The sequence below is a fragment of the Culex pipiens genome, chromosome 1 (assembly GCF_016801865.2).
Source record: "Culex pipiens pallens isolate TS chromosome 1, TS_CPP_V2, whole genome shotgun sequence".
Classification (NCBI taxonomy): domain Eukaryota; kingdom Metazoa; phylum Arthropoda; class Insecta; order Diptera; family Culicidae; genus Culex; species Culex pipiens.
The window spans coordinates 23501731-23790088 of NC_068937.1; the positions used below are offsets into that span (position 1 = coordinate 23501731).

A 288358-nucleotide genomic window follows, 5' to 3' on the forward strand; every position below is an offset into this window, starting at 1 on the left:
GAAAAAAATATAATTTAACTCAAAAATGACGAACTCCTCGTCACAGTGTCCTGATGCAAACAATGATCGATCTGTAGCTGTCACAGCCCTGCGAAGTATGTTGGCTGACATATCGGGCAGTCAGTCAAAAAAAAAACCAGCTAGAAGTCGCCTGACAAAAAAATTTTGCTAGAAAGAGATAGGAAACCTGATGCAAACAAACGTCCAGCTGTCATGTAAACATACTTTGAATGTGTTGGTAAATTTCTGACTAGAAAGCCTTATAGAAATTTTGAAATTGAAACAATCAAAAATTCTCAATATTCAAAATTTATATATCAACAATATTTTTTTTTTGATTTACTCGAACTTTCTTAAGTCAAAAATTGAAAAATTCTGAATTTTCAAAATTTTAAATTTCCGAAATCCTAAATTTAATAATTTAAAAAAGTAAATTTTACAATTAAACATTTCATTCAGAGAAACCCTAGGAGAAACCTCTAATCACGTGCTGGCGTTATGCTTTTTATTTCATCGATTTTTCTAAAATTACACGATTTTTTTGTAAGCATCCAAAAGTCTCTTTTAGATTTGAATAGAACCTGCAAATTGATTTTTAAAGATTGCAAAAATGTTGCGTCGTTCCAGAGATGCCGACAAATTAGAAAAATACAAAACGCATCGCATAAAAAGACGTGTCTCTGTAGCTTCAATATTTTTAAGTTTAAATATTAAAAAACTTCATTATAAAATTGAAAAATAGGATATAGGAAATTTGTAATTCATACAGTACGATGTGTACAGAAAAATACAAATACAACGATAATATTTTCGGTCGGTTGCTCGGGTTGCAGTAACGTCTTCAAATTGGTATAAAATTGTACTTTTTTGGCTCGTCAAACCCCGTGTTTCGGAAAGTTTTTACCATAAAAAGATGTGCTTAGAGATACCAGACCGATCCGCCCAGAGAGATAGGCAGAAATATATAAAATAAAGTTGGGCTCAGATTTGAGAAGAGGAAGTGTATTTTTCGGGAAAAAGAAAAAAACCGTGGTGCAAGTTTTTGGACTAAATGTGGAGCAAACTTAGTGAGGAAGGTAAATCATGGTCATACTTAGATAACGTGTGGAAAAGGTACGTGGCCAAATAGTGAGTCTAGAGTCGAATTTCTGGCAGTGTAAATTTTTCGTTGCTGGGGTCTAAGGTTAAACAACCAATCATGAATAAGAATTAAGGGGCAGTGATGGCAGCCTTTTTCGCAATTTTTCTGTTGTTTTGGAGTTTTCACTTAACATTAAAGACTGAGTACCCTTTATTTTTTTAAAATAATGTCAATCCAATATGTTTTTCTTAATTAAAAATAACTATCTTGCGACGCATAATAAGCCTCTAAAAAAAAATAAAAAAAATGGCATTCGACGTTTGGCCCAAAAAGAATTTCTAGCAGTGTAAATTTTTCGTTGCTGGGGTCTAAGGTAAAACAACCAATCATGATTGAAAATAAAGGGACGGGGAAGGCAGCCTTTTTCGCCATTTTTCTATTGTTTTAGAGTTTCCACTTAATCATAGACTAACATTATATAGAACCTTTTGAAAATTGAATCTAGGTTTCAAGCTTTTGATAGCTGTCAGTCGTTCTAAATAATTACACTCAAACCCCGTTGGATTGACACCAACTGTTGTCAAACGAACGGGGTCACTTTTTAGTTTGACACCCCTTTTACACGGAGATCACACACACTACCAAACGTTTGTTTTGAAGGTGTACGTGAGCATCGTGTAAAAAGTGACAGTTCGTATTTTTTTTGTTTGACTTTGACCAACCAACGGGGTACAAACTAAAAAAGTGTCAAACGAAAAAGTGACAAACCACCAGGGGTTGACTGTACCAAGCTTGGATTCGCTCAGTCGAATGCAGTGCCATTCGAATTAGCGAATCCACTCTGTACAAAGAATCCGACTCCGTATTCCTTAGACTTGCCGACTCCGAGTTTTTTTAAATTGTCAAGTACACTCAAACCCCGATGGTTTGACACCAACTGTTGTCAAACGAACGGGGTCACGTTTTAGTTTGACACCCCTTTAACACGGAGTTCACACACACTAACAAACGTTTGTTTTGATAGTGTGCGTGAGCGCCGGTTAAAAAGTGACAGTTCATCACTTTTTAGTTTGACTTTGACCAACCAACGGGGTACAAACTAAAAAAGTGTCAAACGAAAAAGTGACCAACCACCGGGGGTTGAGTGTAAATGGTCCTATAAACTATTGTGTTTTGTATGTTTATAATAGGACCTAACCAAAAAGAAAACTCTGGAATAACATTTTTTTTGAGATTTTGAGCATCAAGTTTTTTTAAATGAATTTTACAAAGTTTGTTAAGAAATCATTAACAATATATTTTTCGGTTATTTAACATTTAACCATCATTGTAGCTGCATATAATTTGATCACCCTACAGAGCCATTACCGTCAAAATACTCACCTGGTTGGCATCCCTGCATTCACCGGTAGTGCGAGCGAGAAAGCCTGCCTCGTTTTCATTCAGCACCATTCATCTTTCTCTTTCATTCAACACCTCCCTGCAGAACTTTCAGTCTTGAATGTCGCGGCCTCCAGTGTAGTCCAAGTGACAGCTCGGTCGTCCAGAGTTTTGTTGTTCTTTTTCCCGAGGTTGGTCTCTCTCTTCGTTTTCTCACCAAAGGGAGAAAAGAGTCAGCCAGCGAGCAGAGCAAAAGTCATTGGAATTTTCGGGTGGTGTTGGGCGTCGTGTGTTCGTGTTGAGAAAGGCCAGTTTTCGTGGTGAAAAGTGCGTTTTTTCGAACTCGGGAACGCGTTTCGAGCAGTGGGCAAAGTGCCGCAAGTGATTTGTGTCGAGTGCGCGTTCCGGGAGCAAGGTAATTTGGCCGAAATGGTCAACTTTTTCAAACCACTCACCGTGGGCTCCGGGGGTCGGGAGAGGCGGAGAGGTCCTCTTTTCCTGTGGTCCAAAACGAGAGGAGGTTCCTCTTCTTCGGCGAAACACGAAACGCACACACTCACGCGTACGTGGTTGTGTTGGTGCTGGAAAAGTTTGTGTTTCACTTCTCGCTGCGTTTCGCTCTCTTCTCTCACTGTTTGTGGTTTCGCTCTCACGGATTTTGAATGCACTTGTTGGCAGTGTTGCCAAAATGATACACAATTTACAGTTATCTTACAAAAGGCGTGATTATTTTTTTTGCCTTCTTCACTTCAATGAGGCTATAAAATCTTTCGAAAAATTAGCTTTTTGATTTTACCTCCTAGACTCACCTTGACGTATACAACAAATTACAAATTACTAAGCTTCGGAAGACTGTAAAAAGGTGGATTTTATAAGAATACCCGTCATGTTAAGGAGTCATTACACTACCGCAACCAAACAAACTCGCACTTTTCCGCGTTTGACAGTTTGCCAAACTCGCAAACTTGTTGACGTTTTTACAAACAAATCCAGGCAAACAAACAAAGCAGACAAACTGGCATAATGTCAAAAAGTACGAGTTTGTTTGTTTGTTTGCGGTAGTGTAATGCCTTCTTTATGCATATTTAGAAAGTTTTTTCTATCTAACGAGCTCAAAAGATTAAAATCTGGCAACCTTATCAAAAGTTGTGAGTAGTGAAGTCAAGATTGTCATCGGCGACTTAAACGCTTAAGTCGGCTAGGAAGAGGAGTTTAGACCGGTTATTGGGAGGTTCAGCGCCCACCAGCAGACGAACGAGAACGGCCTACGACTCATCGATTTCGCTACCTCTCAAAACAACCATACGTAGTACCTTCTTCCAGCACACAGCCTCCTTTACAAGTACACCTGGAGATCACCAAACGACACGGAGACGCAAATCGACCATGTTCTCATCGATGGTCGACACTTCTCGGACATAATCGGAACCTACCGTGGCGCGGATATCCATACGTCAAAAAGATCCGGCACCGTCGTCCGCAGCAATATAATCTGGAGCGACTCAAGGATCCTGATGTCGCTACCCAGTACGCGCGGGAACTCGAAGCTGCGTTGTCTGACGACGCCCCTCTGGAGGCCTGCTGGAGCTATATGGAAGCAGCCGTCAACGCAGCGGCATCGAGCGTTATCGTGGACCGAGTTCGAGTTCGAGCAATGGCAGACGATTTGGAGTCGTACAAGCAGTTGCGAAAACAGTAAACCCATATCTTCCGGGATAAAAAGTGCCGCCTGGAAGAGTTGGAGTGCCAGGACATGGAACAGCTGTATCGCTCCAACGAATCGCGCAAGTTCTACAAGAAACTCAGTCAATCCCGGAACGGCTTAATGCCGCGAGTCGAAATGTTGCAAGGATAAAGACGGGAATCTTGACAAATGAGCGTGTGGCGATCGAAAGGTGGAAGCAGCACTTCGACGGGCACCTGAAGGCCGTTCAGAGGCGGATCTGGGACACAGAACAGTTACCGAAGGAGTGGAAAGAGCGAGTAACATGCCCGATCTACAAGAAGGAGACAAGGTGGAATGTGAGAACTATCAAGCCATCACTATTCTCAACGCGGCCTAGAAAGTGCTGTCTCTAATCATCGTCTGTCTTCTGTCGGAGCGAGCAAGGATTTCGCTGGGATGTACCAGGACGGTTTCGTTGAGAGTGCACCCGATCGAATCGCGCAAGCGACTGCGACAAGGCGTCGGTATCTCCGGCATCTGTTTCAACATTGGGCGCCTATGCCGACGGCATGGATATTGTCGGCAAAACGTTCGAGGAGGTGGCTAGGAGGTACACCGAATTGAAGCGGGAAGCGGAGAAGGTTGGATTGAAGGTGAATGTGGCGAAGACGAAGTCTCTGGATAACAACCGATAATCGTGCCTACTATGGACTCCACAAGACCCAAAGGTCTGGTTACCTTTCCCGGCGTACAACCGATTGTTTTCTACGGGCACGAGACATGGACGATGCTCGAGGAGGACCTGCTAGCGCTTGATGTTTTCGAACGGCGAGTGCTTAGGACGATCTTTGGCGGCGTACGTGAGAACAATGTATGGAGGAGAGGGATGAACCACGAGCTGGCGCAAATATACGGCAAACCAAGTATTCGGAAGGTCGCCAAGAGAGTTAGATGACAACGCATCTGGAGACAGCTCATGACCCGGAGGTTGTCCGGGTTGTCAAAAAATATATTTCAACATATAAACAAGACAGTTCAACAGTTTTTTAAAAATTCTCTGGCATCCCTTCCCCTACGGGTCAATCTCCGGTGTCGGTGTGTCCTCCGCGTAACTTCTCAGACTCTCTCGCGTATTGCGTACGGTGTTCCTCTACGCCTCAGAGAGAGAGAGAGTTTCGAGTTCCATGCGCGCTGCTGAAGAGACCGCGACTTCACCATCGCCAGCAGCAGCAGTCTTGCTCGAGAGGAACATCGTCGCGGTTCTCTTGAACACGGTCGTCCGGTAGTTTGGTTTGTTTGAAGAGGTGGTTCTTCCCATAATATAACAAGAAGTCTTCTAAAGTTGTGTGTGTGTGTCTGTGCGGGTTCGTGTGTGTGTGTTGTTTCGTTGCAATAATAATAACAAAAACAACAACAAAAGTTCCTTTTTCGAAGCTGGTTCGTTCGATGTTCAAAGACTTTCTGGTAAAGCCATTTCTTAACATTGTTCCTTTCTGCCTTTTTCAGATTTTGGGTGGATCAACCTGCTCGGAGAAGGGCGCTTCCTGGTGTCGCGGCCGGAATTGACGGATGCCACGGATTTCATACATACAAGCGCAAGAAGAAGAAGAAAAAATAATTTCGTACAGTGTGAGAAGAGTGTTCGCTGCAGCGAACAGGTCCGGATTCCGGAGTGTCTCCTCCTGGATTTGCCGCTGTGAGAAGAATCGCATATCTCGAGGTGGTTCCAGAGCGATTAACCGGTTGGATTAACCGGAAGCAGAAGTGAGAGGATGTAATCGATAGTGTGTAGTTCAAAAATTAAAAAAAAGAAGTTTCCTTAGCTGAGGAAAGTGTGTCTCTTGTGAGTGTCTTGTGGAAAGTTGCGTGAAAAGCAACGAAGGCAAAAAAAAAGTTGCAGGAAAACACAGAGATTGTGCCACACGATTGGCGCTTTTCCTCCTGATTATTATTTATTTTTTGCGCTTTCGACGCACGACGACGGAGGAGAAAGTGAGTCGAGTTTTGCGGAAGTGATTGCTCGAAGACACGGCGGCCCCGGTAGCGCTGGTCAACCTGGCGGGTCGATCGATGCTCGATTAGGCCGGCCGCCTGGACGTGGAGCGGGGGGTTTTTCGCGCGTGGTTGTGTGAAGAAACTGCAGCCTCTGGTGCTGAAGTAGCAGAAGGCGGAGGAAGAAGAGAGGGCAAACCAGCGGGGCCAGCATGGCCGAGGAGGAGCTGATGGTCGTGCTGCGGAAGAGCGAGGACGCCACCTTTGGCTTTTCGCTGCTGCGGACCGAGGTCTTCCCCCACGTCATCTACGACATCGTCGAGAACTCGCCGGCGGCCGAGTGCGGAGAGGTAAGAGTCACCGGGAAGTCGTTACGTTAGACACGAAGAAAAAGATGCTCGTTAGAATGATGTGGTTGACGAGCGAAGCGAAGTGGCAATCGCGCCTACGCTTGGGGTTCTTGACTGGGAGTGGGGAAGTTTCGTAATATCCTTTAGAGTTGAGTATTGGCGTAGGAATGACTATACTTAGACGAATTAAGGGCACACAGATGTTGGTTCCAAAACTTCTCAATAGTCTGGAATAAACGTTCCATCAACAAAGTTTTGTTCTACTCAACAACTCTAGATCTGATTATTAACCCTTGGGCATGTTATTTTTACTTAGAACAGTAATGTATACCTTCAATGACTGTAACTGATGAGGCAATTCATATTAGCAATGTTCTGGACTCATTGAATTCTGATATTAGTGAAATACGGCGGGATTGGTAAGCAAAATGCTTATAACAAACGATCGTTTATTCATCTAGGGTGGCTCCGTAGACCATTCACCTTACAAACACCATTCAACTCTAAGCGAAACTTACTTGGGGACACCGTGGAGATTTTCCCTTATCCCCTTAAAAAAAGTAGAGCATCAACACTTCCCGTTTTTCCGAATTATTTTCCTTGTCCTTGAGCCGGAAACTGAGGTGTTGAGGATCTGGTTCTGGTGGAATTGGTTCAACTCGTAATTATCACTTCCCAGGCTACGTGGACTTGGACAATCATCACATCACATGGCGAAGTCCAGTCTGCAATTCGCTAAAATCACCGTCCTCAAGCGAAGCCAAGCAAATAAAAATGAACTAATGTAACAAAAAAAATGCACTTTTGTCAATATTAATAATTGCGAGAACACCCGAAAATGTATTGCAAAAATAAAGCGGCCAGCCCTACGTTGTGTTTACCGCAGAGAGGATTATGAGCAAATGGATCACAGAATCTACAGGGGAGGAAAGATGCGTGGACATACCGTACCAAACGTTCCGGTTGATGATTGCTTTGGATTTGTGTAGGGTGCAGGCCTGCAAAATGTTTCCAACCCAGCGTAAACATGAAGCAAACCAAAATGTCAGTTCACTGCTAGCATGTGACTGTAAGTCTACTGTGTCCGTTCAACCACTGACGCCTGACTCGTGCCGGTCGGCTGCTGGAGAATGAGAGACGTGAAAAAATGAGCTACACTCACTCAATTCGTGTCGTATGACTGACTCGTAAAATCCTCTTAAAACACTATTTTGACTATTTTTAAACAATTGAATGGTTCTAGACTGTGCAAAACACTTAAAACAACCATAACTTATATTTCAAATTACATTTCCACGCATAAATACCAACTTTTTGTGTAAAAACTTGTTTCTTTATGTGTGTGCGTGCAACGTTGAATGAGCGTTGGTCGACTACTGCTTCGCATTGCAGCTGCACAGTGAGCTAAGGCACTCACGACTGAGTCGGGTTTGTTTATGTCACGGTTTTGCGGTTCAGTGAATGGATCTGAAAAAATCGTGTATGCGTCGCCGATTTTCGCGTCAGGACCCCTGACATTTTCAGCTCTGGTAGGGTGTATGTTAAGTGTGAAATATACACAGTAAAAAATTGTGTAAATTTTGAAGGTGCAATTTGGAAAGGTTGAATATTACCTCTTTTGTGTTGTAATTTTACATCAATTTAGACTGAAAAAGTGGAATTACACCAGAAAAGTAGTAAAATTACACATTTTCAGAAGTAAATTACACATTTTTTCTGACATAAAAGATGTACCCCTTTCGAGATGTAATATTACCATGACTTTTTTTCTGTGTATAGTAATGTTTATAAATCATTTATCATGTAATGAATTACCTTCATACCAAGCTGAAATATTCAGAAAATATAGGTAAAAAATCAGTAAGGAGAAAATTTTTGGTAGAATCAAGATCATAAAGGGTTTTTTTCATGAAGTTTACAAAATAACGTATTTTCGTGATAATTTTTGGATTGTACTCTAAAAGTTATAATACAGTGAAACCTATTCAAACAATTTGTGAAAATAACAGCATATTGTGAAAAAATATCTATGCGAAATTTCCCGTCGTTCGATTCCCAGATTGCTAATTATTAAAATTTGGTATTTAAATTTATTTTGTAATTTTTTTTGAGTATTTATGCTTTTAAATTTGCTTGATAATTATTAATTATTATACAATTATTTAGAAAAAAAACACGTTTAAATGTAAATTCTTTCAGAGTTTGAGAAGATTTCAAATGAAAAATTCATTTGTTGAATTTTACTTAAAAAAAATAAAAAAAATATATAAATAAATTGAAATTGAAATTTGATAATTTTTATTCAGAGTTGGTCAAAAAATAGTTATGGCTAAAAAAATACCAAGACAGAGTTAGCTTTCCATATTTTTTTTTAAATCAGTTAACTGTTCGAAATTTCACAAAAGTATTAATTTGTAAATGAATTCTGACCGAAATATGGGTCATTCCAGGTCAACTGAGTACACTATTGGACTCGACCTTCACCGATTTGGACCAAACTTGGAGGGAACGTTTATCTATCGATAGTTAACAGAAATCCCAAGTTTGGTGCTGATTGGACCATCCCTCTATTTTTGGCACCGCCCTCTTTTTTGGCGATTTTCTAAAAAAAAATTTTCTTTTAATCATAACTTTGCAACTATTTGAGCAAAAGACTTTCTACAGGTTGCATTTTATAGAAAATTGTCCAAGGAATTCGATAAAAATAAAATTTTAACCCTTAAATGCCCACTAATATTATATTTTATTGTTTTAAGTATAAAAATTCAGTTTTGACCAATTGCTTATATTTTTATTTGTTTTATTTTATCACCATCGTGTTCCCCGGACAATTTTACATTATAATCAATGTAGCCTTCAAACTAAAATGAACTATTGACGAGATACAGCGATTTTACTGAAAAAAGTTTGATTTTGCGCAGCACTCGGAAGTTCATGTTGTACTTTTCAACAAAAAGGAATGAATCTCGCATAATTCGGTTTTCATATGTGAGAAACTTATTTCGGATTTGAATTCATAGGACAGAGTGCAGTGCAAAATCAAACTTTTTTCAGTAAAATCGCTGTATCTCGTCAATAGATCAAATGATGTAATATTACCATAATATTTTTACATATATAAGGAAGCCTACACACAAAAAAATATTCCCGAATGTTACATCATTTATGATGTAATAATTTTGCAAGTCAACATTTAAATTTAAATGCAATTTGATGTAAATTTGCAACAAATTATACGTAAAAACACGATTTTACGTGTGATTCAACCGTTTACGTCGAATCTCAAGTTTACACCAACTGAGTTTACATGTAATTCTTTTTTTTCCATGTCGAGTAAATTAACATATTTTTTTTTCTTTGTAGATTAGTTTTTAAATGGTTTTGGAACGATTTTGAACTCGAGCCAAAATAATTATGTTTTATAAATATATTGAAACTAAAATTTTACTAAACAGGTTTTGTGTCAGAAAAAATGTGTAAGTTTGCTTAAAAAAAATTGTAAATTTACATTTTTTATGTGCAATTGAAATTTTTCCACAAACACGGAAGTAAAGTTACATGATAAAAGAGGTGATATTTATCCTTCAAGCTCAAAACTTTTTATAATGATTTTTCAATAAATGTTAAAATGTTTTGCCTTTTCCATATCTCACACCTTAACATGCTACAAGATCATTTACAAATAGGTCGAGATTCTCATCTGAGGAAAAAAAACACACACACACACAAACAAACTTTTGACGCTTGACAAATTTATGTGCACTAGAACTAAAGTCTTTCGTGCTGTTGCTGCTTTATATGCTAAGTTCTAGAAGCAGTTGCACCACGTTTAGGTGCGCGATTATGCAGATTTCCACCAACTCAAACCGACAGAACCGATTAAAACTCTTACGACCACGACTTGTCCCTGGTTGTTGTTGTTCTAAAGCGTGAACTACCTTCATGGGATTTTTACAAGTTTATTTTTTGTTCTGAACAGAGCTATTAGAGGAAGGGGGAAACTTCCTTTTTTCATCTTCAAAACTATTTTCGTCATGAGTACAAATTCCATAAACAAAATTTCAGAAATTGTCGTAAAAAACTTTGAGTCATGAATGTTAATCACTTTTGTTCATGAATTCATGAATCGAAATTCATGATTTCTTGAACATTGTTTTTGCGTGTAGACACAATTGATTTCAAATCAGCTCAAAAAATTGCCCGATCCCCCCTAAACCTTGGCACAAATTCGAGGGGCTCGGGGTACTTGAATTCTCGGCACAGCTTGACGCTGGTGACACTTGTACCGTGTGTGTGTGTGTGCCAGGTTTGGGCCGGGGGTCTTGGCAACGACAGGAATGCGTGTAACTACGCGGGGCCAGGAATGCTGGCAACCACTTTGTAGGGGCCAGGAATGCTGCTACCTCCCGTCGTGGACCGTTGAAGCTCGGATTTTGGTCCAGTTGGTGTTGCAAAATCCTCAACAGATGGTTAAAAAGGTGGGACGGCTTCGTGTTTGCCAAGCCCTCGTCGGAGTGGCCTCTGGCGAAGAGGTCGTAACGACTGAATTTAAGGTAAATGTCAGGTCAATGCTGCTGGTTGAAGATTTGGGTGAGAAACTAGTACTCGTTAATGGGAACATGGTCACATTAAATTTTAAGTGTATCGAATGAGCTTCAAGAGTTAAGCTTAGAAAGCTCAAAAGTGGATAATGTAACTCCGGAGGCTTCATCCTTTTGCAGCCACCTCTCTTGGGTTGCCTTTGGCCCATTTTCATGCAGCTCACGCCTGAGCTCGTTATTTCCAGAGCTTCTTAAGGGAGATTGGGAAACATTAGAATAAAGTTAACATTATTAAAGAATTGACATATATATTTTTTTAAAGTACTGAGAAAATCATCTCGTTGATGTGATTTTCACTAGTTTCAGATGTAATATAACAAATTTTATTTTACACATAATCTGTCTTAAAAGATTGTGTCTTTATTTTTTTACACATTGTATAAGGTAAAATTACATCAAAAAGAAGAGAATTTACACCTTAAAATTCTCAACTAGCCGTTTTTCCACATTGTGTAATTGTGCACAGTTAAAAAATTTGGAATGCTGACAAAGTCGATATTTGATGGTTGTACACAGAAAAAAATGAATTTTAGAATGTTAAAAATTTGGTAGGTTGAAAAAATGTGAACCTGCTGAATATTCATCTCAAACTGATGAAAATTCACCAATTCCTGATGTTATATTACACAACAAATTTTGCCACAAAATCTGTCACCATTTCCTGATGAATATTACCATCATTTTTTTCTGTGTATGTTATCTTTTTGTTATCGATGGGTAATTCTTTACCAACTCACACGAAATCGGGAAAAGTTGCCCAGATCCCTCTTCGATTTGCCTGAAACTTTGTCCTAAGGGGTAACTGAAACTTTGTCAAGGGTAACTTGATTCCCTGATGGGAATGTATCGGACTAACATTCCCATCCACTTCCCCGTGACCCTACCACTGGTCGTGGCCGGCGCCGGTATTGATCAGCATGATAGGGGCCTTTGAGAAGTTGCGAAGCGAGGAAAGATAGCACCCACTTATCTTCCACGGCTCGTGGATGTAACTTCTGGAGGTCCTGGTCAATAACGGAGTAGCAACTGCGGGTGGGCACCTATGCTTATGCTTATGCTAGGGGTAACTTTTGTCCCTGATCATTTTAATTTTTTTCGTAAAATGTTTATAAGCAAACCCCTTTTTTATCAAAACTTTTGAAATTGTTACACTCTAAAACATAACCCTGCAAAGTTAGAAAAAACACGAAATTTTAAAATGAAATTTTTTGTTCTAAATGAAAAAATTACCCTTCTGGGTCAATGTAGATCCGAAAAGAAAATTAAATTTCCCTTAAAATGACATGTTCCAAAAAATGTAACAGTCGAGTTACGGAAAATGGCAGTCTTTTTAAACTTTTTTAGTGTTTTTTTTTTCGGAATTCTGAGTACGCCATCAAATCGGGCGTCTAATTTTACATAAAAGTCCCTTTGACACCAAATTTCTATCTCATCACCGTTTCAGGCTGCAAATTATTCAAAAACACCTCTTTTTTCGCATGTTTAAAAATGGAAGGGGTCATCCCTCCGTCACGAGATATCAAAAAACGGACCTCAGATTCGTGATCAGGGACAAAAGTTACCCCTTAGGACAAAGTTTCACGCAAATCGAAGCGGGGTCGGGTCAACTTTTCCCGATTTCGTGTGAGTTGGTAGAGAATTACCCAAATGTTTGAATTCTGATTTAAGTTAAGGTAATCAAACTATTTAACAAAATTCAACATTGAATTCAAATTGCTGTAAAAACAGCAATTTTGATAAAGTTTACACCACATTTAAAAACACACGTTCATAAATTTGTAAATCAGGAAGGTGTAAAATTGTATGATGTAATACTACCTAGTTTATGATGTAACATTGCATCAAAATTACCGTATGTGCTCTCTTGTGCTGAGTTTGCTGGGATTCCTACACAGAAAAAAATATGTGAATTTACTCGACACGGAAAAAATGAATCACATGTAAACTCAGTTGATGTAAACTTCAAATTCGACGTAAACGGTTTAATCACACGTAAAATCATGATTTTAAGTATTATGTGTTGCAAATTTACATCAAATTGCATTTAAATTTAAATGTTTAATGACGTGCAAAAATCTTACATCATAAATGATGTAACATTCGGAAATATTTTTTTGTGTGTATGTACACAATAAAAAGTAAAATTTTGGAGGGCTGTAAATTTGAAGGTTAAACATTACCATTTTTGTAATGTTACCTAGATTTATGTGTAAAAAAAGTTAGATTCAACAGATATGATAATTGTAAAAGTTCCTGTTGCAAAATTACACTTTTTTTTTCAACACAAAACCAGTAAAATTACACACATTGTTTTTAACTTTGTGGAATAGTTTTGCTGCTTTTCGCAAAAAAAGATTTATTTTTATTTTTAAGATGAGATGTTGTTAATTTTTTTCCTATACCCAAAGGAGTTATCATCTAAATTCAAAATTGCAAAAAAAAAGAGGCAAAAAGTTGCCAACTTTATGATTAATGCAAAAATAAACGTTAAATAATGAAGTCTAAGTTGTACTTTTTATTCAGCGAAAAGTAATTTTTTTTAAACTAATTTTTAAAGAAAAATTTAAGGATTTGGTGAGAGCAAAAATTCAAAGAAATTTTTTTTCGATCCATAAAATTTTAGATTTCAGATTTAAGGATTTTATGTATTTAAATACATATTAACGTTAAACTTCACAGTAAAATAGCGTTATTTTGGAATAGTGCGTCCATCCCGGGAATTCCCGGGACAAAAATCCCGGGATTTTTCCAAAACCGAGAATTCCCGAATCCCGGGATTTTTCATATTTTGTCCCGGGAATTCCCGAAATTGAAAACATATCAAATTTTGGTCTAGGAATTCAGATTTGGTTGTGGAAATTAGTAATCGATAAGCATTTTAAAGCATTAAAATTTGTATTTGGTATATAACAGCATTAATTTGACAGGGAAAATTGTAAAAAAAATTGTTTACAAATCCGCAAAATGCTTTGCACCTTAGATATTTTCTACTAAATTTTATTTATTTAAAAAAGGCTTTTTATTATATTCATGTATATTTATGACTTAAAACTTGAAAAAAAGCATAATATTTTAAAAATTATTTAGCTATTCATCATAAACCGACATCTGGAGCAAATCAGGACAAAAGTAACAAATTTAGACAGCTGTTTAAGCTAATTTGTTTTTTGAATAATGTTCTGATTGTTTTGATTGGTTTCGATTACAACAGGAACAGATCAAAACAATTCGTACACCGATTTCCAAATTTATTGCTCTAAAATCTCTTGTACCTATTCAGATTAGTGCGCTGACCACGGGGACGCGCTGTCTTATTTTTGCATGCTCATTTTCATTTCTTTTGTGCCGCTGTTTGTGTGCTTGGGTGCGTGGTTATTATATATAGGTGAAGGGAATTTATTAAATGATCATTATATTGCATTATTATATTTATTTGATTATATAACCACACTATATTTTACACTTAACACATCATACAAAACACATATGAAACTGTAAACAGGAGCGTTTGGTACGGTATGTCCACGCATCCTTCCTCCCCTGTAGATTCTGTGAAATGTGATCCGTTCTCAGAATCCTCTCTGCGGTAAACACAACGTAGTAGGGCTGGCCGCTTTAATTTTTGCAATACATTTTCGGGTGTTCTCGGATGTACTGCAATTATTAATAATGACAAGAAAAGTGCTTGGGGCGTAATCTAATCACAAGACTTTCCAGCATGCTTTCATCGGACTGGCTGCGTTTGTGTTAGATTAGATTAGATTAGATTAGACTAAAATCTCCTGTACCTATTCAGACTGCAGTCCCGATTATCCCCAGTTGGTAGTTGGTTGGTAATGACTTAAAGATATTTTTTTTAAATATGTTTTTAATTATTAAACATAAAATTCCAAACTTATCCAAAGTGTTGCATTGTCTGGTATAATTTTATTTCTTGTTGTTTTAGACACTTTAATTGAAATTGTATAAGCTTTTGTAGTTATATTATATAACTAAAAAATAAAAGAAATATATTCAAAATTCTGGTACACATTTTTTAATGTGTTTTAAACTATCTAAAGACTGCTGTCCTTGTTCAGATTGAAGTGTAGCTTATCACCATTAACAGTTTTGAGCTAATTGTATGATTTAAGCAAGAAAAACGTAACAAATATAATGAAAAAATAGATTTTTTGACTGCTGAAAAAATTTCCCGGGATCCCGGGAATTCCCGGGATTAAAAAAATATTTTTCCCGTTTCCCGGGAATTTCAAAACCCGGGAAAATTGGACGCCCTATTTTGGAAGTAAAAACATTTCAATTTTTTTCGATCTAAAAATTTGCCAAAATTTTTTTTTCAAGCTACTTTTGATCTTTAAAAAGCATTGGAAAGAAGAACCCTTAAAATATTAAAAAAAAATCTTAGGTTGGAAGTTTGACTTGACTTGTGTTATGTGACTTTGCCAATGTTTTTAAATTTGTCATTTTTTTCTGGGGTCAAATTTGGCTGTATTTCTTACTAACATTTCCTCTATATTATGTGAAAATAAGTATGCAGTAATTTTTGTAGTGTACCAGACTATGCCTCTAAGCATTTTTTTACAATTTAAATGATAATGGTATCGTTCTATAGTAGAAAATGTGAAAAACAAGCAAAAAATTTAAAAAGTGACTGTAAAAACATGAAAAAACTAGATAGGTAAAAGGTAATGATACGACTTGGAGAAGTAAGCCAAGTATTAACAAAAACAAACATAAACTAAACAAGATAAATGTAAATTAAAATACTAAAAATGAAACAAAAAAAAGCTTGAAACAAGAGAAATAAAGTTTTTTTTAGAACAAAAGTTTCTCAAAATGACCTCCTGAACAAGGGAAAAATAATTTTTTTCTAAAGAAAATGGGCAGTAGAAGGTTAAATTCAATACGTCTGATTGTTTAAGTGAACTCCGAATCACCTTATTTTAAACCATTTTCACCGCAAGGCAAAAAGTCCTCTCTTTTTTATTTCCGGTTTCTTTACCCATCTTTGAGTACGGCTGCTGCTGCACTTTCCCAGTTAATGCTTCCATTACATTCAGTGTGTGTGTGTGTGGGTGTTCCAATGCTACCAGCCTTATTCGAAGGTGGTGGCTGATCCTTTCAGAATTATCCCACAAAAAAATACACTGAAATAAGTTCCATTCATACAGGCATTACTGTGTGGCACAATGTTAAGGCGCACTCGCCCATAAGTTTATTTTCGGTATGAATTATCAAAATTAATCGAAATTCTTTCCGCCTCAGTGCCGGAAAAAGTTATTATCCTTGACTTGTGCTATGTTTGCTGTATTTTCCCTCGCAGCAATTTCTTCATTTCGCTTCTTTTTTTTTTCGCCCTGCAAAGAAACGAAAGTTTTTCCCTCTCTCAGGACCGCTGAAGTCGTCCTCGCCGGACATGGTGGCGCCCCCCAACTGCACGTGGCATTACGGGGGAAATTTTTGCCGATGTTAAATTGAATGTGTAATGTCGTGCGCTCTCTAGGTTTTTTTTGTGTCGAATTTTTAAGGGGAAAGGACGTGGGGCCATTAGTCTGGGAAAACTTACCGAGAAAAGCAAGGACTTGGAGTGCAATGGTCGCTTGGAGGCAATAATTTGAGCCAGTAATGGCGGTGAAGTCGTTTATTGGGGGGTTTGAGAGTTGTATAGTCGAAATTGAGATGTTTATTGATCAGAAATTGGATGCAGTGTGAAAATGGCGCTTAATCAGCAATTATACCAGTTTTATACCAGCTGGTATAAACTGGTATAAAACTTGTTAATCGTCAGAAAACTCTACAAAAAACATGTGTGATACAAAAAGAAATGATTTTACGCATTATGCATCAACCTTAACCCCAATTCAATTCAATTTACAGCAACCGATTCAAAAGAAAACTTTCTCCCTCCCTCCCTTAAGATTTCCACCCGAAGCAGGTATTGGTCCTCGGCCGTGTAAGATGAGATTTACTACGCATTTACATTTTACACTGCGACGTCGTCGTCGTCTGTCACTCAAGCCCTCTGCTACCGTGACACTTTCATTATATGCGAAACCTACTTTAAAACCGACGGCGTCGTCCAACTAACGTTCCCTCTTACACGGTAAAGTGTGATTTGCTGTTAGAGGGTACTCGCTCTCTCTCTCTCACTTTGTTTGCCCAACGTGTTGTGTTTGTCGTCGTAACGAGTCGTTTGTGTATTATGAGCAGTTCTCTAGGATTTCGGTCATTCGATTTTTTTTGTATTTTTTTATCCGACTGAAACTTTTTTGGTGCCTTCGGTATGCCCAAAGAAGCCATTTTGCATCATTAGTTTGTCCATATAATTTTCCATACAAATTCGGCAGCTGTCCATACAAAAATGATGTATGAAAATTCAAAAATCTGTATCTTTTGAAGGAATTTTTTGATCGATTTGGTGTCTTCGGCAAAGTTGTAGGTATGGATACGGACTACACTGGAAAAAAATAATACACGGTAAAAAAAATTTGGTGATTTTTTTATTTAACTTTTTATCACTAAAACTTGATTTACAAAAAAACGCTATTTTTAATTTTTTTTATTTTTTGATATGTTTTAGAAGGCATAAAATGCCAACTTTTCAGAAATTTCCAGGTTGTGCAAAAAATCACTGACCGAGTTATGAATTTTTTAATCAATACTGATTTTTTCAAAAAATCGAAATTTTGGTCGTAAAAATTTTTCAACTTCATTTTTCGATGTAAAATCAAATTTGCAATCAAAAAGTACTTTACTGAAATTTTGATAAAGTGCACCGTTTTCAAGTTATAGCCATATTTAAGTGACTTTTTTGAAAATAGTCGCAGTTTTTCATTTTTTTAAATTAGTGCACATGTTTGCCCAGTTTTGAAAAAAATATTTTTGAAAAGCTGAGAAAATTCTCTATATTTTGCTTATTCGGACTATGTTGATACGACCTTTAGTTGCTGAGATATTGCAATGCAAAGGTTTAAAAACAGGAAAATTGATGTTTTCTAAGTTTCACCCAAACAACCCACCATTTTCTATCGTCAATATCTCAGCAACTAATGGTCCGATTTTCAATGTTAATATATGAAACATTTGTGAAATTTTCCGATCTCTTCGAAAAAAATATTTTTGGAATTTTCAAATCAAGACTAACATTTCACAAAGGCCAAACATTCAATATTACGCCCTTTTAAAATGTTTGTCTTGATTTGAAAATTCCAAAAATATTTTTTTCGAAGAGATCGGAAAATTTCACAATTGTTTCATATATTAACATTGAAAATCGGACCATTAGTTGCTGAGAAATTGACGATAGAAAATGGTGGGTTGTTTGGGTGAAACTTAGAAAACATCAATTTTCCTGTTTTTAAACCTTTGCATTGCAATATCTCAGCAACTAAAGGTCGTATCAACATAGTCCGAATAAGCAAAATATAGAGAATTTTCTCAGCTTTTCAAAAATATTTTTTTCAAAACTGGGCAAACATGTGCACTAATTTAAAAAAATGAAAAACTGCGACTATTTTCAAAAAAGTCACTTAAATATGGCTATAACTTGAAAACGGTGCACTTTATCAAAATTTTAGTAAAGTACTTTTTGATTGCAAATTTGATTTTACATCGAAAAATGAAGTTGAAAAATTTTTACGACCAAAATTTCGATTTTTTGAAAAAATCAGTATTGATTAAAAAATTCATAACTCGGTCAGTGATTTTTTGCACAACCTGGAAATTTCTGAAAAGTTGGCATTTTATGTCTTCTAAAACATATCAAAAAATAAAAAAAAATTAAAAATAGTGTTTTTTTGTAAATCAAGTTTTAGTGATAAAAAGTTAAATAAAAAAATCACCAATTTTTTTTTTACCGTGTATTATTTTTTCCAGTGTAGTCCGTATCCATACCTACAACTTTGCCGAAGACACCAAATCGATCAAAAAATTCCTTCAAAAGATACAGATTTTTGAATTTTCATACATCATTTTTGTATGGACAGCTGCCGAATTTGTATGGAAAATTATATGGACAAACTAATGATGCAAAATGGCTTCTTTGGGCATACCGAAGGCACCAAAAAAGTTTCAGCCGGATTAAAAAATACAAAAATTAAAATTGAAGAAAAAAGACCGATTTCGTAGAGAATTGCTCTTATGCATTTGTTCTGGACAAACATTTGATAAGAAGAGAAGGTTACTTTTAAATAATAAAAGGAGAAAGTCAGCGAATTATACCAGTTTTTTTTAAGACAAAAAAAACAACAAAATCTAAAATTTCAATCTTTCTCAAAACTTGATCATAAAATTGTTCAGCCGGGCTTGTCAAGAGATGTAAATATTCACGGGAAAACAACAAATGTGAGAAAACAAGGGAAAGTGCCAAGCATGTTCTCTCTCGCTGTGCAATGATAACGCCAATCCAAGAGATGAAAGAACACACACCGTTGACGCAGGGAACTTTAAAACTGTCAGTCATCTTACTGGCAAGTTGGCATTGCTGTTTTTGAGATCTCTACGCGTAAAGATGATTGTTTTGTTTGAAAAGAAATGATAAATTCCCCTGAAAAAATGTTTTAATTATATTTTTTCTACTTTTGACAATTATGCTGGCAACCCTGCTTCAAGTTATGAGTTCTTAAGAAAAATGTTAATAACTTTTCAAGGCTAATTATAAATGAAAACACTCTTCAGGAATCGTCTTTTTTGACCTCGTTAGAAACATTCCAAAGAATTATAAAAAAATAGATAATTCATTTGTGAATTTTTTCCCGGGCAGACGGTAATAACAAAATTAATAATATTTCAATAACAAATCCTGTTAAAATAACAAAAAGTGTTATTATTTTATCCTGAAGTTCAACTTCAAGAAGAAAAAATAATAACAGTTTCTGATAAAATAACAAAATTTGGTATTGAAGTGATATTATATTGGAAATGTTTAATAACATGCTAATAAGAGGAAATGTTATACATTTCAAAAACCCTCCTAATAACAAAATTTATTATTCGTTCGGTATACTGTCTTAGAAATAAAATTACCATAAATCGCCCAAATGGAAAAGTTTCTAAGTGTCCATAACACAATCTGTTATTATTTTTTCTTTTGTTAAATACATATGTTTAGATCTTTGAGATAATTTTGTCTAATTTCGTCGGGGTCATTACATTCGATTGTGCTGTACACCAATAGACAACAAATTTGTCACCGGTCGCAGTAGCATAATTGGTAACGCGGATCAGTACCGTTGATCAGTTGTGGGTTCAAATCCCACCTGCACCAAGTGGAATCTTTTTCGCCATCTCTGAAACATTATTAGCAGTTGTTGTAATACTTTAATATCGTTGCTTTTAAACAGCTAAAATTATTCTAAAAAGTTGAAATTTTGAAAGTTGATTTTTTTAATTATTTGATATACCCCCTAAGAGACTTTACTAAAATTGGCTAGAACTATGGGATAATTTTGACCAATTTCGTCGGGGTCATTATTTTGGCCATGAAATGGGGTCCTTAAGCTAAAATTATTCTAAAAAGTTGAAATTTTGGGAAGTTGATTTTTTTAATTATTTGATATACCCCTAAGGGACTTTGCTAAAATTGGCTAGAACTATGGGATAATTTTGACCAATTTCGTCGGGATCATTATTTTGGCCATGAAATGGGGTCCTTAAGCTAAAATTATTCTGAAAAGTTGAAATTTTGAAAGTTGACTTTTTTTTAATTATTTGATATACCCCCTAAAGGACTTAGCTTAAAATGGTTAGAACTGTGGGATAATTTTTACCAATTTCGTCAGGGTCATTATTTTGGTCATGAAATGAAGTCCTTAAGCTGATATTATTCTAAAAAGTTGAAAATTTGAAAGATGTTTTTTTAAATTATTTGATGTACCCCCTAAGTGATTTTACTAAAATTGGCTAGAACTATGAAATAATTTTGACCAATTTCATCGGGGTCATTTATTTTACCTTGAAATGGGGTTTCAAGCTTAAATTAATCCGATAAAATTAACTTTTGAGAATTCATTTTTTTTTTTAAATTTTGTTATATTCCCTAACGGAATTTATTTATTTATTGAGAATTTTTGTAGTGTGAATAACAAAAACTGTTATTATTTTCACAGAGCCAGGAAGTCGGAGCTGACGTTGAAGTTCGAGCTGGAGTGAGACCTCAAAGACTGCATCGGATTCAGCAAATTTTCAGCAACTTTTACTTGGAGTCGGAATCTGCGAAGTCGGGTATTTTTGGAGAGCTGAAGTCGTCGTTGACGTCATATCCTACATCCAGAGTCGGAGTTGTCTTCAAAGTATGGATTCAAAGTCGCTTGGAGGTACCCGACTCTGCAGCCCTGACTAGTACAAAGGAGTTATGGCAACTGCAGGTTTATTTGCAAATTACAAATAAACCAAAACAATACCGTTTTTGTTATGGAGACATACCAGTTCAATAACATTTTTTGTTATCATGCTGCTCCACCTCTCCGCACAAAATAACAAATCTTGTTATTCCTTCATGATTCCTTCTGTGTTATTGATTTGTTATTGCAATAACAACATAATAACAGTTTAAGTTATTCTTCGAACAAATCTTAGTTATTGATTTTTGTTATTTTAACAACTAATCCGATCATCCCAATAACATATTTGGATCTTCTCACAATATCAAAAACTGACCTTCCCAAGTTATTTCCGTCTGCTCGGGTTCAAAATAAGTTTCAGTTGAATTTTGAAATTTATTTTCAGATCGGTCCACAATTGGCAGCTTAATTGGAATGCCTTTTAGTAAGGCTGACCCCAAAAAGCAAAAATTGCCACACACAGCTAAACTATATGTATCTCTTCTGATCTCCAACCCCCAGAAACCACATCACAGCGAGCGAGGAAACCCTGATAATGATGTCAAAATTGTTTTGATTTCGTTTTCTCTCTCGTTTTGTTGCAATCTCGCCGGTCACACACAAACCGCATGAAAAAGTCATTAGTTTCCAATTTTTGGTCTAGTCGACAAAAGGCACCACGAAAAAAAAACATGACAGTTTCACCCCAGCCAGAGGTTCATTCATAATTGCAACTGATTGTTTTTGGAGCGCGGCCATTTTCGGTGGGGCGCATTTTGGCTGGACCAACATTTTCAATTTTCGTAATACTTCAACTGTACAATTTTTGTTCCATAAAAATGTATAGTTCTAGTATTTGTTTTTTTCAGAGGCGACTCGTGCCCGAATGAAGTACCTGTTCAATGTTAAAACATTTTTTTAAAGCTTTTTTCTTTCGAATGGCTTTTATTTTTACGTTTTATTATTTTTATACTATTATAAATTTCTGTTTATGCAAATAATTAATTAAAATTATGTTTAAGACTTTTTTTATCTCGTTAAAATGTATTTTTAAGACTTAATCATAAGCGTGGGGAATGTGGAAAAATAGAGCAATCGCTCTGCCATCCTTATCAAAATTAAAGGGAAGTTATTGAATATAATACTGAATTTTAAAAGTATTCATCAGGATGTTCAGAAAAAAATACATCTCCGTTTGAGTGACGGGACAACATCGAAAACCTGGACTTTAAAAAGGCACACCAAGAAAATCGCTACAGTTTTGCTAGCTTATTATTTTTTTAATTTTTGCTCTTCTACACATTATCACAAATTGAAAAACGAATCTTTTGCTCCTTGGACTGAACAAATTGGTTGAAATTTGAGTTTTTGCCAGCCATTTCTTTCCGTGACGGGACAACGAAAGGAGCAGTTTTATGAAAAAAAATGTCCTCTCCTACACAGAAAAAAAAAATCGGGTAAATTTACATCATTTATGATGTACCAAAAGTGCACGTCATTAATGATGCTAATTTACATCAAATTCATTGTAAATTTAAATGCCATCCGACGTAAACTTGCCGAACAAACTTCGCTTCCGAAACATGTAATTTTCCGATGAAATCGATGTAATTTTACCCAAACCTAAAATTTTTTTACTCCGTTGAATTTTGAATCTGATGTAAATTTCAAATGCTAGAAAAGCTCAACGTTTATTGGAACGGTTAACTTTTGTTATCTTTCTTATCAATGTAAGCACTCAAGTATAAAAAATACTTTTCATTGACTAGACATTACAAAAGTAAATCATTCCAAACTACTGTGGGCTAATAGCATGAAAAGTAGGGGAAATATACCCATTTTAATCACACTAAGCCGTTCGACCAATTCTCATCACTTTTGCCGTTTCTGCTATTAAATCAACATTTTCAGATGTTTCAACAATGGAGAGTTGCTTGCTCACTTTTATTTGAGCTATTTATTACTTTGGAACAGTCAAAAACACTTTATATAAGCTGTAATTCATGATCAAAGTGCTGATAGGCCGATAATAGAAATAGGCTGAGAAAGGGTATAGTTCCCCTAATATCAGACTTAAAATTCAACGGAGTGATATGAAATAATACGAAAAATCCAGAATACTGTTTCAAAAGGTCCTTTGCGCCATGGGTTTCCAATGTGGATAGGATCTTTTGAAAACGTAAGCGAGAAATGTTGGCTCACATAAATATGTAGATTGTGATTTTAGTTCTGCGGAAAACAAATTACATTCAGTACAGTCATCCCACATATTCGGAACACCCACAAATTCGGAACACTTTTATGATAATTTGTCAGTAGCATGCCAAAAGTAGCTTTTCTGTTGACCTTACTATTTATAGAACCTTCATTTGGACATTATCTTGCTATTTCACTAGTAAAAGTAGTACTTTTTGAACTAAAACTTCATTCAAAGACTGTTTTGTCCAGAGCAGCAAAACACTGCCTCCAAATGGCCTGTTTCATAATTGTGGGATGTTATTGTGCCTCCCACAATTGTGGAACACCTGAATTGTACTGATATTTTCACAAAAAAAGTAATCAAACCATGTATAAAACATCACTAAGCTTGAGTTTCATTGGTTTCATAGTGTGAAGTCATTATTTGGTAATAAATATGTACTCCTGGAGAGATCCAAAGTTTGTTTACATTCGTAAGAAAGAAGTGTTCCGAATTTGTGGATTTCAAGGGTCAAAGTAATTCTTCAAAAACTTCATATAAAAGTTTAAATTTGCAGATGTTCGATACAGCATTCGAAAGATCGCAAGAAAAGCTTTCAAATGAAGGTAAAAGCGAATCATTAAGTTCAATTACCGGCTCGCTATGATTTTTTGAACATTGGCCGATCTGGAAACCGTTCCGAATATGTGGGATGACTGTACTTACAGTTATAAAAATAATTTTGGAAAAGTAGAAACAAAATCCACATCAATCGGCTTGAAATCATCGGTTTCATTCGTACCCCGTTTCGGGCCGGATGTCCATCATGATCTGCTCCCAATCCAGGCGGTCAGATCAAATGCTCCTGCTACAAACTTGGGCGAGAGGCGGATACGGAAGACCAGCGTGCAATTCGACACCGGCAATGCTTCATTCCGAACCGAAACCAACTGAGCCATGGAGGCACCTGCTAGCATCGTAACGGTGTTCGTCATCGCCCTTGCCCTTAGCGATCCTGATTATGATGCCACCAAAGTGTTTTGCTGTAACCTTTCGAAGTCCCCGGAAAATTGATCAACGTCGCGGGCGAGCTGCATGAGGAAAAGAACAAAATGTGGAATCTAGCAATAGAAAGAATTTACTTCAACTTACATGCCGATTCTTCATCCCATCGTTCCTACTGAAGCGCCGGAACTGGTCCACCAGAAGTCGCTGATAATCATGCCGTCGTCTACAAATGGCCAAAGACCAAGCCGCCCAAGGCCACCGTGAAGGTGACGCTGAAGCACAACCCACGCCACACCCTGAAAAACATCATCAACAGCAACCGGCTCCGGCGGGACCTGCGCCAGGCCGCTCTGCAAGGTGTCTGCCCCCGCTATCAAGAAGGGAGCCAAGCCTTCCCGCTGCTGCTGCCGATGCCTCTGTGTCCAAGAAAGCTGATCAAGAACAGGAACTTCTGTGAGGAAATAGTTTGAAAAAATATAAATAAACAAACAAAATCTCCTAGAAGGAACTTACCGTTATCAACAACTTCGACCTTGTCCTAGACCAGTCTCGTGTAGCGGAGTAGTCGCCCAATTTCATGTTGGCCGATCGCCGGAACGCGATTGTACGCGGTTTCGGATGTCAGCCCAGATCGCTACAGTTGACTGTAAAGGCAGGATCAGAAGGGACCAGCTGAGCCACGGTCCGAATCCAACTTTAGGATAAACAGGACAAACGCCGCAAACTCACGTGAACAAAAAAATGCAATCGCAGCAGGCGGGTGGGAGGCAGCGTTTTTTGGTGCTTTGACGTTTCTCGGCTATGGAAAAATGCCATAAACTCAATACACGGAAAACCAAATTTACCCTTTTCCAAGTTTAAATAAGTTTTTGGTTATGACTATGAGGAATTCGAAGAGCTATTTTTTTTTTCAAAATAACCAAAAAGCCCTTCCGAAATTTAGGGTTTAATAAAATTTAATTTAACTGTAAGTCTTTTTAAGTCATATTTTTGCACAATAATTTTTTTTTTTCAATATTTATCAATTTTTCAAAAAAATCATAACTTTTCAGAAAAAATAGCAAAAAGCAATGTCCAGTCAATATTTTGGTATAGACCGAAATAAAAGTGATATTTCAATACTTTAATGTTACGTGCGATCTTTGTTCCATTCTTTTTTCGACGTTCAACTCAAATGATCAAAATCGATCAGCTTTTCAGAAAGGTTGTTGAAATAAAATAATCGTCAAAATTTATCGCAAGAATTTACCACACATTATGATCGTTAGTAAAATTGTAACACTATGCAAAACCCAACAAACTGAAATATTAGATTTTTGAATAAAAACACGAATTTTCTCTCAAAAGTGCTCAAACTGTTTTAGAATTGAGTACCATCAGTCGGGCAGTTTTTGACAGTTCGCAAATACATTGCAGAAAAAAGCAAAAACTACTCGACGGCGGGTGCTCCATTGTTTTTTAAATGAAATTGAGCTTAACTTATTTTCAACATTGCTACAAATAAAAAACTGAATACATTATCGAGGCTAACAGGGTACTTTTTCAAATAAAAATAACTATCACTATTGCCCAGTCACGACGTTCTAGCAGGATTCTAGCAGAGTTCTTACAGAGCTGGATATTCTTACAGCATTCTAGCAGAAATGTTCCACCGTTCTAGCAGGATTCTGGCAGAACCAGCTCTGCTAGAATATTTCGTGACTGGGTGCTATTTGAAAAATCTTAATCAAGTTGATCGACTTTCAATACAACAAAATTTGTAATTCAAATTACAAATTAAAAATAAATAAAACTTTGAATTTCGAATACATCTTAGTCTATTTTGAGTAAGCCTGGCAGATTAGGTTAAGCTGAATTTGTTCATTACAGTTTTCGCGTGTTGCTATAAAATATTTTTATAGCACTTTGATTGAACTGCTGTTTACAACTGTTTTGCTTGTCAACCTATCAGTATTAAATTTTGGTTCTTCCAAGTTAAAAAAAAATCGGTAAGTTTAAAATTCAATGGTCAAAATGAAATCCTGACCTATTATCACACGCATGCACCTCAATGATCCGGAAGTTTCCAGGAGAACATCTGTAATGAAACCGTAAATGGGATGTCTGACCCCGGACTGCAAACTGGAAAAGGTAGAGGAACGCCGAGGAACCAAACAAACCAGCCAAGTCGTACATGACAGCGGAAAGCGAACCGGCAAAGAAGAAGCTGTCCATACTAGATGGACGTAAACAAAGTAAAGTAAGCAGTTTTATAATATTAAGATCAGAACATTTCAAAAGAGCACACAACTTTTGTAAACAAAGATTTTATCCCTCTCACACCTCATATAAACTGTTATTTTAGAGAAAGTTGTACACTCTTTGTTTAGAATGGTTCCTGTTTTGGAATATTCATTATGTAAACAAACAAACAACAAACCAAATCAGCAAGCAATCGTTACTTACTCAACGAATCCGTTCAACCCGGATCTAGGAATTCAACCCAAAATCTGCACATCCTTTTTACCACCAAAATTTGACACATAATGCATCCAACTTGCACAAAACTTCCATTGACGAGCGCCCAACTCAAACTGAAGGACAGAACAAGATCAAACAGGATGTTGTTTTGCTTGCTACCATTCGCAAATGAAAGTTACAATAATTTCAGATTTACATTTGTCAAATTATACATTGGTTTCAACATTTACATGCTTTTTGAAAATTCAATTTTCCAAATTATCTGAACCAAAAATGTCATTTACATGTTTTTCATCAATTACATTGAATTTCATTTTACGAGAAGGCTATTTACGTGCAATATAACAAGTTAAATTGAATCTCAGATTTACATCGAGCATGTTTACGATATAAACATCATTTCAGTGTCGTGTAAATTCACATTTTTTTTTCTGTGTATTCATGGGCTTGCAGACCTTATTTGGTCAATATTTTTGGCGTTTGGGGTAAGAAAACGTATTTAAAGAACACTGCAATTTTCAAATCATAATAAACATGAAATTTTTCATATAAAAATTCGAATTGGAAATTGAAAAAAGTGACTTTGGGTGTAGCTTCGCTAAGAATCGGTCTAATAATATATACAACTAGAGTGAACCGGGACTACAGTCTGAATAAACACAGTCGTTTTTGGAGCATTTAGGCTGGTACAAATTTTATTTTAAGTTTTTGTCCCCCCCCCCCCCTTCGAAGTTGGCTCAAAAAATCTGGGGGCAAAAAAAATATTTTTTTTAAAAAACTCTAATATTTCAATGAAAATTTAAGTGCAATCAGTTGAAATTAATTTTGAATGCATTCCTCTGCGCTTAGAATCATTTTTAGCATGTTTCGGTTGATTTAAAAATCATTTGAATTTTTGAAAATTTTCCATGTTTATTATCGCAAAAAGTTTTTTTTCGCAAAAATTTTGGTTTTCGTCAAATTTTATATTTTTTGAAAACTAATGATTGCAAAACAACTGAACTAGTGTAAATGCATTTTAAAACAACTTTTCCGTGCAAATGTTGAAACTATGGCTTGTTATTTCAATATTTTTATTTTTTTATTTTTTTGCCCCCCCTCGAACCCGGCCCGAGCCGAGGGACAAAAACTTTGAAAAATATTTGCATCGGCCTTAATGGCATCAAATCTTAAACTTTTTAGGACTGCATCCGCTTTAAATAGAACCATCCGAAAAATAAAATAACGATCATGGTTGAATCTACTCAGTAGCACAGCACCTTTGATATTTTGCAAAACAAGGTGCTTAAAACCCTTCCCTGATCTACTGTCATAATTCTTCTAATGTGTCCTAATGCTTCTAATTTTAATGCTGGGAAAAGCACAGTACTTTTTTCTTTCAATTGTTTCAATTCAATCTATCAATCACACTATCTAAACTTAACATTACATGACTTTCCAGTAGAGCAAGAATCCACTAGTAACCAAGAAGATCGAAGAGGTTCAACGCGCGCAGTTGAACATTCCAGTTCTAAAACAAGCCATCACCAGTCTGCGCAAAACAGCCTGATGCCTAAAAGTGCGCCAAATATAGAGCAATATCTGTCGTGCTCTCGCGCTCTCTCATTTATTCATGCTCTCAACGTGCTGTCAACGCGCTGGCTTGTTTTCCTTTTGCATGCAGCTCCCTGGAGAGCTGAGCGAGCTAAGTCGGCTGGGGGTTGGGGTGGCATTTCGCTCTCTCCCAAAAATGCTGTCAGTTCACGCTCTCAGATTGAACCAGATTTACCAACACATCGATACTGCCGCTGCGTATGAATAGGAAGCTCTTTACATGTGTTGATTTTTTTCTGTATGGAGATTTTTTCCCCGACGTTCAAAGGGTCGGTGTTGAACGCGACGAGCATTTGCGCGTGGCCCGCTAGGCTGGCTCGCTTTGGTATTGGTGGGTTGTAAAGAGAAGTAAAAGAGTAAAGGGTGGCGGGCCAAAGCTTTTTCGGTGCATGCAGCGCTGCTGAACATAGGGCGTTGATTTTGTTAACGTATATTCAAACAAAAATTGTAATTGTATGTTGCTGGTTAAAAAAGCACCATGGCACATAAATAAAAAAAATATCCGCTTTAAATTGGCTACCTGTTCAATGAACAGGTTGAACAGGTGGACGAGTCGCCTCTGGTTTTTTTTTAATTCATTCTTTTTTATTCTTATTGATGTCTGCAACCTTTAATTTTTTTTCAATGTTACTTTGATTTCTTCTAAATTATCTGTTTTTTTTACGTTTAAATTAACGTCAAAACGAGATTCTACAAATATCAAGAAATTTTCTTGTTTATAATCGTTCACTAAAATGTAATCAATGGGTTACATTTACATGTAATCACTAACATTTACATGTACATGTTACTGTCAGAAAATGTAGAAAAATGCTGTTAATTGTTTGAATAAGATTTATTTGGAATTAAATACAAGCAATCGACATGGTTAAAAAATGATTTGATAAGAAATAGAGAAAATGGACGATTAATAAAATGATATTTTGATTAGAAAGATAGTTCTATCGTTTTTAATGTTGTTATGTCGTTAATTCTATCTGCGATAATTTTATCGCCGATAAGTTATCTTTGAAAACATTCTACAATCTAAATAATTCAACCATATCATGTTAAATTTTAAATCAAATGCTTTCACCAAGAATGTTTTTTTTCAATGTAGTAAAGTTAAAGTATAAATACGAGCGAGTTGTGGCGCTATAACCACGGCATATAGTGTCCAGGGCATTCGTGGAAATACGATGTCCCATCCATGAGGGTCCCGGAGCACCAAAACTTCTTAGCATGGTGCTCCCAACGATTCATTCCCTAAACAAACAGGAACGTGAGCGGGAGATCCCCACGTTTCTTCCTCCCCTGTAGAATCAGAACTGTATTGTTGTTTGAACATTCATGCTCAAACTCAATCCAATTCAACGAATCATCTTTGCGGTAAACTTTACGCAGTAGGCCTGGCCGCTTTAACGTTTATGATGTTTCAATGCAATTTCATGCAATGGGGCACTGCAAATGTTAATAATGACAAGAAGATGCTAGGCGTTAATCAACCTAAGGCATTCTCCAGGATGCCCTCGAAAGACTGGCTGCGATAGGGTTAGATTAGATTAGATTAGATTAGTAGTAAAGTTAAAGTATAAATACTCAAAATTGTTCACAAATTACCGTATTTTTTTTTGAAAAATAATTATATTTAGTTAATTTGCAATACGAAGCAAAACATTGTATGCTTTTTCACTTTTTATAGTACTAGGAGAAATTCTCGTATGTTTGGCCGGTTAAGAACTCGCTCCTAACTCCATCCAATTTGCTGATTTTCACTATTAAAACAACCAATTTTGCAAAACTTTTGATCGAAACTTGCTCGCTCACTTCTAATTGAGCTATTTATCACTTGATTTCTGTTGAAAACTTGAGCTCTAATCGAATATGAAAGTGCCAATATGGCAACATTGTAGGCACGCTGGAATTAGATGCTGTTTCTCTATAAATTAGTAAAAAAAAAACTGCGTATTGTTTGGGAAACACCATTTTTTAAAAAATTAGTTTCGAATAATCGAAACTTCGGATAATTAAATCACGAAAAAAATATTTTTTTTGTCTTTTTTTTTACTGTCGAGTTTAAGTATGAACCCTAAACTATGCTAAAGTGATTTAGTATATTATAATCCAAGATAGCTGCCAATATGGCGGTGACGGAATACTGAAAAAAATCATTTTTTTATTTACTAGGCAATCAACTACTCAAATTTGACCAAAATTGGGTCGCAGAACTCGAATATGGTGTTGTTAACAACAATTAAAAAAATGTTCGTGATTCGATTACCCAAGTCCCATACAAACCTTCGGATAATCGAACTTTGGGTAATCGAAACTTCGGATAATCGTGGCTTCGGATTATCGAGTCTGGACTGATTAGGTTTTAAACAATGCAAAGTTTTATATGATTTTTACTGTATTAGATTAAAAACCAAAATTTTCACAAAATACCGCATTTTTCGAAATTACTTGAATCTTCATAATTTACGACATGCGTATCAAATTTCACAAAATGCCATATTTTTTAACCTTATTAGAGTGTTTTTGATAAAATTTTCACAAAATAACGTATATTTTTTAAAATACTCCTATTCTCAAAATTTGCTTAATTAACGAATTGAAATTTGTTGTACATTTCACATTTTTATTGCGTTTTTTTTTAATACTATAATTTCCACAAAATACCGTTTTTTCAGTACTCATATTCCCATCATTTGCAATATGGGTATCAAACAAATCGAAATTTTTTATGCTTTTAAAAATTCTCCCATTTTCCGTTACTCGACTGCACAAAATTTTGGAACATGTCATTTTATGGGAAATTTAATGTACTTTTCGAATCTACATTGTCCCAGAAGGGTCATTTTTTCATTTAGAACAAAAATTTTCATTTTTAAATTTCGTGTTTTTTCTAACTTTACAGGGTTATTTTTTAGAGTGTAATAATGTTCTACAAAGTTGTAGAGCAGACAATTACAAAAATTTTGATATATAGACATAAGGGGATTGCTTATAAACATCACGAGTTATCGCGATTTTACGAAAAAAAAGTTTTGAAAAAGTTACTTTCTGCGTTTCTCTTTGTTTCGTCGTCCGTGTCTGTCGCGGGTGACCATGAACGGCCATGATCGATGACGACCAACTTTTTCAAAACTTTTTTTCGTAAAATCGCGATAACTCGTGATGTTTATAAGCAATCTCCTTATGTCTATATATCAAAATTTTTGTAATTGTCTGCTCTACAACTTTGTAGAACATTATTACACTCTTAAAAATAACCCTGTAAAGTTAGAAAAAACACGAAATTTAAAAATGAAAATTTTTGTTCTAAATGAAAAAATGACCCTTCTGGGTCAATGTAGTTTTGAAAAGAACATTACATTTCCCATAAAATGTCATGTTCCAAAATTTTGTGCAGTCGAGTAACGGAAAATGGGAGGATTTTTAAAACTTTTTTAGTATTTTTTTCGATGAAAAATAAGTTTTTTCGGAATTCTGAGTACGCCATCAAATCGGGCGTCTAATTTTACATAAAAGTCCCTTTGACACCAAATTTCTATCTCATCACCGTTTCAGGATGCAAATTGTTGAAAAACACCTCTTTTTTCGCATGTTCAAAAATGGAAGGGGTCGTACCGCCCCTCCGTCACGAGATATCAAAAAACGGACCTCGGATTCGTCATCAGGGACAAAAGTTATCCCTAAGGACAAAGTTCACGCAAATCGAAGAGGGGTCGGGGCAACTTTTCCCGATTTCGTGTGAGTTGGTAGAGAATTACCCACCTTTTTTTCACCAGAATTTTTCGCTAGACACAATTTTTTTTACAAGATACCGTTTATTTTTCAAAAATACTCGTATTTTAAAATTTCCAAAATTTACGAATCAAAATGTGATGCATTTTCACATTATAATTTTTTTAAATACTATTATTTCTTCAAAATACTTTTTTTTTTCGAAGATACCCAAATTTCCACCATTTGCAATATGGGTATCAAACGAAGCAAAAATTGAAATCTCGGATTAATTTTCAAAAAGCCGTAAGAGCCATTGGTAAACAAAGTCCTTTTTTTATCGGTGTTCGATCTTTTTACGAAAAACCAATATCAAAAATGCTTGAGATTGTTCATCTACACGTCCTTCAAGTGCCCCTAACTTAAAATCAATGAAATTTTGTTTAATTTTGGAGAAAAACGAAAATTAGTGTCAGAGGTTACGGTGGCTCTTACGGCTTTTTGAAAACTCACCCGAGAAATGCATTTTGCATGCACGAGTTTTTTTGTTGAAACACTCAAATTTTCACAAAATACCGTGTTTTTCAAAAATACACAAATTTGAAAAATTCGCAAAGGATGCGGAATTTTGAATGCATTTTTACATCATTATTTTTTTTATAAATCACTAAAATTTTCACAAAATATCGTAATTTTTTGATACTTAAGTATTTTCTAAAAATTACGTTATTTTGTGAAAATTTTAGTGATTGTAAAAAAATAATTTTGTGAAAATGCATTAATAACTCCGTAAATCATGAAAATCGATGTAAATTTGCTTTCGTACATTCACAATGAAAATTATGAAAACTGTAGATTTACAAAAAAAAAAGTTGCAAATGAAATTATTTTAAAAAAAATGCTTTTTGAAAAATAGGGTTATTCTACAAAATTTCAGTTTTCATTTAAAAAAATCATTTGAGCAGTTCGAGGAGCGGCCGTGGCTGACTGGTTACGGTGTTCGCTTTGTAAGCGAATGGTTCTGGGTTCGATTCCCATCTGCTCCCAACGAGAAAGTTAAGTACACAGAATTTGAAATGATGAATATGAACGAAAAATCAAAGTCGCTCGAGACGGGGTTCGATCCCCCGTCCTTTGGATTGGTAAGCAAAAATGCTAACCACTACGCCATGACGACTTGGTGAGCGTAGACTGGAATTAGGAATACTGTTACAGAGAGCGAGTTGTGGCGCTATAACCACGACAAATAGTGTCCAGGGCATTCGTGGAAATACAATGTCCCATCCCAGAGGGTCCCGGAGTACCAAACCTTCTTAGCATGGTGCTCCCAACGAATACAAACAAATCACGGAGCGTATGGTGGTGTGTCCCCACGCTTCTTCCTCCCCTGTCGATTCAGAATTGTGTTGTTGTTCGAACACTCAGTGCTCAAACTCAAACCAATTACGAGTCATCTCTGCGATACGGCTTTACGCAGTAGGCCTGGCCGCTTTAACGCTTGTGATGTTTCAATGCATTTTCAATGCAATGGCACACTACAAGTGTTAATAAATGACAAGAAGAGTGCTAGGCGTCATCTAACCTAAGGCACTCTCCAGGATCCCTTCGAAAGATTGGCTGCGCTAGGGTCTGATTAGATTAGATTAGATTAGATTAGAAAAAAATCATTTGAGCAGTTCTCTACGAAATCGGTTTTAATTTTAATTTCTGTATTTTCAATCCGGCTGAAACTTTTTTGGTATGCCCAAAGAAGCCATTTTGCATCATTAGTTTGTCCATAGAATTTTCCATACAAATTTGGCAGCTGTCCAAACAAAACTGATACATGAAAATTCAAAAATCTGTATCTTTTGAAGGAATTTTTTGATCGATTTGGTGTCTTCGGCAAAGTTGTAAGGACTATACTGAAAAAAAATGATACACGGTAAAAAAAATTGGTGATTTTCAATTTCACTTTTTGTCACTAAACTTGATTTGCAAAAAAAACTATTTTTTTCATTTTCTGATATGTTTAAGGGGTTATAAAATGTCAACTTTTTAGAAATTTACAGAATGGGCAAAAAATCTTCGATCGAGTTATGAATTTTTGAATCAGTACTGATTTTTTTCAAAAATCGAAATACTGGTCGCAATAAAATTTCAACTTAATTTTTCGATTTAAAATCGAAATTGCAATCAAAAAGTACTTTAGTGAAATTTTTTTCAAGTAAAAGCAATTTTTAGGTAACATTTTTGAAAATAGTCTCAGTTATTCATTTTTTTTAAATTAGTGCCCATGTTTGCTCACTTTTGAAAAAATATTTTTGAAAAGCTGAGCTCTCTATATTTTGCTTTTTTGAACTTTGTTGAAACGACCGTTACTTGCTTTAAAATCAGGAAAATTGATGTTTTCTAAGTCTCACCCAAACAACCCACCATTTTCTAACGTCGATATCTCAGCAACTAATCGTCCGATTTTCATTGTTAAAAATACAAAAAAAAAATCGAATGACCGAAATCTCAGACAATTGCTCATTAACGATATGAAAATTCTATGCTGAATTTTGTTTTATTTGACACTCTTATTAAAGCTTATAAAATTATTTTTTCAAAAAATAGGTACTATTTTTTGGATATTTTTGAAGTATTTTTAACAAAAAAAAAAAATTATGCAAAATCAGCTTCATTTGATCGACACCCGTAATGCAAAATTGTATCCTTTAAGTATTTTATGATAATTTTTTTTATGATAATTTTGTGATAATTTTATTATTTAATTCAAAAATGTCAATCAATGTAAAATGTGCCTTCGTTTGACACTCTTGTTGCAATTTACGAAAATGGAAGTATTTTATTCATAAAACCTCAAAGTTTTCAAAATCCATTAACATTTTGGCTTTGTTTTACACTTGTATTGAAATTATAATACCTCAAGTATTTTCATAAATAATAATGTTGGGAAAATTTTGGTAAAAATCCATTAACAATTTGGCTTTGTTTTTTTTTTATAAAACACTCTTTAGGAAAAATAAAAAAACAGCTTTACGATCAGAATATTTTTTTTTAATTTTGATTTGAATAAAAAATACGCTTTTCTCATCATGTTTAGTTTTGATCTATGCCTAAACCGCTTTGCTCAAATTTCCTGAAATGAGCTCATTTGCTATACTTTGGTTACAATTAATCGAACCAACGCCAACTATGTAATCGGTATGCTCACAAGAAGCGCATATTCCACACATTTATCTTTTACATCTTAGTACGTCTTACTACCGCTGTAAGCGCCGCCCGTACTATCTGCTAAACAGCGGGTTTACACGCAACCAACATGCCCATCATTGGGGCTCCCAACTCACTCTCACTGCAAGCTTAACGAAGAAGGACCGAGCATACATTTTTATGTGTGTTCACAAATGAAGACTATTAAAAAAAGTTATGTTAATTCCTGCTATCTTTCTCTCTTCCTTTTTATCATTCATTGCGTGCCTCTTAGCCTTAACCGACGGGGGCCGCCCTTAAGCGATGAGCGATGTTCCGATCGTGCAGGAGCTATCGCTCTATGGGTGTTGGGGTGGTTCATTTTCTAAAAGCATAAAAAATCCGTTTGAACGAAGCGGATATCAATTTGGACTTTGACCAGAGTTGTTAGGGAGTTTTATACCAGTTTATACCAGCTGGTATAAAACTGGTATAATTGTCAATTCGATGTATATTTTGATAAATGTGACTCTGAGGTGTCTGACAGATGATTAATTATGTTTAAAAGTGGTATAAATTGTGTTTTATACCATTTTTGAACTTATTTTCTCCAGGAAGTTTGAAATAAAAAAAATTAGAGCATATTCTTGAAGTATAAATAAAACATTTGACGCAAAATCGAACCAAAAAATCTTTTTAGAACCACCCTAGTTTCAGCTCAGCGTCACCGAATAGTTGTGTGTGCCCGTACGTCTTTTGTAATGTATGTATGGGATGCTTTTAAGGACATGTCTCCCCTGGCGACGACGACGACTTTGCGCCAATAATGGTCATACGGAGAGACAATGGACACGCTCAAACGCGTCAACGATCCGGAAAGAAAAGAGTCAGCTTTAATTTCCCACTGGAGACACATTTCATAATGCGCCAGCCAGCGGGATTCCACTTAAGTTGAGAGAGAAACAGAAGGGAGAGGGGTTAAAATGCTGTAACGGCTCCCAGCTGACGTCAAGTTCTGTTTTTTGGAAGATGTTGCGAGTTTTGGATTTTAAATTATACTGGTATAAATTTGAGGGGTAATTTGAGTGTGAAGTTCTGGTTCTGGACTTTGCGTGACCTTTGGCTATTATTAGTTGGCGTAGACTCCACGTTTCTCAACCAACCGACCTCAAAAGATTAGGGGAACTTGTTGCGAATCCACGTGTTCACCTGATGAATTTCCTCGGAAGCCTTTCTTTCACTTTCGCCACAAATGCAAGCCAGTCGCGTCTCTATGCATGTTTCATATTACAAAATCCAATTACTTTCCACCGACCAGCCCAAGTGGTCGACCAGACCGGATTTCCAGTGAAAGAGAGTTTGCTCGAAGGCGCCCACGTGAAGCGGGCGCGTGTGCGTTTCGATGATGAGCGGACGGTGAAATTGATTCAATCAATTATGCAGCACGTTTTTGCTTGTTGGTTTGTAAGACTAGCCGTTTTCCGTCAGGGAATCGCTCTTTGGAGGGTTGCCCCAAGGCCGTTTCGACGCGGGAGTCGTCGGGAGCGGTTTGCGCGCGTTTATACCACTTTATACCAGCTGGTATAAAACTGGTATAATTCCGGAATTGACTCTTTTTCGGTTAAACATCAACTTTTCTGTTCGTAAAATGCGCTTTTGACCTTCCTAACCTCAAAACAAACAACTTAATTAACCCTTAAGAAGACTGCTCGCTTCGCGAGGGTGTCGAACTTCCAAACCTTCGCGTGTCCATCTACGGACCGGACCAAACATGGCGCTATCGAGCTTCAAACTTCCTACTCGGCGTGCGCGCGTGCCGCACGCCTTTTCAACCAAATATGCTAATCTGTGTGCGGTGTGCACAAAAGTGACGTTTCGTTCCTTCGGAACGTGACAAAAAGGGGGCCTGATGATGCAATGCGCGCCGCACATGTCCAAAAATACGCCCCAAATGGTGGGATTCCGAGATCATCATCTTCTTAGCTCTGCGTTGATGAGTAAAAGTGAAAACCCGGCGGCGTCGAGAGCATAAATCATAAACAACTGCCTAATTGAGGGGTTTCGGGCGGCCCCTAATAGAGGGTTGAGGTTGGAAAACTGTAAAATTTGTGGTTACAACTTGTATTTATTTTTTAAATCGATTTCCGCGTAGTTATACCAGTTTATACCAGCTGGTATAAAACTGGTATAATGCGTTAAAAAGTGAATTTTAACTTCACAGTCAATTTTAACAATAAATTATGTGGTAAACATGATGTTTTGTAGCGGTAGCGACGAACAAATCGTTTGCTCGGGGAGTTAAAAGCCGAAACCGGTTCTAAATTTAAGCCCCGCAGGGGCATGTACCAAAGTGGCGTTCCAAAACAAACGAGATCGGCTCGTTTGGAGTTCAAGTTTCCTCACTAAAGTGACTTGTTAGCTTCCAAGATAAACACGAGGTGGTGCGTGAATGGGAAATTGAGGGGTTCCGATTTCAAACCTTTCCTTGCACTGCTAAGTATGACCTGGAAATGTTTCCAGCGCAAGTGCGACCGATTTCCATTTGGACCGGCTGTTGACATATAAACATGCGAGGACGAATCGATGTCGATAGACCTTAAAATAACTCGACAATTGAGCGGTGGCCAACAGCGTCGATAACAAGCAGCAATTGCTGCATGGACACACGGTGTGGAGCATCCCGACTGTCATCGGGACGGGTAAATTGAGGCAGCAAGGACGTTTGGACGCGCGCACACACACGTTCGGGTTTGGGAACGGAATCTAGGTCATAGTCGGATGGAACGGATTGTGGACTGTATTTGCATATGACTGCAAAAAATGGCTGTTTATTCAAATCAGTTGGATCGGAACGAATTTGTAAGCTCGGATTCTGATCAGAGTTATTGTCCCGGAATCGTAGTGATTTTTCCCGACGTTAAACGAGCTTTATACCAGTTTATACCAGCTGGTATAAAACTGGTATAATTGATTAATCGGCGTAGAATTTTGACGCAATCAATTTGCAGAGTGTAGAAATGCATTTTTGACCTTTCCAACCTCAATACCACAGGTTATTTACCCACTTTTGGTCAATCGATCTGCGCGCTATCGCGCAGCAATTTTGCCTTTGTAGACCTACTTTGTCTAGTTCAGCGGTAACACTCGTTATCAGTTTTCGCGTACAGGAGGCCCAATTTCGACCCATATTTCATCGCGTTTTGCGCCGAGTTTCAAGTCGTAACCCATAGTGTATATAGAAATTTCGCCCCGGACACACAAAACTCCAAAATTGGCGAGGAAAACTCTCTTTTTTTGCTACAAAAAGGCATAAATTTTCGACTTCCTCAGCGTCTCTCGCCGGGCCGGCTGTCGACGATCATGGCGAAGACGACGATGATGATGATAAAGTGGTCGTAAAATTCGATACGTGAGCGCAATTTTCTGCTTTTTCGATTCGATTGATGGGAAAGAGAAAGAAAATGTTGAGGGAAAAACTTTCGGAAAAGGTCCGAATCGAAGCGCCATAATCAGGCAGTGTTGCCAGTAATTGTAATCTTTTTCTTTCGATTTTTTATTCGTTCACCTTCCGCGTAAAACATAATCATGTGCGGCATCTAATAACAAGGTGGCACCGCAGATGTTGCTTCAGCTCCAAGTGTATTACTTTAAGCTGTGGGGGTGAAGTTCTGCAAAGGGCATATCCCACACCACACCCCAAGCACGCCGTGGAATAATCCCCTTCCCACGGGCAAACCCGTCGCAGCGCGCACACACAATCACTACTTTTATGTTGGAGCCACCGGAGAAGACGACGGCGACAAAGTGTGTGTTGAAATTGCAGCGTGACTGCAAAAACTAGCATTTTTTTTCAATTTAAAATTTTGCCTTCGTTTGACGTTATGTCGAAAATTTAAGAAAATATTAAAACTACAGACAAAAATTATCAGTGTTTAAAAAAAATGTCATCTTTTTTGAGTATTTTTTTTAAACACAACGAAAATTTGTGAAAATTTAAAAATTATCAATGTTATGAAAATTCTTCAAATTTTGTTTAGTAAAATTAGGAAACTTTTGAAATTTCATTTCATACAACAATTATCATTGTTGCAAAAAAAAGTTTAATTTTGAAAGGTTGAAAATTTGGTTACCTCTTTTTTGAGTAATTTTACCTAAAAAAATGTGTAAAATGTGAAATTCTACAGAAATGTGCATCAGTTACTGGTATAAAATTACATCATTGTACTTTTCTTAGATTTAATTTAACTATTATGTACGTTTTCTTTTTTCTTTTGATTTGTACTATTTTTAAAATTTAATGTTATTTTTTTGTTTATTTTTATACTTTTATTTAAATTTTCGAATACCTTAGATTTTTTTTTCAAAAGAATACAATATCTCTTGAAAATGACGCATTTTTTCTGTAAAAAAAAAGTTTTTTGATCTTTTCTGGTTTCTAAAAATTAAAAAATTAAACATTTTGGAAAAGCGCGTTTTTTTAAAAAAAACATTTTTAAATTGGGGCGCCCGTGTGGATCAATCGGACCGCGCACTGGACTCACAATCCGGAGGTCGCCGGTTCGAATCCCGCGGCGGGTGCTCTAAAATTCTTTGTGTAAATATGGGTGTTCGGCGCCGTCGCTCCGTGCCATACTTTCATACACTTAGGAGCCCAGGGCGGCGAAGTCCTTGTAGATAAAAGGAAGACACTAGTGGTTGGTACTAGCAATGGTGACCGACAGCTATAAAGTCAACTTCGTTTTTTTTTAATTCTTATATTTTTTTTCGGTGTGTATCTTCTAGAAAAAAAATTAAGTTATTTACTTTTCACCTTTTTAACTGATTTTTTTAATTCTCTGCTTTTTTCAATAAAAAAATTATGTAAATGCAAAAAAGGTGTTTTCATCCCGTCAAATTGTTTTTCGTGATAGTTTGAAAAAATATATGTCCCAAATATTTCAGGAAAGTATGGAAAAAAATGTAAATTTTGCTGATTTTTATTGTGGCGTGGTCTCTCAGATTGTCCTTTTTTATTTGTAAATTTTAAAAAAATTATGTTTTTCCTAATTTCTTAAAAAAGTTATCAATGTGTTGAAATTCATGTAAATTGAAACCCAGATCTGAAATTTCTAAATTTGGTTGTTTAAACATAACCTCTTTTTGGATTTTTTAACCTAAAATAATGTGTAAAATATGGAATAAATGGAAATGTTCAACCAACGTATATTTTTTTATTTTTTTTTTCATTTAAGAAATTCTTAGTTTTTTTTTTTTTTCAAAACAAAATACGATAACTCTTGAAGGGACCATCCATAAACCACGTGTACACTTTAGGGGGAAGAGGGGGGGGGGACGTGTGTTGGGATTTCCAAATAATAACCTAAAAATAACTGCATGTTAAAAATCATATTTTTTTGTGTCTTTACTTGTCTCCAATATTTCAAAATAAAACATTTTGGAAACAATTTAAAAGAATATTACATAAAAAAAATTTGGGGCTTTTGAAAAAACATTTGTTAATTGCTTTTTCAAATATTTTTACCGTTTTTTTTTAATTTTATGCTTTTATCATTAAAAAATATTAAAATGTAAAAAAATGGTTTTTTATCCCTTTCAAAAAGTTCTTCTTAATTATCAAAAATATTTGTTTATTTTCATAACAATTTAAAAGAATATTATATAAAAAAAATTGTGGCTTTAAAAAACATTTGTTAATTTCTTTTTCAAATATTTTTACTGATTTTTTTAATGTTCTGCTTTTTTCATTGAAAAATATTAAAATGTAAAAAAAAATTATCCCTTTCAAAAAGTTCTTCTTGATTATCGAAAATATTTGTTTATTTTCATAACAATTTAAAAGAATATTATATAAAAAAAAATTGTGGCTTTAAAAAAACATTTGTTAATTTCTTTTTCAAATATTTTTACTGATTTTTTTAATGTTCTGCTTTTTTCATTGAAAAATATTAAAATGTTAAAAAAAAAATTTATCCCTTTCAAAAAGTTCTTCTTGATTATCAAAAATATTTGTTTATGATGCTAACTTTTCGCGAGGTTTATTAATTTTTTTAATTTAATTTTTGTGTCTTTTTGATTTGAAAATCTTTTTAAATTACCCAAAAAATATTTTTTCTGAATTTTTCATAAAAGTCAAGTTTTCAATGTGTTGAAATTTATGAAAACCAGAACTGTAATTTTCTAAATTTGAGTCTTTCAAAATGTTGGACAATTTGTTTATCAAATACTCAATATTTGTGCAAAAAGCATGCAAAATTTCTGCAATTTTGTATTTTTTTTTGTTTTAATTTGGGTTTTTGAAAATAAATTCTGCATTTTAGAAAATTTCACTTTATTGTAAAAAATCATTAAATTGGGGAAATTTGTCAATCCAAATATATTTTTTTAAAGTGGTAAAAGTCCTAGCTATTGTTTTTTTCATTTATGTCCATAGTTAATAATGTGTTTTTGAAAATGTATGGAAATCGTCCACAAAAGAGGAGGGGAGTTTAAAAAAAGTGTCTACGTGGTTTATGGATGGTCCATAGCTTGTGAAAATTTCAGTAGTGTTAGTTGTTAAACTATTTTTTCTTATTTACAATTTAAATTTGTAGTTTGTTGAAAAAAGTCGTTTCGTAAAACAATTTTCAATCCCATGTTTTAAAAAGCCATGAAAATCTTCGAGTACTTCATAAATACAGGATTTTGTTTTAAAATTGCTAAAAGCTCAACAATTATCAACATTGTGGAAATCCACGCCAAATTTTTATTCGTTGTATTTTCGAGCATTTTATTTTAATTTTTCATTAAAAAACTGGTTTGGTATTTTGTTCGAACAATCCTAAATTTGCATTCGTTTGATACCCGGCTTTAATTATTTTAAATTAAGTACTTTCAAAAAAATCAATGCAAATGTTGCCTCCGCTTTTGAAACCTATTTGGCAACATTTGAACATTTGAGTATTTAAAAAAATACGATAGTTTGTAAAAAGTCATCAAATTTCTTCCAAATATCTGCAAATTTTGTGTTTGTTTAACACGGTTTCACATTTTGAAAATTAGAATAAATATCAATTTTATTTTTTTAAATTGGGAATCTCTAAAAAATATTGTTTTGGATTATGTTACAAATAAAAATGTACTTTAAATAAAAACCATCATTTTGTTCAAATATAATTTTGTGAAAATACATTCTAAATTTGGGCTTGTTTGAGGTATGTTGATATTAAAAAAAAATCTGTTCTGAATATTTGAGATCGTTCTGATTGAATTTATTCGTTTATTATGATTAGCAACCTTGACGCTTTGGAAAAGTTAAAACATTTCATGTTATAATTGAAAAAACCTGAAAATCATACAAGAGCAAGTTTTAAAGATTGAAACTTGAAAAAATATGCACGCAAAATTTATCACGGTTTAATTCTTGAATAAAATGTGTGCCTAAAGAGAAAAACAGTGTATTTTCTAATTTTCAAACTTTGTTATTGTTATTTCATCAAAATTGCGTCGAATTTGATATTATACCAGTTTTATACCAGCTGGTATAAAGTGGTATAAACTTGCTAAAATAACTTTTTGGAGCTTTAAAAATTATAACGACCATGAAACAACCTACCAAAGCTCGATTCCCTTGCTAAAAATCACTTTCAGCTCATGCTCGACACCCTGCCAAGGACTTTGCACACTCCAGCGCGGCTTTCCCAGAAGATATATAGCGCGGACCCAGATGTTCATCGCACCAGACTGAAACCAGCTCGCTCGTTCGCCCGCAATGGATTGCCCCAGCAAATGTCAAAGGTCACACCATGATATTTGAAGTTTGCTACTTTGTCGGTCTCGTCGTCGCCGTCGTGGAATTAACTTGAAAAGTTCTTCTCGGCAGGGAGTTTTCGTTCTCTTCCAAGTAAAACCAGGCACACCTGGGAAAACGCGCGTCAATTTTATTCCTTTCATCACTTTGGATCAACCAATCACTTGACGCAGCACAGCTTCCCGCCAACCCGCGCACTCCCCGGACTCGGACAGGCAAAGTCAATCCCACCAACCAGCTGGATCCGCCGACCCTCCATCCACTGCAGCGTTCGATTGGCCCAAACGCAGTCCCAGCGATTGTCGCGCAGCGACAGCTTCTTCAACGCTTGAAGCCGCACCAGGCTGCTGCCGACCTGCTCGAGCAAGTTACCCTCCAGCTCGAGCAGCTCCAGCCGGTCCATGCTCCACAGCTCCACGTCCAACCGCCGAAGGCGGTTATTGCTCAAGTTCAGCCGCACCAGCTTCCGCAGAGGTAGCTGAACCCCGGGCACGACCCCGTCAATCACGCGCAGTCCGTTTCCACGAAGACTCAGCTCGCGCAGCTCGTCCAGCCCGTCGAACGCCGTCCAGCTGAGCTGACGGAGCTTGTTGTTGTTCAGGTTGAGCTGTTGGAGGACGTGAAGTCGGTGAAGTTGACTCACTTCGGTCAGCCGGTTGTCGGCGGCGTACAGGACGCGAAGCTGGTAAGCGGCATCAGGTAGGATGTCCAGCTCGCGGACGCCGGTTCGGCGTAGGATCAGCGTACGGAGATAGGGCGGTACGAAGAATCGGTCCACGGAACGGGATCGCTGCGGCCATACCTCCAGGTAGCTTAGTCGGCCGAAGGCCGCTATCAACGGTGCGTCGAACGAGGTTACGTTACCACTGGCCACCGTCAGTCGCCGGGTCGTCCGGAGTTCTACCGAGTTCTCCAACTCCGGAAGCGTGTAGTTGTGGCAGCGATTCAAGCAGAGGGTGAGGTATTCGGTGGCTTCGACAGGAAGTTGTGACGTGCAAAAGAGCCTGTAATTGGAAAAACGGAACATCTGATGATCTGAGCAGTTGGGAAGCGTTGAAGTCTGACTTACAGAATCGCGGCCGCTGGCAGTAGTAGTACCAGCTTCATCTCGGTTGAACGGTTCGGCGACGACTGCGTGTTGATAGTACATCGCCGGTCGTCAGTGCAAATGAGCTACAACGCCGCGCGAGGTGACCGATGTTTGTAAATATTGATTAATCGGCGAACAGGTCGATCGGTATAGAGTGTGATGGTGACCTAAATACCATGCTGGAATCCTCGCGGGGAGAGTTCATTCAGTAAAATGTACCTTTCCCGACATGGCGATGATGATTGTTATGACATAAATCTGAATGTCAGTTTCAGAATAAGGTTCAGTGACGTCAACTCCGGCTTTCAATTTTTTTTCTGAATCTGAGTTTGACTCTTTATAAAGACCGACTTCATCGACCCAGACTCCAATAACAACCTTTTTTGAAAATTTAGTCGACTCTAACTTCGACTCTGACTTCGGTTTATGAAAATTTAAACGCCAAAATTGCTGAAATTGCCAAAAGTGCTAAAATTGCTAAAATTTCCAAAATTTCCAAAATTGTTGAAATTTCCAAAATTGCTGAAATTGTTAGAATTGCTAAAATTGCCAAAAGTGCTAAAATTGCTAGAATGTTTATATTGCTCAAGTGGCTGAAATTGCTGAAAATTGCCAAAAATGCTTCTTAAAACGCTTAAATTGCCAAATTTGCCAAAATTGCAAAAATGCTTAAATTGCTTAAATTGCTAAAATTGCAAAAATTGCAAAAATTGCAAAAATGGCTAAACTTGCTAAAATTGCTAAAATTGTCTAAAACGCTAATACTGTTAAAATTTCCAAAATTGCTAATATTACCAAAATTGCTAAAATAGCTTTAATTGCTGAAATTTCTAAAATTGCTAAAATTGACAAAATTGCCAAGATTGCTAAAATTGTCAAAAGCGCTAAAATTGCTGAAATTTCCAAATTGATAAAATTGCTAAAATTTCCTGAATTGCCAAAGTTGCTTAAACGGCTAAAATGTTAAGTTGCCAAAAATGTCAGAATTGCTAAATTTGCTTATATTGCCAAAAGTGCTGAAATTGCTACAATGCTAAAATTGCCAAAATTGCTAAAATTGCAAAAAAATCTTGAATTGCCAATGTTGCTTAAATGCATAAAATGTTAAAATTGGCAAAATTGTTAAAATTGCTAAATTTGCTTATATTGCCAAAAGTACTAAAATTGCTAAAGTGCTAAAATTGCTAATGTGGATAAAATTGCCACAACTGCCAAAATTGTTAGAATTGCTAAAATTACCAAAATTGCTAGATGCTAAATTTCCAGAAATGGCTAAAATTGCCAAAAGTGCTAAAATTCAAAAAAAAAATGCCAAAAATGCTAAAACTGCTTAAATTGCCAAATATGCTAAAATTGCTAAAATTGCCATAATTGCTAAAATTGTATAATACTGTTAAAATTTCCAAAATTGATTATATTGTCAAAATTGCTAAAATTTCCAAAATTGCTAAAATTGCTGAAATTGCTAAAATTGCTAAAAGTGCCAAAAGCGCTAAAATTGCTAAAATTTCAAAATTGATAAAATTGCTAAAAATTCTTAAATTGCCAAAGTTGCTTTAACGGCTAAAATTTTAAAATTGCCAAATGTGCTCAAATTGCTAAAATGGTTAAAATTGCCAAAATTGCTGAAATTGTTAGAATTGCTAAAATTGCCAAAAGTGCTAAAATTGCTAGAATGTTTATATTGCTCAAGTGGCTGAAATTGCTGAAAATTGCCAAAAATGCTTCTTAAAACGCTTAAATTGCCAAATTTGCCAAAATTGCAAAAATGCTTAAATTGCTTAAATTGCTAAAATTGCAAAAATTGCAAAAATGGCTAAACTTGCTAAAATTGCTAAAATTGTCTAAAACGCTAATACTGTTAAAATTTCCAAAATTGCTAATATTACCAAAATTGCTAAAATAGCTTTAATTGCTGAAATTTCTAAAATTGCTAAAATTGACAAAATTGCCAAGATTGCTAAAATTGTCAAAAGCGCTAAAATTGCTGAAATTTCCAAATTGATAAAATTGCTAAAATTTCCTGAATTGCCAAAGTTGCTTAAACGGCTAAAATGTTAAGTTGCCAAAAATGTCAGAATTGCTAAATTTGCTTATATTGCCAAAAGTGCTGAAATTGCTACAATGCTAAAATTGCCAAAATTGCTAAAATTGCAAAAAAATCTTGAATTGCCAATGTTGCTTAAATGCATAAAATGTTAAAATTGGCAAAATTGTTAAAATTGCTAAATTTGCTTATATTGCCAAAAGTACTAAAATTGCTAAAGTGCTAAAATTGCTAATGTGGATAAAATTGCCACAACTGCTAAAATTGTTAGAATTGCTAAAATTACCAAAATTGCTAGATGCTAAATTTCCAGAAATGGCTAAAATTGCCAAAAGTGCTAAAATTCAAAAAAAAATGCCAAAAATGCTAAAACTGCTTAAATTGCCAAATATGCTAAAATTGCTAAAATTGCCATAATTGCTAAAATTGTATAATACTGTTAAAATTTCCAAAATTGATTATATTGTCAAAATTGCTAAAATTTCCAAAATTGCTAAAATTGCTGAAATTGCTAAAATTGCTAAAAGTGCCAAAAGCGCTAAAATTGCTAAAATTTCAAAATTGATAAAATTGCTAAAAATTCTTAAATTGCCAAAGTTGCTTTAACGGCTAAAATTTTAAAATTGCCAAAAATGTCAGAATTGTTAAAATTGCTAAATTTGCTTATATTGCCAAAAGTGCTAAAATTGCTACAGTGCTAAAATTGATAAATGCCTAAAATGTTAAAATTGCCAAAATTGTTGAAATTGCTTAATTTGCTAATATTGCCAACATTGCTAAAATTGCTGAAATTATTAGAATTGCTAAAATTGCTAAAGTGGCTAAAGTTGCTAAAATTGCCAAAAGTACTAAAATTGCTAAAATGGCCGAAGTGCTAAAATTGCTAAAATTACTAAAGTGGCTACAATTGCCACAACTGCTGAAATTGTTAGAATAGCTAAAATTGCCAAAAGTGCTAAAATGTCTAAATTGCCAAATTGCCAAATTTGACAAAATTGCTTAAATTGCTTGAATTGCTAAAATTGCCAAAATTGTTAAAATTGTCTAAAGCGCTAAAATTTCAAAAATTGGTAAAATGGTCAAAATTGCTAAAATTGCCAAAAATGCTAAAATTGCTTGGATTGCCAAATTGCCAAATTTGCCAAAAATTGCTAAAATTGTCAAAAGCGCTAAAATTGCTAAAATTTCAAAATTGCTAAAATTGACAAAATTGCTAAAATACCATGATTGATAAAATTGCTTGGATTGCCAAATTTTCAAAAATTGGTAAAATTGCTAAAATTTCTAAAATTGCCAAAATTGCTAAAATTGTCTAAAGCGCTAAAATTGCTGAAATTTCCAAAATTGCTAAAATTTCCAAAATTGCTAAAATTTCCAAAATTGCTAAAATTGCCAAAATTGCAAAAGCGCTTACATTGCTAAAAAAGAAACCAAAATGGTCAAAATTTCTAAAATAGCTTAAAAACTACAAAACTTCAAAAAAAAGGAAAAAAGAACAAAAATTGCAAAATATTGCAATCAATGCATAAATTGCCAAGTTTGTAAAGAAAAAATGCACAAATTGCAAAAATGCACAAATTGTAAAAATTACAAGTAAAAAAATTAGCAGAAATTACAAAAACTCAAAATAATAATAAAAATTACAAAAATTAGAAAAATTAGAAAAATTACAAAAATTACAAAAATTACAAAAATTACAAGAAATTACAAAAATTACAAAAATTTCAAAAATTACAAAAATTTCAAAAATTACAAAAATTACAAAAATTACAAAAATTACAAAAAATACAAAAATTACAAAAAATACAAAAATTACAAAAATTACTAAAATTACAAAAATTACAAAAATTACAAAAATTACAAAAATTACAAAAAATTACAAAAATTACAAAAATTACAAAAAAATACAAAAATTACAAAAATTACAAAAATTACAAAAATTACAAAAATTACAAAAATTACAAAAATTACAAAAATTACAAAAATTACAAAAATTACAAAAAATACAAAAATTACAAAAATTACAAAAATTACAAAAATTGCAAAAAATACAGGACAAAAGTTACAAAAATTTAAAAAAAATTAAAGGCTGAGAAATGCAAGAGGAAAATAAATACAACAAACATTCAAAAATCCAGGAATAAAGGATTAAAATATTCAAAATTTTCATAATTTTGAGATTAGAAATTGCAAAAAATCAAAAATTTCAATAATTGCAAAAAATGTTAAAAAATCAAAAATTCAAAAGTAACAAAAATTACAAAAATTATAAAAAAATATTATAAAAATTACAAAAATGGCAAAAATTGTGAAATTTTTTAGAAATTACTAAAATTAAAAAAAATTAAAGGCTGCAAAAGTAAAATAAATACAACAAACATTCAAAAATCCAGGAATTAAGGATTAAAATATTCAAAATTTACATAATTTTCAGATTCAAGATTGCAAAAAAACAAAAATTGCAATAATTGCAAAAATTATAAAAAATATAAAAATTACATAATAAACAAAAATAACATAAATTACAAAAAATACAAAAATTATAAAAATTACAATAACTACAAAAATTACAATAACTACAAAAATTACAATAATTACAAAAATTACAAAAACATACAGAAATTACAAAAAATATAATAATTACCACAATTGCAAAGATTATAAAAATTACTAAAATTACAAAAAATTCTAGAATTACTAATATTACTAAAATTAAAAAAAATTACTTCAATACAAACATTACAATATTACAAAAAAAAACAAAAATTTCAAAAATTGCGGAACTTGCAAAAATTACAAAACTTACATAAATAACAAACATTGCAAAAATGGAAAGAATTCCAAAAGTTGCTGAAATTTCAAAAAAATGCAAAAAAATCAACAAAAAATACAACAAACATTCAAAAATTCAGGCATTGAAGGCTTAAAATATTCAATACTTAAAAACTCAAAATTTTTAATTTAGGGCTTTAAAAATTCAACATTTTAAGAGTTTAGGATTTGAAAAGTTTTTTATGTATTGAATCAATAGTTTAACCATCTAAAAATGTAAAATTCATTATCAAAAATTCAAAAAAATAAAAAAAAGCACAAATTCTTTAAAAATACAAATTTGAGAATTCAAAAATTTTTAGTTCATCAATTAAAAAAATATACATATTTTAAAATCCTGCGAATTAAAAAAAAAATGAAAACTCCCATACACATTTGTAAAACTTTAAAACAAAACTAAACTGCCGCTACTGAGGTTAGCATTGAATATCGAAAGCATTTTTAAAGTTTCAAAAGGAATTACTTTGCCAATTCCTACCACGTTAATGGAATCATTTCCGCATCTCAACTTCAACTTTCCTCCAAAGTATCAATCCATCACATGTTTATTCATTGAGTATCCATCAGCAAACGAACTAGTAGCGGTAAGACCAAGGAGGTGGAGAAATGTTTCTTGTTAGTAATTATCCAACTTAACGCGTTCATCGACGAACATGGCGCGTTGAGTACGTCCGACTACTGTGCGCGTCTGTGTTGGTCTGGTGAAACAGACAGCTTCCTGCATGCATTTCCACAGCAGATAAAAAAGAAAGACGTCAAGCGTGTACGTGATAATACATGCTGGAGCTTCGGTACTTGTAGACCATTAAGTTTGCCGACGAGAGCTTTCAATCGCATTCGCAACTTTTTAGATGAAAGACAAATTGACAATCAAAAAATAAACGGTCAATTTGAACATGATTGGAAACTCACCACGACATATTCACCACTGCTGACTTCACCAAAAAAGCACAATAGTTTGCGTAAATAAAGTGTCAAGCAACTGTCAAATGCTTGTAAGAAAGCTGTGGCGAATTTAAAATTTCCGTGGTGAGTTTCCGATCATGCTCAAGTCTTTTTGTCTGTGATCTGTTTCTGTTTACAGCCAACAAATATGTTTGCAACAATGTAAAAGCTGTTTGAATTTCACACCCAATTTGTGTGTTTGTTGTCGCCGTCGAGTTGAAATCCGATGTTTTTTCCCGTTTTTTTTTGTGCCGGTGCCACTTCAGACTTTGACAGCTCTCAAGTTTCCGCAAACTTTCAAGTTGAACCGAAAGATGGCGCTTACTAAACACACACACACAGACATGCCAACGTCGAAACTTCTTCTTTTGTTTTGAGTTATTCTGAGGTACTTGTAATCAAAGCTGCTGCTTGTTTTTGTGGTGACATGTCGTCGTCGACGACGTTCTCCCCCATCGGCCTCACTCACTCGATCAATGGTTTGTTGACAATGACCGACAATGATGGAATGTTCTATATAGATGGTTGGAAACCACCGACAGGAAATTTAATCCACTTTAAAGTGGGATTTAAATACTGCGCATAGTTTCGATATTGAGAGAGAGTGAGTGTGTGATAACAGGGCGTCCCTGAGTGGCTTGTTTGTAGTTAATATTGGCAATTGAGTGGGGGGACTCTAGTTTGTGGTAGGGTTTGACATAAACCATTTTAAGTACATGATTTCTGAACAAATTCAATAGTTATTACATATTCCTAATGTTCGATTTTTTCTACTCTCTTTTCAGGTATGTAAACCAAAAATCTGTTTTCATTGGAGTAAAATCATTTAAAGAATTGTTGGTAAGCAATGTTAAATATATATATTTCAAGTTAGGTATTTGCGGAGCAGTTCTGTGGGACTTCGGTAAATGACGAATATTCATTTTTTTATTTTGCTTTTCCAACACATATGCTCAAAAATTCCCAAAAAAATCAGTTTTTCATCAAATTTAAGGTCACAGCACCTAAAAGGACCGAATAAAAATAAGTTATGAATAAAAAAAACCCTAAGGTAAGGTTGCCTTACGAAAATAATATGTAAATTAAAGAAAATCTGTATCTTGAGAAGCATTTTCTGATCGATTTGGCGTTTTCGGTAAAGTTGTACCAAACCTACCAAACGTTTGTTTTGATTGTGTGCGTGAGCGCCGTGTAAAAAGTGAAAGTTCGTCACCTTTTAGTTTGACTTTGACCAATCCGGCTTAATTTTTTTTTGTGTTTTCGGTATGCCCTAAGAAGCCATTTTGCATCATAAGTTTGTCCATATAATTTTCCATACAAATTTGGCAGCTGTCCATACAAAAATGATGTATGAAAATACAAAAATCTGTATCTTTTGAAGGATTTTTTTGATCGATTTGGTGTCTTCGGCAAAGTTGTAGGTTTGGATATGGATTACACTGAAAAAAATGATACACGGTAAAAAAATAGTTGATTTTTATTTAATTTAACTTTTTGTCAATAAAACTTGATTTGCAAAAAAAAACAATATTTTTATTTTTTTTATTTTTGATATGTTTTAGAGGACATAAAACACGGCTTGTCTAAAGGTTATTTTTATAGAACTTGAATGAACCTCCCTAATTCACCCTGGAGCTTGTTGGGGGGACTGTCCCGAGTCAGGGAAACTGTTTTTCAAAATCTTCTATCGGTGAAAATTGATTTTATCTCATTTTGAAGTTTTTATACCATAAATATTAGCTAAAATCTCGGAAAAGTGTCAAATATCTCACTAAAATTGGGATATTCTTTGGTCTTGTTTCATCAAAACATTAGTTTTGAGTTCTCTAAATATGTCTTTAATATCCTACACCATGGAAAATGTTTATCTTGGTCGTCAGGTTCGATAAAAGCTGCAAAATAGGTATTTTACTATTTTTTTTTCCTAATTTATCTGGAAATATTAATTTTTCTTATGTTTAACAAAACTGTAGCAAATAAAATGTAGAAAAAATTTGCCGAAGAGAGATTTGTATTACATCGTATCTCTGAAAAGTTATTTCAATTTTAGTATACAAAAAGGTGCAAATTTTCAAAATTCTGTGATATTAATTCCTTTATTGTCCTCAACAGCTATTTCGATCATTTCTAGTTGGACAAATCACACATCCTCAGATGGATTTTAACCTTATTTTATTTGTAGAAAAATTAACAAGTTGACAAAATATTGTTCATCTCTCAAAATACGGCAAAGCGGCGTAAGTGTATTATTGAATATAAATGTTATATTTACGGTGTTCCAATACAACAATTCCCACGCAAACGGTACGGACCAGAATACAAGTGCCCGGATCAACCTCTAATGTGGCCTGGAATTCTCTACCCGAAATAACTGTATACGTAACTTTGTTTGGCCATTAGGATGGTTCATGCCGTGTCAGGGTTGTCCAAAAATAACAATTTTGACGATGTATGCAAAAAAAACACTTTTTGTAAAACCGTTACTCGACGCCGTTTCAACCGGTTATAGTTATCCAGTTTGCAAAAGAAAGGTTACTTGTTTAGAATAAAAAATAGTTTAGTTGAACGTCGTCATGTAATGATTCTGAATTTTTTTTTTTGTAAAAATCATCAAAATTGTTATTTTTGGCAAATTTATTCTACATTTTATTTGCTACAAATCTACACAAACAGTTTTGTTAAACATAAGAAAAATTAATATTTCCAGATGGATTAGAAAGAAAATAGGAAAATACCTATTTTGTAGCTTTATCCAACCTGACGACCAAGATAAACATTTTTCCATGGTGTAGGATATTAAAGGTATATTCAGAGAACCCAAAACTAATGTTTTGATGAAACAAGACCAAAAAATATCCCAATTTTAGTGAGATATTTGACACTTTTTCGAGATTTGAGTTAATATTTATGGTAAAAAAACTTCAAAATGAGATAAAATCAATTTTCACCGATAGATAATTTGGAAAAATAGTTTCCCTGACTCGGGACAGTCCCCCCATTAAGCTCCAGGCTGAATTAGGGAGGTTCATTCAAGTTCTATAAAAATAACCTTTAGACAAGCCGTGAAAATGCCAACTTTTCAGAAATTTCCAGAATGGGCAAAAAATCTTTGACCGAGTTATGAATTTTTGAATCAATACTGATTTTTTCAAAAAAATTTCAACTTCATTTTTCGACTTCATAAAATCGAATTTGCAATCAAAAAGTACTTCAGTGAAATTTTCATAAAGTGCACCGTTTTCAAGTTATAACCCTTTTTAGGTAACTTTTTTAAAAATAGTCGCAGTTTTTCATTTTTTTAAAATAGTGCCCATGTTTGCCCACCTTTAAAAAATTTTTTTTTTGAAAAGCTGAGAAAATTCTCTATATTTTGCTTTGTTGAACTTTGTTGATACGACCCATAGTTGCTGAGATATTGCCATGCAAAGGTTAAAAAACAGGAAAATTGATGTTTTCTAGCAACTATAAATCCGATTTACAAAGTTAAAACATGAAACATTCGTAAAATTTTCCGATCTTTTCGAATACAATATTTTCAAAAATTTTAAATCATGACTAACATTTAAAATTGGCGTAATATTGAATGTTTGGGCCGTTTAAAATGTTAGTCTTGATTTAAAATTTTTGAAAATATTTTTTTCGAAAATATCAGAAAATTTCACGAATGTTTTTTAACCTTTGCATGGCAATATCTCAGCAACTATGGGTCGTATCAACAAAGTTCAACAAAGCAAAATATAGAGAATTTTCTCAGCTTTTCAAAAATATTTTTTTCAAATGTGAGCGAACATGTGCACTAATTTTTAAAAAATGAAAAACTTCGACTATTTTCAAAAAAGTCACCTAAAAATGGTCACTAAAGTACTTTTTGATTGCAAATTCGATTTTACATCGAAAAATGAAGTTAAAAAATTTTTACGACCAATATTTCGATTTTTTGAAAAAATCAGTATTGATAAAAAAAATCATAATTCGGTCAAAGATTTTTTGCACAACTTGGAAATTTCTGAAAAGTTGGCATTTGATGTCCTCTAAAACATATCAAAAAATAAAAAAAATAAAAATAGTGTTTTTTTGCAAATCAAGTTTTAGTGACAAAAAGTTAAATAAAAAATCACCAAAAAATTTTTTACCGTGTATCATTTTTTTCATTGTAGTCCATATCCATACCTACAACTTTGCCGAAGACACCAAATCGATCAAAAAATTCCTTCAAAAGATACACATTTTTGTATTTTCATACATCATTTTTGTATGGACAGCTGCCAAATTTGTATGGAAAATTATATGGAGAATCTAATGATGCAAAATGGCTTCTTGGGCATACTAAAGGCACCAAAAAAGTTTCAGTCGGATTAAAAAAAAAAACAAAAATTAAAATTCCAAAAAAAAACCGATTTCGTGGAGAATTGCTCATAAATCATTTTTGTATGGATAGCTTTTAAATTTGAATGGAAAATTATATGGATTATATGGCTTCAACCGGATACAAAAAACACACCATTCTTTAATAGCCTTTTCACCAAAATTTTGAAAAAAAAACAAAAGAGCCGCTCATTTTAATGAGCGAGCGAAAGTGAGCGGCTCCTAGAATAGAAATTTTGCCCACCTCTACTATTCAATGTTTTTACGTTTGAGCAATAGAATTACTCTTACGATAGTATAAATTGAACCATGAAATTTACTAAAAACATAATAAACGATTACCAATATCACTTATTGCCCAGTTTCAGTTAATCTGGAATCGGTAGCAACCGGCGCTAACTAACATTTCCGTCCCTTAAAATCGAGATCTACAAACTGACATGGCGGGCGCCATTGGTGGCCAATGACTGTTACCTATTCGCAACTGAACTTGTTTTGGCAGTCATGGTGTTTTATCTTTTCAGCGCATTCACGGCCAACCCCATCATTCGACATATCAAACGTCATGAAATTGAAAGATATGACAATCTATCCCGTATTGGTCTGCTGATATAATCTCTTCCACAAAGATACTTCGATCGAGTCTATGCCCCAATTAGTGCCTGCACCAGATCATTTCCACTTTAAACAACACTTTAAGCGTTTCGTGATCATTACTTGGAAAAGGTTTATTGTTCCACCGTCCACCTCCTCGAACCGCCGGGAGTTCCAGCGCCAGAGTCAACTCTCTTTGTTAGGAAAAGAAAAACAAAAACATTGGGGAAAACGAAAATGAAAATTTCCTCCCAGAGCCAGACTTGGAAGCTGCCCGCTGCAGGTCTAATGGAACGTGCCATAAAGAGTTCGGTGTCATATAAATCAGTGGAGTGGGCATAAACAACAACAACAGGTTAAAGCTGCAACTGAAACCGGACTGAAATGGGATTAATTATCCGCTCAAGTGTGAAGGGAAAAGTGGCACTTTTTTATTTCGTTGGTCTGGCGAAAGTCGCAGTAATTGATTTCGAAGAAATCGGTGACCTTCACCTCTGAGATATTGCAAGTTACGTGAAGATTACGTCGATTTGATGTAACTCTGAAAGCATGCAAATTTCCCCAAACGCCCTTCTCTTTCACAACGGGGAGTTTACCTAACCTAAAATTGCCACATTTTGATCGTTTCTCAAAATTTTGCAACGCCCCATGTAGCTCGGCCAGCCATACAAAGTTATTTTGGAAATTCATCCGCCGCGCCGTTCAGGCACGAACGAGCGAGGACGGTCTGCTGGAATTGCATTTTCAGCTCGTGCCGGGTTTCCAAAAACACTTTCACACCGACGTCGGTGCCGTCCAAGGGAAGAAAGTGACGACCATCGACGTGATGCAGCTTAGAGGAGTGAAGTTTAGCTCGAAAACCGCAACAACAGCTCGGGTCTAAACTCTCTCGCAGCAGCGTGGTCGTAAATTTGCAGAAATTTATAAACTATTATTACCACAGTGGCGATTAATAATGCAGAAAGTTAATTTAGAGCACGTCTTTGCCTCGAAAACCTCCCCGGAGTTGAGAGGGGGTCTTGCTTGGGAATGCTGCTGCTCGAAGAGCAGATGGTTAGCGTAGAATAGGTTGTTGAGCAGTCCCGATTTTGGAGTTCAAACTTTCTCAGTACTTCGCAGCCGGCCTTCAGAACTCAACAGTCCATCTCAACCTACCCGAGCAGACGGAAATAACTTGAGAATAACATTTTTTGTTATTTGAGAATACTAGTCCAATAACATACTATGTTATTTATAACAAGTTTTGTTATTTGACGTTATGATTTTTTTGTTATTGAATTGTTATTGTAATAACAGACTAATAACATTTTGAGGTATTCTTCGAACAAATCTTTGTTATTATTTTTTGTTATTTTAACAACTAATCCGATCATGGCGGTATTCTTCCATAACAAAAAATGTTGTTTTTTTACAATAACAGGCCAATAACAACTTTTGTTATGATAACATAAACTGTTATGAAACTCTTATGCAAAAATTGATTTTTCAAGAATATTCCATAACAAAATATGTTATTTTAACAGTATTTGTCATTGAAATGGCATGAATTTTGTTATTACCGTCTGCTCGGGTAGTTCAACCCAGGGTTGTTACGGACGGCGCGGATCGCGCGGATAGCGCGGATTTGGCGCGGATTTGCTGACTAATTTTGCTCAGGCGCGGATTTCGCGCGGATGGCAATTTTGATAAATAAATAGATAAAAAGATAGAATCACTTTCAAGTTATTAAGAAAAATATTATCAAGAATAACGAGAATTTGTTTTTTTTTTTCATTGAGTGCAATTTCAATTTCTCATTAATAGATTTTTTTCTGAAAATGTTTGTTTGTATTTTATTAATACGAACCGTCGAAAAATTAAGGTGAAGATTATGTAGAGATTATTTTTCAAATGTATGGTTGAAAATTTCTTAAATAAAATTATTACTACACTTATCTCATTTCTTAATATATCCGGCTCTGAATATGTTATTTCTTATGAGTTTTGAGAATTCAAATTTCAAATTCGATTTTTTTTTTATATTTTAATAGTTTTTTTTAATCAAAATTTTCAAAATTCAGATTAAATTTTTTCGAATTTCTAAAATCGTAATTTAAAAAATCCGAAATTTCTAAAATTCAAAATTTTTAAAAATCTGAATTCAAAACACCAAAAAAATAAAAAAAATCCAAAATTCAAAATTTAAGGAAAAATTCATAATTTAAAAAATCAAAATTAAAAAAAATCAAAATTGAAAACTAAAAAATATTAAATTAATAACAATTTTACAAAAAAACGGAAATCAAAATAATCTCAAATAAAATTTAAATTTTTAGATTCTTAAATTCCTTAATTCTTAAATTCTTAAATTCTTAAATTCTTAAATTCTTAAATTCTTAAATTCTTAAATTCTTAAATTTTTTAAATTCTTAAATTCTTAAATTCTTAAATTCTTAAATTCTTATATTCTTAAATTCTTAAATTCTTAAATTCTTAAATTCTTAAATTCTTAAATTCTTAAATTCTTAAATTCTTAAATTCTTAAATTCTTAAATTCTTAAATTCTTAAATTCTTAAATTCTTAAATTCTTAAATTCTTAAATTCTTAAATTCTTAAATTCTTAAATTCTTAAATTCTTAAATTCTTAAATTCTTAAATTCTTAAATTCTTAAATTCTTAAATTCTTAAATTCTTAAATTCTTAAATTCTTAAATTCTTAAATTCTTAAATTCTTAAATTCTTAAATTCTTAAATTCTTAAATTCTTAAATTCTTAAATTCTTAAATTCTTAAATTCTTAAATTCTTAAATTCTTAAATTCTTAAATTCTTAAATTCTTAAATTCTTAAATTCTTAAATTCTTAAATTCTTAAATTCTTAAATTCTTAAATTCTTAAATTCTTAAATTCTTAAATTCTTAAATTCTTAAATTCTTAAATTCTTAAATTCTTAAATTCTTAAATTCTTAAATTCTTAAATTCTTAAATTCTTAAATTCTTAAATTCTTAAATTCTTAAATTCTTAAATTCTTAAATTCTTAAATTCTTAAATTCTTAATTTTTAAATTCTTAAATTCTTAAATTCTTAAATTCTTAAATTCTTAAATTCTTAAATTCTTAAATTCTTAAATTCTTAAATTCTTAAATTCTTAAATTCTTATATTCTTAAATTCTTGAATTCTTAAATTCTTAAATTCTTAAATTCTTAAATTCTTGAATTCTTAAATTCTTAAATTCTTCATTCATCGGAATGAAATTTTAGTGAGGAATTTGGAATACAATCTGTATTAAAATTCAAAGATTTTGAATTTTTAGAATTTTGAAATCTAAAATTTAATCATATTAAAATTTTAGATTTTGGGTTTTTGAGCTTATATTTTTGAAGTTAAATTTCATTTATTAGATTTTTCAATTTTGTTTATATCGGTTTATAATTTTCTATTTTGTTTATATTGGTCAAAGTTATTGAAGTGTCCCTCTGGTTTGCAAAATGATTTTTTTGTGACACTTGTCTTGATGTCTTTTGAGGTTTTTTTAAAGGATTTTTTGCTTACATTCTTTCAAACATAAAACGAGTTTCATTTTTTTATCAAATACTTTCTGTATTAGTTTTTTTTCTTTGCAAATAACATTTCTTGAATGTTGGTCGCGATTTTTTTTTATATGGCGCGGATTGAGGTTTCGGTCGGCGCGGATTTGGCGCGGATTTTTTTTTCGACTTTCCCGTAACAACCCTGAACCTGGTCAATCTCTCAAGTGGCACGCTTCGTCGGGTCGCCCACCAACTTGAATTGGTCAATATCCGCGCGGTCTCAATCTGTGAACTAATAGGCCGCCCATTTAGCACCGGACTGCTAACGAGAAACTTGCGGTCGCGTTTTGCGGTATCGCGCAAGAATTTACCGATTCGCTGCCTGCGAGATATTTGACCAGCTGTCCAAGATACGGTGTTCACGCTGAAGCAATTGAGCTCCACTTTTCATCTCTCTCGCAAGCAATTGTTCGCGGAATTGCGTGGGTTGAAGCTCGCAAGAAATCGGTCACTCTCCGGTAATGGCAATCGAGGAAGTGTGTATTGTATACGGTATTGATCTTGGGGCGCCTCGACCTGAACGCCTACGCCGTAGACTTGTTGGTGAAGGACACTCGGATTCAAGTCTTGCTAAAACGGTTCACGAGGTGTGAAACTTGGCCAAGTCGGATCAAATATTTAGAACTCGATTTGTCGTTTGGAGGAGTTTCTTATTTTGACGAAGTCGACGAGGGTCGGGTTATTCATTTTGATCCCGATGAATAATAGATATATTTTTAGTCCGAAGAACACCCGGCATCTGCCGTTTCTCACCCGCTGTCGAAAAACCATTTAGCGACGACATTTTCCAACAACCTTCAAGTGCCATCGCTACTAAAGAAACGAGTATCGAGTGCCACCCAAGTCGAAAATCCCTCTATATATAAATCAATGTTCGATTCGATTCAAGTCGAAAGTGTGTCCTAACCCTTCGTAACCCTAACCTACCTACACAAACACACCTTAAACCTGTCAAGCGACAAACAAACAAACAAATCGAACCCCTCGCGGACGACACCCTCGTATATGGAAACGACCTTGACCAAGTATTAAATTCCACACCGGTAACTACAACGGGGATTATGGGTCTGTCCTCCCTTTCCTCCATTCCAGTCGTCCAGAATCAACGAACACACTTGAAAAGTGGGGACTACTGTCACTCGCACTCAGCACTCTACTCTTTCACCCTATATTTACATCATCTGCCGTCAACGATTGGTAGTCAACTATTTTGAAGAGTTGTAATGAAGAGTGGGGCCAGAGCTTCCAGAACCAACAGCCTAGTAGAGCAATTCTCTACCAAAACTGGAAATGGATTTTATTTGTATTTTTTTATTTGGCTCAAACTTTGTGGGGGCCTTCCCTATGACCAAAGAAGCTATTTTGTGTCATTGGTTCACCCATACAAATCTCCATAGGTAATTCTCCGCCAACTCACACAGCAGTTGCCCCGACCCCTCTTCGATTTGCGTGAAACTTTGTCCTAAGGGGTAACATTTGTCCCTGATCACGAATCTGAGGTCCGTTTTTTGATATCTCGTGACGGAGGGGCGGTACGACCCCTTCCATTTATGAACATGCGAAAAAAGAGGTGTTTTCCAATAATTTGCAGCCTGAAACGGTGATGAGGTAGAAAATTGGTGTCAAAGGGACTTTTATGTAAAATTAGACGCCCGATTTGGTGGCGTACTCAGAATTCCGAACAAAACGAATTTTTCATCGAAAAAACACTAAAAAAAAGTTTTAAAAATTATCCCATTTTCCGTTACTTGACTGTAAAAAATTTTAGAACTCGTCATTTTATGGGAAATTCAATGTACTTTTTGAATCTACATTGACCCAGAAGGGTATTTTTTTTTCATTTAAAACAAAATTTTTCATTTTAAATTTCGTGTTTTTTTTCTAACTTTGCAGGGTTATTATTTAGTGTGTAAAAATGTTCTACAAAGTTGTAGAGCAGACAATTACAAAAAAATAATATAAAGACATAAGGGGTTTGCTTATAAACATAACGAGTTATCGCGATTTTACGAAAAAAAAGTTTTGAAAAAGTAACTTTTTGCGATTCTTTTTGTTTCGTTGTCCGTGTCTGTTGCTGGTGACCATGAACGGCCATGATCAATGACTACCAACGTTTTCAAAACTTTTTTTTTCATAAAATCGCGATAACTCGTGATGTTTATTAGCAAACCCCTTATGTCTATATATCAAAAATTTTGTAATTGTCTGCTCTACAACTTTGTAGAACATTGTTACACTCTAAAAAATAACCCTGCAAAGTTAGAAAAAACACGAAATTTTAAAATGAAAAATTTTGTTCTAAGTGAAAAAATGACCCTTCTGGGACAATGTAGATTCGAAAAGCACATTAAATTTACCTTAAAATGACATGTTCCAAAAAAATTTACAGTCAAATAACGGAATATGGGAGAATTTTTAAAACTTTTTTAGTGTTTTTTTCGATGAAAAATACGTTTTTTCGGAATTCTGAGTACGCCATCAAATCGGGCGTCTAATTTTACATAAAAGTCCCTTTGACACCAAATTTCTATCTCATCACCGTTTCAGGCTGCACATTATTTAAAAACACCTCTTTTTTCGCATGTTCAAAAATAAAAGGGGTCGTACCGCCCCTCCGTCACGAGATATAAAAAAAACGGACCTCAGATTCGTGATCAGGGACAAAAGTTACCCCTTAGGACAAAGTTTCACGCAAATCGAAGAGGGGTCGGGGCAACTGCTGTGTGAGTTGGCGGAGAATTACCCCCATACAATTTTGGCTGTTGTCCATACAAATATGGTACGTAAATATTCAAACAGCTGTAACTTTTGAGTGAGTTTTCTGATCAATTTGGTGTCTTGGGCAAAGTTGTAGGTATTCTTGAGGACTATTGAGAAAAAAATAGGTACACGGAAAAAAATTGCCGGTTTGCCAAAAACTCAGTTTCCCAAAATACGTATTTTTTATATGTTTAAGGGGTTACATACATGTAGAAAATCACAAAATTTCATAGTACGGAAAATTTATTAAATCAACTTTAAAGATGATTTTCAATCACTCCTGAAAGTTTGATGAAGATATTTCAAGGTTAAACTTCAAGCTGAAAATGTTGCCATGCGCAAAGCGAACTGTCAAACTTTGCGAGCGTTTATCTCTGAACACCGAGTTGATATACGGGTGCCACGCTATATCGAGATGGGATGGACCAAATTGTCTGAAATTTGGGGTGAAGACTCGCAAGACATATTCCGTGGGCGTGACGAAGCTCGATTTTGATATTTTGCATTTTAAAAATATGCAAAAATCAAAAACTTTTTTAAAAATAAACTTTTTGAAAGTCGGCCTTCGTATTGCACACAGGACCGTTTTAATGAGTCTTCACCAAAATTTTTAGCCGATTTGGTCAAGGCACTTCATATAGCTGTATCTCGGCAATGATACAACCAAATGTTTTCATATTTATTTTAATGAAAGTTGAAAATATATATTTTAATGTTCTGAAAACAAATTAAAAAAAAAAGTTTAGGTTTGTGCTCAAATCAACCTCTGACATTTTTGCCGATTTACATGTATGTAACCCCTTAAGGAGGAGAAATAATCGAAGTTTCATGCAAAAACAAGTTTGTCTAAAATTTTAAATGTAAAATTGAATTTGGAATCGAAAAGTACTGTACAGATTTTTTGATATAGGGTCCCGTTTTCAAGATATAGCCACGGAAAGTTTGATTTTAGCAAAATATTTGCAGTTTTTCGATTTTTAAAAATAGTAACCATGAGTGGCCATTTCTAAAAATATATTTTTTGAGAAGTTCAGAAATCTTGCTACAAAATTGTCACATAAATAATTGTTTCGTATGTTTCGGATGGAACGGATTTCCAGAACCCGTTGGGTACCTGGGTCCCGAATTTAATATATTTGGTCAAATTATAAAAAAATACCTATTAAACGCAACCAAGAGCGTCTTAATTGGTACAAATATGCCAGAGTTGGGATCTCAAAAAGGACTTTTTTCGTTTGTAGCAGGTTCCCGGTGAACACAGTGACAAAAATCGGATTTTTGAGTTTTTGCTTCCCTCACCTCAATGAGGAAAGGCTTTAAAATCACTCGAAAAATGAACTTCTTTATTAGACCTCGTAGACCCACCTTCACGTATACCTTCACGACTCAGAATCAAATTCTGTACAAATGTCTGTGCGTGTGTCTGGATGTGAGTCCGTGCACCGAAAAATATGCACACGATTATCTCCGGATTGGCTGAACCGATTTCGACCGTTTTGGTCTCATTCGATCTGTCTTGGGGTCCCACAAGACCCTAGTTAATATTATGAAGTTTAGTAAAGTACTTCAAAAGTTATGCTTAAAAAACGATTTCGAATAAAGTCCGGAAGATTGTAAAAAGGGTGTTTTTTGTAATAAAACCCGTCATGCTATACATTTTTTGAAAGGTATTTAAAAAAAGATCTTTCCAACGAGCCGTTGAAGATCGTTGAAGATCTGACAATCCTATCAAAAGTTATGAGCACTTAAGTGTTATTTATGCACTTTTTGGTGGCCGGATCTCAGATATTTTGATGAAAACGTTGTCCGGATCCACCATGCGACCTGTCTTTGTATAGGTAATCAAAAGACCTTTCCAATCACCCTAAAACGTTGTAGATCTGACAACCCTATCAAAGGTTATAACCACTTAAGTGTTATTTATACACTTTTTTAGACCGGATCTCAGATATTTTGATAAAAATAAGTCTTGTTTAAACTCTTTTTTGAGGCTCTGTAGTGTAACTTTATGAATGTAAGGAAGGCACCACCCACCTAAAGGTGGATTAAGCAACGTTTTTTTTTTTTTTTTTTGGGTTGAAAAGGACCCCAATATCTAATGGAATCTAATTCAAGTTTTCTTCAAGTCAAATTCAACTGAATTGATTCAATGTGCAAGTCAAAAACAGTTCAAGTTAACTCAGTCCAACTAACATACTGTTCAAGTCTAAGTCAGTTCAAACCAAAGTGAGTCTTGTTCAGTTCAAGTCTTGTTCAGCAGTTCAGGTCAAAATCAGTAAAATTATTTCAAAAATAGGTCAGTCATGTTAAATTCTACATTCTTCTTCAATTATACTCAGTTCAAGAAATCTTCAGCTCAAGTTAACGTCAGTTCAGGACATTTGCTTCTTGGATCATTCCCAGTTCAAGTTAATGCCAGTTCTAGTCATGTTCAGTTTAGGTCAATGCTTCATGAGTTATGCTCAGTTAATATTGGCCATTTTGGGAATTTTGATCATTTTGATCTCTTGGGTCTCTTTGATCATATTGGCCATTTTGATCATTCTGGTGATAGGTGTATTTTTGGTCATTTAGGTCAAATTGTTCATATTAGTCATTTTGTAATTTTGGTCATTTTGGACATTTAGGTCATTTAGATCAAAATTGTATTTTTTGGTAATTTAGGTCATATTAGTCATTTTGGTCATTTACGTCATGTTGGTCATTTTTTTAGTTTTGGCAATTTTTGTAATTTTGGTCATTTAGGCCATTTTGGCCATTTAAGTCATTTGGACCATTTTGGTAATTTTGGTCATTTTGGCTATTTAGGTCATTTGTGCCATTTAGGTCATTTTGAGCATAATTGTATTTTTGATCATTCAGGTCAAATTGGTATTATTAGTCATTTTGTTCATTTTTGTCGTTTTAATCATATTGGTAATTTTTGTATTTTTGGTAATTTTGGTCATTAAGGTTAAATCGTTAATATTAGTCATTTTGGTCATTTTGATAATTTTGGTCATTTTGGTAATTTTGATCATTCTGATCATTTAGGTCACTTTGATCATTTTGATCATTTTGGCCATAGTTGTATTTTTGGTCATTTAGGTCAAATTGTTCATTTTAGTCATTTTGGTAATTTTGGTAATTTTGGTAAATTGGGTCTAATTGGTCATTAAGGTCAAATTGGTCGTATTGGTCAAATTGGTCATATTGGTCAAATTGGTCATATTGGTCATATTGGTCATATTGGTCATATTGGTCATATTGGTCAAATTGGTCATATTGACCATTTTGGTCATTTTGATCATTTTGATCATAATTGTATTTTCGGTCATTTAGGTCAAATTGTTCATATTAGTCATTTTGGTCATTTACGTCATGTTGGTCATTTACGTAATTTTTTTAAATTTTGGTAATTTTGGCCATTTTTGTAATTTTGGTCATTTATGTCATTTTGGCCAATTAGGTCATTTTGACCATTTTGGTAATTTTGGTAATTTTGGCTATTCGGGTCATTTGGGCCATTTAGGTCATTTTGAGTATAATTGTATTTTTGATCATTCAGGTCAAATTGGAAATGTTAGTCTTTTTGGTCATTTTGTTCGTTTTGGTCGTTTTGATCATCTTGGTAATTTTTGTATGTTTGGTAATTTTGGTCACTTAGGTCATTTAGGTCAAATCGGTAATATTAGTCATTTCGGTCATTTTGTTCATATTGGTCATTTTGATAATTTTGGTCATTTTGGTAATTTTGATCATTTTGATCATTTTGGTCATTTTGATCATTTTGACCATAGTTGTATTTTTGGTCATTTAGATCAAATTGTTCATATTAGTCATTTTGGTAATTTTGGTCATTTTGGTCAATTGGGCCTAATTGGTCATTAAGGTCAAATTGGTCATTAAGGTCACATTGGTCATTAAGGTCAAATTGGTCATATTGGTCATATTGGTTATATTGGTCAAATTGGTCATATTGATCATTTTGGACATTTTGGTCATTTTGGTCATTTTGGTCATTTTGATCATTTCGATCATAATTGTATTTTTGGTCATTTAGGCCAAATTAGTCATGTTAGTCGTTTTGGTCATTATGGTCGTTTTGGTTATTAAGGTCGTTTTAGTCATTTTGGTAATTTTCTTCATTTAGGTCATTTGGGTCATTTTGATTATTTCTGTCGTTTTAATCATTTTGAAAATTTTGGTCGATTCGGTCAATTTGGTAATTAAAGTCATCTTGGTCATATTAGTCAAATTGGTCATTTTGGTCATTTTGAACATTTTGGTTATTTTGAACATTTTGGTCATTTTTGACATTTTGGTCATGTAGGTCATTTTGGTCTTTTTGGTTATGTTAGTCATTTTGATCATTTTTATTATTTTGATCATTTTGGTCAAGTCAAAGTCAGTTCAAGTCGTGTTCAGATAAAGACTAGTTAATTTCTAGCGTTCGATCTAACACTATTCATCAGTGCTCCCAGCAATCCACCGACAAACCGCTGCTGCTGCCCACACTGCCACTGAAACTGTCCCCTCTAGCCTGGTGGCCACTTTGCGACCAACAAAAGGGCACCCTCGGACAATTACCAACAATGAGCAGCGCTGGCTGGGGGTGAAAAATGACGACTTCCCGTGTTGAGTTACCGAGAGTTCCGAGAAGTGGTGCGCCCAGAACTAAACGAAGAAACTGCGAGGCGATGAAGAAGTGTTGGCAGCAATATCGGACAACAATTAAGCCATTACGGACGTCTGGAGGAAAAAGGGAGGGAAATCATCTCTCCTCGAATGGGTTGATTGGCGCTGGTGATGGACCGATTAGTAGCGGGTTCTCCCCACACTACTGCTGCCATGGTTTCAAATGGCTGAAGTCGTGGGGCTGAAATTGGCCCCTCTTTTGGTCTGAAGCGACGAGGGCGAGGTCAATCAAATGACAATTGAATGCAATTTAGCAAGCGTTTGTTGGAGAACCCCTTTGGCAGTGGGGAGTTTGCTACAAATTTCGCGAAAAAAAAGAAGCGAACGGTGAAATGTCCCAAAAAACTATCGCGTTGACACGCCCCAAAACAAATTATAGTGGAGTGGATTCCGCCCGGGCCATAAATCACGATCAGCGCGGTCCGACGGCAAGCTAATTAGTCGATAACAGCAAATCCTAATCACTAAATCATTCATCGCGGCGACGTTCTTTGTGCCGGGCTCGACATCAATGACGGTTCTGTTTATTTTCGCGCTGTTCTGTTCCGTTCCGGCGTCCCTGCTTGATTACGATGGTCCCTTAGCGGGGGTCACACCATGAATTACGTATTTTTCTTTTTTAATAAGTTTCAGTTTAATTTTTCCATAATTTCATAGCCGGCCGCAAATACTTTGAACTGATTAGTCGACGCAAACAAGTTTTAATCTATGGACGTCCCCCTTTACCAAATCTTGTGGACACCAACCATGGCAAACATGCATTCTTCGAACGCGGTGAGTCATTCCACGACAACCCTGCCTATATTGGGCGGAGGTCCTTCGTTCCCCCTTTAATGTGTCCATTCCATACCAGAGTTCACACAGAGTGGGATTGTTGGGTGTAATCGCCAAGGTCAATCTTCGGGCAACAACGCACAACAACAGCAGAAAGAGCCGAAAAGGAAGTTTGGCTTCTTGTTTTTCTTTTTGTTCTTGAAGTTGTTGACCAAACGGCGAGACCGAATTGGAACACTTACTTGGCGGAAAATGTACTGGGATTAATTCAGCTAAAGATTTAGGCAGACTTTAGTTAGATTTTAAAGAAATTGTTTTTTTAGCTTTATTCTTTTAGAAAAATCAAAATAGTTTTGTGACCTACAAAATTCTTGCGAAATGTCATCCTTGATCTGTTGAAAACCCGTATTCTTCCAATTTGCCTTTGAACATCACAAAGATCTCTGAAAATATTCGAAGATCTAGATAAGGGATTTTCCAAATAACTTGGGGACCTGGACCTGGCAAATATGTAGGTTATAATTTGAAATACTTTAGAAAAAAATTCGAACTTTTAGAAAGGATAAAACTTTTTTTTCGATTTTAAATTTAATTTTAAACCACGCTGTAATTTGAGTTTTGATCATTTTTAATTTTTACTGTTTTTTTTCAAAAAGTAAAAAATTCTGAAAAAAAATATTATGGTCATTTTGATCATTTTTTTTTTGTTTTGTTTTCGGTCATTTGGATCATTTTGGTTATTTTGGTCATTTTCATTATTTTGATCATCTTTATCGTTTTGGTCATTTTTAATTTTAACTTTTTTTTAATAAGCAATCTTTATTTAGTTTTTTTCAAAAAGTAAAAAATTCTGAAAAAAATATTATTATGGTCATCAGTTGGAGAATGTAGGTCATAATGGTCTTTTTGTTCATTTCGGTCATTTTGGACAATTTGATCATTTTGAACATACTGGTCATTTGGATCATTTTGGTTATTTCGGTCATTTTCATTATTTTGATCATCTGTTTGGCAGTTTGGCCCATTTGGTTTGTTTTGTCATTTTGAACATTCCGGCCATCTTGACATATTGGTCATTCTGATCATTTTGGTATTGTTTGTTTTTTCGGCCATATTGAAAATTTTAATTGTTTTGGTCAATTTGCTAATTTTAATAATTTTGGTCATTTTGATCGTTTTGGTCATTTTCGCCTTTTAAGAGCGAGTCCACGAGCAAAGCATACCCATCTCGCATCGACCTCACCAATCTGCCTGAAATTTTCAGGGGTTGTTTGTACATATAAAACTAGCATCTGGCCAAAATATGAGCACTCTAGGTCAACGGGAAGTGGGGCAAATCGGGACACAAAGTTTTAAGGTTCAGAAACGTAAACAATCTTAAAATTGCTATAACTTAGGCAAAATTCAATTTATTTTCAAAATTCAAAATGCATCTGAAAGGGCTTGAAAAATGCAACAAAATGCAGGGTAGAGCATCCTTATTGGTTAAATTTAAAGGGAGTTATTGGCATTTTAGTGAAAAAATAGCATAATTTTCATACTCAAATAAAAAAGTGTTCCATCCAGATATCAACTCGGTTCGACCTGCAGCTTGTAGGGGACATCTGGGACTACAATTCGAGACTGAGAACACTGTGGGTAAGGCAGTTTAACATATTAAATAAATACTTTTACTTTTAGTGATTTTTTTGGTTGTAAATTTTTGCTCGGGGGACCCCTTAGATCCCATTTTCTGGTGATAATTTTATCATATTCGTGTTCCTGAGACAATTTCACAATAGAAACATGCATAAAAATGTTTATTTTGATCCATTTTAACCCTTTAAAAAATAAAAGTTAAAAAAAAATATTAAGCTGCTTTTTTTCTGGTGTCATCTAGTATCCTTGGAAACGAGCTTAATTTTCAATAAATTTGAATCGATTTTTTTTTTTCACTTTTATATTTAAAGGGTTTAAATGGATCAAAATAAACATTTTTATGCATGTTTCTATTGTGAAAATGTCTCAGGAACACGAATATGATAAAATTATCACCAGAAAATGGGATCTAAGGGGTCCCCCGAGCAAAAATTTACAACCAAAAAAATAACTAAAAGTAAAAGTGTTTATTTAATATGTTAAACTGCCTTACCCAAAGTGTTCTCAGTCTCGGATGGTAGTCCCAGATGTCCCCTACAAGCTGCAGGTCGAACCGAGTTGATATCTGGATGGAACACTTTTTTATTTGAGTTTGAAAATTATGCTATTTTTTCACTAAAATGCCAATAACTCCCTTTAGATTCAACCAATTGGGATGCTCTACCCTGCATTTTGTTGCATTTTTCAAGCCCATTCAGATGCATTTTGAATTTTGAAAATAAATTGAATTTTGCCTAAGTTATAGCAATTTTAAGATTTTTTACGTTTCTGAACCTTAAAACTTTGTGTCCCGATTTGCCCCACTTCCCGTTGACCTAGAGTGCTCATATTTTGGCCAGATGCTAGTTTTATATGTACAAACAACCCCTGAAAATTTCAGGCCGATTGGTGAGGTCCAAACGACGTCCCATACAAAGGGGTATGCCCTAGTCGTGGACTCGCTCTTAAGTCATTTTGGTTATGTTTTTTTGTCGTTTCGGTCATTTTTATCATTTTGGTAATTATTTTGATCATTTGGATCATTTTGGTAATTTTTGTCGTTTTGGTCATTTTGATCATTTTGATTATTTTGATCATTTGATCGTTTTGGTCGTATTAGTAATTTTTATTATTTTGATCATTTTGGTTATCTTGGTAATTTTGATCATTTGGATTATTTTGTTTGTTTTGGTCATTTTGAGATTTTTAATCATTTTGAGATTTTGATCATTTTGGCCGTTTTGATAATTTTAACCAGTTCGAACAATTGGTCTTTTTGGTCATTTCACTCATTTCGACCAATTTGATCATCTTGGTAATTTTGACAATTTTGGTCATTTTAATCAGTTTGTCGAGTTGGCCTATTTGGCCATTTTGATCATTTTGACCAATTTGGTTTTTTGGTTGTTTGCTCATTTTTGTATTTTTTTTGTCATTTTGATCATTTTGGTAATTTTGACCGTTTTGGTCGTTTTGGTCATTTTGGCCATTTTGATCGTTTAAGTCGTTTTGGTCATTTTGGTCGTGCTTGTAAATTTGGTCAATTTGTTAATTTTTATCGTTTTTGTCAGGTTATTTTGGTAATTTCGTTAATATTGGTCATTTTTGTAATTTGGACGGAGCGTTTGGTACGGTATGTCCACGCATCCTTCCTTCCCTGATGATTCTGTGAAATGTGATCCGTTCACAGAATCTGTCTCTGCGGTTAATGCAACGCAGTAGGCCTGGCCGCTTTAATTTTTGCTATACATTTTCGGGGTAACTCGCATGTACTGCAAGTATTAATACTGGCAAGAGAGGACTTGAGGCGTAATCTAACTGCAAGTTCTTCCAGGATGCTTTCTTCGGACTGGCTGCGCTTGTTTTCGATTAGATTAGATTAGATTAATATTGGTCATTTTTGTAATTTGGATAATTTTGGTAGTTTTGATAATTTTTTTCATTGTGGTATTTTAAATCATTTTGGTCAATTTGATCATTTTGTTCAATTTTATCAATTTGGCATTTGCATCCGTTTGGTCGTTTTGGTAATATTGGCAATTTAATAATTTTGGCCAATTGAGTCATTCTACTCAAAATTCAGATTTTCGAATGTTCTCATAGTACATAGTACAGAATTGGAAAGCAAAAATAAAAAAAAAATCGTAATTTTTTTTAATTTTAAGGTATTTGAAGATCTGGCCACCCTGGCTAAAGTTATGAGTACCGTAAAACGGGGTGACTTTGATAGCCGAGGTGACTTTGATAGGTTTGCGATTTTTCCGCAAATTGAAGAGTATAATTAAAATACTTAAGAAATGGTTTAGAAACATACTGACCGTGGTAGAGAAGTGTTCAAAGTACCTCAAGAAGAACTTTTCATAAAATTTTAAAAGGTTCAAAAAGTTAGTTAAAAAAATGTTGATGAAAGTCATTATTTTAAACTTCTCAAAGTGTCATGATTTTCTCAATGAACATGATTTTGAATCAAAAAACGGAATGCATTTTCGGATTCTTTGGACAATTTTCCACTATGAGAAAGTTAAATAAATTTGTTAATCATAAATAATATGTGTTTTTGAAACACAATTTAAAAAAAAAAATCTCCAAATTTATAGGCAATTTCAGTTGAACAAATTTCATGTATTCGAATTCAGTATAAAATGCAATATAAATCGATTATTTTAAAAACAAAACTAGTTTTAACACATTTCAGCCAAAATTCCGACTTTTTAACAATTTAACCTAAAATGTATGTGTATTTTGTTAAAAAAAAAACTCATAAACTTAGCTAACTAAATGTAAACATTGATTTTATTTTCTTAAAAACTTTATCAGCTACTTAAGTGATGGTACATTAAACGTACAAATATAGTTTGAACATCTTAAATATGATTTTAACAAGAAAAACTATGACTATCAAAGTCACCCCGGAATTAAAACTAAAAAATTTTTAACGTAACTATTTTTCTAAACACTATTAAAAAACTATTTTTTCCAAAATAGTGCAAGGACTTTGGGTGGCCTATCCCAGTACATGTTTTAAAAACAAAAATCTTACCCGTTGGAAAATATTCCAAATACAAATTGAAATCCTATAAAAGTCACCCCGGTTTACGGTACTTGGAGTGATTTGATGTTATTCACGGCCGGATGTAGAAGTTTTCAGTTAAAAATGGTCCCGTCACAACTTATCTGTATATCGTTGGATTGGTATAGAAAATGTTTAATTTATTAGTCATAATTAAGATAATCTGGCAACCTTGTCTGAAGATATTGATACATAAGTTATTTGAACATAATTTTGCCAAATCTGTTGTGAAAGTAGTTTAAATGGGACCATATAAAAAAAATATTCGAAGGAAATTTCAGATATGTCATCAATTCCGCTGTCTTGGCAACCCTATTGAGAAATGTCAACTTATTTTGTCTTTTTTTAACTTTTTTATGAATGTTGTAATTTGTTAAGAAAAAATCATCATCATCATACGATTGCAATGCGATCGAAGATAAATTATGAAAACAATTCACGGCATTTTGAAAGAAAAGTGGAGATATTTAAAAAAAAATCTGGCGTTCTGGGAACACTGCTAATAAACATGAACTGAATCTGTCAATAAAAACTGTGTTTGCCTCTCGGAAGATTTACAAAAAGGTTTTTGTTTAGCTAGAAAACCTATCAAACTTTATTTTTTCTTAGAGATTTGAAACAGGTAAATATACCAATGATCTGGCAACCCTGTCAAAAGTTATCTGAAGTTCATGTGAAATTTACCTAACTTCTCAAGTCGTATATTTTACTAAAAATACCTTCCGGAACCAGCTTATTGCGCATCGTTGGGGAGGTACTCAAAAAGCCCACTGTTATGTTTGAGTCATATTTGAAGAACTGGCAACACTGCCACGGAGTATGTCCACTTAAGAGAGAAACCATTAGAAGTTAGCTTAAGCTGAATACAACAAAAAAGTCTTTCGGGACCATCTCACTGTACATTCCAATTATTTTTTTTTAATTTTGGAGATCTGGCAACCCTGGCGAGAGATATTGGTTTTTGAGTTAAATTCTGCCAACACTGTCAAGATATAAATACACTAGAAAGAATGTAAATGTTTCGTTAAAAAATACGAAATTTTCATATTAAAGGACAAGGGAAATTCTCCACAGTATTACCGAATAAGTTTCGCTTGTATTTTAACGGTTTTTGGGAGGTAGAAGATCTAGGATACGCCCTAAGCAAGCGTTGTGACCAATGACACAAAAGACGTAGTTATAATGCGGTATTGATAAACTTCAACGAGAACTTCTAATTGATGATTTGACAAACCAAAGCCTTTCTTACAACCCAAAAGTAATTTTGACCAAACGGAAAAGCAAAACGAACCTCGTAAAAACAAATTAATTAAAGGCTCGATTTGTTGCGAAGAATTTTCGGTCGTTTGCTGCTGCACACACTTGCCGTTAAAACTTCTTTCGAGGAGTGACTAATCGCGCACTATAGTTAGGACCGACCAAATCCAAGTCATGGTTGCGTGACGCGTTTGTTGTTGTTTTGGGGTTTGCTGTGTGCATACAAATCAGAACCGAGGGGGAGGGGATGGCTCGTAGTAGTGCAACTCGCGGAAGCTAAATTTAGAGTTTCGGGCCGACTAGTTACAGGTCCAAAGCCGGTGTTGTTGTAACAAACACGTGCGAAAAGGTCGAAACTCTACCGGTGAAAGGTTCGTGTTTCCCGGCAGGAGGAAGACGAGTTTCGGTTTGAATCGATAATGAGTTGGAACGAAAAGATAAAAAAAACTGGCAGCACTGCTAGTTTTTCCTTTTTTAGCCTATTTGGTCATGTGTTTACACGCGTTGCAACCGTCATGTTTGCGGTATTTTCGACGTTGTTTTGAGCTGTTCCTTGTACACCACGCACACACCACGTCGCTGGCTGCTGCTACTCCGGCAAACAGGCTTAATTACTCATCAGACATTCCCTGTTGATTGCTGCTTGGCCGGGTACTTTCTCGACAGGGTGGGGATTCGAGGCTAGAATCTTTGAGATTCGAATAACAACGAGTATCTGATAAAGTAACGATTAGACGCCTTAACTAGATATCGGAACTTGTAGTGGTACCTTAATTGGCAGTGGTTCCTTAACTTGCAACAGTACCTTAACTTACAGTGGTACCTTAAGTTGCAGTTATACCTTAACTTGAAGTTGTACCTTAACTTCCAGTGGTACCTTAACCTTCAGTGGTACCTTAACTTGCAGTGGTACCTTAACCTTCAGTGGTACCTTAACTTGCAGTGGTACCTTAACTTTCAGTGGTACCTTAACTTGCAGTGGTAGCTTAACTTGAAGTGGTACCTTAACTTGCAGTGATACCTTAACTTGCAGTGGTACCTTAACTTTCAGTGGTACCTTAACTTGCAGTGCTACCCTAATTTGAAGTGGTACCTTAATTTGCCCATTTATCAACGGGTTGTCAACTCAACCCTAAGTTTATCAAGCAGTGAATTACATAAATTAAATCAGTTTCTTCACGATAATCCAGTTGACCCGCCACCCTGTCCCCGAGACCTCTGGACGCGCAATTCACACATCAACTAAGTTTCAATGAGATTTGAATGCGCTCAACCACGTCCAAAGTGCACTAGACATCAACCCGGGTTCCTCCTGGATGAGACATCGACGACATCAGGAGTGAGCAGAAATAGCCCACGCCGCGGTTTGTTTTGAACTCCCGAGAGTTTTATATTTAGAGCCAACTCCGCGCACCGCAGTCATCACTAGTTCTGCTCAAATCTAGGCCAAACGCACGCGTCAACGGCGAAGGTGTTTCCCGGCGAGATTCGATCACGCAAATTTTCCCAATAAATTACTAATTAAGGTCGGCTGCGGCCTCTCGGGATGACCCCCCGCCGCCGTCAATACCCGGCGAATAAATATAAATTAACTTTATGACCTTCCTGCAGAAACTCTTCCAGCGGCGAGATATTGACATTACATGCGGAGCAACAACACGAGTGTGAAGATGGCGCTTCCAGACATGGTTTCAAAGTCGATGGGGTCGTAAATTTTGATTAAGCCTTTCAGAAGCGCAGGCCTGGTCTGGTGCGTCTTGAAGACATTGTTGAAGGGTGAAGCAGGTCTACGGAACAGAACGTTGGAATTTGGTTGTATTCTTAGGTGGTACCTTAATTTGAAGTGATAACCTAATTTGCAGTGGTGCCTTAATTTGCAGTGGTACCTTAACGTGCAGCGATACTTTAATTTGCAGTGGTATCTTAATTTGCAGTGGTACCTTAATTTGCAGTGGTACCTTAATTTGTAGTGGTACCTTAATTTGCAGTGGTACCTTAACTTGCAGTGGTACCTTAACTTGCAGTGATACCTTAATTTGCATTGGCACCTTAACTTGCAGTGGTACCTTAACTTGAAGTGGTACCTTAACTTGCAAAGGTACCTCAATTTGCAGTGGTACCTTAATTTGAAGTGGTACCTTAATTTGCAGTGGTACCTTAACTTGAAGTGGTACCTTAACTTGAAGTGGTACCTTAATTTGCAGTGGTACCTTAATTTGCAGTGGTACCTTAACTTGTAGTGGTACCTTCACTTGCTATGGTAGTGGTACCTTAACTTGCAGTGGTACCTTAATTTGCAGTGGTACCTTAACTTGCTATGGTAGTGGTACCTTAACTTGCAGTGGTACCTTAATTTGTAGTGGTACCTTAACTTGCTATGGTACCTTAACTGGAATTGGTACCTTAGTTTGCAGTGGTACCTTAACTGAATTTGGTACCTTAACTGGGATTGGTACCTTAATTTAATGTTGTACCTCATTAAGGTCCCACTGCAAACTAAAGTACCAACTCAAATTAAGGTACCATTGCACATTGAAAAAGCACCACTTTAAGTTAAGGTACCACTGCAAATTTATTTGGGGTAACCGTTAGGGTATTTTGGTAAACCGAAGGTTTTTCAATCAAAGAGCCTCTGTTCGATTCTCGAACAAGAGACTTTTTTGTTTCTCATCACGCTCAAAGTTTTTTTTTCTGTTTTTATTTGTAATTTTTTTTGATAAAAACTTATTTCAGTGCATGTTTTCATCATCCTAGAAACTCCAACTTCGCCGCCAGTCCACATTGCTCCCTTGGGACGTTCCATCCCTAACGGAGGCATTCCCGAACCCAACTTTGCACATACCAGAGCAAATCACATTTCCTGCGCAAATATTTATCAGTCTTGAGAGCTGCTTCTCGTGCAATAGTTATACGGCACTGGATTATCCTCTTGTTGTCTCAGGGGTTGGACAAGGGGAAAATCCGGAAGGAGGAGTCAAGTGTCGGTCTGCACTGCACTGCAATTCTGAGGGGGTAGATTCAAGAGAGCTAGACCACCATTCGGAAGAACCGTTGGTCACGGAGTTCGTCGGTTGTGCGGAAATAATCTAGTCTGTATCGTGCAAACTGAATTAAAGTCCAACTAGGAGAGAAAATGGGAATGGCTGTTGAGAGCGATCTGTGACGATGGGTTTGGTGACGTAATTAAAGAGAGATGTTCAGATGTCAGGGTGGTTCTGGAAATGTATGCTAGAATAATCAATTTTGTCAACAATTATTACCAAAAATATCTAACAAGTTTTTTTCTTCTTCTCTTTTCAGGTATGTTATACAGTTATGCAAAAAGTCTTATTTGATTGAAGTCATGGTTTCATATCATGGTAAATATAAATAATTTTATGAGTAATGAAATAAAATAAACCAAAAAATAAAAGAATAAAATCTTGGAATTGGTAACTTAACTAACTCAAATAAAAAAATATCTTTTGATTCCTACAAAGAGAAACGTTCAAAAGTGAACGGGCTTCTCCTCTCTCATGCACAAAATATCAGCAAAAAAATATACATGAGAAAAGTTCACCAGTTGAGATTCCATTCAATTTAGAAAATTCTCTCCATTTTTTTAATCTTTGTTAAAAAATATTTAGACAATGAAAAGACATTTCTAACCGCAAAACATTTGGCAATCCTGTTCAATTTTGTGTTCTTAGTGAAATTTAGATAGTCTTTTACAGCTTAATATCACAACTGAGCATTTCTCTCAGATATCGGTCCTTCAATTTTGTTTGTATTTTTTAATCCGACTGATTTTTTTTGGTGCCTACGGTATGCCCAAAGAAGCCATTTTGCATCATTAGTTTGTCCATATAATTCAAAAAAGCAAAAAAATATAGAGAATTTTCTCAGCTTTTCAAAAAAAAAAATCAAAGGTGGGCAAACATGTGCACTAATTTAAACTAAAATGAAAAACTGCGACTATTTTCAAAAAAGTTACCTAAAAATGGCCTTAACTTGAAAATGATGCACTGAATTATAATTTCACTAAAGTACTTTTTGATTGCAATTTTGATTTTACATCGAAAAATAAAGTTGAAAATTTTTTGCGACCAATACTTCGATTTTTTTTTAAAAATCAGTATTGATTAAAAAAATTATAACTCGGGCAAAGATTTTTTGCACAACCTGGAAATTTCTGAAAAGTTGGCATTTGATGTCCTCTAAAACATATCAGAAAATGAAAAAAATAAAAAAATAAAAAATAGTGTTTTCTTGCAAATCAAGTTTTAGTGACAAAAAGTTAAATAAAAAATCACCAAATTTTTTTTACCTTGTATCATTTTTTTCCAATGTAGTCCGTATCCATACCTACAACTTTGCCGAAGACACCAAATCGATCAAAAAATTCCTTCAAAAGATAAAGATTTTCTGTTGGCAAATCCATTGTTAGAATATCCAATTACATCAAAATGAACTATAGTACAAATCATAGTTGAAAGGTACTCCAAAACTCTATTAGGTTATAAGAATTACGAAATTGGGAATTGATTATTTACTAATAAAAACTAATTGAATTGAAAAAAAAGATAAAGATTTTTGAATTTTCATACATCATTTTTGTATGGACAGCTGCCAAATTTGTATGGAAAATTATATGGCCAACTAATGATGCAAAATGGCTTCTTTGGGCATACCGAAGGCACCAAAAAATTTTCAGCCGGATTAAAATATACAAAAATTTAAATTGAAGAAAAAAGACCGATTTCGTAGAGAATTGCTCAAATATGAGTGAAAATACTTTTAAAAATTCCAATGCGAAAAAAGATTGTTGGATAGTTTCAAATTCCGTATATTTGGCAACTCTGTCATAAGTTGAAAGTTTTGTTTTAGTAAAATTAACAAAGCTTTCAATGCCGTATGGTGTGTATTTGAACTAAAATAATTCCAGAACCGTCATACGACAAGCAAAGGAATCTTTTCGAAGATTCATAAATTTTGAAGATTTGGCAACCCTGCCTTAAGTTCGGACTATTTTTAGTAAATATTCACTTGATTTTTCGAGGCCGGATTTCGTGAATTTAGGGTAAAATGGGTTTGGGAATATTTATTTTGGGAACAGTATTTTTTAGCAATTTGTACATCTGGTAACCCTGTCTGAAGTTACGAGTACTTAAGTGAAATTTACATACTTTTTCCATGCTGAATTTTGTCAAATTTTGATGAAAAAAACTTTTGGAACCGCCATACTTCATGCTTGGAAAGACATATCCAATGAGCTACACACATTGAAAATCTGGCAACCCTGTCAAGAAACATCACAACTTAAGATAGATTTTGCAAACTTACACTGACTGGATAAATTTTGAACAACTTATTCACTGAGCTTTAAAACTTGAAGAATTGGCAACCCTGGCTGAAGTTAAAAGTACTTTACTAAATTAACATTGTTTTTCGAAACTGGATGTAGTAAAAGTGATTGACAATGGCTTTTTAATCTATAAAATTAAACATCGTATGATACGCAATTAGGAGCCAAATTTGCTGATTTAAAAAAAAAAACTTTGGGAATCTGGCAACTCTGAAAAAAAACAACGCGAGAGAGATTTATCGATCTTACTTTTCTAGATTTCGTAATTTGTATCCGAGAAATTATACAATTTAATGAACTGGCAACCCTGTCAATACCTATACATACTTATTAATGATTTAGCTTGTTTTCGGAATCGTTTAAGTGCATATCGATAGCTGATTTAAAAACTGATTTTTTCATGAAATCTGGCTACCGTGCCCTATGATACATTTCATGATTTTTTTTACTGTCGGGTGTAGCAATTATTTATTAAATAATGTCTAGATCTACATCCAAAGAATGAGATTAATGTTTGAAAGATATTCTTGCAATCAATCTGGCAACGCAGTCAAATTGTATCGATACACATTTGAATAACAAAAAAAAATAAAAAAAACCCTTGCTGTTCTCAATCAAACACACTTAAAAATATTGAAAATGCAATGAATTTGATGTTTTATATTTTGAAGCATTTTCTTATGAAAAAAATACATTTTTCATTTTAGAAAATAAGTAATTTTCTGAATTTTCTACTTTGCACTTATTTTTGTTATAAAAGTCCTCCGGAATATCATTGGAATTTATAATCCATATTCGTGAAGTTTTAACATTCGATGGCAGCCCTGTCAGTTACCTAAGATACTTACTGGAAATTTAACTTTTTTAGGCCAGATGTTTTTAACATACGCCCTTTTGAAATGTTAGTCTTGATTTGAAAATTTTGATAATATTGTTTTCGAAAAGATCGGAAAATTTCGCGAATGTTTATATTTTAACGTTGTAAATTGGACTCGACGTTAGAAAATAGTGGTTTTTTGGGTGAGACTTAGAAAACATCAATTTTCCTGGTTTTAAATCTTTGCATGGCAATATCTCAGCAACTAAGGGTCGTTTCAACAAAGTTCAAGAGTGGGCAAACATTGCACTAATTTAAAAAAAAAAAAAAACTGCGACTATTTTCAAAAAAGTCACCGTAAAATGGATTTAACTTGAAAACGGTGCACTTTATCAAAATTTCACTAAAGTACTTTTTGATTACAAATTTGATTTTAAATCGAAAAATGAAGTTAAAAAATTTTTGCGACCAATTTTTCGATTTTTTGAAAAAATCAGTATTGATTCAAAAATTTATAACTCGCTCAAAGATTTTTTGCCCATTCTGGAAATTTCTAAAAAGTTGGCATTTGATGTCCTCCAAAACATGAGCAATTCCAGCTCAAATCAGGATTTTTTCTGGTACTTTTGTACCCGACCCTCTCCGATTTCAATGAAACTTTGTAGACATGTTATCCTAGGCCTATATAAGTCATTTTTGTGTATATGGAGCCAATAGTACTCGAGAATAACATTTGAGAAGGGCGTAAGGTATTTAAATATTTTTGTATTTTGTAATTTAAAAATTACTGTATCTCGAAGCCGTTGCATCGTATCAAAAAGTGGTCAAAGACAAACTTGTAGGAAATTGGACGGGCTTTCTTATAAAAATACACTGAAACAAAAATACACGCCATTTTTATGTCAATTTTCAATTTTTAAGTTTAAAAGTTAAATTTGAAGGTGATGTCACGATTTTTTTTCGCTCAAAATTTTTGAGGAAATAGCCTAAAATGTTACCAAAAGACTGACGAAAAATGCAGGATGGTATGCCTCTCCTAAAAAAATACAAAAATCATTTACTAAAACTGTTTTTTTGAAAAGTGGTCTAAACGTCAAAATTTTTAAAAACCGGTAGTGGGAATCGATTCTCCAGACAATTTTACATAAAAGTCTCCGTATTGACCATTGTCCTATGTCCAATCCTTGTGAAGTTACAGCGGTTTTAAAAATAAAAATGTTGAAAAAACGGGATTTTTGGTGGTTTTTGGCATTTTCTATATGACAGACTTGGTTTTTCAGTCTCGTAAATATTTTTACCGGAAAGCTCGTCCAATTTCCCATAAGTTCCCAACAGTTTTAGTAAATGATTTTTGTATTTTTTTAGGAGAGACATACCATCCTGCATTTTTCGTCAGTCTTTTGGTAACATCTTAGGCTATTTCCTCAAAAATTTTGAACGAAAAAAAATCGTGACATAACCTTCAAATTTAAGTTTTAGACTTAAAAATCAAAAACTCTCATAGATGTGGCGTGTATTTATGTTTCAGTGTATTTTTTTCAGAAAGTCCGTCCAATTTCCTACAAGTTTGTCTTTGACCACTTTTTGATACGACGCAACGGCTTCGAGATACAGTAATTTTTAAATTACAGAATACAAAAATATTTAAATACCTTACGCCCTTCTCAAATGTTATTCTCGAGTACTATTTGCTCCATATGCACAAAAATGGCTTATATAGGCCTAAGATAACATGTCTACAAAGTTTCATTGAATTCGGAGAGGGTCGGGTACAAAAGTATCAGAAAAATTCCTGATTTGAGCTGGAATTGCTCATATCAGAAAATAAAAAAATAATAAAAATAGCGTTTTTTTGCAAATCAAGTTTTAGTGACAAAAAGTTAAATAAAAAATCACCAAATTTTTTTTTACCGTGTATCATTTTTTTCAGTGTAGTCCTTATCCATACTACATCTTTCCCGAAGACACCAAATCGATCAAAAATTTCCTTCAAAAGATACAAATTTTTGAATATTCATACATCATTTTTGTATGGACAGCTGCCATTTTTTTTATAGAAAATTGTATGGACAAACTAATGATGCAGAATGGCTTCTTTGGGCTTACCGAAGGCACCAAAAAAGTTTCAGCCTTATTAAAAAGTACAAAGAAAATCGTATGATCTGAGAGAATCGCTCTTTTATAGTAGAAGATGGATATTTGTAAGATTTTTTTTTCAATTAATCTGGCAGTACGGTGCAAAAACATGTTTCAATGAAGATTTTGAAAACTCTGGCAACCCTGGCAAAAACTGAAGATATCTATGAGAGGTTGATTTTTCTTATCCTGGCTTAATATTTGTTTTTTTTTTTCAATTTACTTGCAAGAGAGTTTAACTACGATAGTTTGTTTTTGAAAAATAAAAACTTAATACTGCACATCTGGCAACCCAGCATTGCTTTATTTTTGTAGTATTTTTTACAGTCCGATATTGTTTTTTTAAATTGTCTAAATCTATTTATTTAGAAGAACATGGGTGTTTGATATACTTGCAACCTGGCAACACGGTTTTATTTTTTGCCCAATTTGCAAATTTTCTTTAGCCGCAATTCTCCCTCGCTTTCATTGCGGAGATTCTGCTCTCCACTTTTGGCCCTGAAATCACTCCATCCTGCAGCGTAAGCAATCGATGAATGAAATTGATGATACCACCCTCAAACCTCATCCCAAACAGGAAAAAAAGACAATACTTTGAAGGACGACCCACCGAACCGTCCTTCGATATTGATACAGAATTTATCAAAGTTTAATCTTTGTCCTTTGCTGCCGCTGCTGGTCTGCTGGTTCCGCCCGGACGACCTCTGACCTTTTTGGGTAAAGTTTTTGCGATTTTTACTTCCGTGAATCCTCCCCTGAACGCCGCGTGTTCAGAACAGTCTGATTTAATTTACGCTAAAGTGTGGAAAGAATCTTTCTGACATTTGTTCTACGAAAATGTTCAGCCTTCGATTTAATACAGAAACTCTCTCATAATCCAATCAACTCGATTCTTCGAAAGTCTGGGATGTGATGTCTAGGCGCAAATACAACAACTTTCATCTGATAGCAAACAAGAACGAAGCTCTGTGCCATGCTGCAGAACGTGCTGGCGAGTTGATGTGTCATTTTGGTTGGCAGGTCGAACCGTACGGCGCATGTTCCGGACTACTAGGGTTGTCCCTCCCACCTCGTTTTCAAAATCATCGTTTGGGAAAAGAGGACAACCCTAAGGGGCGCCACCGAAACATGCTGTCACTGGATTTGACGTTTATTTAGTAATTGAGTTTTCTCGGAAGTCAAAAAAAAAGGGGTCGCCGCTTTGTGACCGTTCAATGAGTCGTGCAGAAGCTTTATTTAGAACAATTCACTTAATAGGGGCAGGAAGCTGAGCGTTACACAACCGCAAAGTGCATCGGAAGCACCTTCCTCATTGATGTCTGGACGTCGGCGACGGCGATTGATGATGTTTGCTGGAACTCCAAAGGGGGTAGCATTGTTGTACTGCTGACTGGAGAGCAATGGTGGAACAATCGATTACCCCAGCATCCGTCGTCTCGTCATTGTCTGTGGTTCAGAGCACTCGAAGGATGTGATTGGGTTCGGTTTTCATGGAGAGCAGATGGACGCCACTTTGCGTTGGTTAGGGTGACCAGAACTCGATTTTATTTGAAAACCTCTCCACTAAATTTGTTGCGAAATACCATGAAGATTGACACGTCGCACGGTGGTATTTGGTTGAGGTCGAAAATTGGCCACGCGGTCCGCGTGGGACCGGTTACGTTCAATCCGGAACGGGGTCAAAGTTGTGATGTTAGCAAAAATGGTCGTGCGACGTGTCAAACTTTATGGTTTTCGAAAAAGAGTACGAATATTGGCGAAAATTTCGTCGCTATCCGATACTAATTTCCGTTTGTGATTGAAAATCCGTTCTTAAATAGCTTATCATTATTTTTACTGGTTCGCAAAAGTTAATCGACACTCTCCAAAAATACTTGCAAGCATGTCTGGTAACTTAAGCCTCCTGGAATCGGTAAATCCGGAACACGGTCATAAGTAAAATAAATCTTTTCCACCTGAAATCTATAATCCATAGTGAAATTAGTCTTTTCAAATATACCCATTTATTATTCCAAGCTTTAAATTTTGAGAAAAAAACTAATGTTAAACCAATCCCCATCGAAATCGCATCGAAAAAACATTCAGTTTGACACGTCGCACCGTGGTTTTTTGTTTAGGTCCAATATTGGCCACTTTGGCGCCCTGAACCGGTTCCGGTCAATCCGGAACGAGGTCAAGATCGCGATGTGAGCGAAAATGATCGTGCAACGCGTCAAACTTCGTGGTTTTCGATGTAGAGTTTGAAAAGATAGTGTTTCTCAGCTTTTCGACAGTATATTTTGCCTTCCCTTCAAAAAGTATTTTTAAATTGAAAAAAAAAATCAAAAATTTTACCTCATTGAATTTAAAAACGGTGCAATTTGTAAAAAAAATCTCGCATTTTTTTTTTGACTCATATCTGTTTTTATCCATAAAACACATTCTTAAAAAAATCATATCAGATTTTGCTCAAAAAATGCCTTACTTGGTTCCCAAAAACATAAAAAAAACTAAATCATATTTTTTTTTTTGAAAATTTGATTTTAGTGATAAAAAGTCAAATAAAAAAAAAATGGCCATTTATTTTCCGTGAATTTTTTTTCTTCAAACTTAAGTTTTTGAATCTTTTTAATCTCAGCTAGAAAAAAAATTATTGAAGAGATTGTAGAATTTACTATCAATTTGCCTTAAACCACTCGTTTTAAACCTTTTTAAACTTCATAAAAAAGTTTGAAAAATTAAATTTTACTCAAAAGATCAGAAAAAAAAACAATTATTTTATTTTAAACATTGAAAGTCGGTCCAATAAAAATGTTTGGCTTCTTTATTTTTTTAATGTCTCAGTGGCTGTATATTATCAAACCAAGTAGCTATCCAATCTACATTTTTTTTAAAGTAAATTGAAAGGAAAATTTCTATTTTTTTCGAACAAATATTTTCAAATACAGACAGATTCAGATTCTTGATCCAAATAAAACAACAGCCAAATAAAATTTAACAAGCTGCTCAAAACTTGTCATTTGAAAAATATTTTTTAATGTATAAAATGGTTTTTATGGCATAGTGCCTCAACAATGTTTAAGTCAAAATAAATTAAAATAATTATTTAAAATATTGCTTTAATTAAATATAAAAAACACAAAAAAAAAACTTCAAAAAGGTATTCTAGTTTTTATTAGAAGAATTAGAAAAATTACAAAAGTTTTAAAAAATAAAACAGAAGTATAAGCACGCGTAAAACATTTATACAAGCGTACACAAGAAAAATAGATAAATAGAAAAGTTCAACAATAAAAGGGAATTTCACAGCATAAAATCCGATGGTAAAATCGCATGCAAAAACATGCACATCACCTTCGTCAAAAGAGACACTTAATATTGCGCACACTGCATGTACAATTTATGTAATCACAAAAAAAAGTTACAACCGACGGGTTTCAAACCCAGCACCAACAGCAAGGACTGGCGCCTTAGCCCGCTCGGCCATCAGACCGCATATATGAGCTTGATATTTCGGTCAAGTAGGTTTTCCATACTGATGGGCTACATATTTCAGGGTGTAATATTACATGAAATTTCATAAAATAATGCAAAATTTATTTTACACGCAGCTGGATTACTACTTTTTTTGCTGTGTTGCTAAAATACAACATTTTGACTGTTAAAACTATAACAAATTAAACAAATGTACAACCAGTAACAAAATTTCGATTGATACATTTTCTAATAAGAAAAATTACACGATTTGGAAATTGAACTTGACTTACACATTAAATTTCTAAAATTTCTAAAACTTTTATTCTAAAATATTTGGTAAATTTAGACAACAATAAAACTGATTTTTGATTCAACAATATTTTTTTTTCAAATGTTTCCTATCCAATCATCGTACTGCTGGCACAGTTGACGATAATGTCATTATCATTCAAGCTACAGTAGAGAGAGAGAGAGAAAACGAGCACGACCGGACTGAAAAACGCCTAAATTTATACCTTGAACGCACCATTGAGTCATCCTCTCCACTTTGTTTCCCCCCTTTTTTGGTGACGATGGGTTTCAAAACCCGCTCTCCCCATCGTTCTCTTCTCTCCCTCTCTCAAATTTCTCCCTTGTTGTTGTCATTATCGTTACTCTTTTTGTTGTTGTTTGTGTTGACATCCGTATTAGTGGCCGCCGTCGTCGTCGCAGCGCCAACCCAACACAATTTGGATACTTTCGTTTCATTCACGAAAATAGCTTTTGTGTGTGTGTGTGGTTGTTGACTTGGCCAGACTGGGCCTGAACCATCGTAACGTTTGGGGCTAGGGAAAAATTGGGGTGTTTCCGCACCAGACGGCCTTGAGAAGGAGGAGGATGAAAAGCCGGGTGTGTGCGGTTGCGTATGAAAAATATAAAAAAAAGTGTTGGGAAGTTTGTTGACTTTTTTTTTTAATTTTGCTTTTTTTCAGATTGATATATTTGATGATATTTCCAGTTACATTTTTCACTGATCCTTTTTGAACGAGTTTGTTTTTTTTTATCTAAAAATCAGAATGGGAAAACATATTTTTTATTACAACTTCATGATTGAATTTAAAAATTTATAATTGATTATTCAGTGTTTACAAAACGTTTTCCAATGCTTATTTTTTTTATTTTCAATCAGTGAGATTTTGTTTCAGGGTTTTATTTGTTTTTTTTGTTCAAATCACAGATTACAAATCAGAAACAGAGCCTACATATTTTTATGATTTTGTATTTTTAATTAAATTAAATTTTTATTGGATTTATTTTTATTTTTGAACAATAAATAAGTCATTAATTTGGTTAACATACTAATTTACTTAATTTGATTAACTTTTTTAATTATTGATTTTTAATTTGCATTGGTTTGTAGTTTTTTCCGGGTTTTTAAATATTAATTTTGACATAAATACTATTGACTAGTTTCATAGTTGCAACTTCTGCCTCACCATAAAATTTGAGATTAAAAATTGAACAGAAAACGACCCGAATCAGGGCATACCAACAGCATGATCCCAACTCTTGAACAAACTCAATTTTTTCATAATTTCGTTGCCGGCCATCAGGTTTTCAACTGAAAACACACACACACACACACACACACACACACACACACACACACACACACACACACACACACACACACACAAGCACAAGCACACAATAAATTTGAAAAAACTCAATCTTTTTATGTTTTTAGTTTTTATTTTGCATTTTTTTTAGAATTTTTGCAAGTTTTGTCGAGTATTTGTTATTGTTTTTTTCTCTATTCTATGGTGTTTATTTATCTTTTGTTTTTGTTTTTTTTTTATTTAAGACAATATTTTTTGTGTGTGTTTTTTTTCATGCTCATTTCTCTAATTTATCTTTTATTCTTATTAGTATTCATCCTTGTTCTCACCTACTCTTTGTTAATTTGCTCTATTTCTGCTTTCATATTTTTTATGTTCATCCTCATGAAATGATTTTCACGAGTGTTTCATAGTGAAATCCAGTCTGCAATCTGCTAAAATCACCGCCTTCTAGCGAAGCGATGAAATGATTGTCATGAGTGTTTCATATTTTTTTATTTAAAAACCGGCCAAAAAATCAGGAGGCAGAAACTTCAAAATTATTTCAAAATATTCTAAAATATTTTTAACCGTTTTTGGATTATTGAAAAATCATCTAAATTTAAACAAAAATTAAAAAAATATCGCAAAAAGTTTATTTTGTTAAATATAACATTTTGCAGTTGCAAAAGAACTGAACTAGTGTAAAATAAATTATAAAACCCTTTTTTCATGCCAATGCACAGTGGGCAAAATGGATCCCAAAATCGTACTTAATTGAACGCGGCTGGTTCCCTGGTATGAATAATACTGTTTCTAATGTAAAAAAATCCGGGGAATCGATTGATAATGGTTTCATCCACCGCACGAAACGGCAAAGGGTCCATTTTTGCCCCAATTCTCCATTTTTTTACATTTTTTCTTGAAAATCGGTCTGTATTTAAAGCGGAGGCTTTATGCGGCCTTCCAAAATGCACTTAACTTATGTGAAAATGTCCCAGGAATCCAGTAAAAATAACCACTTGCACTGCAAAAACCATCTAGGGTCCATTTAACCCCAATTCCGCTATAAAAGCATTTTTAACCGTTTTCAAATGTTAGGTCAGATTTTAAAAATCTGAAAATATTTTTATCGTAAAGATCAGACAATTTTACATAAGAATGATGATTAGCACTTGAAAGTTTGACACATTTATGTTGATATAGAAATTGAACTAAATAAAAAGATTGAAGAATCACTTTTGGGCCAATTTTCCCAAACGCAGAATAAACTTCCTTTCACATACATTTTGTTTTTATCAACATAAATGTGTCAAACTATCAAGTGCAAATCGTCATTCTTATGTAAAATTGTCTGATCTTTACAATAAAAATATTTTCAGATTTTTAAAATCTGACCTAACATTTGAAAACGGCCAAAAATGCTTTTATAGCGGAATTGGGGTTAAATGGACCCTAGATGATTTTCGCGGTGCAAGTGGTTATTTTTACTGGATTCCTGGGACATTTTCACATAAGTAAAGTGCATTTTGGGAGGCCGCATAAAGCCTCCGCTCTAAATACAGACCGATTTTCAAGAAAAAATGTGAAAAAATGGGGAATTGAGGCAAAATGGACCCTTTGCCGTTTCGTGCGGTGGATGAAACCATCACCAATCGATTTCCCAGATTTTTTTACATAAGAAACACTATTATTCATACCAGGGAACCAGCCGCGTTCAATTAAGTCCGATTTTGGGTTCCATTTCGCCCACTGTGCAATGCTCTTGAGAACACCCGAAAATGCATAACAAAATTAAAACGGCCAGCCTCACTGCATTGTGTTTAGCGCATAGAGGATTCTGAGAACGGATCACATTTCACAGAATCCACAGGGAAGCAAGGATGCGTGGACATAGCGTACCAAACGCTCTTATTGTTATTTCTAGAATTTATTTCCTGATGTTGTCACAATATAATTTTGAGTTTTTTTTATTTATTTTAAGTAGTATTGTATCAAATTTCATAGGGCTTATTAGTTTGAGACAGCAATGATGTTTTTAATGTATTTGGGTAAGAAGTATTATTCAAGTTTTGGATATCTTACAAAAACGCAAAAAAAATTAGGATCGAAGACAAAAAAACGTTTTCACACAAAATTTTTATGTGAGTTTTAATTTTTTGTTTTTCAATTCCAAAATTAGAAAAAAGCAATATTAACCCTTTACAACCCAACTCCGCTTCTAGATGGGCTTCGATCTAAAAATTCTCCCAAATTCCATTTTAAAACCAATTTTTGATTTTAAAAAAGCATTGGAAAGAACAACTCTTAAAATTTCATTTAAAAAATAGGGTTGAAAGTTTGACTTGTTTCATGTGGCTTTGCAAATGTTTTAAAAATGACTTTGGCTGTGTTCACTAACATTTTCTATATTTTAAATAAAAAAAGTTTGCAGTAATTTTTGTAGTGTACCGGACTATGACTCTACGCATATTTTTTTACAATTTAGATAATAATGTTGCCATTTTATAGCAAAAAATGTGAAAAATAAGCAACAAATTGAAAAAGGGACTGTAAAAACATGAAAAAATTAGTTAGGCAAAATTTAATGAAAGGAGGTGGTAGAGTTAGCCAAATACTTCCAAAAATAAACATAAACTAAACAAGATAAAATTAAAATACTATAAATCAAGCAACAGAAACATAAAACAAGAGAAGTATAGTTTTTTTTGTAGAATAAAAGTTGTTCAAAATGACCTCCTGAGCACGGGAAAAAAACATTTGGACGGTAGAAGGTTAAATTTGATATCTGGAAAATTAACACAAATCAAATATTATTGATCTTTATGCTAAAAAGAAGAAGTCATAAATTTAAGAAAATTATGGTCTGGAGTTTTGAGGTACTTTATTAAAGTGGTTTTGCCAATGTTCTGAAAAAAAAAATGTTTTCGATATCAAATCAAAAATGTTTCAAGCAAAATTTTAAGCTTGTTGATCGAGTAAATTGAATGCACATTGCACAAATTTATTATAATAGTATAATTTAGTTTGAATATTATTCTGTTATCCCTGTCTTTAATTTAAAAAAAAATCAAATAAAAAACATTCAAAAACATTTGAAAAAACCTCAACAAAAACTTAAATTGAAACAAAGCAAATAACTGCTAAAATCACAATAATTATGTTATCATATATCAAACCTGAACACGAAATCGAACCCGCTCCCCCACTCTGCCCTTCCCACGTTCCATCAAAGTGCATTCTCTCCGATTTCCTCATAAACATCAGAATCAACAAGGGGAAAAAACGAAAAAGAACGAAAACTACAGATTGGTACATCGGCATGGGCTTTGATAGGTGTTCAATAGCTTGCCACCTACACAGCTGCCGCTGTATTTAGTGCCGGCCAAGATGGTTGGTGAAAAGGTGGGAATTTTCGATTTTTCGAATATTCGAATATTTTTTAAACATTAAATTTGGAATCATTTTGGTAAAAAAAAACTAAACTTAAAAGGTTTCACCAATTTCCCACCACCTTGGGCTGACTCCCACATGCCTCCACGAATGAATTGCTAGAGCGGCAATTCTCCGTCCTGAACAACTCTATGTATGCAACCGCCCCCACTCCCCCGTTCAGAAATGTATATTTTATTGGTTATTTATGTTCATTTGTTAAATCGAATTATACTTATTCAATTCGGGGTGCGCTTCTTGTGGGTTCCTATTTTATTTTTTCATTTTTTTCTCCCTCAATATATTGGAACGTCAATATTCTCGATTCGAAGGCTCAGCTGCTTTTTTTTTCTAGCAATTGGCGAGGGATGAGTAGCACATATTTGAATAAATTGATTTCAAAGTTGATTAGCAGTGCTTCCGGTGGCACGTTGGCGTTCGACGTTGCACGTCACATCAACGTCTCGTAAATGTTTTATTATTTTATGAGACTTCATTCAGAAAATGCTTGCACCTTTGAGTGAATACGCAATGGTAGGGTGGAAAACAAAAGATCACAAGGTGTGTACGAATTTGGCAGTGTAGTAGCACAGACAAATTGATGTAACTTTAATTTAAACAACTAAGTTTAATTTAATTGAAATGTCAAAACAGCGCCATCACTTTAAGGTGTGAGCGTTTAACGAACTAACCAATTTAAATTGACCGTTTTTTCTTGGTTAACAAATTTGAACTCAAACTTTCCATCTGCTAATCTGTGATCGGTAGGTTCAATGTGAAGTAAAAATATTCGCACAAAAATCACTCATACTGATACATTTTGTTATTGTTGTTGTTGGACCACCCTTGCCCAGCAGAGCAAGTACGAGTGACAGCTCCCACCCCCCTAGATGACGTTGCGGGGGGTGGAAAATAAACTCAGAATCGACGCAGTCAGTGGCCGGACACGCTTGAATGACGTGAATGTCTATTTTCGAGCACTTGCTGCAGTGAGATGAAAATAGGAAAAGGAGGGAGAGGGAAGGGTTGCATTGTGGGAAATATTTAGGCCGTTGCAAATATTTTTTGAAGTTTATGGGGGGGTCCAAAAAAAAAAGTATAAAAATTGAAATTGGTTCCAACATTTTAATGAAAAAAATGTTTTAAAATGCATTATACACCTGTTGTTTTGCCATCATTAGTTTCCAAAATATTCAAGTATTGACGAAAATTTTATTTTTTGCGAAAAATAATTTTTTTGCGGTGCTTTACATTGGAATTTCGTAAAAATTCAAAATATTTTTAAACAAGTCCAAACATGCTAAATATGATTATCAATGTAGAAATAGTAGTTTATGCAACAAGTTGCAAAAAGAGGATTTTTCAGCACGAGTCGTACATTTATCCAACGAGGTTCACCGAGTTGGATAAATACGAAGAGTGCTGAAAAAATCAAGTTTTGCAATGAATTCCATACAACATTTTTTGCAATTCCAAAAAACACACACTGAGTGAAATTTTAAGTCAAATTTTCATGTATTTTGTCAATAAATCGTTTAAATCAAACAAATGTTGAAAAGTGTTACTTTTCAGCATTTATTTTGAAATGTGTTGCTATTCGATTCTGTTATTTTTGGTACAGAAAAGTAGGCTATTTCGTCGTTCATGAATGACAGGAAAAGTAAGTAGTTTCACGACGGAATTGCAAAAATACATCTTAGATTGTTTTTCGTTGATTAGACTTCTATTTTCATGGAAATTTTGAATTTTTTTGGAAAAATATTTTTTTTGCCCCCTGATTTTTCAGACCAATTTTTAAGGGGTAGAAAATATTTGCAACGGCCTTACTGTTTTAAGTTGTGAAATTACACATTTTTGTGTTATTTGTTTAATTTATCTCGAATGCAATAAATACTAATTTTCTTGATTTTCGAAACTTCTGAACAGAAAAGACGCTAAACACTTCAAATATCATTACATTTATGCTGTTATCAAACATTTACAGAAAATCAATGATTTTTTTTTAAATCCTAAATTTTTATGTCCTTTACCGATCTGTGGCTTAAAAATTCTAAATTTGTGAAAAATTATAATTCTTCATTTGAACAAAAATACATAAATAGGCGATATTCAACATATTCTGATTAGTTTACAAGCGATGTTACTTTACATGAGTTTTTTCGTTAATTAAGTTTTTTTTATGATCTGCTTATTTGTGAATGTTGTTTTTTCTTCATTTTATATTTTGTTAAAATTCAAAATATTATTGAAATTCTGCTTTACTCCTCTTTGTTTGTTCCTTATTTTGTTTTTTTTTTTATATATTTTTTTTCTTGCTTTTTATTGTTTTTTTTCTCTTTTTTGTACTTTCCTTTCATGTCGTTATTTGACTTTCAATTTTTCATTTTTCTTTGTCGTTAAATCTATTTTGGTCTTGTTTTGCTTATTCATAAAATTTAAATTGTGCTTTTTGTTTTTGTTCTTTGCTTTTACTTCTACTTTTTTTCTTCTTTATTTTGATTTCAACTTTTGTAAACCTTCATTTTAAAGAAATGTTTGAAGTAATAGACACACTTTGCTCCTTTTTTCATGTATTTGTATTATTTGTTTAACTTTCTTCTGCATATTTTAACTATTTAGGTAAAACTATTGTATTAAAAATCCACCAAAATTTAAAAAGTTATAAAGTTTTAGGATCGGGATATTGCACATTGCAATTATAATTACCTGTTAATTTTCACAAAAAATCGTATTTTTCCTGTGTTTTCAAAATAATTTTTTTCCGCGAAAAAAAAACAATCAAAATAATTGTAATTGCAAGTTGGTTATCAAATGATCGAAATTTGTTCAAACCCTTCAAAAGTTTTTGCACAAATTTTTAAAAGTACTCTAAATTTTCAAAACTATGTATTTTCTTAAAAATACTATCAATTTCAGTTTTTATTTTCAATATGGTTCGATATGGCAGTTTTTCATGCATTTCACAAATTTTCACATAACTACGTATTTTTGAAAAAATACTCTACATTTTAGTTGTTTTTATTTCCTTACATTTCTCGATAGCAATTATGTTTAGTTTTCAAAATATTAAAATTTTTCACAAAACAACGTATTTTTTAAATATTCAAAGTTTTAGTATGTATGAAATGCATGAAAAAATCCCGATCACCAAAATTGTAAAAAAAAACGAAAATAAAAAAAATAAAAATACAAAGTTTTGTGAAAATTTTATGTTTTTAAAACATGTTATACACAGTGAAAAAAACATGGTAAAATTACATCTAAAAAGGGGTACATCTTTTATGTCAGAAATAAAAACTTTAATTTTACCTCTAATAATGTGTAAATATACATCTGGAAGACGCTAGGAAAAAATATCTGTAATCCTAAAAAAAATTAAAACCGGCGATAGTTATATCTAGCTTACTAAGTCCGCGCCCCAACCCGCACGGCCAACTTGCCGCTGTAAAAACTGGACGATCAAAGCCAATGTAGCTCTATGTACCGTATATGCAGTAAATACAGTATACAACACAGCTAAAAAAGTAGTAATCCACCTGCGTGTAAAAGGCCTGGGTGTAAAATAAATATTGCTTTATTTTATGCAATTTCATGTAATTTTACACCCTGAAATATGTAGCCCATCAGTATGGGAAACCTACTTGACCGAAATGTCCATGCGTTTATCCTTTCGACTTTAATTCGGTCTGATGGCCGAGTGGGCTAAGGCGCCAGTACTTACTGTTGGTGCTGGGTTTGAATCCCATCGGTTGCAACTTTTTTTGTGCTTGCGAAAATTGTACATGCAGTGTGTAATATTAAGTGTTTATTTTGACGAAGGTGATGCGCATGCTTTTGCATGCGATTTTACCATCGGATTTTTTGCTGTGAATGTACGGGAGCACATAGAGCTACATTGGCTTTGATCGTCCAGTTTTCACAGCGGCAAGTTGGCCGTGCGGGTTGGGGCGCGGACTTAGTAAGCTAGATATAACTATCGCCGATTTTAATTTTTTTTAGGATTACAGATATTTTTTCCTAGCGTCTTCCAGATGTATATTTACACATTATTAGAGGTAAAATTAAAGTTTTTATTTCTGACATAAAAGATCCTTTTTAGATGTAATTTTACCATGTTTTTTCACTGTGTATCTATTGAAATTTATGGTTAAATCCTGGTCATTTGATACCAATATTGTAAAAAACTACGTAGTTTTGTTGAAAAAAATTTAAGTATATTTTTGAAGAATGCAAATTCTGCTTACTTTTTTTTCAACAAAATTAGTCCTTATTGAAATATGATGTTCTGTTTTGTTTGTTTCACTTCTTTTTCTTGTTTGTTGTATTTTTATTTATTTTTTCAACCTACTTTTTTGTTTAGTTTTTTTTAATTTTGTTTATGTATTTTGTTTAATTTTGTTATTTATCATTACTTAACATATTTTACTTTTTACCATATTGGCTTGCAATTTCTTCGTTTTTTTTTTGTTCCTTTGATTCTTCTTAAATTATATGTTTTTCAATTTAAAAATAAATTCTCAATAACAGTTGTTTATTCCTTTTTCCTGAATTTTTTTTTTTTGAAGGTTATCAAAAAGCTAATACTTTCTTAAACAAATCTTATTTGTTTCCTGTTCTGATCTCTTTAGACATTTTGTTTTGGCTTTTTTCAACTTCATTCCTCCTTTTTTATAATTTCACTGTTTTAATTTTTGTTTTGTTTTCTAATGTTTTTTGTCGATATTTTCCTTTAATTTTCCCACCGTGCCTCAAACTGTTTGTCTCCTTGACTTTCACATGATCAACAGAGAATAACAAAAAAAAGAGATAAGAAAAACTCGTCTAGCCGCGGATGACCGATTTTCCCCGTTCACACACAGACATAGACACCCTGTGCTGCTGCGCCAAACATTCACATTCACCAAAAAGGAAAAAACCTCTGCCATGTCACTCAAACTTGCTTGCTTGCTGACTTGGTCAGTGTGTTGTTTTTTTCTCGTGCGGTTAGATATTATCGGGGAGCGCCGATTGAAAATCTGAAACTTTCTAGCAATTTTAATTAGAGTGGTGAAACTTATTTTGATTTGGATGAAAATTTTGTGAAGTGTAAACAGCCGTGAAGCTTCCGAGCTAAGACGCAGATTAAATCAGATTTGACGAAGGTAATTAGGCAAGTCTTTAAATCAACCTAAATGAAAAGGTTCAGAAGTCTTGTTACTTAGTGTCGGGCGAAAATTCGAAATTCGACAAAAAAGGGGGTCCTCCAAAAATGACGACATATTTTTCCCTTTGTCGAAAATGAGAACGAATTCTCGGAATTTTTGCTCGTTATCCCTCGTCAGAACGAAGCAGATATTGCTTGGTTCTTCTACAAGTGGTCATAGGGGAGGCTGTCCAGCGTTTGTGTTTTCACTTGAGTTGATCTGAAAGAGACTTGAAAATTTAAGCGAGTGCTCCGTACAAGTTTGTCACTTTGCAAAAGAATGTGCTGAATGGCTACAAAAAAAGGGACGACGACGACTGGCAAAGGATTATGCTTAGGCTGGTGAAAAATATGTTTTGTGACGCGTGGTTCGTTTGGCTTTTTGGAGTCAACTGGAATGCCATGGATCAGGCAACTTTAAGGACCGAAATTCGTTTTCTGAAAGCATATTACGATCTAAGAATTTTTTAATCATGTCACAGCTTTAATAAAGTTAGTCTTGAAAATAAAATTACGAATCTAGAACAAGCCAATATTTTAATCAAAATATTTAAAGAAGAATGAACTAATAATAAAATTTTGCGAATCCTGTAGAAATTCTAGGATTTAAAAAAAACATCAAGATATCAGAATAACTCTTGGAAATCTTCTCAATAAGAGGAATCTACACAGAAAAAAAATCATGGTGATTTTACATGTGGGAATGAGTGCATCTTTTATGACATAATTAAAGTGTGTTGCCTGTAAAAATGCGTAAATTCATCACTCTTTCAGTTTTTTTTGCCACTTTTCAGTCCAAATTGAGGTCATATTACATCATAATAGAGGTAATATTACACCTTCCAATTTTACAGCGTCCAAATTTACACATTTTTTCACTGTGTATGGGATTATTGATGAATCGTAAAAAAATCATATAGCTTCGGGATCCTTAGAATCAAAGCAATACTTTTAAAAGCTTTTTGATACTGGAAATTGAAATTATTTTAGAACTTTATGGAATTTTCAAAGAAAAAACAATTTTATAAAAAAAAAATGATTTTTTAGAAATTCTTGGAATTTTAGCAATATTTATACAGCAATTCCATTTGAAAAGAGCCTAAACCGAAAAAAAACCTATAGATGTTTGGTACCACAACATCTATAGGTCATCGCTGAAATTTTAAAGTTATCGCAGTTTTAGTGAAAAAAGTTGATTTTTTGCCGATTTCGTCATTTTCCCGTTTTTGCGCGTGGCGCGTCGAAAAACTCAGTTTTTATTTTCAAAAAATCATATCTCCGAAACGAACGGTTCGACATCGCCAATTTTTTGATAGGTTATGTGAATATTTCCGAGGAATCCGATAAAAATATTTTCAGACATAGGTTCTTTGGTCCAGACACGGTCAAAACGCCATTTTAAGTTTTCATGCGACTTTTTGAAATGTTAAGCTAGATTTTTGAAACTTCTTACTATTTTTTTCAAATAGCCAAACTCATTACCTATCTTTGGGGTCTAAGACAGCTAAAATCGGATAAAATGGCGCGGAGATATGATTTTTTGAAAAAAGAGGTTTTTGCGAAAAATGACGAAAATTGCCATTTTTTGAACCACCCTAGCACGATGTAGGTCACCCTAATGGCCAAACAAAAAATATGGGTCTAATTATTATGGCCAAGGAACCCCAGAAAAAAATTTGGAATCTTGAGGAAATTTAAGAATCCCGATGATTTAAAAAAAAACATTTGTTGTCTGAATCCCTTAAAATCTTAACATTGTAAGGAATCTTCACACTCAAAAAAAACATGGGAAGGGGTACATCTTTTATGTCAGAAAAATTGTGTAATTTTACCTCTGAAATATGTGTAATTTTACCACTATTCTGGTGTAATGTCGCATTTTCAGTCTTAATTGAGGTAAAATTACATCATAAAAGTGGTTATATTCAGCCTTCAAAAATTACACCTTTCAAATTTACAAAAAAAATTACTGTGAACAGAAAAAAACTCTGGTAATATTCATCAGGGAATGTGAAAAGATTTACGTAAAAAATGTGTAATATTTCATCAGAATTTACATTTTTACACACTGAAAAAGAGGTAATATTCAACCACCAAAATTTTCAATCTTTTAAAAAATGTTGGGGTTTTTTTTAATAGGTTCTATAAACATTTGAAACACAATAGCTTATACACAGCAAAAAAAAGTTGATTTTGGAAGGTTGAAAATTTGGTAGATTGAATATTAACTCTTTTTTGAGTAGTATTACCTAAAAAATGTGTAAAAATGTGAGCCTGATGAATATTCATCAATTCCTGATGTAATATTGCACAATTATTCCGACACAAAATCTGTCATCATTTCCTGATGTATATTACCATAATATATTTTATCTGTGTAGCTCAACTTTTTTTTTGTTAAATACCTGGAAATCACAAAAATCTGAGAGAAGTATAGAATCTAAATGAAGTTCAATAATCTCAAAAAATTCTTTAAATCTTTGGATATTTCAAAATGATCAAAATGATGACAGATTTTGTGTAAAAAAACTTAAACTAGTATTGCATCAGGAACTGGTGAATTTTCACCACACAGAAAAAAAATCATGGTAATATTACATCTGGGAAGGGGTACATCTTTTATGTCAGAAAAAAATTGTAATTTAACCTCTGGAAATGTGTAATTTTACCACTTTTCTGGTGTAATGTCACCTTTTCAGTCTAAATTGAGGTAAAATTACATCATAAAAGAAGTAATAATCAACCTTCCAAAATTACAGCTTCCAAATTTACATTATTTTTTACTGTGCAGGTTTAGGTGAATTTTTATCAGGTTCACATTTTCACACATTTTGTATGTAATATTACTCGAAAAAGAGTTATTATTCAAACTACCTACCAAATTATCAACCTTCCAAAATTAAACTATTTTTTTTGTGTGTGAATCAGACCTTTAAACATCTCAAGAATCTCAAGTGATATCGTTATTCCTTAAAAATCCTACCAATATTAGGGTACTACAGAATTCTGAATTGCATATTAATACACAGAAAAAAGATTAATTTTGGAAAATTGAAATTTTGTTTGGTTGAGTAATACCTCTTTTTTAGTAATATTAATTAAAAAATGTGTAAAAATGTGAACCTGATAAAAATTCACCAGAAACCAATGAATATTCATCGATGACTGAAGTAATAATACACAATTTTTTAGACAAAATATCTGTCATCATTCACTGATGAATATTACCATAATTTTTTCTGCGTACAAAGGACTTGAAGTTTCAGTAGGAAGCTGTGAGATTCTTAAAATCATTCTCTAGAACCTCGTCTTATCTTAGCAATACTTGGAATCCTAGTTATCCTGAAATCAATACATCCTCGGAATCTAAAGAATTCAAAGGCATCTAGGAAAATTTAATTTTCTTAGAAACTGTTTACAATGTCTTGGTTACTGGAATCGGAATCCTGAATTATCTTAATCTTTTCTAGGTAATTTGAGGATATCTGAGTCCCTTAAAATCTTACAAATGTTAAGCACCTTTGGAACCTTGAGAATCATACGAGTGATTGATGATCCAAAGATTTTTAGTAAGCCACATTACTGATTACTTTCATGCAATCAAGTTCAGCTTCTGGGATAAAAGTGAAATAAATTTCGACCGCAAAATCCGCACTCAATTGACAAAAGCCACTTCCAATTTACACCGAAGGACTTCCAACTTTCAGCCACAGGATTACACTGCGACATTACCGCGTCCGGCGGCCCAAATGTAAAGCCCCTCGCTGAACCAGTGCCAAATTCATCGATTCCGCGATACCAATCTATACACAAAATGTGTCCGTGCGTAGTCGTAATCCGTGGTGGTCGCTGCATGTTCCACCAAATCCGGTGTAACCGGTTGTAAAAGCTGCTGTCGAAGCACCTGATTATGTCCGCCAGACCATATCTGGGTAGAACGTGCGAGAGTGAGGCTGTAAAAGTCGTTTTCTCCATTTCCATCGCTTTTCCCCGCAACTTCCGGAAAATGGTGGCGCACTTTTATGGGCGAAAAAACCTATAAATTTCCTCGGAAGCAATTATCACCCCATATTTCGACGTGTGACGCGATGGATGGTGGTTTGTATACGCGGATCTTCGTTTATTGCACGTATTTTTCTTTTCTCGCGAACCATGCCAAGGTCGTCGGTAGTCAGCTCAGCGGTGGACTAGATCTAGATATAGAGGGAGGATTATTATTACGTACGTTTTTGCACAGAGTGTAGACGACGGGAACAGATGGTTGGCACAGGACGTTGAACGCTACACCGTACAAAGTGTCCAAAGTCCAGAAACGTGACTAAGCGTTGAGGGATTCAGCGAACGCAAGACTTTCTCGACAAGGTAGATATAAATTATAAGGTAGACACCATTTTGTCAACTTTGTTTGAGCAAGTTGAAAGTTCAAACGAAGAATCTATAAATCAAATCAACCTTAAAAAATTCCAACCTCAATTCCATGGTCTCGGACGCTCAACATCACCAACAACTTCAATCTTATCTGGTTGTCTCTATGTGTCGAGTTGGCTGGCTATCTAGATCCACGGTAGACAGCCAGGTGTCAACGGAATCCCGATTTCAACCTGTTTGCGGAATTCCGTACCAGATAGATAGATAGAGAAAGAGGGGCACGGGAAAGACCAATTAGCGACTATAAGCGTTTGAAGTCCACTGCCGCCCGTCAATCGATCAAAGTGGTGATGGGGCACATCACTAGTCGATGATAGATTTCGATGCGGATTAGGCCAATGGTATGGCAAATATTGGTTGACACTAATCATCCGTGCATGATTTGATACCGATGGAGGTCATTAGTTGTTCGATTGTGTTGATTTTTGGAAGCAAGATTTTTGTTATTTTTATTATGGGAAAATGTTCCAATTTAATACAAACCTTCAAAACTTTGAAACATTGTTGCTCTCCAATTCACAATTAAAATATTTGTAGAAACAGATTTATGAAAAATTCAAGACTTTCAATCTTACCGACTATGAAAATTTTCTATTTTAATTTGATTGAAAACATTTCAATTTAGTGAATAAATTCTACACGGAGAAAAATATGTTCCCCAGATCGTGAAAAAGCGTCAATAAAATTTGAACACATTTTTTTGTGATTCCCAATTTTTAAAAACGCTTGTTCATGATTTTGGGAACTGATTTTTCTCCGAGTAGGTTTTAGGAATCTTCAAAATACCTAATTATGATTGGATATATAAGCGTTAACCCTCTACAGCCCAATTTTTTTTCGATTTTTTTTATTTTTCCCATGTTGGAGGTCATATTGACCAACTTTTGTTCTACGAAAAACTTCACTTTTCTTGTTGTATGTTTTTCCTGTTAATTTTTAAAATTTTAATTTGCATTTATCTTGTTTAGTTTATGTTTGTTTTTGGTACTATTTGGCCTATTCTACCACTTGATTTTCAAATTTCCTGCTATACAATGGCATCATTATCATTTTAATTGTAAACAAATGCGTAGAGGCATAGTCTGGGACACTAGAAAAATTACTGCATACTTTTTTTACTTAAAATATATGAAAAGTTAGTAAAAAACACTGCCAAAGTTGACCCTTAAAAAATGACATTTTTAAAAACAAGTGCAAAATCACATAAAACAAGTAAAACTTCCAACCCATGAATTTTCTGAAATTTTAAGAGTTCTTTTTTCCAATGCTTTTTAAAGACCAAAAATTGGTTGAAAAATGGATTTTAGGCGATTTTTTAAATCGAAGCCCGTCTAAAGGCGGGGTTGGGTTGTAGAGGGTTAATTTTGTGTCCAAAATCCAATATTGAGATATTTTCATCAAACCGTGAGGATTAATAGTATTTTTAAATTTACAACATTATTTAAACTCTTAGTCTCAAAATTCCAAACAGTCTAGAGATTCTTACAGGGAGAAAAAAATGTTCTTAAACTCGTGAACAAGCGTTCACGAATCTGGAAACCACGAATAAACTGTTCAAATTTCGGGATACTTTTTTCAAAAACGTATTATGGAATTTAAACACTTTGTTCGTGGTTCCCATTTTCGTTAATGCTTGTTCACGATTTTCAGAACTCATTTTTCTCCGTGTAGGATGATCTAAAATCCAGTTTTCCTAAAATAAATGCTCGAAATGTCTAATATTTCAAGCCATCCGCTGTCAATTTCCTTGATTTTAACAGGATTTCTTAGGTTCACGGCTGTATAACAATAGGTCAAAAATGTAAAAAAAAAACAAGAAAAACATATTTTTAATTAAGGGAATAATCCACAGAAATGTTACAGAAACAAGAAAACATCATTAAAAAAAACTATACATAAAGTTCGAGTGAGAACTACACAGAAAAAAATAATGCTGAATGTTACATCTTTAACACTTTTGTACGTCATAAATCATGTAAATTTAAATGCGATTTGATGTAAATTTGCAACAAATCATACACAGGAAAAAAATCATGGTAATATCATATCTGGGAAGGAATACATCTTTTATGTCAGAAAAAATGTGTTATGTTACCTCTGGAAATGTGTAATTTTACCACTTTTCTGGTGTAATGTCACTTTTTTAGTCTAAATTTAGGTAAAATTACATCATAAAAGAGGTAATATTCAATCTTCCAAAATTACAGCTTCAAAATTTACATTATTTTTACTGAGTACGTAATAACATGATTTTACGTGTGATACAGACAGTTACATCAAATCTTAGGTAAATTTTCACTTTTTTTTGGTGTATTCTCATGCAACTTTAGAAAGAACTGTTTATGTTTAAAAGAGTGGAAAAGCTTACATAAATATTACCAAAATTAGAATAAATTATTTTGACTGATCTGACAGATTTACAATAATAAATATTTTCGAAAGAATATAAAGTTCGTTAAATAATGTTAAAAAGTTAAATTTTAAACGTTTTCTCATAAAACCTTCGACCTTTTGCCTTTCGACTTTTTGTCCTTTCGACCATTTGTCGGTTTTGTAGAACAAAGATCTCACATTAAATTTTAGAAGGTTGAAAATTTGTAAAATTATTTAAGAAGGACGAAATTGCATATGGGACGTATTTTTTACAGTACAAAAAACATCATAATATTACATCGGGGAATATCGACAGATTTATCATCAGAAAATTAGGATTTTCAAAACTATTTTTTATAGAAAATAAGGAACATTGTGACTTTACATCTTTTTATGTGCAATTTTACATCTGGGTCATTCCAGGTCAACTGAGTACATTCCTCTATTTTTGACACCGCCCTCTTTTTGACGATTTTCTAAAAAACTTTTTTTTTCTTTTAATCATAACTTTGCAAATACTAAAGCAAAAGAATCGTCCAAGGAATTCGATAAAAAAATAACCCTTAAATGCCCACTAATATTATATTTAAACGTTTTAAGTATTAAAATTCAGTTTTGAGCAATTACTTTTATTTTTATTTGTTTTATTTTATCATCATCGTGTTCCCAGGACAATTTTACATAAAAATCAATGTGAACCTCAAACTAAAATGAACTATTGGCGAGATACAGCGATTTTACTGAAAAAAATATTTTACGCAGCACGCGGAAGTACATGGTGTACTTTTCAAAAAAAAGGAATGAATCCCGCATAGTTCGGTTTTTATTTGTGAGAAACTTATTTCGGATTTCAATTCATAGGACAGAGTGCAGCGCATAACCAAACTTTTTTCAGTAAAATCGCTGTATCTCGCCAATAGTTCATTTTAGTCTGAGGTCTACATTGATTATTATGTAAAATGGTCCGGGAAATACGATGGTGATAAAATAAAACAAATAAAAATATAAGGATTTGGTCAAAACTGAATTTTAATACTTAAAACGTTAAAATATAAATTTAGTGGGCATTTAAGGGTTAATTTTTTTAATCGAATTCTTGAACAATTTTCTAAAAATGCAACCTGTAGAAAGTCTTTTGCTTAAGTATTTGAAAAGTTATGATTAAAAGAAAAAAACGTTTTTGAGAAAATCGCCAGAAAAGAGGGCGGTGTCATAAATAGAGGGATGGTCCAATCAGCACCAAACTTTGGATTTCTGTTAACTATCCATAGGTGACGTTCCCTCCAAGTTTGGTCCAAATCGGTGAAGGTCGAGTCCAAAAGTGTACTCAGTTGACCTGGAATGACCCATATTCCACATAAAAAATCAAGTAAAATTACATCGAATAAAATTCAACCATAAAAATTGGCCAACCTTTCAAAATCATACTTTTTACTGTTTAGTTCCAAACAATTAAACAATTAATTACTAAAATCTATACGTAATTCCATAAATTTTCACATAAGAAAAAATGCAGTTTTGAGCAGTGCATATGAGAAAACAATAGGTAATGTAAATTTTATCTTGCATATCGTTGCAGCAATTCACCTTGTGACAACGCTCCTACTAACTCAAGCGGTTATTGTTGTTTTCATAATTAAAACACCGTAATTTCTTGCGGACCGCCTTGCAGTGTCAACAAAGGCTGGGAGGCTGTTACCACGCCAAAAGAGCAAGTGCCACGACCAAAAAAAAAAGAGCGAAAAAATCTTAATTAATTCGCATAATCATGAAACTCAAACAAAAGGCCCTGTGGAGACTGGAGAGGGATTTTTGTTACCATGTGTACTGTCAAGTGGGGTTAGTTTGGTCACTATTTTTTTTTTTTAATTTTGAAATAGGTTTAAATCGATTGTATTACGTCTTTGATACTTTTGCTAATCATCACTAGATGGCAGCATTAAAAATGTCTATTGAAAAATTATAATGTCACACCAATTATTTAGTTAAGGTTGGTTTGTTTTTTCAGAGTCTTTGAAAAGTTCTTCAATAAACCTTTAAGGCAGATTCAGAGCATTTGTAGCGTTTCTTAAATCATCATCCTACTCACCACTAGATGGCAGCATCAAATAAATGCATTTAAGCGTTACAAAGTCTGGACTACAATTTTTGTTGTTATGAGACAACCCCCAAATTACAGGTGGGTGTGGGACAGCAAACGACTCGATTTTAACCAATTTTATGACCGCAAGAAAAAGAAACATAAAATTTCGCTTTTATTTAGTGTCGAAAAAGGTTTAAAGATGTTTAATATTAGTAAATTTCAATTTAATGATTAAAATCATTTAGCAACTTTTTTTAAAGCTGAAAAACCTTACAAATTGATTGATTTCTCCGATTTCCACTCGTCAACTTCCTCAATACCCTTTGTCCCAACTCTCGGCTCCAATCGTTTATCGCCTGCGGCTAGGCAACCTCCATGTCAACCTCCCACACACCCAACCGGGGCGGCTGTTTGTGCGCTCGGAACGCGATAAACCAATTAATTGGTTGATTCCGAACCGTGGCCCAGGGGGCTCTATAGGTACGGATTGCGATTGATTCGAGACCCGTCGTTACATCCATCAGCTCTCGACTCGGCTCGTTAGTGGCTAATTAGAATATCTGCGCCGAGTTCGGAGAAGTGTCCGGCGGCGGGGCAAAACAAAGTTGTGTCCGCCATCGATTGGAGATGTCACGAGTAACCAGTTGAGTCTAGTTTATGAGGCACGATTGATTAGAAAAAAAAAATCCGGAAGAGAATTTTAAAATATTGATTTCGGAAGTTGACCACATTCGAAAACATTGAACCTTATGACTTGTTTCTAGTCTCCGCTAGATGGCAATCTGTCAAAATTCAGCCAAGTCCATCAAACTTGAAGGTTAAAATATTTCTTATTACAAGTTCAAACGACTTCAACCTTGTACTTGACAGGTTTCCATAAAAAAAATCATTGGAAACAGAAAATCTGTCAAATTTGACGTTTAAACTTCTGCGCCATCTATTGGTCACTAGTCGAAACGAAAATATTTTGTTTTCGTCCATTTATCTGTGACAATCGTATGCAAACAAATGTCGTGAGCAGAAAAAAAACACGACAATCGTCAAGGTTCCGGTCGTCGTACGTGAATCGTCTTCCCTGATGGCGGTTGCTATTTTTGTTTATCCTTTTTGCGCATCTCCGCGGCAACCGGTTTGTTTTGTTTTTGCTACTGCTGTTGTTGTTGTTGTTGTTTTTATCGATGACACTGACCGGTTTTTGCGTGCGCTGATCTTCGCAGAGAAGAAAGGTTCTCCGGATTAGTTCGCAATACTTATGCGAATTTCGAATTATGCGTGGGATTGTGTTTTCTACTGCGTAATATGGAAATGATCGGAATTTGAAACTTCAAACAAAGTGGTGGTGGTTGTTGCAACTTGTTTAGCACAACAAACCACCGACAAGTGTCAAGTTACTGACCTCAAATCGACAATATTTATAGTGATCTTTCAATACAAATTAATTTTATCGATGTCCACATTTCCACTCACACACACAGAACTAAGGCGGTTGTAAACCGACCTTATCGAGTTTGTAGAAGTTTGTTTGTTTTTTATCTTCCCAAACACATACACCACAATGAAATTCCGTTTTAAAAAGTGCACACAATCGCTAATTTTGGAAACTCAACACCCCCGCCCCCTTGGGGCAACATTTTATTGGGAGCAACCCCGGCGACGATGTGTTATCTTTAATTAAATTTTATTTTGTGGCAATATTGACAGCACCGCACCCCCCACCCTCTTGGAGACCAAAAGCACGATTTTGGCAATGAACTGTCTGTTTTTGTGGGAGGGTTTGTTTGTTTGTTTGTGCTGGAAATGTCTTTCTCTGAAATTAGTTGACTAATTAAACAAATTGCAGCTGTAAAAAAAACACAAATAACATAATTTTCTCCTTTTCTTTTCTCTATTGCAGGTATGTTCAACTAGAATTACATCATGGATACACAGAAAAAAATATGGTAATATTCATCAGGGAATGGTGACAGATTTTGTGTAAAAAAATGTGTAATATTACATCAGGAGCATGTTCACATTTTCACACATTGTTCATGTAAAATTACTCAAAAAAGACGTAATATTCAACCAGCCAAATTTTCAACATTTCAAAATTCATCTTTTTTTACTGTGTAACTCAATAATAGAGGTAAAAGTAAGGTTTAAAAGCCACACAATAAAAGTTTTAAAACCTTTACTACTTTTCGTTACTCAACTGTCCAAAATTGTAGAACATGTCATTGGAAGGGAGATTTAGTGAATATTTCAAAAAGGGTCCAACCGCCTCTCCGTCGCGAGATGTCGGAAAATGGACCTCGAATTCGTGATCAGGGACCAACATTGTCCCTTAGGAGAAAGTTTCATAAAAATCGACAAAAAAGAGTGTGGGCTACTTTTTTCCGATTTAATATGCAATTTTGTCTGCAAAAATATTTTTTCTACGCAGTAAAAAAAAACATGGATACATCTGGGAAGGCATTTTTGTGTCAGAAAAAATGTGTAATTTTACCTCTGAAAATGTGTAATTTTACCACTGTTCTGATGTAAAGTTTTTATGTCAGAAAACATGAGTAATTTTACCTCTGAAAATGTGTTATTTTACCACTGTTCTGATGTAAAGTTTTTATGTCAGAAAAAATGTGTAATTTTACCTCTGAAAATGTGTTATTTTACCACTGTTCTGATGTAAAGTTTTTATGTCAGAAAAAATGTGTAATTTTACCTCTGAAGATGTGTTATTTTACAACCACTAGACATGTTATCCTACGCTTATATAAGCCATTTTTGTGTATATGGAGCCAGTTTCACTCGATAATGACATTTGAGAAGGGCGTAAGTGTTTTAAATATTTTGTGTTTTTTGGCTTCCTCTCCGAGGAATGCCATATAAAATCACTTGAAAATTGGCCAAAAAATTGCACCTCGATTTCTCGGAAATGGCTGAACGGATTTGGACACTTCCGGTTGCATTCGATCCCTCTTAGCTTCCGATAAGTCGCTATTGAAAATCTTCCCCGTAGCCCTTTCCTGTCAAAAGATATTTACGAAAAACGATTTGCAAACCTAAAACCGAAAAACAAAAAAAGGATGAAAATTTTTCAAAATTGCTTCATTTTTGCATAACTAGGTAGTCTGGAATGTCCTCCATCCCTGGCTGAAACGGGACAAAAATCCATTGAAATTTGCCAAAGTTACAGCCACTTTAAGAAACCTGTTTGCATTCAGCCGCCTTCAAATCGACTAAAACGAGGCCAAAATTAACCAAAATGTCGGCATGTTGCACATTTTTGGAAAGCTCTTTCAAATCCCAATCCACTGAGATACATATCTCGACGAATTATTAAGCTTAGTCGTTAATATCTGCGGTAAACTGCTATTTTTGACGATACCAATGCATTATCACATGCTGGTTCGCCCATCCAGCTAAAAAACCCAGAACTATTATACTTCATTCGAAAGCATTTTTCTTCGTGCTTCGAATGTCATCTTAGGAAACAAAATTCCCTTTGTAAATCGCGTCCAGCATGCAAAGATTCCACCCGACCTCAAATCAGATCCAGAATAGCCTCAAAAACGTCTTAGCCAAGCCAAGACAAGTCAAGTCATCTCGGGTAATGACAATATGTTATGTGTTCTTAGATACCTATCCTTGAGCCATCGATCGACTCCGTTAGCGATACACTTTTTACCCTTTCTTAAATTTTCGCTTTAGCTACGGAATGTGAAAGCGGAATGCGAGAGAGGGAGAGAGTTTACGGAAATGGAGCATTTCCATTCGAGCAGTTTTTGCTTTTTTCTACAATGTATTCCTTATGGAGCGAACTGTCAAAAACTGCTCGACGGCGGGTGCTCCATTATGACTCGTTCGAGCACTGCATTAGTTTTTACGCCGTGACAGCATTAGACAGCTCGCGTGCATTGTTTACATGGATTTTCGTCGACAGACCGTAGGCGTATTTTACTTTTACTGGGATAGAATAGCATTCGATTTAGTAAGCCTATAGACTATATACATTATAAAGTAATATGCTTTCTATCAAAAAGGATCGCAAAGTTATTACTTTAAATTGTTTTAAAAATCCGTTTTAAATCCTTTGCGCTCGTATAAAGTGTTATGGTACCCAGAAAATTAAGCTTTATCATGTTGTTTTTTTCATAACATTATTTTTATTAGGTTCTTTTCGGTACTGGGACCTGGTTAGGACCGAGCTTTATCATTGTGAACAATAATATTAGTAATTTAGTTGAATTTTAGACCTCAATCAACGAATCGTCTATATATATTCAATGTATATTATACATGTACATTCTCAATTCATAAATTTGTGTATGAACCGAGAAGAGGAAGCCCCCATTCACCTAGGTGGATTAAGTAACGTTTCGTAATTTTAATATTGCTGTATCTCGAAGCCGTTTGTTCGTAGCAAAAAGTGATCAAAGACAAACTTGTAGGAAATTTGACGGGCTTTCCGAAAAAAATACACTAAAACAAAATAACACTCCACTTTTATGAGATTTTTAGATTTTTATGTTTAGAAGTCAAATTTGAAGGTGGGCTCACGATTTTTTTCGTTCAAAATTTTTGTGAAAATAGCCTAAGATGTTACAAAAAGACTCACGAAAAATACAGGATGGAGCTCACCTTAAAAAAATACAAAAATCATTTACTGAAACTGTTTTTTTTTTTTTCAAAAGTGCTCTAAACATCAAAATTTGCAAAAATCGATAGCGGGGATCGATTCTCCAGACAATTTTACATAAAAGTCTCCATTTTAACCATTGTCCTAAGTCCAATCCTTGTGAAGTTACAGCGGTTTTAAAAATAAATAGTTGAAAATATAGGTTTTTTGATGGTTTTTGGCAATTTTTATATGACTGACTTGATTTTTCAGTCTCGAAAATATTTTTACCGGAAAGCTCGTCCAATTTCTTATGAGTTTGTCTTTGACCACATTTCAATTGGATGTAAGATGAAATTTATTTTAAACACGGGTGCCACGATATCTCAACACTGCGTTGACCAAATTGACTCAAAATTTTGGTGAAGACTCGTCAAACCGGTCCTGTATGCATGACGAAGGCTGATTTTCAAAAACCTAATTTTAAAAAAAGTTGAAAATATAATTGTTTTTCATATAAAAAATTGTCTGTTTTTGATTTTTGTATTTTTTAAAGAAGCAAAATTTCAAAATCGAGCTCCGTCATGCACACGGGATATGTCTTGGGAGTCTTCACCCCAAATTTCAGCCAATTTGGTCCATCCCATCTCGAGATATCGTGGCACCCGTAAATCAACTCCTTGTTTAGAGGAAAACGCTCACAAAGTTTGACAGTTCGCTTTGCGCTTGGCAAAATTGTGAACTTAAATCGTCTCTTACTCAGCTCAGTCTCGAAATAACTGCATGAAACTTTCAGGAGTGATTGAAAATCATCTTTTTAGTGAATTTTCTGTAATATAAAATTTTGTGATTTTCTACATGTATGTAACCCCTTAATTTACTTATGTGGTTGGTGCTTTCCTCCTTACCAAAAAATTGGTCACCCTTTCCTCTTCGGAAAATAAGTGCGCAGAAAACACGATATTGTTAAGAAACCTACTTAGACCAACTAAGATTTGTCCTCAAAAAAGTATATAAATATCACTCAAGTGGTCATAACTTGAGACAGGGTTGCCAGATATTTAAACTTTCAGATGCTTGGTTGGATGATGGATCTGGACATAGTTTTCATACAGATAAGACTGGATCCAATTTCGAAAAATTACATAAATTTCACTTAAGTAGTCTTAACTTGAGCCAAGGTTGCCAAATCTTCAAGCTTTTAGAGTTGGGAAAAAATAACTTTTAAAATTAAAACTTTGTGGTGTTTGAAAAAATTCGTGCATTTTAGCTTACAGATAGGTGCCAGATTTTTCACTTCATGCCCATTTTTAACAACTTTTTGATTAAAATAAACAAATTAAATTGAAAATAACAAAAAAAAATATTTTTTTCTTAGAGAGAATGTAGATTAACCACTTTTTAGGTCTTTAAATTATTAAACCACCTGAATTCTACATTTGTTTTAATTAATTCATATCCTCCCATCCCTTCACCATTGAGAATGCTTGGATTTTCGTTTGGGTTACCTCAAATTTCTACAAATTTTATGAATTTGAATGTCGAAAAAATCTTTTCAAGGCATCTCAAAAGCGTTTTTTAATTAAATAAATAAATATGCATTTAATAATGCATTCTTAAATGCAAGTCTTTTTAATGACACCGGTTATCTGTCTCCAACAATTTTAAACCTTTTAGAGAGACACAAAATAAAACGTCCCAATGACGTCAACCCGAAACCCGAAACTCGTATGTGATCAATCGTGCGTGGCATCAAAACAACACTCAACAGCCCCTGAAGATATGTTTTCCGAAACACTTTTTTATCATTTTTTTCCCTCACTCTGTCTCTCACTCACTTCAAATTCGATTCAACTTCACACCATCCACGCGCCCCGACCGCTGCTGTTGTCAAGTAGCGGAACTGTAAAGAGTCGTACAATCCACGGTTGAGTTGTGTTTTTGTTTTTCCTACTACTTTTTTTTTTTCGTCGGTTGAAGCAGTGTGGAGAAGTTCGATTTTCCGTTTCGACTTGGTTTCGACCACGCGACCAACGTGTGTGGTGTGGTGTGTTGTAACGGAACAAGTTTGTTTTGATTTTTTTTCAAATGTTTTTTACTTCGGCGGCCACTACTACCACTACTACTGTTACAAGCAGGCACACTTTTGAATATGTGTGGAGTGTGTCTTGCAGCAATAACACTCACACAGACGGCAGGACAAAAACATACGGCTGACTGTGGAAATTCATTTCGGAGATATTTACAAATATTTAAAGTGTTTAATTGCCAAAACATCAAAATTTTCCTCTATCATTGAACCTTTTTTTAGTTGAGTTTAAATGTAAACGTAAAAATGCCAGTTGAAAAATATAAAATTCTCCAAATTAACTTTCTGGCTGACCTCCCTGTCTCGACGGTCCCTTCAATATTTACACAGATAGAGTCTGCTGTATATTTTTTTCATTCAATTCTGCACGCATTTTTTCAAACACCACAAAGTTCGAATTTTAAAAGTTATTTTTTCCCAACAACCCTAAAAGCTTAAAGATTTGGCAACCCTGGCTCAAGTTAAGACTATTGAAGTGAAATTTATGTAATTTTTCGAAACTGGATCCAGTCTTATCTGTATGAAAACTATGTCCAGATCCATCATCCAACCAAGCGTCTTAAAGATTTGGCAACCCTGTCTCAAGTTATGACCACTTGAGTGATATTTATAAACTTTTTTGAGGCCAAATCTTAGTTGGTCTAAGTAGGTTTCATAACAATGTCATGTTTTCAGCGCACTTATTTTCCGAAGGGGAAAGGGTGACCAATTTTTTGGTAAGGAGGAAGGCACCAACCACATAAGTAAATTAAGGGGTTACATACATGTAGAAAATCACAAAATTTTATATTACAGAAAATTCACTAAAAAGATGATTTTCAATCACTCCTGAAAGTTTCATGCAGTTATTTCGAGACTGAGCTGAGTAAGAGACGATTTAAGTTCACAATTTTACCAAGCGCAAAGCGAACTGTCAAACTTTGTGAACGTTTTCCTCTAAACAAGGAGTTGATTTACGGGTGCCACGATATCTCGAGATGGGATGGACCAAATTGGCTGAAATTTGGGGTGAAGACTCCCAAGACATATCCCGTGTGCATGACGCAGCTCGATTTTGAAATTTTGCTTCTTTAAAAAATACAAAAATCTAAAACAGACAATTTTTTATATGAAAAACATTAAAAATATTTTTATCTTTTAAAATGAAAACTTTTTGAAAGTTGGCCTTCGTCATGCACATAGGACCGGTTTAACGAGACTTGACCAAAATTTTGAGCCAATTTGACCAACGCAGTGTTGATATATCGTGGCACCCGTGTTTTGAAACTGCTAACTTAAAATAGCTATATCTCGGCAATGGTATATCCAAATGTCTTCATATTTATTTAGTTAATAGTTGAAAATGTATATTTTATTGTCCTGCAACAAAATTTAATAAAAGTTTAAATGTGTGCTCACACCAGCCTCTACCATTTTTGACGATTAACATGTATGTAACCCCTTAAGTTACTTTTTTAATACTAAATCATTTGAAGGCAATTATAGGCTCAGTATTTTTTTTTTCAATCAGAGCCAAAAAGAACTAAATTTAAAATATTTTTTAAGGATTTATAGATATTTTCTTAATATTCTCAAAACAGAATGACTTCATGATATTGCATTTTGTAAAACTTTTGTTCGAAAAATTGAAAATTATGTTGGAATTTAAAAGTACGATTTTTTTATCTTTTATTTTATTTAAGAATTTAAGCATTAGCTTCTAAAACCTATCCCAGACTTTAGGTGAGCTTTAATGTTAATGTTACTTACCAAAATCTCTAAAAAAAAATTTGGGAAGAAGTACCAGTTATTTCAAAGAAAAATATTTGTTTATGTCAGTTTAACTCAACGTACTTTTTGCCCATTCAAAAGCTAATAACAATTTTTATAGCAAAAATTATGGAAAACATGCAAAATATTGAAAAAAAATGCCGGGAAAACATAATCAGGAATGTCAATGTTTTTAGGATTTAATCTAATGTTAACAGCTTTAATATTTGCTTTTGAAAAGAAATTCGAGCATAACATCACATAACAGGTCAAACTGTTTTTTTTTTTTAAATTAAAGGCTTTTTGTAAAAATTACATTGTTGACTTATATGACAAAATAATCGAAAAAGTGTTTGTGGTAAACCATTTAAATTAACCTTTTTTTTCTTTTATTTGGAGTTTATTTATTTGGGAGGCAAACAAAATTACTGCTAAAAATAAATATTATCTGCCAAAATACTTGTAATATCTATTGTAAACTGTTGAGAATTCATTGTTCACATTTTTGTGTTTTTTAACAAAACATGCTAAAAAAATAAATAAGAGAGACAAGGAGAAACATTTTTTTATTGGATTCAAAAAAACGTAAGAGGAGAAACTTCAGGAATATTAAATTACTATGATTTCATGGATTTTTTAATTTTTGACGGTTCATGTGCGAAAAAATCATTTTGCATCATGAGGTTTTTTAATATTTTTTTTTTTACGAAAAGAGCATGTGAATATTTGAAAATCTGTATCTTGAGAAGAAATTTTCTGATCGATTTGGTGTCTTCGGCAAAGTGGTAGGTATAATTGAGACATTTCAGTGAAAATAGATTTTCTCGATTTTTTTTTTATTTGATTTGCAAAATTTTCTGCTCTTTTTACTAAAAATAATTTCGAAATTTAAAATCAGGAATAACTTTTTTTATTTTTTGACATTTTCAAATGTTGGGCCAGATTTTACAATTTTGAAATCAGCAGAAATAACACCACATTTTCATTTTCAGAGGCTCAGCAAGCAGCAGTCCGATGTACAAAGCCAAGAAAAGAAAATTGTGGGATTTTTTTTCAGCTTTTGAAAAATATTTTTTGCAGGGAAAGCATCCCTTCTTCATAAAACATTTTTAAATTACAAAAAACTGAAAAAATCAAAATATTTCACCTGAAAATGTATACAACTTGAAAACGGTGCATTTTAAAAAATAAATGTGCGAAATCATTTCTCATTCAAGTTTGATGCTACATCAAAAAATGATTTTTGAAGTTTTGTATGACAATATTCTAGATTTATCCTTAAAAATCTTTTTTTTTCCAAACAGATTTTGCATAATCCTTATTGTTAGCGTAGTAGATGCCTTTTTAGTACCGTAAACCGGGGTGACTTTGATAGGATTTCAATTTGTTTTTGAAATATTTTCCAATAGGTAAGGTTTTCCTCAAGATTTTTATTTTTAAAACATGTACTTGGGTAGGCCACATAAAGTCCATGCACTATTTTGAAAAAAAAAAAGTTTTTTCAGCAGTGTTTAGAAAAATAGTTACGTTAAAAATCCTTAGTTTTAATTCCGGGGTGACTTTGATAGTCATAGTATTTCTTGTTGAAATCATATTTAAGATGTTCAACCTTCATTTGTACGTTAAATGAACCATCACTAAAGTAGCTGATATAGTTTTAAAGAAAAAATCAATGTTTATATTTAGTCAACTAAGTTTATAAGCTTTTAAGCAAAATACATATAAATTTTAGGTAAAATTGTTATAAAGTCGGAATTTCACCTAAAATTTGTTAAATATAGTTTTGTTTTATAAAATAATCGATTCATATTGCATTTAATACTAAATTTTAAGCACGAATCAAAATTTTTCACATTTTACCTGAAATTTGTTCAACTGAAATTGCCTATAAACTTGGAGATTTGTTTTAATTGTGTTTCAAAAACACATAATATTTATCATTTACAAACTTATTTACCTTTCCCCTAGTGGAAAATTGTCAAAAAAAATCCGAAAATGCATTCCGTTTTCCGATTCAAATCATGTGGATTGAGAAAATCATGACACTTTGAGAAGTTTAATATAATGACTTTCATCAACATTTTCTTAACTATAGTTAACTAACTCTTTGAACTTATAAATTTTTTATAAAAAGTTCTTTTTGAGGTACTTAGAACACTTCTCTACCACGGTCAGTATGAATCTAAACCATTCCTTACGTATTTTAATTGTACTGTTCATTTTGCGGAAAAATCGCAAACCTATCAAAGTCACCCCGGCTATCAAAGTCACCCGGTTTTACGGTACTCAGAAACATATCAATAAGATTGCTTAAAAAGTTTTTTGATACTTATCTAAAAACCCTGAAATTGTTTTTGAAGTTTGAAATTATTTTTTTTTTAATCTGTTAAATTTTTATTAATTTTTTAATTCAATGTGAAATTTTTTGAAATTATAGTACAAGAATGGCTGGCAAACAAAGCATAAATGGTGAACTTTAAAAAAATACATTTTTCTAAAATTTACAAGAGAAAAAAATTCCAACTTCCAGAGAACTCTGACTTCTCTCCACCGACAGCTGATCGCGCTTCTAAGCCGGTGTTGGTGCATCCCGCGCAGCATAAGCGCACCCATACCAGTCTGACCCGCGAGTTGCGCGATGAACATGTGAGCTTGTGTGTGAATGTGGATATCAACCGCGCGAGGTTGTTGGGTTGAGTTGCTGAGGCGCCCAAACGCCCGATTTTCGAGCCAGTTCGGTTCAGTTCAGCAGAGTTTCCCCCGTCGTTTGGTGTGGTCTCGCCGCACCTCGTGGCCAAGTTTTTTTTTGGGCACGGATCTTCCTCCGTTGGACCTCTTGTGATGAGTGTAGTTTCAATGGAGTGTGATAATTTCTGGGAGAAAATGATTTCTTTTTGTGAAGAATTTCTCTAAAAGTGAAGAAGTGACTTAAAATCAACGTAGGGTTGAACAAAGAAGTGACAACTTTTTGGAGAGGTCTGTAGTGAAAGTGTATGAATTCCGTCACATGAAAAAAAAAAACAAGAAAAAACAGAAGAAACTCTCAAAAATGTTGGACGTGTCATCGTTTTGTACGCGCATGGTAAGCACTTTTTCTCCACAGTCAGCTAGAATATAATCGTCTAGTTGTCATCTAACCAGCGCCAAGGTTTTCCAGTTCTCGCGACGACGATGTCGATAGCAATTGGTTGAGTTGGTAGAGTTGCATAAAAACACGTCGTCGTCGTCGTCGTCTAGTAAAGGCCTTTGCGCAAGCATTTCGTTGAATAGGTATATATCTAACGTGTCGTCGTGGATAGTAAACTCTCTGTCCGATGTTGGAAGAACCGATAAACAACATAATAACATTGAGCGAAACGATGAGTGCGGTATGAAGTGGGTCAGCGTAGTAGAAAATGCACCTGACACGAACCTTGGTGGAGTTCCGTGCTGATTCTAGCTAATTTTACTATTTATTTTTTTAGAAAATTATCGGTTTCTAGGAATTCCCGAGCAGACGGAAATAACTTGGGAAGGTCAGTTTTTGATATTGTGAGAAGATCGAAATATGTTATTGGGATGATCTGATTATTTGTTAAAATAACAAAAATCAATAACAAAGATTTATTCGAAGAATAACTTAAACTGTTATTGTGTTGTTATTGCAATAACAAACCAATAACACAGAAGGAATCATAAAGGAATAACAAGATTTGTTATTTTGTGCGGAGAGGTGGAGCAGTATAATAACAAAAAATGTTATTGAGCTGGTATGTCTCCATAACAAAAAAAGTTATTTTTTGGTTTATTTGACATTTGCAAATAAACCTGCAGTTGCCATAACTCTTCTGTACAAGTCAGGACTGCAGAGGCGGGTTCCTTCAAGCGACTTTGAAGACAACTCCGACTCTGGATGCAGGATATGACGTCAACGCCTACTTCAGCTCTCCAAAAATACCCGACTTCACAGATCCGACTCCAATCGAAAGTTAACTGAATCCGATGCCGTCTCCGAGGTCTCACTCCAGCTCGAACTTCAACGTCAGCTCCGACTTCCTGGCTCTGTAAAAATAATAACAGTTTTTGTTATTCACACTTCAAAAATTATGACGATTAAATTGGTCAAAATTATCCCATAGTTCTAGCCAATTTTAGCAAAGTCCCTTAGGGGTATATCAAATAATTAAAAAAATCAACTCTCAAAATTTCAACTTTTAGAATAATTTTAACTTGAGGACCCCATTTCATGGCCAAAATAATGACCCCGACGAAAGTGGTCAAAATTATCCCATAGTTCTAGCCAATTTTAGCAAGGTCCCTTAGGGGGTATATCAAAAAATTAAAAAAAATCAACTCTCAAAATTTCAACTTTTTAGAATAATTTTAGCTTAAGGACCCCATTTCATGGCCAAAATAATGACCCCGACGAAAGTGGTCAACATTATCCCATAGTTCTAGCCAATATTAGCAAAGTTCCTTAGGGGGTATATCGAATAATTAAAAAAAATTAACTTTTAAATTTTCAACTTTTTAGAATAATTTTAGCCCATTTCATGGCCAAAATAATGACCCCGACGAAATTGGACAAAAGCATACCCTAGTAACATTTTAGGTTTTAAGTAGGCCATAAAAGCCTATTTAGGCCGTATGAGAGTTGTCAGAACTATGATAAAACCTGTAAGTTTAAAAATGTTACTAGGGTACCAAAGATCTAAACATATTTAACAAAAGAAAAAATAATAACAGATTGTGTTATGGGCACTTAAAAACTTTTCCATTTGTTAGATTTATTGTAATTTTATTTCTAAGTCAGAATACCAAACGATTAACAAATCTTGTTATTAGGAGAGTTTTTGAAATGTATAACATTTCCTCTTATTATTGTGTTATTAAAAATTTTCAGTATAATATCACTTCAATAACAAATCTTGTTATTTTATCAGAAATTGTTATTATTTTTTCCTCTTGAAGTTGAAGTTCAGGATAAAATAATAACACTTTTTGTTATTTTAATAGGATTTTTTATTGAAATATTATTAATTTTGTTATTACCGTCTGTCCGGAAAATTATTTTGAGCAAATTTTGCTCAAAAAAACTTGATTCTCTTGTTTTGTGTTATTTTATAATTTTTATGTCCATTTATTTTGTATTGGACTTTCTTCTGCACTTTTATTAAATTTATTCTTCTACTTACAATTTTATCGATTGGATGTGTTGTGTTTTTTTAAATATATTTTTCCAGTCCAGTCGATGTTTTGCTAATCCATTTGCTTTGAGGGTGCAATTTTTTTCTTGAAGCCTATGGAACACAATAATTCTGAAAATAAAATTCATTTAAAAAAAAGAGAATGCAATACACAAGATTACAGTCATTTTCAATCATTGGTTCTCAACAATCCTGAGTTTGAGCGATAAATAAATCTTTCGTGATTTCTGCAGAGATCTGCAAAGATCGGAAATTCAGTTCAATTTTCAATTTTCTGCAATATCCCAGATAGATCAGATTTAAATTACATTTTTCCTTTTTTTTTATATTTTTATAAATTTGTATACCTCGCAATTTTGTTTAAAGGTTGTAACAAAGTCTTACAAAAAAGGTGTTTGTCTTTCTTTACGTTTTTAACATTAAAAAGTTTTTTTTTCTGAAATTTGCCTTTAAACATGTTAGGCTGGGATGAAATTTTTTTTTTGTTTTTTACAAAGCAAATCGCAACAAATACTGCCTGGCTTTGTTAGTTGAAAAATGAAATCATCACTGAAAAAACTCATTATATTATTTTTTATTTGTTTAACATTCTGTATTTCCATAAATAGTAGTCCTCTGCAGTAATTCTGAAGAATTTAAATCTGGATGGACTTGTAGACGGAAAAAACCCCTTTTTTATTTTACTTTTTATCACTGAAGATTAATTTCCAAAATAAACGTAGTTTTTAACTTTCTTTATTATACATGTTTTAGTGAATTGAAAAGACAGGGTCCTGGAATGTTTTTGTCTGATTTTTGGAAAAAAAAACTAAAATATTTGCTCAAACTTAAATTAAACTTTTTGGGGACCTTTCCTATGACCAAAGAACATCAGAGAAGAAGGTGTTTTGTCCCCTAAAACAAACCAAAAAATTTCAAATATAAAAAATATAGTTTTTTGAAAAAAAATCGACGCAAAAATTTCCGCCTACTATTTTTTCTGAAAAGTCCTCATTAATACTTGCAACTTTGCTGAAGACACCAAACCGATCAAAACATTATATTTTTCATTATTGTATGGACAGCTGTCAAAATTGTATGGCTGAACCAATTACACAAAATAACTTTTTTGGCCATAAGGAAATTCCTCAAAAAGTTTTAGCCAAATAAATAAAAAAATGCACAGAATCGGCCGATTTCGTAGATTTTTGATGAAGTACACCGTTTCCAAGTTCAACATTAAAGGGTTGTTTTTTTTTAATGTTAAGCTATTCGCAATTTGAAAATACTCCATGGAAAATTTAAATAAATTAAGGCTGTTGCAAATATTTACCAAAGTTATTCAAAAATGTTCAAAATAGTTGGTAGCCCTTTTCAAAATGTTTTTCTACATTCTAAATTTTCTGATATATGTTAATAAGTCTCATTCAAATAAAAAAAACGTCGATTGCAAAAACTTAAATAATTCTCAAACTGGAAAAACAGTTAAAAGGCCCAAAACTACCAGAAAAGAAATCAATTTAAAAAAAATCATAATTATACTAAAACTGAATTTAGAGAACCAAACAAAAAAACGTACAGAAGAGGGTTGATAACAACCAGCACAATTTTGCAACATTAAATGGTGATTCTTAAAGCAATCTCTTCTTAAAAAAATATAGTAACAGCAAAATGTTTTGTGATTAAATCATTCCTTATTCTAATTATTATTTAACTGTCAATATCAACTTGATTTTTTAACCACATTTTCTGACAAATCCAAACTATCTCAACTCACTTTGCTAAAAGCATTACTTCTTGTGGACCGAAGTCGGCCTACATATTTCGTGCTCATCACATTAGACAGGGTTGCCAGATTTTCAATATTATTCTGTGTACAGGTTTTGATTATATTTTTTCTAGGCTACGACATTCAGTTTTTTTTAAGGTTTTGTAAGCTCTGCTTAACACTGGAACGCCCAACGCATGTCCAACTTACACGGACGCCCAAGCCTCCCAAAAAAGTTGGAACGATAACTTCAACTCGCGGGTTCTCGGGCATTACTCAACCAATCGGGACGATTCTTGTTTCCACTGATTTGTAAGAATGTCTAGATGATTCTAGAACTTTGCAGAACTTAATTTGATCAAATCTGTAATTTCTGCGACCGAAAACATCGTTCCACCTTTTTTTAAAACGACTGCCTCCGCAGAATTTTTGGCGAATTTTTTTTTTACACGCGAAAAAAAAAGTTGGAACGATGTTTTTGATCGCAAAAATTACAGATTTGATCAAATTAGGTTCTGCAAAGTTCTAGAATTATTTAGACATCCTTACAAATCAGTGGAAACAAGAATCATCTTGATTGGTTTAGTTATGTCCGAGAACCAGCAAGTTGAAGTTACCGTTCCAACTTTTTTGGAGCCTTGGGCGTTGGAATGTTAAGTGATCATATCATTTGTAATTTAAAAATTACTGTATCTCGAAGCCGTTGCGTCGTATCAAAAAGAGGTTAAAGACAAACTTGTAGAAAATTGGACGGGCTTTCTGAAAAAAATACACTGAAACAAAAATACACGCCACATCTATGAGATTTTTTGATTTTTAAGTCTAAAACTTAAATTTAAAAGTGATGTCACGATTTTTTTTCGTTCAAAATTTTTGAGGAAATAGCCAAAAGTATAACCAAAAGACAGACAAAAAATGCAGGATGGTATGTCTCTCCTAAAAAATACAAGAATCATTTACTAAAACTGTTTTTTTTTAAGTGGTCTAAACGTCAAATTTTTTGAAAATCCGTTGTAGGAATCGATTCTCCAGACAATTTTACATAAAAGTCTCCATATTGATCATTGTCCTATGTCCAATCCTTGGGAAGATACAGCGTTTTTAAGAATGAAAATGTCGAAAAAACGGGTTTTTTGGTGGTTTTTGGCAATTTCTATATGACAGACTTGGTTTTTCAGTCTCGTAAGTATTTTTACCGGAAAGCTCGTCCAATTTCCCATAAGTTTGCCTTGGACAGCATTTCAATTGGATGTAAGGGCTTACAAATATAAACTTAATTACATTGCTTATAACTGAAAATAGAATATTTTTTTCAGTGTGATAGAAACCTGGATAGTAAATTTGCTTACGTAAATATAAAAACGAATCAAATCAAAAAGCTGTCATAGGCAAACTTATGGGAAATTGAACGAGCTTTCCGGTAAAAATATTTACGAGACTGAAAAACCAAGTCTGTCATATAGAAATTGCCAAAAACCACCAAAAAACCCGTTTTTTCGACATTTTCATTCTTAAAAACGCTGTATCTTCCCAAGGATTGGACATAGGACAATGATCAATATGGAGACTTTTATGTAAAATTGTCTAGAAAATCGATTCCCACTACCGGTTTTTTAAATTTTGACGTTTAGACCACATTTCAAAAAAATAAGTTTTAAGTAAATGATTTTTGTATTTTTTTTTTAGGAGAGACATACCATCCTGCATTTTTCGTCAGTCTTTTGGTAACATTTTAGGCTATTTCCTCAAAAATTTTGAACGAAAAAAAAAAATCGTGACGTCACCTTTAAATTTAAGTTTTAGACTTAAAAATCAAAAAATCTCATAGATGTGGCGTGTATCTTTGTTTCAGTGTATTTTTTTTCAGAAAGCCCTCCAATTTTCTACAAGTTTGTCTTTGACCACTTTTTGATACGACGCAACGGCTTCGAGAAACAGTAATTTTTAAATTACAAAATACAAAAATATTTAAATACCTTACGCCCTTCTCAAATGTTATTTTCGAGTACTATTGGCTCCATATACACAAAAATGGCTTATATAGGCCTAGGATAACATGTCTACAAAGTTTCATTGAAATTGGAGAGGGTCGGGTACAAAAGTACCAGAAAAATTCCTGATTTGAGCTGGAATTGCTCAACAGTAATGAATGCTCAGATTTCTTAAAATGAAATGTATTAATTTGAATGCTGGTTTAAGAAATGTTTTTTACTGTGTACGTGTAGAGAGCTTAGCTCATCGGCTTGCATCAAAAACACATGTAATTTACAAAATTCCATCATTTTTTGTGTGCTTTTTGTTGCTGTTCTGCCCTAGTAAGGAAACATTTTTTTCTTTTTTCTTTTTGTTTAAAAAATTCAAAAACATCTACAAAAACAAATACATTCTTCGAGATCACCGGTCAAACTGTTGGCGTTATCTGGTCAAACCAGGTCCAGTCCAGTTTGTGTGTTTCTTTTATTTGGCCGAATCTCAAGAAAAACCACCCTCGTCACGCAGATGAATGAATAAACGCGTGTCCACCAAGTTTACGCAGCCCCCCCAAAAACTCCCAATGGCAAAACTTTGCGCCTAATCTTGCCCAGCATCTTTCGGCTACCGACTTGTGACCAAAACAGACAGACCCCCTCCTCTTAAAAAAAAGAGCTTAAGAAAACTAACTTCAAGGGTGGGCGTTTTCAAAATGGACAAACATTCGCAAGTTTTCTTTTGTAACAATACCTTTTTGGAAAAACACACAACCCCTGCCAAAACAAAATCACATAAATATGCAAAAAGTGAGGCTCAACCCAAAAAAAAATAACACCTGGTTGGGCTCGGTTTTTGCAACAACGCAACGAGCCGCCGGCGGTGGCGGCAAAGCCTTGTCTTTGACTGTCCATGAACCACGAAATAAAAATAAACATTTCGTTTTTATCTTCCCCTACAACTTCTCCACACTCTGACTGCTCTGCCGCTGTTGGACGCTGGTGGTGGTGTGAAGTCTGCCAGCCTCGTCGGCAAAATTTTGAGGGCTCTTTGAAGGTGTTTTGGGTTACTCAATGTTTGGTTGAAGTATTTTTTATGCAATTTTGGGTTATTTTTGTTTGTTTCGCGTTATAGGATTGTGTTACGATGTAGTTGTTCAAAATGTAATCGAATAAGTATTATTACATCGAAAGTATAGTTTACATCGAAAAATGCAGTTGAAAAATTTTTGCGACCAATATTTCGATTTTTTTGCAAAAATCAGTATTGATTCAAAAATTCATAACTCGTTCAAAGATTTTTTGCACAATCTGGAAATTTCTGAAAAGTTGACATTTGATGTCCTCTAAAACATATCAAAAAATTTAAAAAAAAATAAAAATAGTGTTTTTTGCCAATCAAGTTTTAGTGACAAAAAGTTAAATAAAAAATCACCAAAAAATTTTTACCGTGTATAATTTTTTTTTCAGTGTAGTCCATATCCATACACAGAAAAAAAAAATCATGGTAAAATTACATCTGGGAAGGGGTACATCTTTTATGTCAGAAAAAAAAAATGTGTAATTTTACATCTGAAAATGTGTAAATTTACCACTATTCTTGTGCAATGTCACTTTTTCAGTCTAAATTGAGGTAAAATTACACCATAAAAGAGGTTATATTCAACCTTCTAAAATTACACCTTCCAAATTTAAACAATTTTTTGCTGTGTACCTACAACTTTGCCAAAGATACCAAATCGATCAAAAAATTCCTTCAAAAGATACAGATTTTTGAATTTTCATACATCATTTTTGTATGGCCAGCTGCCAAATTTGTATGGAAATAATATGGACAGACTAATGATGCAAAATGGCTTCTTTGGGCATACCGAAAGCACCAAAAAAGTCGGATTAAAAAATACAAAAAAAAATCGAATGACCGAAATCTGAGAGAACTGCTCAGCTGGTAGAGGTACAACTTTTATGTCAGAAAAAAAGTAATTTTACCTCTGAAAATATGTAATTTTACCACTTTTCTGGTGTAATGCCACTTCTTCAGTCAAAATTGAGGTAAAATTACATCATTAAAAAGGTAATATTCAACCTTCCAAATTAAATTTTTTTTTTTAGTGCCAAAAAAAATTAAATAGTAAATTTGAAATTAAAGGTTTTGAATTTCCTGGGAAATATTTTTCAAATCCCGGGAATTCCCGGGATCCCGGGAATTTTTTTTAAACAGTCATAAAATCTATGTTTTCATTAAATTTGTTATGTTTTTCAAGCTTACAATCATAGAATTAGCTCAATACTGTTAATTGGTGATAATCTTTACTTCAATCTGAACAAGAACAGCAGTTTTTAGTTAGTTTAAAAAATATTAAAAATGTTTGTTTTTTGTTCTTTGTTATGCTTTGGATTTTTAATGAATCATAATTTTTAATCCAATGTGATTCAAATTATTTCATATTAATAATCACAAAATTCTTATTAATATATTTCTTTAATTTTTTATATGAAATGACTACAAAAGCTAAAAAAATCATTGAAACTGTAAAAAAAACAAGAAACGATAACAAATAAAATGAATCCATCCAATGTAAAATTTAAGAAAAGTTTAGAATTTCATGTATTCTATAAAACATATTTTCAAACTATCCTTAAGTCACTACCGCCAACTGGGGGAAATCGGGACTGCAGTCTGAATAGGTACAGGATTTTTTAGAGCAATAAATTTGAAAGTTTGTGTACTGATTGTTTTGTTAATTTAAAAAATATCAGAACATTATGCTGTCTTAATTTGAAACTATTGTCTTAAATTGCTCCAGATGCCGATGTTTGATGAAAAATAATAAAATATGATTTTTTCAAGTTTAAAATCTGGAGTTTTTTTTTTTTTTTTTGAAAAGGTCCAATAAACCAAAATTTCAGTTTTTGAATTTTGGGTGTTTTTCAATACCCCTGACTCAAGGCGGTTTCAAAAACACCCATAAAGCAAAAACTGGAAATTTGGTTTATTGGACCTTTTCAAAAAAAACTCCAGAAATCATCATTAAACGTAAATATATAAATAAATAAAATTTAATGAAAAATATTTAAAGCGCTAGGCATTTTGTGGATCCGTAAACTAAAGTTTTAATAATTTTCCCTTATAAGCCAAATAAATATTGATGTATGCCGAATGCAAATTTGCTAATGCTTTAAAAATATTATCGATTACTAAGTATTCAACTGCTCATCTATTTCCATAACCAAATCTGAGTTTCCTGACCAAAAAAAAAAAATTTTTTTTAAATTTCGGGAATTCCCGGGACAAAATATCAAAAATCCCGGGATTCGGGTTAGGGAAAATCCCGGGATTTTTGTCCCGGGAATTCCCGGGATAGACGCACTATTTGAAATTTATAAATAATTCGTAAAATTAAAAATTAAAAAAAGAAACAAAGCTTGATTTTTTTCTAAGTATCCTCAAATTCCTTCAACAATTCCACTCATTTATGCTTCAAACTCTTAAAATAATTCTGCCCCACGAGATGTCGCCGAACAAAACAAAAATCCGTGTTAAATCGCATGTAAAAGCATGCACATCACTTTTGTGAGCAAAAGCATATAATATTGCATTAGAAAACATGTGCACAAAAAGCACGCAGGCAAGAAAAAAAATGATTTCGCACACCCCAAAAATAACAACAATCCTGTGAGAGATACCTCCAGATAATCAAGTCCGCGCCCCAACCCTCTCGGCTATCTTGCCACTGTGAAATTATTTTGATTAACACCGATGTATCTTTATGTTCCCCATACACTGTATTACAATTAATGCAGTATACGACGTACGAGAAACGTATTGCTACATTGGCGTTGTAACACGCAGACGGTGAGATAGCCGAGATGGTTGGGGCGCGGATTTGGTAATCTGGAGATGACTCTCACTAGATTGATGATATTTTTGGAGTGTGCAAAATCTTTTTTTTTCTAGCTTTTTGTGTACACGTTTTCTCATACAATATTACATGCTTTTTCTCACAAAGGTGATGTGCATGCTTTTGCATGCGATTTTACCGCAGGATTTTTTGCTGTGTGAGCTCATCATAAAATGACATTTTTATTTCATTTTTTTGCTGATTTTTTATTGCAAATGACGTCCCTTTCAACGACATCGTGGGGACATCCCCAAAACGGGAAAAGCAAAGTGGAAGGGGTGGTAATTGATTGATGACGACATTGATTGATTCTAATACAGCAGCAGCACCGGCAGCCGCGTGTAAATGGCCGTCCCAGACACGGAGGGAAAAAAGAGAGAAGGGACTTGCGAGGGAGGGATGTTGTTTTAGAGCTTGTTTAACGCCAACGCTTGAAAAAGGTCAGCCGATGATGCCTGGAGGATCTTCAGAGGGAGGTTGGGGGGGAGAAAAACCGGTCAACAACGCCTCCTCGGCAGAGATCCGGAATCAATTAGTTGAATTTCCCATTGGCGTATTACTTCTGGCCTTTTGCGCATTTTGCCCCTTCAGGAGTGGGTGGTAGAGACCCATTTCAAGGGTCGTCCAGCAAGCCGGCTATTTTATTCCACGGCCATTTATCAGTCTATAAATCATTTCACTTCGATTGGGAGGGATTTTTCTCCGTTTTTCCTCTTCTTCTGGCTCGATTGTCACCGGCCTGCGAAATGGAAATTGGATTTGGATCGATTAAATATTTCCACCTCTTTGGAGAGTCAATGCCGGGAAGGGTGGGGGGACGGACAGACATCTGCAGGGATTTGTGGACATTGAAAACATTCGCACGCGGATGTCCTTCCAGGAATTGGAAATGTCGTTTGATGGTGTTGATTTCGGAGGAAATGAAATATTATTTTTGAATGAAAATTACATATCCATTTAATAGCTAAAAGTAAAAATCTGTTAAGGCTGGTACAAATATTTTTAAAAGTTTTTGTCACCCCCCCCCCCCCCCCCCCTTCAAAATTGGCCCGAAAAATCAGGGGGCAAAAAAAATATTTTTACAATAAACTTCAAAATTTCAATGAAAATTCAAGTGCAACCAGCTGAAATCAAATTAAAATACATTCTTCTGCGTTTAAAATCATTTTTAGCATGTTTGGGTTTATTAAAAAATCTTAAATTTTTTTGAAAATTTTCGATGCAAAATCTTTTTTTTTCGATACAATTTTTATTTTTGTCAGATCTTAGATTTTTTGAAAACTAGAGATTGCAAAACAACTGAACTAGTGTAAAATGTATTTTAAAACACTTTTTTCATTTAAATGTGAAGACTATGGCTTGTTATTTAAATTTTTATATTTTTTTGGCCCCCCCCCCCCCCCCCCTTGACCTCGGCCAGGTCCGAGGGACAAAAACTTTTTTAAATATTTGCATCGGCCTAACTAAAAACCAAAGTTGTTAACGATAAAATTATCGAGGCACGATAACGATAATCTATCGTTATCGTTTTCGTTATTTCAATAATTTTATCGGCGCTAATCTTAATCGATAATGGACGATAATTCATTTTAAAATCTTTCAAAAATTGATTAATTCAATCAAGAGCATCCAATTTCCCGGGAAACAGGAAATTTTCAACCGAATTCCCGGGAAATCCCGGGATTTTTTTTAAATTTGTTAAAAACTGTTCTGATCTTGGCTCTGAACAATATTTGGCTACAAAATTGTATAGGACATTGATTTTAATTGTTAAAATAAGTGTGAAGATCATTAAAAAGCTTGAATGCATGTAAAAAATCATACAACTTCAAGTCAGTTTTCTTATTTATTAAATTCCCGGGAAATGGGAAATATTTGTTTACGGGAAATCCCGGGAATCCACGCTCTAATTCAACCATATCATGTTAAATTTTCAATGTTTTTACTAAGAATATATTTTTCGAAAATCTTGTAAGGTTCAAAGCAAAATATTTCACAAATTAGGCCGATGCAGATATTTTTAAAAGTTTTTGTCCCTCGGCTCTGGCCGGAGTCGAGGGGGGAGGGCAATAAAAAGGGGGTTGTTTTGCAATAAAAGTTTTCAAAAAATGTAAAATTTGACGAAAACAAAAACTTTAGCGAAAAAAAAAACTTTAGCGATAGTAGACATCGAAAATTTTCAAAAATTCAAAAGATTTTGAAATCAACCCAAACATGCTAAAAATTATTCTAAACGCAGGGGAATTCATTTTAAATTGATTTTAACTAATTGCACTTAAATTTTCATAAAAATATTTAAGTTTTTTGAAAAAATATATTTTTGCCCCCTGATTTTTCGGGCCAACATTGAAGGGGGGCGGGACATAAACTTGAAATAGAATTTGTACCAGCCTTAACGTATTTTTTTAAAGTACTCAAATTTTCATAATTTGCAATATGAGTATCAAACGAAGTGAATTTTTGTATGCTTTTTCACTTTATTCGATTTTTTTTTGTTATAAATTAAAAAAATCACAAAATACCGTATTTTTTTCAAAATAGTAAAATTTTAAAAATTTGCAATTAGATGTCAAACGAAGCGAAATTTGGTTTGCTTTTTCCCTTTATTAGAGTTTGTTTTTGTAAAATGCTAATGTTTTCACAATTTACCGTACTTGTTCGAAAATACTCAAAAATTTTAAATTTGCAATATGGGTATTAAACGACGCAAAAATTTGTATGAAGCATACACAATTTGAATGTACGTATGAAGCCTGCAAAATTTTGCTTCGTTTGATACCCATTGAAAAAATGCGTGAAAATTTTAGTATTTTTCTAAAAAAAACTCTAATAAATTGAAAAAGCACACGAAGTTTCAATAATTCAATATTGCAAATTTTGGAAATTTCCGATAAAAATGCGTGCAAATTTGAGTATTTTCGAAAAAACGCAATTTTGTGAAAATTTAAGTATTTTACAAAATACTTTAATAAAGTGAAAAAAAAACATGCCACATTTCGCCTCCATATTTGCCTGCCCATATTGTAAATAATAAAAAAATAGTATTTGCGAAAAAATACGATATTTTGTGAACAAATTTAAATATATATTTATAATTTGTAGCTTATAAATATATTCAGATTGAATGCATTGAAAATTTAACATATATGGTTGATTCATTTAATTTTCGAAAGTTTTAAAAAATGAGTTATCGTCCATTATTGGCGATAAGATTATTGACGATAGAAATATCGAAATAACAATAACGATAAACTATCGTAATCGTCAGACGGTAATTTTATCGATTAACAACCTTACGAAACAAAAACTAAAAAAAAACTTACTTCTTACTTCTTACTTCTTATTTCTTACTTCTTACTTCTTACTTCTTACTTCTTACTTCTTACTTCTTACTTCTTACTTCTTACTTCTTACTTCTTACTTCTTACTTCTTACTTCTTACTTCTTACTTCTTACTTCTTACTTCTTACTTCTTACTTCTTACTTCTTACTTCTTACTTCTTACTTCTTACTTCTTACTTCTTACTTCTTACTTCTTACTTCTTACTTCTTACTTCTTACTTCTTACTTCTTACTTCTTACTTCTTACTTCTTACTTCTTACTTCTTACTTCTTACTTCTTACTTCTTACTTCTTACTTCTTACTTCTTACTTCTTACTTCTTACTTCTTACTTCTTACTTCTTACTTCTTACTTCTTACTTCTTACTTCTTACTTCTTACTTCTTACTTCTTACTTCTTACTTCAACTGGGCGTAATATTGAATGTTTGCCCCTCTTGAAATGTTAGACTTGATTCAAACATTTTGAAAACATGTCTTTTCACAAATGTTTATTTAAAATAATAAATTGAGGGTTGTTTGGGTTAGATTTTTTTTCTTTAAGTCGCTTTATCTCAGCAACCAGTGGTCTCCAATCTTCAATGTCTCTTTGACAATTTTATAGCAAATTTTCTGAACTTTAAACAAATATTTTCAGAATTGGTTAATACTAGGGTACTTATTAATTTTAAATTCAAATTTACATGAGCAATTCTCTACCAAAACCGGAAATGGATTTTATTTGTTTTTTTTATTTGGCTTAAACTTTTTGTGACCAAAGAAGCTATTTTGTGTCATTGGTTCACCCATACAAGTCTCCATACAATTTTGGCAGCTGCACATACAAAAATGGTACGTAAATATTCAAACAGCTGTAACTTTTGAGTGAATTTTCTGATCAATTTGGTGTCTTCGGCAAAGTTGTAGGTATTGTTGAGGACTATTGAGAAAAAATAGGTACATGGAAAAAATTTGCCGATTTTTGTATTACCTTTTTTTACAAAAACTAATTTTTTTTTTTTCAAAATATGTATTTTTTTTGATTTTTGAGATTTTCGAATATGTTTCAGGGGACAAAAATCCGCAACTTTTGAGCCATTGAGAAGTATGGTCAAAAATCTGCCGCCGAATTATATTTTTTTGAAAAAATAGGGATTTTTGAAAAAACAATCAAAATTTCATACAAAACAAAATTTTACATAATTTTTTATATAAAATTGAATTTGCAATCGAAAAGTACTTTGCAGATTTTTTGATAACCACCGAATGTTTGATTTTAGCGAAAAATTTGCAGTTTTTCGATTTTTTAAAATAGTGACCATTTCCGAAAATATTTTTTTTCAAGGTTCAGAAAAATTGGTGTAAAATTGGCTAAGAGACATTGAAGATTGGACCTCTGGTTGCTGAGATACAGCAGCTTAAACAAAAAGAAACAGGAAAATTAAAGTTTTCTAAATCTTACCCAAAAAAAACCCATCATTTTCTGATGCTGATATCTCAGCAACTAATGGTCCGATTTTCAATGTTAAAACATTTTCAGATTTTTTTAATCAAGACTAACATTTGGAAAGGGCGTAATATAGAATGTTTGACCCTTTTGAAATGTTAGTCTTGATTTGAAAACAAATTTATAACTCGGCGGCAAAATGTTTTACCATACTTCTCTATGGCTCAAAAGTTGTGGGTTTTGGTCCACTAAAACATATGAAAAATCTCCAAAATCAAAAAATATCAATTTTGGGAAATTGAGTTCTTGTAAAAAAAGTTAATTAAAAAAAAATTCTGTTCCAATTTTGTTTTCTGTATTTGTAATTCCTTTGAAAGTTTTTTTTTTTTTTAAAAAAAAAAGACCGACTTTTGCACTTCAAACTTCAAAGTTAGGCTCCTTTGGTCATCCCTATGACCAACAAAGTTTGAGGCAAATAAAATAAAAAAAAATCGATTTCGTAGAGAATTGCTCATAGTCCTTTGGAGGTTGCAGAACAGGCCTTATGCTATCAAATAAAGACCAAACCTAAACAAGATATTTAGCTTCATGCTAAAATATTAAACATGTATGAAGAAAAACTAAACAATAAGAGAAGAAAATTTCTTCGGCTGAAAAAGGGAAAAATTACAACGAACGAAAACAAATTCGATTGAGATTTAAATTATGAAAAAAAACACTCAGTAAAATTCTTCAGATTTGTTCTTCATCAGATTGAATCTTGAAAAAATCATGAGAATTGAGGCTTTTCATGTCTCTACTAACCTTTCTTCTGAATATAATATTCGCAACATTTTTTCAATAACTGTTCCAAGAATCATCACAGAAATAAATTAAATTTCACTCACACAATTTTGTCGATGAGCTTTAAGGTTGAGCCGCGATCGATTCCACCTGACTTATCGAGCACACATCTCGAAACCTGTAGTGTGGCGTGTGTGTGTGTGTGTGCAAAACCCTAATCCAAACACGACCCGCTGTCTGATCTGTCCTTTTACTCTTTATTTTATGGTTCAAAACGACTTATATCTTGTTTTTTTTTGTTGGTCTTACCATCTCCTCCTCTCTATCTCTCTTGCAGGTCGAAGCCGGTGACGTAATCGTGAAAGTTAATGGAACCGACGTGCACGGATTTACCACGAAAGACGGTGAGTTCGAAAATCTTCTTTTTTTTGAACACTTCTGTTTGTGTGCACTTTTTTCCCTTATAAATTTCTTCATCATGATCGGTAGTGGCAGGGTTGTCGTCCAAGACCATTTTGACGTAGATTTTGATTGGTTGTAACTTATCGGGGTCGGGACTAATATTTGAAAATGGCTAAATGTAAAAAAAACTTAAATTAACAAATTAAACTATTAGACCTTTTTCAAATGTTACTCCCTCAAAAATGTAATTCGCGATTTTCTCAACCACCCCTTGTCGAGAGAGGTCGTCGTTCAACGTTGGTGTATTTTCCTCAGCTCATCTTTTGTTTTGTTTTTCGTTACAGTGCTAAAATGCCTCCGGCTCTCGACGGATCCAGTTACGCTAGAGCTCAAAAGAGGTCAGTATCGCGAGAAAAAGTAAAGTTTTCAAGAGCCGAAGCAAACTGGTGGGGAATCCGCGTGAAAAAAATGGAAAAGCAACCCGCCCAAATCAACCGGAACCAATGAGTACTTTCTTGTTTGACCTTTTTTTTTTTGGGTGGTAATTTTATCATCTATTGAGCGTATGCCCACAATCCACATGCAGCATAAGTTGTTTAAGTAAACATACTTTTTTCGACGGATGAAAAAAAAGCCGCGCCCAATGGTTACTGGTAGATTTTGTTGAGGAAAATCTGCTCATCCTCACCAATTATCATAATACCATAATTAGAGGGCCTTGTTGTAAAACAAAGCTTGCCGCAACTCACTTAAAAAATTAAAACTTGGCGCTCTTTTGATTTGCTGAAAAAAAAAAACAAATTTTATTTTTGAGATATCTCAATATCGGGGCATTTTTTCTTCTTATATCATGATCACTTTTCTTTACCTGTTTTTATTCAATTTTCTCGTTTCATAATCTTTTCACGTGTCTCTTCAAAATGTTGATTTTAAAACTGAGAATTACATTTAAGTTGCAATGTACAATTAACTTTAAACCCAGCAGATCAGTGTTTCAATGTCATGTTAATAAGTTGATATCGTAAAAATGAAACAAAATAAAAAAATTAAGCGAAATTAAATTTTATTAATTTAAACCCTCATTGTTAACAATTAATTTGGTAGATAATCGTAGAAAAATTTAAAAATGCCTGAAATGCCCATATTAAATTGTGATCGTTTTTATTTTGAAGATTGATATTGCCAAAGTTGTTTCGATGTCAAATTAAATTTTCGACAGATTTTTTTTTAATTTCGTTTTTAAGCTAGAATTGAATAGTTGTATCGTGGAATTCGTGATGAATGATAACCGATCATTTATTTATTTTTTCTTATTTTACTAAGAAAAGAAATCAGTTTTCGATTTAACAATTTAGACTTACATTTGGAAATGATCAAGTTATATTTCGTTTGAATGTTAGTTGTGATGTTATCATGTTGTAAGTTAAAAAAAAGTTTACTAGTAAAAATCTTTGTTAATCAAAACGCGTAACAACCAAAAAACAATGTTTTTTTAATTTTTATTATTTCCTAGACCAAAACCTTTAAAAATTTACAAGAGAGCAATTCTCTACAAAATCGGTCTTTTTTCTAAAATTTTAATTTTTGTATTTTTTAATCCGGCTGAAACTTTTTTGGTGCCTTCGGTATGCCCAATGAAGCCATTTTGCATCATTAGTTTGTCCATATAATTTTCCATACGAATTTGGCAGCTGTCCATACAAAAATGATATGTGAAAATTCAAAAAGCTGTACCTTTTGAAGGATTTTTTTGATCGATTTGGTGTCTTCGGCAAAGTTGCAGGTATGGGTATGGACAAAACTGAAAAAAGTGATACACGGTGAAAATTTTTTTGGTGATTTTTAATTTAACTTTTCGTCACTAAAACTTGATAGGGCAAAAAAATATAAAAAATTAAATATCAAGCTATGGTCTCAACATTTGAATGAAAAAAGTGTTTTAAAGTGCATTTACACCAGTCCAGTTGTTTTGCAATCATAACTTTTAAAAATATCCAATTATCTAAAAAAAAATTCGCCGAAAAACAACTTTTTGCGGTGCTGTACATTGGAGTTCCACAAAAATAATTTGAATCGATCCCAGACATGCTAAATATGATTTTAAACGCAAGAAAAGGCATTTCTAATAGTTTTAAGTTGGTTAGACTTCTATTTCCTTTACAATTTTGAAGTTTTCCGGAAAAAAAATTTTGCCCCCTGGTTTGTCTACCAAATTTTTTTTTAAATTTACAAGAGAGAATTTTTTTTGCCCCCTGATTTTTCTAATTTTGAAGGGGAGGGCGACTTAAACTTTGAAAAATATTTGCAATGGCCTAACTGGTTGTACATCAAAACATTTTTTTTTTTTTCAAATCTTCATGAGGCTTTTGAGTCAAATTTACTTTATTAAGCATCTTTTTCAATTTGGATGAAATTCAATATGTCAAAATGTGCCATTTTGCTTCATAAGTTTTTTTCCATGCTGGTCATACAAAATATAAAAATCTGCATCATGAGATGGGATTCTCTTATTGATTTGGTGTCTTTGGCCAAGTTTTAGGTACTGATGAACCCTGTTCAGAAAAATTACGTACACAAAAAAAGTCACAACTTATTTTGTACGTGTTTATCTTTTTTATATCTTTTAGAAGACCAAAAAAAGGCATATGTAGCTTCAGTTTCAAAACCTGGTACAAGAACTATGTTTTTTATGATAAATAAAAGAATTTTGAAAATATTGTCATACTAAATTGTAAAATTCATTTAATTTGCAAAACCTTATTTGGAATCGAACATTACGTCATAATTGCTTCTATAAAGTGCATCATTTTCAAATTTATAGAACATTTCAAGTAACTTAGTTTCTAAAAGTTTTTTATTGCCTTTGAATAATATTTTATGTTTAAAAAACAAGCTGTGAAGAGTTTCATATTTTTCATTTTTAAATTTTGTTAATAAGAAACAAACTTAAAAATGTAAAAAAAATGTTTTGCTCAGAGTCGATTTCGATACCTTGAATTTAGTGTAAACAATAAAAAAACTGTTCTTTTCAACAAACTTATTTGTAAAGTTAACAAGGCGAAACACTGATTTAATATATGTTGAGATGTGGTGCTTTATTTTTTTAAATAAAATTTTGTATCTAAAGGACACAAAGTTGCAGAGCAATTTATGTTTTAAAAATATATACAGATACGTTTATATTTGAAGTATAAACGTATCTGTATATATTTTTACAGAGTTCCCAAATTAACCGGTTAGGCTAGGTTCACCAATAAAATTGGTTCGGCTTAAGCCTCCTTTTGTGGTTCAATCCTGGTTCAGTGAACCATGAACCATGGCTTAAGCCAGGCTAACCCGGCTAATGAAAACCATGACTATGCATAAGTGTTACGGTGCAACAATGCTACCGTGTAACAAATATAATGATGTAACATTGTTACACCGTAACATTGTAACACCGTAACATTGTTACACCGTAACATTGTTACACCGTAACATTGTTACACCGTAACATTGTTACACCGTAACATTGTTACACCGTAACATTGTTACACCGTAACATTGTTACACCGTAACATTGTTACACTGTAACATTGATACAACACTGTTACGGTTACGGTTACGGTGTAACAATGTTACGGTGTAACAATGTTACGGTGTAACAATGTTACGGTGTAACAATGTTACGGTGTAACACTGTTACGGTGTAACACTGTTACGGTGTAACACTGTTACGGTGTAACACTGTTACGGTGTAACACTGTTACGGTGTAACAATGTTACGGTGTAACACTGTTACGGTGTAACACTGTTACGGTGTAACAATGTTACGGTGTAACACTGTTATGGTGTAACAGTGTTATGGTGTAACAGTGTTACGCAATAGTAGATTTAGGGTTGAACAGTATAATGGTGTAACAGAGCTCGCCGTTTAGCCTAACATTCTTTGATCAGGTTCAAGCCTGGTTCAAGCCAATGGTTCATTTTGGCTAGCCTCGCCTGGTTTGAACCAAATGAACCAAGGCTCACGGCGCTCGTTGAGCCTGAGCCGACGATGCTTGCCGACGTGTGGAGTGAACCTGAACCAGAAAAATGAACCTAGCCTAGCCGATGGCTTAGGCTAGTGGGAACACTGATTTGAAGTAATATTTTTGGCCTTCTGATTTTTCGACCAAATTGAATACGAAGAAAATTACGTTATTGAAAAAAAAACAAAATTTTGCGGATATTTATAATAGAAGACTCTTAGCAATGCAAGAACAAAACGTTAAAAGATAATTTTTAATTTTTGTTTTCCAGAAATTTTAGGATAGGGTTGGCTTTAAGGCAATTTTTTAAGGTTTTTAATAACACAACTTGACATTTTTGAAGTTGATAACAGTAAACGCTTCAGTTTCGTCAAAATATGATAGAATTGGGCTCTCTACGATCGCTCCAATCGATAGAATCAAATTTTAGTGAATTTCCTGCCAATAATAAAAAATTTGTGCAACTTATATAATTTAATTTCATTGACTGAAAACAAAACAGACTTGAAAATTAATATTTTAAAAAATCAATTGAAGAAGCGTGATTAAATTTGTTTAGATCCGTTAAGTCATAAATTTAAATTTCACGTTCCCAACGGATGATACAAATTCAGTCGAAAACATATAGATGAGGTGGTACACACAAAAAGCCAATAAGGAAAGCAAGCTTAAGGCTTATCTGCCGATGGCAAATCCGATTAAGACCGAAACGCCGCCGCCCGCACGGCACAACCCAGCCAGCGCGAATTTGTTTTGTTTTTGTGCACGTTATTTGTATGTGTGAGAGTCAGTGTGAACTCCTCCTCCTCCTAGGCATTAACCCACCCACACCGAAAACGTGCTCCGATATTAAGCTTGGCGAGGTCCCCACGTACATTGCAAATGGAGCGATAAGGGGAGACAGTTTGAGCAATTCCCCTAAGGGTTTAAAAGGGACTTTTCTTGGTTAAATTTCTACTAATAAACACTTATAGTCAAGATAAATTTGGTTGAATTTTGACTTTTAATTGCGAATTTTCAATTTTATGACTGTGTTAAATTTTGTTTTGAATTCTATCGAAAATATTTTGTTTTCTCCAAACAATAGATAAGACTACAACTGTATAAAAAATTGTTTTGATCCGTGTGCATTTCCTTAATTCCCGGTCTAATTTTTTGATCACGTTTCGTTCGTCACTTTTTCTTCTCTCCTTCAATTTTGAAACCATTGTTTGAATGTCATGTCTTTCTGAAGAATCAATATCACACTTTAATTTGCTTATCACGAATCGTACTGGAACGACAAAGCTAATTAATTATTTCAACAACCCCCGCTGCTGATTGATGCTCGAAAGTGGCAAATTCAAACAGTTTGTTTCGATCGATCATCGTATTTTTTTGTGTGTGAACTTGAATCCACAGCATCACCACCAACGTCAAGAAATTTTGTGAATTATGCGTCAATGATTTTTTTTTTTTTTTGACATCGCTTAGGTTGATTTATATGCTAATTCTGATGATGATGTTTGTGGTGTATCGTCTTACAATGGCATAATAAGAATGTTTATCACTCCACTCTCTACAAACGACACACTTGCTGGGTGTTGCTTTTATCTGGAAAAAAATAGGGGGCTTGGGGGGTGAGACGAATACATTTGGATTTTAATATTTATGATTTTGCTGAATCATCTACATCTTCTTGAAATATTTTTGCATCGCTCTATCATTTTTGAATAAAAATATTTTCATTTTAATCTTTTGTAAACAAAATATTTTGTCGGTTATGACGGTTTTTACAAATCTGGAGTTTTTTTCTAAAGGTCCAATAACCCAAATTTTTAGTTTTTTTTTTCTTTTTGGGTGTTTTTTAACACCCCTGACTCAAGACGGTTTCAAAAAACTCCAGAAATGATTGAACTACTTGTAATAAAATGTATGTAACTATAAAAAAATAGGAAAATTTTAAATAGGAATTGATATAGAACAAGAATTCAGTTGTTATTGAATTTGATTCAAATATTTGTTACGTTTTCTTGAAATTTTAAATCAAATCAAGTTTTAGTGACAAAAAGTTAAATTAAAAATCACCAAATTTTGTTTTACCGTGTATCATTTTTTTCAGTGTAGTCCATATCCATACATACAACTTTGCTGAAGACACCAAATCGATCAAAAAATTCCTTCAAAAGATACAGATTTTGGAATTTTCACATATTATTTTTGTATGGACAGCTGGCATATTGTATGGCATATCAAAGGTACCAAAAAAGTTTCAGCCGGATTAAAAATTACAAAAAAAAATCGAATGACCGAAATCTCAGAATTGTTCATTGGAAAAATCGCTAAAATGTATGGGCAAAAAACATCGCTTCAGAATTTTGGCAGCAGGTGGCGCAGATCTCGCCCAAAATTGTTAAAGTCTTGTAGGACATTTAATTTCCTACAACTTCGTCCAAGTCAAAACGTCAACGGCGAAAAGCAACGGCAATGGCAGTAAATGACATAAAAAAGTAAATTGAAAAGTTTTGTTGGAAGCAACACGAGGCCAACTCATGTTATTACATTTTCGATAATTTCGTAGCCGGCCACATCCCAGAAAAGTCCATAAATGTAACATTTTCACTGGCTTCGTTATTCGGAACGCTAAATGCTGTGAAATTAAAAGCAGTTAATTATGACCAAATTCGTTACTTGAGTAAATCATATAAGCCTATTTTGCCTCGCATGCCCCACAACTTGTTTTTTTTTTATGCTGTCTCCCTCTCGTATCAGGTCTCCAGCAAGCAAGCATCCTGCTACGCATTCCAACGCTCAACTGTCACGAGAACTAGAAGCAACGCAAGCTTGAAATATTCATAACTTTATCAAAAAGAATTCCAAACCGGTTCCGGATGATGGACACTCGACGTCCCGACAGAAGCGGCTTCTTTCTAGCAGATTCCACCAATTTGCATGGTTGATTTAAAAATTTGAAATTAAGACAAGTTTGACTTACGTGCGATTTCTTCCCCACTACAGATCCCAAAATCAAAGCCCACGTCCGGAAGTACCTGCAGTCGATCAGTAACCAGCACCCGCACGCCGACCATCACCACCACCACCAGCACCAACAGCAGCAGCTCAACTCGAACCCCTCGTCGCCAATCCACCACCGCCACTCGCCGGCCTCGCCCCTCTCGGAGCGTGGCCCCAGCCGGATCCAATCCCCGGCGCTCACCGGCGGCAGCAACGCCGCCCGTTACGGCCACCGGATCAGCTCGTCGGATCCCTCCTGTCGACCGTCGCGCATTCCCCAGGCCGTCCAGTCCTCCGCCAAGAACAACGCCTCGTGGAGTGCGCCCCAGTCGCCGCACGGCCTCAAACCGCCCCGACCTTCGCTCATTCCGACCGCGAACGGAACGTCGCCGGTGCCGCAGCAGCAGAATAGCTACCACAGCAGTAACCATCAGGCGGTGGGATCGCCCTTTGGGACGCCGCAGCAGGTGCCGAAGAAGGGCTTCGAGGCGTTCATGATGACGGGGGATCTGATACTGAACCTGTCGCGGACGCCGCAAAGTTCGGGGATTTTGCCGCAGGCGAAGAAGATTGACAGTCTGCGGGACTCGCCGAGCCATAGGGCGAGTACGAAGCGGAAAAACGGCGCGGTGGCGCCGCATGCCAAGTGCGAGTCTTCGTCGCCGTCGTCGCCGAGCAGTCAGAGCAGTAATAGCTACTCGGAACAGCCGCCGACGAACGGCGGGGGTGGAGTGGTGAAGGAGGGGAAGAAGAGTCGTAGTCAGGAGGTTCGGGGGGAGGATCAGAACGATGGCCAGAACACGGGCAGTTCGATCGAGTCGATCGTCAACAGCAGCAGCAAGAAGTTGAGCGGCGGAACTAGCAATGGCAACAGCAACAATCACAACAACAACAGGGTGCTGGAGGATGGGGGCGGCGGCGGCGGCAGTGGGGACAGTCGGAATCGGTTGCTCAAGTCACGGGGCAGCAGCTACGAGGGTGGCGGAAGCAGTCTGGACGTGGCGGACGAGGAGGACGATGACGACGGTGAGGGAGATGACGAGGAGGACGACGACAACGTGGACGATCTGATCGACCTGCGGAGCGCCCGGACAAACACTAGTGGCTGTGTGTCGTCTGCGCTGCTCGGCGAACGGAATTCCGCCAGGCGGGACGTTCGACCGGGCCGCGACGGCAGTAATAATAGTGTAGTGAACCCGCAAGATCCGGGCAGTGATAGCGTAGACAGTAGCAGTGCCGCCGCCACCAACGGTGACCTCCGCCGGTTGCACGGCCCCGCCACCAACCCCAAGGAACGCAGCAAATCTTCCTCGTCAGCCGCGTCCGCCTCCGGCGGAACCGTCAAATCCGAAAGCTCCCCCGAAATGAGCTACTCCGTGCCAACATCGCCAACCTCCCTGTCGGCGGCCCCCATCCTCGAAGGGTACTCGTCCTCCCTCAAGCGCAAGGAGCTCGCCCTCGCCAACTCGGTGCCCACAAGTCCGGAATCCGGCGCCCAGGAGCTCATCCGACGCACCGGAAACCTCCAGCATCATCACCACCACCACCACCACCACCATCATCATCACAGCAGCAGCAACAACCAGCCCCAGTCGTCGTCGAAAACCGGCGGAGGCCAAAGTTCCAGTCTCATGAGTGCCAGTGCCAACAGCAGCAACGCAGCCGCCGTTATGTCGAAGAACGTCGTGCGGAAGTGTGATGCGGCCGGGTTTCGGACGAGCCGGTCCGAGGACCACCTGCAGCAGACGCAGCGGGACGGTGGGATTGGGGCGGCGGTCGTGCCGATCGATATCGACGAGGACGTGAACAGCTCGCTGAACACGCTGCTCGATACGCGGCACGACTCGGAGGAGTCGCAGGTGAGTTTAATGATTAACCCTCTACTGCTTTTATTTTTGCCGCGAACAGGAGGTCATTTTAAGCAATTTTTGGCTACGAAAAACTTTACTTCTCTAGTTTTATGTTTTTCTTATTTCATTTTATTTTGCATTTATCTTGTTTAATTTATGTTTTTTTTTTTTGTAGTATTTGACCTATTCTACCACCTACTATCACTAAATTATGTTTATCTAACTTTTTGATGTTTTTAGACAGTCACTTTTTCAATTGTTTACTTGTTTTTCACACGTTCTGCTAAAATGTGGCACCATTTTCATTTGAATTGTAAAAAAATGCGTAAAGGGACACAACAAAAATTATTGCATACTTCTTTTTAACTAAAATATAGGAGTCGTTTTTAAAAACATTGGCAAAGTCACATAAAACAAGTAAAACTTCCAACATATAAATATTCTAAAATTTTAAGAGTTCTTCTTTCCAATACTTTTAAGATCAAAAATTGGTTGAAAAATGGATTCCATGAAAATCCATTTTTCAACAAATTTTTGATCTTAGAGGCGGTGTTGGGTTGTAGAGGGTAAAACGCACATTTATTTGAAAAAAATATATAAAAAAATATGAAAAAAAATATATTTAATATGTAATATATAATACAATGAAATAAGTTTCTTAAATTGTTTTCAATCGAAATCATGTAAGAAATAGCTTTATGCAAACAGAAAAAAAGTTACATGATAAATCATGTACCAAAAAGAATCATGATGAATGATGTAAATTCAAAGGCAAATTGCATGGAAATATACATCAAATCACATGAAAAATTCATAATTTACACATGATTTGACATTCAATTCCAACATAACAGTAACTAATTGAATGAAAGCTTTTTTTATTGATAAAAAAATATAAACCTGCAAAATTACTAAAATTACCGAAATTAATGTGCAGTTTTTTCTATTGCAATTTCGATTTTACATCTGAAAATAAAGTTAAAAAAAGGATTTCAACTAAAAATAAAATAATATCTTTTTTACGTTTTTTTCTTTCATCTGAAAATTGGCAACACTGCCAAAAGACTTTTAACTGACTTGTGACATAGCTCAAAAATGGTAATTTATGTTATCTAAAACATCCAAAAATGATAATTTTTTTTGCCGTCATTGTTTTTGTGTGATAAAAGGGCTTTTTAAGAGTTCAACTATTTTTTCTGAAAGCTTTTAAGCGATACCCACAACTTTGCCGAAGACACCAAATCGATTAGTAACTCCGTACTAAAGATACAGATTTATTAATTTCAGTGCAGACTTGTATAGACGAACCAATGATGCAAATAACTTTAAAAAAGTATAAACAAAGTGTTATTCAAATCAAACAATACAAAAATAACAAAAAAATGTCATGAGAGAATTGGTCTACAAAATTACATTAAAATAAATGCAGACTTGTAAAAATACATATTCAAATTCAATTAAATTTAAAAAAAAAACAAAAATCAAATATTTAAAAAATATTGCAGAATAAATTGGGTTAACACGAATTTTACTAAAAGTTTAAGACTCTCCTACTGTTTTTTTTCCAAATATGTTTAAGGTCGTAGAAGGTGTCCCTCACTTTTGACTGTCAATGATGGTTCTGAATTCAGGGTCCAGAAATAGTAAATTGAAATAAAAAAAAAATCACGATATGTAAAATGCTTCTACAAACAACAAAAAGAAATAGATTTTTTGATTGATACATTCTGAATCAAGATTTGAATGTTTTTTTCTTGAACAAACATGTGCGCCAAATGGCCGATCTGGAATGATGCCTTCCAGAGCCTTAACTAAAACACTGCATGGAAATGTAGTTTAATTTAAATTGAAATTCAGTGTAATCAGCCTCACGTAAATTTAGTAATTTCCATATGATTTGATAAAAAGTCCATGCAATCCGCACCTTAATTTACATTGATTATCATGTAACTTTTTTATGCAACACTTATCATGTAATGTTTGTTAAGTGTGTACGTATTTAAAACAAATTTACGTTTAGCTCGATTTTGTTGAATTGCAAGTAAACATCAATTAACTTAATAATATTCTTGCCACGTAAAATTACACAAGTTTGAGTGTAAAATCATGATAATTTACAAAAAAAAAATACCTTACTTTAATAATAGTAAAGCAGCTCTTTTGTTACGTATACAATGAATTAATATCGTAGCAAAACTTGTGTGAGCAGTCCAGGCAAAAAAAATCGATGATTATAAAATCACAAAATTAAAAGTTACATTATTCATCATGTAAATTTTTTTTATTGCTACTGTACGTTTTGACAAGAATTTCATTTAACTCGATTCTATTAAATGTCAATGAAACTTCAATCATGAATAAATGTGATAAACTTTTTTTGTCACGTAAAATTACACAAGTTGGTGTGTAAAGTCATTAAATTACAACGTTCTCTAGAAATAATTAATTTTTCTACCTTTGTTTTTATTGCTTAAATGCAACACTAGACTCTTTGAGGAAAACTATAAATATCCAGTACTTTGTCTTAGAAATCTGGAGGGAATCCATTTTCCTGTGAAAACATAACACACTTAGCCATGTGTGTTGGATAAACTTTCGTTTATCTTAGTTTGGTGTTTTTTTTTTTTTGCAAATGGGACATTTATGAGATTATGGACAGTACATTGAATTCCAATTTGATTTCAATTGATGTTGGAAGCACTTAACAGAATATATGCATTAAAATAATAAAAAAGAAAGAGGAAAAAAATACAATTAAAGTTATTCGAATTAAATAAATTATAGAGTTTTTTTTAATTTACGTAATTTTACACATCAGCTTGTGTAATTTTACGTTGAACGAATATTTTGAATCACATTTATTCATGATAGATGTTAATTTGAGATTCAACAGAACAGAATCGAGTCAAACTTAAAATCCGTTCATTACGTACACAATGAAAAAAAAGTTACATGATAAATAATGTAACATTTTTCAATTATTGATCTGTAGAGCTATACACAAATTTCTCATTACTGAATTCAGTTAAATTTACTGGAATCTGAGCAATTCTCTATTTTTCTTAAATTTTAATTTTTGTATTTTTTAACCCGACTGAAACTTTTTTGGTGCCTTTGGTATGCCCAAAGAAGCCATTTTGCATCATTAGTTTGTCCATATAATTTTTCATACAAATTTGGCAGCTGGCCATACAAAAATGATGTATGAAAATTCAAAAATCTGTACCTTTTGAAGGAATTTTTTGATCGATTTGGTGTCTTCGGCAAAGTTGTAGGTATGGATATGGACTACACTGAAAAAAAATAATACACGGTAAAAAAAATTTGGTGATTTTTTATTTAACTTTTTGTCACTAAAACTTGATTTGCAAAAAAACACTATTTTAATTTTTTTTTTGATATGTTTTAGAGGACATCAAATGCCAACTTTTCAGAAATTTCCAGGTTATGCAAAAAATCTTTGAGCGAGTTATGAATTTTTGAATCAATAGCGATTTTTTCAAAAAATCGAAAAATTCGTCGCAAAAATTTTTTTACTTCATTTTTTGATGTAAATTCAAATTTGCAATCAAAAAGTACTCTAGTGAAATTTTGATAAAGTGCACCGTTTTCAAGTTGTAGCCATTTTTATGTAACTTTTTTGAAAATAGTCGCAGTTTTTCATTTTTCAAAATAAGTGCACATGTTTGCCCACTTCTGAAAAAAATACTTTTGAAAAGCTGAGAAAATTCTCTATATTTTGCATTTTTGAACTTTGTTGATACGACTGAACAAATGTCTGTGGGGATGTGTGTAGACATGATTTTTTTCCCACACGATTTTCTCAGAACTGGCTGAACCGATTTTGGCCGGAACCGCCTTATTCTGTTCGTACTGGGGTCCCCTAAGACCATATTAAATTTCATTCTTTTTAGTGGAGTACTTTTAAAGTTATGCCAAGAAAAAGTTTTTTTGTAGCTAAAAAAAGGGTGATTTTTGCATAACCTCAAAGGCCGGGTCTTTTTGCTCACGCGCGAGAGTGGCGCAGCATGTGTATCGCCCGGTTGCCACATTGCTTAAGCAGTGTCTGCGTCTCTTCTGGAAAAAGTCTGTATTAATTATGTTGCTGAATGCATCATTTTGTCTCGACAAAGATTAACACGAACTTTTTACTGAAATACAACTCATGAGCCATTGTTTACTAGGACTAGGGGGACAGCATGCAATTTCATCGTGCACCTAATGTTGGCATATTAGCACTTTTAAATTCAACTGCAGCCCCCCCCCCCCCCTTCTCTTTTATTTTGGAGAGTTGGTTAAAAAAGAACTGAAAATTGCTGTTCTGGTAAAAACAAGAATATTAAAAAAAATAAAAAATCTAAAATTGAATTAAAAAAAACAATAAAAAATTAACCCTTAAATTAATTTGTAAATACAACCTAAAATACAACATGAATGTGAGGAAGGCACCAACCACTTTAAGGTGAATTAAGTAAGGTTTTTATTCATAATATTGCAAAAGTAGTTTTTAAACCGCTGCCTATTTCGTTAAACTACTGTAAAAAAAAGTCATTTGAAGAGAATTTTTATGTTCTTTGTGAATCTGCAATAACTCAGAGGGTTAATTTTTTTCATTTCAAACAAACAATTTCAAAGTGCGATGTTTTTTTTTTTTAATTTTACAGTATACTCAACCCTCCGTGGTTGGTCACTTTTTCGTTTAACACTTTGTTAGTTTGTACCCCATGGGTAGGTCCTGGGACGGGACGGCTGGATAGAGTTTTCTTTTTGAGTGTTTACGTTTGTATTCTTCTTCTGTTTCTTGCAAGAAAATTCGTGTTCGAGTACAAATTTCAAGCAATCTGTGATTCAGATAGCTTGACAATTCAAATTTTCTTGTTGATGTTTTTCAACTCAGTGCTCAAGCATGCGGATGACTTTTTCTTTGGTTGAAATGTTGTTTAGTTTTTCCTCGCAGATTTTTTTTGAATTTGGCTGTTAAAATGTGCGGTTGGACGTGGCTGGAGAATCCTGAATTTATGTTCCATCGTTTTTCTGTGGATCTGTTCATAAGGAGCTGCCGGATACAAATCACTAGAAATGGTTGGCAAATCAAAGAGGACTCGAGGTCACGCTCGAGGTAATTGATACGATACGATCACTTACTTCAATCTAAAAAAAATCCTAAAAAGCCTGCAAGTAATTAAATGGGGGGGGGGGGGGGAGATTTTTTCTTAGGTATACTCCTGTCGTTGATCCGTTACGCAACGAAAGAAAATAAATCTTTCCCAGTTCCCCAAAGAGGAGCACACTTGAAGAGTATCGGGGCAGGCGTTTACAAAGCGAATTCAGCGGCAATTTTTACTCAACTAATGTTGTTTGCGAAAGAAATGGCTGGCAAAAAATCAAATTTGTACCAATTCATTCACTTCAAAGAGTAGAAAGTTTGATATTCAATTTGTGGCAACGTGTTGAAATGAAAATGTGCGAAAAAAATCAAATAGACTAAACTGTGGCCATTTTTTTCGTTTTCTTTTTAAATCCAGTTCTACGATGTTGTTCCGTCACGCCACATTTTAATTTCACGGGAAGCACAGGTTTAATATTGTTCAATCTAGATGACATTGCTATGTAACGCGCAAAAAAATAACAATAGTTTTAAATGGCTAAAAGAATCGTCAGTTTATGAAATGTATTGTTTTTTAAAATGAAAATGCAGATAGTTCAACATTCGGTGTACGATAGAAATTCCTTTCAATTGAAAATATTTAAATCAATCTATTAATGCAATTTACAATTATTTGTGAAATTGAATTAAAATTGTTATATTTTTTTTCAACTCAAATTACAATACTTTTCATTTTCTCCTCATAAGAAAGGACTGGTTTAGGTTGACAGAAGCGGCCATGTTGAAAGTGGTTTAGTTTGACAATAGGTTTTTTTCTCTTTGTTTATCCCATCCCAGGGTAGGTCAAAGTCAAACTAAAATGTGACGAACTGTCAATTTTTACACGGCGCTCACGCAAACTATCAAAACAAACGTTTGGGGGTTTGAGTGCATTATATTTTACAGTGTAACATTGTTTTACAAAGTTGGATTTAAAATTTTCGTTTCATCTTTGGTTTGTGCTGCATATTATTGAAAATCATGTCCTTTTTAAAATACCTAACCTTAAAAAGTTTTTAAATTTCAATGGAGATAAAAAATCTGGACGGATCAAAAAAGGCAGTTGAAAAAATAGTTTTAATCACGACAAGTTGAAATTAACAAAATAATGCAACAAGTGATGAGCATTATTCTCTTCAACGGCCAGGCCTACTGCATTAAGTTAACCTTAAAGATAATTCGTTAAAATCGTAGTTATATGCTTACATCTCGCTCCATAAAATTATTTATAATATCAAACAAAATTTATAAATAAAACTAAATTTAATCAAAAAGAGACATTAAAATTGAAAATGCAATGCCCAAAATTTCTAATGTTATTTTTTTTTCTTTTTCATTCTCCTCCACCCCAGAGTTCCGACCACGACCGGATAGTGTGGACGTACAACGCGCCCGTCTCCCAAGCCAACGGTGGTGGCGCCACCAACGCCGTGGGCGCCACCGCCTCCGGCATGATCACCTCGCCCATGTCGCCGCCCCACTCCAGCTCGATGAGCTCGTCGCCGCAGCGCTCCGTCAGCGACAGCCCCGCCTCGCCCACGTCGGTGTCCTCCTCGGTGATGTCCTCGTCGGGCGGGTCCAAAGGTGCCAACGATCACACCCACAACGGGTACAGCAACAACTTTAGCGAGGGCCGCGGTGGCTGCCCCGGTTCCGGCACGCACAGCAATCTGGCCAGTTTGAGTTGTGGCGGGGGAGGGGGTGGTGGAGGTGGGAATGGGGGATGTCCCGGGGGTGGCGGAGGGGGACTTGGGGGTGGGATGGACCAGAGCGTGTCGGAGGCCGTGTCGAACATTTCCAGCCCGGACTACCAGGACGAGCATGACCTGCTGAGTACGCGCGATTTGGCCGCGATGGCCATCAGCGATCCGAGCGATTCCGACTCGACGATACTGGTTTCGGAGACAACGCATCGAGTGCACGACCGCGATCGTGACCGTGATCATAAGATTGTGATACAGGTTAAGGGAAGGGAGCTGCAGCTTCAGCAGCAACAGCAGCAGAACTACAACTACAATCAGCAACTGCAGGAAGGTGTGCGCTATTCCGAACTCAAAGACTCGGAAGACGAACTGGCCACACTGACCGAGGACATGCCGACGGCGATGATGTACGGCCAGGACCTGCACGGGGGTGGCCCCCGGGAGTCCTCGCCGCCCGTCTCGGACGACGGCAGCGACGTCGATTCGCTTCACTCATTCCACTACTCGCCAAAGGCAGTTGATCTGCCGTCCGCGGAGCGGCTCGCCAAGCGGCTCTACTACCTGGAGGGCTTCAAGAAGAGCGACGTGTCGCGACATCTTAGCAAAAAGTACGTCCTTCTCGTCCTCGAACTCGCCAAATTTGATCTCTAACCCGCTCTTGTTCTACTCCACACAAACAGCAACGACTTCAGCCGGGCCGTCGCCGACGAGTATCTCAAGTTCTTCCTGTTTGAGCGGTTAACGCTGGACGAGGCGTTGCGGCTCTTCCTGAAGCAGTTCTCGCTGTCCGGTGAGACGCAGGAGCGCGAGCGGGTGCTGGTGCACTTTTCCAAGCGCTTCCTGGACTGCAACCCGGGCTCGTTCAACTCGCAGGGTAAGATCGAGAAACCCCTTCCTCAGGTTATGATTGGAACTCATTCGAAATTTTCAATTGTAGACGCCGTCCACACGCTAACGTGCGCCATCATGCTGCTCAACACGGACCTGCATGGGCAGAACATCGGCCGCAAGATGACCTGCTCGGAGTTTATCGACAACCTGAGCGAGCTGAACGACGGGGAGAACTTCCCGAAGGACATCCTGAAGCAGCTGTACCAGGCGATCAAGACGCAGCCGCTCGAGTGGGCACTGTAAGTTTTGATTTTTTTGTCTTGATTCTCATCACCTTCCAATGGGATTCCTCCAATATGGATGGAACACCGAAAACTGGTTCCGGACTGATCCTTATGGCTCATGGAATGCGGAACTTAAAATTAAAACTTAAATTCAATTTCGGAAAGTTTTTTACGAAGCATGATCTTTCTTGATTAATTCTGTGTTCCCTCGCAGCGCAATATCGACGACCAGATTCCGGAATCGATGAATTGATCGATTGACCGAATATCTGACGGCCGGCAGCGCAATTATGAGAAAGTATAGCATAGTAAAAGTAAAACATGCAACGGAGTGAATATTTGAAGCCGTTAATTTACCGCTTTTTATCGTGATTTTTCATGAGAAGACGATGTAAAATAACACGGTTTTCCGTTGGTAGCAAAATGTGCAATTTTACATCAGAAATTCAGACCAGGTGACACGAGTGACTTTTCAATGAAATTTATTTTTTACGGATTTATTTATGTAAAATCACGTAAAATGCGATCAATTCACATTTTGACTCGTAACGGAAAACCATTAACTTTGGTAAATTTACATGAATATAGAGGTAAATTTTTAGTTTCAAATTAAATTGAGAAATTACAATCATAATTTTACTAGGAGAAATGTACCCTTTCTCGGCCTATTACTAATAGCGGCTTATCAGAACTTTGGTCATGATTTACAGCTTTTATAGAGTGAGTATCTGAAAATACGTTTTTTTTTAGTTTTGGAATACCCTGACTCAAGGCGGTTTTGAAAACACCCAAAAAGCAAACATTCAGAATTCTGATTATAGGACCTCATAAAAAAAACTCCATTAATGATGTTTGAATAGCGACAAACTGCGAAAGTAACGAAAATAGGTCAAAAAGCTTAGTCTGACGAAAATGGGTTTAATTATCCTATCGAGAAATTACGCTTGGAATTGCAATTTCAACAATTTGAAAAAAAAATAACAATATAAATTAGCAAAAATTAAAAAAAATCTAAAATTATTTTTTAAGTGTTTCTAAAACTTCAAAAACCTACGCTTAAAAAAAATAACAACAACATAACAAAAAAAAATAAATAAAAAAATCATCTATAAAAATATACAGTTTTGACATATTTAAAATAAATATGAAATTCTAAAAAAAATTGAAAACAACATTAATTTTATTTTATTTTTGGAAATGTCAAAGCTTTGAATATTTTAAAAATCACAAATATAATGCAGTGTTAAAAAAAAAGAAAAATGTATTTTAAAATTTAAACAAAAAAAAATCTGCAATTAAAAAAACTAAGGTTCTGATACCAGAAATTTTAATTCTTTTATTTATTTGGCTTGTAATTTTTTAATATACAGTTTTGCGTCCCGCCCGTGTGGATCAATCGGACCGCGCACTGGACTCACAATCCAGAGGTCGCCGGTTCGAATCCCGCGGCGGGCGCTCTAAAATTCTTTGTGCAAATATGGGTATTCGGCGCCGTCGCTCCATGCCATACTTTCATACACTTAGGAGCCCAGGGCGGCGAAGTCCTTGTAGATAAAAGGAAGACACTAGTGGTTGGTACTAGCAATGGTGGCCGACAGCTATAAAGTCAACTTCGTTTGTATTTTTTTTAAATTTTGGTGCTTTGAAATTCCTAGATACTGAGATTTTGAAACTGAACAAGTTTGAATTTTTTTAACTTTGAAATTATAGAATCGTGAAATTTTTGAATGTTGTTCAAACTTCTGATTTTGTATAAATTATCATAAATTAAAAAAAAAATCAAAAACTAAAATTTTAAAATGTTTCCAAAACTTAAAAAATATATGCACTTTAAAAAATTACAATTAAAAACATAAAAAAATCAGAAATAAAAAAAAACCATTTGAAAACAAAAAAAAATCTTCAAAAATTTCAGCAATTTGAAAAATCTTTAAAAATATAAATAATCAAAAATTAAAAAATCAAAAATTATGTTTTAAGTGTTTCTAAAACTTCAAAAACTTACACTTCAAAAAAATAACAACAACATAACAAAGCATAAAAAAATTTAAAAAAAAATCATCATTAATAAAATTCTATAAAAATATACAGTTTTGACATATTTCTAAAAAATATAAAATTCTAAAAAAAGTTAAAAAAAGATGAATTTTATTTTTTGTTTTTGGAAATGTCAAAGCTTTGAGTATTTTAAAAATTACAAAAAAGTTGCAGTGTCAGAAAAAAATAAAAATGAATTTTAAAATGTAAACAAAAGAAGTTTTTGCAATAAAAAAAACTAAGGTTCTGATACTTGAAATTTTTAATATTTTATTTATTTTTGCTTGTAATTTTTGAATGTTCAAACTTCTGATTTTGTATAAATTATCATAAATTTGAAAAAAAATACAAAAACTAAAATTTTAAAATGTTTCCAAAATTTAAAAAATATATGCACTTTGAAAAATTACAAGTAAAAACATAATAAATCAAAAATAAAAAAATCATTTGAAAATAAAAAAAATCTTAAAAAAAAAGTTTTGACCTATTTTAAAATTTTCACAAATAGAAAATTCAAAAATTAAATATAAATGAAAAATATATTTAAAAAGTCATTGATCTTTTTTTTGAAAATATCAAAGCTTTAAATTTCTTGAAAATTAGAAAAAAAAATCAGTATAAAAAAAAATAAAAAATATTATAAATTTTATAATTTAACCAAAGAAATTTCTGAAATTTTAAAACTCATAGTTCTGATACTTGAAATTATTAGATTCTGAGAATTTTAAATTCAAAAAGTTTGAAATTTTTTAGCTTTAAAATTATAGAATCATGAAATTTTATTTTTGAATATTCAAACTTCTGATTTGGTATTGGTTTCCAAAACTTACAAAAATATGCACTTAAAAAAATTTAGATAAAAACATAAAAAAAATCTAAAATTAAAAAAAAACATTTCAATATAAAAAAAAATAAAAAATATATAAAAATATGAAGTTTTGATCAATTTTCAAAATTTTAAACATTATAAAATTCAAAAAAATATAAATTTAAAAAAAATAAAATAGCATTAATTTTATTTCTTTTGGAAATGTCAAAGCTTTGAATACCTTAAAAATTAGAAAAAAATGCAGTATTTAAAATAAAAAAAATTAATAATTATAAATTTTAAAATTTAAACAAAAGAACTTTCCGAAATTTAAAGAAAACTTAAAGTTCTGATACTTGAAATTTTTAAAATTTTATTTATTTTGGTTTTCAATTTTTTAAAAAATTGGTGCTTTGAAATTCCTAGATACTGAGATTCTGAAATTCAAAACGTTTGAATTTTTTTTTAACATTAAAATTATAGGCTTATAAAATTTTATTTTTGAATGTTCAAGCTTTTGACTTTGTTAAATCTTTGAATTTTAAAAATGTCGAGTTTTTCATCAGTTGTAATTTGTCGATGGTAGATCGATAAATAACGTTCGAATTAACTTTTTTTTTCACAAAATACAGTCTAGTTGTTTTTAATCCAAGATGGCGACCAAAATGGCGATGATGAAATATTGAGAAAATACACTTGGCAATGTAACATCCAATCAGTGGGGTCGCAAAATTTGAATTTGATGGTAAAAGTTAGAAAACTTGAAAAAAACGTTTTCTTCATGGTTTCATTCTTCGAAGTTCCTTAGAAACTTAATTTGAAAACTGAATTTGGACTGTACCATTTTTTGATACACAGTACTTGTTCGGTAATTGGGCTGAGAGCATGACCCAGGTACCGAATGCTGCTTACTAACTGTTCTGATCGAAAAATGACGAGGGCATTATATTTTCCTAACAAAAAATAATTTCCAAACAAAAAATAATAAGAAATTTTATGAAAACCTAAAAAATAATTTTTATTTGTTGATTTTCATTTCTGCATCCACTGACCCCTCGATTATTTTATTCTTTATTGTTTTGGACATTTATCTGTTTTTTAAATGGGGCCAGTTATCGAGCGCCCAGTTACCGAACAAGTACTGTACTTGAACTTTCAAAAAAATATTATATTTTTTTAAATATTTTAACTAAATACTAAAAAAAACGAGAAATTGAATTATATTCTGTAATAAGAACGTTTAGATTTCAATGTTTCCTCAAATCATCTCACGATTTAAAAATCTTTCTCTTTTTCCCCAACAGTGACGACGACTCGCCCGACCAGCAGAAGCTCGGCGCCGGCGGCAACGGGCGCAACGATGCCATGAACGCGGGCGGCGTCGGCGGCGGAACCGGTGGCAGCCTCCAAGGGCCACCCGTCGGCCCGAACCCGTTCCTAGATCCGCCCCAGCCGGCGGCGATCGAGTACAAGAAGGGCTACGTGATGCGCAAGTGCTGCTACGAGACGAACTACAAGAAGAGTAAGTCCCAGGAATGCCAACCTGGACGCCGGAGTACAGTAGAATTTTGGTTGCTCCCCTTTGAATTCCTTCTTTCTTTCTAATCTTTTTATTTTTTCCAAAAACCAAACTAAAATAACAAAAATTAACGAATGATCCCTAGTAGAAAGTAAAGTAAAAGTAGAAGTCGTTTGTTGACAGTTGCATGCACTAAAATACTAATCTGCACCCCGTGTTTGTTGGAGAGACGAAGATCCGTCCGACCACGCCCACGCCACAGTCACGCCTATGACGCAGGTTGTTGTTCCGCGTTTCTCGTTGCAGCGCCGTTCGGCAAGCGCTCGTGGAAGATGTTCTACTGCACGCTGCGGGATCTCGTGCTCTACCTGCACAAGGACGAGCACGGCTTCCGGAAGAACCAGATGTCGGACAATGTGCACAACGCGATCCGGATTCATCACGCGCTCGCGACCAAGGCCAGCGATTACACCAAAAAGCAGCACGTGTTCCGGCTGCAGACGGCGGACCAGAGCGAGTACCTGTTCCAGGTTGGAACCCATCAGATTCACGTTTCCCCTTGACAAAGATAACTCTCAAATTGATTCGACTTTCAGACGAGCGATTCGAAGGAGCTGCAGTCGTGGATCGACACGATCAACTTTGTGTGCGCGTCGTTTTCGGCGCCCCCGCTCGAGGGTGGCGTCGGCAGCCAGAAGCGCTTCCAGCGGCCGCTGCTGCCCTGCACGCACACCAAGCTGCTGCTGGTGAGTAAAAACTATGTTTGGCCTTGAGTAAACAATCTGGTTAATTTCTCCTTATCCATAATTTTTTATTATTCTCGAAAAGTTATTTGTCATATTGGTCATGTCTGTTACATAATCTGCATCTTTTGAGAAAAAATACAATACTTGTTCGGTAACTGGGCTGCATTTACACTGCGCGCTCGATAACTGGGCTGTGCCCGCCAACTTCAAAAGCAGACAAACGCCATAAAACAAAAACAAACCCAAATGCCCGAGGGGTCAGTGGATGCATAAATCGAGAGTAATAAATAAAACATTTTTTTAAGTTTTTGTGAAATTTCAAGTCACATTTTTTTTCCAAAAGTAAAAACATTAGAAAATTAGACCACTCAAAAATATAATTTTCTGTCTCCAAAATCAATTAATTTTAATCCCAATATTCAAATTATTGAAGCCAAATTCAATCAAATTTTGGGACAATGCACAGTGGTCCAGATCGCAAAATTAAGTGGAAAATGGATTTGCCGAAAAATGGTGAACATTTGGTGCTTTGGTGTCTTCAGAAGAGTTGTTGCAAATAGAAAGGGGCAACTTTTGATTTGGTTGAAAATTAGGGTGGTTCACGATTAGGGTGATTTTGAAAATCTAACTTTTCAGGAATATTTTTGGGAATTTTTTCGACTTCTAAAAACTTGTTAGGCTTGCCATTTCATGAAACTTTGTCGAAGACACCAAAATTTTATCTCGTAATCTACGCCTTCTACGACCAGATTTATAGAAAGGATCTGAGCAAACCTTCAAAAATCAGTTTTTTGAATGTGACAATTCAGGGTTAAGTTTTAGATAAAAGTTATGTTCGGGGCACTTTAAGGACTCTGAAAAACGAACATTTTTCTTATTTGACATATCAATTTGGACTTAAGGGTCAAAAGTTACAACCATTTTAAGGTAAAAAAGATGCAAATTTAAAACTTAAATATTTCGAAAAGGCGCAAGCCAAATTTTAAGCGCCAGGTTGCATTTGAAAGAGGAGATCCAGCACTACAAACACTGAAAAAATCTCAGGGGTGTTTTTCTTTAAACTCGAGATATCTTCATTTGAAAAAGTCTAATTTTCAAGGGAAACACTTATGGGACCACCCTAACGAAATTCGAAAATTTTCCAAATATATGTTTTTCCACGTAATTTTGCCCACTGAATCTGAATCTGCCCTCAAAATTGAGCCAAATTGTCAACAAATCGATTTTTGGTCATATTTTGGGTTTCCATGTAAAATTATCAATTATCAGTTTTTAGAAGTCGAAAAAATTCCCAAAAATATTCCTGAAAAGTTAGATTTTCAAAATCACCCTAATCGTGAACCGCCCTAATTTTCTACCAAATCAAAAGTTGCCCCTTTCTATTTGCAACAACTCTTCTGAAGACACCAAAGCTCCAAATGTTCACCATTTTTCGGGAAATCCATTTTCTACTTAATTTTGCGATCTGGACCACTGTGCAATGCACATTACGGTAAGCCAAATAAACCAGTTTTGAATTTTTTTGTTAATGATAAAATGGTCGAGGTTTGGTAACAAAATCTGTCATATCTTTCAATAACAATAACGAAATTTTTTTGTGTAATATAAACTTAGTAAAAAAATAAAAATAAAATATAAGCTTAGTATTGAAACCAAATCCTGTTAAACTTTAAAAGCTTTAAACTTTGAAGTTTAAGTATTATTATTTTTTTTGCAAAATAACGTAATTCATAAATACTATTTTTACAAAGTACTTTATTTTATGCAAGTTCTCAATTTTTTATTTTGTTCAATATGGGTATTGAACACTGCAAAATTTTGTTTGCAAACCTCATTTGAGTTTTTTTTGTTTTAAAATACTTAAATTTTCACAAAATACAGTTTTGAATGAAAAAAAAACTTTCCAAATTTCATAAATTTCATCATGGTTACTGAACAATGTGAAATTTTGTATGCTTTTTCCCTGTTGTAGAGTTTATGTGATGGTAAACATTTTTTTTACAAAATATAGTAATTCGTGAAAATACTAAAATTTTCATAATTTACAATGTCGGTATCAAATGATGCATAATTTTGTATGCATTTTCACTTGATTGGATTTTTTTGTGTAAAATACTCAAATTTTCAAAAAAAGAAAGCCTAATTTTTATTATTCAATATTATTATTAAACGATGCGAAATTTTGTGATACATTTTCACTGTTGTAGAGATTTTGGAACAAAATACTCACATTTATACAAAAATTGTATTTTAAAAAAATACTCAAATTTTCAGAATTTCGATGTACGAATCAAACGATGCGAAATTTTGTATGCATTTTCACTTTGTTCAAGTTTTTTTTTGTAAAATACTCAAATTTACACAAAATATTGTATTTCATCGAATTAATAAAATTTTCCAAATTTGCAATTTGGGTATAAAGCGATGCACAATTTTATGTTCATTTTTACTTAATTAGATTTTTTAAAATACTTAAATTTTCACAAAATACCAAATTTTATGAAAACACTCCAATTTTGAATTTATTGATACCGTCATCAAAACATTGGGGTGACATTGGGTCTGGGGGTGAGATAGGATCATACAAATTCAAGCATTTTTATAAGACCCGATCTCACTCCTCAGACCCAATGTCACCCCTGATGACGGTATGAGTTTCAAACGATGCGAAATTCTGTTGTAGAGTATTTGAAACAAAATACTCACATTTTCACAAAATATTGTATTTCGTGAAAATACCCAAATTTTCATTATTTCGACGTCGTCGTGCTATCTTGTCGCACCCGCCATTTTGACGTTCCGAGAAAAACGCGTTTTAATGTTTGACCTTGAATATTCAAAAACGAGAGCACGCAATGTAAACAATAACAAACACGTTTTGTTTGGCTGACCATTCTGTGCATTGTCCCAAAGTTTGGTTGAAGTTGGTTGCTGGAGTCCCGAGTTATAATAACAAATGTTTACGGTAGTCTAGCTTGTACGTGCGACAAACGCATCCTGACTTTCCTGGCCTGAAATCCCTTTGGCCTTTTGTCGCACTTACATCAATTTTCATGGAGTGACAAGATAGCACGACAAGATTGAAACTACTTTCATATGTAAAGTGACAAAAATGCACGGAGTTTTTTCGGTTTTTGTTGAATATCTCAGGATTGAAATCGAATTTTGGGGATCTGTGAAGGTCAAAAGGTGAGGCATTGTGAGCTGCACAAAATGGCGTTCTTAACTCAATTTGGCCCAAAATGCACGTACGACAAGTTAGCACGATGGCGACGATTTGAAAACGATGTGAATTTTTGTATGCATGTTAACTTTTTAGAGTTTTTGGCAAAAATAATAAAAATTTTACAAAAAAAACCGTATTTCATTTAAATTTTCATCAAACGATGAAATATTCATCTTGAAAATTATGAAAATTTGTAGCATATTTTCATAAAAAAAATTCAGTATTTTACAAAAAAAAAACTGGACTAAGTTGAAAATGCTTGTAGGCTCGTCAAGCTACGCTGTTTGATCTTGAAAAATTGTAAATTTACATCTTTTAGTGTGTAACTTTATTTATGCTCATATATTTAGGTAAAATTACATCAAAAATGAGGTAATACTCAACCATATAATTTTGTTCAAACTTCAACGTTTATTTTTGCATTCATATTTTAATGGGCAGTGTAATAATTAACACATTTTTTTATTTTAAGGCATGATAGTTACATAACTGTTATTTTGCGTTAAGCATTTGTGTGATACTATATGTTTCAAAATAAAAAAAAATAAATGCTCAATTTTTTAATTTAGTTAACCCCTCCCGCCCAGAGCTTTTTACGTTTTTCACCATTACTCGTAACTAGATCGACCAAATTGGATGACATTTTCACGGTTATAAGTTAACATTCTATATAAACTAACGCAGGTTAAACTAGGTTGAAAAAATGCATGGTTGCAGAGAAATTTAATTTTTAAGACAAAAATTAGTGGTGCTCTGGAGTAACCATGGGCTTTAGAGGGTTAATCGTATAAACGATGCAGTGGTAATGTCAGAGGCATAACCAAAATGACAAAGAACGAACGATGTAATACGATGAAACTGAACTTCGGATATGGCGTTTTTCTTAAAACTGTCGGGAGTCGGGGATTACGTATTTTCGCGATTACAAACTTCTGATCAACTTAATTTGATTTCTGAACTTAACAGTTTGTTTGCTATCTTCCAGAACACTTTAAAGTTACGACATTTTCTTAAAAATTGGTTTTAAAAAATCGAGTCGTGGAATCAATATGGTGGACCTTTCCCTATAAAGTAGGGAAGGCTAGTTCTCCAAGCCATTACCTGACAAAAAGTGTCTTCAAATGAGTCCTGGATCAACTTTTGCGGGTTTTTGCGAATTTGAATTATTTATTGCTAATATTATAATTTAAAATATAAAAATGATATTTTCAAAATAATATAATCTTTTTTCAATGTTTTTCGTCTCTTTTCCAGCGCGAACAGCTCGCCTCGCACGAGGACCAGGTTAACAAGCTGGACAACCTGCTCGCCGACCACAAGCGGTCCACCATTCCGACCAAGGGCCTGGCGCTGCAAAACTACAAAGAAAAAGAGGCTTATCTGCAGTACGAGGTGGGTTCAATTGTTCAACTTCTCTTTAAACATTTTTATTTATTCGGGTTTTTTTCTTCTACAGCTAAAACGCTACAAGACGTACTACTACCTGCTGAGCTCGCGCATGAACTCGGACCAGGCGCTCGACTTTGAGAACCTGCTGACGATGGGCGTTGGCGGCGACCCCGGAGCCGGCCTGGACCTGGGCGCCGGTCTGCTGATGGAGCAGGACGAGATTCTGGCCCGGAATCGACAAAATTCCTCCCCGGTCAGTGGCGGCGGAAACGGTGGCGGCATTGGAGTTGGCTTTGGAAGCGCAGGCGTGAACCAAGGCATCATCCAGCAGCAACCGTTGGCGGCCAACAACAGTGGTGCGGCGGTGACGACGGTGACCACCACGACCAGCAGCAGCAGCAGCAGTGCCTCCAACAGGTACAGTTACCGGGCGGCAATCTATCGCTCCGAAGCGCAGCAAGATCTTGGCTGACGGGTGATGGGCGTTTTTTCCGCGTGTGTGGTGTAGGATTGCGCTGATGCCGAAGCTCACTCTCTCACTCACTTTCTCTCCTGAAATATTGCTTTCGCTCGCACAGCAGCTGCGCTGCTCTTCCGCGTGAAACAGCAAGGTTGTCCTTTCCCTTTCTAGAGCAGCTTGAGTCCTCCCTGTCCTGTCCCAGTAAAATCTATTGTTATCACTACTATGTATTGAGAAACTATCGCTCTATCACACCTTCTATATCTCTGTAGCTATTTAGCGTATTCTCGTAATTGTAGCGCTTGTTGACTAGTTTTTTAAAAACACACATAAATTAGCACCTAACTTGAGCCTTTACTCGCGGTTTTCGTTGATGTCGAAGAAATGCGTTGAGGGCGAGTGCTAACTAGGGTTAAGAAACGAAACAGATATGATAAAAAAAAGAATGCCAAAATGTCGTAAATGTGTGATTTATTTGTAGATATTAGTTTTGTCTGTGGTATGTGTGGTATAATTTAAATGGTGTTGGTGTAATTGTGCGTATTATCTTTCACTGTATTCTATGCTGTGTATTTGTGCTTTATGTTTTAGGTTAGTTCTACCCTTTCTTATTTCGTTCACTGTAATCACGATTTTCTACCTACCGGAACTTCCACTGGGGCATCTTGACCAATTTGTGCTGTTGTCCTGGACCGACTTAAAATAGTCTATTTTCGTTTTGAACCGACTTAAAATTGACAGTTTTTGCGTTAAGCTTGCTCAAAATGATATAGTTGAACCTTGATGCGGAACATCCCCCGGGGCACCCGGACCAACTTCATTTTGTCAACTATCTTTTTAGCATAAAAATCATGAAGTTTGATACCGATATTGACCAAATTTATATGGGTCCGGAATCGAAGCTCAATTGACAAATTTATATGGTTCCAGTTTGACTCGAACGGAACATCCCCCGGGGCATCCGGATCAACTTCAAATTGTCAATTTTCTTTTTTACATAAAAAAGCATGAAGTTTGATATCCATATTGAACAAAATTACATGGTTCCGGATTCGAACCTTCAACGGAACATCCTTGGAGTACAAAAACCAACTTTAAATTGTCAGTTTTTGCGTTAAGCTTGCTCAAAATGATATGGTTGAACCTTGATCGAAACATCCCCCGGGGCATCCGGACCAACTTTAAATTGTCAATTTTCGTGCTGAGCTTTGAAAATCGTGAAGTTTGATACCCATATCGACCAAATTTTTATGGTTCCGGAATCGAAGCTCGATCGGGACATCTCCCGGGCACCCGGGCCGACTTCGAACCTTGATCGGAACATTCCATGGGAATTCCAGAATTCCTTACTTTTCATTGAAGTTTGAAAAATGCTACGGTTTCAACATTTGTCCATTTATCGGAACATCCCCCGGGGCAACCGGAGCAATCTGGGGTGTGTTTTATACCCGTATCATTCAAAATTAATCAGTTCCGGAATTGTCCCCTTGACGGCACATCCCCCGGGGCACTCTGAGCACAATAGAGTTTGGTCAATAATTGCGGAATATTAATTTTCTTACTTATTGAAAATCATGAAATTATTTTTTTTACTTTTATTATTGAAAATCATGAAGATTGACACCAATATTGTTCAAAATGCTTCAACAATTGTTCATTTATCGGAACATCCTCCGGTGCACCTAGAGCGATCTGGATTGTGGTAAATAATTGTGGATTGTCAATTTTCTAAATTATTATTAAAAATCATAAAGTATGATATCCATATCGTTCGAAATGACTCGGTTTGGAAATTTTCCCTTTTTTCGGAACTTCCCCCGGGGCACCAGGAGCTTCTAGGGTGTGGTCAAAAGTTGAGGTTTGTCAATTATTTTTGAAAATCATGAGATTAGGTTATACAAATTTCAACATTTTTGTATGACCCAATATCAAACCCCTAGACCCAATGACACCCCTGATGACGATAACCTTATTGTTCGAAATGCTACGGCCCCAACATGTGTTCCCTTCCCGGAACACCGAGAGCAATCTGTGACGTGGTCAGGTTGAATCATGTGTTAAATTTTCGTACTAAGCTTTGAAAATCATGAAGTTTGATACTCATATTGTCCAAAATCATTTGGTTCCCAAATTCAATCAAAATTTGGGCAATTCACTCAATTTAGAAATCTATAGAACTTTCCGGGTTATAACTACAAAGCCTCAAACAAATTTTCAGTTGTTGCTTTTTGGGTGTTTTTTTAATACCCCTGACTTTTTTTTATATGTTATGTAAAATTTTTCGACTAATCTGATAACAATATTTTTAAGGCATAGGTCCTTCAAACGAGCATTTTAAGTTTGCATTTGACCTTTTCAAATGCTAGGCTAGATATTTGTAATTTTTTTTAGCTATTTTTCCTTAAAGCCTATCCAATACATTTTCGTTTGCGCTTAACACATCTAAAATCGGTTGAAATGGTGCGGAGTTATGATTTTTTTTTTTTTGAAAAATGTGTTTCTTTTTTTGCAAAAACGACGAAAATTGCCATTTTCGGGCCACCCTAACACGGCGTAGGTCACCCTAATGGGCAAACAGAAAAATACAGGTCTAATTATTTCGGCCAAGAAAGCCCCAGAAAATTTTTGAGCCCGATCGGACAACTTTTTTTTCAAATCATGCTGTTTTCGTGGGGAACTGCTGCAAAGAAAAAGAAATTGCCGGTTTTGAAATTTTACTTTTTTTACAAAAAAAAAACTATTTCCCAAAATTTGTATTTTTTTTAATTGCTAGATTTTTTAGATATGTTTTAGGGACGAAAAACCGCAACTTTTGAACTATAGAGAACGATAAATGATATTTTTTTCTGTAGAAATATAAATTTTAATCAAAACAATTTTTGTGACTTTTTTTTTATGTAAAATCAAATTTGCAATCGAAAAGTAATTAAAGTTTGATTTTTATTTTTAAAAATCCCGTTTTTCGTTTTTTTGCCCTCATCCAAACATTGCCACATTTTCTAAAGCTAATATCTCAGCAACTAAAGGTTCAATTTTCAATGTTACAAAAAAAAACATTTGTTAAATTTTATGATTTTTTCGAAAAAAATATTTTCATTTTTTTTGGAACCGAGACTAACATTTCAAATGGGCGTCACATCGAATTTTTGGAACAAATCGCTTCTTTGGTTATAGGGAAGGCCCCACAAAGTTTAAGTCAAATTTAAAATTACAAAAAAATTAATGGTCGAAATCTGCCGATTTCGTAGAGAATATTAAAAAAGTAAAACGAGTCTATGCCTTAGACTTAACCGGAATGACGAAAAATAAAAGAAATTCAAAAATGGCTAAATGATGCAATATGTTTTGAATTTAAGGCATTACAACATGTTTTGGTTTTGGTTTGATTGGTTGAAACATAAAACAACAGTTGGAGGAAACATAAAAAAACAGAACCTGATAAATGAATACTTATTTCTAAATTTAATAATCAAAATCCACAAAATTAAACAGGAAACTTGATAGAGAAAATTCTAATTAATTCCTAAACATTATGAATCTGTTTTGAAAGAATAAAGCTGTCTTAATGTAAAGTTTAAAATTCTTATATTTTTTTAACTTTTTGCCATTCCTTTTCTCTTTCTATTAAAAACAATTGAATTTCTCTTTGTTGCTGCTTTTAAATATATATTTTTTTAATATGTTTTCAAAAGTGGGCAAACATGTGCACTAATTAAAAAAAAATAAAAACTGTGACTATTTTCAAAAAAAAGTTACCTAAAAATGGCCTTAACTTGAAAACGGTGCCTCTTATCAAAATTTCACTAAAGTACTTTTTGATTGCAAATTTGATTTTATATCGAAAAATGAAATAGAAAATTTTTGCGACCAATATTTCGAATTTAAGTTAAATAAAAAAATCAGCAAAACATTTTTTTACAGTGTATTATATTTATTCAGTGTAGTCTGTATCCAACCCTACAACTTTGCCGAAGACACCAAATCGATCAAAAAAATCCTTCACAAGATAAAGATTTTTGAATTTTCGTGCATAATTTTTGTATGGACAGCTGCCAAATTTGTATGGAAAATTATATGGACAAACTAATGATGCAAAAAGCTTCTTTGGGCATACCGAAGGCACCAAAAAAGTTTCAGTTGGTTTAAAAAATACATAAAACAATCGAATGTTCGAAATCTGAGAGAACTGCTCAAATTTGTTTTTAAAATTATATTTTTAACAAAACCGACAGTTTAGTTTGATCGTTGATTGATATTGATAGAAGTTTTCGATTTTTTGGATAAGAAATTCCTATTATTTGAGGCTTGCAAAAGTCGGGAATTCGAAAATGGCATTTGAGTGACCACCCTGGCAGCCTGCAAACACGAGTTGTGCTCTCTTCGGCGTCCAGATTTCAAATGAGCGTCCTTCGAAAATTGACCTTCTTTTATAGACCGGCAAATGTCAAATCTCAGTTGAGTTTTTAAAAAGGTCGTAACTTTTTTCGGCCACTTGACTAGTTGAACAAAAATCGATGGATTTTGATTGTAAATTTCCATCTGAACTTACATTTCAAAAATTCAAAATTAAAACTGTAAACTGTTTGTTTTTTTATTAAATTTTTGAAAAATCTTAAAAATCTTGAAAAGTTTTAAAGTGATACCAAAACAAAAAAAAAGGTTTCGCGCTTCTTGTTAGTGGCAAAACTATCAAAAATGATTGAATTAAGTCAAGGTGGCTATCGTTTGAAATCTTTCACTTTAGCGTTACGCTTTTGTTTCGCCAGTTGTATGATTTTTAACTTCTCTATAAACTGTGTAGACATTACATAAGTTCTAACTTCAGGATCCCCAATCAAAAACCCCGCAAACAACTCGATTACGCCACCACCGTCGTATTCATGTGCGCCCAATTGCGCTTATCTTGCGCCCGATATCGGCATCTTACCTAGAAAATATATTGCACTTGACTTATTTTTGGTCTTGGGGACGAACGATATCTCGCGATATCGAAGAAGAAAAAAACACCGTAAAGCCAAAATAGCTGCCCTTTTCGTCAACCAATTTACAGGCCTCATTTGATATGGGGAGAGGGGCCATAAAAGTTTACGGGATTTGATAAGATTAGTGTGACTTTGCGTTGACTAGTTGGAATGAACTTGAGGTTAGGTTTGGCCACCCCCCTGGAGTTATGCATGCGATTGGGAATCTCTGGTATTCTTGGTACGGTCGGTAAAGTAGATGTCTCGCACTAAACCTTTTTGCTTTTGGTGTAACTTTTAGTGAGGTTATGTTTTTGATTTTGACGTTTCGGCTCACAACGAAGCCTTCTTTGAGGTTAGGTTAAGGAAGTTTTGACATAACCTCACTAAATTTTTAAACAATCTTAAGTTTCTAGCCTTTTAAGTGAGGTTATGTTTTCGATTTTGACGTTTCGGCCAACAAAAATGGCTTCTTCAAGGTTATATCAACCAATTGGAACATAACCTCACTAAACCTGTACAAAACAACCCTTCACTTTCCAGCTTTTGTGGTTCCGGTGTGTGTGTGCCTTTGCTCTCGGTGTCGGTGTAGTATAGAGAAGAACCTATGCGCGATCCGCGACCACATTTTCATCGTTTCGAAACCCTCTCTCTTTCTCTCCCTCTCTCACTTCTAGGCCCGAAAGTAGAAAGTTTAAAACCTGAGACGACTCCCTGTACATCACAACTGCCTTTTACCGCGATCATGACCATTACCATTACCACGCCCCCGTCCTGTACCCCTCGAGTCCGCTGGAACCGCTGGAGCTGGGTCCGCTCGGGGACATGGCCCCGGCCGGCGCCACCGCCACCGCCAACACCTCGTCATGTTGCCCAACCGTACTGGCCGCAGTGAGCGCAACGCTGCGATCCCTCTCCTATCTCCTGATCCCCACCACGGTCATCGGCGCCGGTGGCCACGTGCCCGGAACCGATGTCGGCGGCGGCGCCACCAGTCCCAAGTGCCGGCAGAGCGTGTGAGTATGGTCGGATGTGTTACGTGAATGTTTGTAGACAGACAGAGAGAGCGAGACGATTTGTGTTACGTGTTTTTTTGTCCAATCCAAAGGCTTCCCCGTGTGTGAGAGAGAGAAACAACACGATTTCCTCAATGTTTTCGTTTGTTCTGTTTTTCCCACTTCCGGAACAGTCAACAATTTTCCAAATTTCGAAAAAAGTTCGAGATATTAAAAAGAAACCATGATTTTCTATGGTTACGCAATGTTTGTTTACTTTTAACAAAAAAAATCGATCTGTCAAAACGAGATTTCAACACTGATAAAAAGATGGCGCTTTACTTCTTGATCGATGAAGATTGGAAACTACCATTTAATATATATATACACATACAAACACACAGTAGGCTAGGAGAATGTGAGGATAGTGCGCACCAATATAACCAAATCGCGCGTGCGCGCGCGCTCGATTTGCGCTTTTCGAGTGAGTGTGCGTGAGAGCGCTGTGTGAAGAATGCGCGTGAGCGATTGAGTGAGTAAGTGTGCGTGAACTCTTGTTTCCTTCACATTTTTGGCTGATTTGATACAGAAAAGCACTGCGGAAAGAAACTACGAAAGCCGGTGTAATCTTCGTACTTGTTGTAAATTTTATTAACAAAGAAATAAACTAGGAAGCAAAACACTAGACGAAAATGGCATTTGATTTAGCGGAGAGAAAAATCGTACACTTGAAAACACAACGTTGCGTGGAATAAAACACCCAAAACAATAGACTAGAGCCGCCTTCTGAAGGTGGGCGCAGTTTGTATCGAGGAAAAAATGTAGAAAACTTTTACTAAAAATTACAAACAATACAGAATAAATAGTTAGCACAATCCTGAAAATCGAATGTCTCCCTTCCCCAAAATTTCTTTTGTATGAAGCATTTTGAAGTTACTTTTTTCTCTTAGCAAACGTTATTCATTTGATTTTTTTAATTTTTTAATTGAGACATTTAAATTTTTAAATTTGTAATTTAAATATTTAAATTTTTAGATATTTCAAAAATTAAATATTTTAAAATTTAAATATTTTAAAATGTAAATATCCAAAAATTTAAATATTTCAAAATTTGATTATTTACCAATTAAAATATTTCAAAATTTTAATGTTTCGAAATTTAAATATTTAAAAATTTAAATATTAAAAAAATTATATATTCAAAAATTTAAATATTTAAAAATTTAAATATTTAAAAATTGAATTTTTGAATATTTAATTCAAAAATTTAAATATTTAAAAATTAAAATATTTCAAAATTTAAATATTGAAAAATTTAAATTTCATAACTTAAATATTTTAAAATCTTAATATTAAAAAGTTCACGTATTTAAAATTTGAATAAAAGTTAATATTTAATAATTCAAATATTTAAAAGTTAAAATATTTGAATTTTGAATATTCAAAAATTGAAATATTTAAAAATTTAAAAATTTAAATATTTAAAAATGTATATATTTAAAAATTTATATATTTAAAAATTTTAATTTAGACAATTTTAAAATTGAAAAACTGAAATATTTAAAAAATGAATTATTAAAAAATTAAATCATTAAAAAATTGAAATATAAAAAAAATTATTATTCGAAAATTTTAAAATTGAAAAACTGAAATATTTAAAAAATGAATTATTAAAAAATTAAATTATTAAAAAATTGAAATATAAAAAATTATGTTCGAAAATTTTAAATTTGAAAAACTGAAATTTTTTAAAATTGAAATATAAAAATATTGAAATATTTAAAAATTTAAATATTTAATAATTGAAATATTTAAAAAATTAAGCCAACTCCTTTTAAATATTCAAAAAATTCAAATATTAAAATATTTCAAAATTTTAATATGCAGAAATTAAATTATTTATCAATTTAATTATATTTAAATTTAAATATTGAAATTTTACATTTTGCAATATTTAAATTTCGTAATATTTGAGTTTTTAAATTTTTAAATTTTTATATATTTGCGTATTAAAATAATTAAATTTTTAAATATTTGAATTTTCAAATAATGAAATTTTTTAATTTTTATATTTTTAATATTTATATTTTAAAAATATTTAAATTTTTAAATTTTTTAAATATTTTAATTTTTAAAAACTTAAATATTTAAATTTTTATTATTCCGATCAAACAATCCAACATGAATTTGACGTTTGTTAAAAGTAAACAAGTTAGATCAAAAATCTTCATACAAAAGATGAATTCCACAACAAAATAAGAAACAAACAAAAATAACGATAACGCAACGGAATATGAGCGTAACTTTTAAGAGAGCAACAAGTGCTGCCAACTGTTGGGCGCCAAATGATCGTAGCAACCATACCAACACACATAAAACCTTAAAACAAACAAGTCGAAGGCTCTAAGCAAGCCGCCTAACTCTGTAGTGAGGCCTACTTTGACCTCTCTCTCTCTCGCGCGCTCTCGTTTTTTTCTCTCCCAGCGCTCAATTTAGAGAAAAGAGAATAAAAAATGCAATTTTTCTAAATCGAAAAAAAGAATTCCTTTTAAAGGTTATAAACGTGTTTTTTCGTTTGTTTTTCTTTCTTTCTGCATGTATCTTCTGCTTGTGTGATCGAAACGCCTAAACTTCTGCAATTTTTCGTGGTTGAGAAACCGCAAAACACACACACACGCATACAATTATAAGTCATTGATATATGAACAAGCGTTAGGAATTTGCATGTGACTGTTTATTGATTGGTAAAAAATCAACTTTACAATGTGTATAAAAAGAAATTCATAACTTATAGGTATTTATCGAAAATTGATGCAAAACCCCCTTTCTTTGAGCGCAATGCGAGTTGAAAAAAGGAAATTATACAACAACAAAAAAGTCTTAACTAAACACGAGTTGAACTGTTTTATATATATTCATATATCTTATAACAACAAAAAAAAGTAAGATTAATCCACATACCCAAACAGTTTGTTGCAAAGTCTTGAGAGGAAAATTTAAGACAAATTCCGTTCAATCGTTTTTAAACAAAACAAAACAAAAAAGCAGCTCAGTCAAACAACAATCATCCCAATCCCAAGTGAAACCAATTGCTGTATTCCTAATGTGTACATTTAGTTACTAACAATCCCCCCTCCCTCCCTCCTCTACTCCTACTCCAAACTATACGAATTATTCTTAGTGCAAAAAAAACGCAAATGATAACCGGGAGAGACTGTCTGACCAACTCCTTTTAAAGGATGTGCTTGAAATGAGACCGAAAGAAGAAGAAGACGAAAAAGTGGATAAAGAGATTTTAAGAAACAAAAAAAACTTAAAATCTTCAAAAACTACGAAAACATTATCCCTTTACTTCAGTGTTAAATAACCTACGAAACACGACTACTTTATTTAAAAAAAAAACTTCAACACTAAGCAAAAACCGAGTTATGAATTCGCGCGACTTAGACGTTGATGAAGTGTGTAACATTTAACCTTAAATGAAAACAGTAAACGCAAACAAGAAACATTGAAAAAAAAACAAAACAGTTTATGATAGTATTATTCAAGTGCATCAATTATATTGGAATGGAAGGAAATCATAGAGAAATAAAGCCCCCCCTAATATATAAGACACAAAGCAAAACCAGAAGAGAAGAGAGGAAAAGAAAACTCGTATGTAAAGTAAAAGAAAACAAAAACAAAAAAACCCCTGGAAAAAGTTACATAAAAATACTTTAAAAGAAGAGAGACCCGGAAGTTGCGTGTGATTGCGTGGAAAATATGAGAAATTGTCCGTTAACCACGCTTTTACGAGCGCAATTTCACGATCTTATCTGTGAAAAAGTATCGCAACAGGTGTTTTATTGGCTTCCCCAAGCGATAATTCGGAACCGTTTACGTGGTCTAAAACGGTGATAAGGTGCGCATAGTGGAACTTTAAGGGCTGTCATATCCGTTTTCTGTTTTTATTATTTTTTTGGAGCAGGTGTCAATCCGAAAACGCTTATCTTAGGGCAGGGAAGATTGTGCGGTTCCCAATCACAGACGTAGAGATCGTACAGCAAAGTTCAAAATAACTCAATCTTGTTCAAAAATTTCGAAAACTTATCTGAATTTATTCCCCCATAGATGCAGCATTCACGAGGATCGAAGTAGGCCGCCTGCGAAATCGGATGAAAATCAAAAAAAAGACTTGACTTCTGTGACGTTTCTGTTGTTGTTGTTGTTGATAAGAATCAATTTTTGCAACAAGCATGAGTTACCATCCTTGAGGAGAGAATCGAAGTAAGCCGCGTGCGAGAACGGATGAAAATCAAAAATGACTTGACTTCTGTGACATCTCTGTTGTTGTTGTTGTTGTTGACAAGAATCAATTTTCGCAACAAGCTTAAAAAATGCCATCCAGGAGGAGAGAATCGAAGTAAGCCGCGTGGGTGATCGGATGAAAATCATAAATGACTTGACTTCTGTGACGTCTCTGTTGTTGTTGTTGACAAGAATCAATTTTCGCAACAAGCTTAAAATGCCATCCAGGAGGAGAGAATCGAAGTAAGCCGCGTGGGTGATCGGATGAAAATCATAAAAAATTTGACCTCTGTGACGTCTCTGTTGTTGTTGTTGACAACAATCAATTTTCGCAACAAGGATTTGTGTCTTTGTACACAAAAAAAAACTCGTGATATCGACCGATTCAAACCAAAACAAACCATGAGCTGACTGAAGAACCGGCATAAAAGACTTGGCAGACAATTTTGAAAGAGTTGTCTGCAAACAAATGAAATTCGTTCTCAGATTTGCAACTGAATTTCTTCAAATCAGCAGTGAGGATAACTTGACTGCTACGTCGGTACTTGAGAAGCAAATCGCTACTAGACCAGTCTTCGACTGACTGCAACTAGCACCAACTCCAAGTCATTTCCCAACGTCCTTCAAAGCCTTCCACCGTCCAACTCGCTGTCCACGTCGCCTGTTAGTGGTCAATACTACACATGTTCCAGCAATTGACCCCCCAATTGCTTCACCATCCGATAGTCCAGTTCACTTCCTTCCAATCGCCGCTGCCGCCGCCGCCGCTTTAATCTTATCGACCTCTGCGCGCCGCTCTCAAGATTGCAGCCCCGCGCTCGAATAACAGGGCAATAAGATGCCCCATTAGATTAGATTGACCATGTTACGACATCCCGATCACTTATCGGTAATCCCGGGCCCCGAATCGGGGTGGGCGGACAAAGCCTTAATTCTGGAATTGCCACCCACTGGAGGGCAGTCTTGTCGAAGCGTTCCGAGGAAGCGGATTGAAAAGCGAGCGAGCTTAGCTTAAACCAACCAACAAAACTAGTCATGAAGGGATTCCTGGTGTGTTTGCTGCTGGCTTTGGCCGGACAGGTGAGGAGTTTGAGAATGGTGTGGGGTTGAGCGAATATTGAAGGGTTCTTTCTGGTTCCAATTTTGCAGTCTCTGGCCCAGAGCCAGGATGAGTTCGTGGAGTACCTGCTGGAGATCCAGAACCAGGCCGAGACCGTGCACCAGCTGATGGAGGGAACCTTCGACAACGTGCGCTTCACCATGAGCGACCAGCTGATCGAGCTGAACCGTGATCTGATTGCCCGCATGAACTCGGCCCTCGAGGAGGTCGAAGAGATCCGTGACGACACCGAGGAGTTCGTGGAGGCGTCCACCGCCGACCAGCGTTGCATCGACGTGGCCACCTCCAACTGGGAGCTGGAGATCGAGTGGGTCGGACAGGCGCTGCAGCGTTGCGCCGCCCAGGCCAACCTGGAGATCACCGGTGCCACCGCCGGCGTGCACGGAGCCATCGAGGACGCCCAGGTGCAGTCGACCGAGCTGCAGAACATTGTCGTGCGCGGCTTCATCGACTGGAACGCCATCGACTACACCGAGCAGATCTCGACCATCGTGGGAGCGCAGATCGAGCAGAAGTACCAGTACTTCCAGACCGTTACGCAGCCCCTGCTGGAGCGCCGCCTGCAGGCCATCTTCGACCTGGAGACCGACCTGCTGCCGCGCACGCTGACCTGCGTGAACCGTGGCGTGGAACGCTTCCAGAACTACGCCCGCGTCATCCGCGACACGCTGTTCTTCTGCTCGTCTTAAGTTGGAGTGAGATTCTTGTGCTGTTCGTGTACCACGCCGGCGACGGTTTGGGAATAAAGTTACGTTGACGAAAGTGAGACGGTTCTTTTTTTTCCATCTAGGTACTTGAACTCTGTAATTTCCCGAACACCGACGAAAAATCGAACTACCTTTACTTCATTGTCAGTTTATTCCATGACGAGTTGGCGTTTATTCGGGGAAAGAGAGTTAACACAGAGTGGGTGGTGTTTATATAAAAGATGCGCGAGGCAAAGCCTACTGCGCCTAAAGCTAAACTAAACTAATCACCAGGGCCGCACTTAGGGTTGACTTCCAACACCCCCTCTCAAACCTAAAGTGCTTCGGTGCTTCTCGGTCGAAACAGCTTGGGCCCTTGGTGAACACATCGGCGAGCTGGTCACTTGTCAGGAGGAACTGGCAACTTGGTGAGTCCTTCCTGACCAACTATCACGGATGTTGTTGTTGCGGATGCTCCGAGGTTCATCCGCTTCCGGTCGTGTAGATCTTCTTCGTAGTGTACTTGCTCTCCTCTTGGCTTGCCACCGGAGAGTTGATGGCGGTTCCGATCGGTTCGCAGGCAAAACCGAATGTTGAGCGACGATCGACGACGTCGCTTCCCCGGTCTCCGTCCGCAACTCCTAGCAGCGGATCGACGGTCTCGTTCCGTTTGCGCTCCTTTAAGCTTCGAGATCTTCTTGAACAGCAACCGGAACTTGTACCGCTTTTGCCTGTTTTGCAGCGCCTTCAAGCCAACCAGCGATTTGTCCAGCTTTCGCACCTTACTCCCCCTCTCAAATCCTGGAGGCTTCCGTACTTCTGTCTGGTGCAGCTGTTCCACCGCTTCTGTCGGCAGCTCACGAGCGACGATTCGGGCGTTCTTTTCTTTGTAGTCGTACCCCGCACGTTGCGAGCACCCCGTCACGACGAGACGAGCTTTGTACCTGGCAGCAATACCATCTTCTTCCTTCTTGATCCTGAACACCCACTTGCAGCACAAAACTCGGCGACCAGCAGGTGCCTCGACGAGATCCCACGTGCGGTTCTTCTCAAGCGACCGCAATTCGTCGTCGATAGCGCGCTTCCACAGCGGCCAGTCGTCGCGTTTCTGCAGCACTTCATTGGTGTCGGGAATCTCATCCACGAGCCTTGCCGGCCACTTCAGCTTCAACTCGTGGTCGGGCTTTGCCGGATGCTTCTTCACGCGACCTCTTCTTTCTCCCGCAGCTTCCTCCAGTTCTGGTACTGCGTTTTCTTCGGGCACTTCTTCTTCTTCTTGCACTGTGTCATCTGCATCCGATTCTTCACTGTCGAGTTGATCGTCCGTGCACACTTTATCTTCCGGCACTTCTTCTTGACTCTCCAACTCAGCCACCACGTCCGATCCACACATTTCGAGCTCCACGTCAAGCACGAACAAACTTCCGTTCCGCGTTGCAGTGCACTTGACATCTCCGTCCTTCGAAATGCGAGCATGATTCCGGCCAAACGAGACTTCCATTCTGCGCTCAGCCACCTTCTCCACGGAGAACAGATTCGTCGTCAATCCAGGCACGTACAGGACGTCGTGAACCGTGCAGTTCAACGTCCTTTTTCCGACGCCGGCCTTCATTTTCACCTCTCCGACGAAGTGACTTTCGAGCGTCACTCCTGCTTCGGCCACGTTGACCACCTTCGGGGTTTCCATCCGACGCACATTCACCAGCAGATTCCAATCACCAACCATGTGCTCGGAAACATCACTGTCCAGCACCCACCGGAACTTTCCGTCTGCTTCCTCATTGTTGGCTTCTTCCGCTTCTGGCACGAACGGCACGTCTTCCTTGGCACCGGCACTGCTTTCCGCCGCATGCGCCTTCCCCTTCTTCAGCTGCTGCACACTTCCGGCAGCCTGTTTCACCTTCTTCTTCCACGGGCAGTCCACCTTCGTGTGCCCCGGTTTCCCGCAGACGCGACACTTGAACGGAAACGTTCCGTTACTTCCGGCACGCGCTGCTTTCCGGTCCGACACTTCCTTCAGGGCTTCCCACATCAGCTTCGGCGATGACATTCCGCGGACGGCCTCCCGTTGCGGCTCGGCGATCGTTTTGAGCAGGAACAACTTGCACTTTTCGTCCTCTTCCTTCCGAGACTTCTGCAGTGCTTCCTTCCGCACCCGCTCCGCCACGCCTTCCTCCGCAACCACCGTGAAAAACGATTCCTCCTCCAGCGTCCGCTCGATACAGTGGTGGAGTTTCTGCGCCTTCAAATCCGCTTCGATCCGGAAACTCCAGCACGAGAAATTCGTCCCGTCGAACGCGTGCGACACAAATTCGTACTCCATCGCACTAGAAAACGTTCTTTTCGCGTCTTACTCCCGAAAAACTTAACTCACTTTTCGATCGCGAAAAACTACGTCACCTTCCCGGGTGTCCGCGCACGTGGAAAAAACTTTTTCCTTCCGTTCGCGGTTTCCTTGGCGACGCGCCACGCGATTTGCTGGGCCACACAACCTGACGAGTTGGCGTTTATTCGGGGAAAGAGAGTTAACACAGAGTGGGTGGTGTTTATATAAAAGATGCGCGTGGCAAAGCCTACTGCGCCTAAAGCTAAACTAAACTAATCACCAGGGCCGCACTTAGGGTTGACTTCCAACATTCCAGATGATGAGAGTATCCCAAAGTGCTCCTGAATTTTCACTCTGAAGTAACTCGAATTACGAAAATTGAGTCTCGACAAGAACAGGAACTAAGACAACGATACAGACTTTTCAACGAACTGTCAACTAAAACTACTTGAGTTAAACTCTGATGGGCTATCTACAACCACTTAGCTTAGAACATCTAGGTAAAGTAAAATAGATAAGCCCGATAGTTTGACACCAACTGTTGTCAAACGAAGTTTGACACCCCTTTTACACGGAGTTCACACACACTACCAAACGTTTGTTTTGATAGTTTGACGTTGACCAACCAACGGGGTACAAACTAAAAAAGTGTCAAACGAAAAAGTGACCAACCGGAAAACGGAACGGAATCGACGTAACACCTTATAATGTGGCCCTTTTAAACCTTGCGGTTTCGTCAACGGATCCACAGGCGTGTATCGTTCTTTTTGCGACAAGACTCCGCCTCCCGGGTCTCCTAAGTGTGAAGGTATGGGCACGGGGAGAGGGCACCGAATACCTATATTTACACTTAGAATTTTTTGCGTCCGCCCCGGGATTCGAACCGGCGAACTCTGGATTGTGAGTCCAGTGCGCGGTCCGATTGATCCACACAGGCAGAAAAGTGACCAACCACCGGGGGTCAATCGAGATTTCACTTTCGTAATATTACGATCGTAATTTGTTGATGGTAAGTCGTAATTGGGTACTAAAGCCCTATGTCAATTTTTATGTACAACGGTAAAAAACACGCTTAAAAAACATTTCTGATCACTTTTTTTCATTTTAATGCAATTTTTTTTTTGACAAGACAACATTTTTTCGATGGATCAACTATGGTCCCCTTGGAACGAGCTGTCAAGTAGGAGCTTTTCTGTCAAGAAGGACCGCGAGGTAAATTTTTCAAAATTGATTTAAAAATCCATTTCAAACTTTTTGTGATCGTACAAAGGGTCATTGTACTCAGAAAAATAAGCTTTATCGCTGTAAACAATAATATCAGCAATCTAAGCTTCATTTTAGGACCCAATTTGTCGCTAGTAGATTGCGATCATTTCCAGAGTTTTTGCCTTTCTTACTAAAGAAAGGTATAGGTTTTACTTTATGGCTGGACGTCATTTTCATCTTCGTAAATAAGACGATACAGCATGAATATTAATCGGAATAATCGCCAAAAAATCACACTGCATTGATTTTCGACGCTCTATCGATTCACCTTGAGAGAACTCGCCTATCTCCAAAACTCGAATTTTGAGAAAATAAATTCCGTGGAGGTCGAGTGATGTTCGTATGTAGTAAAATTTTGCAAAATTTTGTGTCGCGTCGCGTCATATCATTTATTTATCTCAAACATTGCACTTTGCGAGCTCTACAACCTCCCAAATTTTCATCCAGATTCATAATATGGTTCTGGAGTTAGAGCCGTTTGATTAACCTACACAGAAAAAAAATATGTGAATTTACTCGACACGTAAAAAATGAATTACATGTAAACTCAGTTGATGTAAACGTGAGATTCGACGTAAACAGTTGAATCACACGTAAAATCATGTTTTTACGTATAATTTGTTGCAAATTTACATCAAATTGCATTTAAATTTAAATGTTTAATGACGTGCCAAAGTGTTACATCATAAATTATGTAACATTCGGAAATATTTTTTAGTGTGTACCATAAGAAAAAAAAATCCTTAAAAAAAGGTAAAAGCCAACCTGGTGACCTTCGCCAACATTTTTCATTTCTGATTTTATTCGAAATGTCTTACTACATTCATAGCACAGACCATGAGTGAGAATCTGAAACAAATTTGACATCGATCGGCAATCCCGAACAACTTTTAGAACGATTTACTTTTTGCCTTTCTTACTAAAGAAAGGTATATGTTTTACTTTATGGCTGGACGTCATTTTCATCTTCGTAAATAAGACGATACAGAATGAATATTAATCGGAAAAATCGCCAAAAAATCACACTGCATTGATTTTCGACGCTTCGTCGCCAAGTTGTCAAATTGAGCTTCGAATACTGGCGCTAGAATGCTGGCGCATATATGTTTTGGCTCGACTTATACTCGTTCGTAGTAGCTTGTCTACCGATGTTTCCTTTAACATGTAAGATATCGTAGCTTTTCGGTTTCTTTTGATCTGTCCGTTTTTGCATAACTGTCCAATGTTTATGCAAAAACTTTTTTGACATAGGACATTCATCCGGGTATTGTCGCCGCGGCACTAAACCGAATAAAGCAGGGTTAACTCTCGCGACGATTTTCTGTCGCGAAATTTCTGTCAAGCATGTTTATGTGATTTTGAATCAGTGTGTTTGCTTTTTTGTTTTGACGGCTTTGGACGGCTTAGGACTGGGCAGATTTCAACTCTGATTGCGTTTGAGTTACGAAAATTGAATCTTGTCAACAACAACAATTAAAACGTCAAATACTTAAATTACTTGCGTTCACACACTGACATTTTATCCTCTCGTTTTCGTAATTTTACATTGTTTTCTCTGCAAAACTCATAGATTTGCAGAAACAATAGAACAAACCAATCATACAAAAACTCGATCCAAACGTCAAAATATGCTGCTTATTTTGTTAAATCACGAGCACGTGGAAAACATCTAAAGAAGGTTTGACGGTTCTAGTTTTTTGAACAGGTCCTATAAGCTATTGTGGACTTATAAAAAAACTTTAGAGTTTGCCAAACGAGTTTGTTTGTCAAAGTCTAATACCTCCTTAATGTGACATTTGAATCAAGCTATTTTGTATACCTCGATAGCAGTGGGATGTGATATTCGCTACGACCTTCAAAATTAAACCTTCGTTGTGTCAGTTCTATATCTCAAGTGTGTTTTTGTTTGTTTGTGTTTGTGAGTGTTGTCATATTTTTGTTTTTCTCCAACTGGTAAAAAACTTTACGATTTTCCCGTTTTTTTTTTTCTTACACAATTAAATGCACTGACTCTCCCGTCTTTTGCGTCTTTTTTTTCTTTTTTGTTTGGGCATAAGTTTAAAAAATGTAAATGTGTACGTGTTTTCTTCTTTTGTGAATGGCTAAAATTACGGCTTGTTTTGTATTTTACTTTGTGTGGCAGACTGCTTGCTTTGCATGTTTTTGTTGTCGTCTTCTTCAATGTTTTTGTGATATTTTGTTGTGTGGGTATGTGCAACATAAGTTTATTATTCTTTTTACGCTTGTGTGTTTTTAAAAACTCAATGCAATTTTGCATGATCTAGGAACGCACGTTCTAGGACTTTTGTTTACTGTGTTCTTATCCGATAAAGAATATTACAACAAAATGCGCGAAGAAAGTAGTACAAGAGAGAATCGAGAATTTTGAGTACTTGGGAATTGTTCGAGGTAAAGTAACGAGATGTGTAAAAAAATAAAGATCCGTTTACACGCCCCGGTTGCTCAGGTCTTTCACCTTGTAGATCCGAACCAGCCAGTGCTCGGTCGTGTACGCCTCCTCCAGCACGTCCAGCTCAAAGTCCTTGTTGCCGATCTCGGCACCCCGAACCCGGTCGTACCCGGGCGCCTTGCCACCCTCGGTGTAGACCTGCCCGAACCGGTAGTAGCACATCTTGTACATCAGACAGTTGAGCAGCGTCGGCGAGCCCTCCTTGTCGATGCGGAAGTCCCCGCTGGACGCGTAGTAGTCCGTCTCCTTGATGTGGGCGCCGCGGTCGGTGCTGCCGCCGATGCGCACCATCCACAGGAACTTGTTGATGTCTGAAATAATCGAAAAAAGATTCTTAGAAAATGCAATCTCAAGAAAGTTCGAAGAACTCACCATCCGAAGAGTACCCGGTGAGGCCACCGAAGATCACCAGCACGTAGTCCACGTCCAGCTCCTTCATGATCTCGTACGCCTTGTCCTCGGTGGACGCCATCGCTTGGCCGACGCGCGAGATGTGCGTGTTGTTCCAGGTGTTGTTGTCCACCAGGATGGTCCGGTTGGCCATCGCCGTTATCTGGTAGCCGTAATCCCACCAGGACATGATGCGGGCATCCTGAATTTGAAAAGTTGTGTTAGATTTGCCACTGCGTTCTTTTCGAAATTTTCTAAGAGAATATCTGGATGATTGTGTAACATTTTCTCTTTTCACAGTCGACGTGCCTACCAAGCATCGATGTTATGGAAAGGACAAACAACTTGATCATCGGTCAAAGGGTCTTCTCAGCTACAATACTATTGCGAAGACTGGATTAAATGCAAAGACTTTTAATTGAAAAAAATCGACGACGTGCCTTCCGAGCTACGATACTATTGTAGACTTTCTTCCGAGCTTCCAAGTCTACTATATCTACAGAACTGGTCAAAAACTTGGTCAAATTCAAAATTTAAAAATAAATTTTGAAAGATTTTTCAAAATTTGCGAAATGGAAAAATGTCAAAATTTAAGAATTAAGGAACTGGAATTCAATAATTTGAGAATTAAATAATTTAAAAATAATAATTTAGATGAAGAATGAAAAAAATTAAATTTAAAAATTTATTATTTAATAATTTAAGAATTAAAGAATTTAAGAATTTAAGAATTTAAGAATTTAAGAATTTAAGAATTTAAGAATTTAAGAATTTAAGAATTTAAGAATTTAAGAATTTAAGAATTTAAGAATTTAAGAATTTAAGAATTTAAGAATTTAAGAATTTAAGAATTTAAGAATTTAAGAATTTAAGAATTTAAGAATTTAAGAATTTAAGAATTTAAGAATTTAAGAATTTAAGAATTTAAGAATTTAAGAATTTAAGAATTTAAGAATTTAAGAATTTAAGAATTTAAGAATTTAAGAATTTAAGAATTTAAGAATTTAAAGGAAATAGAAGTCTAAAGTAAAATGCAGTTTAAAACACTTTTTTCATTTAAATGTTGAGACCATAGTTTGTCATTTAAATTTTTATATTTTTTGTTCCCCATTCCATGATTTTTTTGATTAAAGATTTAAAGACTAAAACAATTAAAAAATAAAGAGTTGAAGAATAAGACATAAAAAATAAAGGAATTAAAAATTTAAGAATTCAAACATTGTAGAATTAAAGAACTGAAAGATTGAAGAAATAAAGAATTAAAAAATTAAAGAATACACAAAATTAATGAGTTAAAAATTTAAGAAACAAAAAGTTGAGTTTGACAGCAAAAAAAAATGATGAATAAAAAAAATTGGAATTAAAAAAAAGAATTAAACAAATGAAAAAATAAAAAATAAGCATTCAAAAGTTTAAGAATTAAAAAAAATTAAAAAAAACCAGAAATAAAAAAAGCTTAACTATCGAAATTAAGAGTTCAAAATAAAGGGAACACTTAATTTTAGAGATTTATATGAAAAGAAATAGTTTTTTGTAACAACAAAATTGTAGGATTTTTGAACTAGAAAATTGATTTTCTTAATTTCCTTAAATGCTCAAATATAGGCTTTTATAATTTGTCAATTTTGAAATTATAGTTTTTCATAATTTAATCAATTCAAACATTTGATATAAATATAATTTAAAGTTTAAGGAATCTGAAAACTGGAAATTTTGAAATTAGGAATGAAAAAAAAAATTACAATAATATCGTGCCATATATTTTGCAAAGTTTATGTTGGATAAACTTCGAAAAATATGTTAAAATACCGTGTCAAATTTCAGATTCTTTTTTAAGAATTTAAATAGTTCATTTTATTGAATTTAAAAGAAGAATAGAAGTTAGTCATTTTTAAATTTCCAAATTGTAGAAATGTAACTTTGAAAAATCATTATTTCCTAAATTTAAAATTTTCGATTTCAATTTTCCATTTGTTATTTTTAATTTAATATTTTAAGGTACACAAAATTTCAATTACAAAAAATAAGATGTTGAGAACATTATAATTGAGTTTTAAGAATTTCTAGCAATTAGGATTTTGATGAATCAAAGAAAATTCTAGATTTTTGAACTTAATAATGATCATGTTTTTATATTCTGGAATTGTTATCATTTATAAAATAATAATTTATCAATTCAACACTTTTTTTGATTTCAGAAATAAAAAAAAATGATGAATGTCAGAATAAGACAATGTGGTTTCAAATCATGCAAATTTAGAGCCTGGTTTAGAATTAGGCCGTTGCAAATATGTTTCAAAGTTTAAGTTTATGAACTAAATTGCCTAGAATTTTTATTTTTATTAAAACTTTTATTATTTCTAATCTTTTGTCAAATTTAAAATATTTTTAAATAAATTTTAAAATATTTGTTTTTTTTCAATTTTTAGATTAGAAAATTTCTAATATTTCCAAAATCTTAGATTTTTTTTACATCGAAATTTGATTAGAACTTGTGAACCATGAAACCAAGAAAAATGTTACACAACCTCAAAACGCTCAGCGATCAAAGTGCTAATGATCATGGAGACGGCCCGTTTTGGTGACAACGCTCGACTGACCGCAGCGGAGAGGGCAGAGTCCAAGCCCTTCCAGGAATTTCAACAAGGTTGAAACTCTACCAAAAGCAGATCGAACTCAATGCCCCCGTCCGTTCCTCACGATCAAAGCCGGGTTCGTCACCTCAGGACTCTTTGAAGTCTCTCAAACTTAAACTATCGTTCATCATCGCGTTTTGTTACGGAGTTTTCTTAAGGGTTTTGAAAACTGATTGGTACTCACATCCGGCGTGTTCATCTTCAGCCAGTAGTACGCCTCACGGAAATCATCAAAAATAATCCTCCCACCGTCGTGCGATCGCGCGCTCAGCACGATGCTCGGCGAGCTGTACGCCTCCGACGTGACCCAGGTGCAGTGGAACGTGTACGTGACCAGCAGCAGCGTAATGACCACCACGAAGGCGATCGCGATTTCGCTCTTCATCGGCGCTTGCTGTTCGTACTTTTTCGCCTTCTTCGCGTCGAGATTCTTGCCGGATCCGGACCCGGAGCCGGCCGCGCCGCCACTGCCGCTGTCCACGTTCCGGATGTACTTGCTGAGCAGGTGCGAGATGGCGATGCCCGAGAGGACGCACATGACCGGTGCCAGCACCAGCATCAGGCGGACCATTACACCCTGTGGGGGATTAGGAGGTTTTTAGGGGGTGATCGAGAGGTATACTAAGGGGATCTTACCGCAAAGTAGATTGAGGTGACGCCGTACAGGATGATGAAAATGTTGGCGTCCGAGAGCTTCGAGAAGCAAAAGTAAAGACCGGCGGGGAACAGGAACACCAGGATCTGCAGGTCGAAGTAGAACGAGGACCACGAGGTCGGTTGGTGCTCCGAGACGGACGCGATGATCGGAATGTGGTTCTTGGCGTAGGACGGATCCAGCAGCGAGTAGAATCGGCCCGTCCAGGGCGAGATCTTCCCCGTCAGCGTTAGGATCAGGCTGACCAGCACGGTGATGCTGGCGATCGTGACGACCAACGCGTTGAACAGCACGTCAAAGTGTTCCTTGGAGACGCGCGATCGGACGTAATCCACGAAGGCGTGCAGCTGACAGAGGCCAAACACGCCAAAGGCCAGCATGTGCTCGGAACTCTGCACCGGTTGGAAGCCCACGAACGAGATCTGCATCGACAGGATCGTTCCGATCGTGTACAGCGTGCTGTACGCGATGTAAACCCTGTGCGTGAACCGTCCCGTGGCCATCAACGCGAGCACGTGCAGCGGAATCAGGTTGATCAAGAACACGTAACCTCCCCACGAGGAAACCATGTAAAAGTACGCCAACGCGGCCATCGTAGCCCAGAAGATGGCGCCCGTCTTGACGGCCTTGATCCACATGTAGTACGTCAGCAGCATGCAGAAGATGGCGATGCCCTCGTTGTCGTACGACCCCGCCACCGACCGGGAAATGTACCCCGGCACGATGGAGATCATGGCCGCAGCCACCAGGCCCGCCCCCGTGCTGTGAATCTCCTTCGTCAGCAGGTACGTCACGATGGTCGTCAGCGACGAGAAGAACGGCGCCAGGAAGACGCACACGTTCCGGATGTCCACCGTGATGTTCAGCAGCCACATGATGCGGTACAGCGTGGCCGACGTGACCATCAGGCCCGGGTAGATGGTGCCGCCGATGATGCGACCCAGGGGGTACCACGCCCGCTCATCGAACCAGTTGTGGAAGTTGTAGAAGCCCTGCTCGGCCAGGAACTTGGTCGTCCGGTAGTTGAAGTACGGATCGAACTCGTGGATGACGCTCTCGAAGCGCAGCACCGAGAAGAGGCGCGTGGAGAAGGCTGCGGAAAAGGTTGAACGTCTATCTTTACAAAACATAACTCCAAAAGACAAATCTCAGTAATAGTTCAATTTCTACATTTGAATTAACTCTTTCAAAATCAACCTTTCATTAGAACTGGAAAAGCTTCTTTGCCCATTTATCGTTACAAAACAAAACTTCTTTTAAATCTTTTACAAATCTCAGAAATAGTTTGATTTCTACATTTGCAGGGTTGTTACGGAGAAGTCGAAAAATAATCCGCGCCGTGACAAAAACCCAATCCGCGCAAAATTCGCGCCTTTTGAAAAAAAAATTACAACAAACATTCAAAACAGTTTTAAAAATAATTTAATTTTTTCAGAACCCAGAATCTTGAAACGTCGAAAATTATTCGTACAAATTTTATTTTTGCTAGGACGAAGTAAACTAGAAGGAAAAGCCAAAACATTTCTTTGACAATAAAAAAATCAAAAATAGAAATTTCTGAATTAAGATCTAAAAACTACATCAAATTTCAATTTAAATAAATCATCATTTAAATCAGCATTTAATGATTGAAGAATTAAAGAATTAAAGAACTAAAGAAATCAAGAAATTAAGAATTTAAGAAATTAAGAATTTAAGAAATAAAGAATTAAAGAATTAAAGAATTAAAGAATTAAAGAAATTAAGAATTTAGGAGTTACAGAATTTAAACTTTTGTTAACTTGATTGTTTTTTTAAAATCAATTTTTAGATTTTGACTCTATAAATTTAAAATTCTTGAATATTGAAATTTTTGGTATTTTAAATTTCAGCTTTGTTTATATTGAATTAAGAAATTTAGTTTTTTTAATTGAAAAAAGTATAAAAATCAGAAAAACAAAAAAATTAAAAAATATTTTTTTCAAACTTAAAATTATGAATGCTGGATTATTAAATTTTTTAATTATTTAGTTTTTGGTGATTTGAATTTCAGATTTTTTTCAAGTTAAGAAATTTAGTTGATTTAATGTTTGAATCTGAATGTTTGGATCAAAAAAATTAATAAAAATAAATTAGAAAAGTTAAGAATTTTTGAAATTCTGAAACATTTAATTTTGAATGCGTGTGATTTTTAAATGTTCGGAAGAAAATTCCATTTTGTTTCAGCAACAACTTCTAAGAATTCAAAGTTTTGGCACTCAACAAAAAAAATAACAAATTACCCTTATTCCTGATAATATTTTCCTTTATATCTTGAAAGTAGGGGAAAGTGGGGCAAGTGTAACAAGCTAAGGAAATGCTCGTTATAACCCATCAAAAACGTTAAAAAATCTGTCGGATTTTTTATAATCATCTTATTCCAGGTCTTGACTAAGACTTTGATAGAACAAGTTTTCAAAAAATCCTGTTTTTTATGTAAAAAAAATATTTTAAAATTTTTGATTTTCCGTACGTTCTACTCAACTAGTGGGGCAAGACGAACAACCCGTTGGGGCAAGAGGAACAATTCATGAAACAACATGTTAATTTGCTAACAATCGAACTGTTATCACTTAGATACATCAGATTAGAATGTATTTGAAACGTTTCATTCATTTTTAGATTAAATAATAATATTTTGCTTAAACATTATATCGTTTTTACGAAAAAAATTATTGCCTTGATGGAAAAAAGAAATTTTCACAATATCCCTGTATTTTGTATGGACAATTTTTTTTAACAATTGTTTATCAGTTTTTAAGTACTTTTATGTATTTATTACTCAATAAAATATGTTGTTGCAGCAATTCGTAATTTTTTCCATACTAAAAATCCATATGGTACACTTGCCCCACCAAAACAAGCTCTCAACAAAAATAACCAAAAGTTAAATCAAACTTTATAATAGGTGCAAGTCATTGGTAGGGACACTACTGATCTAGGAAAAATAGCAGTTTGATAAAATGAGCCTTAAAACGAACCCTAAGCCTTATTTTGTACTTTGCAAATATTATAAGAAAACAAAGGCTTTGAAAAAAAAAACGTTACTTAATCCACCGGAAGGTGGTTGCTGCCTTCCTCCTAAAAGCCTTGCAACCACACACTACGAAAGCTTTAGCTAACGCTTACTTAGTAAAGACACTATACATCTGAGTGCTGCCATCTAGGTATGATAAATTTAATGAACCATTTGAAAGCACTGCAGTGTTTGTGTGCGTGCACTGAGCGTAAAGTTCCGACAGCTATCCGCCGGAGCTTTCAAATTATGTAAATAATGACCCTTTTTAGTATCAACCAAAACAGTTTTTCGAACATATCTTTTAAAGTACTGCACCAAGCCGGATGAAATTTAAAAAAGACTTAAAGAACCTGAAGGCAAATCCAAAAACATAGATCCGGACAAAATCGGTCGAGCCAGTTCCGAGAAAAGTGAGTGAGAAAAAAAATTCTACGTCCATCCACACGCACAGACATTTGCTCAGAATTTGATTCTGAGTCGATATGTATACGTAAAGGTATATCTGGGAGGCTTATTTAAAAAGTTCAATTTTTGAGTGATTTTATAGCCTTGCCTCAGTGAGGTGAGGAAGGCAAAAATCATTAAATCTTATGCCCTGTGGCGTTTACGTCGTTTTGGCGGTTATGTGGTAGTAGAATCAGCTAATTGCATTGCTAGCAACAATTCCTCATACTGGAAATAATCGAAATTGTAAAAATTACGGCCGTACGAGCGATTGTTCCTCTTGCCCCACCTTCCCCTAACTCTATCCCTCTAAATTATTTATTTTTCAAAACTGCTATTCGCGCGTAATCCGCGCCTGAGCAAAATTAGCCTGCAAATCAGCGCGAAACGCGCCGTCCGTAACAACCCTGCATTTGATTAAACTCTTTCAAAAATCTACCTTTCATTAGAACTGGAAAAACATCTTTGCCTGTTTTAGAAATATTAGAAAAAGTTCAATTTCTCCATTTGATTTAACTCTTTAAAAAATCTAACTTTCATTAGAACTGGAAGAACTTCATTGCCTATTTCACAAAAATCAGAAATAGTTCAATTTCTACATTTGATTTAACTCTTTCAGAATCTACCTTTCATTAGAATTGGAAAAATCTTTTTTGCCTATTTTATAAATCTCAGAAAAAGTTCAATTTCCATATTTGATTCAACTCTTTCCAAAATGTACCTTTTATTTGAACTGGAGAAACTTATTTACTTCTTTAACAAAACCTAGAATAAGTTCAATTTTCACATTTGATTCAACTCTTTCAAAAATCTACCATTCATGATGATGATGATTTCGTAGGTTACTAGTTGATAGGCCTGTCACTGTATCAGCTTCAAGGAATCGCATTTGGTACTAACTACTGTTTGTAACACATATAGTTTTACTTGTATCAATCTGAACTGAATTGCTACTAAGTGCCAAGCTAACAAAGACATTGCCCGAAATCGCATTTCATTAGAACTGGAAAAACATCTTTGCCTATTTAAAAAATCTCAGAAATAGTTCAATTTCCACATTTGATTTGACTCTTTCAAAAATCTACCTTTTATTAGAGCTGAAAAAACTTATTTGCCTATTTTATAAATCTCAAGAATAGTTCAATTTCTACATTTGATTTAACTCTTTCAAAAACCTACCTTTCTATTGAACTGGAAAAAAATACTTTTATTGAAAACTGGAAACTTACTAATCACTTCCTAAAAAAAGTTGTACAAACACTATTTTGGTCTCAAAATCACACAAACACCATTTCCGAGTGAATCCCTCAAAAAAACTTATCAGCTTCAAAACAGTCAACTCTCCAAAGGTACCTCTCCTCTGAATTCCTTGTTCGGGAAACGCTCCCCCAAAACAGTCGCCCTAAAAGAAATCTGCAAAAAAAAAAACACTCACACAAGATCGCCGCCGTCGTGAGAATGCCCAGCTTGACCAGACTCTCCTGCTTCTCGAGATTCATCCGGAGCTTGGAAACGTGCTCCATCGTGACTAGAGAGATTACCGGGGTTCCACACCGCCGTCCGGGATGACAATCCTCCTCCCTTAAAAAAAAACAGGCCTACTCCTCCCCGGTGTGTGAAAGAGCAAAAGGAGGAAAAAAATGTCGCCCACAAACACACACACGCACGCACAGACGTGAAACTTTCCGTCGAGTTTTGCGATCCTTTGGCGACGCCGCTCAGCTTAGATTTTCATTTCCGCCCACGGTCGGTCATCTGAGGAAGTGAATAAAATTAAAATTTTCCTCAAATTTCGCGAATTTCAAACTTTAAAATCAAAAGCGAAAAAATCACGCACCAGCACCTAGCGCAAAGCCGGCGTTCGTTCGTTCTCCACGCACACTACGATCGTGTCTCGAAGAATGGCGTGGCACTTGCTCGCAGTGCACTTTTTGTTTTCGTTTTTGATGCGGCGCCGCGTTTGACAGGCGGTGACGTTTGGATGCGGACGTTTTAAGGGGAAATGGGATGGAGGGGTTACATAAAAGTAGAAAATCTTAAAATTTCATATCGCAGAAAACTCTCAAAACATATCCCGTGTGCAATAGAGATCCTAAATAGGGAGACTGGACGAAGTGAATTTGACGTACCCAAACAGACGCGAGTTTGACGTATCCAAACGAGCATTTGCCTTTACGCCCAGCAAAACTTATCAGTGTTGCCAAGCTCAAAACATACGTTGCTAGATCGATTTAGCAAGCTTAGACCAGTCTCCCTATTTAGGGTCTCTAGTGTGCAAGACAAAACCCGATTTTGAAATTTTGTAAAAAAATATACAGTTATCATAAACTGAACATTTTTTTGCATTGAAAACATAAAAAATAGTTGTATCTTTTTAAATTAACTTTTTTAAAGAAACTCTTTCACAAAATTCGCTTTGTTGAAGAAAAGCTGACCTCCCAAGCAACCTTTCAACACTTCTGGCTTTGTCAAAGCTGTCACGGAATTTGCAAACTAGTTCCAGCTGTTAAAATGCTTATGCGCTCTTTTCAAATGTTGCTCGAGAAATGTCCTCAAATTGATTTTGTTAATAGTTGAAAATGTATATTTTATTGCCCTGAAAACAGATAAAAACAAAATTGTGTGTGCTCATACCACGGACGAACGGACATGACACCAGGAACAAATTTTCTTCAAATTTCTGAAGCAAACTATCACTTGCGCCATCTACACTCAAGTTGTCGAAGTAGCTTTGCACGATTACGCATGATTTCTCAAAACGTCTTATGCAATAATTAATTAAAATATTTAGCATTAGTATTGTACTAGAAACAGTTTTTTGGCATTAAGTTTGTCTTTATGATTCTATGTAATTTATCATGTTTACTAAAATTGCCGAAAAATTGATAAAAATTGTATTTTTAATATAAAATCATAAGACCATTTCAAAAAGTGCCCATGAGTTTGCATCATCAGCTGTCTTTGTTTACGTTTAAGACCACGTGGCGCGAAGATTTTGACATAAGCGATCTCGCTTGCGCAGGTTTTCGCCAAGAAGAAGTAAAAGAAAACCTGCTTCACTTTTTGAAACTCCGTGTCATGTCCGTTCGTCCGTGCTCATACCAACCTTTGACATTTTTGCCGATTGCCGATGTGACCTCTTAAGAAGTGATTCAAAGCCTAGTTTAAAGCTTTATGTTAATGTGATTTAAGTTTTATGTTTTTTTATCATTTTCATTATTTCTGTATGTTTTTTTGTTTGCAATTCTTCCTGACAGTTTTAGGATTTTTTTTTCAAACTTCAATATTTACTTTTGCTTGTTTTTTGTGTGTTTTTTTTAAATATATTTTCCAGATTTTGTATATTCGGCAAAGTTGTGGGATAAAAACAACTCATAAAATTTTTGCACTAGTAAATAAAACTAGTTGTAAAAGTTGTTTGTAACTTTTACAACATAAACATACGAAATATTTCTTTTTTCAAAATTTTGTGAATATGGCTATGAGAGTATGAGACAATTCGTTCAAAATTCAATTGACATTTTGGATGCCCCAAGTTTTTTGTACAATTCATGTTTCTTTTTCGTTTATTTTTTAATTTAAATTTAGGAACGAAGCTGCTTGGAAGCTTCTAGATACAGCTTGCTTTTTGTAAATTTAGATCAGAAAATTAAACTGAATTAATTATGTTTTTTTTTTGAAAAAATAACTAACTATTTAAAACTAAAAGCAAAAAGCAAAAAACTAAAAACTAAAAACTAAAAACTAAAAACTAAAAACTAAAAACTAAAAACTAAAAACTAAAAACTAAAAACTAAAAACTAAAAACTAAAAACTAAAAACTAAAAACTAAAAACTAAAAACTAAAACTAAAAACTAAAAACTAAAAACTAAAAACTAAAAACTAAAAACTAAAAACTAAAAACTAAAAACTAAAAACTAAAAACTAAAAACTAAAAATTAAAAACTAAAAACTAAAAACTAAAAACTAAAAACTAAAAACTAAAAACTAAAAACTAAAAACTAAAAACTAAAAACTAAAAACTAAAAACTAAAAACTAAAAACTAAAAACTAAAAAACTAAAAACTAAAAACTAAAAACTAAAAACTAAAAACTAAAAACTAAAAACTAAAAACTAAAAACTAAAAACTAAAAACTAAAAAACTAAAAACTAAAAACTAAAAACTAAAAACTAAAAACTAAAAACTAAAAACTAAAAACTAAAAACTAAAAACTAAAAACTAAAAACTAAAAACTAAAAACTAAAAACTAAAAACTAAAAACTAAAAACTAAAAACTAAAAACTAAAAACTAAAAACTAAAAACTAAAAACTAAAAACTAAAAACTAAAAACTAAAAACTAAAAACTAAAAACTAAAAACTAAAAACTAAAAACTAAAAACTAAAAACTAAAAACTAAAAACTAAAAACTAAAAACTAAAAACTAAAAACTAAAAACTAAAAACTAAAAACTAAAAACTAAAAACTAAAAACTAAAAACTAAAAACTAAAAACTAAAAACTAAAAACTAAAAAACTAAAAACTAAAAACTAAAAACTAAAAACTAAAAACTAAAAACTAAAAACTAAAAACTAAAAACTAAAAACTAAAAACTAAAAACTAAAAACTAAAAACTAAAAACTAAAAACTAAAAACTAAAAACTAAAAACTAAAAACTAAAAACAAAAAACTAAAAACTAAAAACTAAAAACAAAAAACAAAAAACAAAAAACTAAAAACTAAAAACTAAAAACTAAAAACTAAAAACTAAAAACTAAAAACTAAAAACTAAAAACTAAAAACTAAAAACTAAAAACTAAAAACTAAAAACTAAAAACTAAAAACTAAAAACTAAAAACTAAAAACTAAAAACTAAAAACTAAAAACTAAAAACTAAAAACTAAAAACTAAAAACTAAAAACTAAAAACTAAAAACTAAAAACTAAAAACTAAAAACTAAAAACTAAAAACTAAAAACTAAAAACTAAAAACTAAAAACTAAAAACTAAAAACTAAAAACTAAAAACTAAAAACTAAAAACTAAAAACTAAAAACTAAAAACTAAAAACTAAAAACTAAAAACTAAAAACTAAAAACTAAAAACTAAAAACTAAAACTAAAAACTAAAAACTAAAAACTAAAAACTAAAAACTAAAAACTAAAAACTAAAAACTAAAAACTAAAACTAAAAACTAAAAACTAAAAACTAAAAACTAAAAACTAAAAACTAAAAACTAAAAACTAAAAACTAAAAACTAAAAACTAAAAACTAAAAACTAAAAACTAAAAACTAAAAACTAAAAACTAAAAACTAAAAACTAAAAACTAAAAACTAAAAACTAAAAACTAAAAACTAAAAACTAAAAACTAAAAACTAAAAACTAAAAACTAAAACTAAAAACTAAAAACTAAAAACTAAAAACTAAAAACTAAAAACTAAAAACTAAAAACTAAAAACTAAAAACTAAAAACTAAAAACTAAAAACTAAAAACTAAAAACTAAAAACTAAAAACTAAAAACTAAAAACTAAAAACTAAAAACTAAAAACTAAAAACTAAAAACTAAAAACTAAAAACTATAAACTATAAACTATAAACTATAAACTAAAAACTAAAAACTTAAACCCTGGGTGCTGAAAAGACAGAATGCGTAACGTGATTTCCGAATGATCCCCACTGCTCCTCACTAATACAACTGCGCTACAGCTGTAAACATAAACAAAATAGAGTTATCTAAGCCCGATCTCACGCACACTAGCTTACCATTTGGTTTTGCTGGCGACCACAAATTTTAACCTAAAAATCCATCGTGTACGTACACGCAATACATGCGCACGTAGATAGCTCTATAGAAGGTTATGTTCAAGCTCAAGCGTGACATATTTTTTGCTGCTGAAGTGACTTGTTTTGAAACATTTTGGATCAGTTGATTTTAAAGTTTTCGCTGAAAATTTAAGTGCTTTGTGCTTTTTTTTGTTCGTACACTAAGCGATGGGCGGCCAAAAGAGTCCTTCTTTGTTTTCCACGAGACGAACAATTGCGTCAGAAGCGAGACTACGAATTAATTCACTCAAGGGATGTCAACCCCTTGGCGACCCAATGGTTAGAGCATCCGACTTCCAATCCAAAGGCGAATCCAACCTGATTTCATGCGTTTTTTTGTTCATATTCCAAGTTCAATTATCCAGATTTTTAAGCGAAGATGGCGTTCAAATTGTGAAGGCCCGAAATGTCAAAATCATGCAGTGGTACCAATATTACGAAAAAAGTGTGTCATGGCATGACAGCCCAGCCCGGGAGCATGTTGACAGATTCCATACAAACTGAGCGTACCTCTTTTTGTGGGCCCAGTGGGCCTGAGATGGCGGCCTTCGATGATATCTAGTCAAACATTTGAAAATGGCAAATAGTTTAAATAAATATAGTTTTTGCCTTATTTCGGTTTTAAACGGCAAAATAAGCATTCTGGAATCATTTTGTTGAAAAACTTGTTCAGAGATACGCCAATTTAAAATATTAGTCTCGAAAAGTTGGAGGGAGCGTGCCGCGAAAACCGTCACGAAAAAAAAAGTTTCCCATGCAAAGTTTGAGTTGCGTATTTAATGGGCGGACTCCGACGAGGCCCACTTGCCATCTGTCGGTGGATACGCGCAACTCACGAAAACTGTCATGTTAGGGGACGGCTGTGACAGCCACATTTTTTTTTTCTAATGTTGGTGCTACTGAGCGATTTTGACATTTCGGACGTTCACAATTCGAACGCCATCTTCGCTTAAAAACCTGGATAGTCGAAAAATTTCAAGGAGACCGGTCGGGAATCGAACCTTGAACCTTCCGCTTATGAGGCTTATTGGGCTAATCCCATATTTAGATAGCTGATTATAGTAAACCTCGACGGGTTGACATCGATTCTTGTCAAACTATCGGTTGAAATCGGAAAAGAGTGTCATTCGGTCAATCCTTGTGTCAAAATCTGGAGTTTTTTTTTAAAGGTCCAATAAACCAAATTTCCAGTTTTTGCGTTTTGGGTGTTTTTGAATCCGCCTTGATTCAGGGGTGTTAAAAAACACCCACAAAGCAAAAACAAAAAAATTGGTTTATAAAAAAACAGTTTCTGGAGTTCTCAGTCACGACCTTCTAGCAGGATTCTAGCAGAGTTCTTACAGAGCTGAATATTCTTACAGCATTCTAGCAGAAATGTTCTACCGTTCTAGCAGGATTCTGACAGAACCAGATCTGCTAGAATATTTCGTGACTGGGTTACTCCAGAAATAGTTTTCACTCGACAAGCGTGTAAATTTAGCTTAATTTTTAACCTTTTGTAGCCAAACCCCATTAAGCGTGCAACCAATTTCTGACATTTCCCTATCAAAACAAAAACAAAGTCGATTTTTTCGGGTGATTCAGTGGTTATTATCGATTTTCTCCTAAAACTGATCAAAATTCGTGAAATTCTCGAGTGAAACTTGCTAAAAAGTGATTTCCCGGCCACGATGGCTTCCATGTTCGACCAATACTCGTCGGCGCTGGTGCGGGAAACGAGCACCGCTCCAGAACCGCCCAGCCAGCCCCAATCGTCGGGCTACGTCACGGTCCGCACCAAGAAGGAGATTCCGATCTTCGCGAAGCAAAAGATGAACCTGAATCTGCCGACTGGGATACTGCATCTGTCGGTGCAGAACGATTGGGTTATTATTTTGATGACGAATATGACCATCTTCCGGTTGAACATCAAGCAGCCGGACCGGTTCACGGAGGTTCCGATTGACAAGTACGTTGGGGGGTTGAAACCGACGGGGTTGTTTCTGGATCCGCTCGGGGCGCACGTACTGGTGACGTTTGTGCCGAAATCTCCTGGGTTTACGCCGGAAGTGATTTATCTGCCGCGGACCAGCTTCAAGCCAAAGTTTGTGGCCAAGTTGAAGGACCAGGAGATAACGGCGGTCGGGTTTAACTATTCGAACAATTCGGAGAGCTCGACGGGGCCGATCTTGCTGGGGACCAGCAAGGGGACCATCTGGGAAGCGGACATTGGGGTCGACGGCGGGGACAAGCTCATCCAGCAGAACCTGCGCCAGGTGTTTGACGTGGGAACGGGCGGGGACGCACGGCCAATCAGCGGCATCGAGTTCCACATGCGGCAGGACCACCGGAACATGCACTGCATCATTCTTGTGCTCACCCTGGACCGAATCTACACGTTTCACGAGACGATCCGGCAAGCAGATTCCAAAATGACCTTTGGCCAACTTCAACGAGTGTTCAGCTCCTACCTGAACATCCCGGAACAACTAAACGACTACGAGCACGTCATCAGCAAGCTGAACTACTCCCGGCTCGCATTCAACTACGAGGAGGACTTCCCCAAAAGCTTCGGCTGCCTGACCGAGGACGGCATCAACTTCCAGGAGATCGACCCCAAAATGGACACGCCCCAATTCGTCGTGCAGAAAGAGCTCATTCCGTACCCCTCCCAGGAGGACGGTTCCACCGCCGGGGCTGACGGTCAGCAGCCGGACAATTCGTCGTACAAGGTCAAACCAAAGTGGTCCAACACGCCGCTGTCGTTTGTGCTGACGGATTTCCACGCGATTCTGCTGTACACGGACCACGTGACGGCGATTTCGTTGCTCAACTATCAGGTCGTGTACGAGGAGTACTTTGTCGAGCAGTACGGGAAGTTGGCCAACGTGGTGAAGGATGTGCGGTCGAACGTGACGTACGTTTACAGCAACAAGATGATCTTTCGGTATAAGGTGAGTGTTGTTTGGTAAAGTAAAAGGGGAAAGATTGATTCTACTGTTAGAAAGCTTCTTTTTTTAGCCCGTTACAAATTTTATTTCCCGTTACTTAGTCCACCTTTAGGTGGTTGGTTCCCTCTCCTTTTTTTTACGAAACAATCGTTTAAAATAGTAATTTCCGATTTAAAAAAATTGCAGACTTTTTCTCAAGAAAATACAGACAACGCCTATGAAGAAAATTGCAAACAATATTAAAAAAATCAAAAAAAAAAATGAGATTCTGAAATTTTAAAATTTTAAAAATCTGGAATTCTAAAAATCTAAAATCTTAAAATTCCAAAATCCTAAAATTCTAAATTTCTAAACATCTGAAATTCTAAAATTCTAAACTTCTAAACTTCTAAACTCTAAAATTCTAAAATTCTAAAATTCTAAAATTCTAAAATTCTAAAATTCTAAAATTCTAAAATTCTAAAATTCTAAAATTCTAAAATTCTAAAATTCTAAAATTCTAAAATTCTAAAATTCTTAAATTCTAAAATTCTAAAATTCTAAAATTCTAAAATTCTAAAATTCTAAAATTCTAAAATTCTAAAATTCTAAAATTCTAAAATTCTAAAATTCTAAAATTCTAAAATTCTAAAATTCTAAAATTCTAAAATTCTAAAATTCTAAAATTCTAAAATTCTAAAATTCTAAAATTCTAAAATTCTAAAATTCTAAAATTCTAAAATTCTAAAATTCTAAAATTCTAAAATTCTAAAATTCTAAAATTCTAAAATTCTAAAATTCTAAAATTCTAAAATTCTAAAATTCTAAAATTCTAAAATTCTAAAATTCTAAAATTCTAAAATTCTAAAATTCTAAAATTCTAAAATTCTAAAATTCTAAAATTCTAAAATTCTAAAATTCTAAAATTCTAAAATTCTAAAATTCTAAAATTCTAAAATTCTAAAATTCTAAAATTCTAAAATTCTAAAATTCTAAAATTCTAAAATTCTAAAATTCTAAAATTCTAAAATTCTAAAATTCTAAAATTCTAAAATTCTAAAATTCTAAAATTCTAAAATTCTAAAATTCTAAAATTCTAAAATTCTAAAATTCTAAAATTCTAAAATTCTAAAATTCTAAAATTCTAAAATTCTAAAATTCTAAAATTCTAAAATTCTAAAATTCTAAAATTCTAAAATTCTAAAAGTCTAAAATTCTAAAATTCTAAAATTCTAAAATTCTAAAATTCTAAAATTCTAAAATTCTAAAATTCTAAAATTCTAAAATTCTTAAATTCTAAAATTCTAAAATTCTAAAATTCTAAAATTCTTAAATTCTAAAATTCTAAAATTCTAAAATTCTAAAATTCTAAAATTCTAAAATTCTAAAATTCTAAAATTCTAAAATTCTAAAATTCTAAAATTCTAAAATTCTAAAATTCTAAAATTCTAAAATTCTAAAATTCTAAAATTCTAAAATTCTAAAATTCTAAAATTCTAAAATTCTAAAATTCTAAAATTCTAAAATTCTAAAATTCTAAAATTCTAAAATTCTAAAATTCTAAAATTCTAAAATTCTAAAATTCTAAAATTCTAAAATTCTAAAATTCTAAAATTCTAAAATTCTAAAATTCTAAAATTCTAAAATTCTAAAATTCTAAAATTCTAAAATTCTAAAATTCTAAAATTCTAAAATTCTAAAATTCTAAAATTCTAAAATTCTAAAATTCTAAAATTCTAAAATTCTAAAATTCTAAAATTCTAAAATTCTAAAATTCTAAAATTCTAAAATTCTAAAATTCTAAAATTCTAAAATTCTAAAATTCTAAAATTCTAAAATTCTAAAATTCTAAAATTCTAAAATTCTAAAATTCTAAAATTCTAAAATTCTAAAATTCTAAAATTCTAAAATTCTAAAAGTCTAAAATTCTAAAATTCTAAAATTCTAAAATTCTAAAATTCTAAAATTCTAAAATTCTAAAATTCTAAAATTCTAAAATTCTAAAATTCTAAAATTCTAAAATTCTAAAATTCTAAAATTCTAAAATTCTAAAATTCTAAAATTCTAAAATTCTAAAATTCTAAAATTCTAAAATTCTAAAATTCTAAAATTCTAAAATTATAAAATTCTAAAATTCTAAAATTCTAAAATTCTAAAATTCTAAAATTCTAAAATTCTAAAATTCTAAAATTCTAAAATTCTAAAATTCTAAAATTCTAAAATTCTAAAATTCTAAAATTCTAAAATTCTAAAATTCTAAAATTCTAAAATTCTAAAATTCTAAAATTCTAAAATTCTAAAATTCTAAAATTCTAAAATTCTAAAATTCTAAAATTCTAAAATTCTAAAATTCTAAAATTCTAAAATTCTGAAATTTTAAAATTCTAAAATTCTAAACTTCTAAAATTCTAAAATTCTAAAATTCTAAAATTCTAAACTTCTAAAATTCTAAAATTCTTAAACTATAAAATCATTTAATCTAAATTTTCAAAATATATAATATTCGCAAAATTTACAAAATTTACCAAATTTACAAAATTTACAAAATTTACAAAATTTACAAAATTTACAAAATTTACAAAATTTACAAAATTTACAAAATTTACAAAATTTACAAAATTTACAAAATTTACAAAATTTACAAAATTTACAAAATTTACAAAATTTACAAAATTTACAAAATTTACAAAATTTACAAAATTTACAAAATTTACAAAATTTACAAAATTTACAAAATTTACAAAATTTACAAAATTTACAAAATTTACAAAATTTACAAAATTTACAAAATTTACAAAATTTATAAAATTTATAAAATTTACAAAATTTACAAAATTTACAAAATTTACAAAATTTACAAAATTTACAAAATTTACAAAATTTACAAAATTTACAAAATTTACAAAATTTACAAAATTTACAAAATTTACAAAATTTACAAAATTTACAAAATTTACAAAATTTACAAAATTTACAAAATTTACAAAATTTACAAAATTTACAAAATTTACAAAATTTACAAAATTTACAAAATTTACAAAATTTACAAAATTTACAAAATTTACAAAATTTACAAAATTTACAAAATTTACAAAATTTACAAAATTTACAAAATTTACGAAATTTACAAAATTTACAAAATTTACAAAATTTACAAAATTTACAAAATTTACAAAATTTACAAAATTGACAAAATTTACAAAATTTACAAAATTTACAAAATTTACAAAATTTACAAAATTTACAAAATTTACAAAATTTACAAAATTTACAAAATTTACAAAATTTACAAAATTTACAAAATTTACAAAATTTACAAAATTTACAAAATTTACAAAATTTACAAAATTTACAAAATTTACAAAATTTACAAAATTTACAAAATTTACAAAATTTACAAAATTTACAAAATTTACAAAATTTACAAAATTTACAAAATTTACAAAATTTACAAAATTTACTAAATTTACTAAATTTACAAAATTTACAAAATTTACAAAATTTACAAAATTTACAAAATTTACAAAATTTACAAAATTTACAAAATTTACTAAATTTACAAAATTTACAAAATTTACAAAATTTACAAAATTTACAAAATTTACAAAATTTACAAAATTTACAAAATTTACAAAATTTACAAAATTTGTGACCATAAGAAATTCTAAAATTTCTAAATTTGTCTATTTCGCAACGTGTTTTTTTTAAACAGTATAATTTCCAAAAACGAAAGTAAAAAAAAAACATTTTTGTTGCATTTTGTTTTTGGTGCGTAAAAAAATAAGAAATTCTTTAATTATAAAATTGTAATCAAAAAATAAATCCAAGAGTTTAAAATTTCAAAATTTTAAAATTAAAATTCTGAAATTCTTTTATAATTTTAGATTTGATTATCCGAATTATGAAATTTTAATTAAGGCCTAAGATAATGGAGATCAGGCTTAGTTAATTTTTTTAAAATATTTTTATAGTTTTCGATTTCTGGAATTTTCAAATCTCAATTTTTGAATAATTGTATTTTTTTATTTTGAAAATGCTTCAATGTTTTTTTTTATTCAGAAAAAAATGTATTTTTTTTATTTATTTTTTTCAATTCTTAAATCAATGATTATTTTTATTTAATTTGATTTTTCTTATGTGATTTTTTTCAATTTTTTTCCTCTGCTTTTTTACTTCATTCTGAATAGAAAACAACATAATCTAGCATTTTTAGTTTTGGCCTTTAAGATTCTGGATTTTATTAATATTTTTTTTCGCGTTTAATTATTTTCTTACTTTTAACATCAAATTCGAGTTCTGCGTTTCCAATCTAGTCATATTTGAGTTTTTGAATGCCAATTAAATTGCATTTAAATGCATTTTTTTATTTAAAACTTCTTAATCACTTTAGGATAGTTTAGGGGTCATACAGCTCGCCAATCAAAAATCTGAGCAGTTCTCTACGAAATCGATCTTTTTTTTTTTTATTTTATTTTTTTTCGGCTGAAACTTTTTTGATGCCTTCGGTATGCCCAAAGAAGCCATTTTGCATTATTAGTTCGTTCATATAATTTTCCATACAAATTTGGCAGCTGTCCATACAAAAATGATATGCGAAAATTCAAAAATCTGTATCTTTTGAAGAACTTTTTTTGATCGATTTGGTGTCTTCGGCAATGTTGTAGGTATGGATATGGACTACACTGAATAAAAAATGATACACGGTAATTTTTTTTTGTGCCACTAAAACTATTTTTATTTTTTATTTTTTTGATATGTTCTAGAGAAATTTCCAGAATGGACAACAAATCTGAAAAGTTGGCATTTGATGTCCTCTAAAACATATCAGAAATGAAAAAAAAAAAAAAATAAAAATAGTTTTTTTTTGTAAATCAAGTTTAAGTGACAAAAAGTGAAATTTAAAATGACCATTTTTTTACCTACACTTTGCCGAAGACACCAAATCAATCAAAAAATTCCTTCAAAAGACTTAGGATATGACTAGGACTTTTCAGGACAAAATGGGTACAAGGGAAAATAATTCTGCCGTTCTTATTTTTTTTTTGACAAATTTTAAGTTTTTCAGTGCAACAAGTTTTGCGCATGACGGATGTTTTGAAGTTTTGAAACAAAAAAAAAAACAGTTAATTTTTGGACGTAAAATTAAATTCGCTAATCAAATCAAATCTAATAAGGAATTTTTAATCCGAATTTCAATGTTACAAATTACAACCGTGTGATATTTGTCAATCCTTTGAAAAAAAAACGCCTGGGTCGGTGGTGTACTTGCAAACGTAATTGCCTCTCACCCAAGTTGGCCTAGGTTCAATCCCAGTCGATCCCGGTGTGCAATTCGGTTTAACTTTTCTGCATATTTTTTACACAAACTTTGCAGAAGACAGTAAATCGATCAGAAAATTACTTTCCGTGTTACAAATTGTCTATTATCTTATCTAATCTAATCGAACACAAGCGGCCAGGCCTACTGCGTTGCTTTAACCGCAGGGACAGATTCTTTGAACGGACCACATTGCACAGAATCAACTGGGAAGAAGGATAGAAGGATTATATTTTCAGGGGGGAAGTGGAATTGCGGAAATTGAGGTTGGGAATTGTGGGGTTATTGACAATACAATAATAATAAAAATCGGCGAGAATTTTTCGTTTCTTTGGTGTAAAAAATTAAAAAGCCAATCAAAACATCCTTTTCTCACTCCCCGCAGATCATCAACGAGCAGCGCAACGCGTGGCGCCTGTACGCGGACCGCCAAAAGTTCGACCTCGCGCTCCAATACTGCAACGACAACCCCGCACACCGGGACATGGTCCTGGTCAAGCAGGCCCAATCCCGGTTCGACCTGGGCGACTACCTAGAAGCTGCTCGTATCTACTCCGACACTCAGCTGAGCTTCGAGGAGGTCTGCCTGCGGTTCATAAACGGCGGCCAGAACGACGCGTTGATGCTTTACTTGAAGAACCGGTTGGCGCGGCTAAAGTCGCAGGAGAAGATGCAGATCACGATGCTGATCGTGTGGATGGTGGAGCTGTATTTGGTGGAGATTTCGCGGTGTGCGGTTGATAGTCCGGAGCGGGAGCGGGAGTTGCAGAAGGAGTTTGACGCGTTCATGCAGACGGCGATCGTGATCGACTGTATGAAGAAGAATCGGGCGGTGATTTATGATTTGATGGCGTCGCACGGGGACAGTCACAATTTGACGGCGCTGACGACGATCCACCGGGATTACGAGAGTGTGATTCAGCAGTACGTGAACCAGGGCCGGTTTGAGGACGGGTTGGCGGTGCTGAGGGCGCAGAGTCGGCAGGAGTTGGTGTACAAGTATGCGCCGGTGTTGATGGAGGAGTTGCCGGGGGAGACGATTAGCGTGTTGATTGGGCAGGGGAAGCGGCTGGATCCGGTCAAGTTGATTCCGGCGTTGCTTTGTTTGGACAGTCCGAAGCACGTTTCGGAGATTGTCAAGTATTTGGAGTTTTGCATCCACTCTACCGGATGTTCCGACGCCGCCATCCACAACTATCTGATCCAGCTGTACAGCGAGCACTTCCGGGACAAACTGCTAACCTTCCTCGAGACCCAGGGCAAGGACATCACCATGATCAGCTACGACGCCCACTACGCACTTCGAATCACCCTCAACCACAAAATCCAGGACGCCAGCGTCTTCCTCCAGTGTCTGCTCGAGCAGTGGGTCCCCGCCGTCGAAGCCGCCCTCTCCTTCGACACCCAACTCGCCAAACTGACCGCGTCCCAGCCCACCGACCAAACCCTGCGCAAAAAGCTCTGGCTCCTGATCGCCGAAAAGGAAATCCGCGGCAAGCACGAAAACGTCCAAGAAGCGCTCCAAATCCTCAAAGAGTGCGACCTCCTCCGCATCGAGGACCTCCTCCCCTATTTCTCCGACTTCCAGAAGATCGACCACTTCAAGGAAGCCATCTGCGAGTCCCTCAAAGAGTACAACGTCAAAATCCAGGAGCAGCGCAAGGACATGGAAGACTCGGCCAAATCCGCCGAGCGCGTCCGCGCCGAACTGCAAACCTTCCGCAACCGGTCGGTCACGGTCGGCGCCCAGGAACAGTGCGCCATCTGCGGCGTCTACCTTCTACTCAAACCGTTCTTCATCTTTCACTGCGGCCACAAGTTTCACGGCGACTGCCTCGAGCGGCAAATCGTGCCGCAACTTGGTGAGTTTGTCCCTCTAACAAACAACCTCAAAATTTTATTTGAAATCTCAATTTTAGACGCGGAAGTGGTGCACCACCTGATGAACCTGAAGCAGCAGCTGACGGTGGCGCAGCAGCAACTGAATCATCCAGGGGTGGACTCGGTGGATGCCGTTACAAATAGCAAGGAGCATTTGAAGGCGCAGATTGAGGATATTCTCGCGTCGGATTGTTTGTACTGCGGGGAGGTGATGATCAGGACGATTGATAAGACGTTTATCGAGAACTGGGAGAAGGTGGATAGTGATTGGCAGTGAGAGGAGAATGTTATTAATTACTCACATCGTATTTAATTGTATTTTTTATGCAAATATATTATGCATTATAGTTCAAACTTGAAGTGAAATGATTCTTTCTTTGACTGACTTTCGAAAGAAAGATATCCTACCAAAATATTTAATATCAGAAACAATGATGACAGCTAGTTTTATTTGGTAGAATGGATCTGCCTTGGGTAAGTAACATGACCACAAAAGGTAAGTAATCATCCGATGTCACCGTGCTGAGATGGTTAATGAAAAAAGTTATATAAAAAAGTTATAAAATTGAAATTACTGGCCACGGTGTTAACGTTTGATTGAAAAAAGTATTTCAAAACGCATTATACACCTGTCCGCTTGTATTGCAATAATTTTTTTTTTTAAATTTCTAAGTATTGACGAAAATTTTATTTAAAAAAAGTACATAACAAATTGTAATTTAATAAAAGTTCAAAATATTTTTAAACGAGCACAAACATACTAAGTATGATTAGCAATGCAGAAAAAGGCACTTTAGATTGTTCTCAGTTGATTATACTTCTATTTCTATTGAAATTATGGTTATTTATCGAGTGGTGAGTAATTAAATGTCCTGTCATCAGGGGTGATATTGGGTTCTGGGGGTGAGATTGCGTCAAACAAAAATTTTCAAAATTGAAATGACAATGATCTTAGGTTTACGTTGGAAATATTTACCAGAAAAAAAATGATTACGCAAAAAAGTGTTTTTTTTTTTCAAATCTTGAAGATTTGAAGCAATTTGAAAAAAAAATGAAGCGGAATAAAAAAATAAAAAAAAAAATAAAAGAAGAAGTTTAGACAAAGTTTTTTTAAAGAAATTTAGAAACGAAAACCAAATAAAATTTAAAATTAAAATCACTTTAAAAGCTTAAATACAATTCGTATATAAAACTAAAAACCCGATTTAATCCCACCTGGGGTGAGATAGAGCCTTTCTTACTAAAGAATATAACGATGGTAGAACTTCTTTCAATTCATAACACTGACTTTGTTTAGAAGAAGAAAATCTTATGATGAAAGCAAAGTATTATAAATGAAATGATTTCCAAAAGAAACAAAACGCCATTTTCACCAAAAGAATATTTTTAATCGTACAAATTCTTAATCAAACAAGCGTTTATGACAAACGCGAGCATAGCAAGCTTCACATGCGCCAGTGACAACGCACACCGCGGTAGGCGCAAAGAAAAACCGAGGTATAAGTGAACCGCGTGTGCCGCACGGTGCAGGGAAGATAGCCATACAGCTTCTACAAATGTGACAGAGTCAGAGATAGCTATTTTTACAACCGCACCACTACACGCTCAATCACGAGTACCTTAGATAGAAAGCCATTGGCGTCGCCAGCATTGAAAACTTTGAAAACGATATAAACGATGAAAAGCTTAGAAAGCTCCTATTGGAATCTAATGAACCCTGTTAAATAAACTTACGAAATCACGAAAAAATTAAGTCTACTTTTAGGCGATTTTCGGAGCATACGGAAAACAAATAGATTGTAGCCGGATGAATGTCCTATGTCACAAAAGTTTTTAAATAAACATTGGACAGCTATACAAAAACAAACAGGGCAAAAGAAAAAGCTATGATATCTTACATGTTGTAGGAAACATCGGTAGACAAGCTACTACAAAACGAGTATAAGTCGAGCCACAAAATATATGCGCCAGCATTCTCGCGCCAGTATTCGAAGCTCAACTTGACAACTTGTCGACTTGACGATTTTTCCGATTAAAATTCATGGTGAATCGACAAATTTACGAAGATGGAAATGACGTCCTGGCTTAAAGTAAAACCTATACCTTTCTTTAGTAAGAAAGGCAAAAAGTAAATAGTTCTAAAAATTGATCGGGATTGCCGATCGGTGTCGAATTTGTTTCAGATGCTCACTCATGGTCTGTACTATGAATGTAGCAAGAAATTTTGAATAAAATCAGAAATGAAAAATGTTGGCGAAGGACACCAGGTGGGCTTTTACCTTTTTTTAGGGATTTTTTTTCTTATGGTAGGTCAATCAAACGGCTCTAACTCCAGAACCATATTATGAATCTGGATGAAAATTTGGGAGGTTGTAGGGCTCGAAAAATGCAATTTTTGAGATAAATAAAAGATATGAAAATGAAAAATTTGACCATATTTTCATTTGAAAACTGTGTATTTTGTTGAAAAGTCTGGCCGCATCCGAAAACAGATGGATATTTCGAAATTTGCGCGGCAACTCGCCCAGGTTCAGCACACTAGCTTTCATCTGCATTTAGAAGAATCGAAATCGGATATATGGGAGCTGAGAACGGCGCGACACAAAATTTTGCAAAATTTTACCACATACGAACATCACTCGACCTCCACGGAATTTATTTTCTCAAAATTCGAGGGTTGGAGATAGACGAGTTCTGTCAAGGTGAATCGATAGAGCGTCGAAAATCAATGCAGTGTGATTTTTTGACGATTTTTCCGATTAAAATTCATGCTGAATCGACATATTTACGAAGATGGAAATGACGTCCTGGCTTAAAGTAAAACCTTTACCTTTCTTTAGTAAGAAAGGCAAAAAAATTGAAAACTTAAGAAATTTAGAAGATATAAAACATTTTATAACAAAAAAATTAAAAATCTAAAATAAATATAAAATTGAAATGTTTTTAGAAATTAAAAAAAATAAAAGCAATTAAAAATTTAAAGTTTAAAAAATTTCAAATATAAAGTAGGGGAAATATACCCATTTTAATCACTCTAAGCCGTTCAACCAATTCTCATCACTTTTGCCGTTTTCCACTATTAAATCGACATTTTCAGATGTATCAACTATGTAGAGTTGCTTGCTCACTTTTCTTTGAGCTATTTATTACTTTGGAACAGTCAAAAACACTTTATGAAAGCTGTAATTCATGATCAAAGTGCTGATAGGCCGATAATAGAAATAGGCTGAGAAAGGGTATAGTTCCCCTATGTCAAAAAAATTATAAATTTCAAAATAAAAAAAACCAAAAATAAAATAATAAAAAAAAATCATTAAAAAAATGTAAAAATAAAATAAATTTTTTTATCATTTCAAAAATATAAAAAGTTTCTAAAATTTCCCAATCATAAAAATTATATTTTTTGAATCATTACTAATATTTTAATAATGCCCAATTTTTGATATTTTTAAAATTCTCAGTATTTTTTAAATTTTTAAAATTTCTGAAAATTTTAAAAATTTAAAAAAAATAAATTTAAGAATAATTAAAAAAAATATATTTTTTAATTTATTAAACTGTTGAAATTTCTGAGATTTTTAAAAAAATATTTTTTTGATTTTTTTTAAATTTTGAAATCAATTTTTTTCAAACATTTCAGTTTTTGAATCGATTCCCACTACCGGTTTTTAAAAATTTTGACGTTTAGACCACTTTTCAAAAAAACAGTTTTAGTAAATGATTTTTGTATTTTTTTAGAAGAGACATACCATCCTGCATTTTTTGTCAGTCTTTTGGTAACATCTTAGGGTATTTCCTCAAAAAATTTGAACGAAAAAAAAATCGTGACATCACCTTCAAATTTAAGTTTTAGACTTAAAAATCAAAAAATCTCATAGATGTGGCGTGTATTTTTGTTTCAGTGTATTTTTTTTCAGAAAGCCCGTCCAATTTCCTACAAGTTTGTCTTTGACCACTTTTTGTTACGATTTAACGGCTTCGAGATACAGTAATTTCTAAATTACAAAATACAAAAATATTTAAATACCTTACGCCCTTCTCAAATGTTGTTTTCGAGTACTATTGGCTACATATACACAAAAATGGCTTATATAGGCCTAGGATAACATGTCTACAAAGTTTCATTGAAATCGGAGAGGGTCGGGTACAAAAGTACCAGAAAATTCCTGATTTGAGCTGGAATTGCTCAATATATCTTAAAAAATCAAAATATTTTAAACAAAACAAACATGAAACGAAACTATTGGCACTACGCCCCCCGGGGCATGGCCTTCCTCTAACGTGGGATTTCTGCTCCAGCGCCTCTGACGAGACAAGAGAAACCGGGACCGACGTTTTACTTCACCATCCGATAGAAGCTCAGTGGATAAGGCGGGAATCGAACCCGCGTCTCATAGCATCATCGGGATCGGCAGCCGAAGCCGCTACCCCTGCGCCACGAGACCCACCCAACAAACATGCTAATTATTATTTGCAATGCAGAAAAATGCATTTTAGATAGTTTTCAGTGGATTAGAGTTCATGTTCATTTAAAACTTTAAGTAAAAAAAAAATGTCCCATGTTTTGTTGGACCAATTTTTTAAGGCGGGGGAGGGAGGTTGACGTTAACTTTGAAAATTCGCAAATTTTTATTTTTTTGAGTTTTTGATTTCTAAAATTTATAATTTTTTCATTTTTAGAAATTTTTAATTTTTAGTTAAAAAAAGCTTCAAAATTTAAAAAGAGTAAAGATAAGAGCTATAAGAATTTATGAGTTTTTTTTAAGTATTGGGATTTTCTGATTTTATTTCATCCTTGATTTTCTGTATTTTTTAATATTTAAAATTTGGTTTGTTTAAATTAAAAAAAAACCTCTAAAAGTTCAAGAGATTTTAAGCTATATAAGTTTTCTTTATAACTCGAAAGATATTATATCCCCTCAATCATTTTATTGAGCATGAGAGACCACCCATGGTTGTTTTTCTCCATTGCTGAACAGAACCGTAATAACCTATCAGCACAACCGATCATACGCTTCAGCGATCTGATCATGTCTCTCTTATCAACAGCATGCATGAATGCGACGAAAAGATAAAACATCAAGATCATCAAAACTAGAACTGCTGCATATATGTAACAGTCGTTGGCCACCAACGGCGCCCGCCATGTCAGTTTGTAGATCTCGATCTCAATCATTTTATTTTTCAAAAATCGCCATCCGCGTGAAATCTGCGCTTGGCCAATTTAGCCAACAAATCCTTGCCAAATCCGCGCCGCCCGTGGCAACCCTGCTTGTATGGATGAACCAACGAAAAATTGCTTTTTCGGTCATAAGGAAGGCCTTCAAAAAGTTTTAACCAATTTGAAAAAAAAAAATAGATAAAATCCATTTCCGGTTTTGGTGCAGGACATTTTCATTTGTTTAGCTTGATCTATCCAACGGCAAAGTACTGATGAGTCGTTATTACTTACCCCTTCCGAGACACTTGATTCTCGCTCAATAACAAAGACAAAAATTTTGATATTTATTTTCAATTCACTTTTATTGAACCATAAAAATAAAACAAGAGAAAAGAAAAAAAAATGCATAAACATTCAACCGTTTCTTTTTCCTTTTTTTAGAACTAAACTTTCTGCGTAATGAGTTAGATCAGATAAGAACTTGAAGAACTACACAATCTTCATCGAATCATCGTCTAAAATGTTGTTCTTTTTTTGCTTCTTCCTTAGCGGAGAAACGAGTATTGAACGAGGCGACGCCCGTCTCGTTTGCCAAACCTGGTCTATGAGTAAAGTCAAAATGCTTCTTAATCCAACGTCGTGCTTCTTTTTGTACATCTTGCTTTCTCTCCCTACAATATCTTCTCCAGCCGCAGCCCGAGCCTTCGCTTGCCCACGTCCACCGACAGGACGGTCACCTCGACCTGGTCGCCAATGTTGACCCGCTTGCCGTTCATCTTGCTGCGGTGGATCAACCCGTTCGTCTCAACGCCAATGTCCACGAACGCCCCAAAGTCGGTCACGTTGTTGACGGCCCCGGTCAGGACGGTTCCCTCCGCCAGGTCCGCCATCGAGGTGACGCCCTGCTTGAACATCGGCGGTTTGTTCAGGTCCGATCGGTAATCGCGCAGGAGTTCCCGCTGGAGCGCCGACAGCACGCAGTCGATTCGCTCGAACGGCACGTTGAACATCCGGACGAGGGCGTCGTTGTTGGTGCGGAAGGCGAATTCCCGCACCTTCAGGATGAAATCCGCGCGGCCAATGTCCTTGTTGGACAACCCAGTCTTCTCGATGACCGCCTCGGCCAGCTCGTAACTCTCCGGATGGACCCAGGTCGAGTCGAGCAGATTGTACTCGCGAATCCCGGCCGTCAACGGTTCAATCCGGATGAAGCCGGCGCACTGCGTGAACGTCTTGTCCCCGACGAACTTCACCTTGAGCAGCTGCTCGCGACTCCGGAACGGTCCGTGCTTGGTCCGGTGGCTGACGATGTGCTCGGCCCGTTTCGCAGTCAGTCCGGCGACTCGGCTGAGCAGGCTGACCGAGGCGGTGTTGATGTCCACGCCGACGAACGATACGCACTCGGTGACGACTTCGTCCAGCGTTTCCGAGAGGACCTTGTCGTTGATGTCGTGCTGGTACATGCCGACGCCGAGGTGGCGCGGTTCGATCTTGACGTACTCGCAGAGGGGGTCCTGGAGGCGGCGCGCGATGGAAACTGAGGGAGGAGAGAGTGGAAAGGTGCTTGTTAGAAAATAATTTGAGAATATCGGAGTGTCAATATTAAGGGAGCGTTCTTTTATTACGTAACGCAAAATTTGAGTTTTTTGAAATCACAATTTTGGCAATTTTGGAACACATCCTTTGTATTAGATTTTATCAGTGTAACGTTTGCTTCCCCCGTTTGAATGTTATTTCGTCGTGCTTGTGCTATCTTGTCGCACGTACATTTTGGGCCAAAATGTGTTAAGCAAGCCATTTTCTACCAGGTTTGTGTCACTCCAAAACTCCAAAATAGTGTCGAAAAGTATGGCTATTTAGTGCTAGAAAATTTTCAATAGAAAATGATATTTTAGCACACTCGTCGATAATCGTCAACCCCCACTTCTCTTAGGTGTCCCCCAAATAATAATAAATATTGTAATATTTTCAGAAATTTGTGAAGTTTAAAAAAAAAATACTGTTATTCAAAATTAACATCAATAATAATTTTATTTGCGATATTGATTTCTTTTAGTTTTTGAAATTCTTCAAACTTCTTTGAAATAGTAGTTTATGCAACAAGTTGCAAAAAGAGGATTTTTTCAGCACGAGTCGTACATTTATCCAACGAGGTTCACCGAGTTGGATGAATACGACGAGTGCTGAAAAAATCAAGTTTTGCAACGAGTTCCATACAACATTTTTTGCAATTCCAAAAAGCACCTATTGAGTGAAATTTTAAGTCAAATTTTCATGTATTTGTCAATAAATCGTTTAAATCAAAACAATGTTGAAAAGTGTTACTTTTCGAAACAAGTGCTGAAAAGTTCAACTTTTCAGCACCCATTTCAGTGCTGAAAAGTAGAACTTTTCAGCATTTATTTTGAAAAGTGTTCCTATACGATTCTGTTATTTTTGGTACAGAAAAGTAGGCTATTTCGTCGTTCAAGAATGACAGGAAAAATAAGTAGTTTCACGACGGAATTGCAAAAATGTTATTTTTAATAAGGCCGTTGCAAATATTTTTCAAAGTCTTCAAAATTGGTCTGAAAAATCAGGGGGCAAAAAATATATTTTTCCAAAAAACTTGAAAATTTCCATGAAAATAGAAGTCTAATCAACTGAAAACAATCTAAAATGCATTTTTCTGCATTGATAATCATATTAAGTATATTTGAACTTGTTTAAAAATGATTTGATTTTTTTTATGAATTTCCAATCCGGGACACGGGACAATTATGCGTAGAAACACAGAAACCGGTCGAAAAATTTCAATAGCGTTTTTCTCAGTTGCACTTTTTTGAACATGGAACAATTATGCGTAAAACGGCAGTATAATGCATTTTGAAACACGATTTTCACTAAAATGTTAAAACCATGGCTCGTAATTTAAATTTTTATACTTTTTTTTATTTTTTTTGCTTTTAAACTTTTTTTTTATAAATACAAAAAAATCTTTGATCAAACCTATAAACATTATAAAATTTTCAAATCCTTTGAATTTTTCTTCAAATTTAATACACCGTTTGAATTTTTTTGATATTTTTCAGATTTGATTTAGAAATAATAGAGTTTTTGGAATATATTAGTTTTCAAACCCTAATGTTTTTAATACTTTTTTTTTGAATTTAGATTTTTTAGGGGTTAATTTTTTTTAAATATGTGTATTTTAATTGCTTTCTTAAAAAAATGTTTTTTTTTAACAAGGTTGTTAGTCGATATAAATTATTTCTATAATTCTAATAGACGATAATTCAATTTTGAAATATTTCTCAAATCGATTAATTTAAGGGGTTGTAGAAAATCACAAAATTTCATATTACAGAAAATTCACTTAATTCACTAAAAAGATGATTTTCAATCACTCCTGAACGTTTCATGAAGATATTTCGTGACTGAACTGAGTAAGAGACGAATTAAGTTCATAATTTATCTCGAGATGGGATGGACCAAATTGGCTGAAATTTGGGGTGAAGGCTCTCAAGACATATTCCGTGTGCATGACGAAGCCTGATTTTAAAATTTTGCTTTTTTTAAATAAAAAAAAAATCAAAAACTGGCGATTTTTTATATGAAAAACATAAAAATATTTTTATCTTTTTTTAGAATCGCGTTATTGAAAATCAGCCTTCGTCATGCACACAGGGCCGGTTAAACGAGTCTTCATCAAAATTTTGAGCCGTTTTTGTCTAAGCAGTGTTGAGATATCGTGGCACCCGTTTTTTGAAACTGCTAACTTAAAATAGTTATATCTCGGCAAAGGTATATCAAAATGTCTTCATATTTATTTTGTTAATAGATGAAAATATATATTTTATTGCCCTGCAAAAAATAGTCTAAATGTGTGCTCATAACAACCTCAGAAATTTTTGACGATTTACATGTATGTAACCCCTTAAGTAAAATGTTATAATGTTGTAATGTTATAATATCATGTTAAATTAAGAAATCATTTTTTTTTAAAGATGCAGTACCGTAAACTGGGGTGACTTTGATAGGTTTCTCAAATGCCCGTCAAATTAATATCTAAACATTTTTGAGAATTTTGAGTATATAAGCATTAAGGGACAGCTTTTTATCGAACATATATGCAAAAATGTGACTGTTACATTGGATGTATCAAAATTAGTGGCCAAATCAAATTTCTTTCAATGACACCCCAGTTTACGGTAAGTTTCAAAGTTGTTACTCTAAATTGTTCACAAAGTACCGTATTTTTTCGAAAATGCTAAAATTGTCAAAAATTTGCCGTATTCAAACATTTCAAACGTATTTAAAAAAAAAAAAACTCTAATAAAGTGAAACGCATACAAAATTTCTCTTCGCTTGATAGACAATCAAACGTCAAAATTACCCCCTACTAGAGAGCGCTCAAACTTGGGGTGATGTTTTCATTATAACCTACAGCGAGTAAACTGCCGTTCTACGCATAATTGTCCCATGTTCATAAAAGTGCAACTGAGAAAAACGCGATTAAAATTTTTCGACCGTTTTTTGTGTTTCTACGCATAATTGTCCTTTCGGACCCTATTTACCCCATAAGTCCCTAATCATCCCAGTTAGCAGTTTATCCCTCTTTTTTGTAATCCTCTTGCTATACAATAGATAAACAAGACACAATACTTCGTAAAACTGATAATTTCGTGAATGAAAATTCTTGGTAGGACAATTATGCGTAGAAGTTCAACGATGGGACAAACAGACTTGGTGTTGTTTTCAATAAGTTTCCGAAGAAAGTACTAGAATTTATGTGTTTTTCGAAAAGTAAATGTCAAACTGAACCTAAAAATGACAAAATGTCAAAATCGACCAAAAATGACATGGCACAACTATGCGTAGAACGGCAGTAAATTGGTTTGAAATTTGAAATTGTTTTATTTCATCATAAAATCGGTAAGAAATAAATAGCTTAATTGATATAAACAAAAATATTTTTGTGATGGTCGATTTAACCTGTTCATTATCTGATTCAAAATAAGGGAATGTTTTAATCAACCAAAACATAACTAATTAATTGAGAATGTAGATTATTCAAGTGGACAATTATTTTTTAAGGTCACTTCTACCATAAAAGCAAAGATCTGCCTGAAAATTATAATTAGATTGATTTTCAAAATTAGCAATCTAACCTCATTCTCGCGTTTTCAATCCGGATCTCAGAATTTTCAATGAAAAAGGCAACTTAGCAAAAAAATCAAAAAGTCAGTCGATAGAACTTTTTATTTCTTACCTCCTGTTAACTTTTCAATCAATTTCTTTTAAAAAATCTTAGAATAGTTTTCACTCCCCATTGCACTTATCGCGCAAAACCGTAAACGTAACCTTGCACCAAAGTTCTCCTACTCGAATGTAGGTGGCGAATAGAGTTTTTAGCTTTGGTTTTGGGGGCCTATACCCATAAGGCTTTCTAGACCCAGTGAAAAAAATATAATTTAACTAAAAAATGACGAACTCCTCGTCACAGTGTCCTGATGCAAACAATGATCGAGCTGCAAGGGAATGGTGGAAAGAGAGGAATCACAAATCAGTATATGTAAATAATTTCAAGATTGTTCAGGTGTAAACCGAAAACGCGATCAAAAATTAAAGTGGAAGAATAAGGCTTTTAACTGCTTATTTAATTGTCGGTGTACAGGACGCCGCACTTTTTAATCATTTTCTGACGTCCATTCAATTTTGCAGTCCAAACCCAGTCATTGAATTGGAAAAATAAAATCTTTTTCAAATTTTCTTTTGTTGATTTGTGTGCACCTACGTCGAAGACCAAGATTGTTTACTTTTTGCTCGTTGGTCTGACAGTCTTGGTCTGACAGATTTGGTCTGTCAGCTTTATCATGGATTTTGGTCTGGTCTAGGCGAGGGATAGGACACAGCACCTTCCTGAATTCAACCATATCATGTAAATTTTTCAATGCTTTCACTAAAAATATATTTTTTTTAAATTATAGCAAAAATGGTTCACAAAATACCGTATTTTTTCAAAAGTACTCAAATTTTCATAATTTGCCATATAAGGCTGTCTAGTCAGAAATTTACCAACACATTTAAAGAATTTCAGCTGGACGTTTGTTTGCATCAGGTTTCCTATCTCTTTCTAGCAAAAGTTTTTTGTCATGCGACTCCTAGCTGGTTTTTTTTGACTGACCACCCGATATGCCAGCCAACATTCTTCGCAGGGCTGTGACAGCTACAGCACGAGGTTGAATTAAGTCGATTTGAAAACAGTTTTTAAAAATGATTTGTCGTCCATTATCGGCGATAAGATTATCGTAGATAGAATTATCGAAATAACGATAACGATAAATTTTCGTTCGTTTCGAACCTCGATAATTTTATCGATAATCCTGTAAACCTTGGTTCTTAACATTTTAAAACTTTATGATTTAGTTCGTTTAAATTCTAAATAAAACACAGATATTGTTAAAATCATATTCATATAAAAAAAAACATTTTTATAAATTAAAAAAAATGTATTCAAAAAAACCTTTGGTTTTTTTTTCGAAATTTGGAAACCTATTAAATAAAAAACAAATAACTTAAGTATTTTTTATTTTAAAAAAACTTTAATTTTGAAATTTATAATGTTTTGAAATTTATGAAATATTTTTAAGGCAGATGCAAATATTTCTAAATTTGATTGAAAAAATGCATTATATAGCAGTAAGGCTTCATCCATAAAGTACGTCACGCTTAAACCAGCCAAAATTTACCCCCCCCCCCCTACCCCCTTTGTGCCCTTTGGGGGCATGGACATTTTGTTACGAGGTTGGAGGAGGGGGTATGGTTGGGGTCCAAAAATCCTTTTTTTTGCGTTACGTAATAAAAGAACGCTCCCTTTGAAACAATTAATATAAAAAATGGAAGTTTTTCCACGACAATATTTTTTTGTGTAAAAAAAAAGTTTTTGCAGTACTGTATATTGAAAATTCACTAAAACTCACACAATTTTAAATCATACATTTTCTGCTGATTGATTCACTTAAAATTACAATGAAATTTGGAAACTTAAAAAAAATCATTTGTCTCCTGATTTTTTGGATCGTTTTTGAAAAATGTTTACAAACACCTTTATTTAAAAAAAACTGTCTTAAAAAATTAAGATTTTTTGACCTTTTTTATTTTGGAAATCTCTTGAATTTCATTAAAATTATTTTTATAATTTTTAGAGATTTCAAAAATTCTCAAATTTATTTTTTTTAATTTAATTTTTTTTAATTTTTTAAACAAGTGTTGGACACATTAAAACTTTCTCGGTTGTCAGTCGTTATTTGTCAATGCTGCCTCTGTTCGCACAAATGTCCCATATGTATTTTCATCACTTTTGCGTTATTTCACGGTTCAAAATCGTGTGCTCTTTCAGAGAAAATCGAAAATATCATGTACTTTGTTCAAGAAATTTGAGGGAAATCCACTTTTTTCGCAGAAAAACTTTATCACATTAAAAGATTTAACATAGTAACCCCTTTTACGACTAGAAGCGTCCCTCAACAACTCACCAGCACTAATCAAATTCACGTCCATTTTGGGAAACTCCTTCTTGGCCACCTCCGAGCACGAGTAAATCGACGCACCCTGCTCCGGCACGACGCAATACCGCACCTGCCTCTTATCCAGAATCCCCTCGTCCATCATGTACGACAGCATCGACTCCGTCTCCCGGCAGGCCGTCCCATTCCCCAGGGCAATCAACCCACACTCGTGCTTCCGCATCAGGTTCGAAATGATCCCCGGCGCCACCTTGGACCGTTCGCCTCCAATGTGCGGATAAACGGTGGCCGTATCGAGCAGTTCGCCGCACTCGGAAATTAGCGCAAGCTTACAGCCATTGGCGAAGCCCGGATCGATGCCGAGGATCTTTTCGCCTTTGACGGGAGCGGTGAGGAGCAGCTGCTTCAGATTGTTGGCAAACACCTCGACGGAGGCCTTTTCGGCGCGCTTTGTGAGGTCCGAGCGGACGGTGCGGGTCATCAGGGGGACCACTGTGTGGGAAAGGAGAAAAGAGCAATAAATTAATGAATTTATATTTTTTTTAAATTTATACATTTCATTTATTTTACAGTACTTGTTCGGTAACTGGGCGCTTGATAGTTGGGCCGCAAACCAGTGAAAAAGCAGACAAACGTCAAAGCCCACTTATCGAACGAGTACTGTATTACTAAAATAAAAGCGGTCAGCCCTACTGCCTTTTGTTTACCGCAAAGAGGATTCTGTGAACGGCTCACATTTCACAAAATCCAATAATATTTTTGGAAAATTCTAGAGAGCCCAAAGATCATGCTTTCCCTTCTTTTTTTAGTTTGTTCAATACCAGCTGAATAAAGTTATAATAATAGAAAAATATATGCATAAAATAACAAGTAATGATTACAAATTAAACGAAAATTTAAGAATTTATAACTAATAATTTAGAAAAAAATCTAAGGCCGTTGCAAATATTTTATGAAGTTTATGTCCTTCGCCTCTGACCAAAATAAAAAGTTTAAGAATTGAACTTACAAGCCGTGGTTTCAACAAAAAGTGTTTTAAAATGCATTTTACACCTGTCCAGTTGTTTTGAACTCATTAGTTTCTAAAATATCTACTGTAAACCGGGGTGACTTTGATAGGATTTCAATTTGTTTTTGGAGTATTTTCCAACACGCAGGGTTGTTACGGAAAAGTCGAGAAAAAATCCGCGCCAGATCCGCGCCGACCCCAAAACCCAATCCGCGCGAAATCCGCACCATATAAAAAATATCGCGACAAATATAGAAGAGAGCAACATAATGAATGAAATTTTAAACGAAAAAAGAATAATACAGAAGGCATTTGGATCAGTACCGTTCATCAGTTGTGGATTCCTGTACCAAATGGAACCTTTTTCGCCATTTCTGAAACAATATGAGAATTTTTTACAACACTTTAAATATTATTGCTTTAAAAACAAATTCAGGAAAAAAATTTGAATTCGAAAATTTAAAAAATTTAAAACCATAAAATAAATTACCAAATTATAAAATCTAGGGATTTAGTACTTGGTAATTCTCGCCAAATCTTTACTCTGGAAAATCGAAACACGAAATTTCTATTATTTTCTTCGCTAAATTTCTCTAAACTAAAATAAGACTCCGAAAATGATCCGAACTAAGAAAATGGCAAAAAAAACAATAATTTAAAAATTGAATTATTGAATAATTTAATAATTGAATAATTGAATAATTAAATAATTAAATAATTTAACAATTTAATAATTTAATAATTTAATAATTTAATAATTTAACAATTTAATAATTTAATAATTTAATAATTTAATAATTTAATAATTGAATAATTTAATAATTTAATAATTTAATAATTTAGTAATTTAATAATTTAATAATTTAATAATTTAATAATTTAATAATTTAATAATTTAATAATTTAATAATTTAATAATTTAATAATTTAATAATTTAATAATTTAATAATTTAATAATTTAATAATTTAATAATTTAATAATTTAATAATTTAATAATTTAATAATTTAATAATTTAATAATTTAATAATTTAATAATTTAATAATTTAATAATTTAATAATTTAATAATTTAATAATTTAATAATTTAATAATTTAATAATCTAATAATCTAATAATTTTATAATTTTATAATTTTATAATTTTATAATTTATTGATTTAAAAAATTCGCTTTCAGACGAAGATTTTAGCAGATTTCTAAGTGGATTTCATCATGTTGTGATAATTGGGAGCAGAATTAATTCTACCTGAATCAGAGTGGCAACAGATTTTTTTTTTCAATAAATCAAAAATTTGAAAATTTAAATTTTTATATTGAAAAAACATTGAAAATCAAAAAAGTTTCATAGCTTTAAATTTTGATTATTCGGATTTTGTTATTTTGATTTTAATAAAATTGGTATTTATTTGAATTGTTAAGCAGATGTTTTAAAAATAATGAGTTGTAATGTTATGTTAAATTTCTATAACAAATCTCAATACATTAAAAAAAATCGCTCCTTGAAGATTATTTAAAAGTTTCGTATTAAGAAAAAAAATCAATAATTTTAAGAAGAAAATCTGGAGTTTTTTTGAAAAGGTCCAATAAACCAAATTTCCAGTTTTTGCTTTTTGGGTGTTTTTAGAACCGCCTTGAGTCAGGGGTATTGAAAAACACCCAAAAAGCAAAAACTGAAAATTTGGTTTATTGGTCCTTTTCAAAAAAAACTCCAGAAATATTCTTCAATAATTACTTCTTAGAAATTGATGTTTTCGCACTCAACGAAAAAGATTAAATTTATTTAATTCCTAGTAATATTTTCCTTTGTAATTTGAAAGAAATTCTATCGTTCTCAATTTTTTTTGTTTATCAAAATTGCTATCCGCGCGAAATCCGCGCCTGAGCAAAATTATCCAGCAAATCCGCGCGATCCGCGCCGTCTGTAACAACCCTGCAACAGGTAATGTTTTTCTCAAGATTTTTATTTTTAAAACATGTACTGGGGTAGGCCACACAAAGTCTATGCACTATTTTGGAAAAAAAGTTTTTTCAATAATGTTTAGAAAAATAGTTACGTTAAAAATTCTTAGTTTCAATTTCGGGGTGACTTATAGTCATAGTTATTCTTTTTAAAATCATATTTAAGATGTTTAAATTTTATTTGTATGCTAAATGTACCATCACTAAAGTAGCTGATATAGTTTTCAAGAAAAAAAAAATCAATGTTAATATTTAGCTAACTAAGTTTATAAGCTTTTCAACAAAATACAATACAACAAAATACATATAAAATAAAAATTGTCAAAAAGACGAAATTTGGCGTGAAATTTGTAGAAACTAGTTTTGTTTATAAAATTACTGATTTATATTGTATTTTATACTGAATTCGAAGCACGAATAAAAAGTTTTCACATTTTACATGAAATGTGTTCAACTGAAATTGCCTATAAATTTGGAGATTTTTTTCAATTGTGTTTCAAAAACACATATTATTAATTATTTAAAAACTTATTTTTCTTCTTCTAGTGGAAAATTGTCCAAAGAATCCGAAAGTGAATTCCGTTTTTCGATTCAAAATCATGTTCATTGAGAAAATCATGACACTTTGAGAAGTTTAAAATAATAACTTTTATCAACATTTTCTTAAGTATAGTTAACTAATTTTTTAAACTTTTCAAAATTTTATGAAAAGTTCTTTCTGAGATACTTTGAACACTTCTCTACCACGGTCAGGTCAGTATGATTCTAAACAATTCCGTACAAATTTAATTGTACTCTTCATTTTGCGGAAAAATCGCAAACCTATCAAAGTCACCCCGTTTTACGGTACGTATTTACGAAAATTTATTTTTTTTTGAGAAAAAAAAGTTTTTGCGATGCTGTGCATTGGAATTTCATAAAAAAATCAAAATATTTTGAATCCAGCCCAAACATGCTAAAAATGATTATCAATGCTGAAAAATGCATTTTAGATTGTTTTCAGTTGAATTAACTTTTATTTTTATTAAAATTTTGAAGTTTTTTGAAAAAATATTTATTGCCCTCTGATTTTTCGGACAAATTTTTAATAAGGGGGGAGGGGCGACATAAACTTTGAAAAAAATTTGCAACGGCCTAATAAAAATTGAAAGAAAAATAAAACCATGTAGAAACAACAATATTATTTAAAAAAAATCGATTATCCGAAGAAAAACTTTTGCGAGGACTTCGAATTTTCGAGAACGAATTGTATTTATATTTTAATTTTATATTTTTGATATATTAATTTTTGAATTTTTAAGCTTTTAAATAATAAAATTGTAAAAAAAAACCTTTTTTTTGTATTTATGTAATTTTAATTTTTTTTCCAATAAATTTTTTTTTTAATAAATTCTGATTTTTTTGAATTTTTTTATTGGGAAATCTATTAGTTTCTAAATCTGAGAATTTTTAAATACCTCCATTTTGATTTTTCAATTTTTTTTTTAATATTTAAATTTATAAAATTCTGATTTTAAGACCTCTGTTTTTTTTGAATGTTAGAATTAAAAAATGTCTGATTTTGTGATTTACATTATTTTAATTATCTTTTATCATTATCTTTATTGCTCTCATTTACTTTTTAAATCAATAATTATGCGTTGATTCATGACTAGAAATGCTAAAAGTTTATAAAACTGTTTAATAATATTAAAAATTCCAAAGAATAAAAAAAATTCGAAAAATTTAACATGAAATTTAAAAATTCACAAATTTAAAAAAAATATAAAATCAAAAATGAAGAAATATTAAAATACAAAAAAAATAAAATTCTAAAAATAAAAAAAAAATTCAATAGCTAAATATTAAAAATTCAAAAGTTGTAAAATTATGTTTTTCAAATTGATAATTTTTTATCTGTTTTTTTTATCTGTTTTTTTAAGTAGAGTTGTATGGGTGAACCAATGACACAAAATAGCTTCTTTGGTCATAGGGAAGGCCTCCCACAAAGTGTGATCCAAATAAAAAAATACAAATAAAATCCATTTCCGATTTTGGTAGCGAATTGTTTTAATTTAAAAAAAATTAAAATAAAAACGAAAAAAAAAATTTAGAAGGATTAAAAATTTAAAAAATCTTAAATCTTCAACAAATTCAAACAGATAAAAACATTATCAATTTGAAAAACATAATTTAAAAATTCGGAATTTTTAATATTTGGTTTTTGAATGTTTATTTTTAAAATTTTTAGAATTTGATTTTTTTTTATTTTTAAATTTTATGTTATATTTTTCGAAATTTTTTTATTCTTTGAAATTTTTAATGTTATTACTAAACAGTTTTATAAACTTTTAGCATTTCTAGGCATGAATCAACGCATTATTATTGATTTTAAAAGTAAATGAGAGCAAAACAAAAAAACATACAAATAGAGTTGAAAATTTACTGAAAATTTGTAATCCATCTAAATTTTGATTTTTTTCTTTTTTATTTTAATTTTTTTTAACTCAGACCAATTTGCTACCAAAATCGGAAATGGATTTTATTTGTATTTTTTGATTTGGCTCAAACTTTGTGGGGGGGCCTTCCCTATGACCAAAGAAGCGCTGTTGTGTCATTGGTTCACCCATACAACTCTCCATACAATTTTGGCAGCTGTCCATGCAAAAATGGTACGTAAATATTCAAACAGCTGTAACTTTTGAGTGATTTTTTTTATCAATTTGGTGTCTTCGGCAAAGTTGTAGGTATTGTTGAGAACTTTTGAGAAAAAAATATGTACACGGAAAAAAATTGCTTATTTTTTTATCAACTTTTTTTTCACTGAAACTCAATTTCCCAAAATACGTTTTTTTTTTATTTTCGAGATTTTTTGATAAAATAAAAATGGTCGAAATCAGCCGATTTCGTAGAGAAATACTCAACATATGAAATTTATAAACTCAAAAATTCTATTAATAAGAAAAACTTAGGATTTGAATAAAAAAAATACAGTTCGTACTCGATTATCCAAAATTCTCGCCTAAGTTTCCCTCCGGAAAATCTAAACACGAAATTTATATTTTTACTTTGCTTTGATTCCAAAACGCTCCAAAGCTACGAGATTTTTCGTAATTTAAGATGGCGGCTGGAATTAAAAAAAAGAATTTAGGATTTTTAGTGTTTAATAATTTGTGATTCATACAAAAAAAAAAAACTAAGGTCAGAATTGTAGAATTTCTGATTTTTTTAAATTAGAAAAAGATTTAGAATTTTTGAATTTCGCCATTTTTTTGACCGCGTTCCTTCTGAGGTCCGTATCACCTTCGTTTAAAAAGACGAAAACTTAAACTTCAACAATTATCAAAGTTATCACTGGCTCCTCGTTATTTCCATTCAAATAAAAGGGCCTATAATCAGCATTCAAAACAATAATCAGGTGACAGCTCTTCTGTGCCTTTACTGTTCTCTCCTAAATTGCTTTGGGAAAATACCCATTAAGGAGGTATTAGACTATGGCAAACAAACAAACAAACAAACTTTTTGACAGTTTGTTTGCAGAAACGTCAGCCTGCATACATTTGGCTTTGTTTGCGAGTTTGGCAAACTGTCAAACACAAAAAAGTGCGATTTGTTTGTTTGTCATAGTCCAAAACCTCCTTTATGAACAACAGTTGGAAAATTCAAAGGGCCCAATGAGATTATTTTAAATTGTGAGTTTTATTGTGAAAGCAAACACAAATTTAAAAGCATTAAATCAGAGTTGAGGGAAATTATGTATTTTATGGAATGATCAGTAAAATGCCATCTTTCAAGCTTTTTTTTTGCAAATAGGAATTGAAAAATCTGTCCACTTTTCGCAAGCGATTTTTTCGCACCGCGGTTTTCAGTGTTGTGCCCTAATGAAATGTTTGGCTCGTTATTCTATATTTGAAGGATAAGAAATGTAGTTATCAAAGAATATAAAAAATACGGGATTCAAAAATAAAAATTTTAAGAATTGAATAAATTTGAATTTTTTTTTTTTGTAAATTTTGAAGAACTCAAAAATCAACGCAGCCAGTCCGATGAAAGCATGCTGGAAAGTCTTGAGATTAGATTACGCCCAAAGCACTTTTCTTAATAATTGCAGTACATCCGAGAACACCCGAAAATGTAACACAAAAATTAAGCGGCCAGCCCTACCGCGTTGTGTTAACCGCAGAGGAATTCTGAGAACGGATCACATTTCACAGACTCTACAGGGGAGGAAGGATGCGTGGACATACCGTACCAAACGCTCCTGTTTGTAGTTTTATATCAATGCGTTGAAGCTTTAAAAAAAATAATTAAGGAGTTTGAGTATTGAAGAGTCAATGAAAAACAACCAATACTCACACTTCTTCGTAAACGCCTCATCAAACGACGCCTCGAACAACTCCGTCCTCTTCCGCGAGTGCTCCCCCTCCTGCAGGTACTCCCGCTTCAAGAACCAGTACAAATCCCCCTTCACGTTGTCCCGAAACTGCAGCTTCACCTGCAGCACCTTCTGCGTCTCGCCGCGGTTCATCGCCAGAATCTGGTGCGGCCTCAGGTACTTGGTGGCGCACGTAAAGTTAAAGTAATTCTCGTACTTGTGCTCGTCGACCTTCTTCGGGATGCGTCCGAGGCTGGCGATGTTGCCCTTGATGACGCCGAACTCGCCGATTTGGGAGGTTGACGATTGGGCGCCGCCCTTGTTGTTGTTGGACTCTTTGGTGCGGGATTTCGGGGCTTGGGCGGAGGTCAGGGTGATGTCGTACTTGGCGATTAGGCGGCGGATTTCCTCGAGGACGGCCGTGTTTTTGGCAAAGTTGTGCGCCATCAGATGTTTGATGCCTTCTTCGACCTTTTCGACGGTTTCCAGGCCTTCGACGTCGGGTTTGACGAGGTCGGGGAGGTCGATTGCCGGGAGGGTGCCGATGAGGATGCCTTCGGCGAAGGTGTCGAGGCCGAGGGCTTTGGCGCGGTCCGCGAGGGAACCCTTGTTGGCCGGTTTGAACGGTGCGTACATGTGGTCCAGCTCGTCGACGGTTTTGGCGCTGAGCAGGTCCTGCTTGATGTCTTCGGTTAGCTTTTCCTCCTTGGCGAGATTCTTGATGATTGTGTCCGCCTTCAGCTTGATCGACTGGATCTGGTTGTAGGCCAGCTTGACGTCGCGCAGCTCGTCCGGAGTCATGTTCCCGATGAGCTCACGCCGGTAGCGACAGATGAAGGGGATCGTGTTTTCCTCCTCGAACAGCCGGATTATGGTTCGAGCTGTTTTCTGGTCAAGATTTTGCATTTCTGCGAGCAGTTCGAAGTCGTCCCACTGCTCGCGCACGGTCATGCTGACCCGCTTCTTGTACTTGCGACGAGTGTCGACTTCGTCGACCTGTTTGGGCTCTTCCTTCTTCGATTCCTCCTTAACCGGTTCCGGTTTCACCTCCGGAACTTCCTCAATTGTTTCATCCAACTCAACAACCGATTCTTCCAACTTTTCCTCCTTAACCTCCTCCGTTTCCATCTGTTCCTCCTTCGGAACATCCTCAACTTCCGGTTTCACCTCCTCCTCCCCCTCTTCCGGAACCACTTCCGCCACTACCTTTTTCCTCCCCCTCTTGGCCGCCGTCGCCCTTGGCGCTTTCGGCGCCTTTGGCTCCTTCGGCGCCTTTGGCTCCTTCGGCGCCTTTGGCTCCTTCGGCGCCTTTGGCTCCTTCGGCGCCTTTGGCTCCTTCGGCGCCTTTGGCTCCTTCGGCGCCTTTGGCTCCTTCGGCGCCTTCGGTTCCCGTGGCTTCCTCGGCGCCTTCGGCTTCGGTTCCGCCTTGACCTTCTTCTTGGCCGGACTTCCGGCGGCCTTGGCCGGCGCCTTTCTCTTCACCGGACTTTTCCTAAACAAAAACAAGTTTAAAATTCGTCTCAAGTGCCATCTTCCCAAAATACTCACTTCTCCTTCGTGCCAAAGTCGACATCGTCGTCACTTCCGGCGGAGGTGCCCCGCTTCCGCGGCGCCACCGCCTTCTTCTTCGCCCCCTTCCTCGGTTTCACATCCGGACTCGCGAAGATGCCCTCCGGGTCGCTCGCTTCGTCCTCCGAGCTGGAGCCCGAGTCGATGACGATGGGGGCGCGCGTTGCGGCCCGCCGGGCACGGGTTGTCATCGTTCCGCGGAACAACAAAAAAAAACTTGCTGAAATCTAGAAAATTTTCCGAGTTATGGCACAGGAGCGCGGGACGCGACGGATAGCGGGCACTTTTTTGGGGGAGAATTACGCGCGACGGGTTTAATATGACGATGCGAGCACTTTTTCACTAATTTAAAGGGAAAATATTGGATTTTTTTTCATGAAATATTAAAATTTTCACCGATGTTTGCGAAAAACCGCCGGCTCGCGTTTTTGTTGCCGCCTTTTGACGTTTTGCACAGAAAAGTTGCCAGCACGAATGACAATCGATCTGTGATTGCACTTGATTGATCTGCGCGTGTGGTTGTACAGATATCCGAAAATCTGCGAAAAAAAATTACACGGTTAATTGGTTTCAGTCAGTTGTGTTGTGGGATGTAGGTATCCTTAATTAAAATTAAATAAAATACTAGCTTTTTGAATGTTTACTGTAGTAATCTTTGTGTTTCGCTAAATATCTTTCGCAAAAAACTATATGATGCAATTGTTTATTAAATATTTTAATAAGGCTTTCTAGGCCCAGTGAAAAAAATATAATTTAACTCAAAAATGACGAACTCCTCGTCACAGTGTCCTGATGCAAACAATGATCGAGCTGTAGCTGTCACAGCCCTGAGAAGTATGTTGGCTGACATATCGGGCAGTCAGTCAAATAAACCAGCTAGAAGTCGCTTGACAAAAAAAAATTGCTAGAAAGAGATAGGATACCTGATGCAAACAAACGCCCAGCTGTCATGTAAATATACTTTGAATGTGTTGGTAAATTTCTGACTAGAAAGCCTTATACACACAAAACAAAAAATCCTGTTAAGGCAAAAGTTTCGTGTGTTGGGATAAAAGTACGCATTGCTTTACGCATTGGCAAATCATAGTAGAATGTATAATTTTTTTTAAATCAAAGTGGACCTACTTTGAATTTCAAAATATTTTTCCGTTGGAAAACTATCGAGAAATTAAAAGTGAGAGTGTGTGCGTGCAACATGGAGTTAAACTTTTCGAAGTGCCATGGAAAGCTTCACAGCAACTGCACAGAAAGTTTAACTCCATGTTGCACACACTCTCATTTTTAATTTCTCGGCGACGGCGGCTGTCATGCGACCATTAGCTTGCGGTCGTATCACCGCGCGTGAAATCTAATTATTAACGCCCGCAGTAATACTGTTACAGTAAAAGTATCTACTTTTGAGTAAAAAGTGAATCTTTTTTTATTGAGAGTAGTATGCATTTACTATACATATACAATAACACAACTCAACATGTTTGAAGTTGATGTCAGTAAACGCTTCAGTTTGGTCTTTTTAAATTTCGAATAAAAATGCTCAGCGATTCCACGTCAGACAGGAACGATACAACCCAAGTAACCATCCAGCACTAACAGAAATCATTAATAGGCTTTAAACCAGCATTCAACAGCTAATCTGCTGTAAAACAGCTAATGTGAGAGCAAATCAGCACTAAAGCAACTGCTCTAGCAAGAGCTAAAACATAGACTAATAAAAAACTACTCACTGGGCTCTGAACCATGACTCAACCTTTTTATGACCCCTCGGCACGGCCGGTTCACTGTCAAATATGACAGATCAAAATGTCAAGAACTGGCTCCACTGTCGATTTTCTGACGTTTCTTTTTTTGTTTGTTTTTGTTTTGATTTGTTATTCTAAACAAACACACACATTCGCACAGGGGAAGGGCCATGAACGTTTGGTTTCACCCCAAGTCACCGATGGAACGTATGTCCATCGGTTCCGGGTTGGTCAGCAGCTGTCGCATCCGGTCATGTAACGTCGACTACCTGACGCACAAGGAACCTTTAACCTTTACGTAAGGCATTCTGAGCTTTCCGGAAAGCCCGCGATGGCGTTAGAGTGACAACTCCGAGACTGGTTCTGGGGTTCCATGTACCGGGATGGCGCTCGTGACTTTTCGGTGGAATCGAATCGAGTTTCATCTATCGGTGCGTAGGAAGTACAGTGAGTCAAATATTTGTCCGTACCCCCCCGTACGGAAAATGTTTGTGATATAAAAGTACATAAAATTCGACTAAAGTGCCATGTTTCATACATCAATCGACGCGGCAGAATGTCCTCTTTAAGACACTGTCATTGGATTTGCAAAAAACTTTTTCTTAAAAAATACAAAAATAGTTTACTGAAAAAAGTCAAAAAAAGAGGTCAAATAATTGTCCGTACCCCTTGTAAAAGTACAAAATCTGATCGATTTAAGTGAATTTATCTATGAAATGTTGTTTCTGTGTCAAATACTAGTACCTCTAGCCAGTTTGTGACAACTTTGAACTTCTGATAACTTTGTTTAGTTAGTTTATATTAAGAATTGGTTTAAATTTAGTTTTTTAAAGTAAAACTTATCAAAACATAAGTTTATAAACAACTATTTTTATAAAATTGCTATTTTATGTTGTAAGAGTCTCTATTTAACAAGTTTTAACAATATTTGTTCGAAATATACATTGTTTTCATCTTTTTTATTGACATTTTTCGACCAAAAATACTGTTTCGGAACAATACCGTTAAACAATCCGGATTGTCCCGGAACCGGTTTAACCCCTCGGAGGGAAATTTTGTGGTGGTCAGATAGAGGACAAAAAACCCACCTCTTGCAATTTAAAGCATCCAATTTCGTCCACTACAGCCCGATTACGAGTCCCTAGTCTGAAATTTTCACTTTCCGTACTGAGAATTTTTGTACCGTCCTGGGACAGAATGTTTTGCTTGGGGAATTTGAAAATTTCAAATTTCAGACTAGGGACTCGTAATCGGGCTATAGTGGACGAAATTGGATGCTTTAAATTGCAAGAGGTGGGTTTTTTTGTCCTCTATCTGACCACCACAAAATTTCCCTCCGAGGGGTTAAACCGGTTCCGGGACAATCCGGATTGTTTAACGGTATTGTTCCGAAACAGTATTTTTGGTCGAAAAATGTCAATAAAAAAGATGAAAACAATGTATATTTCGAACAAATATTGTTAAAACTTGTTAAATAGAGACTCTTACAACATAAAATAGCAATTTTATAAAAATAGTTGTTTATAAACTTATGTTTTGATAAGTTTTACTTTAAAAAACTAAATTTAAACCAATTCTTAATATAAACTAACTAAACAAAGTTACCAGAAGTTCAAAGTTGTCACAAACTGGCTAGAGGTACTAGTATTTGACACAGAAACAACATTTCATAGATAAATTCACTTAAATCGATCAGATTTTGTACTTTTACAAGGGGTACGGACAATTATTTGACCTCTTTTTTTGACTTTTTTCAGTAAACTATTTTTGTATTTTTTAAGAAAAAGTTTTTTGCAAATCCAATGACAGTGTCTTAAAGAGGACATTCTGCCGCGTCGATTGATGTACAAATCATGGCACTTTAGTCGAATTTTATGTACTTTTATATCACAAACATTTTCCGTACGGGGGGGTACGGACAAATATTTGACTCACTGTATACAGCCGTCCTAAGACGCAGACCCTCCTGCCAGGCATCATCCGATACGTGGCCAGGTGATCATTTCGCAGAACATGTGAATCATTAAGAAATGACGTGGACACTTCAAAAAAGACTCCCCTACTACCCGGAATTCGGTACTTTTCCAGTATACTCTGCGAACACATTGACCAAAAGTTTTATTTCATATATTTTCACATAATAAGTATCCTTAACCTTAAATAAGCCGACGACTTGGCGGCGGTAGCATTGCTTTTCCTCGCGGATGCCCTCCTTCTCGGTGGCGGCGCTGTTTTTGACAACATGCCATCTCCGATGCGGTAGATCTTGAAGTTTTCCTTGATTTACTTCTAGCCCAGATCGTTGGTCCACTTCTTGGAGGTCTTGGTAAAGGTCTTCTTTTTGCTCACGTGCCAGCATTGCCGGTAAAAAGCTCGTCTTTTTGTCTAACCAGGCGACCATGGGCAATCCGGACAGCAGCTCTGATGCGTTCAGCCACAGCTGCAACTTCAGCACAGCTGCAACTTCCGCCAGGACATGTGGTTGAGAAAGTTGCACTCATTGTCAACTGTAGACCGGTTCCAACGTTTTGCAGCAACACGTGTCTCGGCGGGGAATTGGGTACTAAAGTCCTATGTCAATTTTTATGTACAATGGTAAAAAACACGATTAAAAACCATTTCTGATCTTTTTTTTCATTTTAACTCAAAAAATGCATTTTAACTTCAAAAAATGCTTTTCTGTCAAGAAGGACCGCGAGGTTAATTTTTCAAAATTGATTTAAAAATCCATTTTAAACTCTTTGTGGTCGTACAAAGGGTCATTGTACTCAGAAAAATAAGCTTTATCGCTGTAAACAAAAATATCAGCAATCTAAGCTTCATTTTAGGACCCAATTATCACGGATCTAGTCATCACCATGACCTTGTGGTTTCTATTCTTGAGCAGGTGCTGGTGGCTTTGGCAGGTGGGTTATGGTGAAGGTTTCCGCGTTGCTGAAGGCTGCCACGCCAAGGTTGTTGCCAGAACGGTTTCGATTCCGGCCGTGCTAGTGCTCCACACGGACGTGGCAAATTTTCACACTACACACTCCCAAGTTAGTTGGAATCAAAACTAACAGCTGACTTTGTTGTGATTACCAAAATAAAGAAAAATAGACGCGCGCGCAAAGCAGCGCAAAACAAAGTGCTGCCAAGTAAATCTGTCATACGGGGGGCGAGCCGATGCGGTCCAAAGTGGTTCACGCGGTTCACAGCACATGAGTCATATTTTTTTGAAAAATTTGTTCGAAGTGGTTAGTCTTTTATTAGTCTATGGCTAAAATGCAGCTGATTTCGTGCAGGTACTAGCAACACTGCTTAATTTTTTCCCATTTTACTGGCAACACAGTAGAGGAGGGAAAGAGAAAGATTGATGAAAACCAAAACAAAATATTTCTAGCTCGCTCATCCCTCAGCGAAACAAACCAGCTGAGCTGAGAAAAAAATTAGACGGCTTTCGGTCGCAGTTAAGATTCCTGATTTTACCTGATAAAAAACGTGTTTATGCTGTTGCTGTTAAATTGCGGAGTAACTAAACATTCTTTGGAACAAAAACATCTGCTGGACAGATTTCTAGAAGGATGGAAGTTGGCGTTCTTTGGGCCAGTTTGGTGTTCAACGCAAATGGCAATTGCCCCGTGGGAACCACAATGTCCCGAAGCGTGAATTTAATACCATCAACATTTTTGTTACGGTTCTCCGCACACTTTAAATATATCTGTTCAAGACGGTCTTATGATAAACTAGCTCGAGCGAAAATTAGATGAACCTTCCAGCAAGAAAAAGGAACATTCAAATACTACTGAAACTGTGCCCAGATGCCACCACATATTTATGCGTGACGGCAAAGGTGCATGATTCGACCAAAGTCGACATCACCAACACGTTCCTGGCATCAAGTCTCCAATACCAAGCATTTCATCAAATAAATTGTTCCTCCTCTCAGCCGTTTCCTTCAATTAGCTGTGTCGGTAAAGAAGATGTAAAGAAACCGAAAATAGAACTGGGATAGGAGGAGGAGAGAGAAAGAGATAACAACATTTTTGCAACTCATATTTTTTAATTTGACGTTTTGCAGGGCCGGATCAACAACAGTAGGGGCTTAGCTCTAAAACAGAAATATAAAGTCCAAACTCAGCTGCAAATCAGCTGTAAAAGCGCATTTCCAGCAGTTTCCGAAACAATTCAGCTGTTATTCACTCCAGGTAAAGCGCTTTTAGTGGTAAACAATTACTACTTTTAGTGCTGATTGGTTACTTGGGAAATCAAAAGTGCTCCGATTAGGCTCAAAATTGGCATGAAAGTTCCTTGGCCAAATTCATAAGACCCATATTTTTTGGTCGGCGATTAGTGTGCTCCTTTCCGAAATACCACGTTTAGAGCGCCACGCTTCAAAATAAAAGTTATTTCGGGAAATTTACCCATTTTAATCAGTCCAAGCCGTTCGACCAATCCTAATGACTTTTGCAGTTTTCCGCTATTAAATCAACATTTTCAGATACATCAACAATGGAGAGGTGCGTGCTCACTTTTATCTAAGCTATTTATTACTTTGTAACAGTTAAAAACACTATATGAAAGCTGTAATTCATGATCAGGCCGATACACTCAACCCTCGGTGGTTGGTCACTTTTTCGTTTGACACTTTTTTTTATTTTGTACCCCGTTGGTTTGACAAAGTCAAACTAAAAAGTGACGAACTGTCACTTTTTACCACTTTTTACACATACAATCAAACAAAACGTTTGGTAGTAAGTGTAAGCTCTGTGTAAAAGGGGTGTTACACCATTGGGGTTTCAGTGTAATAGAAATAGGCTGAGAAAGGGTATAGTTCCCCTAGTTGGGGGGCTTTTAAGGAAAAATATGTTGAGGTCCGAAAAAACTAGCTGAATGATTAAAATGGTCCAAGAAAATTACATTTGCTGTTTTGAAGGACTCGGGACCAAAAAGCTTATATCTGGAAATATGACATATAGCAAATATGACATATGACATACAAAATTATGATTTAAACTTGTTTTAATCACATTTTGGATATAAAAATAACATTTATTTTTAATTTCATGACTCTAAAACTCATTTTGCACCATCATGCACTGTGACTCAAAAGATGTCTTAGTGAGTCTGACTGAAAGCCTTGTAAAAAATATCTAGGGGTTTAAAAAAAAAAAAGGTTTTATAAGCTATTGTGTTTCATATGTTTATACTGCCTCTGATCGCATGAATGTCCCATATGAGTTTTAATTACTTTTAAGTTATTGATGCAGTTTGGTTCAAAATCGTGTGCTCTTTCAGAAAAGACTAAACATCCAGTACTTTGTTCTGAAAAACAGGAAAAAATCCAGCTTTTTCGTGAAAGCTTAACACGTAGCCTTATGTGTGGGACAAACTTGTATTGCGTTTTTCTCAACTTTCTGTTTTTGCATATGGGACATTTATGCGAACATGGGCAGAATAGGACCTAATGAAAAAAGTCTAGATATGAAAATATATCCAAAATTGAAAAAAAACATCTTTTGAGAATCTTACTTTTAGTGAAAAAAGTGATTTTTTTGTTGAAATGTCACTATTTTTTTAAATAGTTCTAATTGTAATTTACAACTTTGCTTAAGATACCAAATCGATCAGAAAACCCAATCTCAAGATAAAGTCTTTAAGCGTACCATAATAGGGGTGGTGACTCACCACACATAACCTTCGGACGCCTAGAAATGAGCAGAAACCTGCAACAGAGACCACCACCCACCACCCGAGGGTCGTTAAAGTGGATTGCTTTGATTTGTTTTTTCGTACCAATTTTGTACAGTCCAGACTCGACTTTCCGAAGGCCTTGGCAAAATTTCACTTCGGATAATCGAAACTTCGGATAATCGAATCACAATTTTTTTTTGTCGTTGTCTTATTTTTCATTGTTGAGCTTTAGTGTGACCAGTGACCCCTAAACTACTCCAAAGTGCTTTAGAACTTTTTAATCCAAGATGGCGATTATGAAGTATTGAAAACAATCATATTTTTTTGGATTTTAATAGGCAGCCAACCATTCAAATTTGGCTGAAATAGGGTAGAACTCGAATTTAATGTTAAAAGGGTGGGAAATAAAAAAAAAACATTGTTTGTGATTCGATTATCCGAAGTCCCATACAAACCTTCGGATAATCAAATATTCGGACTTAGGATAATCGAGTCAGGACTGTATGACCATCCCAAAACCATCATCCAAAATTGTATGGAGATATAGTCTGGAAAAACTTATGATGCAAATTCTTTTTTCTAAGTCACAGGGTTTTTTTTTAAATTAAAAAAATAAATTTGCGCTCTGCTTAGTAGGCCCAAAATAGGGACAAATACCCTATTTGCTAACATTTGAGAAAAACTGAAAAAAGCGAAAAAAGATTAAAAATGCAAACACAACATAACCTAAATAACAGCGTCTTAAATGTTTCAACCTCAACGCAGTAATTCATAAAATACGCACGAAATTCGAAAACATTGAAAAATCCATTTTTTTTTAAATATATCATTCGTTTCACTTGCCACCGGAACTGTATTTTTTTTGTAATTTTTTAACGAGGCCACAACTAGAAACCCTAAATAGGGGGACTAACGTCATGATTCGAAATCCGGACACTTAGTAGCCTATCATTTTTGTTATAGCTGACAAAAAATCATGTAATAAGTTGGAAATGAAGAAATATCATCAGGATGTAGTATTAACAGTCAGTTTTAAGAGAATGTATGCAAAATATGTGTTTTCTACCAATTTTTCGTCAGAATTTGAAAATTATAATGACTTGTTGTGCTTCGAATCCCGCACACGGATAAAAGCTGATTCGAATTCCGGACACCCACTAATGAATCGCACAAATTTGGACTGAAATGTTAGTGAATGGCATTCTTTAGGTCTCAAAGAAGCTGTTAACATCAAAAAATCGATATTTTATAAAAAAAATTGAATTTCTTCATTGCCTTCCCGGTGCTTCGGACGCCTATGAAATATTTCACGTGAAGTGTTTCGCATTTTTGGTAATCTTATTATTATTTTATTTTATTTTATTGTTTTGACATTAACTACAGCGTTCAAACCAACTTTAAATGATAGTTGATGTTAGAATTCATCAAATAACCCATTTTTGACACTCATAATGCGAACTTATATCCAAATAATTGATAAAACAAGATGAGGTGTCCGGGTTTCGAAGCGTCCGGGAATTCGAATCATGACGTTAGTCGATGTGAAATTGATATACCCAAACAAACATCAGTTTGACGTATCCAAAACTTGCTGAAATTTCAGCAAATTTTGACAGCTGCATACTAGAGATCCTAAATAGGGAGACCAAGGAAATGGTGGAAAGAGAGGAATCACAAATCCGTATAAATAATTTCAAGATTTTTCAGGTGTAAACCGAAAACGCGATCAAAAATTAAAGTGGAAGAATAAGGCTTTTAACTGCCTATTTAATTGTCGGTGTACAGGACGCCGCACTGTTTAATCATTTTCTGACGTCCATTTAATTTTGCAGTTCAAACCCAGTCATTGAATTGGAAAAATAAAATCTTTTTCAAATTTTCTTTTGTTGATTTGTGTGCACCTACGTCGAAGAACAAGATTGTTTACTTTTTGCTCTTTGGTCTGACAGTCTTGGTCTGACAGATTTGGTCTGTCAGCTTTATCATGGATTTTGGTCTGGTCTAGGCGAGGGATAGGACACAGCCTATTTAGGGTCTCTACTGCATACAATTTGTTTTCTTTTGCTTCTGCTTCTGCATTGCTTTTGATGATCAAAATGATTTTATCGAAAAACAGTTCAAATCGTTTTTATACCTATATTTGGTCACTTTTTTTCTGATATTTTCCAGTTCGTCCTGCTAAAACCTATTACCAGCGTCCATCGGATACATTTAAAATTTTGTCCGATCATCCTGAGGTCAAATCCTCGACGTTTGATCTTTAAACACATCAACGCGGCCACAGGTGTTCGACCACGTGCTTTCCTCCCACATCAAGGTTGGTTTTAAACAAAGTGTCAAGCGTCTCCATGGAAACTCCACCAGTGCTTGGCGGCCTGTTTTTTCGATAAAATTGTTTCATTTCACAGTTCAATCCAGTAGCCAGATCGTAGCAAGCTTAGTCGGTTTGGTTTGCTCGCGAAACCAAAACACTAAACTCAACCGATTCTCCACCGGGGGACATTTGAGGTCCTGGCCAGACGTTCCGGGGAACGGCAAATTGGTCCCAACGATCGGGTTATTTATTTATGTGATTTATCAATTTATTTTTCTGCCCTGGCCAGGGGGCTCCGGAAAAACGCGTTGCGTTGTGGCACTTGATAGGGTGAGTTGTGGTAAGTTGTACAAAAATTTCAAAATATTTTTATTGTTAAGTATTAAAAAAGTTATTTGATATTTTTTTAAAACAATATTTTAAAATCTATCAAAAAATATTCCAAATTTGTGATTTGCCCCTCTCAGAATATGGTTCAATTAAGAGTTCACGAGTTTATATTTTTTGTCTGTTCCAGAGGAGATTTTAGACGACAACCCGCGAACAATCTGCCTTTGACAACGCGCATCGGAAAATCCCGGGTGGAAAACGCGGCGAAAAAATCAGCTCGTCGACGGCAATAAAAGCAGATTATAAGCTCGTATCGGTCAGCAGTTGAACAATAAAAATGGTAAGTCTGACGGTTTTTTGCCCTCTCTCAAACCGGGAGGTCCTATTATTGGGACTTTTGTCCTGTCGTAGATCGCGATTGGAGTTCTTTTTTTGGTTTGTTCTAAAAACTCACCAACATTTTTTTAGAATATATGAAATCTACGCAATTACGGCGCTTCCTCTCAATTTTTAAACCGGATAACGAGTTAGTTTTTTGTTCCCAATATAATTTGCATCCTTTTCTAGTTTCACCATCGGTGAAGTTTCCATGGGAACTGTTATTTGGCGATGCACAAGGCCTACTCTACGCGACTAGGTCGAAGCAGGCACTGCACACAGTAACTTGCAGCATATCTAAACACTGTAGGCCTTGGTAGCCGATACGACCGTGGCATAGATTGTACCTTAGGTGCGTGAACCGTGAGGTTTTTTAGCCTCACTCTCATTCTGTCACGTGGCAAAGTGGATTGTAGTAGGGCTTAGTGACAGAACGTCATAAATTTGTTTATTTATGCTACATTTATTTTGAAGATTACTCAATTTCGCAAAATAGAAAAAATGATTTAAAATAATGTACAATTTACACTACTCATTTGAATTTATTTTTGAGTTTTTAACTGTTAAGGTTATTATTAAAAGAAGCAAAAATTGTAAATTAATTATGCAAAAATCGTGTCTTCAAAATAAGGGCACAAAACTTTTGTAAACAAGAGTGTATCCCTCTCACACATTATCTACATACACCCATACAGTAATGTGCCTTTTTGTAATGTTAAGCTTTAATTTATTTAAGAGCGAGTTTTTCACCGATGTGAAACAGGTCGTATCGAGGTGCTCCGATTTGGATGAAACTTTCAGCGTTTGTTTGTCTATACATGAGATGAACTAATGCCAAACATGAGCCCTCTACGACAAAGGGAAGTGGGGTAAAACGGGCATTGAAGTTTGAGGTCCAAAACACATGAAAAATCTTAAAATTGCTTGCATTTCCGTAAAACTTCATCAATTCCAACTCTCTTAGATGCATTCGAAAGGTCTTTTGAAGCCCTTCAAAATGTGCTATAGACATCCAGGATTGGTTTGACTTTTCTCATAGCTTTTGCAAATTACTGTTAAAAATTGATTTTTTTAAAACCTTAATAACTTTTTGCAACAGCCTCCAACACCCATACTCCCATAGGTCAAAAGTTAGGGAATTTCATGGACTATAAGCCTACGTTATTAACTTTTTGGCCAATCGCAGTTTTTCTCATAGTTTTTCGATTTTTCTACAACAAACATTTTACAACGTTAGTTTTTGCTCTGTAGGCCAAGAAGACGGGACTTTTTGGTCTCAATTTTGTCATATTCGGAACAAACCGAGCAGAATCTACAAATACTGCCTCTTAAATTTGTTGTCTCAATATTATGTCCAAAGCAAAGAGGACACCAAATCATTTTGAAATTTTTTTTGAAAAAGTGGCACTTTCAATTGTAAACTATGGAGAAAACATTTTGTAACGTTATTTTTTGCAACTTGAAAGTTTTTAACGAATTTTGAAAAAAAAAAAACAATATTTTCATAAATTCATTTATTGTCCGATCAGTTCCGACCGTCGGCTCAAAGACCGTCGAAGTAGGCGGCCGGTCAGATGCGGACATAAACATGTCAAAACCTCTCCCCCTCACTTCGTCTCACTGTCCAGCTGCAGCTTTGTTGACAAACAAATGGGTGCAAAAGTATAACTTTTAAATGTTTGTCAGGTCAAGGATTCCACTAACATTTCAGTCCAAATTTGTGCGATTCATTAACAAAAACGATTGTCCGGATTTCGAATCAGCTTTTATCAGTGTCCGGGATTCGAAGCACTTGTTGTTTTGATTTGGAAATTTTGAGGAAAAATGGTTAGAAAAGACATATTTTGCATGCATTATCTTTAAATTGACTGTTTATACTACATCCTGATGATATTTCTTCATTTCAAACTTATTACATGATTTTTTGTTAGCTATAACAAAAATGGTATGCTACTAAGCGTCCGGATTTCGAATCCTGACGTTACAGTACAGTTTTGATTATCCGAAGGCCTTGGAAACATTTCACTTCGGATAATCAAATCTTCAGATAATCGAGTCCGGTATTATGCTTAGCAATTAAAACAAATATCACAAAATGCTTAGCATGCAATAATAACTACTCATTATAAATATTTTATAAAATCTGGACCAAACAGTCTATGTCTGAAAATATTTTCATCATTTTCCTCGGAAAAATTCGCTCAAAATAGTGAAAAATGAAAAATGTCGAACAATATGGTCTTAAGATATGATTTTTTGAAAATAAAATTTGTTTTTTTTCGACTCATTGTGCGCAAAAACCGGGAAAAATCGACATTTTTTATGAAAACTACGATAACTAAAATTAAAGCGATGACTTACACTTTTATGGGTACGAAAATGTTTTCTATTGAAAGATTCAACAATTGGTAACCAATTGAACAAAAAATATTTTTTAAACAAAAAAAAAAAATGAAATAAAAAAATATAAACATTAAAATGACAAGTCATAGTTTCAAGATTTGACTTAGCTAAAATTTAGCTAAAATTTTAGCTAAAATTTTCAAAACTTCTAATGATTTTTAAATCAACCCACATGCTTAAAATGACTCTAAACGCAGGGGAATGCATTTTAAATTGATTTCAGCTGATTGCACCTGTGTTTTGATTGAAATTTAGATTTTTTTTGAAAAAATATTTTTTGCCCCCCGATTTTTCGGGTGACAAAAACTTATTATAAAATATGTACCAGCGTTAATTTATGAAAAAAATCTAAAGCTTTTTCGTGAGCAGTCCTAAAAAACATATGTAAAATGATTGAAAAGTCTTAATTTTATAAATCATATATAAATAAGCAATCTGTCATGCATTCTCAATAGTTTACATTCAAATTTAGAAGTCAGTTTTTTAATCAAGACTAATTTTTCCAAAGGACCAAATATTCAATATTACTTTCGTTTTTTTTTGCAAAAAAAATATTTCAGCAAAATTTTGTTTGACATCAGTTTTTAATGCAATCAAATTTGTAATCGAAAAGTACTTTACACAAATTACCGTAAACCGGGGTGACTTTGATAGGATTTTTTTTATCGATTTATATTGCATTTTATATGAAATCGAAGCACGAAACACAAGTTTTCACATTTGGCATAAAATTTGTTCAACTGAAATTGCCTATAAATTTTGAGATTTTTATAAGTTGTGCTTCAAAAACACATATTATTTATTATTTACAAACTTATTTAACCTTCTACTAGCGGAAAATTGTCCAAAGAATCCGAAAATGTATTCCGTTTTCCAATTCAAAATCATGTTCGTTGAGAAAATCATGACACTTTGAGAAGTTTAAAATAATGACTTTCATCAACATTTTCTTAAGTATAGTTAACTAACTTTTTAAACGTTTCAAAATTTTAGGAAAAGTTCTTTTTGCGGTACTTTGAACACTTCTCTACCACTGTCAGCATGATTCTAAAACCATTCCGTACGTATTTTAATTGTACTTTCCATTTTTCCGAAAAATCGCAAATCAATCAAAGTCACCCCGTTTTACGGTATGATAAAATGCGCTATTCTAAATATCGACAATTTTGCCGAAGATACTAAATCGATCAGAAAATTCCTCCAAAAGATACAGATTTTCAAATAGTCACGTACCATTTTTGTATGGACAGTAGAGTGACAATAATAAAATCGACATTAGGGATACACCCTGACTCGATCAAAAGCGATCCTTAAACATTAATCGATTTGGTTCAAAACTGTTACAGTTACTTATTTTTACCTAAAGAATTCCAACACATTTAAATTTTTCTTGTCACCCTAATGAACAGCTGTCAAATTTGTATGGAGGCAAACCAATGACACAAAATGGCATTTTTGGTCAAAGGGAAGGCCTCTACAAAGTCTTGGCAAAATAATCAAAAAATACACGAAATCGGCCTCTTAAAAACTCTAAAACTCCACATTACTTCCTTGCCTTGATACATTTACTGCGTGAATGGCTAATTCATATGTTTTCGATAAAGTTACAATTAAAAAAATAATTCTATTCGATTTTATATAAACAGCTTACTTTTGGACAGCTTAAAACTTGTTTAAAAAGGACTGTAGAGTTTTCGAATGGTTTTAAATGCAATTTTTAGTAGTTTTGTTTGCATTCCAATGTAAAATCAATTCTTTTACATTTTTATTTTTTTTTTATTTTCAGGGACCAAAGAAGGCAAAAGGAAGTAGTAAGTATTTGTTGAGTTCAATTTTGTTTATAAATTAACAAGTTCAATGATTTGCTTTAGTACATTTTGCCATTTTTCAGAATAAACATCCCTTTTTCCAATTTTTGTTTAAAGTATCCAGATTTATAAGCGAAGATGGCGTTACGAACGGTGCATGCCCGAAATGTCAAAATCAAGCAGCATTACAAAAAAAGTGTTCCATCGCACGACAGCATCTTTTTTTTCTAATGTTGGTACGGCTACGTGATTTTGACATTTCGGGAGTGCACCATTCGTAGCGCCATCTTTGCTTAAAAATCTGGATTACCGAAACCACAGACAAACAAACGAAAATCATTGAAGCAAAATGCAAATTAACCGTTAAATTGTCGATTGGTGATTTAAAAAAATGTTAACGTCTGTTTGTCTCTGGCTTTGGCTGATACTAGAACTAGAAATATTCATGAATTGCACATAACTGCCGACTTTGACGACAAGATTCATAGTGTCATGAATACAAATTCGTGAAAACGTGAATATTTCTGAATTTTTCCCATATTTCACACTTCTTCCGTTGCAGCGGTCATCGATGGCGTGGACACGTCCAGCATGTCCCGCGAGCAGCTGGAGCAGTTTGCGCTGCGGCTGCGCAACGAGATGGAGCGCGAGCGGGAGGAGCGCAACTTTTTCCAGCTGGAGCGCGACAAGCTGCGCACGTTCTGGGAGATTACGCGGAAGCAGCTGGAGGAGGCGAAAGCGACGATCCGGAGCAAGGAGCGGGACGTGGAGGTGGCGCAGGAGCTGGCCGATCAGGACACGAAGAACGTGACGCAGGAGATGAAGCACCTGCAGTACGAGCACCAGTCGCACATTGGGGAGCTGAAGGCGGAGATGATGACGCAGCTGAAGATGGCGCAGGAGGATCATGCGTTGCAGGAGCGGGAGTTGCTGAATGATAAGCGGGAGTTGCGGAGGTTGTTGAGGGAGAAGGAGGAGAATGGGGAGCTGGAGGTGCAGCAGTTGAAGCTGAAGCATAGTGAGTTGTTGAGTCAGGAGCGGGCGAGGTTTAAGGAGGAGATTGAGGCGATGACGAAGCTGTTTGAGCAGAGGTTGGCGAGTTACAAGGAGGAGGCGGAGGTGCGGCATGAGATGGAGCTGTCGGAGGTTGAGGAGAGGAAGTGGGTGGGTCGGGCGGGGGGGTGTGTGTACGGAGGGGGTGATTGGGTACAGGGGGGGTAGGTTGGCGGATGAATGCTGTTGAGTGAGAGGATGTGAAGAGGTTTTGGTTGTTAGTGGGGATGAGTGGGGGGGGGTAGGAGGAAGTAGGGAAGGGGGGAGGGAGGATTTGGGGGGAGATGGTGGAGTGGGAATGTACGGGAGGGGGGATGGAAGGGAGGGTTGACTGGGGGGGTAGCTCGAGAATTGATGCGGATTGGGTGGAGAGTAAGGGATGCGTGAAGTATAGATGTAGGGTAGGGGGGGGGGGGGGGTGGGTGTGGGAGGTGGGGGGTTTGTAGAGGGTGTGGGGGGGGTGTAAGAGGGATTAAGATGGGGGGTAGTGGGGTAGGGGAGGGGTTGGTTGAGGGATGAGGGTAGTAGTTTAGGGTATGTGAGTAAGGTTAGGGGTGGTTGGATGGGTTGGGAGGGGAAGGGGGGTAGTATGGGGGTGTAGTAGTGATGAGGGTTTAGTGAGGGTGAGGGAGGGGATGGGTGAATGGGGGAGTGTGGGTAGGGAGTGTAGGTGTATAGTTGGTGATTGGGGTTGTTGATGTAGTGGGGGATATGTTTGGAAGGTTTTAGAGAGGAGATAATTAGTGTATGGGTTTGATGTGAGTGATGAATGGGGGAGTGAGGGTGAGGGAGGGGAAGGTGGTAAATTGAGGAGATATGGATGATGGTTAGAGGGATGTTTTAGTATGTTTGGGGATTAGAGTGATAGAAGTTTTGTGTTATATTGAGATGGAATGTGGTGAATTGATGGAATATTGATTAAAGAGGTTGTGTGTGTAGGGATTGAGGAGTTTTGTTGGGGTGGGTGGGGGGGGTGTTAGGTTGAGGGGGTTTTTTGTGGAGGGGTTTGGGGTTTGGAGTGTAATGATGGTGTGTTTTACTTTTTATAAAAATTTGGATTTATATAAAATTAAAATATTAGATGGAATTGCTGTTTTGAAGAACAACGACGCATCGATTGGTCACAGTTCAAGCAGACAACCCGTTCAAACGTCTAAGGTCAAAGAGGGAACCGAGTCAGCTGGCAAACTTTAATTTTGCGAGGCATAATTTGGTGCCAACTAATGACCGGGGGGAGGCACGGCGCTCGTAGTTTATTGTTATTACTCGACATTACATAATTATAAGCTGAAATATCGTCGGAAACAATTAATTGGTGGGCGGAACGATGCGAAATCTCTTCAGCGGCGTGAATGGCGTTTGCTTGTTGTTGTCAGGGGAGGAATTTCTTCCCCGGAAAAGCGATAACGATTATCGTTTGGGTTGGGAAATTCAAGCTTCGGTTTGGGGGGTTTGGCGAGAGGGTTGGGAAAACGAAATAAGAGGGTGGAAGCGTTAAGATCGATTTTTACTCGCTCATTTGGGCGAGGATGTGCCAAAGTGTCTGGTAATTAGAGGCCAATTAGCAAATTCAATTTTCGACTAAAACGATAAAAACGATAAAAACGATAAAAACGATAAAAAACGATAAAAACGATCTAAACGATATAAACGATCTAAACGATAAAAAATGACAAAAAATATTGTAAAAAAGTTGTTAACGATACTAAACGATAAAACAATCGAAACGATAGAAATTTAGTTCAAAATTGAATTCTAATTCCTGTCAAACAAGTGTCATTATTTCGTCGCCAAATGACACTGACCAAAATCAAACAAAAATCTCCCCAAATCCCTCGATGAAAAGAGCCAATCCAGCTGAGATCAAGTCCCATCAGGGCAAACCCCCCGGTTAAGCCACTCCAGCTTGACAAACATCTTGTCGTGCCCAAGTGGGTAAGATTGAGCCCTAAATCAATCAACCGACAGTCCTGCCCCCTCCCCCCTTCGACACTTGACCCCGGCTAAAACTTTGGGCGAAATACAGACCTACAGAGACAGAAGGCGAAATCCCTCATAAACTTTGATGTCTTTTTCGTTTCAAGTTGGATTTGGTTGGTGTCGTTGCTGAGATCGGTCAAAATCTGGCAGGAACGAAAAATAAAAGAAACCAAAAAGAAACACAAATCGTTTTGATTTCATGTCCAACCGGTCCCAAGTGGAGTTCTGTCGGTGATCCTTGAAAAGCTTAAAAGAACACAGATTGGGAGAGGGGTTTGGGAAAAAATGGACAATAAGCGAGCTGGGGTCCGGTTAAATAAGAGAAGGGATAAAAACGATAATGTTATGTCTCGCGAGATTACTGGACTGGAAGGACTGGTGAAAGTGGCTTTCATGGCTTTTGTATTTAAGGAAACGAGAACACAGTGGGAAAAAATACGGTATCATGACCAAGCAATAAACACGAAGCCAATAAAAAACAACATAAACCCTTTTTGAAAATTCTCTTAGCAAAAACGTAACTAAATCCTAAAAATAAAAGAACAAAATTGAACAAAACTGGCACTACCTTTTCATTTGATGTGATGTGAAACTCTCTTAATTTTTCACCTAATAATAAATTTTCAACTTAAGAGATTTTAGTATAAAATATTTTAACTGCTACCAATTACTGAACATCGAAAATGTTATATTCATGATCAAACGACGTGGAATTTCGTATGAACGTCATTTTGTTAGGTTATCCTTCTTCAACCTAAATCCGCTTCTGGACGAGTTTCTATAAAAAATCACTAAAAAAAGTTTTTCAGACAATTTTTATTTTTTTAAATATGCTATTTTTACAATTTTTAAAATTAAACAACAAAAATAATATTTTATATTATAAAACAAGAGAAGTAATGTTGATCGTAGAACAAAATTTCTCAAAATGACCTCGGGAAAATTAAATAAATAACTTGAGAAAATTGGGCATGAGAGAGTCACAAAAATAAAAATTTTCTTGTAATACAGTTTATGAAAATGTGGGGCTTCTTTTTAAATAAATGATATTTACATTTGAGTATTGAAAAAAACAGTATTTTGTTGAAAGAAAAGTTGTTTTCTTAACCCAAAATTTGCGAAAAAATATTTAAAATTTTACATATTTTAACACGCATACACTAAAACCCCGATGGTTTGACACCTACTGTTGTAAAACGAGCGGGGTCACTTTTTAGTTTGACACCCCTTTTACACCGAGTTCACACACACTACCAAACGTTTGTTTTGATAGTGTGCGTGAGCGCCGAGTAAAAAGTGACAGTTCGTAACTTTTTAGTTTGACTTTGACCAACCAACGGGGTACAAACTAAAAAAGTGTCAAACGAAAAAGTGACCAACCACCGGGGGATGAGTGTATTGCCAATTGGGTACTAAAGCCCTGCGTCAATTTTTATGTACAACAGTAAACAACACGATTAAAAACCATTTCTGATCACTTTTGTTCAACAAGACAACATTTTTTCGATGGATTAACTATGGTCTCCTTGGAACGAGCTGTCAAGTAGGATCTTTTCTGTCAAGAAGGGCCATGAAGTTAATTTTTAAAAATGAAATTAAAAATCCATTTTAAAGCCTTTGCGGTCGTTCAAAGGGTCATTCTACTCAGAAAAATAAGCTTTATCGTTCTGAGCAATAATAATATATATATTTGAAACATTAATTGGCTGTTCTATATGTCATTATACAGTTGGTAATAATGTTTCAAGCTAAAAATGTTTCTAAACATTTGGAAAGCTGATTAAAAGTGTCATAGCATCGGGAATGTTTAGTTAGAGTGAATTTAGAGTTTTAATTTAGTGCTTGTGGTTACTTGGGAATCGACCTTTTTTTTTAATTTTAATTTTTGTTTTTTTATATTGTTGAAACTTTTTGGGTGCCTTCTGTATGCCCAAAGAAGCCATTTTGGGCATTATAAGTTTGTCCATATCATTTTACTTACAAATTTGGCACCTGTCCATACAAAATGGTACGTGAAAATCAATGATCTGCTTCGCTTTAGGTGAGGATCAAACCAAAAAAAAAATTGACAGATGAACACATTTTTCTAGTAGGTTTTCAAAACATACGTTTTGTTACTGTAAAATAATTCCCCAAAACGCTGTTTTAGTAATTTTTCGATATGTTAGGCGACATAAAATGTCATCTTTTCAGAAAATTCTAGAATAGGTAAAACATCTTTGGACAATTATTTTTTTTGAAAAATACTGAATAACTGATACTGATGACCATCAAATTTTTTAACTTCATTTATACGATAAAAGTAACTTGGTAATTTTCGATATATCATTTTCATCATTTTCAAGTAAAATCCATTCTATGATTGCAGCAGTTTTTCAACTAAAAAAAAACAATGTTTGCCCATTTAAAAAAAGAAAAAAAAAAATCAAATGCTGAAAAAACTCCCTACATTTTGAACTTTGTTGATACGGTCTTTGGTTGGACAGTTAACAAAAAAATGAGATTTTGTCAGTGTGGTTACTTAAAAATACTTGAAAAAAAGAAACAATTTTCTGATCAAAAAAGAGATCAAGCCAACCCTAACATTTAAAATGGGATAACAACCCCTTGATAATTTTTATTGTTTTATCCTTTTTGAAATGTTAGAGTTGACTCTAAAATTATTTTTTTGAAGTTTTGAAAAATTCACGAATTTTTCATGACAAAAATGATTTAAAAAATTAGCATATTTTTTCCGCTGATCTATTTTTTCGATGTAGCCCTCATTTATACCTTCAATTTTACTAAAGACACCAAATCGATACAAAAATCTTTCGAAAGATAAATATTTTTGAATATTTACCTACCATAGCATAGCATTGGTGTCTACCCGTAGAAGTTTTTTTTTGTATGGATTTCAAAAAGTGTCAACGTGATTCATTGATGGACCTTAAGGTGGGAATCGAACCCGCGCCACATAGCAACTTAGGGATCGGCAACCGAAGCCGCAAACCACCGCGTCACGAAGCTTAATAGTGAAGACTAGTAAGGTGAAAACGAACAAATTATTTTCCGTTAAATTTAGTCTTTCCTTGTAAATTTTATAACTTTTGGAAATTCTGACCAGAGACTGAAAATAACTGTCAAACTTGTCAACTTTTATCAGCAACTTGGCTGTAATGGCATCTTAAACAATTTCTAATACTTTTCTCTGCTCGATTTTGAAACTTAGACAAATAACTTTTGAAAAATTGTTTTTCAAACATATTTCAGCAAATTGACATAAAATTAAGGAAATTGTGAAAAATAAAAAAAATGTTTTTTTTTTCAATCGCTCCAAACATTTAAATGTTCCTACTCTCAGTGTTCAATCCTTTATACAAGGTGAAAGAGTCCATCGTTCGCAAACCGAAACACATGTTTCCATAAGTTTGTGTCCTTTTACTCCGTGAACCCGTTTCCCCATGGCACCAACCCCATCAATCGGTCAGGTTTGTCCAAGATCGGAAGTTCCTTTGAGTTTGACCTGCTCTTCAACAGTGCGCAGAAAGAGGGGAGAAAATCCGCTTTGTGTGTTTTTCCAGTTTTTTTTCCTTCCTCGAGCTTGTTTCGCCCCTTGAGGCGATACACACGATTTGTCCTCTCTTTTCGATGGGAAAATCCACTTCTAAAGAGGATGGTCACTTTTCGATAAGCCGGAACTTGGGTACGAGGAAATCCGGGGAAACCCGGAATTTTCCCAGGGCTATTAGAGGGGGTTCGTGGAAAAAAGAGAAACAATCGACAATGTGCACAAAAAAAGGTAACAAATCTGCTTCCATATTAGTGGAAGATGCCGTCGGTTGTCTCTTTGGGTGCTAAAAGAAGGGGTTGAAAAGTTAATGCCGGGCAATTTAATTTAATTGAAAGCGATTTGGAAGCGATTCTGGTCGGGTGGGACAGAAAAAGGGTAGTGGGTGGATGGACCTGTTGGGATTTGCGCTTTTTGGGATGATTTGTTAGGATTTGATCTTTGTTTCGATTGTTAAAAAAATGAGAAATATCATTATTGATTATTGTTGTACTGATGTTATTTCTAATAAATAAAAATGTAAGCATAGACAGTTAAACGTAAATTTCTTTTGAAATCCTTCAGTCAACAACTGTCGATTCAAGTTGTTGGAAACTCACCACTGCAATTCTTAATTCACCCCAGTTCGTTTACATACACTTATAAACTGTAAAAAATAGAATATTTAGAGTTTAAAACCACTCCCACAAAACAAGCCTCAAAAACACCTCTCAAAACCAATTACTTATTAAACTTATCCACAAAAGTTAAACATCACTCTTTCACTCATTCCTTCACCACCACCATCATCATCACAAAACACACCACAGCAAATACCATAAGTCGAGGGGTTGAGATCTGTGGTTCTGTTGACTTCCGCGAGAAGGCGCGAAACAAAGTTTGCGCCTGATGGTAGGCAAAACTGTGAGCAAAGCTGCGAGGGCGCGGGGAAAAACTTTCAATAAAACGACATTTAAAACAACATCCACCAGGCATCAGAAGGGAAAAGTTAGCTTCTTCGAGAACAGTACTTCTGAGGGAAGCCAGCCGCAGCTAGTTAGCAATAGATCCTGGCACTTTTCCCTTTCTAAGTTTTAATAGTAGTTGGGGAAATTAAAATATCATTTAAAAAGTTTCTCCCACTTGGTCGTTTTCTTTCGTTTCCTTGGGAGAAAATTTTGCGCATAGGTTTAATGTTACTTTCTTTTGAATTTCTCTTTTTGAAAAGCATTATTTAGATTCAATAAAATCACAAACAAACAAGCGTAACTTTTTTTAAAAGTCCACTTATCAACAATTGACGATCAATTTGAGTTTTTTGGAAATTCACCAAACAATTTTGAACTCACCACATCTCATTCTTGTTCTCACATTACAAGTTTGATTTGCGTTTGACAGTTGCGTGCCAACAATTTAACGGGCAACGATGGGAAACTCACCACGCTATTTCAAATTCACCAACTCGTTCAAGTGCGTTTGACAGTTGCTTGAACTTCGTGAGAATTGATTGTTGAGTGTTTGATAAATTTGTTCAATATGTTATTTCTGTTTATCTGTGATGGAGTGGTCGACGAAAAATACTTATTTGGTTGACAAATAAACAAAATAAAATTTACCAAATAAAATTACAAAGAAAACAACTTCACCCAAGTTCAATTTAATCACGCATTTGGCACTACCGCTAAGCTAAACATTTGTACTCCTGTCATGTTCGTCTGGTAACCATTATTATCGATAAGCAATAATGACCATTTCAGCACAACCTAGACTTGAACGGACAAGACGATCTCGGGTGAGATATTGAGGCCGTCGCCATTGCTTAGGGCGAGGAAGGGAGAGGAGGCAATAACACTAGCAATTTATCTCAATTGACGATTGTTTTATGTTTTGCCTCTTTTATGTGAAAAGTACCCACCACAATAAAAGAAAAATGTAATTTGTTGATTTGTGAGAAAGAAATACAATTTAAATTACATCAAGATGTTTGATAAAAACAAATTTTTTTCTCAGTTGAGTAAACAGATACATTTTTTTAACTGTGTCCAGTACAGATTCTGGGGTCACAGAAAAACAGACGTAACTCAATTAAATTTCATCAATTATCAATTTGATCACTCCTCACTGGAGCCATCTAGTAGCGAACACCAGGAAGTAAATGCACAAAATTTCAACCAGCTGTCAAAAGCATTTAAACAAATTGTGGTGAATTTCAATTACTCGTGGTGAGTTTTACACTACTCAAAATTGACCGTTAGATTGTTGTTTGACAGATCAAGATTTACTGCCGTTTGTCTGTGCTGTGGGGTGTATTTCGCGCTGTCCATTTAACCAGTACCAATAATGCTCGAAACGGGAGCTGGACTCGGAGTGATGTTCCCAAGACCGGTGTCTGCAATCAATTGAGCTTCGCACTTAACGTCTCGGTTTAATGTGGTGTTATTCGATTTCAATTAATGGAGTGTTTTTAAGTGGGTGCAATTGAATACAATTGCAGGATAAAGGATTGTTGGTGGAAAGTTCAACAAATGTTAACAAAATGCTTCTAAGTTAATTGATTTTTTTAGATAAAAAATATCTTAAAATGTAATTTAAAAAAAAATTGAAAATTATTTAAAATCTAAAATACTGAAAAATCGATGTTGTAAATCCGATAAACAATCGACGAATTCAAGCTGAGTCTGTTTGTGGAACCATGCTGTTTTTCTCAATGAAACAAAAAATATATCGAAAGGGAAAACCTGCTGAATAGAGTCGCACAACCAAAAATAGAGCCACCTCACACCGCAGTCAGTGGTGCTAGTAAGCTGATGCCGTTTCTCATACGTCGGAATGGCGCATTCGAAGCCACTAATAAAAGTACAACCAGCAGCATTATTATATATATGAAATAAAGATAATGTTTTCTATTCCTCTCTGCTATGTTTACTGCTTTACGACTATTGGAAATGGAAACCTTTTTTTCTTTTTCAAATGAACACGGAAATTCTTTCATCTTTGGAACCAGTATTTTATTTAATTTCTCAATAATAGAAAGTTTGCCAGATGTGATAAACTTCTTTGTTAATAAAGTACTAAAATACTAAAATACTAAAATACTAAAATACTAAAATACTAAAATACTAAAATACTAAAATACTAAAATACTAAAATACTAAAATACTAAAATACTAAAATACTAAAATACTAAAATACTAAAATACTAAAATACTAAAATACTAAAATACTAAAATACTAAAATACTAAAATACTAAAATACTAAAATACTAAAATACTAAAATACTAAAATACTAAAATATTAAAATACTAAAATACTAAAATACTAAAATACTAAAATACTAAAATACTAAAATACTAAAATACTAAAATACTAAAATACTAAAATACTAAAATACTAAAATACTAAAATAATAAAATACTAAAATACCAAAATACTAAAATACTAAAATACTAAAATACTAAAATACTAAAATACTAAAATACTAAAATACTAAAATACTAAAATACTAAAATACTAAAATACTAAAATACTAAAATACTAAAATACTAAAATACTAAAATACTAAAATACTAAAATACTAAAATACTAAAATACTAAAATACTAAAATACTAAAATACTAAAATACTAAAATACTAAAATACTAAAATACTAAAATACTAAAATACTAAAATACTAAAATACTAAAATACTAAAATACTAAAATACTAAAATACTAAAATACTAAAATACTAAAATACTAAAATACTAAAATACTAAAATACTAAAATACTAAAATACTAAAATACTAAAATACTAAAATACTAAAATACTAAAATACTAAAATACTAAAATACTAAAATACTAAAATACTAAAATACTAAAATACTAAAATACTAAAATACTAAAATACTAAAATACTAAAATACTAAAATACTAAAATACTAAAATACTAAAATACTAAAATACTAAAATACTAAAATACTAAAATACTAAAATACTAAAATACTAAAATAATAAAATACTAAAATACTAAAATACTAAAATGAGCATGAGCATGAGCATGAGAGATCACCCATGGTTGCCCCTCCGTTGCTGAACAGAACCGTAATATCCTTTCAGCACTACTGATTATAGGCTTCGACGATCTAGTGGTGTTTCCCTTATCAACAGCATGTATGAATGCGCTGAAAAGATAAAACACCATGATTGCTAAAGCTAGATCAGTTGCGAATAGGTAACAGTCATTGGCCACCAACGGCGCCCGCCATGTCAGTTTGTAGACCTCGATTTTAAGGGACGGGAATGTTAGTTAGCGCAGGTTGCTACTAGGGCAGCTGATTTACTCTGTGCTTACACCCCACGAGCGCCAGGAACCTGAAAACTTGTTAGTAGGATGGGGTGTTTGGTCAGGATTCATCATAGAAGATGATGATGCGACCCAAAATCATAGTGTTTGTTTAACGGTATTTTGTTTTATTCTCAAGGCAAGCAATCGGATGCTGCGGATGAGACATTTCCCGTTTATCTGTTGTTAAATTTTAAATGAAATGGTTTAGTCTTAGACAGCCGGCTGTGGAAAGATAGAACCAAAATCATATGAAATTAATGAATGAAGGATTGAACAGTGCAATTTTTAACTTGAGATGATTTAACGAGTTTTAAATGATTGATGTTTAGTGAGGTACTGGTTAACGTTGCGAACGACGAGTTACAATGTTTATCGAACTGAAATGGTATGATAAGGTTTTGTTGTTGTTGCACACCGACAACGGACGCAAAAAATTTTGCGACCCAACGAAAAGGCATCGCAAATCGAACTGGCTAACTGTCATCGGGACAGCCAGAGCCAGCCGCACCTTCACACGCACGCGAAAGGAAGCATAGCATAGCATAGCATAGCATTGGTGTCTACCCGTAGCTGCTACTTCGTTATTGACCAGGACCCCCAAACATTGCTCCGTGGACCACAGATGAAAAGTAGGAACCAATCATCACCCCTTCGCAATTTTCAAAGGTCCCTATCGTGCTGATCAATACCGACGCTGGCCACGACCAGTGGTAAGAACACGGGGAATTCGACCGCGATTCTCCAGAAATTCTCCGTCGGCGTGCCTTCCGATCAACGGTGATGTAGGAAGGGCTTCATTCATTAAAATTATTTTATATCATAAGCCTTAAGACATATCCGTCGACGTGCCTTCCGATCCTCGATGATATGGAAAGGACTTAATCCAGCAATACGACTTGCTTGTCTCAAAAAACAAAAATCGGATCGTTTCTATCGAAAACTATATAAAGAGAACAAAAATAAAATTCATCGGCCAACGAACGCGCGAACAAAAAATAAATGAAAAAAGAAGAAGAAGAAATCCAATCACCCCATACACTCGAACAGCGACACAAAAGAGACGGAAAATAACACGAAAAAACAGGACTGAGCGTCCACACAGGCACCGCACTACTGATGCCATTATTTAATTATAATGACCAATCACCCCATGCACTCGAACAGCGACACAAAAGAGACGGAAAATAGCATGAAAAAACAGGACTGAGCGTCCACACAGGCACCGCACTACTGATGCCATTGTTTAATTATAATGACCAATCACCCCATGCACTCGAACAGCGACACAAAAGAGACGGAAAATAACACGAAAAAACAGGACTGAGCGTCCACACAGGCACCGCACTACTGATGCCATTATTTAATTATAATGACCAATCACCCCATGCACTCGAACAGCGACACAAAAGAGACGGAAAATAGCACGAAAAAACAGGACTGAGCGTCCACACAGGCACCGCACTACTGATGCCATTGTTTAATTATAATGACCAATCACCCCATGCACTCGAACAGCGACACAAAAGAGACGGAAAATAGCATGAAAAAACAGGACTGAGCGTCCACACAGGCACCGCACTACTGATGCCATTGTTTAATTATAATGACCAATCACCCCATGCACTCGAACAGCGACACAAAAGAGACGGAAAATAACACGAAAAAACGGGTGTACCCCATTTGGCATAATGGACATTTGGCATAACGGGTTTTCAAGATGGACGTTTGGCATAATGGACGTTTGGCATAATTGGTCCAAGACATCAGGGACGTTTGGCATAATGGACATTTGGCATAATGGACGTTTGGCATAATTCGTTCAAAACCCATCAAGGACGTTTGGCATAATTTTTGCTAGCTTTTTTTTTGTTCAATAAGTATTTATTTTTTGTAAAGAATAATAATTTATAGTTTTTTTTTTCTTTTTTCTAAGCAGATAACTTTACTTTAAAAATGATTTTTGTTTTCAAGAAATCTGGTATCTTTGTCATTTTCTCCCAATAGATGTATTTTTTTTCTTTATTTTTCTTAATAAATCTTTAAAATGCAATTTTTCATAAATATAAAAAGCATTTTTTCATAAATATATAATATTGAGATTTGTCTCCATTTGAAACATTTTGCAGCTAATTTTTTGTATTCAATTATTCCTTCTTTTATTTTAAATTCAACCTAACAAAGTGATGTAAGTTTTGCCAGTCTTTGAAATTTAGCAATAAAAAATTTATACTGTTTACCCTTTCCCCTCCTTTTTCAAATTCAACCTAAAGAATGTATGTACATTTTGCTCTTATTTAACGAAATGCATTTAAATTTTTTAAAGCAATTTACTCTTCTTTTATTTTAAAGCTAAAATAAGGTAAAATCTCTCAAAAAATATGCAGTTTGTTTTTTTTTTTTCAAAATTTTGCAATCATTGTTTTTATGCAATTTTTTCTTCTTTAATATTCATCCTTAATAAGGGATGTACATTTTTTCTTTCTTTAAATATTTGACAAATGAGTTATGAAATTTTCCCTTCTTTTATTTTAAATTCAACTTTTAGAAGGGAAAATCTCTAAAAACAATACTTTTCGAATATTTGACAATAAACTTCGATTATGAATTTTTTTATAAAATATATATTTATTTATATAAAATTCAACTTATGGAAGGAAAAGTAAATTTAAAGATTCACATTTTGACACTCTTTAAATGTTTGACTATCGCAATATTTTTATGTTTTTCACCTACCTCTCTTAAAAATAACATTTAATCAGCATTTTTTTTAGGCAGTTGTCCCTTCTTTAAGATTAGTATTGAATAAATAAAAGAAGGGAAAATTCCATAAACAACTTTATTGCAAAAATTAAACCAACAGAGAAAAAATGTGCAGAAATTATATAAATGTTTAAAGACAACATCTATAAGAGAATTTCCCTTCTTCAAGTTAAATATAAAAAAATATGGGAAAATTGAATAAAAAAAACTTAATTGCAAAATATTTCAAGAAAAGCAACATCGACATCCATTCACCCAAAATACAGGATCGAGAGTATAATTCCATCAAAATTTATAGAGAGCTCAATGCTAAACTCGATAGAATAATGGTACCAACTCACAACTGCAAAACAATTAATTTAATTAATTAATTGAAACAGTAAATCTGCAACAAGAGTCATACATCGAAATCTGACTACTCTTGTGTCACCAAGCTGCTGTGGCCAAGGCAGTTTAGTAATTGAGTTAGTCTATTATTAGTCTCTGGTTCAGTTCCCGTAGAGAACACTTTTCGTTTTGAAGGATGAACTTTTTCTTGAAAATGGACTCGAGGGCATAATTCTCTCGGTCATGTAGAACTGTGTTCTCTGTGTCAGTGAATCTTTCCGCTAGTCTCGTGTCGGATGAGTGCTGCCCAGTTCTGGGGTTTCTTTAGATTAAATTCGAAAAAGAAGGGAAAAATGTGAATTTATTTAGAAATTTCCTTCTTCAAGTAAAATTTTGATCAAAAGAAGGGAAAATTGCATTATAAAAGCTCAATTGTCGAAGATTTGAAGAGGTTTTTCTCATCATGAATTTCATATAAAAGAAGGGAAAATTTCATTTAAAAAATTACTCCTAATTATATTGAAAGGGGAAAAATCTTAAGCTAACAAGAGATATGTTAATTATTTAATAAAAATATCAAAATTTCATTGAAAAGATTTATTGTGAATTATTCAAAATGGAAAGAATTTACTATTGGGAAAAAATATAGAGATACATAATTTTTTATAGAAAAAAATGATAATCTCTTAAAGTAATATAAAAAAGGTAAAAAATATACATTTTCATTCGTGAAAATGACAAATAATTAACAAAAAAAAGCTAGTAATAATCATGCCAAACGTCAATTATGCCAAACGTCCATTATGCCAAACGTCCTTGATGGTTTTTGAACGAATTATGCCAAACGTCCATTATGCCAAATGTCCATTATGCCAAACGTCCCTGATGTCTTGGACCAATTATGCCAAACGTCCATTATGCCAAACGTCCATCTTGAAAACCCGTTATGCCAAATGTCCATTATGCCAAATGGGGTACACCCCGAAAAAACAGGACTGAGCGTCCACACAGGCACCGCACTACTCACTAAAATACCAAAATACTAAAATACTAAAATACTAAAATACTAAAATACTAAAATACTAAAATACTAAAATACTAAAATACTAAAATACTAAAATACTAAAATACTAAAATACTAAAATACTAAAATACTAAAATACTTAAATACTAAAATACTAAAATACTAAAATACTAAAATACTAAAATACTAAAATACTAAAATACTAAAATACTAAAATACTAAAATACTAAAATACTAAAATACTAAAATACTAAAATACTAAAATACTAAAATACTAAAATACTAAAATACTAAAATACTAAAATACTAAAATACTAAAATACTAAAATACTAAAATACTAAAATACTAAAATACTAAAATACTAAAATACTAAAATACTAAAATACTAAAATACTAAAATACTAAAATACTAAAATACTAAAATACTAAAATACTAAAATACTAAAATACTAAAATACTAAAATACTAAAATACTAAAATACTAAAATACTAAAATACTAAAATACTAAAATACTAAAAATACTAAAATACTAAAATACTAAAATACTAAAATACTAAAATACTAAAATACTAAAATACTAAAATACTAAAATACTAAAATACTAAAATACTAAAATACTAAAATACTAAAATACTAAAATACTAAAATACTAAAATACTAAAATACTAAAATACTAAAATACTAAAATACTAAAATACTAAAATACTAAAATACTAAAATACTAAAATACTAAAATACTAAAATACTAAAATACTAAAATACTAAAATACTAAAATACTAAAATACTAAAATACTAAAATACTAAAATACTAAAATACTAAAATACTAAAATACTAAAATACTAAAATACTAAAATACTAAAATACTAAAATACTAAAATACTAAAATACTAAAATACTAAAATACTAAAATACTAAAATACTAAAATACTAAAATACTAAAATACTAAAATACTAAAATACTAAAATACTAAAATACTAAAATACTAAAATACTAAAATACTAAAATACTAAAATACTAAAATACTAAAATACTAAAATACTAAAATACTAAAATACTAAAATAATAAAATACTAAAATACTAAAATACTAAAATCTTTTAATTCAACCATATAATGTCAAATTTTCAATGCCTTCACTAAGAACATAAACTCTCGTAAGTTTCAAAGTATAATATGTACTCAAAATTCTTCTCAAAATACCGAATTTTTTCTTAAAAAAGTCAAATTTTCATAATTTGCAATAGAGCATCAAGCGAAGCGAAATTTCGAATGCTTTTTCACATTAATTGAGTTTTTTTGGAATTATGAAAATATTCATAAATTAACTTTTTTTCGAAAATACTCAAATTTTAAAAGAATGTAAAACGAAGCAAAATTTTGTTACTTTTTCAATTTATTTAAGTTTTTTTGTTCATAATAAGAAATTTCGCAAGGTACCGTATTTTTTGAAAACACCCAAATTTGAAAAAATTGCAATATTTGGATGCTTTTTCAATTAATTCGAGTTTTTTCTTGAATTTTTCCAAAATAACATATTTTCCAAAAATACTCAAATTTCCAAAATTTGCAATATGGGTATCACGCTTCGTGCGTTTGCTTTTTTCTTTCATGGAGTTTATTTTGGAAATATGAAAATGGCACAAATTAACGTTTTTTTTTTTCGTTAGTAAGTTGGGATTTGGGTTGATTTGTTGAGTTTGGGGGGGGTAGGGGGATAGTGGGTTGGGGGGGGTGGGGTTTTGTTGTTTTTGGGAGGGGGATTTGGGGAGGGGGGGTGGGGGGGTTTTGTAGATTTGGGATTTGGATTGTGGGTGTGATTTAGTTGGTTTGTGGGGGGGAGGGGGGAAATTGATGGGTTGGGGGGGGGGGTTTTGTGTTTGGGGGATATGTGGTAAGGGTGGGGGGAGTTTGTAGAGTTGGTGATTTTTGTGGGTTGAGGGGTGATTTAGTTAGGTTTGGGGGGGTATGGGATAGGGTGGGTTGGGGGTGGGGGGGGGGGTAGATTAGAGAATTTGGGGGTTTAGGGATTGTGGGGTTTGATTTTATGGGTTTGGGGGGGGGAGGGGATTGGTGTGTGGGGGGGGGGTTGGGAAATATTTTGTAATTTGGGGAAGGGTTTATGTAGGTTTGGGGGTTGGGGGGGGGGGTGGGGGATTTTGGGGGTTTGTGGGGTGTGTTTAGTTAAGTTTGTGGGGGGGGTGGGGAGATGGATTTTGGTGGGGGGGGGGGTTTTGTGGGTTTTGTGGATTATTTGGTTAAGGGGGGGGGAGGTTTTGTAGAGGTGGGGATTTGGTTTTTTGAGGGGTGATTTATTGGATTTTGGGGGGTAGGGGGATAGGATGGTGGGGGGGGGGGGGGGTTTTGTGTTTTTGGGAGATTTGTAATGTGTGGGAAGTTTTATAAGGAAGTCAAATTTAAAAAATTTGCAATATGTTTATCAAACAAAGTTAAATTTTGTTTGCTTTTCCAATTTACAAGAGTTTTTTTTTTTAATTTGTGAAAATACCGATTTTTTCCGAAAATACTAAAATTTTTAAAATTTGAAATATTGGTACCAAACGAAGCGAAATAAGGTTTGCTTTTTCTCATTCATAGAGTTTTTTTTTGCAATATGGGTATCAAACGAAGCGTTTGTTTTTTCTCATTCATAGAGTTTTTTTTGGGAAATATGAAAATTGCACAAATTAACGTATTTTTTCGAAAATACTCTAAATTTCAAAGTATGTAATATGGGTATCAAATAAAGCAAAATTTGTTTACTTTTTCACTCTCTTTTTTTTTGTAAAATATTAAAATTTCACCAAATATATTTTTTGAAAATACTTAAATTTCCAAATTTGCAATATGAGTATCACACAAAGTGAACTCAGGTGAATATGAAAATTTTCACAAATTACCGTATTTTTTCAAAAATACTCTAATTATCAAAATTTGTAATCTGGGTATCAAACGAAGCGAAATTTAGTTACTTTTTTACTTTATTTAAGTTTTTTTTTGTAAAATATAAACATTTCGCAAAATACCATATTTTTTTAAAATACTCAAATTTTAAAAATTTGCAATATGGATATCAAACGAAGAGAAATTTTGTTTGCTTTTTCAATTTTTAAGAATTTGTAAAAATACGGATTTTTTCCCGAAAATGCTCAAATTTTCAAAAATTGGAATATGGGTACCAAATGAAGCGAAATTAAGTTTGATTTTTCTCATTCATCGAGTTTGTTTTTGAAAATAAATAAATTTTCACAAATTACCTTTTTTTTCGAAAATACTCTTATTTTCAAAGAATGAATTTGGGTATCAGACGAAGCGATATTTTGTTACTTTTTTACTGTATTTAAGTATTTTTGTAAATAATAAAAATTTCACTAAAACCGTATTTTTCAAAAATACGAAGCGAAATTTTGTTTGCTTTATAACTTCACTGAAAAAAATCTATAAAATATTAAAATGTTTCCAAAATACCGGGTTTTCAAAAAATCTTTTTTTCAAACTTGCAAAATTTCACAAAATACCGAAATTTTCGAAAATATTTCAATTGGCAATTGTATCAAACGAAGTGAAAGATTAGCAAAATTTTCACAAAATACCGTATTTTTTCGAAACTACATTTTTTTTCATAATTTGCAATATTGGAATCAAACGAAGCAAAATTTCGTATGCTTTTTCACTTTAGGCTGGTACAAATATTTTTAAAAGTTTTTGTCACCCCTCCCCCCTTCAAAATTGGCCTGAAAAATCAGGGGGCAAAAAAAATATTTTTACAATAAACTTCAAAATTTCAATGAAAATTCAAGTGCAACCAGCTGAAATCAAATTAAAATACATTCTCCTGCGTTTAAAATAATTTTTAGCATGTTTGGGTTTATTAAAAAATCTTAAGATTTTTTGAAAATTTTCGATGCAAAATCTTTTTTTTTCGATTCAATTTTTGTTTTTGTCAGATCTTAGATTTTTTGAAAATTAATGATTGCAAAACAACTGAACTAGTGTAAAATGCATTTTAAAACACTTTTTTCATTTAAATGTGAAGACTATGGCTTGTTATTTAAATTTTTATATTTTTTTATTTTTTTGCCCCCCCCTTAACCTCGGCCTGGGCCGAGGGACAAAAACTTTTTTAAATATTTGCATCGGCCATTAGAGTTTTTATTGGAAAATTCATAAATTACCGTATTTTTTTTCGAAAATACTCAAGATAGGTTTTGAACGAAGCGAAATTTGATTTGGGTTTTCACATTTTAATTGCAAAATTTTCAAAATTTGCAGTATGGGTATCAAACGAAGCAAAATTTTGCGAAACTTTGCGAAAAGGGGTGGTGGGATATGAGGGCCACTTTTTGATGTTTCACTAAGAAAAATGTTGAAAGTTGAAAAAAACTATTTAGCAATATTCTTCATGTTGTTACGTATGTAATAACAATGTTGAAAATGGTATTGAAATAGTTCAAAAATATAACATAATTATATTTAAAAAAAAAGAAAAAAAAAATGTTTCCGTGCCAAATCGCACCGCAAAAAAAAACGACGCCCGGTAAAATAGCACAACGTCGAAGATTCGATATGGTCAGATCGGGTACATATGTCTCTATGCTATTTTCTTTGCCCGAGTCTGTTTGTCGAAATGGCACTGATGATGATGATACTGGTTTGGAAACTGCACCCTTCGGTTATGGTGGAGGGCAGGAGCAGAGCCATAATGCATTTTTCCCGATGGGTGGAAAATGAAGTGAGAAGAAAAGTGAAACTGCTGCTCTTCTTCTTCTTCTTTTTCCGATGTCTGCCTCAGTGGGTGGGCCCAGGGTGAAAAGCTGGGGGAAAATGGAATCAAGATAATGTGATAAATTATTGGCTTTCAGAGAGTGTGGTTCTGGCGTCACCGCAGGGGGGAAAAGCTCTGACGCGGGGACGTTTGCAGGAGGAGAGCAAAAAAAATGCAATTATTACCCTTCTTTGGTTCGATTGGATGGTTTGCAGCTGAAATGGATGCTTTGGCCACAACCGTGTGCTTCCCGGGAATGTTTGGACTGACCTGGAGGGGTTCGCAGGGCGAGCAGATCGGACAAAGGATGCTGGAATTGGTGCCAATTGGACGCGACCAATATGTTTCGATTTGGGTTTGGAGTAACTACTGCTAAATAAAGGGGAAATGCCGTGGGGATTTTGTTAAATTTTTGAAAACCTTGCTTTTTGAAATAATAATTGTTTTCGATGGAATTTTAAACTGATTATGCAGCAATTTAATAAAAAATCAAGAATTTAATATCACTCTTTAAAAAATCGATCACAGAAACATGACACCAACTTCGCGACAAGCAAGCACTTTTCCGCGGCGGCGAGCTGTCTCGTGAAGAAAATAACTAATTGTACTTCTTGGGAGTTCATTTCCATTTTCCAGCTGTGGCAGTCGTCCTGGCCAGTCCAGGACATCCCGACACGGTGCTGGCGCAATGTGCTTTTCGACATCAATTTGTATTTCAAGTGCAACGGCAAACAAGGTCCTAGCTATGGAGAAGCAGAAGTAGGACGTTGACATTGTGGTGTATTGTCACAAATGTGATTTTTGTTTTTGTTGAAAAATGTCTTATTTTGAGAAATTTAAAAGTATTTTTTTGTCTTTTTTCAAACTTTTGTTTAAATAAGAATCTTTTTTTTGAAAAAAATGTCAATCGTGACAAGACATCACAACAGTGACCAAGAGATGCAGCATTCGTCAGCGCGACGGGAAAATACAATGTACATCCAGATTGTCATCGCCGCAACGCGCTGGACATCTCATCACCGACTTCTACTTCTTCTGCTTCTTCCTCAAGGACCTAAAGCCAGTAGGACACAACAAGCTCCGTTCGGAATGGCATCAGCGGAATGCACAGCATACAAATCGCGGTTCGTGGTCGCGGTCTTTGAGTGATGATGTCCTCAGAAGTTGGGTTGGGAAATTCTTTGGGTGGTGAGATGGACTAGACTGGCTGACTTTGTGGAATAAGTCCGGCTACTGGAGGAATTGGCCCTTGCAGTACCAAGTTTGAGATAATTTCAACACAAATTAACTCAACTCAACTCTCAACTCTCAACTCTCAACTCTCAACTCTCAACTCTCAACTCTCAACTCTCAACTCTCAACTCTCAACTCTCAACTCTCAACTCTCAACTCTCAACTCTCAACTCTCAACTCTCAACTCTCAACTTTCAACTCTCAAACTCTCAACTCCCAACTCCCAACTCCCAACTCCCAACTCCCAACTCCCAACTCCCAACTCCCAACTCCCAACTCCCAACTCCCAACTCCCAACTCCCAACTCCCAACTCTCAACTCTCAACTCTCAACTCCCAACTCCCAACTCCCAACTCCCAACTCCCAACTCCCAACTCCCAACTCTCAACTTTCAACTCCCAACTCCCAACTCCCAACTCCGAACTCCGAACTCCCAACTCCCAACTCCCAACTCCCAACTCCCAACTCCCAACTCCCAACTCCCAACTCCCAACTCTCAACTCCCAACTCTCAACTCTCAACTCTCAACTCTCAACTCTCAACTCTCAACTCTCAACTCTCAACTTTCAACTCTCAACTCTCAACTCTCAAACTTTCAACTCCCAACTCCCAACTCCCAACTCCCAACTCCCAACTCCCAACTCCCAACTCCCAACTCCCAACTCTCAACTCAACTCAATCATTTTCAAATTTAGGATTCTAATGGGACAATTTTCCTTCTAGCTTGATTCACAATAAGTTGTCTGCCGTCACAACAGCTTCGGAAAAGCGTTATTTTTCAACAACAAAAATCCAGCATCTGGCTCTGCTCTACTTCCACCAAAAAGTTTTGCAAAGTCTGCCACCCTTTCTGCAGTTCTATTTCGGAAACTGACTTCCCAGTCGACAGTTAATTCATGTAAATTAGAATCATTTTGTCGTTTTAATTGAAATATTTAATTAGCACACCAACCAAACCGCATTAAAACCGGGCCCGGCGATATCAAATTTCAATTCCTCTCGAGGAGCTTGCGTTTTGCGGGGGCGGTTTCGTCTGAGGACCGTTGCATCCACCACACCAAGACGGAAGAGGATACAGCAGCACTGCTTCTATTACTTCTTGGTTGGATGTTGTTTGGTGCGTTAAATCCCCTGGATTCAAAAGGAAGCTCGTTGATTCGAAACTCGTAGCGCAGTAATTTTCAATTTGAGGAAGTCATGTTCCGGCTTTCGGGGGGAATTTCACCGAGTTTATCTACAAAGTCGCGTGAAAAGTTGTCGCGAAGGAGGGGGCGAGCTGTTGTTCCTGTCTATTTTATGCATATTAAGGAAGCAGGAGTTCATCATTTGAGCGTATCATCGTGTAGTGTTTTGTGAGTGTGTGAACACTAATGCCATTGATAGTCCCACGTGGAGCTTCATTAAATTCGGGGAATTTCTAGGATCTGTTCCTAGAAGTCTATTTTTAATATTTGATTGCGCCTGAATGCATGCATAAAAAAGCTTATAAAGACAGTTTCCCAACAGTTCCGCAAGAGGTCGATAGTCAATGTTTTGATTTAAGATATCCGAGATGGAGCTGTTGAGGCAGGGGGTAGCGAAGAAGCCGCCATCTTGGAAGTTCAGATAACAAACACTGAGAATCAGTATTATACATATTACTATGGTAACAAGAAGTGTGTTATCCTGGTTGAACTCAAAAATCCCATGCAAATCAGGAAGGTGCTGTGTCCTATCCCTCGCCTAGACCAGACCACATTCCATGATAAAGCTGTCAGACCAAATCTGTCAGACCAAATCTGTCAGACCAATGAGCAAAAAGTAAACAATCTTGGTCTTCGACGTAGGTGCACACAAATCAAGAAAATAAAATTTGAAAAAGAATTTTAATTTTCCCATTCAATGACTGGTTTTGGACTGCAAAATTAAATGTATGCCAGAAAATTATTAAACAGTGCGGCGTCCTGTACACCGACAATTAAATAAGCAGTTAAAAGCCTTATTCTTCCACTTTCATTTTTGATCGCGTTTTCGGTTTACACCTGAACAATCTTGAAATTATTCATACGGATTTGTGATTCCTCTCTGTCCATCATTCCCTTGATGCAAATGTGTAAAAGCAAACTGAAAAATGTGCAATGCCGATTCTCAGTGTACGCGCGCACTGTTTGATCGACCAAAAGAAAAAAAGCAAAACAAGGTAAACAGAAAAATCACTTTTTTTCGATATGATTTTTCAGCCATTACCCGGTGAAAAATGTAGAACTGGGTAGGACAGACTGTAGGACTACCAACTAGGTCGACGCAGTACTGTTTTGAAACAGTTTCGTTAGACAGTCGAGCTTCGAACTGTCAAAATGTGGTTGACAGTGTAGGGGGTCGTGCATAAAACACGTGGCCTCCTTAGGGTGGGAGGGGGTCGGAAATCCGACCGAAAAAAACCATGAAAAGCCATGGGGGGAACGGGGGGTCGATGGTTGACCACGTGGCCTTTCAAAAAAATCTTTTCTATAAAAAAAAAACAAAAAAACGCACATTAAGTTTACTTATATGCATACATTTTTTGTTACTCTTTTAAACCATACAGTTATCGAGACAGTTATTGTGTTTAGAAATATTACTTATATTTCAATGTCACAATATTTTATCCAAAGTTAATATATACTAAAAAAGCGTATGTCTTGTAGCTAAAAATGTGCTTGCAAATTGTCATTGAAAGTAGATGTAGTCTTCGATATTTCTATTTTTGAACAATTTAAAAATAAATATTGGTGACAATTTATATAAGATTTTCGTAAAAAGGCAACCAGGGATGGAATAATCGCAAAAAATCAATTTCGCTTGCGAACTTCCTTCACCCGCGAAAGAGAGAGGATGCAAATCACGCAAAAGAAAATCGCTCCCGAAAATCTCCAAGAAAATCAATCTTAATTTTCAAATGCCGATATCAATTTGTGAAACAAATTTCAATACAAAGCCGTTAAAAATCAACATAAATAAAAATCCATAAAAAAATGGAACGGTAATTTCAACTCGCTGGTTCTCGGACATAACTCAGCCAACCAGGACATTTTTTTTAGTGAATTATAAGGATGTCTAGATGATCCTAAAAAATTGCAGAACTCGACTTGATCAAATCTGTAATTTATGCGACTTAGGCATCCGTGTATATTGGGCAATGTCGCAGTGTTAATAATTTTAAGGATATCGATGATTGAAAAAATAACTTATATTTAATTATTTTTTGTATATATTTTGAGATAATATCGCAGCAACCAAAAGTTGGATCAAAAATTTTAAATCGTAGATAATTTCCTGATCTTTCAGATAGCCTATTTAAACAACTGAAAAAAATGTAAAATCAATTTAAAATTTAAGCTCAATCTTTTTTTAAAATTTATCAAAACACGTAGTCGATAGCAAATTTAATTTAAAGTAAGAGTAAGGCTTAAACAATTAGGACGTCTATGACTAAAAGAATGATTTTTAGCGCGTTGTCTAAAACTTTGTCAAAGACACGAAATCGATTTTTTAGATTATTTTCACATAACTTTTGTTTGTATAGCCGAGCAATTCTTTACAAAATCTGTCTTTATTCTTTATTTTTAATTTACTAATCCGTCAGAAACTTTTATGGTGCCTTCGGTATGCTCAAAGTTTGTCCATATAAATTTTCATATAAATTTAGCAGCTATTGCAATAAGAAAATTCAAAAATCTGCATCTTTTGAAGGAATTTTTTGATCGATTTGGTGTCTTCGGCAAAGCTATAGGTATGGATAAGGACTACACTGCAAAAAAAGATAAATGGTATTTTTTTTTGCTGATTGTTAATTTCACTTTTGTTACTAAAACTTGATTTGCAAAAAACACTATTTTTTTTTTTTTTTATTGTTTTGATATGTTTTGCCAACTTTTCATAAATGTCCAGAACGGGCAAAAAATCATTGATTGAGTTATGAATTTTTGAATCAACACAAATTTAAAAAAAAATCAAAATATTGATCGCAAAAATCATGTTTCGATGTAAAATCGAATTTGCAATCAAAAAGTACTTAAGTGAAATTTTCATAAAGTGCACCGTTTTCAAGTTATAGCAATTTTTAGGTAACTTTTTAAAAAATAGTTTAAAAATAGCAAATGTCTGCCCACTTAAAAAAAAAAAATTAAAGAGCTGAGAAAATCCTCTTTATTTTGCTTTTTTTGAACTTTGTTGATACGACCTTTAGTTGCTGAGATATTGCCATGCAAGCTTCCCTGCACCGTGCGGTACACGCGGTTCGCTTGCACCTCGGGTTTGCTTTGCGCCTGCTTTGTTCGGTTTACACCCGTACCCGACTCACACGAACCGAGGGTATTTTGGTTCATCGTACCAGCGCACCACGACACTCTCGGTTTGCCGCGTCGGTTTTGTGTCTGGCACTCACCCATGGCATGAACCCGGTGTATGAGCCAAGGTGCTTCACTCGTTACGAGCCGAGGTACGTGTCGTGGTACGCGCTGGTGGTACAAAACGGGTTCAATACCACGACACGTACCACGGCACGCTGGATTCATGCCATGGGTGAGTGCCAGACACAAAACCGATGGGGCGAGCCGAGAGTGTCGTGGTGCGCTGGTACGATGTACCAAGATACCAATACATAAATGGGTTCAGGCACGTACCGAAGCTAGAAAACCAAACCCGCGGTGTGCGTTGGCACTGGCGCATGGGAAGCTTGGCCATGCAAAGATTTAAAAACAGAAAAATGGATGTTTTCTAAGTGTCACCCAAACAACCCATTATTTTCTTATGTCGATATCTCAGCAACTAATGGTCCGATTTTCAATATTAATAAGTAAAACATTCGTGGAATTTTCCGATCTTTTCGAAAACAATATTTTGCAAAAAAAATAAATCAGGACTAACATTTCAAAATGGCGTAATATTGAATGTTTGTCCCTGTCTCTGATTCTTGTATGGAGAAATAAATGACATAATTCGTCTTTTTTTGGACACACTGGATCATTGGAATCAATCATGCTCAGTTAAAAAGAAAAGTTGCTTTAGTTGGGTTTTGTTTATGAATGTTTGGAATAAAATAAATATTAACTAGGAGCTTTTATAATAAGAAATTTTCCTCAAAATAAAATAAAAATATTTTTTTCTGAAACAAAACTTTTTACTTTTTCAAAATAATTTTTATTTTATATTTAAAAGCGCATTTTAGTTAAATCATGAATAATGTTTTTATAACAAAGTAGCTTTAATTCATAAAGCATATTTATCCTGGATGCAATTAATTGTACTGCAATTCCATAATTTGAAATGCATATGTTTTACTAAGTTTCTTGTTTTGTTGAGAGTTTTTTTTACTGTCTGTACCATTTCAATAAATTGTTATACTTTTATTATTTACCTTAAACTTTGTAACGTTATACTTTTTTCAGACTTTTAAGTAAATTTCTGGGGGGATTTTCTCCGAGTACATCGGCAGGTTCAAGACCTGCAAGACCCGCTTGGACCAATCATTCAGGAACAATCCCCAACATTCGTTTTTATCGTTATATCGTTTTTTGATCCAAAGTCACCCCCACTGACGGTGTATCATATGGGGATAAACATTTTTGAAATCTATACTATTTTGTTTTTTTTTTTAGATTTTTCACCCGGGAGGAAAAGCCACGTGGTCTTATAGGGGGGGGGGGGGGTTGGCGTCAAACCACGAAAAACCATGAGGGGGGAGGGGGGGGTCAACATTTCTCGAAAAAAAGGTCACGTGGTTTATGCACGACCCCGTAGGTCCTACAGCAGTCCGACATCGTACTACATGGTTGTATGGGATGTCTAGCCCTTGTCCCTCCTCCTGCAGACTTTGGTTGCTTCTTCATCTTATTCGATCCTGTAGAATTTAACAGAGTGATTTGTAAAATTTGGTTATTAAGAAATAAGATAAAAGCTTAAATAATACTTACTTTAATGTTGACTCAAAATAAACCCAACTTGCCTGCTGACTGACAACACTATCACTGCATCTGTCAAAACAAAGAGGGAAACATTTTCGAAAGAAAATAAAGCGTGCCGTCTCTTTTACTCTAACGGAATAAACACAAACGTCACATTTGATCGATTTGATCGACATCGACATTCGATGTTGAGCTAACCACGATTTTTTCTGGGTATTGGGATGAAATCTCCATTAATATGATAGAATTTGCCATCAGCAACACAATTCACGTGCTTTTTCAGGAATTTAGCGTTTAGATTGCGAAAAAAATTAAAATCAAAAACCCAAACATTGATTTGTTGTGGGCTACCATTTGAGAGCTAGTGCTTTTGTTGTGGGCTCTCATTTGACAACCGTGCTTATGTCAACTGCTGTCAGTTTGCTTTGATCGGAATAGGGTTGTCATCCCCCCGAGTTGAGGTCAACTTTTTTTGCATCCATCAACATCTTTTTTTGTGTATAACTTTTTAAGTACTTTATCAAACTTAATAATTTTCAATATGGATTTATAGGATCCCAAACTGGACTAAATGGAACAAATCCGGCATAAATCCGTTCAGCCAGTTTCGAGATTTTGAGTGCCAATTGTTATCAACATTCTCCTCCACACACAGACTTTTGTTTTGAATTTAATTCTTAGTTGTTATGTTTATGTGAAGGTAGATTTGTGGACTTCATAATTTTGCTCTGATTCGTGTTTGATTTGCGCAAAAAAACCTTTTCTAACCTGTTCTAATGCTCCAGCAAGTTTGTTCAAATGTCATTGTACTCTCTAAACCCTCGCGCAGCCCGTCCAGACCAAAAACCACGGAAAATCGTTAATTATTTGCTCGAACTGATCATCATCATCTCATCTTCTGAGCATGGAATCACCATCATTTACGGGTTACATACCTACACAAGTAACGCTGATACGTGAGCTCCAGTAATTTCCCATTCAAATTTGATCCTTTTGTCATTTTCCGCTCCCGAAGCCGATAATTACCGATGATGGAACGAGAAATCCTTGCCAGCGGAAAATGCGGGCATTGTTCCCAACCTTTGAAGGAAAGATTTTCCGAATTGTTTTCCACCGTCGACGACGACGATTGCTCATTCCGGAAAATGGGGCGTTTAATGCAGGAGAGATTCATCCACTATCAGAGATCCATTTCCACGAGCTTCTCGTTCAATCCCTCAAACTTTTAATTGTACTCCATGTACTTGCCAGAATGTGTGTGTGTGTGTGTGCGCGTGCATTATCTTGAAGAGAAAGACGTCGAATCCTGCAGACAACGAATCTCGCGCTGATGAACAAGTCTCGGCGAAGAAAATTGTGAAAATTCGAATGCGAATGGAAAAACTTTTCTTCTCCTCGCGTGCAAGCGTAGCGACATCGTTGGAAAACTGAGGGAAAGTACATCCATATTCCATTATCATTCTGCGAAGATTTTTTTTATATTTCTGGTTGCATTGCCGCTGCCACAGTTGTTGGAATGTCGTGCGGAGTTTTGTGAACTCGTTGGCACAGATGGAAATAAGTTGTGGAAAATTGTTGTGAATATGGAAATTACTTCTCAGTTGAAGAATAAAACGAAAAATATCTAAAGACAATGTTTTTAAACACAAAAAAAAAAAAACAAAAACAAAGCAAAAAGCAAAAAGCAAAAAGCAAAAAGCAAAAAGCAAAAAGCAAAAAGCAAAAAGCAAAAAGCAAAAAGCAAAAAGCAAAAAGCAAAAAGCAAGAAGCAAAAAGCAAAAAGCAAAAAGCAAAAAGCAAAAAGCAAAAAGCAAAAAGCAAAAAGCAAAAAGCAAAAAGCAAAAAGCAAAAAGCAAAAAGCAAAAAGCAAAAAGCAAAAAGCAAAAAGCAAAAAGCAAAAAGCAAAAAGCAAAAAGCAAAAAGCAAAAAGCAAAAAGCAAAAAGCAAAAAGCAAAAAGCAAAAAGCAAAAAGCAAAAAGCAAAAAGCAAAAAGCAAAAAGCAAAAAGCAAAAAGCAAAAAGCAAAAAGCAAAAAGCAAAAAGCAAAAAGCAAAAAGCAAAAAGCAAAAAGCAAAAAGCAAAAAGCAAAAAGCAAAAAGCAAAAAGCAAAAAGCAAAAAGCAAAAAGCAAAAAGCAAAAAGCAAAAAGCAAAAAGCAAAAAGCAAAAAGCAAAAAGCAAAAAGCAAAAAGCAAAAAGCAAAAAGCAAAAAGCAAAAAGCAAAAAAAAAAATGCATTTTTGTCATTTTTGTCATTTTTGTCATTTTTGTCATTTTTGTCAATTTTGTCAATTTTGTCAATTTTGTCATTTTTGTCAATTTTGTCATTTTTGTCATTTTTGTCATTTTTGTCATTTTTGTCATTTTTGTCATTTTTGTCATTTTTGTCATTTTTGTCATTTTTTGTCATTTTTGTCATTTTTGTCATTTTTGTCATTTTTGTCATTTTTGTCATTTTTGTCATTTTTGTCATTTTTGTCATTTTTGTCATTTTTGTCATTTTTGTCATTTTTGTCATTTTTGTCATTTTTGTCATTTTTGTCATTTTTGTCATTTTTGTCATTTTTGTCATTTTTGTCATTTTTGTCATTTTTGTCATTTTTGTCATTTTTGTCATTTTTGTCATTTTTGTCATTTTTGTCATTTTTGTCATTTTTGTCATTTTTGTCATTTTTGTCATTTTTGTCATTTTTGTCATTTTTGTCATTTTTGTCATTTTTGTCATTTTTGTCATTTTTGTCATTTTTGTCATTTTTGTCATTTTTGTCATTTTTGTCATTTTTGTCATTTTTGTCATTTTTGTCATTTTTGTCATTTTTGTCATTTTTGTCATTTTTGCCATTTTTGTCATTTTTTTCATTTTTGTCATTTTTGTCATTTTTGTCATTTTTGTCATTTTTTGTCATTTTTGTCATTTTTGTCATTTTTGTCATTTTTGTCATTTTTGTCATTTTTTTCATTTTTGACAATTTTGTCAATTTTGTCAAATTTGACAATTTTGACAATTTTGACAATTTTGACAATTTTGACAATTTTGACAATTTTGACAATTTTGACAATTTTGACAATTTTGACAATTTTGACAATTTTGACAATTTTGACAATTTTGACATTTTTTTGACAATTTTGACAATTTTGACAATTTTGACAATTTTGGCAATTTTGACAATTTTGACAATTTTGACAATTTTGACAATTTTGACAATTTTGACAATTTTGACAATTTTGACAATTTTGACAATTTTGACAATTTTGACAATTTTGACAATTTTGACAATTTTGACAATTTTGACAATTTTGACAATTTTGACATTTTTTTTGACAATTTTGACAATTTTGACAATTTTGACAATTTTGGCAATTTTGACAATTTTGACAATTTTGCCAATTTTGCCAATTTTTCCAATTTTGCCAATTTTGACATTTTTGACATTTTTGTCATTACTGACATTTTTATTATTTTTGTTGATTTGGTCGATTAAACAGCTTTGAATCGAGAAGAATTATTACAAAAATAAATATTTTTTTAAGTGCCAAAACCATTCTCCTTTGCGTTTTCCTACTTTTCTTTATTATCACACAATATTTGATGACCCAGAATATCGGCACACTGCTGCTGCCAGGTCCAGCCCCTCCATCCCCTCCAACGTTCCTCTCTGGTCCAACCAGGAACATCTTATCAAACTGTTTCAAAGTTTCCGCCGTTCCGGAAACTGCCAGTGAAAGAGGACAGCACGGCAAGGGAGAAGACAACCCCATAAAAATCCGTTCCAAAATCGAATTCAAACTTTTGGCCCTGCGGCGACAAGGTTCGCGTCTCTTCGAACGCCGGACAAAGACCTATTCCATGGCAGCAAAGCAGAGTTCCAGAGCGGTGGACCATGTGTCATACGCTGGACTCTGCGCTTTTATCAGGTTATTTCCGAGCCATTGAACTGGATTACTGGCCGCATAGAGATTTGCAAATGCTGGCATAATGGCCTTCCGAAGAGGTTTTTTTTTTTCCTCTGGTGGAAAACCCGGAAATGCGGTGGGAAAATAACAATTCCGGGAAACTTTTACAAGCTGTTTGTTAATGTTAAAGTTTGGTCAGATTGAGGACAATGTTGTGTTTGGTTGTGGGGATGGAAAACAAAAATAAAACTTAAGTTTATGTCAAAAATGAAAATACACAATAAAACATGTAAATTTACATACCATTTGATGTAAAAGTACAAATTGATTCCGGAAAAAAAGCTTCCTGTCAAAATGCGTGTAAAAACTAATTATTTCTAACAAGCTTTTCCCGTTCAATGCCAAAGTCAACGACTCAACTTAATTTGGAAAGTTTACCACGGCGAACAGGCAATGAAGCAGCTTCAACAGCGAATCATCTCGTCAGAAGTTTGTGAAATGCAAAGTGGATGACGATTTCTTGCAGCCGACACATCCATCAACCGCGCTCGGCAGGATCTGCTGTCACCGAAACGGGAGATCCTGGTTGAGGTTGATGCGGTCCTTTCGGTTGAGACATTGCTAGTTTTTGAGAAATTGTGACCACCGCGGGAAGCCTTTCTCTTTCTGCTGCCGTTGAAGTCCCGCTGAAAGCCCATCAGCTCGTACAAAACTGCACGCGATTGTTTGTCGGATCGTCCTCGTCCTCCCCGAAAGAAGAAGAAAGGACAAATATCAAAAAGTTATAATTTAAATTTAACAAGATGTTTGACTTCGAAAGATGTACTCCAGCCCACCCCCTTTGAAAGAATGACAATAAGGAGAGAGAGAGACCTTGCAAGCAATCCTTCAGAGTTCAGCAGTGCCACAAACAGGAATGACGTCCGTTCTTGAAGGAAGATGAGAATGTCAACCGGTCCGACGACGACGACGACGAGAGAAAGTTGCCCTCAAGATGAAGAGTTTCTTCGGTTGGCTTTGGTTAGTTGGCCTACTCAACGGAACCTCAACTGGGCTGAACAATGTGGCCCGTCTTCTTCTTCGTAGAAAGTGGTGTTTGCAACAGGAAAGTGCAGTGTCTTGAAGTTGGAACAGTGGGTCATAATAAGGAAATAAATCGACTACAGAAACGCAACAAATTGAAATTAAATACTGATAGCAAATCTTGAATATTAATAATCGTTAACACTAAAACAAAAACCAAGAGAAATAACTGATAAACACCTAATAATATATGATTATTTAGAATTGTTTCGAATTGTTCAGAATTGTTTACAATTGTTTAGAATTGTTCAGCATTGTTTAAAATTGTTTAGAGTTGTTTAAAATTGTTTAGAGTTGTTTAAAATTGTTCAGAATTGTTTAGAAATTCCCAAAAATTGTTCCGAATCGTTTAAACTTAAATATAACTGTTCACAGTTGTTCAGAAATTTTTAAGGATTATTTTGAACTGGTCAGAACAGTTGCTTTAAATTGTTGATTGTTTAAAATTGTTCAAAAATTGTTTAGAATTGTTAAAAATGGCTGAGTTTTTTTTTAAATTGTTTGGAATTATGAATTATGAATGGGTATCCGGAACCAGTTCTGGAGTGGCCAGATATGGTTCAGTTGGCTTGTTATTCCTTTTTTTCAGTGTGTGTGTGTCGCACGTTGTTATTGCACCTCGATACAGCTCCGCGAAAGTGAACCTAGAACCACCGAATTACCGTTCCGTCGTGGCCGAAAGTGTGTTTAACCAACGCCGAAGTGCGTCGCGAACCGGCATCGCGTGTTATAATTGACCCGCAATCGACGGCCGGGCAATAAAAGTGAATTTATTTTTGCCATCCATCGTCGTCGTCGCGGGACAAACAAGCAGAACAAAGGGCTAAGTGTGGTGTAGCAACAAGACCAGTGGCAGTGCAGTTGTGTCGATTGCGTATACGCACACTAATTGAAACCGCGCGCGGTGTGCCGAGTGTGCAATTTAAAAAAAAAAGAAAACGGGCAAATAGTTTTAAACTTTTTTGCAAAAAATAAAATAAATTTTATTATTGTGAAATTTGGTGCTAGTAGTGAAACGCTTTTACACACACAGTAGAAGACGTCCTCTTCCGGATATGAAGACCGTTAGGCTTCGAGATAAAAGCCCCGTTACGGTAGCGTGAGAAAACCGGGGCTAGGTCTCGGTAGCCCTTAGGTGGTTCTCCACCCCGAGACTAGGTAGCGCAGCCCTGATAAGGCTGCCTACCGAAAAAGAGGATCGCGAATGGCAAGAAGGCTAGAAATCCGGAACAAACGGCAGAAGCCCATAGAAAAGCAGACCACCGATTGGCGACTCGGCTCTTGGAACTGCAGGTCTTTAAATTTCTTGGGTTTCGAATTCGCCTTAGCGAATGAGTTGCAACCTCGCAACTTCGATGTTGTGGCACTGCAGGAGGTGTGCTTGGAGGAGGAGCAGGTGCTCGACTGGCCAGGTCGGCAGACCAATTCCCGGTTTTATCTGAGCGGCGGCAAGGACAAGAAGCTGGGTACCGGCTTTATCGTGCGGGGCAAGATGCAGGATCGCGTGTTCGGCTTCACGGCGATCAGCGAGCGGATGTGTAAGTTGAGGATAAGAGGCCGTTTCTTCAACTACAGCATCATCAACGTGCACTGCCCCCACGAAGAAAAGACCGATGATGAGAAGGAAGCATTCTACGCGACGCTGGAGGAGGTGTACGACGGCTGTCCGCGGCAGGATGTAAAGATCATCATTGGGGACATGAACGCTCGGTTCGGAAGGGAGGAAATGTTTCGACCGACAATAGGCCCAGAAAGTCTACATGCGGTCACGAACGACAACGGCCAACGCTGCATCGACTTCGCAGCCTCCCGTGGAATGGTGGTCAGGAGCACCTACTTTCCTCGCAAGGACATCCACAAAGCCACCTGGACATCACCTGACCAACGGACGAAAACGCAAATCGACCACGTCCTGATCGACGGCCGATTCTTCTCGGACGTAACGCACGTGCGCACCTTTCGCGGTGCGAATATTGACTCGGACCACTACCTAGTTGGAGTTGACATGCGCTCAAAGCTGTCGACGGTGTACAACCAACGCCGAAGCCGGCGGGCCCCTCCGTTCAACACCGCGTGTCTCCAGAACGGGGAAGTGGCCCACAGTTACGCGCAGCAGCTGGAAGCGAATCTGCCAGGTGAGGAGGAACTTGGCGCAGCCTCGCTCGAAGATGGTTGGAGCCGTATTCGCTCAGCCATCGGCAGTGCAGCGGAAGCCACACTGGGTAGTGCGATCCGAGTCAGTCGGAATGATTGGTACGACGACGAGTGCCAACAGATTACCGCCGAGAAGAAAGCAGCTTACGACAAGAAGCTGCACAAGGCGACGAGAGGGAACGTGGAACGATACAGGCAGGCTCGGAATCGGCAGGTCGCGGTCTTCAAGCTTAAGAAGCGCCAGCAGGAAGACCGGGATTGCGCAGAAATGGAGCAGCTATTCCGAGCTAACGAAACGCGGAAGTTTTACGAGAAGGTGAACCGGTCCAGCGAAGGCTTCGTGCCGCGAGCCGACGTGTGCAGGGACAGTGGTGGAAACCTGATCGTAAACAAGAGCGAGGTGTTGGACAGGTGGAAGCAGTACTTCAACGAGCACCTCAACGGCGATGAAGCGAACGGAGACGGCGATGGAGTCAACCTTGGAGCGCCCGCAGCTGATGAACAGTTCCCAGCACCTGATCTGGAGACGGTGAAGAGGGAGATCAGGAAGCTGAAGAACAACAGAGCTGCCGGAAAGGATCGGTTACCCGGTGAGCTCTTCAAATATGGAGGAGAGAAACTAGCGAGGGCGCTTCACTGCGTGATTTCCAAGATCTGGGAGGAGGAGAAGCTACCGGAGGAATGGATGGATGGTGTCGTGTGCCCCATCTACAAAAAGGGCGATAAGCTGGACTGCGGCAACTACCGCGGCATTACGCTTATCAACGCGGCCTACAAAATCCTCTCCCAGATCCTCTGCCGTCAGCTGTCACCCCACGCAAGGAGGTTCGTGGGGCCCTACCAAGCGGGCTTCACTGGCGCGCGCGCCACCACGGACCAAATATTTTGTCTCCGACAGATCCTCGAGAAATGTCGTGAGTACAACGTGCCCACACATCACATCTTCATCGACTTCAAGGCGGCCTATGATACAGTCGACCGCGAGCAGCTATGGCAGATTATGCACGAGAACGGATTCCCGGATAAACTGACTCGGCTGATCAAGGCTACCTTGGATGGTGTGATGTGTCACGTGCGTGTTTCGGGGGAATTAGCGGAACCCTTTGGATCACGCCGAGGGCTGCGGCAAGGTGATGGCTTATCCTGTGCGCTGTTCAACATCGTCCTTGAGGGCATTATTCGAAGGGCGGGCATCGAAACGAGTGGCACGATTATGAACAAGTCCTACCAGTTGCTTGCTTTTGCCGATGACATCGACATTGTGGCAAGAAACCTGGAGACGGTGATGGACGTCTACACCCGACTGAAGGTACAAGCAAGGCGTGTAGGACTTGGCATGAATACGACGAAGACGAAGTACATGAAAGGAAGGGGTTCGAAGGATGTCGGCCCCCCAAGTCTCACCCCTCTAACTGTGGATGGTGATGAGTTGGAGGAGGTGAGCGAGTTCGTGTACTTGGGATCGCTGGTAACCGCCGACAACGACACCAGCAAAGAGATCCGGACTCGTATTTTTGCTGGGAATCGTGCGTACTTCGGATTACGGAAAACTCTCACTTCGGATCGAGTGCAACGCCGCACGAAGCTGACGATGTACAGAACACTGATCAGACCGGTAGTCCTCTATGGCCACGAGACCTGGACGATGCGGCAGGAGGACGAACGTGCCCTTGGAGTTTTCGAACGGAAGGTGCTACGAACGATCTACGGTGGAGTGCAGGTGTCTGACGGAGTGTGGCGACGACGCATGAACCACGAACTGCACGCGTTTCTTGAAGAACCGACCATCGCCACCCAGGCGAAGATCGGGAGGCTCAGGTGGGCCGGCCATGTCGCCCGAATGGACGAAAGCCAGCCTGTCAGACTGCTATTTGACCGCGCTGAACCAGCTGGCGGAACAGGCAGAAGAGCAGGGAAACCGCGCGCACGCTGGGGAGATCAAGTGAATGGTGATATCCGGAAGATCTGTAACCTGGGAAATTGGAGAGTAGCAGCACAAGACCGAGAAAGATGGAAGCGTCTTCTTGCTACAGCACGCGTACCTGGTGCGCTATGCTGATTGGTATGGTATGGTATGGTATGGCTTGTTATTCCATGAAGTTCCAGTGTGCATGGCATGTTATTCCATGAAGTTTGACATGTCGCACGATATGCTTTTACCAAAATAGCAATCTGGCCTCTTCCAGGGTATCCAGAACCGGTTCCGGAGTGGCAAGTCGGCTTTTTGCTGGTTCCAGTGTACATGGCTTGTAATTCCATGAAGTTTGATATGTCGCACGTTAGGCTTTTACCAAAATAACCATTTGGCCACTTTCATGGTATCCGGAACCAGTTCCGGAGTGGCCAGATATGGTCCAAATTGGCTTTTTGCTGGTTGCAGTGTGCATGGCTTGTAATTCCATGAAGTTTGATATGTCGCACGATAGGCTTTTACCAAAATAGCCATTTGGCCACTTCCAGGGTATCCGGAACCGGTTCCGGAGTGGCCAGATATGGTCCAATTAGCTTTTTGCTGGTTCCAGTGTGCATGGCTTGTAATTCCATGAAGTTTGATATGTCGCACGATAGGCTTTTACCAAAATAGCAATCTGGCCACTTCCAGGGTATCCGGAACCGGTTCCAGAGTGGCCAGATATGATCCAAATGGCATGCAACCTGTTCCGGGACGTATGACTCGTATTTTTAGATATTATATATAGTTTATTATGCATTAATCCATAGCTAAATATAATAAAACTCCGGAGAGCCGGTTTGCCGGAAAATTTGTTCCTTTGGAATCGATTCCCAGGAACCAAAGTGGCCAAATCGGTTCCGCATAGCACAGGTGCCTTTCTAGACATCCATACATACCTTTTATTTGCGTCCAAAAGAGCGAAAATCGGTTGCAAAATGGATTTTTGGCAGCGTTTTCAATTCCGGGGTCATATAGACCCCTTAACACCTTTAAAGTAAGTTTTTCTTAACATCCCAGGAAGGTTAAAATTGTTTCAAGTTGTTTGAAATTGTTTTAAACTGTTTGAAACTGCTTAAAGTTGTTTCAAGTTGTTTGAAATTGTTTTAAACTGTTTAAAACTGCTTTAAATTTTTTGAAAGAGTTAAAAATTGTTTAAAATTGTTTGATTTTTTTAAATAGTTTGAAATTGTTAAAAATTGCTTAAAATTGTTTAAAATTACTTAAAATTGTTTAAAATTGTTTGAAATTATTTTAAAAATTGCTTAAAATTGTTTAAAATTACTTAAAATTGTTTAAAATTGTTTGAAATTATTTTAAATTGTTTAAAATTGTTTAAAATGGTTTAAAATTGTTTAAAATTGTTTAAAATTGTTTAAAATTGTTTAAAATTGTTTAAAATTGTTTGAAATTGTTTAAAATTGTTTAAAATTGTTTAAAATTGTTTAAAATTGTTTAAAATTGTTGAAAATTGTTTAAAATTGTTTAAAATTGTTTAAAATTGTTTAAAATTGTTTAAAATTGTTTAAAATTGTTTAAAATTGTTTAAAATTGTTTAAAATTGTTTAAAATTGTTTAAAATTGTTTAAAATTGTTTAAAATTGTTTAAAATTGTTTAAAATTGTTTAAAATTGTTTAAAATTGTTTAAAATTAATTAAAATTTCTTGAAATTGTTAAAAGTTGTTTAAAATTGTTTAAAGTTGTTTAAAATTGGTTAAAATTGTTCAAATCAATTCAAAATTGCTTAAAATTGTTCAAATTTATTTAAAATTGTTTAAAGTAGTTCAATTTTTTTTTAAAATTGCTTAAAATAGTTTTAAATTGTTAAAGATTGTTTTAAATCTTTTATTTTTTAAAATGTTTAAAATTGTTCAAGATTGTTTAAAAATTTTTAAAGTTCGTTAAAGTTGTTTAAAATTAATTAAAATTGTATAAAATTGTTTGAAATTGTTCATTTTTTTTTGAAAAAGTTAAAATTTGTTTAAAGCTGTTTTTTTAAATAGTTTGAAATTGTATAAAATTGTTTAAAATTGTTTAAAATTGTTTAAAATTGCTTAAAATTGTTTTAAATTGTTTAAAATTGTTTAAAATTGTTTAAAATTGTTTAAAATTGTTTCAAATTGTTTAAAATTTCTTAAAATTGTTTAAAGTTGTTAAAAATTGTTTAAAATTGTTCAAAATTGTTTAAAATTGTTTAAAGTTGTTTAAAATTGCTTAAAATTGTTCAAATTTGTTCAAAATTGCTTAAAATTGTTTAAAATTGTTTGAAATTGTTTTAAATTGTTTAAAATTGTTTAAAATTTTCTAAAATTGTTTTAAATTGTCTAAAATGGTTAAAAATGGTTTGAAATTGTTTAAAATTGTTGAATCGTTTAAAATTGTTAAAAATTGCTTCAAATTGTTTAAAATGGTTTAAAATGGTTTAAAATTGTTTAAAATTGTTTAAAATTGTTTAAAATTGTTTAAAATTGTTAAATTGCACTACTCGACAAAACAAAACTTGTGTCAAGGGATTGACGATATCTCATCGGTTCCTCAGAGAAAAGGCATCCCCGAATCCGATGCAATCGACAGAATTTGATTTTATGTCCACGCGGACTGACGAGAAGCTGGTAAATTTTTTAACATAAAAAAATCGAACAATTTAAAAAAAACTTGCGTCTCCTCCCAACTATATGAGCCATCTACAAAAATATGGAGGCGCCTGGTGCATAGCCATTTCCTTTAAGCACAACGGAAACAACCAATACAAATGTATAAAAAAGTTGTCAAGTTCGGGGGGGTCCACAGCTAGCATTTTTTGTACGATTATAAAAATAAATATTAAAAGTTTAAAATTAAAATATTTGAAAAACATTTTTTTTAAATATATTTGTTTACTAAAATTTTATGTTTCTCAAAGGTCTATGGGTACTTCGGGATGTCCATGGAAATCCAAGGACTCCCTAGAGTTAAGATCTATGAGTCTACCGCCGTAACAAGCAAGAGGTCGTCGGATTTTGACCCCGGATTATGTGCGTATAGCATCAGTGGATATGGTAGACTACTATATGAATGTAATGGGATGTACATGGTCATCCAAGGACTCCCTGGAGTTAAGATCTACGAGTCTACCGCCGTAACAAGCAAGAGGTCGTCGGATTTTGACCCCGGATTATGTGCGTATAGCATCAGTGGATATGGTAGACTACTATATGAATGTAATGGGATGTCCATGGTCATCCAAGGACTCCCTGGAGTTAAGATCTACGAGTCTACCGCCGTAACAAGCAAGAGGTCGTCGGATTTTGACCCCGGATCATGTGCGTATAGCACCAGTGGATATGGTAGACTACTATATGAATGTAATGGGATGTCCATGGTCATCCAAGGACTCCCTGGAGTTAAGATCTACGAGTCTACCGCCGTAACAAGCAAGAGGTCGTCGGATTTTGACCCCGGATCATGTGCGTATAGCACCAGTGGATATGGTAGACTACTATATGAATGTAATGGGATGTCCATGGTCATCCAAGGACTCCCTGGAGTTAAGATCTACGAGTCTACCGCCGTAAAAAGCAAGAGGTCGTCGGATTTTGACCCCGGATTATGTGCGTATAGCATCAGTGGATATGGTAGACTACTATATGAATGTAATGGGATGTCCATGGTCATCCAAGGACTCCCTGGAGTTAAGATCTACGAGTCTACCGCCGTAACAAGCAAGAGGTCGTCGGATTTTGACCCCGGATTATGTGCGTATAGCATCAGTGGATATGGTAGACTACTATATGAATGTAATGGGATGTCCATGGTCATCCAAGGACTCCCTGGAGTTAAGATCTACGAGTCTACCGCCGTAACAAGCAAGAGGTCGTCGGATTTTGACCCCGGATTATGTGCGTATAGCATCAGTGGATATGGTAGACTACTATATGAATGTAATGGGATGTCCATGGTCATCCAAGGACTCCCTGGAGTTAAGATCTACGAGTCTACCGCCGTAACAAGCAAGAGGTCGTCGGATTATGACGACGGATCATGTGCGTATAGCATCAGTGGATATGGTAGACTACTATATGAATGTAATGGGATGTCCATGGTCATCCAAGGACTCCCTGGAGTTAAGATCTACGAGTCTACCGCCGTAACAAGCAAGAGGTCGTCGGATTTTGACCCCGGATTATGTGCGTATAGCATCAGTGGATATGGTAGACTACTATATGAATGTAATGGGATGTCCATGGTCATCCAAGGACTCCCTGGAGTTAAGATCTACGAGTCTACCGCCGTAACAAGCAAGAGGTCGTCGGATTTTGACCCCGGATCATGTGAGTATAGCATCAGTGGATATGGTAGACTACTATATGAATGTAATGGGATGTACATGGTCATCCAAGGACTCCCTGGAGTTAAGATCTACGAGTCTACCGCCGTAACAAGCAAGAGGTCGTCGGATTTTGACCCCGGATTATGTGCGTATAGCATCAGTGGATATGGTAGACTACTATATGAATGTAATGGGATGTCCATGGTCATCCAAGGACTCCCTGGAGTTAAGATCTACGAGTCTACCGCCGTAACAAGCAAGAGGTCGTCGGATTTTGACCCCGGATCATGTGAGTATAGCATCAGTGGATATGGTAGACTACTATATGAATGTAATGGGATGTACATGGTCATCCAAGGACTCCCTGGAGTTAAGATCTACGAGTCTACCGCCGTAACAAGCAAGAGGTCGTCGGATTTTGACCCCGGATCATGTGCGTATAGCACCAGTGGATATGGTAGACTACTATATGAATGTAATGGGATGTCCATGGTCATCCAAGGACTCCCTGGAGTTAAGATCTACGAGTCTACCGCCGTAACAAGCAAGAGGTCGTCGGATTTTGACGCCGGATCATGTGCGTATAGCATCAGTGGATATGGTAGACTACTATATGAATGTAATGGAATGTCCATGGTCATCTAAGGACTCCCTGGAGTTAAGATCTACGAGTCTACCGCCGTAACAAGCAAGAGGTCGTCGGATTTTGACCCCGGATTATGTGCGTATAGCATCAGTGGATATGGTAGACTACTATATGAATGTAATGGGATGTACATGGTCATCTAAGGACTCCCTGGAGTTAAGATCTACGAGTCTACCGCCGTAACAAGCAAGAGGTCGTCGGATTTTGACCCCGGATCATGTGAGTATAGCATCAGTGGATATGGTAGACTACTATATGAATGTAATGGGATGTACATGGTCATCCAAGGACTCCCTGGAGTTAAGATATACGAGTCTACCGCCGTAACAAGCAAGAGGTCGTCGGATTTTGACCCCGGATCATGTGCGTATAGCACCAGTGGATATGGTAGACTACTATATGAATGTAATGGGATGTCCATGGTCATCCAAGGACTCCCTGGAGTTAAGATCTACGAGTCTACCGCCGTAACAAGCAAGAGGTCGTCGGATTATGACGACGGATCATGTGCGTATAGCATCAGTGGATATGGTAGACTACTATATGAATGTAATGGGATGTCCATGGTCATCCAAGGACTCCCTGGAGTTAAGATCTACGAGTCTACCGCCGTAACAAGCAAGAGGTCGTCGGATTTTGACCCCGGATTATGTGCGTATAGCATCAGTGGATATGGTAGACTACTATATGAATGTAATGGGATGTACATGGTCATCTAAGGACTCCCTGGAGTTAAGATCTACGAGTCTACCGCCGTAACAAGCAAGAGGTCGTCGGATTTTGACCCCGGATCATGTGAGTATAGCATCAGTGGATATGGTAGACTACTATATGAATGTAATGGGATGTACATGGTCATCCAAGGACTCCCTGGAGTTAAGATATACGAGTCTACCGCCGTAACAAGCAAGAGGTCGTCGGATTTTGACCCCGGATCATGTGCGTATAGCACCAGTGGATATGGTAGACTACTATATGAATGTAATGGGATGTCCATGGTCATCCAAGGACTCCCTGGAGTTAAGATCTACGAGTCTACCGCCGTAACAAGCAAGAGGTCGTCGGATTTTGACGCCGGATCATGTGCGTATAGCATCAGTGGATATGGTAGACTACTATATGAATGTAATGGGATGTCCATGGTCATCCAAGGACTCCCTGGAGTTAAGATCTATGAGTCTACCGCCGTAACAAGCAAGAGGTCGTCGGATTTTGACCCCGGATTATGTGCGTATAGCATCAGTGGATATGGTAGACTACTATATGAATGTAATGGGATGTACATGGTCATCCAAGGACTCCCTGGAGTTAAGATCTACGAGTCTACCGCCGTAACAAGCAAGAGGTCGTCGGATTTTGACCCCGGATTATGTGCGTATAGCATCAGTGGATATGGTAGACTACTATATGAATGTAATGGGATGTCCATGGTCATCCAAGGACTCCCTGGAGTTAAGATCTACGAGTCTACCGCCGTAACAAGCAAGAGGTCGTCGGATTTTGACGCCGGGTCATGTGCGTATAGCATCAGTGGATATGGTAGACTACTATATGAATGTAATGGGATGTACATGGTCATCCAAGGACTCCCTGGAGTTAAGATCTACGAGTCTACTGCCGTAACAAGCAAGAGGTCGTCGGATTTTGACCCCGGATCATGTGAGTATAGCATCAGTGGATATGGTAGACTACTATATGAATGTAATGGGATGTACAAGGTCATCCAAGGACTCTCTGGAGTTAAGATCTACAATCGATGTAAAGTTATCGAAATATTTAAGTTTGAACGATGAACAAAAGTCCTTGCTTACCACTTTAGCCAAACGGCGACCTCTTTTTTGTTACGGCGGTAGACTCGTAGATCTTAACTCCAGGGAGCCCAACACATTTATATAGTAGTCTACCATATCCACTGATGCTATACGCACATGATCCGGGGTCAAAAGCCGATGACCTCTTGTTTGTTACGGCGGTAGACTCGTAGATCTTAACTCCAGGGAGTCCTTGGATGACCATGGACATCCCATTACATTCATATAGTAGTCTACCATATCCACTGGTGCTATACGCACATGATCCGGGGTCAAAATCCGACGACCTCTTGCTTGTTACGGCGGTAGACTCGTAGATCTTAACTCCAGGGAGTCCTTGGATGACCATGGACATCCCATTACATTCATATAGTAGTCTACCATATCCACTGATGCTATACGCACATAATCCGGGGTCAAAATCCGACGACCTCTTGCTTGTTACGGCGGTAGACTCATAGATCTTAACTCCAGGGAGTCCTTGGATGACCATGGACATCCCATTACATTCATATAGTAGTCTACCATATCCACTGATGCTATACTCACATGATCCGGGGTCAAAATCCGACGACCTCTTGCTTGTTACGGCGGTAGACTCGTAGATCTTAACTCCAGGGAGTCCTTAGATGACCATGTACATCCCATTACATTCATATAGTAGTCTACCATATCCACTGATGCTATACGCACATAATCCGGGGTCAAAATCCGACGACCTCTTGCTTGTTACGGCGGTAGACTCGTAGATCTTAACTCCAGGGAGTCCTTGGATGACCATGGACATCCCATTACATTCATATAGTAGTCTACCATATCCACTGGTGCTATACGCACATGATCCGGGGTCAAAATCCGACGACCTCTTGCTTGTTACGGCGGTAGACTCGTAGATCTTAACTCCAGGGAGTCCTTGGATGACCATGGACATCCCATTACATTCATATAGTAGTCTACCATATCCACTGGTGCTATACGCACATGATCCGGGGTCAAAATCCGACGACCTCTTGCTTGTTACGGCGGTAGACTCGTAGATCTTAACTCCAGGGAGTCCTTGGATGACCATGGACATCCCATTACATTCATATAGTAGTCTACCATATCCACTGGTGCTATACGCACATGATCCGGGGTCAAAATCCGACGACCTCTTGCTTGTTACGGCGGTAGACTCGTAGATCTTAACTCCAGGGAGTCCTTGGATGACCATGTACATCCCATTACATTCATATAGTAGTCTACCATATCCACTGATGCTATACGCACATAATCCGGGGTCAAAATCCGACGACCTCTTGCTTGTTACGGCGGTAGACTCATAGATCTTAACTCTAGGGAGTCCTTGGATTACCATGGACATCCCGAAGTACCCATAGACCTTTGAGAAACATAAAATTTTAGTAAACAAATATATTTAAAAAAAATGTTTTTCAAATATTTTAATTTTAAACTTTTAATATTTATTTTTATAATCGTACAAAAAATGCTAGCTGTGGACCCCCCGAACTTGACAACTTTTTTATACATTTGTATTGGTTGTTTCCGTTGTGCTTAAAGGAAATGGCTATGCACCAGGCGCCTCCATATTTTTGTAGATGGCTCATATAGTTGGGAGGAGACGCAAGTTTTTTTTAAATTGTTCGATTTTTTTATGTTAAAAAATTTACCAGCTTCTCGTCAGTCCGCGTGGACATAAAATCAAATTCTGTCGATTGCATCGGATTCGGGGATGCCTTTTCTCTGAGGAACCGATGAGATATCGTCAATCCCTTGACACAAGTTTTGTTTTGTCGAGTAGTGTTGTTTAAAATTGATTAAAATTGTTCAAAGTTGTTTCAAATTGTTAAATATTGTTTAAAATTGTTTAAATTGTTTAACATTTAAAATTGCTTAAAATGTTTTAAAACTTTTCAAGATTGTTTAAACTTGTTTAATTTTTTAAAGTTGTTTAAAATTGTTTAAGATTGTTTAAAATTGTTGAAAATTATTTAAAATTGTTTCAAATAGTTTAAAATAGTTTAAAATAGTTTAAAATAGTTTAAAATAGTTTAAAATAGTTTAAAATAGTTTAAAATAGTTTAAAATAGTTTCAAATAGTTTAAAATAGTTTAAAATAGTTTAAAATAGTTTAAAATAGTTTAAAATAGTTTAAAATAGTTTAAAATAGTTTAAAATAGTTTAAAATAGTTTAAAATAGTTTAAAATAGTTTAAAATAGTTTTAAATAGTTTTAAATAGTTTAAAATAGTTTTAAATAGTTTAAAATAGTTTGAAATAGTTTGAAATAGTTTAAAATAGTTTAAAATTGTTTAAAATTGTTTAAATTTGTTTAAAATTGTTTAAAAATTTTTAAAATTATTTAAAATTAGTTCGAAATTGTATAAAAATGTTCAAAAAGGTTTAAAATTGTTCGAAATTGTTTAAAGTTGCTTAAATGGTTAAAAACAAGGTCCACAGTGCATTGATCTCAACGACATGCCTGCCGGAATTGCAACGCAGCAGTTCAAGAATTAAATTGCGTTCAAGAGCCTTTGCCACACTCACTCACTTTCCAGACAAAAGTTGCTCCATGATGTCGTAATATTTGTCTAACATTGTTTGAGCAATTTAATAAACTGTTCCATCGGAAAGACACAGTCCGGCTGGCAACACTGCCATATGTTCTCGATATTCTCAGATTGAAGGGCACAACGAAGCCCGATAATTCATTACAACATTCGAGAAATTCGCCTTGACAATGCATTTCTCAGAATTCAATTTTCTTCCTCGTTGCCCGTCGTTCAGGCAAAACAACTCGACTTTGACTTAACTGCTCCGGCAGTGTCGAGCTGCTTGTTAAGATATGTTGAACACGTTTTCCCAGGGAGGAAAATACATTTTGCGTCTTGTTTCTGATCATCATCGTCGTCGTCAGGCGGAGAATCCTGGGTTGACTGAATGCCACCAGAAAATGCTAAATTCAATAGTGCAAATTCCCATGTACGACAACCAGTCACATGTTCACTCTGTTCGAGAAAAGGGAACGCACTTGTCAAAATATTGGAACGGCAGTAATTTGGTTCAACCGAAAAGTGCTGTCGAGCAGAACCAGGTGTTGCACGCAATTGTAGATGCTCCGGTTGTTTCAGGACAGAGGGAACAGGATCCATCATGCTGGAAGATCGTGCCTGGATTGGTAAGAGGTTGATTTACCGGGACGTATGGAAGATGGTTACTTCATTGTGATGTAAATTTAGCACAAAATTAAGTATTTCTGAAATCATGAATATCGTACCGATTAAAAAATTTACAGATTCCCAGATTTCTAAATTTCAAGATTCTTTGATTTTTTCAATCACAAATTCCAAAATACCTAGAAACACAAATTCTCGAATTCCTAAAATCACATATTCTCAAATTAACAGATTCCCAAAATTACAAATTCCCAGAATCTCAAAATTCCCTTATTCTTAAGATTCCAAATTCCACAAATCCCAAATTGCTTGATTCCCTCATTTAAAAAAATTCCAGTTCCCCAAATTTCCATATTCTTGAAATCCATATTTCCCTAATTCCCAGATAGCAAACATCTCAAAATACCAGATTCTTAAATGCCTGAATTTCCAGATTTTCCGATACCGAAAACGTCAAATTCTCTAATATAAGATTCTCAAGGTCCCAGTTTCTCAGATAACCAAAATACCTTATTACGAAAATCCCAAATCCCAAATCCTCCAATTCTCAAATTCCTCGTTATCAAATTTCATAATTCCTCAATTTTTAAAATGCACAGACTCTCAAATTTACGAGATTTGCACATTTCCTGATTTCCAAATTTTCAAATTTCTAAAATCATAAATTCCCTAATTCCTGAAGCACACAAATTGCCAAATTCCTTAAATCACATATTCTCAAATTAGCAGATTCCCATAATCACAAATTTCCAGAATCTCTAGATTCCCAAATTCTTAAGATTCCAAATTCCACAATCCCCAAATTGCTTGATCCCTAGATTTAAATTCTTTGTACTCAAATTTCCTAATTCCTAAATTCCCTAATTCCCAGATGCGGACAGATTCATATATTTTTTTATTTCCAAACTCACATATTTCTTAAATCATATATTTTCAAATATCTATAAAATTCAAAATTCCCAGATTCCTAGATTCCTGAACTCTAAAAATCTTAAATTAACTGATTCCCAAACTCACAAATTCACAAATTCTTAAGATTCCAAATTCCACAATTCCCAAATTGATGGATTCCTAGATTAGAATTCCTTGTACTCTATTTGTCTAATTTCCTTATTTCCAAATTTATAGATTCCTAGATTTCTTCATTTCCAAAATCCTAAATTCTTTTAATCATATATTCTCAAATGTCTAAAATTCAAGATTCCAAGATTCCTAGATTCCTGAATTCTGAAAATGACAAATTTCCAAATACCCAGATTCTGAGATATCTGCGTGCTTTTTGTTTTATTTTGAGTCGGGCAATTGTCACAATTCAAATCGAGAATATTTGTGTTTGACTCATTTCCAGATTTCCAGATTGCAAAAATTCCCAGATTCTAAGATTCTTAAATTCCCAGATTTTCCTATTCCCAAAATCTCAAATTCTCAGATTGCAAGATTCTCAAGTTCTCAGATTCTCAGATACCCGAAATTGATTCCCCAGATTCCGAAAATCCCAAATCCCAAATCCTTCAATTCTCAAATTCCTTTTTATCAAATTTCATAATTCCTCAATTTTTAAAATGCACAGATTCTCAAATTTACGAGATTTGCAGATTTCCTGATTTCCAAATTCTCAAATTTCTAAAATAATAAATTCCCTAATTCCTGAAGCACACAAATTGCCAAATTCCTTAAATCACATATTCTCAAATTAGCAGATTCCCAAAACACAAATTCCCAGAATCTTTAAATTCCCAAATTCTTAAGATTCCAAATTCCACAATTCCCAAATTGATGGATTCCTAGATTAAAATTCCTTGTACTCTATTTGTCTAATTTCCTAATTTCCAAATTTATAGATTCCTAGATTTCTTCATTTCCAAATTCTTTAATTCTGTTTATCATATATTCTCAAATGTCTAAAATTCAAAATTCCAAGATTCCTAGATTCCTAAATTCTGGAAATCCCAAATTTCCAAATACCCAGATTCTGAGATATCTGCGTGCTTTTTGTTTTATTTTGAGTCGGGCAATTGTCACAATTCAAATCGAGAGTATTTTTCTTCGACTCATTTCCAGATTTCCAGATTGCAAAAATGCCAAATTCCCAGATTTTCCTATTTCCAAAATCTCAAATTCTCACATTGCAAGATTCTCAAGTTCTCAGATTCTCAGATTCCCGAAATCCCAAATTGCGAAAATCCTAAATTCCCAGATGCTCAGATTCTCTAATCTCAAGTTAAAAAAAAATTGCGTGAATAAAAATTCACGATTTCATGAAACTAGCTCATGATTAAAACCTAAAAGTTTTTTTTTTGTGATGATTAAGATTAAGTCGTAAATATAATACTTAATTTGCTTGACAACTATTCACGGAGCGTAAATTTATCTAAACCTTGTATTCAATTCATGAAATCATGAATGGAATTCATAAAATCATGTTTTTATATGAACAAACATTAAATATTTTTCGTAAAATTAACGAAATCATGATCACGAAATAGTGATTCCGATAATTCACGAATTCATGAATCCAAACCTATGATATTTTCACATGCAAAATTTTCAGAAAAAAGTGATTTTTGACATACTCATACTTGGTGGTTGGTCGCTTTTCACTTTTTTAGTTTTCACTCCGTTGGTTGGTCAAAGTTAAACTAAAAAGTGACGAACTGTCACTATTTACTCGACGCTTACGCACACTATCAAAACAATCGTTTGGTAGTGTGAGTGAACTCCGTGTAAAGTGGGTGTCAAACCACAGAGAACAGATGTACATCTAGGCTCGAACTTGTGTGTAAACACTGCTGCACTAAAAAAACACGTTGCATACAATCTTGCATCAAATAAATTAGAGTGTGCAGGATACGCTTGGCGGCGCCACCGTCACGACTGAGAATACTTGACTTAGCAATGAAAAAGGCTCAATAATTTCAAAAGAAAATAAATATTAACCTCGTTTAAATATAAAATTCACTTCTGTATAATTCCAGTTGACTAAAAATAATGCTAAAAAGGCATTAACATTGACGAAAACATTACAGAAAAATCATTTAAAAATTATTTTTCAAGCTACAACTTAAAATAGTCCCTTTACACATGTTATGTCCGATTTCGTTTTGTTTACCTTCTTTTGCGCGTAAAATTGCAACCCTCTGATGAAGGACTGTCAGACAACGGTCTGATGTCGTTCGTACGGAAAGTTTTATGCAGTGATTAGATGGTCCAACGTTCTGCTACTGTAGGCCATCATGATTTTGGACCAACTTATTTTGTTTTATTTCTTGATATGTTTTAAGTTTAAAAGTTTATGTCCAGAAAGAAGCTTTTTTGTATCAGGAGGTTTGATAGATTTTCTCGTTGCACGTCCTGAAGTCAATAATTCAACTAAAAATCGTCATCATAATTTGAACCCGTGAAAGTCTTTCCTTCAGTGGACGCCCGTTTCCTTAATCGATGGACAAAACAAAGATTTACCCTCGCTGGTCATCCAGTCGCAACAGATTAATCCCCACGACAACGAACTGAATATTAATTAAGGCTGAAAAGAGGGACCCTCCTGCTGAATTGATTGGATTTGCCACATTTGAAAAGGGACGCGAATTGATTAAAGATTCGAGGACTTGATCTCCGCGCAAAAATGCACGCATTTTTGGTTTCTGAAAAATGCTTAAATTTCACAAATATCTTTTTCTGCGAATAAAAAAACATGTCTGAATTCCACTGGAACATTTTAATTGCCGTTTGGTCATCACTTCCACCCACCATGTCTGATTGGTCAGCGAGTGCCAATTTGTGGAAATATTTGCCCGTTTGTTGGCTGCATGCATTCAGGGGCTTTCGTGGTATAAAAAGGCAAACTCTGTTTTTTTTCTCATGTTATACAGTGTGTTTTTATTAAATAATCTTTCAATTGGTGATTTACTCCTAGTTTGCGTGTCTTTTTTGTCAGCACTTCATTTGGTTATTTGAATTTGCTTGTTTGATTGGCTGATTCAAAACTTGTTTTTTTTGTTCAACTTGCTTGCAATGAGTACATTTTTGAGTGCGCACTTGAGAGTGATGCGCTTGCCAAAAATTTGCGTTCGAGTTTTGCTTCCACGCCGCCACTTGGGAGGGGAATATTTTTGTTTTGTTAATTGATTGGTATGATTACATATCGTTTTATCTATAACATAAATCGGAAACGCAAAATAAAACTTGCTGATATTGTTCACCTTGTCAAATTTGGCATTTTTTTGGTGTAACTACTTTACTTCGTTAGATTGTTCCACTTCTTTTGATATAGTCAAACTTCTTTGTTCGCACTTTTTTTCTCCTCTAACTGGTAAATTTAACTAGTTAATACTTGGTTTCTGTGTGTGTTTTCATTGTTCAGCTAAGGTAAAAGTCTTTTGTTCTGTTTTAAGTGAGTATCTTTCCGCTTCTCTTTTTGTGTGGATTCCACAGACTAAGTTTCCTCAACAACGTTGCGTTGCGTCATTTGTGACTTGTCCCCTTTCCCACAATTCAACAGTTTTTCTTCTTCTTTTCTCTATAGTGTTGGTTAGATAGATCTTCAGTTTCGATAAATGTCTGAATTTGGTTTTTAGTTAAACAATGTACATAAAGCTCTTGAAATTCAGTTTTCTTAAACACCTTTTCCTTCAAGTTTCAAGTTTAACACGATGCAGGCAGCTTTCAACTACGCTTGTTTTTAAATCTCATTCCTTGTCATGTTTGATAATGTACAACTCCCCCTCCTCTTCTCACCAGTGAGATTTAATATCTAATAATAAACGATTTGCGTGCTTTTTTAATCCTGTTTCGTTTTTTTCTCACTAGCCCTGCAACGCGAGTGCTCTACCTTGTAGCGATGCGATATTAAAGGTTTTCTTTCTTTTTTTTTTCGTGTGTTAAATTCTAGCCAGGCTTTCGTCGTTCATTTTAGGCTTACTGAAGCTGGCATCTTTTTTTGGGAGACTTGCTTTGTGACGTACCTGAACTGCTTGCTGCTGATGCTAAAACTGTGAGTCGAGATTGGCTTTGTTTTTTTCCTATATTTTTTTTTGTAAAAAAATATCATAAGCTACGAAGGAAAAAAATCAAGAAAAAATAAAATAAATTCAATTATTCGTTAACTCACTCACTCACTCACTCACTCACTTACTCACTCACTCACTCACTCACTCACTCACTCACTCACTCACTCACTCACTCACTCATGCACTCAAGCACTCAAGCACTCAAGCACTTAAGCACTCACTGACTCACTCATTCACTCACTCACTCACTCACTCATTCACTCACTCATTCACTCACTCATTCATTCACTCACTCACTCATTTAATCACTCACACATTTTGAAGAATGCAATTTAGTCAACAAATTTAGCTGCTAATCAATTCTTTGTATCTTGAGAACGTATTTTCTGATCGATTTGGTGTCTTCGGCAAAATTGCAGGTATTGCAACTTTTCACATAAAACATTTTTGAACAGAGCAATTCGCTACGAAATCGGTATTTTTTCTTCAATTTTAATTTTTGTATTTTTTAATCCGACTGAAACTTTTTTGGTGCCTTCGGTATGCCCAAAGAAGCCATTTTGCATCATTAGTTTGTCCATATAGTTTTCCATACAAATTTGGCAGTTGTCCATACAAAAATGATGTATGAAAATTCAAAAATCTGTATCTTTTGAAGGAATTTTTTGATCGATTTGGTGTCTTTGGCAAAGTTGTAGGTATGGATACGGACTACACTGAAAAAAATGATGCACGGTAAAAAAAAATGGTGATTGTTTTATTTAACTTTTTATCACTAAAACTTGATTTCCAAAAAAAAAACACTATTTTTATTTTTTTTATTTTTTGATATGTTTTAGAGGACATAAAATACAAACTTTTCAGAAATTTCCAGGTTGTGCAAAAAATCATTGACCGAGTTATGAATTTTTTAATCAATACTGATTTTTTCAAAAGATCGAAATTTTGGTCGCAAAAATTTTTCAACTTCATTTTTCGATGTAAAATTGAATTTGCAATCAAAAAGTACTTTCGTGAAATTTTGATAAAGTGCACCGTTTTCAAGTTATAGCCATTTTTATGTAACTTTTTTGAAAACAGTCGCAGTTTTTAATTTTTTTAAATCAGTGCACATGTTTGCCCACTTTTGAAAAAAATATTTTTGAAAAGCTGAATAAATTCTCTATATTTTGCTTCTTCGGACTTTGTTGATACGACCTTTAGTTGCTGAGAGATTGCAATGCAAAGTTTAAAAAAACAGGAAAATTGATGTTTTCTCAGCAACTAATGGTCCGATTTACAATGTTAAAATATGAAACATTTGTGAAATTTCCGATCTTTTCGAAAAAAATATTTTCAAAATTTTCAAATCAAGATTAACATTTTAAAAGGGCGTAATTCTGAATGTTTGGCCTTTTGAAATGTTAGTCTTGATTTAAAAGTTTTGAAAATATTGTTTTCGAAAAGATCGGAAATTATCACAAATGTTTCATATTTTAACATTGAAAATCGGAACCATTAGTTGCTAAGATATCGACATTGAAAATGGTGGGCTGTTTGGGTGAGACTTAGAAAACATTAATTTTCCTGTTTTTAAACCTTTGCATTGCAATATCTCAGCAACTAAAGGTTGAATTAACAAAGACCAAAGAAGCAAAATATAGAGAATTTCCTCGGCTTTTCAAAAATATTTTTTTTTAAATTGGGCAAACATGTGCACAAATTTTAAAAAATGAAAAACTGCGAATATTAAAAAAAAGTCACTTAAAAATGGATTTAACTTGAAAACGGTGCACTTTATCAAAATTTTACGAAAGTACTTTTTGATTGCAAATTTGATTTTAGATCGAAAAATGAGGTTGAAAATTTTTTGCGACCAATATTTCGATTTTTTGAAAAAAAATCAGTATTGATTAAAAAATTATAACTCGGTCAATGACTAAAACATATCAAAAAATAAAAAAATAGTGTTTTTTTGCAAATCAAGTTTTATTGATAAAAAGTTACATAAAAAAATCACCAAATTTTTTTAACCGTATATCATTTTTTTCCAGTGTAGTCCGTATCCATACCTACAACTTTGCCCAAGACACCAAATCGATCAAAAAATTCCTTCAAAAGATACAGATTTTT

The 288358-nt window shown here is 34.8% G+C and overlaps 6 protein-coding genes and 2 long non-coding RNA genes across 11 annotated transcripts; 4 read left to right on the forward strand and 4 right to left on the reverse strand.

Annotated features, from left to right (window-relative positions):
* The first annotated feature begins 2595 nt into the window (after positions 1–2595).
* Positions 2596–164709, forward strand: LOC120414508 (PH and SEC7 domain-containing protein). 4 transcript variants are annotated; one of them, XM_039575710.2, is made up of 14 exons: positions 2596–2876; positions 5634–6469; positions 130844–130910; positions 131253–131306; positions 137916–139771; positions 146261–147219; positions 147292–147485; positions 147549–147741; positions 151876–152093; positions 152370–152620; positions 152687–152836; positions 157317–157454; positions 157519–157868; positions 163550–164709. In XM_039575710.2, exons 2-14 carry the CDS (start codon positions 6332–6334, stop codon positions 163575–163577), a joined length of 4596 nt encoding a protein of 1531 aa, XP_039431644.1. In that variant the 5' UTR covers positions 2596–2876; positions 5634–6331; the 3' UTR covers positions 163578–164709. The 4 variants fall into 4 exon arrangements, with proteins under 4 accessions (XP_039431644.1, XP_052562795.1, XP_039431646.1 ...); XM_052706835.1 differs by having other exon boundaries at positions 2597–2876; positions 152397–152620; XM_039575712.2 differs by lacking the exon at positions 2596–2876 and adding an exon at positions 5429–5564.
* On the reverse strand, positions 24311–25320 carry LOC128092612 (uncharacterized). The gene is made up of 3 exons (XR_008211936.1): positions 25090–25320; positions 24721–25027; positions 24311–24659 (listed from the first exon to the last, which is right to left on the reverse strand). It is a non-coding gene; the product is annotated as an uncharacterized LOC128092612 (long non-coding RNA).
* Positions 43406–44590, reverse strand: LOC120414509 (leucine-rich repeat-containing protein 15-like). The gene is made up of 2 exons (XM_039575717.2): positions 44367–44590; positions 43406–44301 (listed from the first exon to the last, which is right to left on the reverse strand). Exons 1-2 carry the CDS (start codon positions 44402–44404, stop codon positions 43458–43460), a joined length of 882 nt encoding a protein of 293 aa, XP_039431651.1. The 5' UTR covers positions 44405–44590; the 3' UTR covers positions 43406–43457.
* Positions 164710–169078: 4369 nt separating the features above from the next.
* Positions 169079–170040, forward strand: LOC120414533 (uncharacterized). Its single transcript, XM_039575744.2, has 2 exons — positions 169079–169234; positions 169304–170040. Exons 1-2 carry the CDS (start codon positions 169190–169192, stop codon positions 169961–169963), a joined length of 705 nt encoding a protein of 234 aa, XP_039431678.1. The 5' UTR covers positions 169079–169189; the 3' UTR covers positions 169964–170040.
* A 5380-nt stretch (positions 170041–175420) lies between these two features.
* On the reverse strand, positions 175421–185124 carry LOC120414519 (dolichyl-diphosphooligosaccharide--protein glycosyltransferase subunit STT3A). The gene is made up of 6 exons (XM_039575728.2): positions 185022–185124; positions 184620–184939; positions 179685–180796; positions 179233–179625; positions 176395–176614; positions 175421–176333 (listed from the first exon to the last, which is right to left on the reverse strand). Exons 2-6 carry the CDS (start codon positions 184705–184707, stop codon positions 175999–176001), a joined length of 2148 nt encoding a protein of 715 aa, XP_039431662.1. The 5' UTR covers positions 184708–184939; positions 185022–185124; the 3' UTR covers positions 175421–175998.
* A 5440-nt stretch (positions 185125–190564) lies between these two features.
* On the forward strand, positions 190565–199460 carry LOC120414524 (vacuolar protein sorting-associated protein 18 homolog). Its single transcript, XM_039575732.2, has 3 exons — positions 190565–191920; positions 197599–199075; positions 199133–199460. Exons 1-3 carry the CDS (start codon positions 190658–190660, stop codon positions 199369–199371), a joined length of 2979 nt encoding a protein of 992 aa, XP_039431666.1. The 5' UTR covers positions 190565–190657; the 3' UTR covers positions 199372–199460.
* A 5161-nt stretch (positions 199461–204621) lies between these two features.
* On the reverse strand, positions 204622–221096 carry LOC120414525 (uncharacterized protein YdcI). The gene is made up of 5 exons (XM_052706837.1): positions 220636–221096; positions 220450–220579; positions 219069–220341; positions 211773–212255; positions 204622–205792 (listed from the first exon to the last, which is right to left on the reverse strand). Exons 1-5 carry the CDS (start codon positions 220845–220847, stop codon positions 204927–204929), a joined length of 2964 nt encoding a protein of 987 aa, XP_052562797.1. The 5' UTR covers positions 220848–221096; the 3' UTR covers positions 204622–204926.
* Positions 221097–230497: 9401 nt separating this feature from the next.
* LOC128092611 (uncharacterized) lies at positions 230498–235299 on the forward strand. Its single transcript, XR_008211934.1, has 3 exons — positions 230498–230709; positions 230897–231049; positions 235277–235299. It is a non-coding gene; the product is annotated as an uncharacterized LOC128092611 (long non-coding RNA).
* The last annotated feature ends 53059 nt before the right edge of the window (positions 235300–288358 follow it).

Bases quoted from the DNA above. Each gene is read 5' to 3' on its own strand.
- LOC120414508 (XM_039575710.2), top strand. From the start codon at position 6,332: ATGGCCGAGGAGGAGCTGATGGTCGTGCTGCGGAAGAGCGAGGACGCC. The intron at 147,486-147,548 runs GTAAGATCGAGA...TTTCAATTGTAG, and splicing joins GGGCTCGTTCAACTCGCAGG to ACGCCGTCCACACGCTAACG. The intron at 152,094-152,369 runs GTAAGTCCCAGG...CCTATGACGCAG, and splicing joins CGAGACGAACTACAAGAAGA to GTTGTTGTTCCGCGTTTCTC.
- LOC120414509 (XM_039575717.2), bottom strand. From the start codon at position 44,404: ATGAAGCTGGTACTACTACTGCCAGCGGCCGCGATTCT. The intron at 44,302-44,366 runs GTAAGTCAGACT...TTCCAATTACAG, and splicing joins CTGCCAGCGGCCGCGATTCT to GCTCTTTTGCACGTCACAAC.
- LOC120414533 (XM_039575744.2), top strand. From the start codon at position 169,190: ATGAAGGGATTCCTGGTGTGTTTGCTGCTGGCTTTGGCCGGACAG. The intron at 169,235-169,303 runs GTGAGGAGTTTG...CCAATTTTGCAG, and splicing joins TGCTGGCTTTGGCCGGACAG to TCTCTGGCCCAGAGCCAGGA.
- LOC120414519 (XM_039575728.2), bottom strand. From the start codon at position 184,707: ATGGAGCACGTTTCCAAGCTCCGGATGAATCTCGAGAAGCAGGAGAGT. The intron at 176,615-179,232 runs GTGAGTACCAAT...TTTCAAATTCAG, and splicing joins TGAAGATGAACACGCCGGAT to GATGCCCGCATCATGTCCTG. The intron at 176,334-176,394 runs GTGAGTTCTTCG...CGATTATTTCAG, and splicing joins CACCGGGTACTCTTCGGATG to ACATCAACAAGTTCCTGTGG.
- LOC120414524 (XM_039575732.2), top strand. From the start codon at position 190,658: ATGGCTTCCATGTTCGACCAATACTCGTCGGCGCTGGTGCGGGAAACG. The intron at 191,921-197,598 runs GTGAGTGTTGTT...CACTCCCCGCAG, and splicing joins AGATGATCTTTCGGTATAAG to ATCATCAACGAGCAGCGCAA. The intron at 199,076-199,132 runs GTGAGTTTGTCC...TCTCAATTTTAG, and splicing joins GCAAATCGTGCCGCAACTTG to ACGCGGAAGTGGTGCACCAC.
- LOC120414525 (XM_052706837.1), bottom strand. From the start codon at position 220,847: ATGACAACCCGTGCCCGGCGGGCCGCAACGCGCGCCCCCATCGTCATC. The intron at 220,580-220,635 runs GTGAGTATTTTG...GTTTTTGTTTAG, and splicing joins GACTTTGGCACGAAGGAGAA to GAAAAGTCCGGTGAAGAGAA. The intron at 212,256-219,068 runs GTGAGTATTGGT...TTTCCCACACAG, and splicing joins TGAGGCGTTTACGAAGAAGT to TGGTCCCCCTGATGACCCGC.